This window comes from Lampetra fluviatilis, chromosome 37 (assembly GCF_964198595.1).
Source record: "Lampetra fluviatilis chromosome 37, kcLamFluv1.1, whole genome shotgun sequence".
Lineage (NCBI taxonomy): Eukaryota > Metazoa > Chordata > Hyperoartia > Petromyzontiformes > Petromyzontidae > Lampetra > Lampetra fluviatilis.
The window spans coordinates 5,689,472-5,904,833 of NC_136311.1; the positions used below are offsets into that span (position 1 = coordinate 5,689,472).

General features: G+C 48.6%; 3 protein-coding genes across 5 annotated transcripts in view; all 3 read right to left on the reverse strand.

Moving 5' to 3' along the window:
• WNT16 (Wnt family member 16) overlaps nt 1-2,384 on the reverse strand; it is an 8,551-nt gene extending 6,167 nt beyond the window's left edge. The window contains exon 1 of the mRNA XM_078873933.1: nt 1,928-2,384. Coding sequence (XP_078730059.1) covers nt 1,928-2,147 — 220 coding nt within the window. The 5' untranslated portion in view covers nt 2,148-2,384. The remainder of the gene's footprint in view (nt 1-1,927) is intronic.
• Nucleotides 2,385-6,299: 3,915 nt separating this feature from the next.
• Nucleotides 6,300-136,964, reverse strand: LOC144945283 (smoothelin-like). Of its 3 annotated transcripts, XM_078873679.1 has the most exons (12): nt 136,613-136,964; nt 100,497-100,721; nt 98,738-98,843; nt 93,047-95,505; nt 92,425-92,500; nt 90,486-90,755; nt 88,803-88,851; nt 88,547-88,684; nt 86,415-86,529; nt 84,904-85,055; nt 13,485-13,648; nt 6,300-12,191 (listed from the first exon to the last, which is right to left on the reverse strand). In XM_078873679.1, the coding sequence occupies exons 2-11, from the start codon at nt 100,716-100,718 to the stop codon at nt 13,489-13,491; spliced, it is 3,747 nt and encodes a 1,248-aa protein (XP_078729805.1). In that variant the 5' UTR covers nt 100,719-100,721; nt 136,613-136,964; the 3' UTR covers nt 6,300-12,191; nt 13,485-13,488. The 3 variants fall into 3 exon arrangements, with proteins under 3 accessions (XP_078729805.1, XP_078729807.1, XP_078729806.1); XM_078873680.1 differs by lacking the exons at nt 6,300-12,191; nt 13,485-13,648 and adding an exon at nt 78,643-79,692; XM_078873681.1 differs by lacking the exons at nt 84,904-85,055; nt 86,415-86,529; nt 88,547-88,684; ... (5 more) ...; nt 100,497-100,721; nt 136,613-136,964 and adding exons at nt 16,552-16,703; nt 19,926-20,091; nt 21,114-21,290; ... (4 more) ...; nt 35,777-35,917; nt 51,750-53,199 and having other exon boundaries at nt 6,300-13,648.
• Nucleotides 136,965-169,761: 32,797 nt separating this feature from the next.
• On the reverse strand, nt 169,762-188,795 carry LOC144945417 (collagenase 3-like). Its single transcript, XM_078873934.1, has 10 exons — nt 188,691-188,795; nt 185,297-185,517; nt 184,139-184,287; nt 182,910-183,038; nt 177,681-177,836; nt 176,784-176,910; nt 175,527-175,663; nt 174,864-175,023; nt 172,876-172,979; nt 169,762-170,976 (listed from the first exon to the last, which is right to left on the reverse strand). The coding sequence occupies exons 1-10, from the start codon at nt 188,781-188,783 to the stop codon at nt 170,876-170,878; spliced, it is 1,377 nt and encodes a 458-aa protein (XP_078730060.1). The 5' UTR covers nt 188,784-188,795; the 3' UTR covers nt 169,762-170,875.
• Nucleotides 188,796-215,362: the final 26,567 nt, after the last annotated feature.

A 215,362-nucleotide genomic window follows, 5' to 3' on the forward strand; every position in this document is an offset into this window, starting at 1 on the left:
TCCACCTCTTTCCTAAAGTCCCCCACCTCGTTTGCGTGGCTTTGTTGAGTGGAATTGAGCTTAACTCGGCGCTTCAGAGCCACGGTCATTTATATCTGTGAAATATTGTACGTGGTACGAATTGTATAATTATTATCATTATTGAAGGCGGGCTAGGGTCAAAACATTTTGAAATAAAAAGGCTGCCGAGATTAAGTTTGGGTGCCTTTGGAAAACTAAACTTAACAATGAAAATATGATGCACATGGGTCACAAAAAGTTTTAAACGGCACACTGATATAAATTGTACGTATGTATGTTGAACCTCTTTCACACTGTACGTTGCCAACCGTGATAATCGGAGGTGCTAATTTAAAATAACCACAGGAATATTGCGCTATAAAAGCATAACTTAATCATCTACGGTTATCAAATTGGTCACTGTAGGCATCGAGTGATTAGTTCATGGACAGAAGTTATATTAATTGTGGCTTCGCAAGACTATATATATGGTGGATGTTCACCGCATGGGCAGGCTTTTATCCAGCAGTAGATCGACCATGACCTTTGATAATAATAATAATACTAACGATAATAAATCAAATCAAACTATCTTAAATTACGATAGTTCACATTTCGTGACAGTAAATCAGACTTGAAAAAAAGGTTTCTTGGTGAACGCTTTAAAGGTGAACCGTTCGTGAACGTTAGCGGCTCGTTTTGAGCGAGGATTATATAGACGTGCAGGAGAGAGGCCACGATGGCGATGGTCCAGGTTTCACTTTTAAAATAAAGAGCACAGCAGAAATGAAAAACGGGATTTTAGACTGTTTAAGCCTGTGACTCGTGTGGATTTTTTTTTTAGAAGGCAAGTCACCAAAACCAATCATAGGCATGACGGTCAACATTACAAGCTGGTCAGTTTAACTCGCGACCAATATTATTCATAATCAACGTTTTTGGGTTTAGATCGCGTTATTTATAAATGTGTCGTTACCCTCCACCACCCGGCACGGCCAATCAGTAAAAAAGTGTCACGTTGACAAAAAACAAATAGTTCACTGCTTTAGCCCACCGGTGTGTTGAAGCATGAAACCACAATATTTACAATTTGAGTACGACGTTTCGCTGGTAATTGCATCCAGCATCATCCGGCAATTCGCCAGAATGGTGAGGCTCTCCCGTTCTTATATAAAGCTGGTCACCATTGAACAACGATACATATGATTTCTATATAGGAAACATATCAAACGTATCGGTGTATATGAGGCACAGAATAAGCAGTAGATTAAATAATATTCTATACAGCTCGTTCCATGCTGTAATATACTCTTTTTTGTTAGTGTGTGTTTTTGTGTGTGTGTGTGATACTGCGTTGGCAGTGGTGTGGGGAAGCGGTAAGTGAAACTGTTAGGGCCCTGCGCTACGAAACCGGCGACTCAAGTTTGATTCCAGCTCACGGCCAACACCAGTGACGATTATCTGTACCGGTCCTGGGCTTCCCTTAGGTCGGCTCAGTCACACATGGGTACCTGATGCGGTGTGTAAACATCGCCACTGGGGGGACAAAGGCGGCCGGGCGTGGTGCTGGCCACCCACCCCCTCGTGTGCCGTGCCGGCCTTCATAGGTGCTCACAAACAGCAACTTGCCCCAACAGTCTGTTAAGGCTACACGTGGAATCTTTGCTTTTTGGCAATGTTACACAAGTATGAATAACACAAACTCTAACAAAAAATGTAAATATCATTGTTGTACAAGTAAATAAATAAATAGATAGATAAATAGGTATATTAAAGACGCAATTACCCTAATTCCTGGCAGAGCAATGGAGGAAATAAGAGGACTCCTAGCTTCGAAGATGCGTACGTTTAAACGCGTACGCGACTACGAAAAGTTCGCTCGATAATCAAGCCCCCAGCCCCCCTTCCCCTCCGGACGCGCACTCACCGCGAGTTAGTTCTTGTCCAAACACCGAGTAGTCGCTAGTCGTGGAGCAGTTCCACCGTTCGTGCTTAAACTGACTCTGGCACTCCTGGATGGCCGTACGCGCTCCCCGCTGAATGCTGCCCAGGATGTCAGGCTTCTGCTTGCAAACTTCTATTTGCCGGCTCGGCAGTCCGGGAATTTGCGAGCAGCCCAGCTTCTCTGGAAGTCTGGCCGGTAGCATTCCCAGCCACCTTTAGAAATGAACCAAAAAAAAAGGCAATTACGTCCTTAATCGAAATTAAATATTTCGTAACGCCCGTTAGTGCGATTTACCAATTGTTACGTTTTTGAAGGCGTGTTGTTCATTTTCCACTTTCCCCCGCCAACGAACTGAAACACTTAACGTCCAGCACCCACAGCCGCCTTCGGAAATAAAAAGCAATTACAGCCTCAATCGAAGTTACTGCATAACGCGAGAGAGATTTATGAAGCCATCCCCTTTTCAATGTTTACGATATTTATTAGATTTTTTTTCTCCATTCATCCCTCCCGCCCCCCCCCCCCCAGAATGTTTGTACTTACATTCTGTCTTCCAGCCACTTTTAGATCATAAAAAAGCAATTACAGTCTCAATCGAACGTAAATCCATAAGGCACGTGAGATTCATCGAGCTGTGAATTTGTTAAATTTTTTGTTACCCGTCATTGTATCCGTTTTTTTTGTTATTCAATCCCCCCCTATTGCCCCGAAGAAGACGCGAACGCCCGTCGTACTCACATCCAGCTACCACTTGAACAGCGAACGAAAAGCATCGCGATCGCGATGATCGGAACATATCTCCGGTCGATCCCGCAACGTCTCGCCATCTTCGTAAAGATCCTCCGACTCGCCCCTCCGTTCGTCGTTTCAACTTCTCGCTCGAAGAAAAAGAAAAAAGAAAACCGAACGGTTTGCCCGTATTTTGAAAGTCGGTCGCAAACACAAATTATTATTTGTAACTAATTTTCCTTTCCCCCACGCCGCCGCCCCCACGAAAAGATATAAATCGTGGGGCAACGCGCTCGCTCGCACGAGTTCTGGAAAGTACGTTCAGCGTCGCCCTTCCAATCGGCAACTCCTGCGGCGAGCGGTGCTAGTTTGGACAGTTTTGATTCTCACACACATATATATATAACCTCTTCATTAACTCTGCTGCCGTCCCATCAGGATCTGGGGGAGCCAAATGCCCCGTTCCGCTTGGCTACGTTGTATTTCAAAAAGAAAAAGTGGCGTTTTTTGGAGAGGAAAAAAACAGAGACAAATTAGCGGGCATCAAACGCTTTTCATGATCCTGACAAGCTGTTGATGGATGGCGGTGGCTCCCTCTCAAACGTGCGTGCGTGACTGGTATATGGAAATGGGGCAGCGCCTCGATCCACCTTGTGTACTCGCGAGATCGTGTTTATTGTATGGTGCGGATGTCTGTACACAACAGGGGTCAAAACAATGTCTAGTTTCGCACAGGATCTTGTGTTTCCTGCTGTTAGAAAAGATGTTTTGGGTTTTTTTGTGGTTGTTGTTGTTTTCAAAAAATAAAATGCTGATGTCGTTCACATCACGGGCTATTTTAAATTTGTTTGATAGATATTTAGCCGTTGCGTTAAAAAAAGAAGGTTGTTACAGACTTCAGTATGGTGAAATTTATAAATTGTGTGATTCGGATTCTTTGCGCACTTTGATGGGTAATTTATATAAAATCTAAGAGCTTGTTGAACATCTTATTTTGGAGATGAATCTGGTGGCTCAGTGGTGAGCGCAGTGCACAATGAACCCAATGGCCGTAGCTAACTCCCTAGCCATGGCTAACATGAGAACCGAGTGATATCTGAACCGGTCTTGGAGGGGCACCAACTTCAACAACCCTAATTGACCAGAGTGGTGAAGTATAGTCAAACAATCCCTATGACCAACATGGTATTCATCCTAGATTTGAAGCTTTCGTGACTGCAAGGATTCATACTCTTATGTTTTTTTCGGTAAAGTCACTTAGGTAAAAAATAAAATTGAAATTAATAAAAGTAAAATAAAAATCACGACGTTTCGAAGGCAACACAAGCTTCCGTCTTCAGGTGGAACCGTCACAGCACGGTTGCTGTATCTTGATATCTTGATACAGCAATCGTGCTGTGACGGTTACACCTGAAGACGGAAGCTTGTGTTGCCTCCGAAACGTCGTGATTTTTATTTTACTTTTATTAATTTTAATTTTATTTCTTACCTACGTGACTTTACCGAAAAAACCTAAGGGTATGGTATTCATCCAGCAGTGGATTGAGAAAATGGATATTGATAATTATTTTTTAATTCAGGACAGTCAGCTCTAAGTACAGCACAGCCATTAATTATCCATAATATTTCATGCATTTCTTGCATTTCACTTGCAGAATTAAGTTGATGATGATGGAGTTTACATGATTAATATTGCATATCATTGCTCGAGAACACGTTAAAAGTCTTGAAAAATGCAATGACATGCACTTTCAAATAGATATAAAAAATTTATATTGGAAAAACAATATTCCAGAATGTATTTGTATTGATATATTTGTATTCAAATATCCCACGAATGTAATATGAATTTCACCTGTATCTATCGATTTATTTTGAAACTAAGATGCAAGTTTTTTTTTTATGTAAAATCGCCCCCAACCCCTCCTGTATTCAGTAGCCAACCGTACCGTACGTATCCAGCCACGCTAACCTCCGATTAGCGTGGTTGGCTACGTACGGTGCGAAAGAAGTTCAACATACAAACATTTTAATGGGCTATACCAAAGTGGATGGGCAGGTTGCGTGTAGTGGGGTAAAGGGTGCATAAGCCCATCTCTTCAAAGATGATCTGGCTAGCTCAGAAAAGTCGGCCAAACACCCTCTTACAGCACCTCTCACTGGCGGTTGGCTTTGGAAAGCAATTGCAGGGATGCACCTTGACTGCTGTTACCTAATTTATCATGCCCGTTATTTTTAACCAATCCTCTATGGGCGTCTCGTTCCATTAGATGGCACGCGATTTTTACAACTGCCACTTTTATGCACACACCGCTGTTCATTCGCATCGCTCTCAATGCCCCGTCACTTGATCTGCTGTCGCCCTGCGGGTTTTTTTTTTGGTCTCTGTCCCCACATCTCCTTTCAATCTTTCCCTCCCTCTCTCTCATCTCAGTTGTGTCTCCTATTGGGAGAGGCACTTGAGATTGGGCCGAGACAGACACTGAAATTCAGTGGAGCAGACCAGGCGTGTGTGGGTGGTGGCTTGTGTACCGGTTTCTCCCGCCCCCCCGCTCCGTTTATAACCCTGGCGGCTTCTCAGCCACGCGAGACATTCTGCATGGACACGCAACCTCTCATAAGCAAACAGTTACAGAATAACTGAACAGGAATTTTCTTGTTTCGGGACACCAAAAGACATTTAACAAACCAGATTACTTTCGGCCACATACCTTCTAATCCATACAGAGGCCACATGTAAGAGGCATGTTTAAGAAAGTGATTTTTTTTAATTTTATTTTTGGAAACTTATGCTGCAGTGTGTGTGGCTTCCACACAAAAACCGCGTGTTATTTTCTACGAATCCAGCCGTACAAATTACGTGATATCCGTGCTTGGTATGATAAGTACGAGGCAGTGCAGAAAGTAGGTTTCTGACCAGCTCCCACTCCGAAGGTTGGACCGTGTTGTGCGTTCTTCTGGTACGCCAGCTTCCACCCACACACTCGCAAAATATTGTTAGAAAAAGGTAATTGGACTTAAATTCCAAAGCAGAGCTCTCCTGAAAAGATGTGAAAGAATCGTTCTAAGTTTTCTTTACTCGACGTGTTTTCTAGGAAAGAGGTGCCCTTTGCGTTATGAGAATTCAATATGTAAGTGTGTGGCTTTACATTCCTTCTGAAGGGACCCACGGTATATTCAGACGTTCGAACCGCGTTTAAATCACGTTTTGTATCTGTTGAGTATTTGCTCTTTGACGAGCTGATAATTTTTCAATTTAAGCCGGGTTACCAAATCTTATCAGCGTCGTGACCTCATCAACATGAAGGTGCCGAGCATATCGTCAAAGATTTCAATCTGTGTAGGGTCGAGTGCAATTAGTGCTGTTGTTGGGAAACTGTCTGCCAATATCACGTGTTGTTGGTGGTCAAGGGATGGCAGTACAGCAGTGGAATCTTGAATCCAATCCTGTGGATTTTTGTTTGTTTAGTATTTCTCTCCAAATAAGTGGGTTTTTTTTCCAGACACTCTGCTTTCCTCTTCCACGCAACCAAACTCTCATGAATGGAATTGGCCAAACAGGCCAAAGTGGCAGGACCACCCTGAAAAAAAGGATTGCGACTCAGAGAATAAATCAATTAAAAACTGCGTGTTTAAACAATATATTTTATTTGCTCTTATTCAAGTGACCATAATACAGTAATGCAAATAATACAAAGTGGCATTGTACTATACCTGTGTCGTAAACATATTGAAAATGGAACACACAAAACGCTCTACTGATGTCGCTTTTGCAAACAAGTCGCGCACAAAAGGTCAGTGCTTAAACTCTGCGTGTGTACAATGATGCCGGAAATCATTCACAATGACACATTTGCAGCCCTTCGTCAAGCCACTGATGGCTGAGGGCTCCCCCTCCCCTCCACGCCAGCGTCAGTCTTGGGGGTCATTTGACCATACTTCACCACGCTGGTTTGGAGATGGTTGACGAAGGTGGGGGGGGGGGGTGGCCCAGGACCGGGTCAGATTATGATTCACCCCCACCCCCCCCTTTCAGGATTCTACGAATTGCCACAATTCAGGGTCACGATTCAACTCACGAATCAATTCTCCTGTCCCCATGCGGTGCATATCATTATAATTACTACTGCGCTTGTTTACCGGGGTGAGCATAGAATCCGTAAGAAGTTGTACGGTTTCTGTGCACCGATCACATGAATCAATAAATTGGAAATAACCGATTGTAACACACATGATTTGATCATTGCATGGACGTTGATTTCAGAGGTTGCCGGGAAGCTCTGTGGTCAGAAACACCAAGCCAGTTCTGCGGAGATCAATGGGGTTTTTAATCTGGGTTTCAGCCATCATGACTCAAGCGAGTTCTCAAGTTTAGTGAGCTGATTGTCTCAGTGTGACGATGCACACATTTGACAATTCGCTTCATTTAGCAGCGGTTTGAACGTGTAATTTTTTTGTGTTTGGCTGACATGAGAAGTCACTTGGAAGGGATCTAAGAACGAGTTCTGTGATAGTAATAGGTTTTTACCCTTTCAACTGGTACAAAAACTGACACCTTTATACAAGGTATCATGTTTGCAATAACCAGATGACGCCAAAAGTACGCCTTTTGGCGTCATCTGGTCCAACACCAATGGAGACTAGGCTCTAAGAAAAGCTGTCTCGGGTGTGGACCAATCAACTTCAAGGACAGTGCATATCATTATCATCATCAGAGTTGTTTCTTTTTGTTTGCATTTTGACTGCTTGTGTTGTGGTTATTGCAAACATGATGCTTTGTATAAAGGTGTCAGTTTTTGTACCAGTTGAAAGGGTAAAAACCTATTACTATATTTTGCCACTGGTAAAGGAGGTCTCATAGTGTGAGTTCCGTGATATCACGTTCCACAGGTCGTGCTCTAACACGGGCCACGCACTGCTATGCAAGGGCTCTTCGTGGACATTTCTTCTTCCCCTCCCTCCCTGATACCAACAGCTCAAATTCAATAAAACTTGGAGGGAAATCAACAATTAAGAACACATTTTCATCATCTTCTTGGTTCTTTCGGTAAAGTCACGTAGAAGGGAAATAATAAAATAATAATTAAAAAAAATACATTGTATTTTACTGTTTTAAAATAATAAAAATAAAACAATAAAATACATTGTATTTTATTGTGTTTTATTTTTATTATTTTATTATTTCCCTTCTACGTGACTTTAACTAAAGAACCAAGTCACGAAAGCTTTAAATCGAAACATTTTCATCAGTATATCAATCGTGTTTTTTTTACGAGAATCATCATGCGATTTATTAACCATCGATGTTGTTTTCGTGTTCTTCAATGGCAAAGCTAGACTCTGAAAGAGTGGCACTGGGTAATTCTTTGTGTCATCCCAACCAAATGAAAGTGAGCCGTAGGATGGATGACGCTTAACAGAATTTAAGCACTGACAAACGGTTGTGCCGAGACTGCTTCCGATACGAATCCATTCCATAGGCAGTGAAGAAAGATACGAACTGCTGCATTTAAATATAGTGCAATAACAAAACCTATTACATTTCACACCAGATTCATTCTTTATATGATATCAGCCTACCCCGAACTAAGTAAAAGTCAACATTATTGACCCATAGTCTGGGAGGAACAACTTTTTTTTTTAACAATAAATGTAGCACATTTAATGCCAGCGATCATAAAAAATGTGTTTCATATGAAAATTTTAGATTCGTTTTTCGTCAAATAAAATACTCTTTTACGTGATTATCCGTTAACATTTCCTATGCACGCAGTTATGTTTAATAGAGTGTCTGCCGTTAATTCCGCTGTAATTTTTAAGTAAATAATTACACATTGCATGCATTTTCACACCTAAAAAAAAGGATTATAGCTTTTTGTTTGTGCCAGCAATAAGTCAGTGAAATTATTCCCAGCCCATGACACAACCTTTAGTGTGGAGCTGCTTCTATAATTCTACGATTAAATTTACCCACATTCTGTGCCTGCATAGAATATAACACGTAAAAATATGTTTTTGACGATCCCATGTATGCATTAAAAATTAACTAACCGCTTACCGGCGACCGTATATTTATTATCGCGAGAAAAACGTGAAGAAACACGAAATCATACTTAGAAACATTTACAGCCCTTATCAATCCACTGCTGGATGAAGGCTTCCCCATGTAGTATTAGTCATGGAGGAGGGGGAGGGGGGTGGGGGTGCATGACCATACTTCGCCAAGCTGGTAAGTGCGGGCTAGTGAATGAAAGTGGGAGATTGTCACGTGACCGCGGTTACAAATATCACCCGCCACTGATGTTAGCCGTGGCTGGGAAATCGAACTCGTAAGGTCGTCGGGCTCACAGTGCAGCGTGCTAACCACTGCACTGCTGCTCCCCCATACGTGGCATAGGCTAAGACAAGAATGTCACAATATGCAACGCTCAGTGCTTAATTTCAGCCGGTCTGGAACGCTGTTCGGGGAATTATTTTGGCTCCGTATCACCTTATTTCGTCCTCATAGGATTATAGGCTTAATAATATGGGATTGTAATGCATTGTAATGTGTACGTTGTACTCTAGTGGTCGTGTCTTACGCCGATAATTTCTTAAACGCCAAGCCAGCCCTAAGCAGCGTTCCAGAATATGTTTGCGATGCTTCGTGCAAGAGAAGGAGAAAAGAAGCACATCACTATGAAGTTCGCCAGAGAATTATAGAACAACACGAAGGCAATATTATACTGTGCAAAAAATATATATACAAATTTCTAACAAAAAAATAAATCTGAAAACACAACACTGTAGTATAAATTCATTATTGTTCATTAAAATAGAAAGTGAAAGCGTGAGACGTAAAATTATTTTCACTGTCGAGTATTTAAAAACGCAAACAATGCACCATCACTGGGTCTCCACATTCCACGTCGTTTGGAAGAGCACTATGCAATTATCTATTCCTTTAAACAATTGTGTGGGTAAATTGATAGGATGAATAATACAAAACTCTTCACATCCTTCCAACAAACCTATCCTACTCATGAACACAACAATAGACCGTGTGTATATATATATAGTCAGATACATGCATTTAGAACACAGTGACATCAGTTTTAAGTTCAAATAAGATCAGCGTGGTGGATTCCAACCAACAACAGATGGTAGTGATCAAAAACAAAGTGTAAATCAGAGCTTACGCCATGCCACTACACCCAGGAAACATGCAACGTTGGCAAAGTGGTTGGAATCACAGGACCAACGCTGGCCCAATGTTCCGTGTTTCCTTGGGAAGTGGCCGTTAAACCGTTAAGTTACAATTCGGCTTTCGATAACAGAAAGCCACTCAAGTGAATACATGCTTAATTCAAATGAGCAGAGTTATTTCACCAGATGTTTTGTTTTTACTTCATGTGAACCCAGGTAAGTATAATTAATTGTGACGGGAAATAGGCAGCGCCAGTGTTTGTTCTTGTGAAGAGGCAAGGCAAGTGTATCCAAGACACTCACTGTATTCTCCGGAATATGACGCAACTTCTCCACCTTGTATTTTAACCGTTGGCGGTGCGTCTTATAATGCGGAGAATATTTTATTTTTAAAAAGCACACGTTTCCAAAAATAATACACAGAAACATACCGATCTTGATTTGAAGCTTTCGTGACTGCAGGTATCCATACTCTTTGGTTCTTTTGGTAAAGTCACGTAGTTTCTTTTTTTCTGTGACTTTACCGAAATAACCAAAGAATATATAAACTTACCTGTTAATCCATACGGTTTACCCATATTCCATACGGCGTACAACCATTTCAATACGGGCAAAAAAAAATGTCTATCTGTTTGTTTCCGCCTTGTGATGGGACTTTGTAGGATGAACGTTGAGATTTATAATGGCACGGTGTGACCAACAAGGTCTGGAATTGGTCTATAATAAGGATAGGGCACTAATAAAGGGGTCGACAGGTATGCAGAAACGTGCAGAGTACACACTGACTGAGTGTTGTTGTTGTTGTTGTTTTTATTGTTGCACGTGTGTCCGCGATTCGTTTTGAAACCAGTAGCGCTTGTCTCAAACCCTGGGGTTGACCCACCCCCACCCCACCCCCCTGGTCTGTGACGTCACGCGACGTCTACCCCGCAAAGCACCGTGGGTATTTCCAAGATGGCCGCGAGCAGCGTGTTGCCACGAGGCGGCGTTCGTGCGGTGCCACCGCAAGGCGGGAGGGAAATGTTTCGCGCAGCCCAGGCATAAAAGGTTTAGCCCCGTACGGTTTAATGACACTCGTCTCGTCACGCAGCAGTGTGTGTGTTGAGTGGCGCAAGATGTTTAAACATGGAGGAGAAATTGTGGTTTGTTGAACGTGCTCGCTTGTAAGATGGTCGATGACAATGGCTGCGTGTATCTTGTCTCTTCCTAAAGAATTCCACGCTTCGAGTAGTTTGAGAGCATCGCGGAATTTGGGTGGGAGCCAGATGTGTACGCGTGGCAGGGAAATGTTTCCACAACGTGCTGAATAGGTTTTCATTCACTTCAGAGTCGAGCTATGAAGCTCTTTACCACAGATGTTCAGTAAAGTCACAGGTGTCCACTTCGTGAGACGTTGCAAATGTAACATTGGGCCATCCTCGTACACCCTCGCCCCGAGGCAGCAATGCACAAACAAGAATGACACCTTTTTTATTTGATCCAAAGCAGTGGCCCATGAATGGCGAAGCATATGACTCCCTGTAAAGTACAGAATCGACTTTTTTCAAGATTCTTGTCACGTTTAAGGCCTTGAATGAGTTGGCTCCTCAATACTCTCAGCATAAGTTTTAAAATTCCACTGCGAAAACTTAGATCTGCTGATTCTAATCTTCTCATTCCAAAGACCAGACTTTGTTCTGTGGGAGACTTGATATTTTTTTCAGCCAGGCTCTGCAATTGTGGAATTTTCTCCCTCCCTCAGCCCATTAGTGAATGCGGGTCTGTTACACCTTGTTTTTTTAAATTGCGTCTTGATACCCGCCTGTTTTTAAACAACACGCTTTTGCCATAACATAAAGCTGGATGTAAATTCGCTTTGAGGCCTTTGTGCGAATTTTGCTGTAATAAAAAAACCCGAGTTAATATTTCACATTAATAAGAGTAATGATCTGAAACATCGGCGTGTTATTCCGCCAGTGTTATTGACGAATGCGTGGAACCTGCGTCCAATTTAGGGTGCTGCAGTTGTGTGTATACTCTGGGTGTAACGATGCATAAATTCATTAATATTGATGCTGGAGCTCATAAATACATTGATTCCTATGAGCAGGAATATGTTGTAGTTGTGTGTGGTAATGGGCGTGTGCATGACCACCGTAGCAACTGGAAACGCTACCACTTATTGAAGAAGAAGAAAAAAATAACGAATCGTCTTCCAATTACATCGAGGTCATGGATCGCGACAATTCATTGACTTAACTGCGCCGGAGGAGCGGGTGGGGACGGAGGTGTAACCCTTTTCTCCAGACTTTAAGACGATCCGGAAAGTGAGACGCACCCCAAGTTTCGGGATCTTTCGTAAACGAAACAAAACATCCCCGGAAAATACGTCTCGGGATAGCAAAAAACGTGTTCGAATTGTTATAAAACGACAAAGCAGAAAAAGTGCATCGGTTAATACGGTACATGGTGAGAGGTAATACTGGACACACACCGGATTAAAAGACGCACCCCCAACTTTTGCTCTGCAACGCTTACAAACTGCTGCACATGAATCTGGAGAATACGGTAGTTAATACCTCCATCGCATATCCCCATGGTGGTGCCATTGTCTAATTTGGTCTGCAGAAATCCGTGAAAAATACTATTTTCACCTGGGGTTTAATTAAATTTGGCAGGGCTGATTGTAAAGAATATCAGGCAACCCGGTATTGTTTTCTCAGACTTAATCGCCACCACGCATTATTTTGTTTTTGTAAAACGAGGAAGCTATTTAGCGTCACATTTTTTGCAACAGAAATATCGACGCAAATGGAAAAGAAATACACAACAACGTCGCCGCCATATTATCCGGATTGTAAGACGCTGGAGCGAATTAGACGCGCCCGCGTTAATAAAGTGATACAAATCCGCTCCCGCACACCGGATTGTGAGACGCGTGAAATTCATGGGAGCCCTGTAGCGTGACCTTCTTTAAAATGGGGGGCGGGTGAGGGTGCTGGCCGAGGGGGGGGGGGCTATTCAAAGACTCAGGTGAGCTCGGAGGGTTGGGGTCATTACATTTTTAACTTTAAACAAAATGCTCTAGCTCTCGTCCCGCCAATGGTGTTAAATATTGCAACAAACATTTTTTTTACTTGACTCTTAAAACAATTCTAGAAGAGGGCACTGGGCCCTTTAGCAAGGGTGGGAGGAGGTAGGGGTCTCAGCCCTCTACAGCCCCCCAACCCTTGAATTGAATACTTCCATATGAAGGGCAATTAAGATGTCACATCCGTCAAGGTGTTATGATGACTATAAAGGGTACGAGGCTTGACCAAAACCAATATCCGTAACTTTGTGTCTTCAAAGCCAAGGTCGTCAAATGGCATATTTCTATAACAACTGAGGGCAAATTCAAAGTGTTACAGATCAACAGCTTTTCCTGGCTAAATGCAGTCGTTTGTTTTTGAATTCCGCCGTGTGCTCTCCTTCCAAAGACGTCTTGAAGTTGCAGTGGTTTTATTTTTTGTTCTTCCAAAGATTCGATCTCTCCGCGAAAAAATATATAAATTGTTGTTGATCACTGTCGCTTTATAAGATATACTCAAAACGCCAAGCGGGCCAGGAACCAATAATATAATAATCTGATCACATAAAACCGTACCTAGTCACTGCTGCTGCTGCTGCGCCTTCTCCATCATCCTCTCGAGCCGCCTCAGTTTGTTGTACAGAGACTGTACGTACGTGAAGACGCACTTGGAGTCCGGCTTCTTCCCCATCATTATCATGTCGTCGACGTCGAGGAGGGGGTCGCAGTGGGCCAATTGCCTGAAAGTGACACGCTCGCGTGAGATGCCATCGGGCGGTACACGAAGACTACCTTTGATGTCGGCCCAGGGACTCTGTTGACGCCAGTGAAAACAGTTTTAATATGCAGCTTTGCTACACACGTGTGGGTTTTTTTTTTACTTTGCAAAGATATATATATTTTTAAAATCAATCTTTGTTTTCATGCATTTGAAAGTCTACTACCATTTTTTCACTCGACTACTATTTTCTCAAGCCATATTTTTTTTTCCAGACAATAATCTTAGTGATTGCACTGCATAGGTAAGAGGTAAAGGTGTAGCCCTGCAATTTCCTGCCCACGCCAATTCCGGCAGAATAGCCTCCAAATAGAGGGGGCTCAAAGACAGCCCCTCTACAGAGAATACTTGGCCTACTCTTCCACACTGGCCAGATGTCTTTGAAAGAGGTGGGATTTGCCCACACTCGACTCCTCCTGGGTTACCGCAACGGAGCCTTTCGGCGGATATCTCGCTGCCGATGGCAATGCGTTATCGGAGCCCTCCCGTGCACTCCAAATTCACGCGACTGCTCGCGAGGAGGTGCGTGACCCTGCAGCACACCAAACTCTCCGTGTTTAATTTGCGCACATCCCAAGCGGCGGCGGAATTGGACGCGGTGCGCTACCACCACGCCCGGTAGACCCGCAGAGCTCTTCGTGTGCCTACAGGGAATAGTGTACGAATCTCACTCGGGGGGGGGGGGCGTGGGCGGGAACGGCATTGCGATAAGTGTCATTCTGTTTTTGTACCACTGCGTAGATTTGCTCGGTTGTGCCATGTACGCCACGGACGTGTTGTTGTTGTTGATTTGTCGGGTCGTACCACGTGGTGTTCTGCACGATGTCCGACGTTTCGCGCCGCGTGCTGGGAGTTTCTTCAAGGAACTGAATTTAGCAGCGCAACATTCTCCCTGTATTTTTTTTTTTTATAGCATTGCCACCAACACCAGCAGCAGGTAACGCCGTGTAATCGAGGGAGAAGGCGAGCGGTAAAATGTGTTGACTAATAGAAGCTTCCAGCACGTGGAGCGGAACGTCGGACATCGTGGCGAAAACCACGGCAGTACGTACAGCCCAGAAAACACACACACACACTGGAGAGTTATCCTCTTCGCTGTGCTTCTCACTCGGAATAAATGCTCTGGTACATTCGATTCCCATCAGGATTTTTATGGTTTCAAATGTTGATACGTTTTCACGGAAATATATATTTTTCAAGGAATGAGACTGCTTTCATGTGTTTGCATAGAGGATGGCAAACTTTCACGGAGGTTCAACAGCGAAGGTTCTATCATATTTAGAAATCACTGCACACTGCGGCGATGAGAATTTGCATTTTTTAAATAGATCGGTGACAATTGCCAATTTTAACGAGTGTCTCCTTTAGAAACACATTATTAGTTTTTGAAATGTCAGTTTTAATTGAATGAATTTTAATTATAAAAAAAATGTATAACGTGAGGCGTCGCCGCCAATGTCAGGCACGGTGCGATGTGCCAGGCCTCGTTCTGTATTTACAAGGTGCGGTTCGATTTAAGATTATAATTAAATGTTGGAATGGGGTTTTAATTTTTAATTTCTTGTTACTGTGTCTTACCGCACCACCAAGTCACTCTTCAACGCAAACTCTGGTCATCCTCGCAGCGGCGGCTTGTGGCTGGCAATCGAACACAGAAGGCGGTCACCGCATCGCGCGGCGCTTTCAGGTGCGCTTCTGCGGCCGTCTGGAACGCTCTTCCTTCCGATATTAGGAAGCCACTGGAGCTATGCGCCTTTAAATCATCTACATTGAAAACGCATTCCTTTAGAACTTCTTTTTGTTTACTTAGTTTCTTGTCCTTCCCCCACACCTCCAATTAGCATAGTTGGCTATGTCCGATGTGAAATAAGTTCAAGTTACATACAAAAGTAGCATTGATAAGTCCTCCCCCCAGCTCACGGTTCCCAGCAATGGCGAAGAGCGTAATGACAACGCGTGCGGAGGAAACTCGGAATGATCCACACAGTTCACGATGGCAGTCGCAAACGTTCCTGCCGTCTTCTGGTTTAGCGATTCGCTAATTCGTTTCGCAGATTGTCCTTCGAGCCAAATATCGAACGCAGGGCGCATTGAATGTGCAGGTGAAGGTGCTGCACCGCATTCTTGAAAATCGCCAATCATCAGTGGTGGAACTTTGAACGTGAAATGAATACTTTGTTAAAACAAAGACTGAATCAATGGCTTGACGCTAATTGGCTGCGTACACGAACTATATTAATTGAGCTACGTCTTTTGAGGTGACCGCGTGCTCTGATCGTCTACGCTGCCTTTACATCAGAGCCTCGAGTTCATGCCCCTGACAGTGGGCAGCGGGCCAAAGCAAAGGCGCAGCCCTGCAATTGCCTACACCACTGCTGGCGGAAGGGCCTCCCCACTAGAGGGAGCTCAAGAGAGCTTCTCTAGAGGGCATCTGACCTCCTCCTCCGCGCCGGCCATGCGTCTGGGAATAACCGGGAGTGCCCACACGCTTCATCCCGCCACACGCGACCTGCCCACTGGCTGCCCACACTCGAGCAGAGTGTAACAATCTAATTCAGCTTTTCATGGGTTTAGTTGTCCTTCACCCGCACCTCCGTTGAGCGTGGTTGACTCAGTACGGTGCAAAAGAAATTAAACATATAGATACGTACATGGTTTGTTGTCCTTCCCCTGCACCTCCGATTAGCACGGTTGGCGTTGTACGGTGTGAAAGAAGTTCTACATATATATAACATACATGGTTTGCTGTCCTTCCCCTCCCACCCCCGCTGCCGCACCTCCAATTACGTGATTGCGTGGCCTGAAAAAAATAAACGTGGCACTCTCCGGGAGGGCGGTCGGGACTGCGGGTCAAAGGTCACTCACTCGGCGCAGGTGAAGGCGAGCTGGAAGTTGTGCCGCGGGTTCTGCGGACTCAGCTTGGAGAAGTCGAACGCCTCCGGGAAGAAACTGTGCACGAGGGCGCAGAACGCCATGCCGTCACACCAGCTGGACGAGAAGTTCTTGATAGTCACGTTCTGTCGACGGTAAGGAAGTGGGTCATGCGTACTTGTTATTTTTTTTGGGGGGCGAGTTGAACATTTCTCGTAGTCACAGTTAGCAATTAGATTTGAAACTGCGTCCAGCATCCTCGGGTCGTGAAACTAGGATGTCAGAATAACCGTGTCAGCTGACTTGGCTTCTTCAACAGGTATGCATTAACCGTAAGTTAGATATTAACCATTCACAACTTCAAGAATAAAAATTTTATTCAGAATTATCTGGACCAATTAATAGCATCAGTCCTTATAGCCACTCGTTTCACATTTGATCCTGTAGAAAGATAGCATTATTTTCATGAAGCAGTAAGTTCACTTGCGGTTTTTTCCGCGGTTGTGCTGTTCAGCTCTGTACAGGCAATCCCTAGGTTATGGAAGGTTTAGGTTTCTGAGAATGATCCGTAACCCGAATTTTCCATATGTCAGAAACTGAGGCGTAAGGCAACCCGCGTTATGCCTCACTCCGCGGTATTCATCCACAACCTCACCACACTGCACTATTTGCGCTTACGTAATTAACGCATACTGAATTTTTGTTTAACATGATTCATGGGACCATTTCCGTAAAATTGGATTTCCGTAAGTCGGGTATTCCATAACCTGGGGACTGCCTGTATATAGAATTGAACATAAATGAAAAAGCCAAATTATTGTGATGTTTTCTCTACATTCATTGGTGTTCGGGCCAAACACATCCCCTCTCTACAATTGAGAACCCTGTTTAATCAAACAATCCATTGGGAAATCTCATATATCAATGGCTGCAAGATATTTTCACCGAACTTAATAATAAAATCCCTCGAGTGGCTGACACAGTGTGTGTGGAGATTCCTTCTTCCAGCAGTGGATTGACAAAGGGCTTTGAATTACTACATTTTTCTTTTTTTATTTCACGTGCTTGGGGAAATGCAGAACGTCGTTCTAATGAACCCCAGCAGTTCAAAACTAAAACTACGCTCGCAACTCCATCCGTGGATGCAAACCGATCGTGACACGGCAACGTGTTTTTCTTTACATTTGTAATTAAATGAACCGGTAAACATTGCATTATTTTCGAGGCATGTCCGCGCGATGAGCACTACAAAAATAGAAATGATTACATATTCAATGTTGTTTCATAAAACTAAGTTACGTCCATCACTGCTTTGTTGTTTATTTACACAGATGGGATATGGGGTTTTTAACGTAAATATGTGTTTGCTTGTAAAGTCTTGTGCTTGCTTTATAAAGAAAAACCACGCTCGTATAAATTAGGAGGCAAGGTGGCTTGTTGCTAATGGCTGAAAGAGAAGTATTCTGGGTGGTCTGGCAGTAACATTGTCCCATGTTGATGCCCTTGCTTTGCTATGCTGGGAAAAGATGGCTTAGAAAGGAGACCATTCTTGGAAGGCACTTTTGGCCAACTCGCTTGGCCGGATGGATTCAAATGTTTAAAAAAGTCCACAGTTTCGGAAGCTTAAGCAGCCTTGAGCCTGGTTAGTACTTGGATGGGGTGACCGACTGAAAATACCAGCCTGAGCCGTGATTTGGACCCCAGGAGGTGGGAGTTACAGCAATGGACAACTCTTGAATTAATCTGTGGAGTTTGTTGTTGTATTCGGCATAAGTTGACATCGTCAAAGTTGTGGGAGAAGAGTGGTGGGGTGGGGGGTGGCTGTCACTCATGCACACGGCTCAGGCTGTCAACGTCTCACGGAATACTTTCAGGGTAGATGGTGCGGCCTTGAGAGGCGGCGTACGAATAGTCACCGGTGCCCTCGCGAGACGCGCATCGGACGCGGCGTGCTGTGCCCGGTGTGGAAATATTCGCCGAGTCGCCGACCCGGGCAGACGGATAGACCGCGCTGAAAACGGAGCCCCCGTCACCGTGGACGATTCCTACTCGAGACTGATTTATACCGAATGCCAAACGAATCTCGGATCCGCGACCACCATGCATCACTGGCGTTATAAGCTGCGGGGGTTGCGTTAAATGCGCTGCGGAAGGACGGTGCGGCGATATTAAATTGTTATCCTGCACTTTTATGCACCCGGGGTCTATTTGCCCCGCCCTGACCGGCATGGTGAAGTATGGTCAAATAACCATCATGACCTATTCAGCATGCAAATGCCACCGTGCAAAGGGCTGTGAATGCTGTAGGTGCCGCATACTGTATGGACGGGAGCGGTGGTGCATTGGTTAGCATACCGCGCACGATGAACCCAGCAATCTGACTTCAAACTCCGGTGATGGCTAATGTCAGTAGCGAGTGATATCCAAAGCGATCTTGTGCCCCTCCTTCAACAAGCCTTGGTGAAGTATGCCCCAAAACAACCCCCATGGCCCACATGGCTTCAGTTGAGGGGGGGGAGCGTTGGGGGGGGGGGTGAGGGAGTGGCATGGGGGGGTGAGTTTTCATCCAGCATATGCGTTTGGAGCGGTGGTTCTTAACCTGGAGTGCACGCACCCCCATGGAGTGCGAGACGTGGCTAGACTTTTTTTAGAAGGTAAATAATCGAAAGATAAACTAAGCACGGGCACGTACGTACAACTACTTTGTTTAATCAAACCTGTGTATATATTAACGTAATGTGTTTTGTTACGATTGGGAACCAAAGGGGTGCAAGGCTGCAGTTAAGGTTAAGAACCACTGGTATAGAGTATTCGGCTGCTGCTGTACATTTCCTACATGATAAGCCACTTCGTTCAGCTATCAGTTGTGACCGTGTCGCTTCTGAAAAGCGCTTTCGAGCTCAGTGGGATTTGGTTTAAAAAAATTGTTTAGTTAATTGATAAAGGACTGTGATTTCGTTCTGCAACAACAACTTTGCTGCTGGCCCTTCAGCCACGGCGACCTTTCGTCAGCAGCTCAAGCAGCACTCCACTTTTTCCGAAAATCTCTCAAAAAAGCATTAGAACATTTCCCGCAACGACTGATTTCAAGAAGAAGAAAGGGGGGAAAAAAAGGGCGCAGACGGTGGGGGGCCGTCAAATTCAATTCAGAGGGAGGAAAGGAGCTGGAAGGTGGGGTTAGCCGATATATCCTTTCAGCCCCGGGGGAGGTGGGAAGGTGATGGGTGGAGGAGGGTGGGGGGGGCTTCTCCTAAATCGTCCGCCACAGATCACTGCGGCCGGCTTAACCTCTGGCACTGGGCAAACACACGTCCGCGGTTAGCGCGCAGCGGTTTGGCGTCCGCCGAATGTCGCGGCCGTGTCCTCGCCTCGTATCTGTCGGTCTTTGACCTGACCCAGTCGAGGATGGTCTGTTTGATGGTGGTGGCGTCGGGCAGGGAGGCGCTCGCCGATCGTTGCAGTGGCGCCTTGCCACCGGCCGGGACCCCGCCGCCGCTGTTGACTGCGGCATTCTTCTCCTTTAAGGCCGATTGCCTGGGGACCGAAGAAAAAACACACACGCGCACAGACACGCGCGCGCACACGCACAGACACGCGCAGACACGCGCACACACAGGCACGAGCGCGCGCGCATGCAGAGACAGGCAGGGAGGGGACGGGGGTGGTGGTAGGGACGGGGTGGTGGGGGGTGAGAAAGAAAAGGTCAAACGAATGGAATAATGCCTTGAAGCGGGCCTTCTCTGGCTTCACGCGCGAAAGCCAAGTCGTGCTTTACGGCTGTATACACAGGCGCCGTTCAGGAGACGCGGCATTCATTTGGAGGGGGTTTTTTTTGCGCCCATTTAAGGAGCAGAACCAGCTCTGGATTCCGACGCTGTGCCCCCCGCCCCCCCCCCCTGTGTATGCCAGGTTCGGGTACACGTGTAACGTTCCTCGGTTTTTTTTTTCATGCCCCATAATTATTATTTTTCTCTCTCTCTCTCTCCGTTAACTCAACCAATTAAGGCTATGGTTTCAGGGACGTGGAATCAGGTTAGCTTACGTATATTGGCAGGCTCTCGTTTTGAAAATTAAATACATGCCGGACCTCTTTACAAAGCGTCTGGCCAGCGTGAAAGAGTAGGCATAACATCCTCGAGAAGGGGCTCTCTGAAGTGAAGGCCATTTCGCAAGCAGGGGAGTGAGAAAGCCAACTCAGTGCTCTATTCGATTGTATTTCGCATTTATAAAGCGCCATTTCCAGGGCACTTTAAGATGCAATCCGACGGCGTTCAGTGAGGGAGGTGATGGAATGGACGGAGGGACAGGGGCGCAGGGGATGGAGCTGATGTTGCAGAGGTAGGTAAGGCAGAATACGGTGAGTGAGGGTGTCACCATCACATGCCCCACCTTGCCAGTGCAGCTCCTAAGCTGTGCAACGCTCTGCCTCTCCTAATGAGACGGAATCGTTCGGGCTTCATACCACTCTTTAGTTGATGGGGGGGGGGGAGGGTCCTTACAGGGGAGGTCTTTTAGCCGGCAAATATTCAGAACGATGCTCTCTCTCTCTCTCTCACCAGCTGGCGTCTTGCTCCAGTTTCTGGAAGAGCCCTTTTCGAGACTGGGTGGTGGGCGTGCGGGGCAGCGACTGGGACCTCGTGAGCTCCAAGCGGCCCCCCATCTGCCTCTCCTGGCTCCCGGGGGGGGTCTTGAAGGAGGTAGGCGGCGTCGTGTGGGAGCCGCCGCCCTCCCCGCTGGTGCCAAGGCAGAGGGGATGGAACGCGACGGCCGAATGAGCAACTCCCGCAAAAACGCACGCGCACGTGCGAAACAGAAACTGAGATCCCCCGTATAGCCCGAACAGACTGTTGGGACGAGTGATGTTAGCGAGTAGCACCTATGAAGGCCAGAACGGCACACGAGGGGCTGGGTGGCCAACATCACACCCGGCCGCCTTCGTCTCCCGAGTGGCGATGTTTACACACCGCGCCGGGTGCTCATTTGAGGCCGAGTCGACCTAAGGGAGGCCCAGGACCGGTTCAGATAATCGTCACTGGTGTCAGTGCCGAATTAAGCTAGTGCGGGGCCTGTAGCATATGTTTCAAGGGGCCCTACATTAAAAAAAATTAAAACACAAATGTTTAACTTACAGAGTAAAGTAATTGTATTCTATCATTTGCTATACAGCCAGATAATACGACAAATCGTTAACCTTAAACACCCAGTCGTTCATAGAAGTTAAAGGCAGTATAGTACTATAGTAATAGAGCAAGTGCAAAATCACTTAACCGGAATTGATAGCTTGAAAGCATTTAGCGCGGGGCCCTTGAAAGTGCGGGGCCCGTAGCTACTACACATGTAGCTACTTTTGCCACGCGGATTATCCAGCACTGGCTGGTGTTGGTGGCCGTGAGCGGCAATCGAACTCGGGTCGCCGGGTTTCGTAGCGCAGTGCGCTAACCGTTACACTACCGCTCCGCGCACGCACGCACGCGCGCGCGCAAAAGGACGGACAAGGAACGAAAAAGGCGTGAAACTGCTTTTGATGGCATTCTCTCCGTTTCTCGGCTCAAGGTGCAAAGTCTTACGCAGGCGGCATTTATTTTTGGGGTAAGGCCGCTTGCACGTTTCTGCTTGCCTTCTAAAAATGTTTGCATTTTTTTCGGTAAAAATTAAGCAAACATTGCTTGCATGCTTCCTATTGGCCTCCGTGAAGTTTGTATGCTGCGTGTTAATTGCACCGCTTTTTTTTCCTTACGAATTAATATAAGAGGAAACGTCTTTGCGAAGACAATTTAATGTCACTTGAATATACGGTATACATATTGGTTTAGTACCTCCCCGTGGGAGTAAGCCACACGCGCTTTAACATCAGAAGAGTTCACGTGCATAAGTAATCGACAACTGCCTTTACCCCACACCCGTGTATCGAAACCATGCATTGCTCATATCATAACTGTGCTTAATATATACAGGGTGCTTCAAAAAAAAGTTAACACCTATATGCGACTATCCTTTTTAATGGAAAAAGAGCGGATAATACATTGTAACATGGCAACAAATGTAACGTTAATTGCTTCAAAAAGTCAACGAGTCTTCACTTGTTCGCCATCATTGTCAACGCACACCTTGAATCTTCTCCAGAACCCGGAGGCACATTGCTTGTGGCATTGTTGCAAATTCTCAGAAGTGTGAACATCGTTTTAAAGCACCCTGTATCTACTGTATTTCAGGTGTGAACACATTCATCGGTAACGCCGCACCGAAGCGGTCAAAGAATATTCTCACGGGCGTTCGTTTCGTTGCTATGACCCATTCTCGTCGTGGTCCACAATTGCCAAATTTGAAAACGTGCCCCGAAGGTTACTCGATTGGGCCTCCACGTGGCAACATCGCCTCCTACCGCACCTCCGGTTAGCACGCTTGGCTACGTGCTTGTGCAAAAGCAGTTCAACGTCCATACGAAGATTCATAGCAGTGGGCCTTCTTCATAGCGTAGCGTCACTCTCTCTGCTGTGAACGGTGGCAATTGCCCCGAAACGTCGCCTGTTGTCTAGCTACCGTTTCCTGTTATAGGGCGGGGTGCTACAGGCGAACGCGTTGACTCTTCACGTGTTTGTTTCATGACACACACATAAAGTGCTCGCCACAAATGAATCGCAATACCTCGCTGATTTCGTCAAGAGGCATAAACCATCATCACGCGAACTCCGGTAGTCATCCTTGCAGCAGCGGTGGCTTTCGAAACAAAGACGGTCACCGCAATCGCGCGGTGTCACTTGTGCTTCTGCGGCCGTCTGGAACGCTCTTCCGTCCAATATTAGGAGGCCACTGGAGCTATGCACTTTTAAATCCCGATTGAAGAACTCATTTCTCGAGAGCTGCACTTTGTGTTGCGTTTGCTGTCGTTCCGCCGCACCTCCAATGAGCACGGTTGGCTACGTGCGGTGCGAAAGAAGTTCAACACATACGTACGTACAAGAACGCCGGTTCATCGCGGCAGTTGGCGTTGCGCGCCGTGCGCTCGCGGCATCGGCTGCAGCAAGAGTTAAAAGCGGGCTTCCCGCAGAGGCTTTTAATGTCACGGTAGCCTCTGGCGACCCCTCCAGTCGATACCGGCTCCTCACTTTTCGTGCAAGATTTACACAACCGGCAGTTAGCCACGTCCAGCCCCGCCTTATTGAGTCCGTTCTGTAATTGGCGCTGTCCACCCCCACCCTCACCGCCCCCCGCCTTAATTAGCGCCCTGAAGAGAAGACACTTTGTCTCGGCGGTCTCAGGCACGTGGTAATGAGTTTGAAGTTTGGAGGGCAATTAGCCGCAGGGGCTCACCTCGAGTGGATAAGGAGGCCCACAAGAGCTACGGATAAAAAAGCTCCTCGGATCGTGGAAGCTATGGAGGATTTTTTAAGCCCGGTTAATACTTGGATGGAGGGACTGCCTGGGAATGCCATAGGCCTCGTCACAATGTGTGCCCCATCGCGATGAAATTCTGGGTCGCGATCGATGCAATCGACGATTTCCTTTTCGCCATTTGTAGTGCACTGCAGCACCTCCAGTGGCTGCAGGGATCGTGTGAACTAATCACGTACAGCATGTGTGAATTACCCTTTGGTTCTTTCGGTAAAGTCACGTAGGTAGAAACAATAATCGATCACGACGTTACGATCGCCACACAAGCAATCGTCTCTCCCACCTGAAGACGATTGCTTGTGTGTGGCGATCGAAGCGTCGTGATCAATTATTTTTTCTACCTACGTTAATTTACCGAAGGAACCAAAGAGTATGGATTCCTGCAGTCACGAAAGCTTCAAATCAGGATTCACATGTGAATTGTAAATTAATGGGTTCTCAACATGTACGATTTGATGCACGTATCGATAATGTGAGAAGCACTGGTACAGTCCCCATTAATCTTTGCATCTTTACACCCCGGGGTGTCACGGCGTCTTTGCCTGCAAGGTTGTCATGAGATGGCAGTACAGCAACACATTCTTAAATCCATCTGTGCTGTGCTTCAAGTGTTACCCCCTGCTACGTGTAATGGGTATTCCCCAAGTCCTCCGCTCTTTCTCCATCTGAGGCCAAACTCTGGTTTATGGCGTTGGTTCAAAATCCAAATGTGGCAGGGCCGACCTTCCCGAAAAAGTCACTTGAGACTCGGCGAGTCCTTTCGCGGGGAAGGAAGTCTTTCTGCAATTGAATTCATCTCCGCACCGCATGCCCCCTGCAGGTGAATAGAAAGGCGGTAGACGCGGCGTAAACATTCGTACGCCGAGACGGGAAACTACGCGGCGCTAATGCCGTATGAAAGCCGGGCGAAAAGTCCAGATAGAACTTTCCAAGACGAATAGTTTCATGAACGTGAGATAATCCCCTATATTGCTGCCTTAACGTGTTCCACAATTCAGCATGGTGCTTGCCACCTGCCCCCCCCCGCGCCACCCCCTCCCCTCTCCCCCCCTGTGCCTACCCCGCCCACTCCCCATCCAGCAATGTTAAAGAATAATTGAAGGAAAAGACAACCGATCTGCAGGAGAATTTATTGATTGACTCCCCAACACTCAGTGACCCCTCCCCCCCGTCCTTGCTTTGTTAATGCAAAGAGAGAGGGACAAGACATTGCCGCCACGGCTGAGTGATGAGCAGCGTGGGGACCAACCGTGCCGTCAAATCGAGTGGATGCATATTCTTAGGTTTTTTCGGTAAAGTCACGTAGATAAAAAATTAAAATTCATAAAAATAAAATAAAAATAAGATAAAAATCACGACGTTTCGGAAGCAACACAAGCTTCCGTCTTCAGGTGGAACCGTCACAGCACGATTGCTGTATCAAAATTGCTGTATCAAGATACAGCAATCGTGCTGTGACGGTTCCACCTGAAGAGGGAAGCTTGTGTTGCCTCCGAAACGTCGTGATTTTTATTTTATTTTTATTTTACTATTATTAATTTAAATTTACATTTTTTACCTACGTGACTTTACCGAATATGAATCCTTGCAGTCACAAAAGCTTCAAATCTAGAGTGGATGCATGTTGAACTATGTATGTTGGACTTCTTTTGCGCCGTACGTAGCCCAGCCGTGCCGATCGTCTGCCGTGGATGTGTTACGGAAGAGTCCGTCGGTTCGGCCGTGCCATGTGCGCAGATGAATATTATATTTCAGGGAGGAAAACAAATCTGGCTGTCGTCTGATGAAGCTGGTTGTAATTACTGGCGAAACGTCGTACTCAGATTGTAAATGTCGTGGCTTGGCTCTCCAACACACCGGTGTGCTGTACCGTATACTACACTATACACTATACTACACACTACACTATACACTACACTACACACTACACTATACACTACATTATACACTATACTATACACTACACTATACACTACACTATACACTACACTGCTATACACTACACTACTATACACTACACTATACACTACACTGCTATACACTACACTACTATACACTACACTACACACTAGTGCTGTACTAGTGACGAATTGGGCACGTTCTGTTTACGTGACAACCCTTACTAGTTGGCTGTGTTGGGTGGTGGAGAATTTATCGACACATTTATACATTTTCGCGACCTAACCCGAAAAACCTCTATTACGGATGATATTGGTCGCGAAAGCTTACTACGTGTTAAACAGGAACACAAAAAATATGATTTTATAGCTGCATTAGAACCCTGTAGCTTTAACTTAACGACACATTCCCTCCCCCGGCCACGAATCTCCCGTTCGACAGTGGTGAGATGTTGACTACCTCGCCTGGTATGCAGGAGGACGTAGGTTCGATTCCGACCGTGACGCCTGAATATTTGGAGTTTCGATGCTCTCTCTCCCCGTGGTCGTGTGGATTTTTCTCCGGGTCCTCCGGTTTTTCCCTCCACATTTATAAACACGCTTTTAGAGTATTCAGCCGCGATACATTTCCGCATGCTAAGCCACTTCGTTGAGCTATCATTTGTGGCCAGGCCGCTTCTGAAAAAGAGCTACATAGCTCAGTGGGCCTTCCCTGGTTAAAATAAAACAAATAGTTGTATAGGTTACTAGCAGAAGTACCCGGCGTTGCCCGGGTGAAAAATATATTTCTTAATAACCTTACATATATACACAGATGGGCTGCTACCCCTGCCCCCCCCCCCCCAGCCACGATCTCCTCGGCCGCTGTGCAGTAATATGTACGGCCTATAGTGTGGTGGGGTGTCGAGGCCTAGTACCGTGCAGAGCCTCCGGCCTCGCCTAAATTGCCCACCCGGCTGAGGCTGGGTACTGGGGCCGTTACCCCCCCCCCCCCCGCGCTACAATAATACTGTCTAATCGCTATAATTTTATTATCTACCGACCCTATAATAGTAATTGCACACATTGGGGTGGGGGGGGAGTGAAGAGGACGTGAAACTTTGATGAATTTACCTCAGAGTCGCGTGTTAATGCGTGCGCATATTTTTAACGGGAATTAAAAATGGCGTCCACCCCGCAGCGAATGCGTCGCTACCCGTTGCCAGGGGCAACCGCCGTGGAAAACCAAACGGACCAATCGTGTCTCGCAAATCCCTCACATTTCGTCCAATGAAACTGCGTGTGGTCCGGCGACACACAGACAGACAGACACACACACAGACAGACAGACAGATTTGCGATTTTATATATATAGATAGTTAACGGGCTGTTGCTTCGCAACGGAGAGCACTGGGGGGGGGGGGCTGCTACGCTCACCTCGTCGCTGGAATGTTCAAGATGCTCGCGGTGCTGAAGGTCACCGATTTGTTGGAGGTCCTCGCAATTGTGTCTGGGGTAAGGAGAACAAAAGCACGCGTGCGCTCAAAAAGCAATGCGTCTCTAAAAAAGAATGAGCTCACTTTGGTGACGGTTCGTTTGCGTGCGTTTGCGTGCGTTAAATGCTGTACAAGCCACGGTTCGTCTATTTTCACTTACTTTCATTGATTCCCGAATAGTTGGACTCCACCGTCGAGAGTATAGACTTTTTCATTGTGTTGCCTGAACAGCAGCAACAACACGGCACAATCGTGAGCATTCAGCAACAACGTGCAGAGTCGCCGTCTCCTCCGTCACGGCCATTAGCCCGCGCCGCATGTGCGGCCATTGCAGGATGCGCAAACGGGTTGCCGTTGATCGTATTCTTCTTGGTGGGGAAAAAGTGACGCTGGAAACGGCTTCCTCGTATTCGATTTGCGGTGGTGGCCGTGCAAGGTCGCGAGAAAACCAAGCGACGGTTTGGCGGGCCCCCAAGTAGCTCAAGGGGTCTCCCTCGCCCTGCGCCCAGTTACGCTTTCCTTCCTTTTCCCTTCTTGCTCCCCGTCACTGGAACAAACTCTCACTGCACGGGAAACAATCACCTTCTCTATAATCTGCAGCTTCCATTCCTCCCTTAAAACAACCCCAATCTCTTCTCCCCTAGCGCGTCCTACTGCAACTCCCTGGCCCTGCCCCCCAGCTACGACCAGGCCTGCCCCAACCGCTAACATTACCCCTATCACTACTCCTATAACTACCCCAACACCTATCACCACCCCTATGACTACCCCAACCCCTATCACTACCCCAACCCCTATCACCACCCCTATCACGACCCATATCACGACCCCTATCACTACCCCAACCGCTATCACTACCCCTATCACTACCCCAACCCCTATCACTACCCCAACCCCTATCACAACCCCTATCACGACCCCTATCACGACCCCTATCACTACCCCAACCCCTATCACAACCCCTATCACGACCCCTATCACTACCCCTATCACTACCCCAACCCCTATAACTACCCCAACACCTATCACCACCCCTATGACTACCCCAACCCCTATCACTACCCCAACCCCTATCACCACCCCTATCACGACCCCTATCACGACCCCTATCACTACCCCAACCGCTATCACTACCCCTATCACTACCCCAACCCCTATCACTACCCCAACCCCTATCACAACCCCTATCACTACCCCAACCCGTATCACTACCCCTATCACTACCCCAACCCCTATCACTACCCCAACCTCTCCTTCACCACTCCCGTGTGTTCTCATGTCACCATAACTACACCACTTATTTTAATAGCCCCTACTCTTTATCTCAACCACGTTCATCTTGTGTACAATTTTATAATTGTTGTAAAGCGCCTCAGAAATAAAGCGCTCTAAACATCTATATAAGTTATAAGGTTTAAGCAAATAGAGCACCAAATAAAACTCGCATCTTCACGAAACATTTAATAAAATGCGCTCATCGTTCACTATTCAAAATATTACCATGGTAATTGGTTTATAGCCTTAATTATTTCACACCCCGGGTGATATCATTATTTAGGTAGCATCGTCATCATGTGATGTTCATAGCCACGTGACGGTACCAAAATGGTTTCAGCTTTGGCGCTAGAAATGTTTCAACGCGCACAAATGTGCAGCGTGCGGCGTACGTGCGTCGAAAAAAATCTCGCCCTGTGCGAAAACCACCATTGCTCGAAGCAATGCATTGTGGTTATGTTGTCTAAGGTCAACGTCCATTGCATTGAACAAGTGTGAGGTAGCATTGAGACACGGGCGGCTCTATCGACATGTCGCATCCGCTACCAAGTCTGCCTCCGCTAAACTTATCCTGGCATCGGCTTTTGGCCAGCCGTCGAACAAAGAAGGTCATTGCATCGCGCGCGCGCTTTCAGGTGCGCTTCTGTGGCTGCCTGGAACGCTCTTCCTTCCGATATTAGGAAGCCACTGGAGCTATGCACTTTTAAATCTAGATTGAAGAACTCATTTCTCGAGAGCTGCACAAATAATGTCTTTAGAACTGCGTTTTGTGTTTAGTTTGCTGTCCTTCCTCCAGCACCTCCAATTAGCACGGTTGCATGCGTACAGTGCGGCAGAACGTACATATGCAGAGACACTGCATCCCCACAATGGGGCCACCCATCAGCATTTGCCCGATGGCAACAATAATTATCATCAGTAAATGGCGAAAACAGCCAAAGCCATCGAAACAAAAACTTGTGCCCGCCGTCAATCGAAAAGTTTTCATCAACTCACAGGCACGGATGCTTCCAATATTGTCCGTCGGGCAACTGAAAACGCCGTGATTTTGTCTCTTTTTTGTTTTCAACGTCACCTGTGGAAATGGTTTTCTGAACGACCTTGACCGATCTTGTGGAATCGCCGAAGATCACTTTTTCCGTTTTGCTGAAGCCCTTGTCCCCAGCGGCCGCGAGCTGCTCCACAATGATGCCCTTCTGCTGGCCGCGGCTGCTGTCTGTGGATTTGCTCTCATGGACGCTCTCCCTCTGTTCTGTTCGTTTCAGTACGGCCGACACAATGGCACGGTGTTATTTCTTCATAACGACGGGTAATATATGGCACTTTTTAATATATATATCGCAATTACCGAGCACGGGACCAGAGGTCAAAAAACTGCAAAATGGCCATCACCAAATAGCACTTTTGAAGTTCCAATTGATAACAGATCGTACGTTTCTTGAATTGACAAAGGTTAATCGGCTATTGTATGAAGTCATACCTCCAATGCTCTGTCAGTCATGGGGATCGTTTGACTCTATTTCACCACGCAAGGTCAGCGCGGGTTGGTGAAGTGTGGAGTGGGTTTGGGGGCGGCTGGCCAAAGACCGGTTCACAAATTACTCGCCGGGGTTGATAGCGCAGTGCGCTGACCACTGCACCACCACCCCCCTCCTCTCCCACTATCGTGATAATGGGAGCTCACTACAGTACAACATCATGGTAAGTAATGATGATGGTGGGTTTATTGACCTCTGATGCCGTGTCCACGCATCATGTTTAGTTGACGCTCCTTGCATTGAACACTGCTTTGTTCGAGGAATATACACGTGTATGTAATAGGCCAACGTTCCAAGCAACGGTCCTTGTACACAATAAATTCGCTCGCGTTGGCGATTCAAGCAAAATTGTCACTCCGGGACCCTGTTATCGTCTTGGCGGTGCGCTCTTGCCAATAACATCTGATAACCCAGCAGCATTTGTTAAACAAAGCCTGACTGTTGACGAGACACAGAAGGTTCAAACCGGTCCAGAATTCGCATGTTTGAAACAAAAAATGCTGCTGGGTGATGTTGGCCTGGTAATCGAGTCGGAACGACGGAGCAAACTTTTGTTTTCATTTGAAGGGACGCAGAACGCAGCTGCGTATGCCATGACTCAACAATTCACCGCAGCAGCAACAACAACAACAGCAGCAACGCGGTTGTGTACTGTTTATATAAATAAAGGAAGCTCATCAACAGTGAGGCCGCGGTGTTTGCCTCCTGTGGATCCCGACGCCAAAGCCAAGGCGAGGCGGCAGGGGCCAACACCCGCAAAACTGATTACAAACATATTGCAGGCTTACACAGAGGCAGCGTGTATATTCCCTTTTGCAAGGCAGTGTCAGTGAGAGACGTGGTGTAAAACAACTTCCTAACACGATCCACTAAGCGTTGAACCCACACTCGTGTCGTTTAGTCAAACCCATTGGGCGTCCAGTTGCACCCTGGTTAGTAACGATCGTTGTGTCACGGCATCTGCGTTAGGGATGTTACACGACACAAACGCGTGTTAATAAGCTAACAATTTGTTCACAGTCGTGTAAAAAAACAATACTTGTTATTCTGTAGTAAGTGAGATTTAATCATTTTTTGCTGTCGTTGTTTCTTGTAGTAGCTGTTGTCGTCGTCGTTGTTGTTACGTTCGACACAACTCTATGTTAGCGCACGACTAATCCCGGTGATATTAATTGACGGAAACATCTGCAGTGACCGTCTGTTAATGCTTCAGGCACGCCAACTTCACACACTCGTGGTACCTTCGGCGACACTTTCCTCATACAGAGTGTCATCCGTCGAGACACTTCCCTGCACACCTGCATTTTAAAATGTAAATCATTACCCATCTGCAGCGGCATCTCGTTACCTTCATTCAAATTCAAGAATTGCATTTCTTTTTTTGTCGTGCGGTTAAAGGTCACGGATTCAGGGACGTGTATTTTAAAGGGCGTCCTCCTAAACGCCTCGGCAAACTTGACAGCACCCCAAACTCGCATCTCATCCTCGATCATTCCGAGGCCCCACTGCTGCAATTCCAGCCAAGGGCACCAACCCCCCCCCCCACCCAGTGACATCTGTCCCTATTCAGCACAAGGTGTCAGCAGCAGTATCGGCGCGACAATGGACATTGAATCTGCCGTTAGGGGAGGGGGGGGGGCGAAGGGCTGCGAGCGATGGGGGAAGGTCGTTGTTGTCGCTATGTAGCGGGGAGGGGGGTTTCCCCCAATTAAGCGATTTGTGAGTAATTGATTAAATGTGCCAACTTGGGACGGTGACGCCGGCACACAATGGGCTGCTGTTTGTGTTGTTGTTGTTGTTTGTTCCAATAACGTCACGGGGATCCGTCGCGTCCACGGTGAAGCGGGGACGGGGCGCGCGTGGGTTCGCTGGGTGAATAAGTCGACGCCACAGCTGGTGCCGCGTCTAAACCACCTCGCCCGGTATGCAGGAGGTCCTGGGTTTGAGCCCGGCCCACGACGCCTGCTGTGTATTTGGGAGTTTGCGTGTCTCTCTCTCTCTGTCTCTCTCTCCCGTGGTCGCGTGGGTTTGTCTCCGGGTTCTGCGGAGTTTCCGTGCACATTTAGAATCAACGTCGCGCGTTTCGAGTGTTTGGTTACTGCTATTAATTTGAACTTGATAAGCCACTTCGTTAAGCTATCGTTTGTAGCTAGGTCGCTTCTGCAAAAGAGCTATGCAGCTCAGTGATCAAATTTTAAAAATAATAGTTTTTAGTGATACAGTAGAAACTCGTCTTATCCGCTGTGATGTGTGGGATAAACATGACGGATCCTATTATCCGCGCGCGGTTATCTGCAAATTTACTCGATGTCATCGTCAGCCGTGATCAATCCACCGCTGGATGAAGCCCTCCCCCCCCCCCCAAGCCGTCGGCATCTCTCACGGTCCCGCGGTACGTAATAATCCAGACAGCGCCTGCTGCACAAGAGCCGATTCCATCGCTCCATCTCCCCGGTGGAGGTGGCCCCTCTCTCGGGTGCGTTCCATTCCTTGGCAGCCACTCCGTAATTTCCCTTGACCGTCGGCCGCCATCCCTTCTCGCGACGCGTTACTCCACCCATCCCGCGGGGGGGGGGGGGAAATAATTACGGATGACCGTGGATGATAGGAAAAGGTCCGCGGATAATCAGGACTTTTCTCGTACCCTGTGTAGCTGCCGCGGATAAGAATAATAATAATAATGAGAGCTGCGTGTTATAGGGGTCGTGGACAAGGGGAGATCTCCTAGAATTTTCCCGTACGTAGAAATGCAAATCCTCTTAAATATCCACCGCAACATTTTTTTTTAACTACCTTACCTCTGGCCTTTTTTCGAAGGTTTCTAATCGCCGTGCGAATTCCTCTCCTCTCCTCAAAGTCTGTGGCCTGTGCAAGCTTTGGCAGAACACGGGGTGTGGGGTAAGGGGGGGGGAAGTAAGTGGTTAAAAGGCTGCTCGCAAACCACCACGTCGGTGTCACGCGGTGGACGAGCTCTGCTGCCGTACCACCGCAGATTTTTTTTTTCAAATCTTAAGAACATATCAATCTGCGCGAAAGAAGTATTTTTTTTTAAATGTTCCCTCCGTTCCGATGTACAGTGGATAAGTTGGGTATTGGGTTTTTTTTTACTCTCGCTTTGAAGTTGTGTTTTTTTTTAGTGTGTGTGTGGATGCTATTATGGCCATCGCATGGCAATCAAAGTTTGCGGTCGTTTCGGAGGCATTTTATCAGACGAGCGAAGTATGCCGAATACGTGCATTACACAGAGGCTCTCTTTTTTTAAATAATGGGCCGCCAGTTGAAATGAAGAGTGATTGGTCGTATCGTTTAGCCACGAAAGGTAAAAGTGCAGACCTGCAATTATTTGCCCGTGCCACCACCGACGGAAGGGAGCTCTGTGTAGAGGCCACACTCGAGGGTCATTTGGCCTGCTCTTCCAAGCTGGCCTAGATGTCTTGGAAGCGGTGGTGAGAACCCACACTTGAACCCACCTCACGCGACCTACCAATCGACTTACTGTCGGTGCCTGTTTACAATGCTGGCTGGGTAGAAGCAGAGGCAGATGACATAAACTTTCTACATTGTTTCATCTGCCGCGCCAGCAGATCGAATCGAACCGGCGACGTTTGAATTTCATGTCCAAGCATTTATTTACGTGCCATGCGTTCTATTATTTGAAACAGAAATGTACAAAGGGATATTTGTTTTCAGCGTACGGATTGACAACACTGGACAAATGAGTCGTTCGCATGTCATCGGTCATCACCAACGACCAATCCTCTGCTGGATGAAGGCCTCAACCAAGCAGTCGTCGTCTCTCGCGATCCCGCGGAGAAACGGGGAGAGTGCTCGTACACTTTTGTACAAATGCAGTGAGTCAAGGCAGACGCCGGACGTTTACATTTTAAACCGAAAGGGTTCCGAGTCTTGCGCTTAGCCCGAGGCCTTGCGTGACCGAGCAATGACACGGACTGCATTTCAATAAATATTTACAGAATGGCAGTGTTGTTCTTTCCAAACTTTTATTTTGATTTGGGAGCCTTGTTTTTATACGATTATTTTTAAGCTTCTGTCAACCTTATGGCGTATCGTTCTTTCTCTCTCTCTCTGTTACGTTTCATAACAGAGAGCGAGAGAGAGAGACGGATTTATCGAATGCGTTGTTTGGTATGAACATTGCGACATTGAAAAATATGTGCTCCTGACGAAGGTTTTCAGCGGCCGTGCCGTAGTGGTCCGATGTGCTTTCGGGTTGCGCCCACGAATACGTTTCATGTCCGACGTTTCGCCCCACGTGACTGTGGCAGCTTTCGGCTATTTGGAGTGTCTCAAACGTGGGACTTCACGCAAAACAATAACGGCGATAACAACCCTAAAACACATCGGAGAGCTATACCAGAAAATGTTTGACGTTTTTATCTATGTATATAAGCAAAAACAGAGATTTCCACGTGTAGTCTTCACAGACTTTTGGGGAAAGCGCTGTTAGCGAGCACCTATGAAGGCCGGCACGGCACACGAGGGGGTGGGTGGCCAGCACCACGCCCGACCGCCTTTGTCTCCCGAGTGGTCATCTTTACGCACAAACACGAGGTACTCATTTAAGACCGACCTCGGAGAGGCCCATGACCGGTTCAGATAATAAATGGTGCTGGTCGTGAGCAGGAATCCAACTTGGGTCGCCAGGTTCGTAGCGCAGCGCACTTACCACTACGTACATATACACAAAGACACAAAGACAAAGATCCCCCGTATAGCCTGTAACAGACTGTTGGGGCAAGTGCAGTTAGCGAGCACCTATGAAGGCCAGAACGGCACACGAGGGGGAGGGGATGGGTGGCCAGCACCACGCCCGGCCGCCTTTGTCTCCCCAGTGGCGATGTTTACACGCCGCACCAGGTACTCATTTGAGGCTGAGTCGACCTAGGGGAGGCCCAGGACCGTTTCAGATAATCGCCACTGATTTTGGCCATGAGCGGGAATTGAAACCGGGTCGCCAGGTTCGTAGCGCAATGCGCTAACCGCTCCACCACCGCTCCCCACATATGTGCATATCAACAAAGACAAAAACAAACAAACAAAAACGAATAAGCAAACAGCCAAGAAGCTGTCCAGTACAGCAGTATGTTGGAAACGTGTTCTCACGGCGTAGCTAAGACAATAAGCTCAGTGGTATTTACCTGCTAAGATTAAAACAATTGTTTAGTTGATTCTTGACTTAAAGCTTTCGTGACTGCAGGAATTCATACGCTTTGGGTATTTCGGTAAAGTCACGTAGATAGAACAAATATATTAAAAATCACGACGTTTCGATCGCAACACAAGCAATCGTCCTCCAGCAGTCCGCCTGCTGTACTTTTTTCGCCTGACGACGATTGCTTGTGTTGCGATCGAAACGTCGTGATAATTTTTCTTCTTTTTTTCCTATCTTCGTGACTTTGCCGAAAGACCCAAAGAGTATGTTTAGTTGTATTTGTATTTGTTTACGTGATTTGTTTACCTTTCCTATACTTTGCACTGCTATCGTGTTTTTTTTGTATTGTTTATTGTTGTAACCTTCTGACCCGCCCCTACTGAACATGTGTGAAAAAGAGCTTCATAGCTCATCGGATTCCTCCAGTCAAAAATAAACAGTCTGACTATTCTGTGCAATTTTCCTTACCATCCTCTCAAGGACCTCTTCATCCACGTCGTTTGTATCGAACGGCTCGGCTTTTGGCGCGCCCGCCACCGCCGCCTCTCTGCGGGCGGTGTCCACGCTGTCTTCTTGGGGCTGATTACTGCTCTTGGTAGGCTCCGTCTCCTGACACATGAAGGAGGAGGAGGAAATTGAGCACGTGCGTGTACATTCACTTTACTTACCCGGTACATCCTCACAACGCGGTTATGCTATAGCGTGACTATGCCATTCGGGGAAACCGTTCACGCAACGTGGAAACGCGCCCCTCCGTTATAATGCGGATTGCGCCGTCCGTTATAATGGAGATCGCTCCCTCCGTTATAACGTGGATTGCGCCGTCCGTTATAATGGAGATCGCTCCCTCTGTTGTAATGCGGATTGCACCGTCCGTTATAATGGAGATCGCTCCCTCCGTTATAACGTGGATTGCGCCGTCTGTTATAATGGAGATCGCTCCCTCCGTTATAACGTGGATTGCGCCGTCCGTTATAATGGAGATCGCTCCCTCCGTTATAACGCGGATTGCGCCGTCCGTTATAATGGAGATCGCTCCCTCCGTTATAACGCGGATTGCGCCGTCCGTTATAATGGAGATCGCTCCCTCCGTTATAACGTGGATTGCGCCGTCCGTTATAATGAAGATCGCTCCCTCCGTTATAACGCGGATTGCGCCGTCTGTTATAATGGAGATCGCTGCCTCCGTTATAACGTGGATTGCGCCGTCCGTTACAATGGAGATCGCTCCCTCCGTTATAACACGAATTGCGCCGTCTGTTATAATGGAGATCGCTCCCTCCGTTATAACGCGGATTGCGCCGTCCGTTATAATGGAGATTGCTGCCTCCGTTATAACGTGGATTGCGCCGTCCATTGTAATGGAGATCGCTGCCTCCGTTATAACGCGGATTGCGCCGTCCGTTATAATGGAGATCGCTCCCTCCGTTATAACGCGAAACGTCGCTCTCTGTTTTAACGCGGAAAGCGCCCCTCCGTTATAACGTGGAATGTCCCCCTCCATTATAACGAGGAACACACCCTCCGTTATAACGCGCTTTGTGAGAAGTCGAAAACGAACTACTTTCTTGATCTGCGCGGCTGAGCGGTGCAGTGACACAGTACGCGGAATGATACTGCAACGCAGCCGCTTACCCTCAGTTCTTTGTCCCGCCATCTCACTGCGTGGTGTGCACAGTGGTCCGTCGCACCTCGCCAAACTTTGTCGTTTGCTACATTATTTGTGGGGAAATTGTTTTCGCCTAACGCGTTTTTTTCACTTCACGTAGCACTTTTCAGGAACACATCTATTGCGTTAAACGATGACTCACTGGAGTACATTCACTCGGCTCGTAGCAAATTAACACCAAACCTCGAAATGCGAAGAATTGTTACGATTTGGGGGGTCGCAATTAGATCACATATTTAAAAATTATGATATATATTTTTTATCATTTTGGTTTCTCGTCTGTCTAATTTGTACGGGTTACTTCACGCCGTTACCACAAATGTAACGTGAGCGTATCATTTATATAAATGATACATCGTCAGTTTTCAATGTGCGCTATTCAATGCGTGTGCAGTATCGTGAGCGTGGCAATCAATTTGAATCCACGTTTGCTAACATCCCCGTAATACAAGCAGTATCCATCACTTTGCATGCCCCGAAACTATCGGACGCATATTTCGAGCCGTGTTGCAGCTCAAATACGTAATCCACTCCTGCAGGTGCAAGCAAATTGATCGCAATTAAATTTCACACCCAAAGGTTGCTCCTTCATTTCGCATCTAATGTAATTGCACACCAATGTTGTTGCTTTAGTCCTGGGTATGATGTTAAATCTTCATTATGGCAATGGTTCCCTGGGAGAGAGCGAGAGAGGTGGGGACTGTGTGCGTCTCTCTCGCCACTTTCACTCCCAATAGTTGCGGTAGGGGCTGACGGAGAGAGACGCCGCTTGCTAGAGCCGCCTATGCACGGGCTCCCTCGCCACATCGCTACCATCACCGTCACCTCCACTATCGCCAAAACTATCACCACCACCACCGTCATCACCACACCGTGCACCTCCGATCATCACGGTCGGCTGCGTGTGGTGCGAAAGAAGTTCAACGCACGTGGGTATGCACGTCACCTAAATAGCAGTTGCTGGGGAAAAAAGCAAATGGGGAGGCCACCTCAACCGCCCTGCCCAAGTCACCGTCTAAGGAGCCCCTCGCGCGGAGGGTGCCGCTGAGCGGTGGAGAGAGGGGAGTAGGGTAGCGATGGACGGAGGAAACTTGAGCCACGAAGTTGCCCTCGGGAATAAGAAGTCGACAAAGATCGAGAGCCAGAACCCTTATATAGAGCTGAGACCCCATAGATTTACGCCATGTAGACCAGTGGTTCTTCACCGTTACTGCAGTCTGCACAACTTTGGTTGTCAATCGTTAAACATTTTGTGTTAATAAATACATGGGGGCCGTCCATAAATGACGTCACGCGATTTTGGACGATTTTTGACCCCCCCGCCCTCCCCCATCGTCACACGGCGTCACAAAAAGTCAGACCCCCCTCAAATATGACGTCACAAAGCTTTGCCCCCCCCCCCAAAAAAATATAAAACATGCTTCAAATCGCTTTAAACTAGTGTCATTGCAGTGCGTATTTAATGTGGCGCTGCACTCTGATGTTGTAGGAGAAAACATTTATTAAAAGGTCTGTTTAATGAAGTAGAACGTGTTGTCTATTTTATTTAAAGTTGCGCATTTTGATGTGACGTCACATTTCTCACCCTCCCCCCCCCTTGTCACACATCGTCACACATTTCTGACCCCCCCCCCTTAGGTGCGTGACGTCATTTATGGACGGCCCCATAGGGTTCGATGAAACAAAATAGTAGGAACTCACGTGCCCTTGCTTAATCAGTGTTTTCGATTATTTACCTTCTAAAAAAATCCGTCAACGTCCCGCACCCCCCAGAAAGGGCATCTCACACTCCCAGGGGGTGCGTATAGCCCAGGTTAAGAACCACTGATATAGATAGACCCATAGACGTATGCAGGCTAGATACCCTTGGCCTTCCGTAACAGATCCATAGACATGCACAAGATTACACAGGGGCCGTCATCGTGCGTGTGGCATTACATTCGCCTACGGCAGGGGTGTCCAAACTTTTAGCAAAGAGGGCCACATTTGATAAAGCGAAGATGCCCGGGGGCCAATAGTTCCTTTTGACATTGTTTTAACCACAAAAGTTACGTGGAAATACACACCGTTGTAAAACAATTTTCATTGTCACAATTACCTTTATTTTTCAAATGACAATGTAACCAAATATAAGCCACTCAGGCAGACGGAAACAACTCTAAAAACGCAATTCTGCCTTTCATTCGGTCAGATAACATTGAACAAACTGTATAGAATACCTTATATTTCCATGAGTTTTATGATGTATTTATTCTGACAGAGCTAGCGAGCCATAAAAATAACACGTTATAAGACCGAAGCTGCGGGCCGTATGAAATCTGCCCGCGGGCCGTGATTGGCCCACGGGCCGGACTATGGACATGCCTGGCCTACGGCTATGACGTCGCATAAACAACACCGCCGAGGACGCCAGGACAAGGTGGAAGCCTCCTAAACCCTCTTGCCCTAGGCCTGGCTCAAGAACCCTCGTGCGGGCTGCAGTGTTGAGGTGTGAAGAGAAGGGTGGGTGGGGGGGGGGGGTGCGCGCGGGTCAGAATGGATGGAGGGAGCTTGATCCCTCGACCTGTCCTTGGCCCAGGGAACTTGAGAGGACTGTTACTTGAGCCCTAGGCAGGTCTTGTGGGAAATTAGGATGCTTAATTTGGTAGGTACCGCATCTTGACGGTGCGAGTTGAACCGCGCTTATGTAAGTGCACGATGGGGGGCAGCGAGGCGCGCGCGGAAACCTCGGCGATGCCGAAGTGATGTTTTCGTCATCGGTCGGCAACGCGGTTAGTCCATCCACTGCTGGATAAAGTGCCGCTTTCATCCAGATCGCTCTTTCGCATACGCCGATTACCATGTCCGCGGCAGTCGTACGTGAGCGTCGTCAAAGATTGTCAATAATAATAATAATACGATCTTGATTTCAAGCTTTCATTGACTGCAGGGATTCATATTGTTGGTTCTTTCGGTAAAGTCACGTAGAAGAGAAATAATAAAATAATATTGATTTAAAACAATATTATATAAAAAAAATGTATATTAATATTCTTTTATTATTTCCCTTCTACGTGATTTTACCGACAGAACTAATAATACGATCGTTTAGTTTATTCTGCGTCATTGTTCATGCAAACTGCATCTCACAATCACTGAAGAACCACAGATACGAGCTTGGAAGGCAACAGCCAGGCGGTGAGATGGTGCCTACAGTTGCCCAAGCTCTGCGGTCCTCTAAACATTCAGATATTTTCGGCCAATTAATTAGCGTTTGCACGCGGGAGGCAGCCGGAGCACCCAGAGAAAACCCACGCGTGCGAGGGTGCAACGCTCTATCCCCTTACAGAAGGGGACGGCTGATGTTGGCCTGCGCTTTGCTGCGCGGCATCTGTGCGGTGATCCACCGACCCTCGCCGCTGCCTCCACGCTGCTGGATTACAGGCGGCCACGTGCAGCAGTGTATAGCCACCACGGCCAAGTGACATTTTTTCAGATGCACTTCTGCGGCCGTCTGGAACGCCCCTTTCCTTCCGATATCACGAAGCTACCGGAGCTGTGTACTTTTCAAACCAAGTTTAAAAGGAATTTCTTTCGAACAGCTTGTTTGTGTTTTGTGTATTGTCCTTTTCCCCCGCACCTCCGAATAGAACGGTTGGCTACGTACGGCGCGAAAGACGTTCTTATCTCGTCTTAATACAGCGCTTTTATCCAAGGCGCTTTACAAGGCACAATTAGGGTAACTGAAAGTGACACGGTGACTAGGGATGGGGTGTGGGGAGGGCAGTACGTGGGAACCGGAATGACGGGGGTGCCTAGGGATGGAGGGATGGTTAGGGCCAGGAAGAATGGGTGGGGGTCTTGAGGGAGGAGTGGAAACGAGACATGGAGGGTGCCTGCTTGATGCTCAACACACGTGCATATACGTACAACCATTTCACAACGCCGCTCTGAAGCTTTTGTTGACTCTTTACGCCCGTCAGGAGAAGTGAAATTGCCCGTCACGTCTTGAAGACAAATGGATGTGCAATGCTCCTTCACGCGTCGAAGGGACGTAACCCCCCCCCGCCCCCCCCCCCCAGCGAAGAATTCCTAGACATCAAATTGCTTTATGTGACGTGGGGGGGGGGTGTTTTACGAATATTATTTTAACAACCAAAAAAATGTACCTCCGTCCTCTCTGACGGAAACCCGTTTTCATTGCACAAGTTGTAGTAATATCTTCACGTGTAAAACACGGCTGCTACCTTTGACCCCCCCCCCACCACACACACATCGAGAAACGAAAGCGTGTGTGCCCCCCCCCCCCAGGGCACCAGCGATGGCTCGCGACTTTTTCGCCCTCTGCCAATTTTGGCACCGCTGACAAACAACGACAACAACAACGACAACAACAACGACAACAACAATGACAACGATGGCAAAACATTAAAGCGCGGAATCGTTACGCCGACAAAAATGTACGGCGATGGACCTTTGAACACGTGTCTTCGTTTAAATCTCAGCTACGCAATGCGCTGGGGGAAAAGGAGACGTTTCTGAAGCTATGTACAGTGCGTTCCTTTTGCATAAGTCAGTGCTGCTGAGGTTGCTTTATGAACTTGCTTTTAATTAGGATTTTCTTAACGTGTTATTTATATTACGCCGTGATTTTATTTTGCCTGCGATTTCACTTTTATTGTTCGTGCCTGTAAATCCACTATGTATTGCATTTTTTTTTTGAACGAATGGTGTTATAGAAATTAAGTTTGATTGAGTTTGATATCCACGCTGACTTTCGTCTCTCTGAATTAAAATGCTCTTGTTGTAACTACAATGTGTGAACCGTTACGTAAGAGTAATAATAATCGATCTACGTCACTTCGTAAATCCGCGGCTGGGTGGCGACGGGCGGGCGGGTTTAAGGCCTCTCCACTCGCCGTGTCGGGCGTGGGAGTTTGGATGGCCATACTTCACCGCGCTGGTCGGCGATGGGGTGGGAAAGTGACCCAGGGACTGGTTCAGCACAGGGCAGTAGCCACCACTGACCACACGAACCACCACGCCGCCATTCCAACCGCGAAGGCTTGATGCAGTAGTCGTAGTGGTAAGGTGAAGGTGCATCCATGCAAGTGCCACTGCTGGTTGTTAAGGGTCTTCCATTGGATCTAGCTGGAGAGAGCCACCGTGTAAGATGTTGTTACCCTACTCCTCGACCCAAGGCCGTAGCCATGGAGTCAACATTGGGGGGGACCAAATCTTCCAGGGGGTCTGGGGTCCCCCCCCCCCCAAAAAAAAAATCTAAATTTAAAAACGAATTTCCTGCCTCAAATATTAAAAAAAATGCACTAACACATGGGATGGACCTTTTACTTATTTTTTTACAATAATATCTAATAGTGTATTGTATTACATTGCTCTGTTTTTTTTTTGACCTTTTCTTGTTTCATTGTACGTAATGGCAGAGATTAGGGATTAATAAAGTACAACCATAACCACAATAATATGAACAGAAATCTATGCATTGTAATATGAAGACAAGTCCAGATATTGTGGTCAAGGTTTAGCAAATTGTTGTTTTTATTCACATGACATAGCAATTATGATTATTATTTTTTCATATTTTTATTGCAATATATTGGGGGGGGCATTTTAAGTTTAGTTGAATATTGGGCGGGATGTGTCCCCCCCAATAAATATTGTAATTACGGCCTTGCCTCGACCACACACGACCGCCGATAGACTAACTGTGGCGTTCTAGATCTGAAGTTTTCGTGACTGCAATGATCCATACCCTTTGGTTCTTTCCGTAAAGTCACGTAGGTATAAAATACATTTTAATTTATTTTCTATTTTATTTTTTATTTTATTTTATACCTACGTGACTTTACCGAAAGAACTAACTGTGGCGTTACCCGTTCGCACTGCTGCGCGGATCGGAGCTGCCGTGGTCATTCGAGCAACTTGCAGCGTCCCGTTATTGTTAATGATAATAATAACAATAATACTTAAAACACGGAGTTCCATTGGCTGAGAACAAAAACGTGCCAGCGAGTATTTCATTTTTCAGCTGCTCTTAACCCCGAAGCGTATAGCCAGCTGGGGAGTTGTACGGCTTAATTTAAATCAACGTTTGCTATTACTCTACCGTTTACATACGGCGGAGGGAAAAAAAATATTTAAGAAGTTTTTTAATTGTTTTTAAAGGTCGGATGCCGAACCGATAACGGTGACAAACAACGGTACGAGATGTTCTGGACATTCGGTTCCCACTCTCGATGTCTCTTTATTTACGGCTGAAGTAAGGCGATCACTTCCAATCTCGGTCTCGCACTGATTGCAATGCTGGAGCGGCGCCAATTATGCCGTAGCGTAAGTGCTTCCAGCGCTCCCCCTTTAGCCATGTTATAACGAAAACATTTTTTATTCTGAGAAAATGTAAACATCGCTGTGATCCCTTCCGTGTCCCAACCCCCGAAGCACCTACAAGCGACGACGAAATCTTGCCGACCGGCACGCTGACGCCTGTCCAGTTGCGAACGTACGCAAGCAACGGGCAAGTAAAACGTGCATTGGATGTTCTTAAACGTTTGGATTACTTGGCATATTGATATGAGCAGATCTGCACCCGATCGAGCCTGGAACGCCATCCCCTGTGCTGTAGCCTCCCTGCCCCATTCCCTGTTTAAATCCAGGTTCAAGACGTTACCACTTCACCTCCCCTGCTTTTTGCCGGATTACCGACTTCATCATTCTCGCTGCAGTGTATTTAAAAAAAAATGCCCGGTGTTTCCATACAGTGGCCTGAGAGATGCGGTCACGTTTGTGACGCTCGCATAAATCTCGCGGTCGCCGTGTGTAGCGGGAGGCCCGTTACCGCGTCGCTCGGCATGCGCCTGGTCACGTCAACGTCTCGCAAGCTAAAAGCGGGACCCTTTTTGTGGCCGGAGTGGCGCCTGTAAGCGTTGCGCATCAGTACGTTGAACTTCTTTCGCGCCGTACGTTGCCAACCGTGTTCATCGGAGGCGGTGGTGGGGGGGGGGAAAGGGCAACAAACAAAATGGGTTACCGGGGTTGTAGTGGGCTCCTGGGGAGCCTCACAGTGGGGCGGCCATAAATGACGTCACGCGATTTTGGATGATATTTGACCCCCCCCCCCCCATCGTCACACGGCGTCACAAAAGTCAGACCCCCCACTCAAATATGACGTCACAAAGCTCTGCCCCCCCCCCCCCCCACAAAAAATAAAACGTGCTTCAAATCGCTTTAAACTATTGTCATTGTAGTGCGTATTTAATGTGGCGCTGCGCTCTGATGTTGTAAGAGAAAACATTGATTAAAAAGTCTATTTAATTAAGTAGAACGTGTTGCCTATATTTATTTAACATCTTGATGTGACGTCACATTTCTCAACCCCCCGCCCCCTCGTCACACATCGTCACAAATGTCTACACCCCCCCCCCCTTAGGTGCGTGACGTCATTTATGGACGGCCCCCAAGGGGGCAGTGCGGCAAAACACACCCGCCCGTGGCACTGCAATTCCATGCTCCCCGTGTTCACCGAGTCTCACTCAGCGTGGCGTGCAGGGGGCCCTCATCCAGCAGTGGATTGGCACACGAGCCGCTGCGTCTTAGAGACACGAAACGTCGCCGCTTCCACACGTTGCCGCGCGCGTGCATTCGCGCCGCAGGTGAAGAAAAGAAAGCGTTTCACGGGGGGGGGGAGGGGGGGGGCTCGTGTAGGGAATGTCCGTTTGGCACAGGGCTTAATGCTAATAGACTTGAATTGAGAGGTGACCTCATGTCTTGGCCATGCGGGCCGTATGTAAAATTGTAAACAGAGTTCTGGTGGGGGGGGGAAGGGGGTAGGAGTTGGTGCACTTGGCTGGATGGTAAGGAGTGGGGCGAGTGGGTGGATGTGTGTGGAGGGGGGTGTTGCATGCGTGTGCTGCAGGATGAGGGGAGGCAGGCAGGGAGGGGAAGGAGGAGCCTACGCTCGTGAAGTGAATCCAGCTGTCTCGCCTCGCGTGCCCGTACTAAGCCAGCGAGAGGGGCAGTCGTGGGGGAGAGAGGCAGTCGCGATCGGACCGAGGTGTCGGCGCAGCCTTACAGAAGCAACCCGCAACTGCCTTGCGAGCGGCTGTGCAATGAGGATGCGTCAAAGGGCGGTCGTGCTCGCTCCCTGCGTTGTTGCCACGAGTTGGCAGCCCGCGACATCCCACTGCGGAGCAACAGCCTCTCACGTTTTCTTCCTGTCCCTATCCTTGTCGAGTGGCCTCCGACCCCTTTGATTTCGTCTCCCCGTCGACATTCGTCTGCTGCGGTGTTTCTCTGCATCGTTTGCCTTCTCTCGGTATCCACTCCCCAGGTCATTTGTCCAGATCGCTAACCCATTTGAACTGATATCCACGGAGGCTAGGATATTGAAACTTCGTCGCCTGGTGTACTGGAGTTCATGGGTTCGATCCTGACCCTGATGCCTGCTGCTGTATATTTGGAGTTTGCATGTTCTCCCCGTGGTCGCGTGGATTTTTCGTCCAGTTTTTTTCTCCACGTTTAAAATCAACATGCGTTTATAGTATTTGGTTGCTTTGAATGTCCACACGATAAGCCGCTTCGTTGAGCTATCATTCGTGGCCTCGTTGCTTCTGAAAAAGAGCTATAGAGCTCAGTGGGCCTTACCTGGTAAAAATTTGTAATATTTTAGTTTGAGTTAGTTTTGAATTTAGAGCTGTCTTGGTTGTCTGCTTTGTGCTCCGAGCGAGCACCAGTAAGAACCTGGGCTAGACTCTGGGTTTCAGCCGCTCATGTTTGAACCAGGTTTTTCAGGTGTAGAGAGTTGATGGTCACCAAAAAAATTGCCTGCATTAAAATCCACGGTATTTCGTTTCGTTTCGCATTTAATGTGGCCATATTCCTGCTCTGGGAACTAAAACTATCAGTGTGCCCGTCATTTTTAACAAGCATTCTCAACGTAGAGAGTGTGGGAAAGTGTAACCCCGACTGTGTAAAGGCCAAAAACGCCACCGCGTTTATTTGGTTTGTGTACACGGAAGTTGATATAGTTCGTGTTTAGTTTATTGTCCTTCCCTCCGCACCTCCCATTAGCACGGTTGGCTACGCACGGGTGCGAAAGAAGTTCAACATACATGTGCATGACACATTGATCCCGTTTAAACCAGTTGCCCGGCAAGTCTACACGGGAGATACGTGGTGCCGTGTGAACCCAGCAGCAGCAGCATCAACAACAACAACAAAAACATCAACAGCGCAGAGAACGAGTACAGTCAGGATCCTCGGGGGAATATCGCAACGGCTGACAGACGAGCTATTTAACGGTCGTAAACAAACACGCGAACATGTTGGGCGATGGTGCGATCGGAATACATCGGTGGGTGGGAAAGTAAAAAAAAAGAAAGAGACCAGAGAAATGACGGCATGATTCCGTCTCCTTTCATGGTCACCAACCGTCGCGGAGCTCTGCGTGAACTCTCCCTTTGCGGTTTTTTTTTACTAAATTTTTTTTAGTTTTTTTTTTCACTAAAAAAAATCGGCACGACCGTGTTGGGAACGCGAGCCGATTACTTTGCTCGCACACAGACGATGTAAACAGAGGGGCAAATCTCCCCCCCCCCCGCCAGCAATTACGATCGTCAAATTGAGTTGCGCAGGGGAAGGAGGACAGGGGGGAGGGAAGATTAAGGTGGACCAACAAACTCATTGCCAGTTGCTGTCCTCCGCAGTGCCCCGATACGACGTGCGCTTGGGCACGCCGCCCGCGTCACGTGGGTCAAGTAGCGGCTTGAGGCCTTTTGCCATCGTAAACCACCTGCTACGCATTTCACAAGTAGTACTAATCGCATATCTGCATTTCCAATAAATATGCTAAATTCCTCTTGATATACAAATTATTTTGTCAAGGCGCTCTCCTTCCCCCTCCAACCCAGCTTAAATAGACGCTCCAAGCCTGGGGTGTGTCATTCAGACTCTGTCTTCTCGACAGACCTGTTCTTCGCCTGAGGACGGCTGCTTGCGTTGTGGCCGAAACGTCGTGAGAAATATTTTATAATGTTTTATTTTTATTATTTTATTATTTCCATTCTACGTGATGACTTTACCGAAAGAACCAAGAAGATGGATCCCTGCAGTCACGAAAGAAGCTTTACATCGAAATTTAAGAGCTCCGAAGCTCATCGGATTTCTCCAGGATAAAATAAAGATCCCCCCCCCCCAATTATAACAAACGGTAACGTAATTCACACAACGAGGAGGAACGAGACGCGATAAAGGTACTAGCGGTGACTCGTACGGCCAGGAAAGCGATGGACTGAATTGACGTTGTGTAATAGCCAAGGCAGTCTTAAAAACCACGAAAATAGTTTTACAATGATCTTGTGGCTGCTGCAGCAACGCACCGACTTCTCTTCAAAGTTACAATTCACGGCCAACTTTTGTCAATCCACTGCTGGATGAAGGCCTTCGCCCACACGCTGTGTTGGTCATTGAGGTTTGTCGGATTGTTCTTTAGCACGGTAGTCAGGGCGGGTTGGTCGAAGGTGAGAATCTAACTGGGGACCGGTTCAGGTACCACACGCGGCAGTCATGTGAGCCATGGGCCGCGATTCGGGTCAGGTCACCACCGAGTTCAGAGCGTAGTACACTAACCAACGTCCCACCGCTCTATCTCTAAAATTCAAGATGTTTAACAAGATGTATAACTGCAATCAATACGTATCCAGCGTGTAAATAGGCTGATTCGCGTTGTTTATTTATTTTACCCAACTATATTTTGAAACAGTATTTTACGTCACGGAAAAATATTTGCGCATGTTGAACTTTTTTCGCACCGTACGTAGTTAACCGTGCTAATCGGAGGTGCGGAAATATCTATAAAGCTAAAACAAAAATGTGATGCCTGTGATGTAAACCACATAATCCCGATGTTGGCCAATGGCCAGAAATCGAACTTGGGTTACGGAGCAAAATGGGTACAAATTTCAATAAATGACACTTTAATCATTCCACATACGACTAATTTATATGAGACTACAGTACATAATTGTCAGGTTCATAGCACAACGTGCTAAGCACTCTTCCACCACTCCCCCCTCGGTATCAGCCGTAGACTTTATTCTCTCCAGTCGAGAACCTGCAAATACTTTAAGAGTATCTGTGGCAGCGGTGACTTGTGTTCAAACAACTGGCAGTGGTACGGTGCAATAGAGAATCAGTGTCCACAGCAGCGAAGGCGTTCTGTTACAAAAACACAATCTTTTTTAGGGCATCTTAAAAAAAGATATCAAAAACAACCGAAAGCATATCGCGACGAGGTGCTGAAAAATGCCCACAATATGCTATCATCATGAGACGGGGATGCAGATGCAATCAGACGAGGCCAAAACATGAATGAATTGCACTCAGAATTTCAAAAGACCCACGTTCGAGAGAACGGATAGTAACTACAAGAAGGGAGAGTCCAGGTTGTTCCGGGTTGAAAGAGGAGCGTTACCAGATTTAGAAGTTAACTCGAGGTGACTTGATAGAGAAATCTAGCGGGTTGCCTTAGATTCGTTATCATCATCGTCGTCGTCGTCGTCATCGGCTATGATCCATACACTGCTGGGTGGAGGCCACCCCAAGCCGTCTCCATCTCCCGCAGCCTTGCGATGTAACGAGCCATCTACCACGTGCACGTGGGCCAATTGCATTCCTTGATCTCCTTGGTGGACGTCCTGTCACCTTGTTGAAGCGAGAAAAGCGCAGACTCAAAAATACCAAGATTTTTTGGTCCGGGATTTTGTAGATGTCTCCTTCTTGGTCGAATCTAAACACCATCATGGTCGCCGGACACCCAAGGCACCCACCGTGGCTGCGCCGCTGCTGCACACGACTGCCTAACATTTTTGACTAGTTTTCTTTTTTTAAGGGATACTCAATTGGCAGTGGTGCACAATCACACAAAAATATAACAAAAACCCCCCCCAACACATCCACCAATAACACCAACCCAAGAAATAAAAACGACTGGTCACGTTTTGGGGAAATGCTCCTCCACAGCTGAGAGACAGAAGGGGGCCAGAGAGACTGGGGGGTTTATAGTTGGAGACTGCAGCTCCACGGGGCCCTGATAGAAACAAAATTGTGAGATGGATCGTGGAGTCGGATGCTCGGTTGGCGGTTCTCGTTTTCGAAGGGGCGATCGCTTCATGCGCTTCAGCTCTCACACTCCGTGAACGGCGCTCTGTGCAAAGTCTTCAGTCCACACCTTCGCGTAAACCGTTCCTCGCCACCGCCACCCCCATTGCCAATGGGGACATTGTGAGTGCGGATAGGCGCACAGACAAGCCGGCATGAACGCCTGTTTCACATTGGCCTTCTTAGAGAAGTTGCGCACGAGCAAAGAGTCACCTGGGTGAGTAAATTATCTTAAGCTCGGGGTGTCGTCACGATCTGGTTGGGCGATGCGGTGGTTAGAGTGCGTGGCTCGCCATCACAATCTTGTGAGTTCAATCCTGCTTAAGTGCCAACTCGGACCTTTACATATCCGGGGGTCAATCGATTCAGTTATACATTGCAGAGAGGGATTGTGATTTGGATGTCATCGTCCCTGTCACGAGAATGTGGAGTTTCAGTCGCTTGGCTAAGTGCCGTAAACACTAAACGATCAATGCCCCCCTGATTTGTTTTGAGTAGGAAACCACGTGTAATTGTTGACATCATTCCATTACAAATGAAGACAACAACCCAAGTTCAGTTCCTGGCCACGGTTAACACCAGCGATGAGCGAAACCTGAACCGGCCCTGGGCCAATCTTCTCTGTGCGTATGATAATCTCTGGGTCTCTATGTAAGTGTATGCAAGTCTCTGTTGGTCTTTGGGTCTTAATGTAAGTCTGTGTGTATATGTAAATCTTAGTTAGTCTATGGGTCTCTATGCAAGTCTATGTGAGTGTGGGTCTCTATGTAAGTTCATGTCTCTCTGTGTAAGTCGGTTTAAGTCTATGGGTCTCTATGCAAGTCTATGTGAATGTGGGTATCTATGTAAGTTAATGTCTCTCTGTGTAAGTCAGTGTAAGTCTATGGGTCTCTATGCAAGTCTATGTGAGTGTGAGTCTCTATGTAAGTTCATGTCTCTCTGTGTAAGTCGGTTTAAGTCTATGGGTCTCTATGCAAGTCTATGTGAGTGTGAGTCTCTATGTAAGTTCATGTCTCTCTGTGTAAGTCGTGTAAGTCTATGGGTCTCTATGCAAGTCTATGTGAGTGTGGGACTCTATGTAACGCATGTCTCTCTGTGTAAGTCAGTGTAAGTCTATGGGTCTCTATGCAAGTCTATGTGAATGTGGGTCTCTATGTAAGTTCATGTCTCTCTGTGTAAGTCGGTTTAAGTCTATGGGTCTCTATGCAAGTCTATGTGAATGTGGGTCTCTATGTAAGTTAATGTCTCTCTGTGTAAGTCGGTGTCAGTCTATGGGTCTCTATGCAAGTCTATGTGAGTGTGGGACTCTATGTAACGCATGTCTCTCTGTGTAAGTCAGTGTAAGTCTATGGGTCTCTATGCAAGTCTATGTGAGTGTGAATCTCTATGTAAGTTCATGTCTCTCTGTGTAAGTCGGTTTAAGTCTATGGGTCTCTATGCAAGTCTATGTGAATGTGGGTCTCTATGTAAGTTAATGTCTCTCTGTGTAAGTCGGTGTAAGTCTATGGGTCTCTATGCAAGTCTATGTGAGTGTGAGTCTCTATGTAAGTTCATGTCTCTCTGTGTAAGTCGGTTTAAGTCTATGGGTCTCTATGCAAGTCTATGTGAATGTGGGTCTCTATGTAAGTTAATGTCTCTCTGTGTAAGTCGGTGTAAGTCTATGGGTCTCTATGCAAGTCTATGTGAGTGTGGGACTCTATGTAACGCATGTCTCTCTGTGTAAGTCAGTGTAAGTCTATGGGTCTCTATGCAAGTCTATGTGAGTGTGAATCTCTATGTAAGTTCATGTCTCTCTGTGTAAGTCGGTTTAAGTCTATGGGTCTCTATGCAAGTCTAAGTGAGTGTGGGTCTCTATGTAAGTGTATGTCTCTCTGTGTAAGTCTATGGGTCTCTATGCAAGTCTATGTGAGTGTGGGTCTCTATGCAAGTCACCTATTTCTGGAATTGTCCCCACTCAGGTGAGCTCTGCGTTCCTGGTCCCCTTTCTGTCCAGGGTCATTATCACCACACCAAAGTCTGACTCACCACTTCCAACCACCTCTTATTTCTTAATCTCGCCCTATCTCTCTCTGCCCCCATATCAAAACATATCCTGTCGCTACAAGCGAACGTGACAGCACACGCACACACACCCAACGTCGCCGTGGCAACCTGAGGCTGCATAAATGCAGGGCCCTTCGGGGCTGCAGCCCAGACCGTCGAATTTTGCAGGGCCTCCAGAAATGTTGCGTACAACTTTACGGCGGTTGAAACGCAACTGCTGGGGCACTGTGATAGACCGTGTAGGTAATTTGATCGTTGCAACCGTAGCATCGCCGTGTGTATTGCTACCACTTGAGTGCCAGACTTCAATGAGTTTCACTCGTCTCGACTCTGATTTAGCGTCACAGTTGCGTAACACCGCATTGCAAAAAAAACACAGAACTGAAATAACCATGGGAAGCATTAAGCATCGTGCAATGGGTGACGGTCGTGGTGGTGGTGGTGGTTGTGGGAACGCAACAGCGTGAAGGAAGTGAATATCCAAGAGATAAGCCCCCTCCCCCAACAAACTTCTAACAGTCTCGGAGCCCCCATCAACCTTAACGTGACCCCTGCACAGCCCCGGGCGCTACTCACGAGCTTGATCTTCAGCGTGGTGTTGAACGCCGACTTCTGCGAACCGGCGCCGTCGAGGGCTACGGCCGCCGACGTCGGGCGCTCGTAGGCGGTGGCCGTGACCCCGGAGGGAGCCGCCGGGGCAACCGTGGCGAGCGGTGCGACGGAGCGATCCTCGACCCCGAGCAGCTTGGTGAGCACCTCGACGCGTCCGGCGAGCCGAGTCTGCTCGGCCCTCAGCCTCATGTTCTCGTCCCGGAGGTCGTTGATCATCTTGATGAGCGGACCCATCTGACGGGCCATCTCCTCCACCTTCTTGTCCACCGCCTTCTTGAAGCCGTGCAGGTCGATGCTGATCTCCTGCACGGCGCTGTGCAGCGGCCCCTCGCTGTAGGCCCCCAGCACGTGGGTCTGGATGCGAGGGTTGTTGTTCCCAAGCGCGGCGATGTCCGCAGCCGGCATCTTGAAGCTCACTTCCATGGTGGGAATATTCCGCTTTCTCAAATCTTCTCTCTCTATCTCTCTGTCTGTGTCTGCCTCTGCCCGAGCTCGGCGCGCGAGCGTCTGAGGTCCTCGCTGCGTCACGGTCGCGCTCAAGTAATGGAGCCTCTCGCCCCCCCGGGGCCGAGCGAATTTCCAGAAGTGGCCCTCCCCCCCCCCCCCCTGTTTATTTACGAAGCTGTCATGATGATTTAAGAAGTTACGCGCGCACGTTCTGAACGGTATCCATGTCGCACGCGCGTCTCTCCACCAACATCTCTGGCCAGTGGCTCGCTCGAACCTCCTCCACGTCCTCCTTCCTCCTCCTCCGATGACGCCTGGTCTTGCGTTACGTCAATGAATTGACTTCTTCTACTTCGCCGTCGTTGTCAAACGCTCTGGAGCCCGTGTCCCCCAACCCCCCACTCTCTCTCCTCTGGCTCGTGCCGTGCCAACACGCAGCCCCCTTCGGCCGCAGCCACGCGCGGCCGGCGTCCTGCACCACCACGACCACCAGCTTTGCCGGCAAGGAATTTGCTGCTGCTGCTGCTGCTCTTGCTGCTGCATGAGAAACAGCTCCGGCTAATGGGAAGCATTGATTTTGAGTGCCAAGCGCGTGGGTCGCTGGTGGAGACTGGAGGTTGGAGGGAGAAAGTTGGGGGGAGAGGAGGGAGGGGTGGGGGGAGGTTTGCTGTTTTGGGATTTCATTTGGAGGTATGGGATTGGAGACGAGGGGGTGGTTGGTGCTGGTGGGGGGGGGGGCGAGTGTTGGTGGGGGGGGGAGGCGGGACCGGTGTAGGATGGGGGGGGGTAAGGTGAGGGGGGGGCTATCGAAACTAACTTGGAAGTCACTGGGGATGGCAGTGCAGATTACGCAGTTTGGGAAAGAAACCAGATACAGCTGGAGCCAATCCAAATCAATGCATCTCCCATTGGGCTGTGGGCAGGACAGCTGGGGAAAACATAAAACTAATAGGCGAGGCTGTACGGGGCGGGCGGGCGGGTAGGCGCACCGCTGCAAGGCAGCGATGCTTGTTGACTTGCCCGGTCGCCGTTGATGCTTCGAAGGGCAGAGGCCGCTGAGCGACTTGGTCGTAATCAACAACGGCGAAGCGTCCGCAAGACGACGTTGATTGCTTTAATAGGCACGATTGTGCAGGAGGAGGGGGATGAGGTGGTGGGGGTTGCGTGGGGGTGTGTTAGGATATTTTTTTGAATTCCTCTTCTTCTAAGCAGCCCGACCAAATACATTTCCTGTTCTCGAACACTGTACGAATGTATTCAACGTTCCCGTAATCGTTGTATCTTGTATCGTGTGTGTGTGTGTTTGTATACTGCGGATTTTAAACAAAATACATAATTGTAGCCCTCGTGCGTTTTCTGACAAGGTGGACACACACACACACACCGTTACAAGATGTGATGTTACATCGCAAGAGGGTATGCAGATACATTAATTGAATTACAAATGAAGCCAATTGTTCAACGAAAATCCACGGTGTGGGGATGGGGGTGGAGGGGCGCTGAATATTTCATGGCGGTGCTGGGGAGGCTGGTGGTTTCGCATTTGGGAAATGGCCGGATCGTGGAATATTTTAGCGATGTCGTGTGATGGCTGAGCCATTCAACCCACCGCGTTCGGACACGAGCTTCACGTGTGCAACACATGTATGCAACACATGTGTGCAACACATGTGCCAATTGTCCGGGGGATCGAAGTCACGTGTACACCGCAAAAACGCGTCTTGAACTCCGAAGGGGGGGGGGGTGGTGATTTTTCTTTGTGTTCTGGCCTCAAAACTCTTAACGCTGCGCCCACGTTACACGAACGGCAAACTTTTCACCAAGTTCCACATTTTTATTAAAATCAAATGGGGGTAGGAACGTTTGTAAACAAAAGTACAATTAGGTCTATGTTAGCCGTGCGTTTTAATCATTGCGGTTTGCCGGTCGTCTCATTCGAGCTGTGATGGAATCTGAACTTGCCCGAGTCGTTCTGCCCTTACCGTGTGTCTGTCAGTCTGTCTGTGTGTGTGTGTATGTCTGTGTGTCTGTGTGTGTGTGTGTCTGTGTGTGTGTGTGTCTGTGTGTGGGTGGGTGGGAAGCAGTAGAGTAGCGGTTAGCGCGCTGCGCTACGAACCCGTCGAGCCGAGTTCGATTCCCGCTCACGACCAACACCGGTGACGATTCTCTGAACCGGTCATGGGCCTCCTCGAGGTCGACTGAGCCTCAAATGAATGCCTGGAGCGGTGTGCAAACATCACCACTGGGGAGACAAAGGTGATCGAGCCTGGTGGTGACCACACACACCCTCGTGTATCGTGCCGGCCTTCATAGACGCTCGCCAACGGCACTTGTCCCAAAAGTCTGTTAAGGCTACGGGGGGGAGGAGGGGACAACTTTATCTTTGTGGGCGCGTGATGTTTTTGTAATGTTTCGTCAGCATCCATAGGTGCTCACTGACTGTCCCAACAGACAGCATAGGCTATGGGCAGGGGGAAGGAAGACCCTTGGTCTGTTTGTGTTTTCTGCGCGTGGAGCAGTCCAATGGAAGTTTGAGATTGCAGCATATGGACGACTTAATTCGCAATGAGGTCTGTTCATGGATTTTTTTTGTATCCTTTTCTTATCACAGCCGGAACACCACGTCCAGTATACCCCCTCGCTCGCTTATTTTCGCGGTGGTTACGAGTTCACATGTCGCCTGTTTCCAATCTGTGTAGAGTGAAAGCCAGAAAATATTACGGTTCAAAACAAATTAAGCCTCCCCCCCCACCCCCCGGGCATGTGTCTCCTAAGCGTAGAGTTTTTTTGTAACTTAATGTCCGAGCCGTGGATTTTAGTGCCATTATATTGGTGTGAACCGCACATGTGGAGCCATTAAACGTGATAATGTTTATACGCAAGTGCTGGTGGGAACAGTGGTGTTTGAGCTTTCGGAGCTGACCTCACCACCACTCATTTTGACCGTGCCGGTCATTTGCAAGGGGCTCATTAACTGCAATTACCTTTAGCTGTCCGACCCGGGGCATTAAGAAAAATACCAAAAAAAAGTTCCGAGCAGCTTTGTGAATTTTTTTTTGTTTAATCTAAACTGCCGTGCCAACGATTTTGGCAAGTTTAGAGCCAGCGATGAAAATGTGATTCACGTGGTCCAAAGAGAAGCGGTAAAAAAATATATACACGTACAAAATAATGCAACTTTAGCTGTCTAACATGACGCTGTAATGTTATGAAGTCACTGTGCGTTCCTTTAACGACAGAAAAAAAAGACCAAACCGCACGAATCGAATGAATGATTCGTGCTCGCTATCGGTTGGCGAGCGCCCGTTGATTCCTTTGGCATTGTTCGAAAGAAATTGTCTTTTTTGGGAAGCCATGAAAAAAAAGCCCTTCCAGATTATTTCTTTTTATCTCTCGCGCAACTTTTGTATTAATAACAAAGCTAACTGATATCCCATAGCCCATTTTTTGGAGGCTGTTTGTCAGTTAATGGAAATGCGCTTGAAATGCAGTGGTTTATGTATTCTTGAATAATAATAAAAAATAAGATCACAATGATCAAATACAGAATACCGTCTCGCCCTTCGTCAATCCGCTGCTGGGCGAAGGTCGTCGTACAGCGTGTCAGACTTGTGTGTTGTTTGACCATACTTCACCGCTCAGGTCCGTGCGTGTTGTCACTCGCCGCTGATGTTGGCCGTGGCTGGCAATCGCACCGAGCACGACGGAGCATGCCAACCACCGTCCACCACTCCACCACCAATTTTATAGAAAATATATAATCACGCAATGAAAACCAATTGCATTTTTATAGTAATTAAAAATACGCAATCAACGTCCCAACTGCACCATGCTATTGCAGACACTTCTGACTTTTAAACAACTTTTATTGCCGCCAGCAGCAACAGCACTGGAGGCGATTCCGATACGAATAACAAAGTCACCAGCAACACAAATAAACAAACGCCATAAATCCACGCGCTGTGGCGCTAAATGCACCGCGCACAACACGAAAGAAAAGTCACGTGGTGGTGGTGGTGTTCATCGTGCACGCCACGGTGACGAGCGAGCGCTTCAGAAGGTGAACACCACGAGGTTGCCGTTCACACTGGTACAGAGGGCTTTTCCGGCTCCCCAGCGTTCGAAGAAGACGTGCACATCAGCGACATGTGTGTGGTACATGGCGTGCTCCAGCCGAAGCCGCGCCTTAAGCGGGCCCCTGAACACTGGAAGCAGCACAGAGCAGCCGTCAATGTCACCTTCCAGCATATTTTTCCTCGTTCTGTACACCGCCATCTTCGCCTGAGCACAGGCAAAGTTGACGAGGTCATGGCGCTTGTTAGCCAGGTAAGGCACCCCCTATATACGAAGCAGAGAAACACCTCATTCAAGACCCCAAACATTATCGCACCTCCTGGCCTTGACACTCCTCCTCCTCGAAGACACTGGTGGTGGAAACATCATCCGCATCAGAACATCACCGGCCCGATGCGTACATCCCCTTAGCAAACATTAAAAAATTAAGACACACGCCACAGGGCAACCCAAACTATGGCCCGTATAACAGCCCAATATAGATGCATGGCGACTCATAGAGATACACACGGACGCAAAGGGTACACTGAGACCCATACAGTTCCAGAGAGACTCATAGAGACCGATAGACACATAGAGCTACATAGGCCTATAGAGAGTTGCGGTACATTAAAGACAAGCCACAGTGCGATTGTGGGGCCACGCAACAATTCCCACAATGCATTGTGGTCTGCGTTCCTTCACCCGAAGAGGAACACGACACGAAATCTCTCTTCCCATGAAGCCCTCTCTTCGTGGCCAGCAGACCTCGACACTGGGCAGTTAGCTGCTCAACCACGCTGCAATCACACGCACGAACGGGATAGAATTGGCAAAGGCCGGTTGTGTCCCAGCTTGAAAGAAAACTCGCGCATTGTAAACCTCTCGTCAACGGCAATTGGCTGAGACCTCCCCCCCACCACCATGACTATATTTAGTGAAAAAAGCGGGAGAATAAATCTAGGGCACACGGAGCGAAAACACAAAACGTGTGTTTACGGCTGACGCACTGCCGCAGAATTTCGGCGTATCCAGTTTAAAACAAAGTCATCGGAAAGTTTGTCCGACACGTCAAGTCACTGCAGTAATAACAAACACGAAGCCCGCTATACCGCCGCCAGCACCACCCCCAGCACCAAAAGACAAAGGTCTCCCGTACAGCCTCTACAGACTGATGGGGCAAGTGCTGCTGTCAGCGAGTATCGCCTATGACGAAGGCCAGCCCGCTACACGATGGAGCGGTGTGGTCAGTACCACGCCCAGCCGCCTTTGTCTGCCCAGTGGCGATGCTTTACACATTGCACCGGGTACTCATTTGAGGCTGAGTCGACCTAGGCAAGGACCAGGACCGGTTCAGATGATTCGTCACTGCTGTTGGTTGCCCTGAGCGGGAATCTAACTCTGGCCGGCGGTTTTCATAGAGGCAGCGCCACCCCTACAAAGACAAAGATCCCCCGTACAGCCTGAACAGACCGTTGGGGGCAAGTGCTGTTAGCGAGCACCTATGAAGGCCGGCGCGGCACACGAGGAGGGGGGAGGTTGGTGGGCAACACCACGCACGGCCGCCTTTGTCTCCCCAGTGGCGGTTGTTTGCACACCGCACCAGGTACTCATTTTGGACTCCACCAAACCACCGACATTGTGAGTTTTCACTGCCGTGTGTCCCTGAAGGCCCGTCAACTGCACGGGGGCACCATTCCATGTCAGCCGAAATGTCCAAATTTGGCCATGGGTCCGCGCCGGCGCGCGCGCGCGCGCTCGCACGGCAAAAGTTCTCATCACCGCTTAGAGCTTTCGCGTTTTCGCCCCAGACACGCAAGTTCCCAAGGTAACCGACCACCTGACTTGGTCGCAATAGAATCAGATAGTCGAGCACCAGCACGGTTTTAATCGTGAAATCGCCCGGCCGGCGCGCCTCTGCTGCGTGGGGATATGTAACGTTACTCCTCTGTGCATGGGAGCAATTGTGTGGGTGTGAGTATGCGTGTGTGTGTGTGTATGTTGTGTGTGTGTCAGTGGTAAGTGGAGCGGTAGTGTAGCGATTAGCGCGCTGCGCTATGAACCCGGCGATCCTGGTTCGATTCCCGCTCACGGCCAACACCAAGTGACGATTATCTGAACCGGTGCTGGGCCTCCCCTAGGTCGACTTAGCCTGAAATGAATACCTGGTGCGGTGTATAAACATCGCCACTGGGGAGACAAAGGCGGTCACGCGTGGGACTAACCACCCATCCCCACGTCTATCTTTATACGTGCTTGCCAACAGCACTTTCTCTTTTGTGCATTAGTGGTGTGTGTGTGTACACTTGGGGGTGTGCATGCGCGTATGTGCATGTCTGTGTGTATGTGCTTGCCAGCGGTGTCAAGATCGACCCCCCTAGCAACAACGAAGGGTAGAGGAGCGACGCTCACAACAACAAACGGAGCGCCATGAGGCTAAAGTGCAGCGAGGTGGGTCTGTCCCGTGACCTCTTTACAGCAGAGAGAGCCTTCGACACTTCACGTGGCCTCGCATGTGCGTGAGTGTGTGCGTGTGTACATGAGTTGAGTGGGGAGCGGTAGTGTAGCGGTTAGCGCGCTGCGTTACAAACCTGGCGACCCGGGTTCGATTCCCGCTCACGGCCAACATCAGTGACGATTCTCTGAACCGGTCCTGAGCCTCCCCTAGGTCGACTCAGCCTCAAGTGAGTATCTCGTGCGATGTGTAAACATCGCCACTAAGGAGACAAAGGCGGCCGGGCGTGGTGTTTGGCCACCCAACCCCTCGTGTGCCGTGCCGGCCTTTATAGGTGCTCGCTAACAGCACTTGCCCCTACAGTCTGTTAAGGCTATACGGGGGATCTTTGCCTGTGCCTTTTGTGTGTACATGCGGGGGTTGCTGTGGCCACGATCAGTGAAAGGTGACATCAGAACTCTTGCCGGCCTCTCTTCGGTCAACTCGGGCAAAATATGTACTCCGTGTGTCGTGTAAACATCAGCTGGCCACACCACACCCTTGCGTGTCGTGCCTACCTTAATAGGTGCTCACTAACAGCACGTTCCCTAACACTCCGTTGAAGGCTATACAAGGAATATTTGTCTCCGTGAATAAGTACTGTATACGTGTGATTTTGTTTTTCTTTAACCAAGCATTTTCACAATTAACGGTGTCTGGTGACGGCATATTCATTACACCCGTAAAACAAATAGCTCAGCTTTGGTTTGCAAATTGCAGTTAGTTGAACGTTTACATATAGGTGTAACGGTGGTAACGGTACAGCCCTGCAATGTCTCACTGCTGGAGGAACGGCGTCAACTCGACGGAGCCCAAGAGAACCCCCTCCAGAGGGTGTCATTGGCCTACTCTTCCACGCTGGCCGAACATATTGCAACAAGCGGAGAGTGCCCACACTTTGCCCCACCACACGCGACTTGCCCATCGACCGACACGGCACGGGGCACTAACGTCTCTGGCTGCACGGTGGCTAGGAGATGTTAACTACCTCGCCAGGTATACAGGAGGTCTTGGGTTCGATCCCCACCTTGACTCCTGCTGCTGTATATTTGGAGTCTGTGTGTGTGTCTCTCTCATCATCATCACGGTGGCTAGGAGATGTTAACTACCTCGCCAGGTATACAGGAGGTCTTGGGTTCGATCCCCACCTTGACTCCTGCTGCTGTATATTTGGAGTCTGTGTGTGTGTCTCTCTCTCATCATCACGGTGGCTAGGAGATGTTAACTATCTCGCCTGGTATACAGGAGTTCGTGGGTTCGATCCCGACCTTGACGCCTGCTGCTGTATATTTGGAGTCTGTGTGTGTCTCTCTCTCTCATCATCATCACGGTGGCTAGGAGATGTTAACTACCTCGCCTGGTATACAGAAGGTTGTGGGTTCGATCCCGACCCTGACGCCTGCTGCTGTATATTTGGAGTCTGTGTGTGTGTCTCTCTCTCATCATCATCACGGTGGCTAGGAGATGTTAACTACCTCGCTTGATATACAGGAGGTCGTGGGTTCGATCCCGATCCTGACGCCTGCTTCTGTATATTTGAAGTCTGCGTGTCACTCTCCCCGTGGTCGCGTGGATTTTTGTCCGGGTCCTCCGGCTTTTCCCTCCCCATTTAGAATAATTTCCACACGATAAGCCACTTCGTTGAGCTATCATTTGTGACCAGATGTCTTATGAAAAAAGCTAGATAGCTCAGTGAGCCTTACCTGGTAAAATAAACTAGCTCGTACACATAGTAGTCGTTGTAGCACTGCAGGGTGGAGAGAGGTGGGGGTGGGCAATGTAAATCTAGATTGAAAACTCATTCACTTCGAACTGCGTTTATCTGTTTAGTTTGTTGTCCATCCCCTGGCACCTCCAATTAGCGTGGTTGGTAACGTACGGTGAGAAATAAGTTCAACATATGAACCTTACGGGGTACCATTGTACCCCGGCTCTCGCATATTGTCCGTGCTACAGTCATTTTTAGTCTGTTGATGGTTGGCGACGCGGCAATCGTCTCATCTCGACGAGCTGTACACGATGCACCACCACGGTGCCACGTGCGAGCGTTCATGGTTCCGGCGCAATCGTCCTCGCTGCGTTTCGACATCGCGGAGTGGCACCGATTGCGGATTGATTGGTACCCCAGTCGCGGAGTTAAGTACACCCCTGAAAAAAATTGTGTCCCAGAAATAACATATTTCATTGCCTCGGCCATTTAGTATTATTTGGTACCCCGGAGTACCGCCATAAGAATCATTTATACATTTAAGAAACTTGCTCCCTCTGTTTCAACTGTGGGCGATGGAATCGCTCCAGCAACCTTCGGGATTGCAAGTCAAGCGCCCTAAACCATTCCTCCCCGGCGTCGCGTGTACGACATCTTACAACACTCTCTGCGCGGTTTTTTACATTGAAGTGCGCACAACTGTAAATGCCCCGTTTCATAGAGACATTAGCAAGAGCGAGGATGACGCCCGGCAATTTGAATGATGGCTAGATTTGAAGCTTTCGTGACTGCAAGGATTCATACGTAGGTAAAAAATTAAATAAAAATTAATGAAAAGAAAATAATAAAATATTTAATGAATAAAAAATCAAGTGAAATGTTTTATTATTATTTTATTTTTATTAATTTTAATTTCATTTTTTACCTACGTGACTTTACCGAAAAAACTAAGAGTATGAATTTGAATGAGGCTGTAAAGTAAAATAAAAACCTCGCCGGCCAGCTCGCGTGCAATGCGAGTTTCCACGGCCGCAGGTTTGCTGGACGGTGCGGAGGCGTGGACCATCGTAGGCATTCTCTCTTGTTCTTTCGGTAAAAATAGAAAAAATAATAAAATAAAATAAAACACGACGTTTCGGTCGCAACACAAGCGTCCGTCTTCAGGTGAGAAAAAAATATGATCCTACAACCAAACTCCCCCCCCCTACCGTGCCTATATAAAGCAACACGTGAAGACGGACGCTTGTGTTGCGACCGAAACGTCGTGTTTTATTTGATTTTATTATTTTTATACCTACGTGACATTACCGATAGAACCAGAGAGTATAGATTCCTGCAGTCACGAAAGCTTCAAATCAAGATTGTAGACATTGCTGCTGGCTGATTTGGATCGGCCGCAGTCCTCCTTATTCCACGCGCGATGACAAAGACGCCTTCTTGGCAACCGATGTGGTTCGACTTCGTCACAAAACGTGTCGCCGTTGCGTCCGCGCGAGAGCGGTCCTCCTGGGGCCTGAGTGGCCGAGTGCGAGGGAGGAGAACGGCTGCGGCGGCAGATCCGTGGCGACACCGTCGACCCAGCCTCGACCTCGATTCGCAAACTCCTGCGGACAATCCCGAGGTTCAGATGGCGGTCGACGGTCGAAGTGAGGACTGCGACCCAGCCCCCGTAATCCGTGTATCAACAAAATCACTCGAGACGCACGTGTCCGGCAGCCAAGAGGAGGTTGTGGGAACGCCGTCGCGAGAGAGGTCGCACGTTCGGCGCGACGGCTCCTTCGCTGACCATGCGCGCGATGAGCGAACGAGCAGCCACGGGGGAACCCGCCTGCCCACCTGCCCGCCTGCCCTCCTGCCCGCCTGCCCGCCTGCCCGCCTGCCCACCTGCCCGCCTGCCCACCTGCCCGCCTGCCCACCTGCCCACCTGCCCTCCTGCCCACCTGCCCGCCTGCCCTCCTGCCCACCTGCCCACCTGCCCTCCTGCCCACCTGCCCACCTGCACTCCTGCCCACCTGCCCACCTGCCCTCCTGCCCACCTGCCCGCCTGCCCGCCTGCCCACCTGCCCACCTGCACTCCTGCCCTCCTGCCCTCCTGCCCTCCTGCCCACCTGCCCTCCTGCCCACCTGCCCGCCTGCCCACCTGTCCACCTGCCCACCTGCCCGCCTGCCCGCCTGCCCACCTGCCCTCCTGCCCTCCTGCCCTCCTGCCCACCTGCCCACCTGCCCGCCTGCCCACCTGCCCACCTACCCACCTGCACTCCTGCCCTCCTGCCCTCCTGCCCACCTGCCCATCTGCCGGCTGCGAAAGCGCACTCGGGGATGTGACGCGGGGAGTTATCTTCGCACGCACATCCACATGACGAGCGTGGCTTTATCAGGAACACGGTGAAGACACTTTCGTTTCGAGCGATTTAGTTTAAAGAGGGGGGGGGAAGCTGGTATGGGGGAGCGCGGGCATATACGGGGGGGTCATACACATTTTAATCAGGGTGGTGGGGGGAGGCACGACACTTCAACTGTTGAACAGACTTCACGCAAACGTTAACAAACGGCACGGTATGATTGTGTCTATCGCGCATTCTGCGCCAGATCAGAATCAGAATATGCATTTATACTGCAAGGAGGAATCCGATGAGCTATCAAGCTCTTTTTTACCGGCAGGGGGCGAGTAAAGACGTCACGACGACAAACGCGATCACCAGCCCCTCCCCTCCCGCTGAAGAAAGGTCTCTGCCGACTCTTCAGTCGACTAAAACTATCGCAGTTTTACTAATAGGGGTTTCCCCCTTTTTTCTGCCAACAAAACTGACACCTTTTGCAAGGAATCATGCTTACATTAACCACAATACTTGCAGTCAAATGCAAACAAAAAACAATACTCTGATGGGGGAAAAACCCTATTAGTATATTTTGGTACTGGCAAAGGAGGTCCCATGATATCGCAGTTTTGTCATCATAATCTTGGTCCGTGGCACCAACGCCCTTGGCCATAATGACAGATCTTTTTTTTAAAGGGACAGGGGAGGGGTGGGCGGGGGGGGACTAACCCCTCCCCCGCCCCCCCCCCCCTGCCCCCCAGTAGACGCTGCGTAGCCACCGGTCGTAAGGGCCCTGCATCACATGACTGCGACCAAATTCGGAATGTTGGCACCGGCTCCTGGAACTCGTCCTTGGCAGCCTCCCGGCACTGTTGTTGGGGGAGGGAGGAAGGCGGTGGTGGGGGGGGGTGCGGGGGATCGATTGGCCGTGTGTTGTGTCACGTGCGTCGGAATAGTCGACATTCCGGGTTTCTCCAGGGCTTTTTTTGTAGCGCGGTTTGGCTACGTACGGTGCGAAAGAAGGTCAACATGCATACGTACGTGCAAACGCACTGCAAGTCTCCCTCGCTTCGTGCGGCGGTGGTAGTAGATGCGTTCCAAAAAAAGGGCGCACAAAGCGAAACCGCACAAGGGGGTACAGCTGCCTGCCAAGTAGTGCACACAGTACACACACACACAGTGCACACAGCACACACACACAATACACACACAGTACACACAGCACTCACAGCACACACACACAGTACACACACAGTGTTGTCCCACGTCCGACCGCATAGCCGCGTGTGGAGCGAAATTAAACAGCGTATAGCGAATTGTGGGTAGAAATAGGTTAGCCGCGTGCGCAGCGCCAAATCGCACGAACCAAACCCGCGTAGAGTGAGGAACATTTCGAGAGGTGGGGGGGAGGGCGCGGGGGGCAGCTTTGCGGTCAGATGTTCGTGCCGCGTTTTTTTGTGTATGTGCGTTGAAACTTCTAGCCAACGGTGCTGATCGAATGGTGCGGGGGAATGATGGAATCGTCTGGGTCACCCCTTGTTGAGCCCAGATTGCTTGTCACATCGCCAGGCGGCGAGAGAGAGAGATAGAGGGCGAAGGCTCGTACAGAGCAGTAGATCGATCATACTTGTTGACAGTGACTGCGGTGACGATGAACCATCGTGATGGTGCGGTGTCAACCGACGCGCTTGCGAAGATCGGTCTCATCGAGATGCGGTGGCAGATTGAGATGAACCCTCTTCGGCCTTGGCTCTCTTCCAGGTGTCCTCGCTACGCTCGCTTGCAGAGCCATTCATCCAGCAGCGGATAGATAACGGTTGATGATGATTATGATGAAAATGCTTGCGGCGATCAACGTCGGGCAGATGTCGTTGTAGATGTAGCTTAATGTGGTCCTGCCTCTTGCAGTTGCTGACTCCGCTCGCCGTCCACGTGTTTCGAGTTAGGCTCGCAACCACAAGAATTGCACAAACACACGAGTATTGACTCTATGGAAATGACATATTCCAGACTTCCACTGTTGCATCACGTTTAACTGAATTGGTGCATATTGCTACGTTCGCGGACGACGGCATTCAAGCACTACAAGCCACAAAAATGCGCCTCGAGTTTTTGCTTCCCTATTGAAAATGTAGCCATAATTCGCGACAAAGATTTGTAGCCAATTTTCCATATCGGGTAAGCTTATTAGGAATGTGATTTTTGTGTTGTTGGTTCGCATACAGTAGACCTGCGTGGACGGGTCACCGCATCGCGCGCTTTCAGATGCGCTTCTGCGGCCGTCTGGAACGCCTCTTCCGATATTAGGAAGCCGCTGGAGCAATGCACTTTTAAATCACCTCCATTGAAAGCTCTGTCCTTCCCCCGCACCTCCGATTAGCACGGTTGGCTACGTACGGTGCGAAAGAAGTTCAACATCCTGCCAAGCCCTGGTGGCGGTGGTCACCCATCCAAGTACTGGCCAGGCTCAACGGCTGCTTAGCTTCTGAGATGCAACGGAATTCGGGTGCTTTTATCCTGTTGATATTTCTCTTCGGCAATTTCTCCGCAATTTGATGACCAAAAGCAGGATTTTATTTTGTGACTTTGCTAATTGACACAAGTTTGCGTGGCAGTTGACTACTTAAATTACTGACACTGTGCTGATTATTGCTGGATTCGGTGCATTTTTGACCTGCTTATAAATCCGCTCAATCGGCACCTTTGGTGTAAACTCTCGCGGCTCTACAGCCAGCCATGTCAAGGACGCATTTTATTATTATTTTATTTTTTACCTACGTGACTTTACCGAAAAAACCTAAGAGTAAGGACGCATTTGTTTAATATTCAAGAACTCTGTTGATTGCTATTAGTTATTACACATATTAAATGTTTTGCAGCCTGAAAAAAAAACCTGCTTGACTGTAAACACAAACTCTTGTTTGATCCCCCGTAGTAATAATTAAAAAACACACAGAAATCCATATTAAAGTTTGGAAAACCATTGGAACCGGCAACTTTTTACCTGCGGCACGCCACAGGAAGGGGAGTAGAGTCACGGATATAATTTATGGATGAGGATAAAGGGATGGGAGAGGGAATAGAGAACACACTATTATGGGAAATAAGAGGAAAAGGATGGAAAATGAATGGCAAAACGAGAGCAAATGGCCAGGGAGGATGATGATTGGGAGACGGATGTGGCTACATGAGGGACTCGATGCAATTTTCACAGGAGGCGGGGGGAGGGCAGGGATTTAGAGTGGGAGGTCTGTAGCACAAAAGTCACGTGATTTACCAGAGGCATTTGCTGATTTAGTCAAAGACAGACAGATATGAATAGGTACGATGAGAGGGGAGGGATTCAGATTGGGGGGGGGGGGTGTCTGCACATGAGTCACGTGATTTACCGGTGGCTCGAGCTGATGTAGATGTAAGTAGATATGAGTTTTGTGTGCAAGAAACGTGTGATGCGTTTTCCTTAAAAAAATGCAAATATGATAATTGTTTTTTTACCCTTTTATCTGGCAACAAAACTGACACCTTTCTTTTTACAAGGAGTCATGTTTGCATTGACCACAATACCTGCGGTCGGAATGCAAACAAAAAACACAACTCTGATCATGTATGCACTGTCCTTTTGGCGTCATCTGGTCCAATACCATGTGAGACTAGGCTCTAAGAAAAGCTGTCTCGGGTGAGGACCAATCAATTTCAAGGACAGAGCATACATTATCAGAGTTGTGTTTTTTGTTTGCATTCCGACCGCAGGTATTGTGGTCAATGCAAACATGACTCCTTGTAAAAAAAAAGTGCCAGTTTTGTTGCCAGATAAAAGGGTAAAAAAACAATTGTCATATTTTGCTACTGGCAAAGGAGATTCCAATGGTGAAAAATGCTAAGTGCAGAATTTACTGAGCTATGCTCGTTAAACCGACAGAGGCTTTGCTGGAGTTAAGTGTCTGTATTTGCACGAGTGCTTGAGTTTTATCCACACACACTCTCTCTTGGTGAAATCGCTCCACGTTTGCACTCTGCTGTCACCGACGTTACTCTGCCACCCTTTGGCACAGCAAACCATCGGCGGTCCGTGCCGCCGCCAATTAAAATAGCAAGTTCATAAATGGCAACGTAATTGGGATTGTAACATTGCGGCAAAATATATATATATACGGGCAATTTAAAACGACAAGCGACTGCCTGGGCCGTGGATCGTTGTTGTTGTGTATGTCAGGATCATTTTTTTTATGTAATTTATTGAACGTGCTTAAATATAGACAACTTTCCACTCTTAACTGTCACCTCCAACCGTACATCATTTACTCCTCCAGCCCACCCCACCCACTCAACAACAACAACAAAACGTGAAGGAAAGTTTTTTGTTTTTAAATGTCCGTTTTATTTCAAGTAAATTTTTTTGTAAGTTTACGCAAAGTCTAAAAGTCTTCCTCGCAAATGTTTCCATGGCGAACTCTGAGCCACCGCAGGGCACCGTGGCGACGAGATGTTATCTCCCTAGCCCGGTATGCAAGAGGTCGTGGGTTCGATCTCGACCCTGATGCCTGCTGCTGTATATTTGGACTTTGCGTGTTCTCCCCGTGGTCCATTTTCTTCCCTCCACATTTAGAATCAACGCGCGTTTAGAGCATTTGGCCGCTGCAAATTTCCTCACGATAAGCCACTTCGGTGAGCTATCATTTTGTGGCCAAGTCGATTCTGAAAAAGAGCTGCATAGCTCAGTAGGGCCTTACATGGCCAAATAAAAACATATATAGTTTGGTTAGGTGGGCATGGACACTGCCTTGGTGTCAAAGGTCAGTGCGCTGAACGCCCTCTAGTCAGTTCGGTCTCCCGCCGCGACGGTTGCAACGGCGATGATAGTTTCTTAACCCCCCCGGCCTCTGTCCACCGTTGCTCGCAACAACGGGCACGGCGATGGTTATATGAGAGTGGCAGCAGTTAAGCAACAAAACAATCCAGGAAAAAACTGAAATATCCAAGAAAAACGAAGTGTAGTGACTGGGAATGACCCTGTGTGGTGCCGGGCTTGCGAGGCCACGGCGGGATGTCTGCTGTTGTGGGTACACCCGGGGTATAGTACCAGCCCTAGTGGGGGCTCGGGTGAGCGCGCTGGTTAAGGGGTCGTCCATAAATGACGTCACGCACCTAGGGGGGGGGTTACACATTTGTGACGATGTGTGACGATGGGGGGGGGGGGGGGTTTGAGAAATGTGACGTCACATCAAAATGCGCAACTTTAAATAAATATAGACAACACGTTCTGCTTAATTAAATAGACTTTTTAAGAAATATTTTCTGCTACAACATCAGAGTGCAGCGCCACATTAAATACGCACTACAATGACAATAGTTTAAAGCGATTTGAAGCATGTTTCATTTTGGGGTGGTCCAGACCGGGATATCGGAACTGTGTCTAGTTCCGCCGTAGCGTGGTTAGTTGGGTGGTCACCACCCAAGAGTATGTTGTGTTAATAGCCTGGAGTATGTTGCGCTGAGAGTGTAATAAAACGTGTTGCTCCCAAGACAACGCCTCCGACTCAGTTGGACTCGCTACCAATGCACAAACACGATGGCAGTGTTAAAGTGCAGGAAAGGGGCAAACGAAAACACAATATTCTGATTTGAAGCTTTCGTGACTGCAGGAATCCATACTCGGAGGTAGAAAATAAAATAAATCACGACGTTTCGGGCGCTTGAGTTGCGCCCGAAACGTCGTGATTTATTTCAGACCTACGTGACTTTACCGAAAGATCCAAAGAGTATGAAAACAACACACACACACACGCACAAATTCAACTGAACCATCTCCATCCTACCAGGCAAAGCCACCGCTGGGTTCAGCAGAGGCGGCCCGGCCGCGTTTCACTTTTGGGAGTTCGGGACCGTTCCCGCTCCGAGCCGCCGCGGATCGAGTGGGGATTTCACTCGCGACGCCCTTGTCAGCTGACGGTGCTAAAAGCTTGCCGCGCAGGGCACAAACACAGTGTCTCGTGTTTCTTTAAGCTGACAAACCGAAGAGAAAGCTGATCTCCCCCCCCCCGCCCTAATGAGAAGACAGATCATACAGCTGTTGTGCTGTGTCACTCAGCTCCCTCCCTGACGACCAAACAAACACATACTGGCAAGGGAAATGACTGTTTAAAGTGATAGTCCTTGTATACCGTGTCCAAGCCGTGCGTTTGTCAGATACGATCCTATCTGCATCTTTTTGTTAATCCGTGGAAAAAAAATGTTTTGCTTTTCTGCGGTCGGTCGTATGAGATAGAGGTCATATCTGCTCAATGTCCCACGTGTCTTTGAGCCTGTTGGGTATTTATTCGCCATCCTAAGTGCCACACACGACGAACTCTGAGAGGTTGAAACAATGTCACTCTTTTTTTTTTAGAGGGGTGGGGGGGAGAATTTGAGGAGCTGGCATCGTAAGCAGCGATTTGAGACTGTGGGCCCGTTGTGGGCCAAAGGTCACGGAGTTAAGTCATACTACAAAATCCCCGGCAAGCCTGTGTGAGTCCCAATGAATAGCAATGTTAATAATCTTATTGGTTCTTTCGGTAAAGTCACGTAGAAGGGAAATGATAAAATAATAAAAATGCAACGTTATAAAATACAATTCTCACAATTCTTTATTATGTTTAATTTTTATTATTTTATTATTTCTCTTCTACGTGACTTTACCGAAATAACCAAGAAGATGAATCCCTGCAGTCACGAAAGCTTTAAATCGAAATTTAATGTTAATAATGTTCATGAGTGCGATGCTATCCATTGATTAAACGGAATGCGGTGAGTGGCGATATCAATGATCACCTCCCAGACATCGTCACTGCCCATGGTGTAGATGCCTCCCCAAGCTGTCAACATTTCTCACGGTTCTACCACGTAACGATCCACCATAGCACCTGCACAACCAGCTAATGCTATTGCTCCATCTCCTCGACGGACGTCGTTTCTCTCGAATGTGTTCCATTCCTCGGCTGCATCTCCGTCACTATTTCCCACCAACCGTCGTGCCATCAACCCTATCTAGCGACGCGCGTCCTGCCCAAGCCCATTAATTTTTTTTTTTATGCCTCTAACTTCTCAATGTATGATTTTCAAGAGCGTCTGTTACAGCACTATCGAATGTGCCCGTGCAACCCAAACTTTGCACCGTTGTGGTCGACCGACGTAGGCCTGCGCTCGTGCAAAGGAGGAGGAACGGAGCGGCACCACGCAGACTCTCTCTCTCTCCCGATTCCTTCACGCCGTGGTCAGCAGGCCTCGACATCGGTGGTATTTCGCTCCTGAACATGTTGCTTACCATCCAGTGGCGTAGTCACGACATGAACAGCTCAGGGGGCGCGGCAATCGGTACGGTGAGGCCCCCCAATATTGTGTTTGTCTCGCACGGTCGCACCTAGGCGATTGCATATCGCCTGCTCCTCTTGCCGAACCGCATGATTCGTTACGCTCACGGTCTCGAACATTTAACGCTGTAGGGGTGCTCTCGTTGTTGTTCTTTGACACTGTTGTTGAAAACAAATCTCACGGTGGTTTGCGGGGGGGGTGGGGCAAGGCACCCCCCTGCCTCCACGCTTGTGACGCTACTGCTGCCAGCGTGCAATGTGACCACTCAGAATTTGACCAAAGCCCCAAACGCTTCGTTGAATCCTCCACGAAGAACGCCGCACCGCGCGCGGGGAACTCGCTCACTGGGGCCTCTTTCCCGCCGGCACGCTTCACCCGGCACGCTTCTTCGCCGCGTTGCCAAGCCCCGTGTTTACGTCTCCCTGGTGACTTCGGGCTTCCTCTATGGGGGTTGCCAGCGCCACGCCCGGCCGCCTTTGTCTCACCGAGTGCATGACGTTTTAACACAACCGCACCAATGTACTCATTTAAGGTTCGAGTCGACGCAAGCGATGCCCGGGACCGTTTCGGATGATTCGTCGCTGTTGTTGGTGGCTGTGAGCGGGAATCAAACTCTGCTCACCGAGCTCATAGCAGCAACGTCACCCTTACAAAGACAAAGATCCCCTGTGTAGGTGCAAAAGAAGTTCAACTTACAAACATGCATCGCCTTAACAGACTCTAGGGGCAAGTTCTGTTAGTGAGCACCTATGATGGCCGGCACTTCACACGAGGGGGTGGGTGGCCAACACCACGCTCGGCCGCCTTTGTCTCCCCACCCAGGGGGAGGCCCAAAACCGGCTCAGATAATCGTCACTGGGTGTTGGGCGCGAGCGGGAATCGAACTCGAGCCCGCGGCGACATACGGACGAGACCAGGGTAACGAAAGGCCTTCCTACGGTTTTGCCCCTTCCCCCAACATTTATCGGTGCTATTTCTCCTTTTTTACTTGGGGGGGGATGGGGACGGCGGGTGGGGGGGTAACCAACAAAAAGTCTCCCCGGACTGATCTGGCCTTGTTTAGAGGTAGTTGTGTGTTTTTTATTGCTTGGCAAAGGTGGACCTCCTTGCATACGCGCTCAGGAATTCGCTATTTGTTGGATACGTCTCATGGTGATTGTATCGCGCACGGGTTTGTGAGCCGCTTGCCGCGAGCACGTAGCCGCCGGGGGGAGGGGGGGCGGGGTTGTTATGCTGTTGACACACGTCGTGTACATTTATTGTAGTGATTGTTCATGGCTGTGCGGATATCGAATATAGAAAATGTGTATTTAAATATATTGTCGAAAATAATGAAAGTGACATGGGGTGTGTTTTTTTGTTTGCTTACCCCCCCAGTTGGTATGTGGACACCCATTAAGCGTCGAACAAACCCACTGAGTTCATTTTTTTTGCCCACGTTCACAATTATGCGTGTAACTATGCAACTAATGATATTTTTCGAGCCAGCAGTAGTACACTCATCATGTAAAAACAAGTGTAAACAAACAAAAAAAGCATCTGCGGTGGGGTTTTTCGTGGTGCTCTTTTGACTGGATAATATACACGTGGCATTTAATTGTGACGTCAGCCGGTCGCTCGCGGCCGTTCCATTTGTAGGGATGTTACGGGAGGAAAACGGACGGTGTCCACATCCACGTCCGCAAACGGTTACCACCCTGGGGGGCTGTGGGGGGATGCTGTGATCCCACACAGCCCCGCCCCTCGGTGGCAAGTTGGTATAAAAGGCGGAGAGCCAGAGAGCTCGAGGCAGACGTTGGGAACGGGTCAAGGTGAAGAGCCAGTGAAGATCGAAGGCCAGCCAGCTAGTCCCTGGAACTCCTCTGGTCGCTGTCCTTCTAAGGGCCGGCCAGAGCAAGCCAGCGGTGTGACTAGCCAGAGCCGCCAAGGTCGACGTCCTTCTGAGGGCCGACTTCGTGTGGCTGGTAGTCGGGATCTGTGCCTAGCCAGGGCCAGATCAGGTAGTCTCCCTGAGAGGACGGGTGGCAGCTAGCCTGGGAGTGCTTACTGTTAATAAACGGGTGAAGAGGCCGCTACCTCTTCAGTTATACGCTGTATCTACGTAAGTTGCCTCAAGCTCAACCGTCCCTGTCGTCATTACACATTCATGACAATGCAAAGAGAGAACAACAAATGTATTCTCAAAACACGATGACCCTGACGAGTGGCAATTCGTGGGCTCGCAAACCCACCCCTTTTGTTGAGGCGAGAGAAGAGAAATGCCAATAAGATAAAGAGATGGCAGAGATTTCGATTTAAAGCTTTCGTGACTGCAGGGATTCATCTTCTTGGTTCTTTCGGTAAAGTCACGTAGAAGGGAAGTAATAAAATAATAAAAATAAAACATAATAAAATAATTCTCACGACGTTTCGGCCACAACGCAAGCAGCCGTCCTCAGGTGAAAACCAGGTCCGTCGAGCCGACAGACTCTGTCGTGAGAATTATTTTATTATGTTTTATTTTTATTATTTTATTACTTCCCTTCTACGTAACTTTACCGAAAGAACCAAGAAGATGGCAGAGAGGTGAATTGGTTTCCTTCGTATTAATTCGATTGTCGTATTTATGACGATTTGAGCTGATGTTAGATGGTTACCCACGTGGATAATCTCGCCTCTCTCATCTCCTTCCTTGTCCCTCCCTTCTCCTCTTCGTTCCCAATCTCCTATGTCTCTCTCTCTCTGTTCCTCCATCGCTACAAATCCACGCGCTATGGCGCTAAAAGCACCGCGAAAGAAAAGTCACGTGGTTGTGGTGGTCATCGCGCATGCCACGGTGACGAGCGAGCGCTTCAGAAGGTGAATTCATTTGTTTGCTGGTGACTTTGTGTATTTCATATCGATATCGCCTCCAGTGTTTTTCTGCTGGCGACAATAAAAGGTGTTTAAAATTCAAAGTCTGTTCTTCCATCTCCCTGTACCCAATCCCGTGTTCGGCCCTTCTACCTCCTTGCACCCCTCCACTGGAATAAACTTCTCCTGTACATTAAGCAGCACTGCCCATAGACTAACACAGACCATAGACTCAGCACTGCCCATAGACTCAACACTGCCGATAGACTCAACAGTGCCCATAGACTCAACACTACCCATAGACGAACACTACTCATAGACTCAGCACTGCCCATAGACTCAACACTGCCCATAGACTCAGCACTGCCCATAGACTCAACACTGCCCATAGACTCAGCACTGCCCATAGACGAACACTGCACCTCTCCATTAAGCAGGCCCCCTCCTCAACCTCCTTCCATTCCTCTTTTAAAGCCTCACCTCTCCTCCATCGCCCATTCTCTTCCCCTTCCATCCCCCACCGCCACCCCTCCACTCTTTTCTGTCCCTCCCCAACCCTTTTGTGATCCTTAAGTAACCCCTCTATCGCTGCCACTCATTCCTCAATCCTTCAACGCTCCTGCCATCTAAATAATGATATTCGCTCACCGTGTTGTCAACGATGTCAAATGCCTTTAGTGAAGGCGCTCTACAAACGTACAAGTAGATGAGATTGCCGTGAAGGGGCACCCTTGAGCTTCTTGGGGCCCGAACCTTTTTCCCTTTGTTTTGTCCATGCCTGGTGCCACCACTGCGCACGAGAATTTGCTAAACTTCTTCTTGGTTCTTTCGGCAAAGTCACGTAGAAGGGAAGTAATAAAATAATACAAATAAAACATAATAATTTTAATAAAAATAAAACAATAATTTATTATGTTTTATTTTTATTATTTTATTACTTCCCTTCTACGTGACTTTGCCGAAAGAACCAAGAAGATGAATCCCTGCAGCTTTAAATCGAAATTGGCTAAACTGTTCAATTAAACTGTTTTCTTTTACCAGGTAAGGCCCCACTGAGCTATGTAGCTCTTCTTCAGAAGCGACCGGGCTATCACAAACGACAGCCCGATCCAGTGGCGTATCGTCGTGTGCGAATGCATAGCAGCCAAATGCTCCAAACAGCGCGTTGTTTCTCAATGTGCAGCGGACAAAACCAGGAGGGACGCGGAGACAAATCCACGCGACCACGGGGAGAAAAGCGAGAAAGACACGCAAACTCCAAATACACAGCAGGCGTCAGGCTGGGCATCGAACCCCGCGCCCTCCCTGTTACAAGCGTCGCGGCTGCGTTCCGTTCAAGGTGGCCGATCGTCTTTCCATTGGCAGAATTTCCTTAGATGGCGAGAGAGCAAAAACGAGTGTGCTCGCTCCGCGTTACCCAAACACAGGCCAAGTTTTACGCTCCGTGTCCTCTCTTCACCAAACAGTTATTCGTCAGCGTCACTCTGTTATGGAAAACGAGCGTGTGCTCGTTGTTCTATATGGGGCTGTTGTTCGCTCGGCAGCATCTTTCGGGGTGGGGGGCTTGACTCAACATTTTTTACGCGTTTCACCAAAAGCACTTTATAGTAAATTGTGTTTGGCCTTTTGTTCAAAGCGGACGGATCGATGTTACCGCGGTGCAATCAGAGGTCGCAATCGGGTGCCTGATACCCGTACCCAACCCGATACCCGTTACCCTACCCGATACCCGGCTACCCGTACCCGGCCGGGTACGGGTACGGGTAAGGAATAAAAACCCGTTTGCGACCTCTGGGTGCAATACTCTACCGGTTCGATTCCATCTCCCCGCGCGGACGTACGGAACTTTTCCTTATACTGGATGAATCCGTGGAGCTATAAAGCTCTTTTTTTCACAGATGTCCAGTAAGGGGCACGTGGTCAGACCGTTACAAGAACAAACGATACAAAGACACCATAAGAGTGCAAATAATCAATTTAGTCAGTGAGCCAGATCTGAATATTGGCACCGCCTAAGGTATACCCATCGATCCATTTGGCGAACGTGGCGTGAATGACGTGATATTTCCCACTCATTTCACCCCGCTAGCACGTGCTTCACCGCTGTCGTGCCACTCAATGGAATCGGGAACCCCCGCTAAATCGGCGCCACCTCGCCGTGACGCCGGCGAGCGAGAGATCTGGTCTGGGGCCTCGCCGACCTAATGGGGAAAGTTTCTTGAATCGTCTCCGCACCGTAGCGGTGACGTGAACTCTCGTCGCTTCCTTTGTCCTCGCCACGCGTCATCGCTGTCGCCGTCGTCGTCGTTGTTGTTTGCGGCGCGTAAATGATGAAGCGCGCTAACGTTCGTAAACGTTTACGAACAGCGCTGTGCATCGTTTCCCCATCGTGCAGTGACTTCAGTTATTTACTGCAGATGGTTGGCCTTGCATGTGTAAACAGACCAGGCGGGAGTGTTTGTGTGTGTTTGTCTGTGCGTCTTCATGCCATGGGGAGCGGTAGTGCAACGGTTAGCGCACTCCGCTACGAACCCGGCGACCCGAGTTCGATTGCCGCTCACGGCTAACACCCAGCGACGATTATCTGAACCGGTTCTGGGCCTCCCCTAGGCCGATTCAGCCTTAAATGAGTACCTGGTGCAGTGTGTAAACATTAGCACTAGGAAGACAAAGGCGGCCAGGCGTGGTGCTGGTCACCCATCCCCTTTGTGTGACGTGCCGGCCTGCATAGGTGCTCGCTAACAGCACTTGCCCCAAACAGTCTGTTAGGCTATACGGGGGATCTTTGTCTTCATCCCTAGACTGTAATCACTTTCCAGGTTCAAAAATGTTGGAGACACTCCACAAACTTGTTTCAAAATGTAATTTGGTCCGGAGCAATATTTGGAGGATATGCTTCACGCAGCGTTATAAATATTCAACACATCATGGGGGAGCCAGTCGTCACTGTCAAGGCTGAACGATCTTGGAAGGAACTTCCCCCCCTCCCCCCCGCGGTCAACTTTCCTGCGTGGAACGCGCTCCACGAGTTTACAAACTTCCAATGAACGTCACGCCGCGTGCCCCGTGACTTGTGCACACGCGGCGACCTTCTCCTGACGTATGCGTTGGGGGTGGCCGGGGTCACGCTGGAGGTCACAGCGGCCGAGCTCTCCGGCACTTTGAACTGGTCGTAAATACAGATTGTAGAGCTGTCTTGGTGGCCAGCTGGCTCGGAGCGCAGTTGCATCGGACCAGCATCGCCAAGATATCCCGTGGTTCGAATCTGGCCGGTTAAACCGGATTAACGTTACACGTCGTGTAAGGTTTTTTTTGCAGCCAATGTCATGAATCGTATAATTGATATTTGCGTAAGGCCACTATGTAATGCGTTCAGGCTATTCCGATTATTTTGCCGCTATAAATGTCCAAATGATAAGCCACTTTGTTCAGCTATCATTTGTGGCCAGGTCGCTTTTAAACAATAAGTTAATACCTCCGTGGTCTTTGTCTGGTAAAATGGGGATGGTTTAGTGTTATATTTGTATGTGTTTGGGTGATTGTTTGCCCTTCATAATAGAGCTTGTTTGGGTTAGATCGCGTAAATATATAAATGTGTAGTTAAAACCCGCCACCACCCGACACAGCCAACTAGTAAGGGTTGTCACGTAAACAGAACGTGCCAATTCGTCACTAGTACAGCACTAGTGTGTAGTGTAGTGTATAGTGTAGTGTATAGCAGTGTAGTGTACAGTGGAGTGTATAGTGTAGTGTATAGTGGAGTGTATAGTGTAGTATACTAGTACAGCACACCGGTGTGTTGGAGAGCCAAGCCACAACATTTACAATCTGAGTACGACGCTTCGCCAGTGGCGGGTTTTAACGACACATTTTTATATTTACGCGATCGAACCCAAAAACCTATATTATGGATATTGGTCGCGAAAGCCTACTGCGTGTTAAACGTGTTTACCCTTCTTGTTCTTTACACTCCTATCGTGTTTATGTTTCGTGTTTGTTGCTGTAACGTCCTTACCCGCCCCGACTGGACATCCGTGATAAAGAGCTTCATAGCTGATCGGCTTCCTCCAGTATAAATAGAAAGTCTGCTTCGGAGCTGACGGCCAAACTGTGTCGTCAAAACCCTCCGCCACCTAACGGGCCAAGCAAACTGAATTATCACGCGGGCGTACGGGCGTTTTATACAGGTAGGAACAATGTTCCACACTGCCCACCAGGGATTTTTTGTCTGTCTGTCTGTCTGACTGTCTGTCTGTCTGTCGTGCATAAATAAATATATAACATAAACAGCTCTTTGATTGGTGGAGACCTACTGCCGGGTACGGAGAGGGGAGGTGCCTAAGGGAGGAGGGTCAGGGGAGGGGCCTAAGGGAGGGGGGGGCGATAGTTAAGGGGGCTGTCTGCCTGGCTACCTAAAGTCAAGTTATCTTTTATACATACAGGTAGGAACAACAGGTTCCACACTGCCCACCAGGGATTATTTGTCTGTCTGTCGTGCACGAATGCGCTGTCCAACCAAGTTCCTACCTGCCCACTCCGAGGGAACGTGTTTTGTGTCAGCTCACCGGCATGCTAAAGAAGAATTTTCGTGACCAGATTCAGCGATTTTTCGTTTGAAACTGCCTAAAAGGAATTTCATGCTCACTGATAGGTGGCCAATGCACACACACACACAAACACATCAAATTACAATCTTGATTTGAAGCTTTCGTGACTGCAGGAATCCATACTCTTTTTGGTTCTTTCGGTAAAGTCACGTAGGTAGAAAAAATAAAAGATCACGACGTTTCGATCGCCACACAAGCGATCGTCTTCAGGTGGGAAGACTTCAGGTGGGAGAGACGATTGCTTGTGTGGCGATCGAAACGTCGTGATCTGTTATTTTTTCTACCTATGTGACTTTACCGAAAAAACTGAGTACATCAAATTACATTTGATTATTCAACAAACATTGATTTGGCTCAATTCCAGCTCTTGAGAATGTTTCTGCCACGTAACGAGCGACGTTCTATCAGTGTGTGGTAGCGTGTGCCCCTTGTGGTGTAAGTGATACAAAGGTGACTTGAAGGATTTTTGTTGGGGAGAAGCTCTGTAATTTATCTCTCTTTCACAGCTGTTCTCTAACACATGAGACGCACTGCAGTGCGCGATTTCCGAAAGGATTCTTGAATTCGTAAACCACACAAATCTCTCCTTCTAAATCAGCTCTCGATTCCTGCAACTCACGTGACTTCCGTGTGACCACTCCATAGATACAACAAGCGTCAGAGTCCACGACCTCCTTAATACCAGGCGAGGTAGTTAACATGTCACTGCTGCCCTGTTGAACTGCTGACTCTACCCCCCATCCAGTGGTGTGTCACGGGTAAAAAAAAAGTAGTACGTATTCTAAGAAAACAATTACAAAACAATCATAATATTGAAACGATAACATAATAGCCCGCTATTATATTCACTCTGCAAAAGTTTGGAGTGCTAATTTGGCATACAGTGTTTTGGTCGGATTTATGATTCAAACGTTCATAACAGTTTCGAAAAACACAAGCCACAGAGAGAAATAAAATGAGGATGAATGGGTAATCTTCTTTTACGTGTATACATATTTGTGATATGGCAAATGAGACATCGCGAAAAAACCAAAAACACACCGACTGTATAATAATTGCAACCGCGACATTTATTACAAAAAAAGTTTAGTGAAGAAATATTACCATATAAAGTTTTTGCAAATCACAAACAGAAAACATTGCTTTGTAATTTTTATCATTATTTTATACATATATTATGTATTCACGTTCATTTCATATAGCCTATATAATACACAAACATACACCACTTATATACGTTTAGGAAATGGGATAATTTGACAGTCGTTAACGAGTGGGCCAGCTCCACTGTGTTTTCGGGTTGTAGCGCTTGCTGTTTGCTTGGCACGATGTCCGACGTTTTGCTCCACATGCCGGGAGAACTGAATAGTCCATATACCAGGTTTCTCCTGATTTTTATTTTTTGGTGGGGGGGTGTGTGGGTGAATTATTTCCGTTTTAGCCACCTCCCAATTGAAAAGTCTGTAGAATAGCAGGACACTTACGCTTAGATACGGTGGGGTGGGGGGGTGTTGATAGTGCCACACCTGGCCCATGCGCGATGAGTCGTATTGCCCGTAAAACAAAAAATCAACACACCAACGTCACCGCCCTCCTGTCGTGTTTTCGGGGGCTCGCACCGCGTGTTGCACGGCATGATGTCCGACGTTTCGCCGAACTGAAGGAGCTCCTTCCAGCACGTGGAGCGGAGCGTCGGGACGTCACACCGAGCAGCAGCAACAACCACAACGACAACAACAACAACAACCAAAACAACAAGACGCTCTGCTGTGACCCGAATAACACACCGGAGAGAGCTACACGGCCACAACCGCAAAAGTCACCACAACCCCGCACCCGCATCACCGTTACCGGAGCAACGCAACATCGTTCGTCGGCAAGCCGCGCTTTGCCGTAAAGATTCCCAATTACGTCGCCGCTTGACGGCGCGGGTCGTCGAAGCCCCTAATTCCCCTGATTGACGGACCTCGTTAGTAGCTCCAGCCTGCGGAGGCGGTTGAAGAGGGATTGCACGTACGTGAAGACGCACTTGGAGTCGGGCCGATTGCCCATAATGATCATGTCTTCCACGTCCAGTAGAGGGTCACAGTGGGCCAAACGCCTGCAAGGACAATCAGGAGGAGGAGAAGGGAGGGAGGGGGGGAGTGTGACGCGTGAGCGATGACCGGTACCGTTAATTTAGTCGGGGATTTCAGACGGCACTAACCCGCGGTGGCTAGGAGATGTTAACTCCCTCGCCTGGTATACAGGAGGTCGTGGGTTTGATCCCGACCCTGATGCCTGTTGTATATTTGGAGTTTGCATGTCTTTCTCTCTCTCTCTCTGCCTGTGGTCGCGTGGATGTTTCTCCGGGTCCTCCTGTTTTTCCCTCCATGTTTAGAATCAACATCCCGCGTTTAGGGCGTTTGGCTGCTATACATTTCCACGTGATAAGCCACTTCGTTGCGCTATCATTTGTGGCCAGGTCGCTTCTGAAAAAGAGCTACATAGCTCAGTGGACCTTACCTGGTAAAATACATTCGTTTAGTTTAGTTTTAGATTGCTTGGGAAGTCTCTGTGTGGAGGTTTCATGTGGCCTTTTGGGTCTGTGTTTAGCAAATATGTGTTTAAAATATATATCGATATAACTACCGTAATAACGATGCCATTTGAGGCAAAATTTGTCGAAAGTTGTTGTTATTATTTGACCCTTCCCGCTGAAATCAATAAACCCTAAATCATCCTTAGCCAAGGCGTAAGTTTCTGGATTATAGAGCGCCTTGAGTGAAGGCGCCTCTATAAATATAAATGAGATTAGAATTAGATTAGAATTAGATTAGAATTAGATCCCATTTACTTTGTCCCTGCGTCTGCTTGGCGAAAGCAGTCAAACATTTAGGGCACCCTTCGTTATTACACGCTGGGGCGAGTGGGCCAATCGGCGAACTCGAGTAATCATTTATACAGCACTGGCTATGCGTACAGTACACACATACTGGGACCTGGTTAACACGTAGGCTTTCGCGACCAATATTATTCATAATAAACGTTTTTGGGTTAGATCGCGTTATTTATAAATGTGTCGTAACCCTCCACCACCCGACACGGCCAATCAGCAAAAAAGTGTCACGTTGACAAAGGACAAATAGTTCACTACTTTAGCCCACCGGTGTGTTGAAGAGTGAAACCACAACATAATTGGACCTACCTTGCCAGTATCAAAATATAAGAATGGGTGTTACCCTTTCTGGAAATTAAACAGTTGTGTTGAGATGTTAAACTACCAAACAGAAACATTTTTCAAGGAAGCATGTCTGCATAGACCACGTATCCTTGTGGTGAACGTGCTCTGGTAGTATATGATGATGCATTGTCTTTGAAACTGATTGGTCCACACCAGAGACAGCTTTCTTTTTAGCCTCGTCTCAAACGGTGTTAGACCAGAGGACGCCAAAAGGCAAACAGCACAAAGACAACGCCACCATCAGGATATCGAGAGTACACACACACACACATGTGTATAGGCAGTTGCCATGTTTGGCGCTGAAGTCTCTCACAACACGACTAAATGATCTCAGTCTACGTCTTGCTGTTGTCATGGCCATGCTTCTGTCTGTGGTAGGGGTAGTCGTCTCGTCTCCGTCGTTTTTTTAGGTTACTTTGGTCGAACCCCAGGAACGTGATTTAGTCATGTGGCAGAGGTCGCAACCGGGTACCCGATACCCGTACCCTACCCGATACCCGGCTACCCGTACCCGGCCGGGTACGGGTACCCGTCTACGACCCTGGTGCGGCCGGGTACTGGTACCGGTAGGCCGTGAGTCACTGGTGAGTAACCGTTTGTCACTCATTTCGGGTAGGGTATGGGTACGGGTAGCATACGGGTACCCGTACCCGGCCGGTACGGGTACCCGTTTGTGACCCTGGTGCGGCCGGGTATGGGTACGGGTAAGGAATCAAAACCCATTTGCAACCTCTGCCATGTGGGAGCGAGCGAGCGAGAGTCATCAAAATCGGGCCCCTAAGAACACAACAACGTGTGTTTCTGCTGCTTCGGTATTCCCTGTCCGTGGCCTTTGAAAACCCGACAAAGCGAAGGGGAATGTGACCGCTGGTTAAAAACAAAATTACAGCGGTGCAAATATCGGACGCCCGACGCTGAAGGGTGGGCCGTGCTGCCGGGGGTGCCGCTGATGTGTGTGCCGTAACGGACCGGCCACCCACGGTTGAGTGTGTTAGCCCCCCTCACACGAGCCGTGGGTTTCTCTGGGGGGGTGACTCGACTTCTTCCCCACGCGTAGCTAAGCCATCTCGGTTCATGGTATTGCCCAAACGTCAAAAAATGCAGGAAACCTCCCGGAAATAAAGTGTCGCGACTGGCTCAGGCGTTGTTTGATAATTGGCCTGAGTATAATTGTTGTTATCATTGCTACTACAGTTCTGTATCTATGGGAAGCTGCCACAGCCGTGTCGTGGTTAGTACCCTGGACTTTCAATCGAGAGGCTGACGGTTCGATCTCTCAGCGTGGCAGTTGAAACGATGGCTGTTTCTTAATCCCTCCCCCCCCCCCCCCGCTACTGTCGATCCAGCAGACCAGCAATGTCATAAGGAGTGGGAGACAAAGGCGGCCGGGCGTGGTGCTGGCCACCCACCCCCTCGTGTGCCGTGCCCGCCTTCATAGGTGCTAACTAACAGCACTTGCCCCAACAGCCTGCTAATGCTATACGGGGGATCTTTGTATTTGTTTGGTAAGGAGTGGGTAGTGTGGAAGAGTAGGCCAAAATGTCCCTCCCCCCACCACCCAGAGGGGCATCTCTAGGGCTCCCAAGCTCGCTCTCGTGGAGGCCCTTCCGGCAGCAGTGGCGTCAGCAAGAAATTGCAGGGCTGCGCCTTCATCTTTTACTGTGGTCGTGGGGGAAGTTTGTTGAAAAACAACAGCACGTTGTAGTTTGAGATCATAATGGATGGTTGTGCGATGCTCATTCGTCTAAGGCTCTAGGTTGTGCTTGACCCCCCCCCCCCCCGCGATCAATACAGAATTAAGAATGCTGAACATTTATAGATTATTGAATGCAGAGGTTGTGACACCAAACAAATGACTTAATTGGACAGGGCTCCACAACAGGGGTAATCAGAGGTCTAAAGCCAAGGCCGGTACATTAAATTATCCTTAATTATAACGGGTTTTTTTAAAGATTCACTTTGTAAAATAATAATTTAGTAAATCAATGTAATGTCTTTTTTTTAATGCCATCCGACTGAAGTTTAAAGTGTTTATGCATAGCTGTCTGTCTGTAATGGGGCAAGGGATGCATGATAACTCTGGTAAAAAAAAAGAATGAAGTATGACCTCAAATTAGTACAATGTTGTGTTGCTATAGTCCAGTAAATCTTTTTTGGGCACATCTGCTACCCAACGCTCCATACCATCATTAAACATAAAAACAAAAACTTCGATACAGTTGACAATATATATATCATTCAAATCAAGTTGTGGCCGTAAGTTAATTGTTGTTTTTGGAAGTTGCCCTATTGAAAAGAAGCCAACTTGATTAATGGGAAACACAAACCGGCACTAGTTAGACACCCCCTCGGTGTGCTGGCTCTACCGGCTGAGGTGCACCCTCCTTGGCAAGGCCGATATCCGAGGCCCATGGTCTCATCGTGACCTACACTCGGTTTGTGTCACGTCGATGATGATTTCGATGGTGATGTGGTGAATGTCATATTTCTACAGACGAACGCATGTAACCCATACGCGTGTGTGTGTGCATGCTTTTTCTTCCTTGTTCAATTACGTTGCAAGAATTAATATAAATCTTGACATAAAGCTTCCGTGACTGCAGGAATTCATCTTCTTTGGGTCTGTCGGTAAAGCCACGTAGATAGAACAAATAATAAAAAAGAATTAAAATAATAACAAATAGTGTGATATTGTTATTATTTTTATTATTATAAAATAATAACAAATAGTGTGATATTTGTTATTATTTTTATTATTTGTTTTATCTACGTGGCTTTACCGAAAGACCCGAAGAATAAAAAAATAATATAGTTTGGCAATTATAGTTCTTTTTTAATTAAGCATTTCTTTCCCCCTGTTTAATCTTTCACGGTTAATTTACACGTTTTTTTCTTCCAATTTACTCCGAATGTCAGTGCGTTGCCACCTGTTGCTGTAATTTTTACAATACCCCCAGGTAGAGTTTGTAAAAAATATATTTTAATTTTCACTTTGGCCGCTGGTGCCCAGAAATCCTCCTAACCACAATAAAATGCAACTTTCAACAGTTTGGAACAGCTGACAAACTACCATTCAAGAATATTAATTCCTGATTTGAAGCTTTCGTGACTGCAAGGATTCATACTCTTAGTTTTTTCGGTAAAGTCACGTAGATAAAAAAAATGAAATTAAAATTAATGAAAATAAAATAATAAAAAACCACCACGTTTCGGAGGCAACACAAGTCTCCGTCATCAGGTGGGACCGTCACAGCCAGATTTGCTGTATCAAGTGAGGCAGGGATTCCAAGATTCAAGTTCTTAAATACAAGTTAAGGGGGAGGAGAGGGGGGGAGCTTATCAGAATGTGGTAGCCAATGAATGGAACGTATCGAGAGGGGGGGGGCTAAAAGAATAGTAACAAAAAGAACGCTGTCTGAATACTTTACAGACGTCTGTGACTTACTGAATGAACGGGTGAGTCGTGTGAATTGTCGTAAGTTGGCCTAAACGATTCACTCCCCCTTGCTATTCGATGAATTGTCACAATGTGGAGTTGGAATTGCATTCAACAATGTTGTTCATGCGATGCATTGTATCACCCCGCAATGGCTGCAGGGGTTCAATTAACTCTTCTCGAATATAATTTCTTCTCACGTAAACGATTAGGTGTATGTGTAATGACCGAAAATATCCCCAAGACAACGTGCAGCCTAACGGTTATTCAAAGATAGACGAAGGTCTCCGATTGGCTGAAAGAGGCCTCCGCAGGGATTGGTCGGCAGGCAGGCTTTTGAAGTGATTGGAGGAAAAGGTTTCGAATGAGAATAGGCGGGAAACAGAGTGGAGCCCAGAGGTGACGGTTGGGATCCGTTCGAGGGGAAGGACAGGGATTGGCTAAGGGAAATACAGTGAGGGAACATTCGAGAAAGGGGGACTGGAAAGTTAGAAAAGGGCAGAGCACAATGGGAGGGGACGTTCGAGGGAAAGTACAGCTTCAAGAACCCCACGACCTCCTGTATACCGGGCGAGGTAGTTAACCGTCTCGCCACCGCGGCGCAGTTACATCCTTGTTCGCGAGTCAATTGCTAGGAGGAGCGCGGCACTCACTCGGCGCAGGTGAAGGCGAGCTGGAAGTTGTGCCGCGGGTTCTGCGGACTCAGCTTGGAGAAGTCGAACGCCTCCGGGAAGTAGCTGTGCACGAGGGCGCAGAACGCCATGCCGTCACACCAGCTGGACGAGAAGTTCCTGACGCTCACGTTCTGTGGACGACGGCGACAGTTTGCAGTGGCACCATTGGAACCTCATTTGCCAGTAAAAGATATGATAATTGTTTTTTTACCCTTCTATCTGGCACCAAAACTGACACCTTTTTTTACAAGGAGTCATGTTTGCATAGACCACAATACCTGCAGCCATAATGCAAACAAAAAACATAACTCTGATAATATATGCACTGTCCTTGAAGTTGATTGGTCCACTCTGATGGGGCATTGTCTTTGAGTTGTGCGCCTTTTGGCGTCATCTGGTCCAACCCATGTGAGACTAGGCTCTAAGGAAAGCTGTCTCAGGTGTGGACCAATCAACTTCAAGGACAGTGCATATATTATCAGAGTTATGTTTTTTGTTTGCATTATGGCTGCAGGTATTGTGGTCTATGCAAACATGACTCCTTGTAAAAAAGGTGTCAGTTTTGTTGCCAGATAGAAGGGTAAAAAAACAATTATCAGTTTGCAGTGGCTTTTCGACGCGATAACAACCGAGGCTGAACGCGGGGCAACCAGTGGCGTAATAACTGCATCGTAAGCTCAGGGGGTGCGGCAATTGGTCAGGTGGGGCCCCAATATTTGATTTGTCTCACACGGTCGCACTTAGGCTATAACATGTCACGGCCTCCTCTTAATCACATCGTGACACTCAGGGTCGCGAACATTTAATGCCGTTAGGATTTTCCGTCTTCGCAAAATTCAGCCACTACAGCTCCGTATTACCTCTTTGCAATGTTACGTGACTGCTCTTATTAAGTTAAAATTCAACGTGGAACTAAATGAAAGCATTTTGGTGAAATCTACATTTAAACCACGGTTTCAATAAGTTTTAGTTCGTTTACACTGTTGTTACAAACATATCTCGTGGTGGTTATATTCTTGGATCTTTCAGTAAAGTCACGTAGAAGGGAAATAATAAAATAATAAAAACAAAACATTATGAAATTCTCACAACGTTTCGGCCAAAACACAAGCAGCCGTCCTCAGGTGAAGAACAGAGCTGTCGGAAAGACAGCGTCCTATTGTTCTTCACCTGACGGCTGCTTGTGTTGTGGCCGAAACGTCGTGAGAATTGTATTATGTTTTGTTTTTATTATTTCCCTTCTACGTGACTTTACCGAAAGATCCAAGAATATGAATCCCTGCAGTCACGAAAGATTTAAATCGAAATTTAAATCTCGTGGTGGTTGTCAAGGAGATCCCAACTCATAGCTTTGGCCATGAGGGGGGTTTGCAAAGGCACCCCCCGGTCCCCACACTCGTGACGCTACTGGCCGGGTAACGCATCGAGGCTGGCGCAGAGAGAGAGAGAGAGACGGACACCAGCGTGGAACAGAGCTATGGGCTACCCACCGCATAGTTCTCCGTGCGCGTCTTGCACCACTCGAGCGTCAGCTGCATCACGTTGCCGGGAGACATCACGCTGGCCGAGCGCTGGAGCGGTGTTCCCTGGCCGCCGGGCCCGAGTCTGCGGCGAAGTGCGTCGACGTCACAACGACGTCACAACGACGTCACAACGTCGTCACAACGTCGTCACAGCGACGATGACGGTGGCACGAGTTACCGAGCGAGGTACGGTGCCGTTTAAGTAACAAAGACACGCAACAGGTGTGTTCACAATCTGCTCCTTCCCTTGCCACCGCTCGACTGTAGAATTCCACCTCCCAACGTTTCTTTTTCCCCCGGGCTCTTAACCCTTTCCTGTTCCGATGACGTACACGTATACATACACACGTATACGTGTACGTCATCAGTTTTTCTTCCGAGTGCGGAAGGAAAACTCAAATAAAATAACTTTATCAAATAAAATAACTTTATCAGTACCAAGGCTCCCACAAGGCCATGCGGGAGGGTGTGTGGCACAGTTTGATGCCAGCTATCGTAGAGTATGGTCGTGTCTCTACAATTCTCTGCGGTGAGCACATTATTTTTTAAAAACAACAGCGCTATGCCCTTCTAAATAAAGTAAACACTGAGCTGCTTGTGCATTCCGAGATTCGGCGGTGAATGGGACCCACCCTGCAACTTGCAGTCATCTCGAAACGGGAAAGGCTTAACATAACAAATAACCTCGCTCAATTCAAGAAACGTGTCAACTCTTTATCTATTGCATGTTTTTATCGTGCTCTATGTTACTGGCCGTGTGACGTTTTTGGCCTGTGCTCAGCGAATATAAACAAAAACACGACAAATCCACGATCCCCCATAATGTCTTGCGTCTGTGTCACGTGACCACAATGCACGTGCAATGCTCTCTAAATAATAACACAGCCACACCTTCGGCTCATCGGAGCTGGTGGTCTAAACAAGGCTGAAAGCAATGCATGTGGCAATGTGGTGGTCACATGACACGCACGCGAGACATACGGATGCGAGTAGTTGCACCTCTGCGTGAATTAGGGGCCGTCCGTAAATGACGTCACGCAATTTTGGACGATTTTTGACCCCCCCCCCCCCTCGTCACACATCGTCACAAAAATCTGACCACCCCCCCCCCCCCTAGGTGCGTGATGTCATTTATGGACGGCCCCTTATTTCTATTTGTGTCCAGAGTTGCACGCATGCTTCAGCTGTGACGGGTTTTCTCAACGTGTGCAGAAAGTGTTTAATTTGAATTATCCAGGGCCGTTTCCAAAAAAAGGCAAATCACTCTTATTTCGTAAGCCCTGTTGAATAGCTGAGGTGGTGGCAACTAATGAGCCCGCTTGCAATGACGGCATGGGACACTTGAGTGGTGGTGGTGGTGGTGGAGAGGTCAGTACCAAATTTGGCCTCTAACGTCCCACCAGGCCCGGTACTGACTCCCAGTGCCAGGTAATTTTTGCGAAGTCCAATCAATCCTTGTGAATTTCACACCAAGTATAGGCACTAAAATATACACGGATATAAATGAAATCCAAACCTTTGGAAGCATCCCAGGGCTTAGATTCTCATTGAATATATATATTTGTTTCTGGGGGGGGTCGCTGGTAGACTGCAGTATGTGGCACGTGACTCGTAGGCACAGCCATAGCCATAGCAAGAGATAATACTGGACGTGGTGTGCCGGGCACATACATATTTTCGGAGTTGCTGATAAATTCGAGTAGATGCAACGTGACTTAGCCAACAGCCATAGCCAAGACAGAGATAATACTGGACAATGGTGGTCGCTGACATGGATGGATCTGATTGACATTAAACCCTGGTTACATGCCCCTATCCACAGGGCTTCGTTTTATTCTTGCATTATCGCACAGGGGCCACGGAACGTGTGAAAAGATGCAATTGAAAGGAAGGAAAACTCCTGTGAACAGAGGCATTGACCTGAACAAAACCAATTTTTACCAAGGCACAAAACAAAATTTCAATTTTCAGAGCCTGAATTTAGTCAAATGACATGCAGCATGTTAATTTGTTTAAGTTTCGTTTTAAACAGGCCCAATGCTGCCGATGAGACCCAAACAAGTGGGAACCCTTAGCAAGGGCAGCCATCGCAACCGCACCTGCCATCCTTCCTTCCAGGAGGGCCCTGCGCCCGGCAGCCGAGAGGACTCGCGTTCGTGCCGCCGCAGGACGATTGCTCCGGCTTCGTCGTTTGGTCGCCACGCTGATGACGCCATGAGTCCCAACCGCGCGAAGCACTTTGGGAAAAACAAAAGTCCGCGAGAATATTGACTCAGCGTGAAAACAAACGTGAGCGGCGCGGCGACTCACGAACAAATGTACGCGGTGCGTTCCTCAGCATCGCCGGGTTCTTACCCGTCAACAGTCGCAGACTGCTTCGTGTGGCTTCCACTTGGCGACTCGCCTGGAAAAATGAACAAAGGTCACGGCAGCGTTAAACATGTTTTCCTGTCGCCTTCCAGCTTTACAGCCCCGAGCGGGTCAGCGCTGGAGCCGAGCGGCTCGCAATTCGAAACGTTGCGGGTTCACATCCGGGTCGGGAAGAGTCGGCTCACACACTCGGCATCGATAAAACGAGCGCCTCCTTTGTGCAAAAGTCAATGGCGGTTGTCCCATAGGGTTATACTTGCACCCATCATAGCAATGAGGAATGTCCTGCTCTGGCTCAGGGCTTTTAATTGCAGATGAGCGCAGCCTCAGTGCTCATTTGAGCTGAAAATCGCTTTGCCTTGTTTGCTATTGGATGGTGTTTATAGGCTATTTGAAATGACTATTTTAATTGGTTTTTGTGAGTTATCATGAATTTATAATGATTCTGCTCGATCAGTGTCATGGCATGAGATGAAGTATCCATGTGGAAGACTCGCAGAGCAGTGCGTCATCTTGTGCTAGAGAAAGGCGCGATGAAGGAGACATCACAGAACTACATCTCAAAAACCTTCCGATGTCCCTTTTCTATTGACACGCTAGGTAGCCCACTTTCCCGCGCACACTGTCGCAGACAGAAATGTTTTGTCACGTGACACTCAAATCTAATTCATGTCTTTCTACTTAAATGTAGCCACATTGAGCGATGAACCAATTTACCACGACGCTTTGTAAAGTCATTGATGAGCAAGCCAACAACATCAACTGGCTACGCTTGAGAAGCCGGTTTAATCACAGGCGCCTGAGATCCGCCCAAACTGAACATCGGTGAAAAAGAGCTTCATAGTGCATTGGTTTCTGCCAATTTGAAAAATGATGCTGAATTCCATAAAATCAGCTCTAAACTTTTTATTTTACCAGGTAAGGCCCACTGAGCTATGTAGCTCTTTTTCAGAAGCGACCTGCCCACAAACGATAGCTCACACGAAGTGGCTTATCATGTGGAAATCTATAGCAGCCAAATTATAGGAAAACACCGGAGAACCCGGAGAAAATTCACGCGACCACGGGAAGAGAGAGACATGCAAAATCTAAATATGCAGGCGTCATGGTTGGGATCGAACCCACGACCTCCTGCATACCAGCTGAGGTAGTTAACATCTCGCCACAATTCAAACCGAGCATCTCAGCGGTTCTGGCACCTGGCCACCTTTTGTTTGAAGACCCTCTTAAGAGCTCTACTCAAACCGATGAGACTGAAGTTAATCAGTTCGGTTATTGACATCTTGTCAGTCTCGGCGTGAAAACCACGTTACAAACACACGGCGCCAGCGAAGGCACGCCTCTGTGGTGCGCCGTGTAGGCCAAGTCCCGAGGGGTGCGCATTTAGCAATATCTTTGTTGCCCTTTTATATCTCCAAACGAAAGGAGCATAGTTTATGTTTGCCGAGCGACAGCCACGGTTTCAGCGATGCCGGGTCCTTCCCGTAGAGGTGATTGTCCAGTGGGTTTGTGCTCATTCAAAATGTATTCTGCACGGTACCCACGCCACAGCCTGCGCCCGCCTGGAAGACCCCGAGGGTTGAGAACCACCTGTTTAGATTTCCTTGATGGAGGTGACCATGTCGTTCCCCAATATGCCGTGCGCGGTCACCCCAACACTGCTGCTACCTCTTAGGCTTCTTGTCCGGGCCTGCCCAAGGCTTCGGGGCGTTTCGTGCACGGCGCTAAGGCAGGGACGGCGATGGAGGGGGCCGATGTCGGCCATCGGACTCCCCAGGTGAGTGCCGACACCGCCGCGCCAGGCCAGTGCGCTGGCCGACCGCGCCAGTCCAGAGAGAGGGGTGCCCAAGGAGCTTGCCAAGTGGGCGAGCGAGAGCTTGTCTCCTCGGTCGCGTCGCTCTTCCGTTGCTCGCTTGTCGGTCGCTGGGGACCGCGTGGCTGATGGGACAACACGACGACGTCTTAACATTTCTTGGCACCCGGTTGTTTGATTTCGTGAGGGAAACCAGTGACGAGTTTTCTTGTATTTGAATCAACGATTGTGAGTGGATGAAATTATTTAACACGATGACTGCCCACAAACGACGACAACGTGACCGACAATGACGATACGCTATGAATAAGTGTGACTAAAGATGCAAACTAAGATAATTTACTTAATTTATGAGAGACAGCAGTGCACTGAGGAAGATGTAAAAAAAAAAATGTTGTTGTTCAGCTATATTTGGGCGACGTGAAAAATAAAGGGCGCGCAGAATTTCACGCCCCTCACGCCAACATTTAATAACGAATACCGGACTGAATGTTTGACTGCCGTCGTCGGCTGAGATAACGACCGAATGGATCCAAGGCCTGAGTCTCGTTTACATTTTCAAATTCTAGATTTGAAGCTTTCGTGACTGCAATGATTCATATTGTCAGGTTTTTTCGGTAAAGTCACGTAGGTAAAAACATTAAAATTAATGAAAGTAAAATAAAATAAAAAACAAAACAAAAATAATAAAAATAATAATAAAAATAAAAATAATAATAAAAATAAAATTCACTATTTTTTTTTATTTTTGTTTTGTTTTATTTTACTTTCATTAATTTAAATGTTTTTACCTACGTGACTTTACCGAAAAAAACCTGAGAATATACATTTTCAAAGGTTTTCCTTAATTAGACGAAGGCGATGACTAAAAAAAAGTCCATTAACAGCGGTCCATGCGGCAATAATAAGCCTGAAATTAAGCGTGGTTTGTCGCCTCAAAATGGCGCGAGTTGCGTGGCATTTTCATGAAATGTCATCAGCGTCAAAAGTGAAGATTTTATTTTATTATTATTATTCACATCGCTGAGCACAGGCCCCATGTACGGTAGCAAAACGGCAAGAAGCCAGCGGCAATCAGCACTATCAACGCAGTCGCTGATCGGAGTTAACGCGTCCCTTGAATTGAGCAAGGTTGTAAGAAATATTGACTGTGTAATAGATAAAGAGTTGGTAGGCTTCACTGATTGAACCGGGGATAAAAATAATAGTCTGCAGCGGAAATGTAATAATGGGGAGCTTTGTTATTTCTCCTCCCAATTTAAACGCTTTAATTTCGGAATTGGATTTGTCAGCGCAAGGTCCTGAATAATTGTACGGAACAATGAATAAAACATTAATCAACAGTCACGAAAGCCTTTTTGCAGACCTTGTTTTCAGATTCACTTTTAAATTATTCACAGCCCTGCTTGGGAACATTTTTTTTATGTTACCAGGTAAGGACCACTGAACTACGTAGCTCTTTTTCAGAAATGACCTTGCCACAAATGATAGCTCAACGAAGTGGCTTATGTCGAAATTTACATCAGCAAAATACTCCCAACGCACGGTGATTGTAAATGTGGAGGGGAAAAAACGGACGACCCGGAGAAAAAATCCACGCAACCACGGGGAGAGAGAAGGAGAGAGATGTGCAGCACCCAAATCTACAGGCGTAAGGGTCGGGATGGAACCCACAACCTCTTTCATACCAGGCAAGGTAAATAACCTCTCACCACCATAGCTTTACCAACAAAATAAGCACGCACACTCTTCCGTGACCCTCCTCAGCGTGGCCCTGGCGTTCGGTAAACTCACCTCGCGATTCCCGGCCCACGTCCCGCATGGCGGCACGGATCCTCCTGCGCTCGTTCACGTCGCCGGTTCGATGGAGCTGCGTCGGGGCGGTGGCGGGGGCGGTAGAGCACGGAGAGAATAAACGTCGCGAGTGGCGAAGCAGCGTGACTCGTACTGTATCATTAGCGGCGAACAAATCGATGTACGTTGGATCAGGGGTCGGTAGCCTGCGTCTCCGCAACTTTCTTTGGCTAAATCCGAGCTCTGAGAATTGCAATATTGGGTGAGGCGGCAATGCGACGGACACTACTCTCATAATGCAGAGCGGGTGGGAAAGTGCAACCCTCTACTGTGTAGATCCAGAGGTCAACCTGAAGGGACCTCAGAGGTAGCTCTGTGATATCCACTTCCACGGACCATTGTCTAACACGAAGGGTCGCGCTGCTCTGCAAGAGACCAAAATCGACCCTTCGTGACAAGATGCCGATAGCACATTCGGAGATAAAATTGTGGACAATTTACAAAAATAGACCTTTTTTAATTTTTTAAAGAGCCACAGTATGTTAAATCTCTGTTCCAGTGAACGGCAAACACACACGCACGGATCACGTGAGAACATTCCTCTGCCGGCTTTGCTACCCACCAGGTCCCAGAGCGCCTCCTTGTCTCTGCGCTTGTCTCCGCCATCTCCCTGGGGCTCTGCGTCATTCCCCCACACGTCCAGTCGAGCCGATCGTTCAGCCTCGACGGTTATGCTCCTGCTGCTGTGGCTGCTGCTGCTGCTTTCATGATGTGACTCCACCACGGTCCAATGTCCACCAGTCAACGCGTCCTTCTCCGTCCTTTTCTCTCGCTCCTCAGAGCTGTGTCCACCCTTGAACCAATCCTCCTGTGCAACGCGAAATTGGAGCTTTTCCTCCGACTCCTCAGCCTCGTGTTCAACTCTCCCCCATTGCTTCTCTGTGAAGGGAATTTTTATCCTTTCCTTCGTCTCCTCGGCATTACGTCCACCTTTCAACCGTTCCTTCTCCGCAAAGGCAACCCTGAGCCGTTCTGCCAGCTCCCCCGCCCCGCGTCCACCACTCAACCGGTCCTTCTCCGCAGGCAGACTTTCGAGACCTTCCTCGACTGTCTCACGAGACGGCCGCCCGCCAGCCGGAGGGGTCGCGCTCGCGAGCACCTCGTCGCGACCCCTCGTCGCCGTAGATGGCGCCGTCAGCTCGGATTGCCGTCGACCCGGGGATGCTTCCTCGTCGTCCCTCTCCTCGCCCCGGTACTGCGGGCCGCACAAGGGTGGCTCGCCAACGTCCACGGAGCTTGCCTGAGCGAGCTCCGTTCTGTCCGCGCGTTGCCGTTTCGCTTCTGGGGCGGTGGGATCTGGCAACGGGGAGAGGAGATGCTCCGCCGGCGGTGACCTTTCGTGACCTTTTGTAAGAGGGAATTCATTAGGCGTAGCCGTGTCTGTCAGCGTGCATTTGCCCCCTTGGCTTTCTCCGACGGTGATTGTACGCTCGCCAGAAGGCGTACGCGTGCGCGCCTCCTCACCCTCCGAGGGCTCGGCATCATTCGCCGGCTCCGCCGGCTTTGAATGTTGGAAATCGTCGCGGTGCGTCGGCGACGGCGGACCCGCGTCGTGGCCGTCGCTCGGCGCCCGTCGCTCTTCGCCGTTCGCCGCGACTTCGTGACAGCGACTTTCGCTGCTGGCCAAAGGCCACGTGCTGGCACCGTGGGCCAGCCCAGCGTCATTGGGAATGCGCGCAGATGGCGAATCGGGAGGAAGCATTCCACCGATTGCATATTTTCCGTCCGGGGAAAGCGCAGCAGGCCGCGTCTCGGAGGAGTTTTGCACCGCGGTGAGAGCGGGTCTGCCGGCGCTCTCGGTTGACCGCTCCTCTGCCGTTGGCTGCCCCTCAAGACTCCTGCAGAGACGCTCAAATTGGGCAACGAAATCTCGGCAGTCTCGTTCCTGGGGGGTCTGGAAATTGTGCGCGCAGGTGCTGACGGTTTGCGCTCCGAACATCGTGGTAACGGCGCTAGTGGCATGACAGGAACTTAGTGTTATCCTGGCAGCGGATCTGGAATGATTAAGGCTTGGAACGTGGTCCGTTTTGTTGTCCCTTGATAGAACCGTCCCCGAAAAAGGCATTGGAGGATGATATTGGTGCCCGATGTGAGATATTTCTGATGAAAAATAGATGCTGCTGCTGCTACCGCTGCTGTTGTTGTTGTTGCGGTTGTCGTTAAACGTGTCCGATTTCGCGAAAACAGTGGCTTCTCTTGCAGCTTCCGCACAACAGGCGGCGCTTTTTGCCACGTCGCGCTCTGGCACACCGGCGGCGTCGCTCTCGTCGCCAGTCCCGACTGTTGCCCTCGCGCACGCGGCAACACCGTCACCCGGTGTACCCGCGGTGTCGCCCGCGTGGCCCGGCAGCGAGCCGGCGGCTGCCTCTGCGCCATCGGCCGACCGCCCGTCACCCTCCCACACGCGCGCCGGGGCGGTCTCCGCGTGGCCCACGCGATCTCCCTGCCCGACCGCGACTCCTCCTGCCCGCACGCGACCGCCGCCGTCTCTTGCGGCGGCGTTGCACCGCGCCGCAGCTGCCACCGTCGTGCGTCCATCCTCTTCCCGTCGCCCGGCGGCGTCGTCGTCGTCGTCGCCACCACTACCGCCGTCATCCTTCTTGCCCGCGACGCCGCCGTGCCGCTCACCGTCTCTCCGGCCTCCGCTCCAGCTGCGCGACGCGGCGCTGGCGGGGAGCGGCTCCACGTCGTGACGCTCTGCCTGAGGCGTCCCGGTGACGACGGCGGCGACGGCAGCGGCTCCGGCGACGCTCGCGCCGGCGCCGCTGCCGCTGCGCAGGAAGAGCGTCACGGACTCGGAGCTGCAGCGCGCGCCGGGCTGGACCCGCGGCGCGCCGTGCGCGGAACGCAGAGTGATCTTCTTCTGCACCGTGTAGCTGGTGCCGGGAGATGGAGGCGATGGAGCTTGGAGGTCGGAGCTCGCGGCCGCCGGTGCCGCTGGTGCCGCCGCTGTCGACGGTGCTGCCACTGATGCTGATGCCACTGCCGCCACCGGCTTTGCCTGTGTCTCGTTGTGTCCATCTGTTGCAGAGAGAGGGGTCATAGGTGACGGAGTTTGGAGAGGAACACATTTATAAAAATTGTACGTCATCCATTGGAAAGGCCAAAAGGCTGAAAGACTAAAAATATTTTTTTAATTATTACGTGGAGGCACACATATGCTATTACCCATATTGCTCCACGGTAACGCATAATGGACATCTGTGAAAAAAAGCTTTGTAGCTCATCGGATTCCTCCAGTCTAAATAACGATTCCAACAACGGGTCCATGCACAGTCAGCAAAGTAGTGCGGAAGGATGTCCCGCCCGCCGGAGTTACGTGCGAGGCGCAGCTAACACAGTGGCGACGGCCGACGCAATCGCTCAGTGGCGAGCTCGCAAGTATTCGAACCTTCCAGTGGGAGGTGGTGACAGACGACTTCTGATGAGTCCCCCCGAGGGCCCGGCTTGGGCGATATAAATATTTTTTCTCGGAAAAACAGCCTCTCCCCCAGTAAGTAAAACCTCACGGCGACAGGCAACGCAACGCGGAGTCTCACGTGGCGTGATGGGGGAGGAAAGTCTGCGAGCAATCTGCGGAGCCCTGAAAGGGCCCCCCCTGCTAAGCTTGCCGCGCATTGCTTAGCCGCCCTCGTTCGCCAATCAAAGCCGCGCGAGATCGACGGTTCGAGGGGGTGGATAAGCGCGGCCCTGCAATCGCTGGTCCGCGCGACTGCCGGCAAGGGCGGGTGGGGGGCCTCCTCGGATGTTTGGCCTACTCTTCCCCCTCCCCCCCACCCCCGGTGGGCAGATATTTCGGAAGAGGTGGGAGAGTGCCCACAATTTAACCCCACCAAACATCAGATGTGACCTGGGTGGACAGAACTGAGGTTGAAGGGGAAGGTGGGGGGAGTTATAGAAACTTGCGCCAGCGTTTCACCGGCCGCGCCAGGCAAACGACCAGAACCGCCATCTAGATCGCAAGTCCAGTGTACTGACGACGACACACACGGCAGCATCCCGCATTCAAAGTACCATAAAATACATGAAGAGGTTTGTTGGGTTAGATCACGTAAATATATATAAATGCGTCATTAAACCCGCCACCACCCGAAACAGCCAACTAGTAATCTGACTGTCGCCTGATGAAGCTGGTTGTCATTACTGGCAAAGCGTCGTACTCAGATTGTAAATGTCGTGGCTTGGCTTTCCAACACACCGGTGTGCTGTACTAGTACACTACACTATACACTACACTATACACTACACACTAGTGCTGTACTAGTGACGAATTAGCATGTTCTGTTTACGTGACAACCCTTACTAGTTGGCTGTCGGGTGGTGGCGGGTTTTACGACACATTTATAGATGTACGCGATCTAACCCATCAAAACCTCCATTTTGGATGATATTGGTCGCGAAAGCCTACGTGTTAATACTATAAATATACATTGTTTGCATTCCAGTTTGATTTTCATGACAGGAGTGTCAATGCAGTATACCCATGGGGATTGTCTCTTTAGCTGTGATCGGTTCATTGACGTTTGTTTACTCGCAAAGTGCCATGAATGCATCCGAACTCGTCGGATCTCGGAAGCTGAGCAGGCTTGAGGCTGGTTATTACTTGGATGGGCAAACACCAGGGCTTTCCAGGTGTTGTGAGGCTTTGACTGTCGAGGTAAACAGCAGATGGCAGTGTTGAGCATCATCCCCTTGGGTATTCGTATATGTATTGCATGTTGAACTTATTTCGCCCCGTATGTCGCCGACCGTGCTAATCGGAGGTGCGGGACAAACTAATCAGACAAAAAATAAACACCCGTTAGTAGAATTGGCCAAACATCCCAATGTAGCAGGGCCCTCCTGAACAAATAAAAAAAGTCTCAATGAAACTTTCCTCTGCAAATTAATTGGCATTACTATTACTGTACGAGTATTGTCAATGCCCTGGGTAAATATAGCTTATAGCAAGCCACAAGTTATTGTGGTGAAACATCAGTGTTTCACAGAGCGATGGGGAAAAAGCATAGATGCGGGAAAGGTTGTTATTAAATCGCGAGACATCGCCAACTGGTAATTGGCAGAGAGGTAAAAAGATATATATACGCGCATCCAACATTATTTTGTGTTCGTTACGCGTGTCGGTGGCAATTTGAGTCGCGCTGAAGGGAAAAAAAAGCCGGTGAAACTCGCCAATGATTTAATTTGCCAATTACATTTAAACATTTTCTCGCGCTGTCAGCACACGCGGGCGGGGAGGGGGTGGAGATGCAGCCCGGCTCACCGCGGCATTGCTTGCTTTGCTGTACTGCCGGCCGACTCGCCTCCACTACAGGGGGAGCTCTGGTGGGTACTTTGGCCTACTCTTCCAACGCATGCCAGATGGGTCTGGCGGGATGTACGTGTGTACGTTGAACTTCTTTCGGCACCGCACGCAGCCAACCATGCTAATCAGAGGTGCGGGGGAAGGACAAGAAACTGAAGACAAACAGTAGTTCTAAGGGAATGAAATATAGGATGGGAGTACCCACACTTTACCCCACCACTAACGACCCCCACCACTCACGACTTGCGGAAGGGGGGTGGGGTGGGGGTGGCATTGAATAAACTAGCCATTTACACTATGAGATCTCTTTTACCAGTGGCAAAATATAATAGTAGGTTTTTACCCTTTTAACTGGTGTCAGTTTTGTACCAGTTAAAAGGGTAAAAACCTACTATTAAACTAGCCATTTGTTTCAACTGCCATTTAATTCAATTGCAAGATCAGTGTGTATGTTGTATGTTGAACTTCTTTCGCACCGTATGTCGCCAACCATGCTAATTGGAGGTGTGGGGGAAGGACAAAAAATGAAACACAAAAACCAGTTCTGAATAAATGAGTTTAAAATCTAGATTTAAAGTGCATAGCTCCAGCGGCTTCCTAAGATCGGACAGAAGAGCATTCCAGACGGCCACAGAAGCGCATCTTAAAGCACGGGCAATGCGGTTAACCATCTTTGTTCGATGGCCAGCAGCCAAAAGCCGCTGCTGCGAGGAGGAGCGGAGTTCTCGTGATGGTTTAGGCTCCTTGGCGAGATCAGCGAGGTGTTGTGGTTCATTTGTGGCAATCACTTGGCGTGTGTAATGAGTGCGACCTTCTCACGACGTATTCGTTCGTAAAAACCGGAAAGCCACTGCAGCTGGGCGTGCAACTCTATGGACACGGCGGGATCGCGCGATGCACGGAACGTCACGTGCCGGAGCTGCTGACCATTCCACGCGGCGGCAATACCTGCGTCGTTCCCCGGCACATTCTCAACGCGTTCTTGTTCGTCGAGCCTTGGGGAGGACGCCTCGCCATCACACGTTCCCGACTGCTGCTGCTGCTGCTGCCGCTGCTGAAAAACGGCAAGCAACGCAGAGTTGGGGGGGGTAAAAATAGAAAATAATATCAATCTTGATTTGAAGCTTTCGTGACTGCAGGAATCCATACTCTTGTTCTTTCGGGAAAGTAACGTAGGTAGAAGAAAAGATAATAAAAGAACACGACGTTTCGGTCGCAACATGAGCGTCCGTCATCAGGTGAGAAAGAATAATCTGCTGTTGTGGCTTTATATAGGCACGGGACGGGGGGGGGGAGGTTTGTAGAGTCGTGGCTGCAGGAGTTCACGGGGGGGGGGGAGAGGGGGCAGGGTTTGTGGGGTGCAGGGACGGGTGGGGGCTGGAGAAATCAGCATGTCCATGAGCTTTAATTAGTCAACGAAAACAGCACGGGTGGGTGGGTGAGTGAAAATCACAGCAGTCAAAACTTGACGTGGTTTATCACGTCCTTGCGATGATTGCTCAATCTGAATCCATCTTCTCGATTAAAGTTTTGTCTGTGTTGCTATATCTGTAACATCTGTAAATCTGCCTCTGCCTCGTGAGTAGCGGCACAGCGCCACGCGCCGTGCTTCTATGTGACTTTACCGAAAGAACCAAGAAGCATGGGGCCCCCCCAAGTAGCTCGAGAGGAAGGAAAAGATTCCTGACAAACAGTCAACAACACGCGCAAGTTATCAGGTCAAAATCGAACACTAATAAATATTTTACGTATATATTGTAATCTCTCTCGTCCCTATCTTGTCTGCATCCTCTCTTCTATCATCTTACGCATCTATATTTTTGTCTGCATCTCCTTTATCCCACCACGTCCGCGGCTCTCGCCGATATCTCTTCTCTCATCTCACTAAACATCTCTCTATCTCGCGTCTACATCTCTTCTTTAAACTCACGAGTACTTTTTTTCAAACCGAAATGTGGGCCCCCCCCCCCAAAAACGAATTTCAAATTTGTTGTTGTTCCACAGTTGCCGAGCACCGGTTCAACAGGGGCCCCAAAAGCACGGTTGACTACGTATGGCGCGAAAGAAGCTATTCGTACAGACGTAAATGGCCAAGCGGCCAGTAACAACCAGCACTGTTGCGGTTGCTTCCGCGACCGTCTGGAACGTTCTTCATTCCGATATTAGGAAGCCACTGGAGCTATGCGCTTTTAAATCGTCTAGATTTTAAACTCATTTCTCTTTAAATGCTTTTTTTCTTTCGTTTGTTGTCCTACCCCGCACCTCCGATTAGCATGGTCGGCTACGTACGGTGCGAAATAAGTTCAACATCCACATTGGACTTGCACTCCAGAGGTCGCCAATTCGATTCCATCTCCCGGCGCGGAGGTAAAAAACAAATGGAACTTTTTTTTCAATCCTTCCTCACCACCCACACCTGATCTGTCCACGGAGCAGTTTAGATGGCTACATCACGGTCAAGTTAATTGGCAGGATCGTGAGTGGTGGGGTAAAGTGTGGGTGCTTCCACCTCTATTTAATTGTTTTCAAGAACCGATTTTCGTGTTTAGTTTTCTCTCCTTCCTCCGCACCTCCAAATAGCGCGGTTGGCCAAGCACGGCTCCCAAAGAGGTTCTACGCACGTTCAAAAACCTGCCAAAGCGGCCAGTAACAATCAGCACCGTCGCGTTTGCAAATCGTTCCTGGTACCGGCGCTGGATAGGCACACCTGGGTGTCGGCGCCATTGTTGTCGCAGGTGGCGCCCAATGTCCCCTTGTTGTTGTTGTTGTCGTCGTCGTCGTTGTTGTTGGCGTCGCTGCGGTCGCCTGCCTGCCAGGAGGACCCTGCCTGCTTGGGAGAGGGCATCAGGCTGATGCCGCTGATGGCCCTTCGCTCGAGGTACTGCGACGACGGGCTGACGATGACCAGCGAGCTCACCACCGATGCCATTCCCTGTGCGCGAGAGAACGACGGACGGGGACGTTTTTTTACGGGGTGGGGTTTTTTTTCTCCCTTTGCCGATGCGCGGCGTTGTCTACGAATCGGTGCGGAAGGGATTCATAATAGAGCTCGTTTAAAAAAAAAACAATGTGACTTGTACAGAAAGGTTATTTGGACAAGCGGTTAAAAGGTCATTATGATGATAACGACGTAACAATTCACATTTTGCGAGGCGCATTTCATCCGTAGATCACAATGCGTGCGTATGGAAAGCAGGAAATAATAAACAGAACCAGGGTAAACGCCTACCCCCCCCCCCGCCATTGAAATAGGTAGTTGAGCCCCCCCCCCCCCCCCCGTTATCCCCGTGCGGCACAAGAAGACGACCGAGCACGTGGGGTCTGCAAGCGGGCATTCGTCTGCCTGTTGAGGGTGGGGCGATGATTTCCGGTACAGTTATGCGGAATCCCTAATGAATAATTTGCTGTAATGTGTTACGATGAGAATGCTTCCGTGAAAAGCAACGCATACATCAGAACAGACGATTGCCTGTAAGTGGCTGCTACAGAGACGGAATTCCACCGTGGGAAATGATAAGTTGCTCAACTTGTTTAAATAATAACATTAAAAACAGGGGAAGTTTTGATGAGAATAATCTCGAAGTTATTTCTCCCACTTCCTAATGGAAACGCACGCAATGGACTTCCTTCACCGGCCAAACTCCCTTCGCCATCGACACGAGCGCCGCGTGACGTTCACGTTTCCTCGTGCGGTGACTACGAGACGCAATGAAGTGTCGTGGCATCGCTCGACTTTGCTGTTTTAAGTGACAAAAAATTAACCCGTAAAAACAAAGTTTTTCACTATAAGTCCTTTATAGGCGTGGCGGCTAGAGTCCTCTCGTCCTCTGGCTTGAGATGGCTGCCACCTATGGGTCAGATGATTGCCTGCCACCATTGAGCAATTGGTAATTAAATGTAATAAAAACAAATTCCTTAAAAGTGTAAAATTTTGGGGAAAAAATTTCACTTAAATTAATTGTCACGCACAACGAGTCTGTGTGGAAAATGTCGGCTCGATTGGATCACGGGAAGTGGGTTCAAAAACGATCGAAAGATTTGCACAGTCGTAATCGCGCAAGCAAGCAAGTTAACTTAATATAAATGATTTAAAAACGCAACAACGAGAATGTCAAAGTGTCTCCCTGTTCACACGACCGCTTGGGTGGCACCCACCGTGGCTGGGTGGCCTTAACGCCGCTCGTCTACTAACATTGCGCATGCCACCTTTGCATTATTTACACCGTGCCTCCACGTGCACAGTGGCATCCCGAGGCGCCGAAACCACGTGGGTGTTTGAGAATGTCAGAAGATCGCTCGTAAAGGAAGTGATGGCAGGCTATGGTATGGCTCGAGGGCCCCCCAACAGAGATGACCGTGCCAAACCCGCCCGGTGCTCATCTGAGCAGGGAGATGATTTGACTTCCCACAAAGTGGTATTTATTTTACCAGCCCACCTAGGAGTTGATCGATGGGTTGAGCCGAACCCCCAACCAGGATCTGAACTTACGACCTTTCTGGATGTGAGGCTCCCACTCTCAACAACATGTGCCAGCTGTGCGCGTTGTTTTGTTTGTTTCGGTTCGTTGAGGTGACCAAAATAAAAACGCTCTTCTTTTGAACGGCTGAAAAACGATGGTTGCAACCGTGTGTTTGTTTTCGCGGTCGGTTGGGCCGAACGTCGCTGGGTGCCGCGTCCAACGTCTTACTCCGCGTGCTGGGAGCTTCCTCAGAGACCATTCTGCTCTTGAGGAAGCTCCCCAGCACCTGGAGTGAAAACCACACCGTCAATGAGAGAGATGTTCCACGTGCGCGTGTGTGTGTAGCGTTGAATTCTCTCGCGCCGTACGTAGCCAACCGTGCTAATCGGAGGTGCGATTAGCATGTTTAGACTGTTGGTGCGGTGGGTCAGCGCAACAGTGCTATGAACTCTGCAAGATAAGTTTTATTCATGGCCACCAGGCTAGCATCAGTGGCGAGCGATGTCTGAACTGGGTCTGAGCCTCCCAATCTACTTCACCAACCTGCGCTGATCAGCGTGGTGGAAGCACGGTCAAACGATCCACGTGACCAACAGCGTTGGGAAGCCTTCAATCCAGCACCCGATTGATAAAGCTATTAAAAACGATGACATTTTGTATTATTTTCACTGTTACTATTATTTGTATAGTTTAAGCAGGTTGTGTTGCAGTCGCGTAATGGGTAAAGGACACTTGACCTGCAATCCAGAGGTTTGCCGGTTCAACCTCGCGCCTCTGACCACCCGGTCGTACAAACGGGTGCTCCAAAGTAGTCGACCAGTCGGCAAGCGTTCGTCGTCGTGTGGTGGGGTAAAGTGTGGGTACTCCCAGCTCTATGCAAGACGTCCAGCCGACGTGGAAGAGTAGGCCAAAAAAACACGATACCGCCCGCTCCTTCAAATGCCCTTCTTGGCAGGAGTGGTAACGAGAAAAAAAATGGTCCTTCCTGCAGTCAAAATCAAACCCCGGGAGTAGTGGTTGTCAATGGGAACACGCCACATAACACGTGGCGTTAGGCAACGTCTCAGCGAAGGGTAAAGACAGCTGTTGGGAGGGCGAAGCTTCGCGGGTTTGCGGCTCTTCTCACTCCGCGGGGATTACACGGGAGTAATCTAACACGGCTTTATTGGAACACGAACATCACCATTAACTCTTGCAGTCTGACACATTACCGTATCGTTTTTGAAGGGAAGAACAAACAAATAAAGCATCCCCCCCACACACACCTTCAGAGGAATTCGCCACCAACGCGTCCTTTGTGACGCAAACAAGGCGGCCGTAAATGGTGTAAAATAGCCATCAGAGGGTCTTCACGGTGACATGTGATATATTGGCGCTGGATAGACGTTGGTGCACGTTTCTTCCCGGCGGTCGCGAAGTGGCAACGCTCCAAAGGAAACCGGGCAATTTATGTGCAGCAGCAGCAGCAGCAGCAAAAAAGAATGAGGAGTCAAGAGTCATCATACTCGAGGTGTTTTGTGCTCGGAGATTGTGCGCTATACCCCACCTGCTGTATTTGTAGGACATTGCACATTTTTTGGGGACAAATTAAAGCAGATCTGTGGTGGTGGTGGTGGTGGTTGGCCCCATTGGGGAGCCTAACTAGAAGTTGTTTGTGCGCCACGGTGGCTGGGAGATGTTAACTACCTCGCCTGGTACACAGGAGGTCGTGGGTTCGATCCCAACCATGACGCCTGCATATTTAGATTTTGCATGTCTCTCTCTTCCCGTGGTCACGTGAATTTCCTCCGGGTTTTCCCTCGGCATTTAGAATCAACGTCACGAGCTTAGACGATTTGGCTGCAATATATTTCCACGTGATAAGCCACTTTCGTTGGGCTATCATTTGTGGCCAGGTCGCTTCTGAAAAAAGAGCTGTATAGCTCAGTGGGCCTTAACTGGTAAAATAAAATTAAATAGTTTAAGGTTTGGTGTTCATGGCAAGCATACTGAATATTCAACCCAGAAGTGGCTGGATCGGTTCTACATCCCGCCGCGGCAGTTGAAACAAAAGTTCAAGTTTATTAAATCACCCATCACCCACCTGCCTCCAATCAGCCGTATGAATGGGTTACACCAGTTAGTCGATCTGCAATTCGCGTGTGGCGAGGTCAAGTGTGGGCACTCCCACATCTTCCACCGTGGAAGAGGAGGCCAAAATCCCCTCTAAGGGAGCTCTTATTACAAAACTTATTTGTTTTACCAGGTAAGTCCCACTGAGCGCTAGAGTTCTTTTTCAGAAGCAACCTGGCCACAAATGACAGCTGAACGAAGCGGCTTATCACCAAATGGAAAATGTATAGCAGCCAAATGCTCTAAATGCGTAATGTCTAAGTGATTTATTTTGTTCTATTTCTACCTACGTGACTTACCGAAAGAACCAAAGAGTATTGATTCGAGATTTTGAGGGAAAAACCGGAGGACCCGGAGAAAAATCCACGCGACCACAGAGAGAACACGCAAACTCCAAATATACATGCATCAGTCGGAATCGAACCCACCACCTCCTGCACACCAGGCGAGGTAGTTAACATCTCGCCACCGCGGCACCCTGTGGAGTGGACGTTGAGGTGATGGGCCAGGCCAGGAATGAATGGACAGAGACTCGAAGGAGGAGGGCAGAGTCCACGCGATTCGGCCGACGATGCCAGGAAGAGACAAATAAGAGAGAGAGTTAGGGAGAGCAAATCAAATATACCCTCAAATAGCACTCTCTAGTAGTGGACCTTCTGCCAGCAATAGCCTGCGTAAATGTTTGGAATGCTGCACCTTTACCTTTTGGCCTTGACTTTGATTTTTAAAAAAGTGATGTTGATGCATGTATAGGTTAAAGTAAAGAATAATCCGATCGACTAAAGCATATTTATACTGCAGACATGGAACAGGCCTCTGCTTGTATTTACTTTTACCTATTAGCAACGGGCACGAGTCCCCGGCACCTCCGATTAGCGCGGTTGGCTACGTACGGCGCGAAAGAAGTTCAACGCACACGGTGCATACACACTTGAGTCGCGAACAGACGGTGTACAGGGCAGCACGGGCTGGCACGGTCAAAGGGGACAGGCTGAGTGGTGTGAGGAGTAGCTGCGAGGTTGCCCAGCGTGAGTTCCACGACTCTCGTTATAAACCCGGCCAGTGGTAGTGGTGGTGGTGGTGGCGGCCGCCAATTGGAGGCCCTCGGCAAAAATAGTGTTATCGTGTTGGGGGGTTCGGGGCGCGGGGCTGGAATTTATAAATGTATAAAAATCCAAGCGAGATGACAGAAGGGACATGTGGACGAGAGAAGCAGATGGAGTGAGATTGGGGAAATGTAGAGACTTTACAGAGATGTAGTGAGATGAGAGGATAGAGATGCAAACAAGATAGAGATCAACCGGCTTTTTAATTTTTCGATGTAAAGCTTTCGTGACTGCAGGGATTCATCTCCTTGGTTCTTTCGGTAGAGTCACGTAGAGTGGAAACAATGAAAATAATAAAATAAAACATAATAAAATAATTCTCACGACGTTTCAGCCACAACGCAAGCAGCCGTCCTCAGGTGAAGAACAGGTCTGTCGGGGAGACAGCGTCAGACGTCAGACTCTGTCTCCCCGACAGACCTGGTATTCACCTGAGGACGGCTGCTTGCGTTGTGGCCGAAACGTCGTGAGAATTATTTTATTATGTTTTATTTTATTATTTTAATTTTTTCCACTCTACGCGGCTTTTTAATGTTGATTAACTTTATTAGCGTCTGAATCCGAGCTTGTGTTTTGCCCACGCCTCATTTTGCCATGTACTGTATGAATGAACGTTGAACTTTTTCGCACCGTACGTAGCCGAGGCTTGCTGATCGGAGGTGCGGGGGAGGGACAACAAACCAAATGCCAAAAGCAGTTCTAAAGAAAACGAGGTTTCAATCGAAAAATGAGATTTCAATTTTGAATGAATCAAGGGCCCCTTTAGCTGCTTGAGAGGCCCTGAGCTTTCTCGCGGGTTGCTTACGCCTAGCGCCACCACTCAACCAAGTTCAAGTTCAAGTTCATTTATTAGGCATAGCCCTGTGAGCCATTCGGCTCTTGAATCGGGTGCAACCGCAACAAACAAAAAACAAAAACATGAACAAAAAACATCTTAAAGTGAATATGTGACTAAGTGCAAACAGAAAATCCACGAAAAGACAGCAAAATATTGCAGAAAAAGCACCGTACACCAACGCTGTGTGCAAAAATCCCAGTGGGATGCAAGTCAAACAACAACAACAACAACCACAAGACAACTTAGATTAAGGCCATCAGTCTAACTCTGTACTACAACAAACAAACATGGCTACACCAATACACTTTTCGAAATCACCAAAATAAAGCCATGAAAGCAATGAAACAGCGATCATAGGAACTGTGACGGAATTTTCACAATAAACGCACAAGTGGATATCCGCTCCGTACGATCACTGCCGCCGCTCTTGTCCTTCCCGACACCTCCGATTAGCACCGTTGGCTACGTGCGGTGTAAAATAAGTTCGACATGCATACATCTACAGAGGGGGGGGGGGCTTACGGGGAGAGAATGGGACAGAGCCTTACACATGACGTCGACCAGAAAGAGAGAGAAGGACTGGCAACGTTGTGGAATATTATATTCGAACGATCCGGCTTGGCCTTTGAGCCAAAGCTACTTTTGAACTCCAAAAGCAAATCCAAGCGTGATAACAAAAACTATATATATATACACACTGTATATGTGAATATAAGGGATGATAAATATATGTGTACACACTGTATATATAACCCTCCAGAGCTCTCTCTACAAACAGTAGAGAAATCTTCATTTCTAAACACATCGGTGGCGGGGGAGGAGAGGCAAACATTCTCATCTCTTTGATAAGCCCCAATTTGTTTGGCCTTGTGACCGCCGCGGTCAGGAAACGGATGTAAATTAAGCGCTCTTCACGCAGAGGAAAAGACGATTACCACATTGTAGCTATCATTTGCTCTGACTGGGGTTGAGCATTTTGGTGCTGACCACTTTAAAATAAGAAAAGGGAAAACATTTTCTTGGTTCTTTCGGTAAAGTCACGTAGAATGGAAATAATAAAATAATAAAAATAAAACATAATAAAATAATTCTCACGACGTTTTATTTTTATTCTTTTATAATTTCCATTCTACGTGACTTTACCGAAAGAACCAAGAAGATGAATCCCTGCAGTCACGAACGCTTTAAATCGAAAATTAGGGAAGACATTTATCAAGAACACTTGAAAAATGTGTTGTTGTTTTTTGCTCTGGTCTTGTTGTGTCGCTGGATCGTGAGAAGTGTCGATGGCTTTGGTGGGGAGGCCTTCATCCAGCAAGGAAGAAACCCACGACGAGTCTGATTTCTCTGACAGGTTCCCGTTGCCGCGACGCGATGCTTGGTAGCAGCACTCACCGGGGGACGTGCGATCGAGAGGACGCCGTTTCGATTTTGTCCCCCCCCCTCCACCTGCCGTGGCAGTTGAAACTTTAAACAATGGGGACAAGTTTCTAGAGTCCACCACCCCTCACCCGCCTCTGTCCACCCGCATGTTTACAGGGCGCCGCGGTGGCGAGATGGTAACTACCTCCGCCTGGTATTAAGGAGCTTGTGGGTTCGATCCCGGCTCTGACGCCTGCTGTATATTTTGAGTCTGTGGTGTCTCTCTCTCTCTCCACGTGGTCGCGTGGATTGTTCTCCGGGTTTTGCTTCCACGTTTAGGAACATGCGTTTAAAGTATTTGGCCTCTATACAGTTTCACACGACGAGCCACTCCGTTGGATTATCATTTGTGGCCAGATTGCTTTTGAAAAATAACTATGAAGCTCAGTTGGGCTTTATCTGGTCAAATAAAACACATTCCTGTGGAGGGAGTTGGTCGGAACGTTGAGTTGCTCGGTCAATGGCAAGGGTCAACGGCGGCGTGGTGTATTCCGCAAATATGATGAACCAGGTGGTTCCTACCAGTAAAATAGATCGTTTAGGTTGTACAGTAAATGCGTAAACAACACAATTGGTCCATGGACAGGTTACGTGTGGCGGGATAATGTGTGACCCCCCCCCACTCCACTTCTTACAAGATGTCCGTCGAGCGTGGAAGAGTAGGCCAATGTACCCTCCAGAGGGCGATCCCCAGAGCCACTGCTACCATTGCAACAGCAGCAGTGGCTCGAGCAAGTAATTGCAGGGCGGCGCCTTTATCCATAGCCGAGGACTGTGGAGGGAGTTTGAATGCAGTGCAGGCTTTAGTACTCATTAATACTGGTTAAGTGCAGGCGTGGCAAATTAGGCAATTTGCTTGACACTGGCTATCTTTCCATAGCGCGCAGTTTATCACTGCGATCCAAGGGGAGCTTGGAAAAGATACATTACGGTCAATTTGTTGCGTGTGTTTGTATCAGCACGTGTAAATATGTAGACGGCTCATTAATAATGCAGACGCAACGGTACAAGCCTCTGCTGTGGGAATGCAATAAATGGACACCGTGAAATAAATATAGAACATTTGTCTGCTGAGAGCAAAAGAGGAAATTAAATGCTTGGAGGGCATTTGACCCACAATGCAAAGGAAAAAAAACATCTCCACTAAGTCGAGATGTTGTATTTGTTTACCGCATGTACGCCGCATACATCACCTAACACTGTAACTCGTAGCAAACAACAACAAAAACATTCCGAGCATGCAGTTCCCGAGTCTGGATGTTGTGTAATGTAACCGCGACCAACCGAGGTCAGAACGCATCGCCGCATTTGCCAGAACGCACTAAATCCTGCGGGCACGGCAGAGGGTAGTGGTGGTGGGATTGGTGGGGCTAGTGGGGTTGGTGGGGCTGATGGGATTGGTGGGGCTAGTGGGGTTGGTGGGGGTGGTGGGGCTGGTGGGGGTGGTGGGGCTGGTGGGGCTGGTGGGATTGGTGGGGCTAGTGGGGTTGGTGGGGCTGGTGGGGCTGGTGGGGCTGGTGGGGCTGGTGGGGCTAGTGGGGTTGGTGGGGGTGGTGGGGCTGGTGGGGGTGGTGGGGCTGGTGGGGCTGGTGGCGTTGGTGGTGGTGGGGCTAGTGGGGTTGGTGGGGTTGGTGGTGGTGGGGTTGGTGGTGGTGGGGCTAGTGGGGTTGGTGGGGGTGGTGGGGCTGGTGGGGCTGGTGGGGTTGGTGGGGTTGGTGGTGGTGGGGTTGGTGGGGGTGGTGGGATTGGTGGGGCTAATGGGGTTGGTGGGGGTGGTGGGGCTGGTGTGGGTGGTGGGGCTGGTGGGGCTGGTGGGGTTGGTGGTGGTGGGGCTGGTGGGGTTGGTGGGGCTGTTTTTGTTGCTGTTGCTAAAACAAACACACTCACACGGGCAAAAGGATAAAAGCGCAGCCCTGAAATTGCTCGCTCACGACACTTCTGACGGAAAGGATTCCCACCACGAAGGACCCGTCCCACCTCCCTGGCTGAAGGGGATACTTTGCCGAATTTCCCACTGTGGCCAGGCGTCGTTGAAGAGATGGGAGTAATCACCCACACTTTACCCCACCGAGCAACTAAATGCGATGTAACCCATTCATGCTGCCGGGGTAGACGGAGGCAGAGGGTCAAGGATGGGGGCGGGGGGGTTGGTGGTGGATAGGGGGCTTAAGAAACTCGCCCCATTGCTTGAACTGCCATCTAAGAAAATCGGATCGATCCGGCGAGCCGCCGTTGCAAGTCCAAAGTGCTGCCCGTTACGCCTCGACTCGCTCCACGCCCATTCCTGTTCTGTAGAAGCCACAAGTCAACGTTGCTCGATAGAAGGTCGCATCCCCTCCTCCACCCTCCTCCTTCTCACTCCTGCTTCGCTACCCCACGTGATCAAGAACCTCCTCCACCACTTCCTCCTCCTCCTCTCCCGTACAATATGTGCCATCAACTCCCTGTTCAATAGGGTTGCAACTTGCGGGGACAAAAATCACGTGGGAGGGGAGGAATTTGAGTGGTAATGCTCGCGTTCACATTGTCCCCGTAGAATAACGAGACATCTCACAGTACAGGGAGTTTTTGTTTGTTTGCACCTAGGGGACCCCCGGATGGCAGCTGTCCCTGTGCGGCATACGGTGACTCAGTTCCGGCCTGCAAGTGAGCATTAGTCTGACAGCATGGGAGGGGGGATCGATGATTGTCATCCCAATTGAGTAATTTGTAAGTATTTGTTTTAAAATGTGACAAGTTAGGGGCCTGAATACAACACGACTTGAGTTGTGTGTTACGCAGCAACTGAAAAAACGTGGAACTTTTATTTTATTTCCCTGGAACAATTTTACAGATTTTCCAGGACGGACACGACCTCTGTGGCCGTCTGGAACGCTCTTCCGATATTAGGGTGTCACTGGCGCTGTGCACCTTTAACACATCTACATTGAAAACTTTTTTTTTACAACTGCTTTTTGTGTTTAGTTTGTTGTCCTTCCCCCGCACCTCCGATTAACACGGTTGGCGACGTACGGTGCGAAAGAAGGTATACATGCATATGTATACACATACAGAAAGAAGACGAACCTGATCAAACTTGGACAGGTGGCAATCCTACTTGTTCAAGTCCAGGCTCAAGGCCATTCTCCTATTCTTCTCGCCGTGTGTGGGGTGGCTCCTTCTCCTCGGATTACGAGCGAATTCTGGCCTCTAGCGGCATGTGAGTTATGCGGGAGTCCTGAGCAATCGTTCGTCTGCTGTTAGCATCCTGTCGGGCAAGAATTGAGTGTGTATGCCGACCACGTGATGGATGCTTACGACGAGTGTAATTGCCGACAAACGCGTGTTTTTAACCTCACCGTTTGTAATGCAGTGCAACTTTGTCGCGTCATTTTATTTAATTCAACTCTTCACGGGGGGGGGGGGTATATATGTGTATTACTGCGTTGAGTTGCAAGCATTGCCGTCGCGTTCTGCCGTGACGTTTTGTTTTTACTGCATGACCCTGCTCAGGTTCCCGAAGAAGCTTCCGGAGCGAAACGTCGGACGTCGTGTGAACAAAAATCGACCGCGTGGCACGACCCTAAAGACGCTTCGGAGAGCCGTGCACAGCGCAACCTAAAACAAAAATCGACTCAATAATATAAATGTATTTTATGTTTTACACTGATTGAATTATGTGAATCGCGGTGGTGTTCGAGAAGGGCTAGAGATATATTTTCCTGCAGATTTGCTTTTTTCTTATCCCTCAGAAATAATTTGCTGCTCTCAAAGGGCATGGTTATTGGACAGGCTGAGGCGAAAGTGATAATAAACTCCGTTAAGTCTCCTGTTAAACGCTTAAATAATATATATATTTTTTTTTACTTTTTTTAAACACGCTTTTATTAAATGTACGACTCCAGGAAGTGGCCCTGAAGCTTACCATAACGTAAGGGACCGTGGCCAATTACAGCCAACGTCCGTTGACCGTGGAAAATTAGACCCAAGCCGAAACATAACATATAAAAAAGAATGTTTAAAAATGTATATTTTTATGACAGAATATAGTATTGTCATCAGTATGACATAAGTATACCAAGTTTGCAGTCGATACCACATTGGAAAGTGTGTTAAAATTGAGTTACAAGATTTGAGGATACAACAACAACGACAACAACAACAGAGTGAGTTAAATAAAAGCGTGTAAAAATAAACAATTAAAATATGCGATCCACGTCATCAGTGAACCAAGTGATTTACGTCAAAGTTGCGCGCAACATTAAAGTTGCAATATTGCTTTCCAGGGGAGAAAATCATAACAGCATTTGCACAATCGCGTTTGACAGTGCCATAAATTGTTCATCAGGTGTTTTCGACACGATGTATTTCGGTGCAGGTTCATCATAAGTTATAGCAGCATGCGGTGGCGGTGATGATGGTGGTGGTAGCGTTGGGCAAAAAAATCTAATACTGATGTGAATCAACGCTATTATACATACGTATGAAAACCCAGAATAAGGTGTTGCTCTTTCTGGCAACAAACGATTGTTAGGATGTTCAAACGCCAAACAGATACCGTTTTGCAAGGAATCAAGTCTGCATTGACCACACACACAGTGCTTGTGGTGAACGTGCAAACAAAACACTCTGTGATTATAATGTATGGATGGCATTGTCTTTGAAACGCATTGGCCTACACCATATCCTTGTGCTCCATGGCCTGTCAGACCAGAGAATAGCGGCAAAAGGTGAAACAGCACAAAATCAATGAACGTATCAGATCATTCATAGCTCGTGTTGAGCAGCAATATCATGGGATACCTTTTTATTTTACCAGTACCAAAGTAAAAAAAAAATTGTAAAATGTAAAAAAAGTATTTACCCTTTCTGTATGTGTCATGAACTTCTTTCGCACCGCACGCAGTCAACCGCGTGCGAATCCGAGTTGCATAAAAGTCTCTTGCGCGGTGCCTTTCAGCCGGTGTATATAGAATGTCAAGTTTTGGTTGTCTCACCCCCACCTCCGCCCCCCTTTTGGTGACGCGAGGGCGACTCGCCTGGCGCCCTCGTGGAATGTGTACATCGGCCGTGCCGTGGGGCGGGGGGGGCGGCGTTTTCACGGAAGGCCTCCTCTCCGTGACAGACGAGAGATTACGCTGCGCGTGCGTGCGTGCGATGTGATGTCATGCCGTCATACAGGCACCGAAAAGCTTTTACTTTAGTTATTTATTTTTGTTCGTGTGTGTGTGGGTTTTTTTTTTAAAAGCCGGCTCACCAACACCCCCCCCCCCCAGTAAGTAGCGTTCGTTGCGCGCTTCTCAAGGCAGAAGTCGTTGTCAGTCTCGTCGCCTATCTGCCTCGTGAACAACACTTTGTGACCACAGCTGACAAAAATGCACCCCCCCGCCCCCTCCTCCTCCCACCCCCGGTCAGTGACCACGTTCTTGACCTCTGGCCGCTAATGCCTCGTGTTCAACACACGTGGCACAAAGAGACATCTCTCGCCCGTTCCTCTCTTTCTCTCTCGATCTCCCTCTCGCCTCTCTCTCTCGATGTTACGTGTTGCGCCAAATGCGTTTAATGAAACCGTCTGTCACCATTGATAACAGCCCTCCCCCCCTCCCTCCCCAACCTCCCTGTCAAGGTTGATCCGTAACTGCTGAAAGTGTGAGTGTACATTGTGCTGGGCCTGTGTGCACGTGCGTGTGTGTCTGTGTGTGTCCCTTGTGTGTGTGTGTGTCCATTGTGTGTCTGTGTGTCTGTGTGCACGTGCGTGTGTGTCTGTGTGCACGTGCGTGTGTGTCTGTGTGTGTCCCTTGTGTGTGTGTGTGTCTGTATGTGTCCCTTGTGTGTCCCTTGTGTGTGTGTCTGTGCGTTTGTGTGTCTGTGTGCACGTGCTTGTGTGTCTGTGTGTGTCCCTTGTGTGTGTGTGTCTGTGTGTGTCTCTTGTGTGTGTGTCTGTGCGTTTGTGTGTCTGTGTGCACGTGCTTGTGTGTGTGTGTGTGTCCCTTGTGTGTATCTGTGTGTGTCCCTTGTGTGTCTGTGTGTGTGTGTGTGTCCCTTGTGTGTGTGTGTGTCTGTGTGTGTGTCTGTGCGTTTGTGAGTGTTGCCGGAGCGGTAGTACAACGTTTAGCACGCTGCGCTAGGAACCCGGCGACCCGAGTTCGATTCCCCATCACGGCCAACACCAGTGACGATTATCTGAGCCGGTGCTGGACCTCCTTCCCCTAGGTCGGCTCAGCCTCAAATGAGTACCTGGGGCGATGTGTAAACATCGTCACTGGGGAGACAAAGACGACCGGGCGTGGTGCTGGCCACTCAACACCTCGGGTGCCGTTCCGACCGTCATAGGTGCTCGCTAACAGCACTTGCCCCAACAGTCTGGTAAGGCTATACGGGGGGATTTTGTCTTCGTTTTTGTCTGTGCGTTTGTGAGCGTTGGGGAGCCGTAGTGCATCGGTTACGAACCCGGCGACCCGAGTTCGATTCCCGCTCACTGCCAATACCAGTGACAATTATCTGAATCGGCCCTGGCCGACAGGTCGATTCAGTCTTAAATTAGTTGTTGCAGCCATCCCCGGCCTTAATAGGTGCTCGCTAACAACATTTCCCCCGAAAGTCTTGATGGCTATAAGCGGATCTTTGTCTTGTGTGTGTTTGTGAAGAGCAGTGGGTTACGTTATTTTTTAAACATACCTTGTACAATGCATAGCTTATCTTGAGCCTAGAATGGTGTGGCTTTACATTATTTGTTTTAGGTGTTAGTTTATTATACATTCCAGCGTATACAATGTTATTGGTTGTCTTGGAAACTGTTTTGTGATTGTAAGTTTACGTAAGCTGCTACCTATGACTCACAGAGAGACCCATAGGCTCACACAGAGACCCATATACTCTCAGAGAGACCCATAGACTTGACAAACACCGGATGCTCACATTTAACTTGTCGTGATGCTAACTTCACGTGTGCAACTGCTGCCTTTCTGCTCAGCTGTGCTTCTTAATTATATTGGCGCTTTGGGACTTGCTCTACGCTTCTGTATGTAGGTTGAACTTCTTTTGCACCGTTCGCATCTTATATTGCTAATTCTGCAATATCAGGAATACATGGTGATAGCTGTGGTGAGCGCACTGCAGTATGAACATATTCACCTTAGTTTGTGTCTCGGCTATGGTTAAGGGGCCGTCCATAAATGACGTCACGCGATTTTGGACAATTTTTGACCCCCCCCCCCCCCTCGTCACACGGCGTCACAAAAAGTCAGACCCCCCCTCAAATATGACGTCACAAAGCTCTTCACCCCCCGCCCCCAAAATAAAACATGCTTCAAATCGCTTTCAACTATTGTCATTGTAGTGCGTATTTAATGTGGCGCTGCACTCTGATGTTGTAGGAGAAAACATTTATTAAAAGTATATTTAATTAAGTAGAACGCGTTGTCCATATTTATTTAAAGTTGCGCATTTTGATGTGACGTCACATTTTTCCAACCCCCCCCCCCCCTCGTCACGCATCGTCACAAATGTCTGACCCCCCCCCCCAGGTGCGTGACATCATTTATGGACAGCCCCTAACATCAGCGGCGAGTGATGTCTGAACTGGCCCTGGGCCTCTGCAAGGGCGACTCAGCCTTAAATAAATACCCAGTGTAGTGTTTATGCATCACAACTCGCTCTGGTGATGCCGTGATGGGCCGATCCAGTCCAGATATCACCAACAGTTTGCCGTGGCCCCGGAATTAAATTCTGGCCGTGGAGCTTCTCGGCGTGGTTGCGCTAACCACTGCACCACTGCACCACTGCTCTAACCACTGCACCACTGCTCCAACCACTGCACCACTGCACCACTGCTCTAACCACTGCACCACTGCACCACTGCTCCAACCACTGCACCACTGCACCACTGCCCAAACCACTGCACCACTGCTCTAACCACTGCATCACTGCACCACTGCTCTAACCACTGCACCACTGCACCACTGCTCTAACCACTGCATCACTGCACCACTGCTCTAACCTCTGCACCACTGCTCCCCTGCTCTAACCTCTGCACCACTGCACCACTGCACCACTGCACCAACCACTGCACCACTGCTCTAACCACTGGACCACTGCACCACTGCTCTAACCACTGCACCACTGCTCCCCTGCTCTAACCTCTGCACCACTGCACCACTGCGCTAACCACTGCACCACTGCTCTAACCACTGCACCACTGCACCACTGCTCTAACCACTGCACCACTGCACCACTGCTCTAACCACTGCACCACTGCTCTAACCACTGCATCCCTGAACCACTGCACCACTGCTCTAACCACTGCACCACTGCTCTAACCACTGCACCACTGCACCACTGCTCTAACCACTGCACCACTGCACCACTGCTCTAACCACTGCACCACTGCTCTAACCACTGCATCCCTGAACCACTGCTCCAACCACTGCACAGACATTTTTGACGATGTGTGACGAGGGGGGGGGGGTGTTTGAGAAATGTGACGTCACGTCAAAATGCGCAAATTTAAATAAATGTAGAATTGTTATAACAACACTAATTGTTATAACAACACTCCTACAACATCAGAGTTCAGCGCCACATTAAATACGCACTACAATAACAATAGTCTAAAGCGATTTGAAGCATGTTTTATTTTCAAAATGGAAATATGGTTTTGGGGGGATGGGAGGGGCAGAGCTTTGTGACGTCAAATTTGAGGGGGGGGTCTGACTTTTTGTGACGCCGTGTGACGAGGGGGGGGGTCAAAAATCGTCAAAAATCGCGTGACGTCATTTATGGACGGCCCCTTAGCGCACCGCACTATGACCGCCGGAACAGCCTGCGTTTGATTCCTGGACCCCGTGTCCCATTGGTGGCGAGTGACATTCCGGGCGTCCACGTCTCATCACCAACCCGCATTGCCCGGCGTGGCGAAGTGTGGTCAAACAACTCCCTTCACCCACTGAGCAGATCGACAAAGCTCTGTACACACATATCACGGACAATCAAATCCCGCCCTCTCTCTCTCTCTCTCAGCAGGACCGCACCGATGCGCCATGCTGACATGCAGAAGACGGGTGTTAAGTGTGGAAAACAAGAACCCACTTAAACGTCTCTTTGCGAGTGTGAATACACCCCCACAGGGCTTCATCTGTGGGCTCCGGCGTCTAGCGGGGTGCAAAATATACCTGGCGATGAGCATTCGCCAGTCCTTCTGTTGTTACCCTTGGCAAAAAAACAACTGGCGGCGGAGGGGTGGGTGGGTGTATGGGGGAGGTGTTGCCTTGCCCGCTCACGCACCCCCCGATGTGAGAGGCTGTCCGTGCGTCGCCTTTGGTGGAAAGTGAGGGCCCATCGCTGCGAGCGACATCGGGACACGTACACTCGCTCGTCGGCGACCCGCCGAGTTGTTTTGACAGCGCGATATTTTGTTACACCTTTCGGGGACTTTTGAAAATCCCCTTGACAAAGGCTACCGCGTATATGTTTCCGCTGTTGTAAGAGTAAAACTCTCTTGACGTATTTTTTTAGGGGTTCTGAAGTTCGGCTGAAACGTCGGGCATCGTGCTGAGCAAATGCGCCTCTGCGGCCGTCTGGAACGCTCTTCCTTCAGATATTAGGAAGCCACCTGGAGCTGTGCACTCTTGAATCCAGATTGAAACCTTATTTTTGTCGAACTACTTTTTGTGTTTAGTTTGTTGTCATTCCCCCGCACCTCCGATGAGCACAGTTGGCTACGTAGGGTGCGAAGGAAGTTCAACTTACATAGAGTGCATGCGCACGCATCGGAGAGATCGACCTTACGAAAGATACCCATTCATCCACACGACGGAGATGTGGCTGCGTTCAGATCCTACGTAAATCTGCGTCGATGTATCTATCTATTACTATGGTCAACAACAAAAAACGTTTTTTTCTGGCCTGGACTTTTGCAACTGTTTTAGACTAATTTCAGGGTGCTGATTCCAAATCTGATCTCAGATTTGCTCTATCACATCATTTTATGCTATCGGCATACCCCATTTTCATTGATTTTACCCGAAATTAACTCTGTCACTTATGATTGCAAGTTGTTGCGAGTCAGTGACTGCTTTAGTGTTAAAATATGGTGCTGTATTTTTAGGATAGTGTGTTTATAATATCATTTTATGTAGATATCCACATTTATTGAAAATGCAATATTTGATATCTCAAAAACCTGATGTGATAGACAAAAACTGATTCCAGATTTGGAATCAGCTTTTGTCTATCACATCACCCCAAAATTACCTTAAGACCGTTGGAATACCTTATGCCAGAAAAAGTGTGCTGACCAGTGTTATAAAAGCGCGGCGTTCCGTTTGTCTGTATGCTAAGTTATGAGAGCCTTTCCGAAGGCCTGAATCAAAAGTTATAGAAAGTGGACACCCCCCCCCCCTCCCCAGATTTGGAGGTAAAAAGTTGATCCAACGAGTTTACTACGATTGTCGACCCTCCCCCCTCCACCAAAAAAATATAACTCCCTCCCCCTCTAAATTTCGATTTAAATCTTTCATGATTGCAGGGATTCATATTCTTGGTTCTTTCGGTAAACTCACGTAGAAGGGAAATAACAAAATAATAAAAATAAAACATAATAAAATTCTCAATATGTTTTATTATTATTTTATTATTTCCCTCCCCCTCCCCCAACTTGTCTTTACTTTATTATGTTGCAGGTATATATGCCTCCACACCCTACATACGATAGAGTCTATAGTATTATCTGCACATATTGGGAGGGGGGGGACATCAGTGGGGGCGAGGCACGAAGCGCCGAGAAGCCCTCAACAGGAGTCACGGAGTAAAGGCAGTCGCACGCCACCGAAATTCGTGTGAACATGAATTTTGGAAGCCGCCGTGGCGGATTGAGAAGCAGTATGCTGAGCCGTCAGCGCTCTGGTGGTGTACTCGCTTTGTGTCCTGGCTTGTAATCCTGGCGTTCAGCTGCGCGTTGTGTGAACAGAGTTCTCAAGCGTAGCCACTTGATGGATGCAGCCCGGCCACCAATTGGCTATTGGAGAGGGGAACGATTTTTTTACATAACGTTTACATTTTTTTTTTAAATAAGTCTGACTCTGAGAATGAACAATGAAAGTCGTTCATAGAGACGAGGCATTCCGTCGTAAGCGATGGAGAAAAGTGAACACCATGGACTTGAATAGGGGCAGTGTCTGAGCAGTGTGGAATACAGATAAGAAATACATTTATCTGAATAAGATCTCTAAATGATTAGTAAAGGACGTCAAAAACGAAACTTTTTATTTTACCAGCTAAGGCCCCCTGAGCTATGTAGCTCTTTTTCAGAAGCGACCTGGCCACAAATAATAGCTCAACGAAGTGGCTTATCACGTGGAAATGCATGGCATCCAAATACTCTAAACGCATGTTTCTAAATGTCGAGGTAATACCCGAAGGACATGGAGAAAAATCCACGCGAACACGGGGAGAGAACACGCAAACTCCAAATATACAGCAGCAGGCGTCAGGGTCGGGGTCGGGATCGAACCCACGACCTCCTGTATACCAGGCGAGGTAGTTAACATCTAGCCACCGTGATGATGATGATGAGAGAGAGAGATACACGCAAACTCCAAATATACAGCAGCAGGCATCAGGGTCGGGATCGAACCAACGACCTTCCTGTATAACAGGCGAGGTAGTTAACATCTCCTAGCCACCGCGGCGTCCCTGTAGGAACAAATACAAGTACAAAATAATAATAATAATGTGCAAGCTTTTGTTGTCAACCCATTGCTGGTTGAAGGCCCACTGGTGCCTTCCAGTTAAGGCGGCTGTTTGACCATACTTCACCACCCTGGTCAGTGCGGGTTAGCAAAAGAACTGGCTGGGTGCGGGCAGGAACCCGTTAATGTTCGTTACTTCCATGGCTGGGGATCAAACTCAGGTCGCGAGGTTCATCGCGCAGTGCACTACCCACTGCGCCAGCAAATCCAACACTCCGGGAGCAGGGTTGTAGGTGAATGTTTTTGAGTGACAAATTGTCCGAAAGTGTTACTAAGTACACGATGAATCATCACCGCACTCGAAGGTGTAAAGACCCATATACATGTCACAGTGTGAAACAATTTACACTGCCAAAATTACACAAACTGTCGAGTTAACCATTTAATTAACAACAATACAAGCATCGCGCAAGCAGCAACGTCAGAGCTGACGACGACGGGGTAATCCTACGGAGCATTTTTCTTAATTAAAAGTTTAGGAGCGAACGTGAAATATTCCGTACATGTGTTTACCCCCCTCGACTCCCCCCCCCCTTCTCCCACCGCTCCCAGCAGCGCGTGTGGTGGTTTCAGCCACTTGTCACGGCGTGAGAGATTGGCAGGGATTAACATTCCGGGAACGCAATAAGCGACGGCGATTACAGGCGCGCGACGGCGTGGGCCCTCATGCGGGTGGTTTTCAGCAGCGTTTTGCACACCTGGTCCATTGCGTTACCTGCACAGGCTTCACCCTACAGCATGACACCTGGTTCATAGCGTTACCTGCACAGGCTTTGCCATACAGCATGGGGCCTGGGGCATAGCGTTACCTGCACAGGCTTCACCCTACAGCATGACACCTGGTCCATTGCGTTACCTGCACAGGCTTTGCCATACAGCATGGGGCCTGGGGCATAGCGTTACCTGCACAGGCTTCACCCTACAGCTTGACACCTGGTCCATTGCGTTACCTGCACAGGCTTCACCCTACAGCATGACACCTGGTGCACAGCGTTACCTGCACAGGCTTTGCCATACAGCTTGACACCTGGTCCATTGCGTTACCTGCAAAGGCTTCACCCTACAGCATGACACCTGGTTCATAGCGTTACCTGCACAGGCTCCACCATACAGCATGGCACATGGTTCATAGCGTTACCTGCACAGGCTCCACCATACAGCATGGCACATGGTTCATAGCGTTACCTGCACAGGCTCCACCATACAGCATGGCACATGGTTCATAGCGTTACCTACACAGACTCCACCAATACAGCAGCATGGCACCTTGTCCATACAAATAAAGTGGTGCTGCTGCTGCGTCAATAGTGGTCCAACAGCAACAACAAACTCAACACATGAATGAATACCACTTGACCTCAAAGGAATTAATATACAATAAGCAACTGTTCGGGCAATATCCATTCTTCATAGAACGCATTAAAAAGGAAAGGAATCATCGCCAAAAACATCGCCTATTACATGACTCTGGAGTCTTATTTGAAACTGCTTTTAGAGTGCTATTTGCTGTCCTTACCCCGCACCTCCGATTAGCACGGTTGGCGACGTACGGTGCGAAAGAAGTTCAACGTACATACGTGTATGCTTCCTTTGGGTGAGAGGGACGGTGGGTTTTTTTTTTTGGCGAACGTGTAGAATTTTGAGTGAACTATGAAGCGATTTAAATTTCTCCCTTTAGAATGGGATGGAGATGTAACTGCCGTCCGGGGAGCACTTTCTTCAAGCGGGCAGTTGGTGGCACAAAGATCCATGAGTTGGAATGTCGGACGCTTTCTTGTGCCTTTTAATTCTGTGCAGAACCCCACGATCTATGGCTAAACGTGGAAAAAAGTGGGGTTATTTTTGCTTTAACATTCATCTCGTTTTGTCGTTTCCAATTCCTTGGTTAATAAAAAAAAATGACGAAGAGCAAGCGGCTCGCAAAAGGTTGCAAGTTTAAAAACCTGGTTCGTGGTTGAATCGACTAATCATCACTCGGGGGGGGGGGGGCTGGTCGATAAAATAGTGAGGGTGGGGATTTGGAGGGACGATCGAGAACGTCGCATTCCGCCTTAGCCACAGTGCGAGTCCGATCTCACTTGCAAACTCATTCTCTCACCGCCCAAAAAACCCCTCCTCGGTCGCTTGCCAGCTGCACAACACCGTTTTACAGTGCAAGTAACGATAACAAACGCAGTGCTTTTTGGATGCTATTGGATATACTGCGACTGCCAAACTGATGAAGTCATAGAGGGGGATTATCTGAAGCATCGCGGTGCCGGCACTGAGAGCCTGAATGTGGGCAACTGATTTGCGAGCAGATTGCGAGCGGCTGCGTGGCCAAAAGCAAAAAAAAAATCCCAACTCGGGGGGGTGGAGGGGGGACAAAGCGAGGTGGAGTGAGCTTAGGTGGTGGTGGTGGTGGCGTGTAAGTGCGGGCGGTGGTGTAGCGGTTAGCGCAACTGCGCTTCGAACCTGGCTACCCGGGTTCGATCCCCGCTCACGGCCAACACCGGTGACGATTATCTGAACCGGTCATGGGCCTCCCCTAGATCGACTCAGCCTCAAATGAGTACCTGGTGCGACGTGTAAACATCGCCACTGGGGAGACAAAGGCGGCCGGGCGTGGTGTTGGCCACACAACCCCCTCGTGTGCCGTGCCGGCCTTTATAGGTGCTCGCTAACAGCACTTGCCTCTACAACCTGTTAAGGCTACACGGGGGGTCTTTGTGTGTACGTGTGGAGGTTTTGTTCATCTCAATCAGCTGCTTGTTTACGACCGCAGATCGCTATCTGCAGCCGCTTGTCACTCGGTTAAAGATAACCGCTGGCTCCCTACGCCTGGCGTACAGCCCCCCCCTTCCTCTTGCTCTGTCAACATTTCTCGCTCCATCGGCGGCCAGGTATAGGAGGACCCATTGATGTGTTTTCGTCGTCAGGGGCATCTTGCCAAGACACGCGAACCTAGCTCGTCCGTAACCCCGTGCCGCCGTGCAAGTCCCGCGTAATATTGATTTTTGTTGCTGTTGTTGTTGTTGTTGTCTTGTTTTTTCGCGAAAGTATGACGCCCAAATGCTGCGGCTGGCCCAGGTGCGAGTGTTAGTGCTGACACCAAACCTGGTCCACCCGAGTTCGATTCCCGCTCAGGACCAACACCTCCGATTACACTGGTCAACACACTTTTTCTGGCATAAGGTATTCCAACGGTATTAATGTAATTTTGGGGTGCTGATTCCAAATCTGGCATCAGTTTCTGCCTATCACATCAGGTTTTTGAGATATAAAATATTGCATTTTCAATAAAAATTGCAGAAGAAAAATATTAAATAAATGTGGATATCTACATAAAATTATATTATAAACACACTATCCTAAAAATACAGCACCATATTTTAACACTAAAGCAGTCACTGACTCGCAACAACTTGCAATCATAAGTGACAGAGTTAATTTCGGGAAAAATCGATGAAAATGGGGTATGCCGATAGCATATAAATGAGATGTGATAGAGAAAATATGGGATCAGATTTGGAATCAGCACCCTGAAATTAGTCTAAAACAGCTGGAAAAGTCCAGGCCAGAAATGTTCTAATTTTTTTTTTTGACCAGTGTTAGCATTGTTGGCTACGTACGGTGCGACGGCGGTTCAACATACGTGCATACAGTGAAGATGATCTGAACCGGTCCCGGGATTCTCCTAGGTGGACTCAGCCTCAGATGAGTACCTGGTGTGGTCTGTAAACATCGCCGCGAGGGAGACAATGGGCGGTCGGGCGTGGTGCTGGCCACCCACCCTCGTGCGCACCGTGCCGGCGTTCTAGGATGCTACTCGCTAACAGCACTTGCCCCAACAGTCAGGGGGGATCTTTGTCTTTGCCGCGTTATTTCCTTCGGCAACGATTGTCGACCGACCCTTTTTGCGCCACATTCTGGGAGCTTCTTCGTCGTTCTAAGGCATTGGGCATTTTTTTCGCCGAACAGCGCACGATGCAAATGAAACGCACGGGGGGGGGGGGTGAGAGAGGAAAGAGCGGTACAGTAATCGTGTCGATACATACCAACGTGGAGGGAGTAAACGCGTAACTTGAACTGCGAATGCAAGTCAGTGGGGGCTTGCTGGCCAGGAAGACCTCGCCAGAAGGGACGATGACCGATTGTCAAGAAGAGGGAATGGAGAAGCAACCCATGAACGCAACGCGTCCGAGAGGATGCTCGACCCGTGGAGATGGAGCGATGATAATTCCATTGCTGTTTAGGTGCTGGGTGGAATTCTTTTTTTTCCCCTCCCTTTGTTTGCATTGCACAAAACGTGAGAGATGGCGATAAGTCGGGGAGGGCCTTCATCCAGCAGTGGATTGATCATGACTGATGATGAAGCTGATGGAACAGTGAGATAAATCAATACGAATGGTCACAGCAAGTCGCAGACATAGCGTATTTCTCAAATTTACAATGGATTCTTCATCATCATCATCAGCAGCAGCAGCAGCGGCTATTGTTTATCCACTACTGGATGACGGCTTCTCCATGCAGTTGCCATTCCTCACGGTCCAGTGCAGCTACCATCCATCACGCGCGCGCACAAGAACTGATTTCATCGCTCCATCTCCCTGGTGCTCGCACTCCTCGGACTCATCATTTAGGTGTTCGTGTTCTTCTTTAGCTCAAATCCAGAGTGATGTCCTGCTCACCCGAGCATTGAGCCGATCTCATCTTACTATTTACTTCCCTGAGCCAGGGGTGGAAATTCCGCATTCCTCTAGTGGGGGGGAGGGGGGGAAGTCTTTCCATAGGACAACCACTGTTGACTTCACCACAACATGGTACATATTTTATCGACCCAAGAAGGATTATGGTTCTGAAACAATCCCCAACCAGGAATTCAACTTGCAACCTTTCCGACTGCGAGCCGCTTGCTCTTTCGCTGATGATATTTAAAAAAAATGTTATGTTCTATTTCCACGTCGCTATAAATCGTGGGTTCTGCAACTAATTAAAATAATTGAAAAGCATTACTTAAATACATTTTTGCAAACGGCACCATTTCCAACGTCGCTTAACATGTGCAACTTATCAAAGAGAAACTATCACGGCGTCCCATACATAGCTACATATTGGCTGCTGATGTTTTGTTGTTGTTGTTGTTGCTGTTAATGGAATAAATACTTCCCGTGTGCTGCACAGATGGCCCACGTTCAGATTCATAACGATGAGACACCAAATGTGGAATCCGGCCCAGCAGTTGTGATTGTCTGACATCAGTACCGCGGGAATCCTGCACTCCCAGAAGGCAGTGGGGCTGAAGAGTTGTGGATTTAAAAAAAAATTGTACGTGGAGAGACGGGCAGAAAAAGGCATTATCTGTTTTTCTACATTGTTATAGAGATAATTTTTTTAAGTGCTATCATGGACAAACTTTGCCACGTCTCTCCCTATAACATTTACTGGTGTGTGTGTGTGTGGTTTTTTTTGTCAGCTGAATCAATAGCCTGTCACTTAATATATTAAAAAAATATATCCAATTATCTTTCAGAAGACTGAGTGGGTAGAACGGCGGTGCAGTGGTCAGCTCACAATGCTGCGAATCCCGTGAGCTGAGTCTGATCCCCCGTCACGGCAAACATCAGTTGCACGTTGTATCTGAGCTGGTTCAAGTTCACCAATTCGCATTGACTAGTATGGTGCAGTATTGTCAAGTAACTCACGTGACCACTACAATATAGGGTGGCCTTCATCGAGAAGTGGGTTGATAAGTGTATAACTTTGTACTGTTAAGAAGTGATAGCGCATCCAATACTAGGACTCCTGCCAACTTCAAGAAACATGCACTGACCAGTGCTGCGAAGTACGGTCGAATAGCCCACTCACTGACCAAACGCAGCATGGGGAGGCCTTCATCCAGCAGTGGAATGACCAGCGGGCTATACGTTGTGATTGTGCTACGATAAATTACTTCAAGAACGCAGAACGATCTGGAATCTCTCCCCCGCTCACCTTCCTTTTCGCTCCCCTGTCGCCCGACTGCGTCACTATAAAGTCATTTCGGCGCAAGAATGCGCGCCAGATGTGCCTCCATCCCCGGGATGATTTAACCGCTGAGGTCGCAGCTGATCTGCCCGGGCCAATTTCCTGCTAGCGCGTTGCTGTTGGGGCTCTGACAAAAGGCACGCGCGCGGCCCCTGAGAGCCGCGGGTCCCTCCATACGGGCCGCAGGAACCTGTGATTGCATTGTCGGCAAGGCAAGGCAGACGCTTGGGAAGTGGACTTCGCGCGATACCATTCTTCGCGATGAGATATTAATTTGGCGATTATCGCGATATCGGTCTCCCATGCGTTTGTAATTTTTAAAATGTGACGATCGTGTTCATGCTGTGGTTTATTTTGTGTTGTTCTTTCACGATACGATATCACATTTTTGACATTGTCGAATCGTCGAGCGCCGTAGCGGTGGTAGCAACAATGGAACAGTGATAATGAGGCGATTGTCCACCAACGAGCGAGCGAATCGGCGAGTGGAAGTTCACTGGAACAGTTGCCGTGGTGGTAGTAGCGATAGAAGGTTGACGAGGAGGCGGCTGACTGCGTGCCGAGCGACGGACGAGTGGTCAAGATCGCGGCGACGGCGGCTAGCGGTAGCGAGCAACAGGGCTCGCTTGCAGGCGGGCAAGAGGCCTCACGGCATCTTGAGGTTATCCCGAAGCCGGGTATTTGCGGAATCTCGCCAAACGTTTCACTCGGAATCTCTGCAGAGCTCGGGGTCCGCTTCTATTTTATTTTTTTAAAGGCATTTGGCAATGTCTTAGCAGGGGGGGGGGGCAGCACTTAAAGCGCAGCGGCGACCTTCTGGAGGCTAATGCCGACTGCCGTGGTGCCCCCCCACCCCCCACCCCGGCCGGCACTGTGAAGTCTCAGCCGCTGCAAGCTACCGAACCCCCCGAGGATGGGCACCTTTCATGTATTTATTTGCAAAGGAGGAAGAAAGGAAAAACAACATCTTGACGGCGAAACGAGGTCGCTGCCACCGCTGCTTGTTAATGGTCGGCAGCGCACGTGACCTGCGACCCAGAGGTCGCCCGTTCGATTCGATCTCCCCGGCTGCAACTTCGTCGCGGCCAACGCCAGTGACGATTACATCTGAACCCGTCCTGGGCCTCCTCTAGGTCGACTCAGCCTCAAACGAGTACCTGGTGCGATGTGTAAAACATCGCCACGAGGGAGACAAAGGCGGCCGGGCGTGGTGTTGGCCACCCACCCCCTCGTGTGCCGTGCCGTGCCGGCCTTAATAGGTGCTGCTTGCTAGCAGCACTTGCCCCAAAAGCCTGTTGATGCTATACGGGGGATCTTTTTGTCTTTGTGTACATATCCTCATGCAAAATCGCCTCGGCTTGGGTTTTCTGGAAATTCGATTAGGACGGTTATTCCGACTCAAGCTCAAACAGCCCATTCATTTCAATAAAAAAAATAATGTGCAATAATAATAATAATAACCACATTTTCTCAATGATAAGACGCTTCGGAAAATAAGACGCACCTTAAACGTTGTGCCCGGGTGCCAATAAAGTTATACAAATCTAGATTTGAAGCTTTCGTGACTGCAAAGATTCATACTCTTAGGTTGTTTTCGGTAAAGTCACGTATGTAAAAATAAAAATAAAAGAATTATAATAAATGAAAATAAATCAATGAAATCACAGTGATTTAATTGATTTATTTTCATTTATTATTATTTTATTTTTTATTTTTATTTTTCCCTACGTGACTTTACCGAACAAACCTAAGAGTATTATACAAATCTATTCACACACATACATTCATACATGCTTACCGTAGTATTATTATTACAAGAAGCAGCCCCAACTATTGAATTAAAATACGGGAACGGCAGGGGGCAGGGGGGGGGCAGTTTGGGGGGTGGGGGGACGCGGGTGGCATCATCATTCAGATTATGTGGTAGCTGTCAGATTATGATTAAAGAAACTCTGCGTCTTGGCAAATCGTCATTTCTCGAGACTTCCTGACGTTTGTAAACTCGAGCAAGACGACTTGGATGTTTGGCAAGTTGTTGGTTTCGGTTATTTACTTAATTCGTGCAATGAAGTGGGGGGGGGGCAGGCAGGAGGAAGGGAGGGGCTCTTGTGGCCCATTGGCGTTGCTGCGCTATTGCTGTTTTGACTTGCACGGACTTTTTTTGTTCGCTTGCTGCTCATTGCCAGAAAAATCCTAAAATAAATTTAGACAAAAAAAATCCTCCAGGATTCTGTCAGCACTTTGCTCAACATCCGCGATTTTTTTTAATATTTATATAAACGGTTCTAACAAAAGCAAAGGTCACAAGTTTTTCCATACTTTTTGCTTTTTTTTCAAGCGAACGAAGCCGGATGTTTCACTGCAATAGTTATAACAAAATATACTTTCGCAATCTGTACGTAAATAAGTAATATTAAAAAAAAACTTTTTTTTAACACGCTTTAATGAAATGTACTAGTAATGGCAGAACTCCACGACTCCAGGAAGTGGCCCCGAGGCTTGCCATAACGTAAGGAACCGTGGTCAATTACAGCCAACGTCAGTTGAGCGTGAACAATTAGACCCAAGCCGAAACATAACATATAAAAAATAATGTTTAAAAATAGATATTTTTATGATAGAATATAGTATTGTCATCAGTATGACATAAGTATACCAAGTTTTCAGTCGATACCACATTGGGAAGTGGGTTACAATTGAGTTACAAGATGTGAGGATACAACAACGACAACAACAACAACAGACAGAGTGAGTTCATAAAAAGCGTGTAATCATAATAAAATAAATCCAGCGACATTGAAATGGCGGTGCGGTGGTTCGCACACAGCGCGATCGATCTAGCAAACCTGAGTTTGATTCCCTGCCAGGGCTGTTAACTTCAGTGACGAGTGGTGTGTGAAGTTACCCCGGGTATCATCGCTGCAACTTTACCAACACGCACTAACCAGTGTGGTGAAGTATGGTCAACCAACCACCCCCCCCCCCCCATGACCTACACGGCGTTTGGAGCCTTTCATCCAGCAGTAGATTGCCAAAGGACTGTAAATGTTCACGTGTTTCTAACTTCAGTGTAACGTTGTGCGATTAAAAGTATGAAGCAGCTTATCGCTGCAAAAAAAGAGATGTCGCATCTATAATTTGAACGTTAGTTGTATATTATTTTACGTTTAGTTATATTATATTAACGTTAGTTATATTATATTATCGTTAGTTGTATATTATCGCTGAATGAATTTTTCTTTTAATGAATCCCTTTCCATTTCTATCACAGCAACGTTTATTTTCGGGAATCCTGTTGAACTCTCCCGAGTTTTCCCAAAACGTTCATTCTTGCATGGAATTTTAATCATCCATGTAATACGTACTCTTCGGTTCTTTCGGTAAAGTGACGTAGGTGAAAATAAAAATAATAAGAAAAAATAAAATGAAAATAACTAAATTAAATCACGACGTATAGGAGGCAACACAAGCAAATAAATTGTTTCTTGCTGTGGCTGTCCTACCTGATGACGGAGGCTTGTGTTGCTTCCGAAACGTCGTGATTAAATTTAGTTATTTTAATTTTTATTTTATTTATTTTTTATTTCACCTACGTGACTTTACCGAAATAACCAAAGAGTATGGATTCTTGCAGTCACGAAAACTTCAAATCTAGAACATCTGTAATACTTTGTGTGGGTGTGTACACATATATAGCCACGTTCTATCAACTTTAATGTTACACATCACTTTTAGAAACATTACTTAGTCTACTGATGATTGGGATCATGTACATTTGTAAGTATTGAGCATGAGACTTAAATAAATGTTGTACTTCAGGCTGACCCTGCCCTATGACTCTGCCGATGAAGGGAATATTATTGGTATCCATATAATTGTTAAGGGAGATATTTTTTTTAACTTGATTTGGAGCTTTCGTGACTGCAGGAAACACATTCCTGCGGAGGGAGCTGGTAGGAGCGTGGTGTATTCCGCAAATATGTCCGACTGTGAGGGCGTGCACAAGCCGGCGTGAGTAGGTTAAACGTTGAGTTTTATAAGGGCACCACGGGGTGACCAGCCCCTCCCCACCCAGCCCCACCCCTCCCACCCCCCACCCAGCCCCACCCTCCCCACCCAGCCCCTCCCCACCCTCCCCACCCAGCCCCTCCCCACTCTTCCCTCCCTACCCAGCCCCACCCTCCCCACCCAGCCCCTCCCCACCCTCCCCTCCCCACCCAGCCCCTCCCTGCACGACGGACGGACACAATAATCCCCTGTGGGCTGGTGTAACTAGGAGGTTCCTACCAGTATTACTCTTTGGTTCTTTCGGTATCTTTTTTAACCAGTACTTGAGCACAAGATAAAAACGATTTCTAATCCTTCTATAACATAATTATATTTTACATCATTAACTTTGTATTACATTTTGCATATTTATAGAAATGCCTGCACAGGTTTTCCACGGTTGTGCTGCACGGTCCTCCGATGCGTTTATCGGGTCGTACGGCGTGTTCTGCGGCACGACGTCTGACGTTTCGCTCCAAGTGCCAAGGGCTTCTACCGAATGGTCTCACAGCTTCAGGAGAAGCTCCCAGCACGTGGAGCGAAACGTCGGACGACGACCACGAAGCGCATCGGAGAACTCTCAAGTACGTACGTAAGTATGTTGAACTTCTTTCGCGACCATACATAGATACATTTTCAAACAAATATGCCAAATAATAATTGTAACCACTTTTTTTTAAACATTCCTTTAGGTTTTTTTTCTTGTGTTATTGCGGAGATAAGAATAATAGCTACTCTGCCATCATGCATGCTATCAACGAACCCTGCATAAATGGACTCGTGAAAATAATCTGTCCGGAGTGAGATTTCAGACGTCGAACGCAACTCTTTATACATTTATCCCGTCACGGCTGTGATGTACACCAGGTTCAGAGCCTGACCACGTAAAAATGTCATTGCCACGGACAGATTGTCAACAGGTCTGTTGCATTCCACCCTGAAGACACCCCCTTGCTGCGATGGTTAAACTACGCTCTGATGCTTACCAGAACCAACTTTTTTGTAAATTGTTATGCTTTCGCTTGCGAGCCGACAATAATCCACTACGATTTTTGGATTTATATAATGTGGAAACGCGACCGCATCCTAAGACGTGCGGAGAGATTTGCGCTGGTCGGCTCAGAGGCGGAGAGGACAACGAAAGTTGTCGAGCCGGCACTTGGGCAGGGAGTCGACAGCACCGATGGCTGGGCGACGGGGACTTCCAGACGAAGCCGGGGAGAGTGAGCGACCTTCCACTGGGCAAAGGTTGAGCAGAGGCTGCGCAAGAAAGCATCGGTTGCATGGGGCAGAGAGCGTGTGGCGGGGGGTAGAGAGAGGGGAGAGGCAGGAGAGTGCGTGGAGGGGAGCAGAGTGAGACGAGAGGGGAGAGGTAGGATAGTGCGTGGAAGGGAGTAGAGTGAGATGAGAGGGGTAGGAGAGCGCGTGGAGGGGAGTAGAGTGAGATGAAATGGGAGAGGTAGGAAAGTACGTGGAGGGGAGTAGAGTGAGACGAGAGGGGAGAGTTAGGAGAGTGCGTGGAGGTAAGTAGAGTGAGATGAGACGGGAGAGGTAGGAGAGTGTGTGGAGGGAGTAGAGTGAGATGATAGGGGAGAGGTAGGAGAGTGCGTGGAGGGGAGTAGAGTGAGATGAGAGGGGAGAGGTAGGATAGTGCGTGGAAGGGAGTAGAGTGAGATGAGAGGGGTAGGAGAGCGCGTGGAGGGGAGTAGAGTGAGATGAAATGGGAGAGGTAGGAAAGTACGTGGAGGGGAGTAGAGTGAGACGAGAGGGGAGAGTTAGGAGAGTGCGTGGAGGTAAGTAGAGTGAGATGAGACGGGAGAGGTAGGAGAGTGTGTGGAGGGAGTAGAGTGAGATGAGAGGGGAGAGGTAGGAGAGTGCGTGGAGGGGAGTAGAGTGAGATGAGAGGGGAGAGGTAGGAGTGCGTGGAGGGGAGTAGAGTGAGATGAGAGGGGAGAGGTAGGGGAGTGCGTGGAGGGGAGTAGAGTGAGATGAGAGGAGAGAGGTAGGGGAGTGCGTGGAGGGGAGCAGAGTGAGATGAGAGGGGAGAGGCAGGAGAGCGCGTGGAGGGGAGTAGAGTGAGATGATAGGGGAGAGGCAGGAGAGCGCGTGGAGGGGAGTAGAGTGAGACGAGAGGTAGGAGAGTGCGTGGAGGGGAGTAGAGTAAGATGAGAGTAGATAGTTAGAAGAGTACGTGGAGCAGAGTAGAGTGAGATGAGAGAGGAGGGGTAGGGGAGTGCGTGGAGCGGAGTAGAGTGAGATGAGAGGGGAGAGGTAGGAGAGTGCGTGGAGGGGAGTAGAGTGAGATGAGAGGGGAGAGGCAGGAGAGTGCGTGGAGGGGAGTAGAGTGAGATGAGAGGGGAGAGGTAGGATAGTGCGTGGAAGGGAGTAGAGTGAGATGAGAGGGGTAGGAGAGCGCGTGGAGGGGAGTAGAGTGAGATGAGAGGGGAGAGGTAGGAGAGTGCGTGGAGGGGAGTAGAGTGAGATGAGAGGGGAGAGGTAGGATAGTGCGTGGAAGGGAGTAGAGTGAGATGAGAGGGGTAGGAGAGCGCGTGGAGGGGAGTAGAGTGAGATGAAATGGGAGAGGTAGGAAAGTACGTGGAGGGGAGTAGAGTGAGACGAGAGGGGAGAGTTAGGAGAGTGCGTGGAGGTAAGTAGAGTGAGATGAGACGGGAGAGGTAGGAGAGTGTGTGGAGGGAGTAGAGTGAGATGAGAGGGGAGAGGTAGGAGAGTGCGTGGAGGGGAATAGAGTGAGACGAGAGGTAGGAGAGTGCGTGGAGGGGAGTAGAGTAAGATGAGAGTGGATAGTTAGAAGAGTACGTGGAGCAGAGTAGAGTGAGATGAGAGAGGAGGGGTAGGGGAGTGCGTGGAGCGGAGTAGAGTGAGATGAGAGGGGAGAGGTAGGAGAGTGCGTGGAGGGGAGTAGAGTGAGTTGAGAGGGGAGAGGTAGGAGAGTGCGTGGAGGGGAGTAGAGTGAGATGGGAGAGGCAGGAGAGTGCGTGGAGGAGAGTAGAGTGAGATGAGAGGGGAAAGCTAGGAGAGTGCGTGGAGGGGAGTAGAGTGAGATGAGAGGGGAGAGGTAGGAGTGTGCGTGGAGGGGAGTAGAGTGAGATGAGAGGGGAGATGCAGGGGAGTGCGTGGAAGGGAGTAGAGTGAGATGAGAGGGGAGAGGCAGGAGAGAGCGTGGAAGGGGGTAGAGTGAGTTGAGAGGGGAGAGGCAGGAGAGTGCGTGGAAGGGGGTAGAGTGAGTTGAGAGGGGAGAGGTAGGAGAGTGCGTGGAGGGGAGTAGAGTGGGGTGAGAGGGGAGAGGTAGGAGAGTGCGTGGAGGGGAGTAGAGTGGGGTGAGAGCGGGGAGGTAGGAGAGTGTGTGGAGGGGAGTAGAGTGGGGTGAGAGGGGAGAGGTAGGAGAGTGCGTGGAGGGGAGTAGAGTGGGGTGAGAGCGGGGAGGTAGGAGAGTGCGTGGAGGGGAGTAGAGTGGGGTGAGAGCGGGGAGGTAGGAGAGTTGCGTGGAGGGGAGTAGAGCGAGATGAGAGGGGAGGGGAGAGGTAGACAGGCAGGAGTGAGTCCATGGCGGATCTTACAGACCGTGAGTGTGAGCTTGAAATCGATCCGGGATGTATAACACAAGTGCGAGTTTAAAAGCAGCCAGCGATGTGTACGATGACTGCCTTCGTTCCGTATCGTGTGTTCTCAATAACTTAGATTTACTGTGGCTGTGCATTTATAGCTGGTGTTCGACATCATCGTCAGCCGTACGAAGAAGAAGTCTATGAATGTTTGAAAAGTTACTTGACGAAGCCAACTTGAGTAGCGGCATTTTTTTTTATATTTGAGATATATTTTATATTTGTGCTGCCGTTGTCATGTCTCCTGTAATGTGGTCGTTCTCCTCCGAGTTTTTGTTTTCCATAGTTTCCTTGCTATATTTGGGGGGGGGGAGGGTTGTATCTTTGGTGACCCAGATCATTGTTGCAAGTGAGACTCATCCTGCGGTAAATTTTGGGTTGTAAAAGAAAAGGTCAAAGTGATGTCCTGCAAAAATGAGCATTGAGGCGCTACCCGTCTGTTAACAACACTGAGCCAGTGGTGGAAATTCCACATTCCTATGACGGGGGTCGCGAGTCCATTCATAGAAGCAACCACTGTAGACTTCTTCACAAAGCAATGTTATTTTATCGACCACGGATGGGGGGGGTGATGATTGGCTGAATCAACCCCCAACCAGGATTTGAACTCGCAACCGTCCTACCGTTTTCGTCTGGTTAACTCAAGTCGACTAAACTCAAAGTTGCGTGGTCCGCAGATGAGCCCTCTTCGTGAATTGAGCGTCACGGAGCGTCACGGCTGCTCGGTCGACGCACTTTTTAAATCCTTTATATTAAGTTCACTTGCTTGCTTGCTTGCGCGCTTACGACCGTGCAAATCTTTCGGTCGTTTTTTAACCCACTTCCCGTGATCCAATCGAGCTGACATTTTGCACACAGACTCGTTGTGCGTGACAATTTATTTTCGTGAAATTTTTTTTCCAAAATGTTCCACTTTTTAGGAAAAAAAAATATTCATATTTAATTTAAAATACCAATGTGATAAAAATGAAACTCTTACTCAAGAAAAACAAAAATGAATAATAAAATAAAACCGATGCCACGCATATAAAGGATTCATAGTGAAAAACTTTGTTTTTACGGGTTAACTTTTTGAGATTTTGTAATCGGATTCCCGTTTCGTTTACGACGCCGCCGTCGTTCTTGGGAGACTGCCATTGCCGGCGCATCGGACGGAGGACGTCAACCAGTAAAGTGGCGAGCGGCGGTGCCAGGCAGCATCCAGCAATTGCTGGATAATTGGACCTGGCAAAACGAAACGAAAACTTTCGTTGGCCCGGAGACGAAACCGTGCCCCGAGTTCGGCCTGCCCGTATCAATATCCAGCCTCCCCATCCCCCCCCCCGTTTGCCCGGTCACTCGCCTCCGTTACAAACTCCCCGCCATGCTGTCCCATAACGACTACGCATCGTTCGCTAAACGATTGAACAATGAGAATGAACTATGAAAGTCGTTCATAGAGACGAGGCATTCCGTCGTAAGCGATGGGGAAAAGTGAACACCATGGACTTGAATAGGAACAGTGTATTAGCAGTGTGGAATACATATAAGAAATGCATTTATCTGTATAAGATCTCTAAGTGATTAGGAAGAGACGTCAACAACTTAACTTTTTTTTATTTTACCAGCTAAGGCCCCCTGAGCTACGTAGCTCTTTTTCAGAAGCGACCTGGCCACAAATAATAGTTCAACGAAGGCGGCTCATCACGATCACGTGGGAATTGAGAACAACCAATATGCCTTGGGTCTTTCGGTCGTCACGTAGATAGGTTAAAATTTATACAAAATAAAATAAACAAAAAACTACGACGTTTAGATTACAACACAAGCGGTCGTCATCAGGAGGTGACGATCGCTTGTATTGTGATCGAAACGTCGTAGTTTTTTGTTTATTAAGTTTTTATTAATTTGAACCTATCTACGTGACTTTACCGAACAATCCGAAGAGTATGGATTGCTGCAGTCACGAAAGCTTTAAGTCAATAACCGCGAATACTCTGAACGCATATTGATTCTTAATGTGGAGAGGAAAAACCAGAGGACCCGGAACATATATTTCACGCGAGCACGGGGAGAGAGACATGCAAACTCCAAATATACAGCAGGCGTTAGGGTCGGAATCAAACTCAACGACCTCCTGTATACCAGGCGAGGTAGTTAACATCTCGCCACCGCGCCCATGTCCCGCCCTCTACTCCACGTGCCGTGCTCGGAGCTTCTTCGAGATTCAGTTTGCTGGAGCGAAACGTCAGACACGAAGCCGAACCAACACGCCGCTAGAGCACCGACAAAAAACAAACAAACGTCGCAAGGGCTTTCGGGCACGATCGCGAAAAGCCTCAAACTCTCAGCCTGGACGGCAGTCAAACCCGCAGACATCGTCTCTGCAATGTGCGTTACTAATGCACGGCGTGCCACATCTTTAACATTAATCATGGGGTTGAAAAATAAAATACAAATTCTGCTTTTGCATTTGCGCGTTTTTTGTCGTCGTCGTCGTTGTTAAACTTTGACAGCAACATCATGGTACACGTTCCTGGGGAGACGTCTGAGCTAAGAGTTGGAGAACGGGGGGGGGGGCGTGGGGGAGGGGCTGTGGGGGGGGGAGCTGCAGAGCGTGGTGGGAGAAGGTTGAGGTTTCAGGAAATGAGTCAAGATTCCCGTCCGTGCGCTCCAAGACATCTGTCGCTGTCCACAATAGAAACTGGGAAAGGGCCCTGCACCCCCCCCCCCCCGAATGGTGGGACTCGAGCCAAAAGGGGAGCGCGCTCCTTCCCATTCGCCTTTCCCTCCGGGAAGAAAAAAAAAGGTCACGGTGTACACATCGACGCAAAGGTCGCCGAAATGTCAATACAAGATAATTAAATTAATATTTTACAACAGCAAAAAAACTCGAAACAATAACAATCAGAAACGGCAACGTTGCCTTGGTGAAAAAGACGTTTCCCGTTGCGAACAACAATAACAGCATGTGCGGAAACGATGTAAGCGCGGAATAACCTCCCAGAAAATGTACTTTTCAATGCGCTACAATCAACGATTGTGTAAGTGGAAAGTTAGGAAATCCGAGGCTTTTTTACAGTTATTAGCCCACTTTTGTTTTGAACGTGTTATACAGAACACGCCGACAAAACCACACGTGTGTGTGTGTGTGGGGGGGGGTGAGAGAGAGGGAGGGAGGAGTTCATCGTGGGGGGGGGGGGCCTTCATCCAGCAGTGGATTGACAAATAGCAGAGTGTGGATGTGCGTGCACGTGGAGGGCGCCCTGTGGTACACACGGGGCAATCAATCTCCGCTCCCACGACCCCGCGATTGTGACAAATTCAGGGTCACAATTTGATTCGCTTTTTGGCACGTGGCACGTAACACATGGCGGAAACCCACACAAACAAAATTCACACCACAGCACCCGTGGCCCTTTGCTCTTCTACAGAAAGAAGATAAGAACAACGGCATCATCACGACAATAAAAACAACAACAACAACAGAAATTCCAAGAGTACCGTTGATATTGGGGGGTTTTTTTCTCCCCCTTCTGGAAGTCCACGCGATGGGAAGAACTCCGTGGGCCACTCAGCTCAGTCGCGGAAGGTGACAGCACACGGGAACGGGATGTCCACGGGCCGGCCTCAGGTGCTCCGGCCCAGCCACCTGTGGACGGGATGCCGAGGGCTCAAATGTCCCCCCTTGGAACCTCCGAGCCGCGACGCTGCCTCTGCTGCCGCCACCACCACCACCACCGCCGCCGCTGCTGCTGCTGCTGCAGAGGCAATCGTCAAGAAGCATGCTCCGGAAAATGCAAAGGGCGAGCCAGAGGAGAAGGGCGGGCAGCCCCGTTCGCTTTTTGAGCACGGGCTGGGTAAAGAGCAAACTCTCTAGCTCGACGAGTTGGGGAGGAGGAGGAGGGGCCGAGCCGGGGGGACGTGGCCAATGCGTGGCCCCGTCGCCTCTCTCTCTTCTCGGTCGTGTCCAATTGGGCAATCGAAATCCACTTGTGCAGCACCGGTTCAGATGTTGTTTATTGGTTATTTTTTGAGTATGTGGTTTTGGATGGTTGCGGGCGGGGGGGTGTGTGGGGGGTGGGGAGCGGTGGCGCTGTGGTTAGCGCCCGTTCGATTCCTGATCACGGCGAATGTTTTGCGAAGCGATAGCCGAAGCAGGTTCTTGGGCTTCCCTCCTTCGCCGATACGCACTGACCGGCGTGGTGAAGTATGGTCGAACAACCCCCAACAAAACCGACACGGCGTGGGGAGGTTTTCATCCAGGAGTGGATGGACAAAGGGGTGTAAATATATCTATATTTATAAAGTAAAGGGCAATCTCATGAGCACCACGGATTAGCACGGTTGCCTACGTACGGCGCGAAAGAAGTTCAACATACGCGCATGCGTAAAGGTGACTCAGTGCTTCGGGAAGATGCAGGGTAGCGTGGGTCTCTGCTTCTCAGTGTCAACTTTACGCGACATTTATTTTTAATGCCATTGTGGCCAGACTGCTCAACGTCTCACATTCTGCGGCCACGCGGCAAACGGCTTCCTACTCAAGGAGTGGAGCGATGAGATCGGCGCACGTGCAGGAGGAGACAGATGGATCGTTGTTACATCACGTGACCCGCAGTGGATAGAGCAAGGCGTATGATGATGACGATGACGACATATGTTAGATGAAATATCCTTTGTGAACTGGCGGTGTACACTAATTGATACATTAATCATGTAATTGACTCATTAATTAATGCATCCTTCATGCGTTTGACTGTGGTGCGATGTTCATTGCATTCCGTGTAAGTTATAGATTATAAAATGCTTATATATCCGTGTCATTACGTCAGGTGAGTATGTGTCACTTGATGCCCTGAACACTCGTGACAAACGAGATTTTCAATCTGAAGGGATTAGTTATCTCGGTGAAATGTTAAAATAGAAATGTTTATATATTTATTACTCACGAATGTCAGTGGCGTATGTGGTGACGCTGCTGCATTGCCAGCGGTGAACAAGTACACACGTGTACGTATATGTGTTGTTGAACTTCTTTCGCACCGTACGTAGCCAACCGTGCTAATGGGAGGTGCGGGGAATGGACATCAAACTAAACACACAAAACAGTTCCGAAGAAAAAGTTTTTTCAATCTATTTTTCGATTTTTCAAACTAGATGATTTAAAGTGCATAGCTCCAGTGGCTTCCTAATATCGGAAGGAAGAGCGTTCCAGACGGCCGCAGAAACGCACCTGAAAGCGCCGCGTGATGCGGTGATCGCCTTGTGTGTTCGATTGCCAGCCACAAGCCGCTGTTGCTGCGACGATGATGACTGGTGTTTGCGTGTTAACACCGTGTAACAGTTTTTTTGTTCCTGTTCATAATCTATTCTCCCTTGACGAGGAACATAACAACAACAACAAACAATACTCAACACATTCGTTGATTGTTAGCCCGTCTCTCTGCTGGCCATGTGCACGTGGAACCATGCAAGTCAGTCCGAACGTTCAGGACTCTGGTCGGATAGAGGCAGGACGCAACAACAATAGCCACCTCGAGCGTGAAACTAAACGTTTTTTTTTATTTTACCAGGTAAGGCCCACTGAGCCATGTAGCTATTTATAATCATAATAAACGTTTTTGGGTTTAGATCGCGTTATTTATAAATGTGTCGTAACCCTCCACCACCCGACACGGCCAATCAGTAAAAAAGTGTTACGTTGACAAAAGACAAATAGTTCACTGCTTTAGCCCACCGGTGTGTTGAAGCGTGAAACCACAACATTTACAATTAAACCCAAAAACGTTGATTATGAATAATATTGGTCGCGAAAGCCTACGTGTTAAATGTAGCTATTTGTTTAGAAACGATCTGGCTATCACAAATGATAGCCCAACGAAGTGGCTTATCACGTGGAAATGTATGACACCAGGTACCCGGAGAAAAATCCACGCGACCACGGGGAGATGCAGACACGCAGACTCCAAACATACAGCAGACGTCAGTGTCGCGATCGGACCCACGACCTCCTGTATACCAGGCGAGATAGTTAACATCTCGCCACCTCTAACATATTCCATGCTACGGGGGTAGGGGGAATCTCTCCTCCAGGCTCGAATGACCTAAATGAGCCTTAACAGGGGCCCGCCGCTGTGAAAATATCGAGTTCGAAGTTGTGCTTTCTTAAACAAGCAATGACATCATGCTCCCCTCCTAGAACACGGCCCGACTTAGCGCAGATATAGCCCGCCAAGCACAACAGAGTTCCACCCAGCTCCCAACCCCCCACTCCCCACCCCCCCCAACGAAACTCCGCGTACAACACAACGGGGGGTGGGGGGGGGCGTCTCTTGCAACGCTCGCAAAGTACCCAGGTGACGGTTGAAGTTTACGGCTCTGGGTTAGCAACAAAAAAAATACGAACAAAAAATGTTGGCATCGTCGTCCGTTGGGAGGTAACCGCATGGATGGCTCGGAGGGTCAGAGCGCTGAGCCGACGCCGCTGAGATCCTTGGGTTCGAATCGCGCGCAGGCGTGCTGATTGATGGTTTCAGCCTGGTTGCCAATGACCGCACACAAAATGCAAAGATCCCCCGTGTAGCCTTCACAGACCATTGGGGCAAGTGGTGTTAACTAGTAGCACCTATGAAGGCCGGAACGGCACACGAGGGGGGTGGCTGGCCAACACCACGCCCGGCCGCCTTTGTCTCCCTCGTGGCGATGTTAACACACCCTGCATCAGGTACTCATTTGAGGCTGAGTCGACCTAGGGGAGGCCCATGACTGGTTCATGATAATCGTCACTGGTGTTCACCGTGAGCAGGATTCGAACTCGGGTGGCCGGGCTTGATGCCCAGCGTGCTAACTGCTGCATTACCACTGCACTGCCGCTCCCCACAAAAAAATAACATCACGTTAAATGTGGTTCTGTTGCGTAGTTTGGCTAACTTCCATCTCCGAGATGGAAGGTTCTGCTCTTGCACTGCGTGGATCTAGAGATGACTTCAATGATTTTCAGAGGTGGCTCTGTGGCATCCACTTCCGCGTGTCGCTCGCTCACACGAAGTTCTCCGCGCTTGCTCCGCGAGAGTTTCCGAGCAGATACTTCCGTCACCTGACAAATGCGGTGCCGATAGCGCAATCGCGAGGAAACATTTTTAAACGACACGAAACATTTTTAAACGACACGAAACATTTTAAAAAGACACGAGACATTTTCAAACGACACGAAACAGTTTAAAACGAAATGAAACATTTTTAAACGACACCAAACATTTAAAAACGACACAAGACATTTTAAAACGACACGAAACATTTAAGAACGACACGAAACATTTTAAAGCGACACTAGACATTTTAAAACGGCACGAGACATTTTAAAACGACATGAAACATTTTAAAGCGACACTAGACATTTTAAAACGGCACGAGACATTTTTAAACGACATGAGACATTTTAAAACGACACGAGACATTTGAAAATGACACAAGACATTTTAGAACGACACGAAACACGTTGAACAGCGCGGGCATGACACCAATTTGAACCGCGTTCGTCTACTCCCGAGGGTCGGCAACCAAAAGTAACGAGAAGATGCATTTTTGTTCGCCCAATGCAGGTGACAAATACGAGACCGGTGAGTCCTGAATAAATAACCGTCACGAAGCACGCTCCTTAAAGAGGCGACATGCGCGTCAGGTGAGCCGACCCCTCCTCCATTCCTACCCCACACTCGAGGTGGCAGTCGCAATTGTGCGTCGTGTCAAGGTGTTTAATGAAACTATGATATTTATCTTCTTGGTTCTTTCGGTAAAGTCACGTAGAAGGGATGTAATAAAATAATAAAATAATAAAAATAATAATAAATAATTCTCACGACGTTTCGGTCACAGCGTATATTTAACCTTCCAACCCAGCTTAAATATACGCTCCATGCATGGTGGTGTTTCATTCAGACGCTGTCTCCCCGACAGACCTGGTCTTCACCTGAGGACGGCTGCTTGCGTTGTGGCCGAAACGTCGTGAGAATTATTTTATTATGTTCTATTTTTATTATTTTATTACTTCCCTTCTACGTGACTTTACCGAAAGAACCATGAAGATGAATCCCTGCAGTCACGAAAGCTTTAGATCGAAATGTATGCTATTTATTTTACCAAGAAAGGCCCACCGAGCTATCTATAGAGCTCTTTTTCAGAAGCGACCTGGCCACTAATGATAGCTCAACGAAGTGGCTTATCACGTGGACATTTATATAGCAGTAGCCAAATACTCTAAAACGCGTGTCTGTAAAAGTGGAGGGGGGAAAAAAATCGGAAGACCCGGACAACAACAAAAAATCCACGCGACCACGGGAAGAGAGAGACACGCAAACTCCACATACACACGCGCCAGGGTTGGGATCGAACCCACAATTTCCCGTATACCAGGCGAGGTAGTCAGCAGCTCGCCACCGTTGTCTGAAACGGCGACATGGTCTTAGTACCATGGCGTACCTCGAGGTTCACTTAGCATCTCGTCACCACAACGCGCCGGAGCTTAATGCCTTACATTCGCGCGGGCCGCTCTCCAGCGGAATTTAGCAGAAACATATGTTGTTTTTGTATTTCGTTTATATAATAATTTTTGACGTCATCTTTTTACTTATATAAATATATGTAAAGACAAAGATCCCACGTATAGACATTGCAGACATTTTGGGGCAAGTGCTGTTAGCGAACACCTATGAAGACCGGGGGTGGGGTGGCCAGCTCCACGCCGGGCGGGTTTCGTCACCCCAGTGACGACGTTTACCCCACCGCACCAGGTACTCACTTTGGGCTGAGTCGACCTAGTGGATGCACAGGACCGGTTGAGACAATCGTCACTGGTGTTAGCCATGAGCGGGAATCCAACTCGGGTCGCCGGGTTCGTGTATATATATGACTGGAGTGGAAGATGGGAGCATTTACGCGGCTCACTCTGTGAAGTGAGAATTCACGACCAATTCCAGCAACGCGGCGACCGAACATCGATCATCGATCACCGATCTCCCGGTATAGAGAACTACAAATATGCGAGTCTCGCTGTTCTTCACGCTTCTCGGCTAAAGTTTGTGTTTATTGTCTTGCTTCTATTCAGCCGTATCCCCCACGAGGGAGTTTCATCCATCATCTCACTCCTGCGCGCCAACTGATAATCATCGTCGTCGTCATCATCATCATCGCTCCGTTTTCAGTTCGATTCCCGGCCAGGGCCGCTGGTCAGTGACGAGCGAAATCTGAGCCGGGTGTTAGCGGCCTCACATCACCAACCCCGCCATGGCCAAGCGCGGTCAAGACGATTAATGATGATGATGGAGACATTTCCCGTTGCCAACACCGCATGGGTGGTGGAGGTGGGGGCGGGGGCATGGAGTTTCTCCCCGACCCCCCTCCCCTCTGTAAGTAAAAAAATTGGGGGGTGAGTCTTATAATACGGCAGGTAGTGTGTAGATGTGTGTGTGTGTGGAGATGTGTGTGTATGGTGTGTATATGTGTGTGTGTGTAGAAGTGTGTGTGGTGTGTAGATGTGTGTGTGGTGTGTAGAAGTGTGTGTGGTGTGGAGATGCGTGTGTGGTGTGTAGAAGTGTGTGTGGTGTGGAGATGCGTGTGTGGTGTGTAGAAGTGTGCGTGGTGTGGAGATGCGTGTGTGGTGTGTAGATGTGTGTGTGTGTGGTGTGTATAGATGTGTGTGTGGTGTGTAGATGTGTGTGTGTGTAGATGTGTGTGTTTGTGGTGTGGAGATGTGTGTGTGTGTGGTGTGGAGATGTGTGTGTGTGTGTGTGTAGATGTGTGTGTGTGTGTGGTGTGTAGGTGTGTGTGGTGTGTATATGTGTGTGTGTGGTGTGTAGATGTGTGTGTGGTGTGGAGATATGTGTGTGTAGATGTGTGTGTGTGGTGTAGGTGTGTGTGGTGTGTAGGTGTGGGTGTGTAGATGTGTGTGTGTAGCTGTGTGTGTGTGTAGATGTGTGTGTGTGGTGTGTGTAGATGTGTGTGTGTGTGGTGTGTATATGTGTGTGTGTGGTGTAGATGAGTGTTGTGTAGATGTGTGTGTGTAGATGTGTGTGTGTGTTTTGCTCGATTGCCGGGGAAGTTTTTTTCTGCGTTTTCATTTGCGGCAGCAGCCGCGTGTGAAGCCGGTGACGGCACGGCTCTCGTGTCCTTATCACCGGTCAGTCTCGTGACCTTGATGCTGACCTCCATCACAAAGACCTGCTAATCCACTCAAGGGGTTTGGCCGGAAAGCCACGTGCTTCCTTGATTAGGCGCTAACGAGGAGGAAGACGAATAAGAAACATGTATCGTGACAAAGATTGCTCGACGTTTATTTTTGGGGAGTTGTTTGCCGTGACTGCCCGCGTGGCTCACTTGCGAGTTGAATGATTTAATAAAAGACAATAGCATCTCTTTCACGTCGTGTTGTTACGATAGGGCGGTTATCTGTGGCCGAGGAGCAGAGAGGATGTGAAGGGCAGTGCGTCTTGACGATTAGGTCCAATTGTCCGTGGAGGATTGCGTCTAAGTACTATACTGTAAGTATCAAATGATACATTAATAGTCTGAATAAATTGCAGCCGTTCGTCAATCCATTGCTGAATGACGGTTTCTCGAAGCCTTTCACTCTTGGGAGGGTTGCTTAACCATACTTCGACACGACGGTCAGTGCGGGTTAGTTAAGTTAACGAGAGTCCTGTATAACTGGATGAGCTATAAATCCCGAACAGTCCAAAGTTATGCTGAATTTAGAAACACATTATCAGTCGGCTGCTGGGGTGAAGGCAGGGATCAGCTGGGATGTCACCCGACACTCATATTTGCCGTGGCCGAGAATTAAGCTCAGGGTGACGTGTTAATAAGCGCGACACGCTTACCGGTACACCACCGCTCCATTCACTATCAGTGCTTCTTATCATGATGTAAATTTAAAAAAAAAACACAAACGTGGCCTTTCTTCGGAGGTATTATATATTATACGTGTTTATATTTCCATAACAACTATTACAAATGTGTAATTAAAATACAAAGGCACTTGCATTGTGCAGTGGAGTTGAATTAAATAAAAGGCCATTATAAATAATTCGAATTATAAATAATCATTATTTGTCCGCGATTTCACGGTCAGGATATTAAAGAGTCGTTTCAATAATCGAAAATTTTTTGTCCAATATTCACCGTCTCATTTGCATTGTTCCGTATCGTTTAGTCACATTTGGTCCACTGCATGAGCCGAAATGTAACATGAACTTCATGTGTTTAAATAATATGCATAAACTGAATCACATTTGGTCCTACACACGTGTTTCAGTATATATCGTGGGCTTTAATGAGCATTATTACTTGGTAATTGGTGCATTGTTGCATCCCTAGAATTCACAAAGTTGATCTTTTTTCTTTTTTTTCTTTAAGTATGTTTTGATTACATTTTGTCGTAAAAAAGCACATCCGTCAAAAATAATGTGGCCGTGAACAAACAAAGATATATAATAGAATAAACATAACATGATCTACCCATTTTATGCACTAGGAAGAAGGGTCATTTCCCAAAACGTCGCCTACTATATATTTTTCCTTTTTCAAGGCCACAGTGTTATTGACGAATGTGTTGAGTTTTATTTTTATTTCCTGGTTGTGCATCACTGACAACGCAGTCCCAACAAAATAAACCCCCATGACCGACACGGCATGGCTACATCGTTGGTCGATTGTTATTTTATCGTAAATTGATAGAAACGCTGCTTGTTTCACCGCACGCGCTCAAACATGTCGAACGAGACGACATTGAAGAATTCTTTTGCTTGAGGATGAGAGGATGGGGAAGGGGGGAGAACACAAAATTCTATAATTCTGCTTGTCATCAACACAAGGCATCAGCCACGAAGCTGAGTGGGATTCCTGTGCGATGAGCTCTCAGATTTTTTTTTTATATAATACAGAGGCGTGAGACAGAAAACGCTTTCATACAGAGCCGTGCCTTGAAAACAAACTAGCTCTCTGTGCCTTTGGTTCCTTCTCTCATTCCTACACCCGTTCCTCTTTTTTGTACATCTGTCAGTTCCTCTCTTAATCGTCAAGCCAGGAGGAAGAACTTTGCGCATTTCTTAGGAATGCGTTGAGTGTAAAAAAAAAGCCTCTGTCCGTGTGTGCGTGTCTGTGTGTGCTTGAGTTCAAGGGGGCGGTGGTGTAGCGGTTAGCGCGCCGCGCTACTGAACCCGGCGACCAGAGTTCGATTCCCGCTCGCGGCCAACACCGGTGGCGATTGCCTGAACCGGTATTGGGCTTTTCCTAGGTCGACTCAGCCTCAAATGAGTACCTGGTGGCGGTGTGTAAACATCGCCACTGGGGAGACAAAAGTGGCCGGGCGTGTTGCTGGCCACCCACCCCCTCGTGTGCCGTGCTGGCCTTCATAGGTGCTCGCTAGCAGCACTTGCCCCGACAGTCTGTTCAGGCTATACGGGGGATCTTTGTCTTTGTTCAACAAAGAAGTCCAGATACTCGTACACACACTTTGTACAAAAACAAAGCCCCTCTCCCATATAGCCTCTAACAGATATTTGGAAGGAAGTGCTGTTAAAGAGCACATATGAAGGCCGACACGGTACACGAGGGGGTGGGTGGCCATCGCCACGCCCGACCGCCTTGATCTCCCCGGCGGCTATGTTTAAACACCGCACCAGGTACTCATTTGAGGCTGAGTCGCCCTAGGGGAGGCTCATGACCGGTTCAGATAATCGTCACTGGTGTTGGCCGTGAGCGGGAATCAAGCTCGGGCTTCCGGGATCAACATACAGCGCGCTAACCACTACACAGACAAAGATCCCCCTTATAGCCTTAACATGATTTTTGGGCAAGTGCGGTTAGCTCGGACCTAACCACGACAAAGACACACACACACATCATCTAAGCTCCCCGTGTTATACCCAGGAGCCCCGTTAAGGCAGTTAAGGTATTAATGCCTGGGGCTATGATGGGTGCTGTGCAAGTCAGGATTAATGCTTTTGAAGAGGCAAGACATTTGACAAAATGTCCTGCGCTCACTCACGCATGCCTAGCCACGTAAAAAAAATTATAGCCCTAAAAATAAGTTAGAAAAAGTGAAGGAACAAAAACACAAGTCCCCCGCTGTGAAGACGAATGGGCACTTTGAAATGAATAAGCATTTTTTTTTTTGCTAGTTTATGTCTGAAATATATGGGGAATATGAATTCCTGGCATGGGCCCTTTCTGGGAAAACGTAGAAATGAGGTTCAAGCAGGCGACCCCATGTTACGCACATCGTTTACCTTTTAGTTTAATCTCATCCTCAATCCACTGCTCGATGAAAGTTTCCCCGTGCCATGTCGGTCATGGGGTTTGTTTGGCCATACTTCACCATTCTGATCATTGTGTGTTGGTAGGTATAAAGGGTGGGTGGGGGGCGGGTTGGTCAGAGAACCAATTCGCATAGCACTTGCCACCTGTGCCGGATTAAGCTAGTGCGGGGCCTGTAGCATATTGTATAAAGGGGCCCTACATTTTTTAAAAACACGTAAATATTAAAACACACATTTTTAACTTGCATAGTAAAGTAATTCTATTTTTACATTTGCTATACAGCCAGATAATACGACAAATCGCTAACCTTAAACACCCAGTCATTCATAAAAGTTGAAGGCAGTATAGTACTATAGTAATAGAGCAAGTGCAGAATAACTGAACTGGAGCATATGCTACTTTTGCGACTAGGATAATCCGGCACTGCTTGCCACTGATGTTGGCTGTGACTGGGAACCAGACCCAGGCCACTGGGTGGGAAATGCGATGTGCTAACCACTCCGAGTCCAAGGTGGTGAGATGTTAACGACCTCGCCTGGTATACAGGAGGTCGTGGGTTCGAACCGGTCCCTGACGCCTGTTGTATAATTTGCATGTTCACTCTCCCCGTGGTTGCGTGGAGTTTTCTCCGGGTCCTCCGGGTTTTTCCCATCACGTTTAGAATCAACGTCACGCGTTTAGAGCATTTGGCTGCTATACATTTCCACACGAGAAGCCACTTCGTTGAGCTGTCATGTGTGGCCAAGTCGCTTCTGAAAAATGGTTATAGAGCTCAGTGGGCCTTACGTGGTAAAAAAAAAAGTTTAATAGTTTTATTTTTTTTATTTTTTGGTTTCCTTTTTCTTAGTTGTAATGCTGTTCTTATTCCCAAAAAATGTTCTGCCAATTTCATATTCCGGTTGATATTCACCTCTGTCACTTGAAATGCCAACCAAAGGCATGCATCGTTATCGAGCAACGGCTTTAAAATACACACCCAACGTGGCCCGAAAGGTCAGAGAGTGGTTTATTTGTGCATAAAAAAATATATATAAGTATTGCTTACAGCTATAATTCAAAATGTGAGGCTAAGTAACGGGGCCTGGGCAGACAAGGGATGATGGCCGGTCGGCCACTAAAAATAACAAGAAGAGACTTTTTTTTTCGAATTGCGAATTCGGTACAAGACTCAATATTTCGAGAGCCGCAATGCATGTGCATACATACACACACACATCCACGGCGAGACGATGTCACTCGTGTAGTGTATAGTGTCGTGCATAGTGTATTGTATAGTAGTGTATAATGTAGTGTATAGTGTAGTGTACAGTAGTGTATAGTTTAGTGTATAATAGTGTATAGAAGTATATAGTAGTGTTTTGTGTAGCATATAGTAGTGTACAGTGTAGTATAGAGTATAGAGTCTCTGTATAATAGTGTATAGTAATGTATAGTGTAGTGTAGTAGTGTAGTGGTGTATAGTAGTGTAGTGTATAGTAGTGTAAAGTGTAGTAGTGTATAATGTAGTGTATAGTAGTGTATAGTGTAGTGTATAGGAGTGTATTGTGTAGTGTATAGTAGTGTATAGTGTAGTGTATGGTAGTGTAGTGTATGGTAGTGTAAAGTGTAGTAGTGTATAGTGTAGTGTATAGTAGTGTATAGTGTAGTGTATAGTGTAGTGTAAAGTGTAGTGTATAGTGTAATGTATAGTAGTGTAAAGTGTAGTAGTGTATAGTGTAGTGTATAGTGTTGCTGCCGCCGGGACCCTCACGAGGACAAGCGCATTGAGACATGAACGAACGAAAAAACACATGACGTCACAAAGGAACTTATTACGTCACAAAGGAACACATTACGTCACAAAGGAACACGTCACGTCACGAAGGAGTCCGTAAAGAGCCGGATGCGGATCCGGAGCCGCCGGTTGCCCGACCGCTGATCATGGCTGACGATGATGACGATGACGGTGATGATAATGACGACGACGACGAAGATGATTTACTGACCACTAATATCGTCACGTCGAAGGAAGCTCTGTGTTGAGCTACTCGCCGCACATGGTTCACGGGAGGGTCGTCCCGTGTTTATTGCAGGGAAAACGTCGTCGCCCCCTTTCGTAAATCCGCGTGATGGATTCCGCGGCCAGGAACCCCGGCGCACAGTCGGCCGAGTGTTGCGGAACGCGACCGCGGCGAGATTTAATGCCTTCGAGCGAGGCACGTGGGGCACTTTACAATTCTGCGGGCGGCAACACATCAAGATGGGAGCCGGGGTGGTGTGGCGGGGTGAAGGGGGTTAGTGGGCGGGGGGGGGGGACCCCTTCACACAGGCGAGCCTTGAACTCCCGGACGACAACACTCGACCCGGCGACCACCCAGCCACTCGTGACAAATGAACGCGGGCTGGAGGAGTCTCGAGAAACAGACACCTGATGCTTCTTTTTCTTCCATTTCAACCTCTCCCCCCTCCCCCAGCCCGCCCCACCACCTCCCGCGGCCCTCTGAAGTCCCCCCGCAGTGGACACCTGCTACACACTCTGCCCTGCACCTCCCGGAGAGCCACAAGAGCTGCACTTGTCATTCACGGGCAAGCCGCTGTCAGAGAGAATATATAGTTATATGCGTGGTGGCACAAAAGTTAGGACACATTGGGTTATTTAATGTATTGTAACACTGCCATTAGAAAATATTAGTTAAGTTAATATGGCATCTATTGTCATTATTAATGTCCGTGTGTTTTCCTCCTTTTAAAATGTTCAGAAATTTGTTCTCAAGGCGAACGACTTCGTGTTTTATGTACGCTCAGGAAGGCAGCTGCAACATTTATTTTTAAAGTGCTCAATTCATCTGAAAAGATCATTCATGCATCATGCATTCATGTTAATGGAAAGTCAATTTGAGCGTTTGTTAAAATGAATTTAACCACCATTGTGTGTGATTTGTAAAAAAATAATATAATAACCCAATGTGTCCTGACTCCCTGTCAGGAATGTTTTCTCCTTCAGGACAAAATATGCGTGCACTCTCTAAGAACCATTATTCGCAATTATTTATACGCCTTTCTGAATATTTGTACCCTCGAAGAATAGTTTGTTAGTATTTGCACGCAAGTCTATATATATAACAGGGATTAAAAAAAAAAGCCATTAATTTTTACATGGCTCTCCAAACCTATTTGCGAAACAAACCGCGAGTTCGTTTGTAAGCGTAGTTTCACTTTGTCATTACCATCTGTTAAGCCCTAACTTTGTTCTCGCCAATGTGGCTCTTAACCCGATCCACTAACCCCCTAAATGTAACCCAGGGGGTCCAAATTAGTAGAGGTATGGAACGCATTAATTTCCCTTGGTGGAAACAATATTAATATTCCATTGGCATCGAATGGCATAGAGTGTGGTGCTGGCAAGAGGGGGGCAATTAGTCCATCTGCCTCGTTGGGTTGTGAGGAGCAGATCGATTCTAGAATCTCAAAAAGGTGTTTGGAAACTAAAACTATTTTTTATTTTACCAGGTAAGGCCCACTTGGCTATGTGGTTCTTTTTCAGATGCGACATAGCCACAAATGATATCCCAATGAAGTGGCTTATCGCGTGTACATTCAGAGCAGACAAACACTACAGACGCCTATATTTCGACGCCTGTTGATTCTCTGTTGACTCTAAATGTAGAGGGGGAAAAACCAGAGGACCAAGAGAAACATCCATGCGACCACAGGGAGAACATACAAACTCCACATATACAGCAGACGTCAGGGTCGGTATCGAACCCACGGCCTCATTGTATACCAGGCGAGGTCGTTAACATCTCACCACCGTGAAGCCCTTTTATTGAAGAGTCCCAGTGAATTGGCTCCGACCATCGTGTGCTGTGTGTGTGGGCAGCGTGCTTACCACACTGCCACCGCTCTCTAACTATCAGCGGCAGCATCTTTCCCACTGTCCGACCCCCCCCCCCACACCCCCCGCGCCCCCCACATGCCCCCCACCGCTGTCGTGGAGTTAGCTCCCAACTTGTGATATGGTTGTGCTGCCTGTGATAGGGACCAGTGACTCAAGTCAAAACGCACAGATCTTAGGAAGCCACTGGAGCTATGTACTTTTAAATCATCTGGATTTAAAACTAATTTTTCAAGAACAGTTTTGTGTGTGTGTTAGTTTGTTGTCCATCCCTGCACCCCCCATTAGCACGGTTGGCCTATACGTAGGGTGCGAAAGAAGTTCAACATACATAGCATCAATAGCCTTGGACTATCCACAGCTATATTCAGTCCTCCTCATGCCGTGTTGGTAATGGGGCTTTATTGACCATACTTCACCCAGATGGCCAGTGTGGATTGGTAAATGGTGGTGGGAGAGCAGAGGGCAGAACCGATCCCATTAGAATTCAACATTCTGTAAATGCGCATGTACAGTATGAACGCACAATCCTTTGTCAATCGACTGCAAGATGAAGGCCTCCTCACGCAATGCCAGTCACTGGAGCTGTTTGACCATACTTCACCAGGCTGGTCAGTAAGGGGTTGATGAAGGGTAGTGTCCAGGATCTGCTCAGATATGACCAGGAATGGAACTCAGGTGTTTTTTAGATCCATCGCACAGCAGCGCAGCGCGTTAGCCATCGGTGTCACCGCTGTACCCCACGTATATCAATACATTATATATATTTTAAAAATAAGAATAGGTTTTATCCATTCTGGCAATAAAACAGGTGTTAAGATTTCCAAACACCAAATAGATTCCTTTTGCAAGGAATCAAGTCGGCATTAACCACACGTACATTTAGCAAGCATATACGCATTGTGTTTGAAACTGATTGACTTACACCAGAGACAACCTTCTTCATGGCCTAGTCTCACGAGTGTTAGACCAGAGAGCGCCAAAAGGCGAACAGTAAAAAGCCAATTCATGTATCAGAGCATTATTACTGGTAGGAACCTCCTGGTTACACCAGCCCCCAGGGGATTATTGTGTCCGTCGTGCAGGGAAGGGCTGGGTGGGGAGGGAGGGGCTGGGTGGGGAGGGGCTGGGTGGGGAGGGTGAGGCTGGGTGGGGAGGGGAGGGTGGGGAGGGGCTGAGTGGGGAGGGTGGGAAGGGGCTGGGTGGGGAGGGGCTGGGTGGGGATGGTAGCGCTGGGTGGGGGGTGGGAGGGGTGGGGCTGGGTGGGGAGGGGCTGGTCATCCCGTGGTGCCCTTATAAAACTCAACGTTTAACCGACTCACGCCGGCTTGTGCCCGCCCTCACAGTCGGGCATATTTGCGGAATACACCACGCCGCCGTTGACCATGGCCATTGACCGAGCAACCCAACGTTCCTACCAGCTCCCTCCGCAGGAATGTGTTAGCGAGGGGTGATCAGTTATATCACGGGACCCTTTTTTGCCAGTATCAAAGTACGAAAAATAAGAATAGGTTTTACCCTTTCTAGAAACAAAACAGGTGTTAACATGTCTCTCTCTCAAATTTAGTTCTACCTGATGACGGTTGCTTGTGTTGCAATCGAAACGTCGTATTCTATTACTTTATTTTATTTCTACGTGACTTTACCGAAAGAACACCAAACAGATACATTATGGAAGGAATCAAGTTGACATTGACCTGCCTTTTGGCGTTGTTTTCTGTTTCTGACACTTGTGAGACAAGGCCCTAAAGAAGGCTGTCTCTGGTATGGGACAATCAGTTTCAAATACAATGCAATTTATTATTATCATCAGCGCACGTTCGTTTGCACGTTGTACCGTAAGCACGTGTGGCTATTTCAAACTTGATTCGCCGTCTGAACATCTTAACACCTTTCGATTTAAAGCTTCCGTGACTGCAGGGATTCATATTCTTGGTTCTTTCGGTAAAGTCACGTAGAAGGGAAATAATAAAATAATACAAATAAAACAATCAAATTCTCTATTTATTATTTCCCTTCCACGCGACTTTGCCGAAAGACCCAATAATATCTTTACACCTGTTTTATTGCCAGAAAGAGTCAAACCTATCCTTATTTTTGCATACTTTGATACTGGCAAGAAAAGGTTACGTGATCCGTTACATATCAATGCCATCATATCGGATATCGTTGATCGTGGGCAAATGACACCGACATCAGCGGTGAATTTGCACTTGGAGCGTGCGAACTCCGACACGCGCGGCCAAGTGCTGCGGTGCTCGCTTTTTCATATTTCCGATTTTTTTGGTTTCGTACACCACCACAACTCCGAACCCTGCTCTCGGCTAACGCGTGCATCAACACCAACAACAACAACCCCCAAAAATAATCCACAACCCACAACGCTCGTTGGCAAATATCTTCACCAGAGAGCCGCACGCGTGAGACATCGACGAGGTTAAGACGCTGGTCGAAGATTCTGAAAGCTATAAATGACGTCACTATTTGCTTTGCGGTGGAAGGGGCCCTGTGTGTGTGCGTGTGTATGTGCGTGTGCGCGTCTGTGTGTATGTGTGTCTGTGTGTGTGTGCGTGTGCGCGTCTCTGTGTGCGTGTGCGCGTCTGTGTGTGTGTGTACGTGTCTGTGTGCGTGTGCGCGTCTCTGTGTGTGTGTGTGCGCGTCTGTGTGTATATGTGCGTGTGCGCGTCTGTGTGTGTGTGTGCGCGCGCGCGCGTGTGTGTGTGTGTGTATATGCACGTCTCTGTGTGCGTGCGTGTGTGTTTTTAATAATCGCGGCAACTGCCGACACTCCGCCAGCTAAATCGCTGCGTTTATCCACTCCGAGCCCCGCAAACGCCCCGCTCCGCGAGCCAACGGGGACCAACCGTGGAAGCAGCAGCAGCAACAGCGCCTTTGTTTGTGTTCATAACCAGCTCCAGAGTTGCCGTCTTTCTCCGTGACCCGGCTTGCCTGAGGACAGCTACATTTCCTCGCGTTAAAGAGCGGGGTTGCAACCTCCACTCAGCTTTCCAAATAATAATAATAATAAACCAGCGACGTACGTGCTGTATATGATGGATTGCAAGGATAATGTATTACATTATGTCCGGACGAAAGGGCGAACTGCATTTGACTACTTTGTCTGGAGTGTTGCAATAATATTAGTGTTTTTTTCCATAATGGAGGGTTTTGTTGGGTTACTTCGCGTGAATGTAAATGTGTCGTTAAACCCGCCACCACCCGGCACAACCAATTAGTAAGGTTTGTCACGTGAACAAAACATGCCAATTAGTTACGAATTCAGCACGCGGGTCGAATTGTAAATGTAAATGTTGTGGTCTTCTTGGTTCTTTCGGTAAAGTCACGTAGAATAGAAATAATAAAATAATAAAAATAAAACATAATAAAATAATTCTCACAACGTTTCGGCCACAACGCAAGCAGCCGTCCTCAGGTGAAGAACAGGTCCGTCGATAAGACAGAGTCTGTTCTTCACCTGAGGACGGCTGCTTGCGTTGTGGCCGAAACGTCGTGCGAATTATTTAATTATGTTTTATTATTATTATTTTATTATTTCCATTCTACGTGACTTTACCGAAAGAACCAAGAAGATGAATCCCTGCAGTCACGAAAGCTTCAAATCGAAATGTAAATGTTGTGGCTTTACTATCCAACACACCGGTGTGCTGAACTGGAAACTAATTGGCACCTTTTGTTTACGCGACAAACCCCTTGCTAATTGGATGTGTAAGGTGGTGGCGGATTTAACGACACGTTTATTTATATTTACGCGATCTAACCCGCAAAAAAATTCTATTTTGGATAATATTGGTTACGAAAGCCTACGACGTGTTAAATATTGGGTTTTTTTTAATAATATGTTTTCCCCTTTTTTCTGGCAACAAAACAGGTGTTGAGATGTTAAAACACCAAACTGAAACATTGTACAAGGAATCATGTCTGCATTAACCACAACACTTGTGGTCAAAATGCAAACAAAAAAAAACATACTCAATTTTTTTTTATTACGAAATTGGCAAAGAACAAAACCGAAACGGAACGTTCAATGTCCCCGGGAAGGCTTGAAGATTTCAGAGGACGGTTACCGCAGCAATGACAACAACAACGACGACGAGGAGGAGAAGGACTGTCCTGGGAAAACCCGGACAGGTGGTAACCCGACCTCCCTGCGCCATGCTAGGAGACGTTTATCTCACAGCGAACAAAAAACAACTCTCGCTCAACAAAAACGAGTGACTGGTGTGGGCCAACCGTCCCGACGCTGACACTTTTTTTAAACCTGCAAACCAATTGGGATTAGACGCAGCACAATGTGTGCCCCCCCCCTACCACCCTAGCTTGGCAAAGTACCCTCTTCTGAAAGATAGCCTTGAGACCCAGCGAGGCTTCTCCTGAGTGAAAACAAGTGTCACAATAACGGTAACCGTCTCTGCTCTTCTACCCCTGACTGACCGAGATAGTTGTAACGTGTCTACTCGATGTTCTGCATATATCGTCGCGGTGATCTGGTGGCATCTCGTGACGCGCGTGTTTTCCAAAACCTCCTTGCGCAGAGCATTTCGACGTTCGCAATAAATCCACATCGCCCGCCTCGTATTACGTGCACGGCTTGCATGCCCGGTGTCACAGAACGCTTGACCTTCGGTCCCAAGGCGGTGTCTGAACCGATGCACTGTAACGGACCATTGGCAACTTTAAGAAAAATAACGTCCGGTCATGCTCCGAGAGTCGAGCGTGCTTGTATTTACGCGCGCGCGTGTGCGAGCAGTGCAAACGTAATTACATCCAGCAAAAAGCTGGTTTTGTTTTGGGGTGGTTGGTTTGTTTCTCTCTCCCTCTCTCTCTCTCTCTCGGACAGCGGTGCGTGTACGCGTAATTGTGGAACGGCGCTCATAAATGCTCCGGAGTGTTTATGGGATGATGTACCCCGAGCCAATATGTTTCGAGTTAAAATGTAAGCACGTCGCATCGTAGGGTATTGCAATTTCGAAACGGCGTTCGTAATGTGTGCGAACAGCTCTTTGCGCGTGTGCGCGTGCGCGCGCGTGCGTGCGATGAAGCGCGCGCAAGGCATATTTTTGGGTACGCGCGGGACAATTTAAGAATTTCACGATCACGCGCGCGGCCTCTCGCCGTCGCTGCGACTGCAGCTCCGAGTGAATAATGCGGCCGTCGAACTGGAGAACGTCGTCAAACTCGGCGCAAAGCGCAAACCACCGCGACGCGTCCCGAGGGGGAGGTGGGGGGACGCTTTTCCTCTCGTTAAAAAAAATATATGCGGCACTTAAACATTTTCCCAACGAACTTAACCGAATTTCCGCGTAAGTAGCGTCGAAAATATACCTTAAACGTCACGGTAAGTCTAGCAGCGTGATAAATTGGTTCTGCTTCGGTAACGATATGCAGGTAATGGGATATATTACACAGAAAACTTGTGTGAAACATTAAACATCTTTATTTTTTCCAATTCGTTTCTATTTTTTTTTTGGTGTGTGCGTGGAGTGCATGGTATGGTTGAGATAATGGTGATATTATTAACTTAAGAAGGCAAAGGCACAGCCCTGCAATTACTTGCTCATGCCACGCCTGCCGTGAACAGCCTCCACGACATTGGCCTGCTCTTCTTCGCCGGTCAGACGTCTTGGAAGATGATTAATGGCACGGTCCTGTTCATTGATTTGTTGCTCACGGAGACCGGGGGATCGATGATCGATGGTCGATGGCAATCGTCTCGATTTCTCACTCAACAGAGTGGGGCCGCGCGAAGGGCGACATCCTCCACTCGCGTGCATTCAAGAGTGGAACTCGTCATGTTTATGCATCGACCGTCAGTTAACATCCCTCTGGTCACTTCCCACAACCCCTTCCCATTTCAAATTTTCGATCATCGAATCTCTGCCAAAGCCGAACTCAAATTTCACGCCCAACGTTTCTCATCTCATCTCGGCACCAGAATCTCTCCTGATCTGCGCTCACCATTTACTGGGGGGTTCGAGAAATCATCTGGAGTCGTTATTTTAGAATCATTTTTCCAGTCAACCTCGCAGCAGCAGCAGCGGCTTTTGGCTGAGCCATCGAACACAGACGGCGGTCACCGCAGCGCTTTCAAATGCGCGTCTGCGGCCGTTTGGAACGCATCTTCCTTCCCGATGTTAGGAAGCCACTGGAGCTATGCACTTTGAAATCATCTAGATTGTCAACTCATTTTTTTAAAGAACTGCTTTTAGTTTGTTGTCCTTCCCCAGAACCTCCGATTAGCGCGGTTGGCTACGTACGGTGCGAAATAAGTTCAACATACAGTACGTACATACATCATACTCTCGTTATCCATGCATCTCTTCCAACTGATCTCATCTCCCACTCAACCCCACCATCTCCGTCACCAAGGCCATCGCTCTCACCATAACTTCATCTGTCATATTTAGTGAGCAGCAACCACATGAAACATCTCTTTCCCCCCCTCCCTTAGCCACTTCATGCAAGGTCCAAAATCTCCTTGCACACCGCCAAAAAATATCCGCCTCCTTCCCGTCTCCGCTGCCGCATTCCTCCTGCCTCTCGACAGAGCCGTTTGTCAATCCACTGCTGGATGACGAAGGGCCTTCCCTCCGCCCGCGCGGTTGTGTGACCATACTTCACCACCCTCGTCAGTGCGGATTAGTGAAGGGCGAGGACCCGGGGCGTCGGTTCTTGGTATCACCTCGCCAGTGAGGTCAGTCAAGGCCGGGACTCGAACTCAGGTACGCCGAGTTCATAGCCCAACTTGGGTACTGCAACCACCGCATCCCCCGCGTGAAACGGTATCTGAGAACATATTCCTGCGAAGGGAGCTGGTAGGAACGTTGGGTTGCTCGGTCAATGGCCAGGGTCAACGGCGGCGTGGTGTATTCCGCAAATATGCCCGACTGTGAGGGCAGGCACAAGCCGGCGTGAGTAGGTTAAACGTTGAGTTTTATAAGGGCACCACGGGGTGACCAGCCCCTCCCCACCCAGCCCCACCCCTCCCACCCCCCACCCAGCCCCACCCTCCCCACCCAACCCCTCCCCACCCTCCCGACCCAGACCCTCCCCACCCTCCCCACCCAGCCCCTCCCCACCGTCCCCTCTCCACCCAGCCCCACCTCGCCCATTTCTGGATGCACGACGGACGGACGGACACAATAATCCCCTGTGGGCTGGTGGAACCAGGTGGTTCCTACCAGTAATATATGTACGTATACATTGCGAACTGCGCGCTTGATGGCTTCACACAGTGTGTTACCTTCCCCATCCCTCAGCTATGAGGTCACCTTAACCTGGTATACATCCTGTAAATTGACTTCACTCAACAGTGCATATTTCGCAGATTTATGTTGCAAATAAACTGCGTATTGAAGAAAAATGTTCTCAGACTTTACTAGGCGTATCCTGTTATTAAGTGTTCATGCTTGGCATTGCCGCTTCTGTTCGCAATTACACGGCACTTAAAATTGCAGCAAAAATACCAATGTCAACACATTGGAAACTCCGTAATATTGACCAAGAGGTAAGACGACTTGTGTGGCGCGGAGGAGCGGTGGTACAGCCGTTAGCGCAATGCGCTGTGAAAACAGCGACCTCAGTTGGTGATAAGTATTTGTTATTTAGTTGAGCGTTTGATGCACATCATTACTTGTACTGCATTACTGTATTTCGCAGCGTCTTTATTCGATTGCCAGCCATCGAAAAAAGAGGTCACTGCCTCGCGCGCTTTCAGGTGCGCTTTTGCGGCCGTCTGGAACGCTCTTCCTTCCGATATAAGGAAGCCAATTTTAAATCTCGATGGAAAACTCATTGTTTTGGAACAGCGTTTTGTGTTTAGTCTGTTGTCCTTCCCCCGCACATCCAATTAGCACGGTTGGCTACGTACGGTACGAAAGAAGTTCAACATACGTACGTGTTTTAAATTGTCTGATTCAATGGGGGGGGGGGGGGTGGTTAGCGGTGCAGTGGTTAGCACACTAATGCATACGAATGCAGCGACGACCTAAGTTCACTTACCGGTCACAGCATACATCAGTGGCGAGTGATATCTGGAGCCGGTCCTCAACCACTTCATTCTCCAACCACAATTACCGGCACGGTGAAGTATGGTGAAGTATGGTAAAACAACCCACAGGACTGACACCGCAGTGAGGAGAAGGCATCAGTGGATTTGACAGAGGGCTGTACATTTGTTTTAGTATTGTTAAATAAAATACCGTAAAGGATACGATATTAAGTGCCACAAACGTAACATGTGATTCTATGTCTTCCATTCATAGCTCACATTCTCGTATTAATATATTAATGTTATGTATTTCATGACGTAATTAACTGGTGCTAATTATTCATGAATCGTTACCCTTTTCCAACTGCTTGGCATCTTGATTTTAAAATATGTGGATGCATCCAATACATATGGATGGCCGTAACTGATGTACATTCTACAAGGGCGAGAAAGCTGCAATTTGAACACAAGTATAAGTAAGGGTTATGCTTAACCAAAAGCTATTCATGAAAGTCCTCAAAATTAACCACGTTGATTGGTGTAACTTGCAGGGCAGGGGTCAGCCTGAAGTTCTACAAGTATCGTATTTCCATTTAGTGCTCAGCATTAAAAAAATACGATCCTCATCACAATAAAGGTTTTTGGGTTAGATCGCGTAAGTATAAAATGCGTCGTAACAATCCACCACCCGACACGGCCAGTAAGGTTTGTCACGTAAACAACGCGCCAGTTAGTTACTACTTCAGCCCACCGGTGTGTTGGAGAGTAAACCCACAACGTTTACAATTTGAAGACGACGTTTCGCTCGTGCGGCCGGACGGACCCTAAAATGAGATGCATTGGCCGAATTCCATATTCCATCTCTCCAAAGGAAATCATCTGCGCTGAGCCATTAATATCACAACTCCCCACCCCCACCTTCCTCGTGCCCCTCCCTCCCCCCCACTTTCCACTCCCTCCACCCCCTACTGTGCCGGCTGGCCGGCTGGCAGGGTGTTACCATCCAAATAAGAGAGAGTAGGGAGAGAGTCCCGCGGGAGAGCAGACCACCTGCACGGCCGATGTAAGGGAAATGATTCGCCTTCAATCACCCGGCCCGAGCCGAGTAACGCCTCTGCTGGGGGTTATGGCCGGGGCCGTGTGTGGCTGTCGGTGCAGGAGTGGTTTTGGGGGTGGGGGTGGGGGTCTGTGAAATGTTCCACTCAACTGATGGAGGGGGGGCGGGGGCGGGGAAGTTTGTTCCGTCTAAATGAAAAATGTACGAGCGCGTAAGTTCACGGCGAGTGCTGAACCTTTCATTCTGCAAGGCAGCGGTCGTCTTCTTGGAACCCAAAGTGCTGCGCGGGTTTCGCGACCCGGACGGTCACTTCAGAATCAGAACGATGCGAATACTTATTCAATACGGGGAGTCATCCGATAAGCTATAAAGCGCTCTCGGTTTTTTTTTTTTACAGGTGTCCACTTCTCTGTTGCAAGTGGCAGGATCGGAATAAATGTGGACGGTGTCTGTGCCGTTTCGTCTCATCGGGGTGGTGGTTCGCGCAATGCATTGCGCTATGGACTCAGTTAACTTCGGTTCGATTCCTGGCCACGGCTAATATTCAGTAGCCAAAAGAGGTGCAGCCATTGTTGGTGCTGGGCGTGTCCAGATACCCACACAATAGGTTTAGATATGGATAAAAGACACACACTAAATGTTTAGACTTGGCTCAGATATTCTAAAACGAATGTTTAGACTTGGCTAAAAGATACCCAGAACATGTTTAGATATGGCTAAGAAGGCACCCACGTATTTCGACATTGCCAAGAAACACCCACAACATTTATGACAAAAAAAAGTCGTGTTTTTCAGTCAGCGTTGTTCTCCATTCAAGAAGATACCATAAATTCTGATTGTGCTGAGGACAGAACATTCATATACTCAGTAGCGCAACGAACCCTTGGCCTAGTCCGGAGTCAGTAGCCAGCATTCGCGTGGCTTTAAAACAATCGGAGTGCAGTGGAACTCCTCCCTACGTGTGACAAAGTTGGGGGGCGAACATTCGCAGATCGTGATAATTGGTTTTTTACCCTTCTATCTGGCAACAAAACTGACACCTTTTTTACAAGGAGTCATGTTTACATAGACCACAATACCTGCGGTCATAATGCAAAAAAAACATAACTCTGATCATGTGCACTGTCCTTGAAGTTGATTGGTCCACACCCGAGACAGCTTTCCTTAGAGCCTAGTCTCACATGGTGTTGGACCAGATGACGCCAAAAGGCTCTAAGGAAAGCTGTCTCGAATGTGGACCAATCAACTTTAAGGACAGTGCACATTATCAGAGTTATGTTTTTTGTTTGCATTATGACCGCATGTATTGTGGTCGATGCAAACATGACTCCTTGTAAAAAAAAAAGGTGTCAGTTTTGTTGCCAGATGGAAGGGTAAAAAACCAATTATCTTATTTTTTACTGGCAAATGAGGTTCCAATGGTGTATTCGCAGATCCTGCCTGTAATCTGGCTCAGGTTCCTTTCCATCGCCGTCCTCCGCCTATGCTCGTGCCCTGAGTGCCCAGGAGAGAACGCTCCACTGCGAGCCGTAAGCACCGCGTAAATTGAGCGTGCGAGCGTGACCATGCGCACTGAAATCCATTCGCGGCGTGTTATTTTTAATCCTTTTTATTAAATTCACTTGCTTGCTTGCGTGCTTGCTTGCACACTTACGACCGCGCAAATATGTCGGTCGTTTTTTAAGCCACTTCCCGTGATCCAATCGAGCTGATATTTTGCACACAGACTCGTTGTGCGTGACAATTTATTTTCGTGAAAATTTTTTTCCAAAATTTTCCACTTTTTAGGAAAAAATAATTTCACTAACACAATCATATATTTTTCCTAAACACAGAAAATTATTCAAGAAAACAACAAAAATGTACAATATAAACAATCATACAAAAACTGAAAACCTAATAATCCTTATATACGACTTTCCTTATATTTAATTTTAAATACCATTGTGATAAAAATGAAACTCTTACTCAAGAAAAACAGAAATGAATAATAAAATAAAACCGATGCCACGCATATAAAGGATTTATAGTGAAAAACTTTGTTTTTACGGGTTAATTGTTTTTTATCATTACACGCTTTCATTTAACTCACTCTGTCTTTCCGACAGACCTGTTCTTCACCTGAGGACGGCTGCTTGCGTTGTGGCCGAAACGTCGTGAGAATTGTATTTTATTATGTTTTAGTTTTATTATTTTATTATTTCCCTTGTACGTGACTTTACCGAAAGAACCAAGAAGATCACTTCTGTCTGTTGTTGTTGTTGTCGTTGTTGTTGTATCCTCAAATCTTGTAACTCAATTTTAACCCACTTCCCAATGTGGTATCGACTGCAAACTTGGTATACTTATGTCATACCGATGACAATACTATATTCTATCATAAGAAATAAAATATATATATTTGTAAACATTATTTTTTACATGTTATGTTTCGCTTTGGGTCTAATTGCCCACGGTCAACTGACGTTGGCTGTAATTGGCCAGGGTCCCTTACGTTACGGCAAGCTTCGGGGCCACTTCCTGGAGTCGTGGAGTTCTTCCATTACTCGTACGGTGCATTTCATAAAAGCGTGTTTTTTTTAGTTATTTTAAACATTACTTATTTGTACGTTTTTTCGTCAAACAATTGTGGGTTCACTGTGGTTCTCGTTGGTAATTACGGGGATGTTTTTTTTTACATTGAGGGGCATTTGCATGGTAACCCCATAAACATGCCTCTGCGTGAATCACCCTGTACGTGTTGAACTGATTTCGCACCGTACGTAGCGAACCGTGCTAATCGGAGCTGCGGAATGTTCCCGATATCGGCGGCTCTTTCGGACACTAAGCAAGGTTGGTTATCACTTTGAGTGGGTGACCATCAACCAACAGCACCACAACCACCACGGCTTGCCAGGTGTTGCAGGCGTGGGACACTGCGCGGCGTGTTTGAGTGCCACCGCTTCTGATACAGCGCGATGCTTGGTTTCTCCAGACACTCTCCACCGGTTTCCTCCCACACAAAGCAACACTCTCGTCACGGGAATCCATGGCATGGCCATACTTATTCTTAGGTTTTTTTCGGTAAAGTCACATAGGTAAAAAATTAAAATTAATAAAAGTAAAATAAAAAATAAAATAAAAATCACGACGTTTCCGAGGCAACACAAGCTTCCGTCTTCAGGTGAAACCGTCACAGCACGATAGCTTGTTATCTCGGCATCTCTTTAGAAAGGCCAGCGTCTCGAGAAGCTGTGACTTCTTGTCTCGTTGTCTGTTAAAAACTCTAACAGATAGGCGGAATTCCTCCCCGTAGAGGGTTTTAATTCTAGATTTGAAGCTTTCGTGACTGCAAGGATTCATATTCTTAGGTTTTTTCGGTAAAGTCACGTAGGTAAAAAATAAAAATGTAGCAGGGCTCTCCTGGACGGGAGTCTTGAGACCCGCTGAGGCTCTCCTATTGGATGCATCGTCCCCATTGCCACAATGGACACGGAGCCCGTAATCTGTCAGGGTCTATAAGCACACAACGTCGAAAAGTCGCATCCCACACCTGCCCATTTCACCACGAACACGCCTGTATACTGCGCGGCTGAGCTTCATTCGCCGTTAAACTATCGCTCGCAAAGCAGCCGGTTTAATGTTTCATCATCATCATCATTAGCATCATCGGCCATGCTCAATGCGCTGCTGGATGAAGGCCCCCCCCCCCCGAATCCTGCGTTGTTGCGATCAGGCCTAGCACCTTTGCCATCGAAGAGCCGATTGGTTTAATCTTCACTCTCGCACGTTCTCCCCCGCGCGCGCACGTAACTCGCGCGAATGGATTTCGGCCAAATATTTATGCTTCTGATGCCGCGATCGCTCTGGCAAAGTTAATTGGACAATCAAACACTCGGATAGATGTATGCCTTTTTAAATAAAACACCGTCAGACACCCCCCCTCCTCCCCCTCCCCCCGTGGCTTACCTTTGATCGATAAGTCAATCACTTGGCCGGCGCGCGTGTTTGGCGTTGTTTTTAGAGTTTGTATTTAAAGTCTGCCACGTCTTGTTCTCACGACTGCACACAACAAATGCTCCGATGCTCCCTCGAGTTCGTTTTTTTTAGCTTCCCCCTACCAATGCAACTTTTGTTTCTGCTAATCAATCCCTCGTTGATTACCCCTTTAGTTCTGACACTTTCTACTTAGGCGGATCCCACGCAGTCCCCGTGCCACTGTGGCGAGATGTTAATTACCTCGCCTGGGACACGGGAGGTCGTGGGTTCGATCCTGAACCAAAGCTCTGACGCCTGCTGCATATTTGTGGTGTACGTGTCTCTCTCGTTCTCTCTCACTCTCCCCGTGGTCGCGTGGATTTCTCTCCGGGTCCTCCGGTATTTCCCTCCACGTTCAGAATCAACGTCACTTGGATAATTTGGCCGATTGTAAATGTCCACGTGATGATAAGCCAACTCCGTTGAGCTGCCATTTGTGACAGCCAGGTCAATTCTGAATTGTTTTTTTATTTAGATGGCTCAGTGTGCCTTACTTGGTAAAATACAAAAATGTGTTTCAAAAATAGTTTTAATACCTCTCCTCCAGTGGGCATTGATTCTTAAGAGCATTCATTAGAACATTTAGCCCCCCCCCCTTTCCCCCTGTTTTCTTCTGATCCTACAGGAGTATCCTAATCGCTTAGGAAGACTCCAGGGTTGTATAGTTTAACTGTTTATTAAAACGTGCGATTTAGACAGGTTTCCAATGCACTGGAATCAGCAATGTGTGTGCTCGTGTCAACCCCCTTTCAAATCCTCTGTGCTGTGCGCCTGATATAGTTTTGTTAATAAAATAAAATAAATACTTTTGGACGAAGGAAAAACGACAAAGAGTTTTCGTTTCTTCAAGTTGTGCCCCGCCAGCGGAGTGAGTGGAGTGACCCACCACCACCAGCTCGTGTTGCCCCACGGGGTTGTGGGGAGCCACCGGTCACTCTCGGCTCCCTATCGCGTCACCGTCCCGGAGTGTAGCCGTCGTAAAAATAAAGTAATATTAAAAAAACTTTTTTTTTAAACACGCTTTAATGAAATGTACTAGTAATGGAAGAACTCCACGATTCCAGGAAGTGGCCCCGAAGCTTGCCATAACGTCAGGGGACCGTGGTCAATTACAGCCAACGTCAGTTGACCGTGGACAATTAGACCCAAGCCGAAACATAACATATAACATTTTTAAGAATGTTTAAAAAATATATTTTTTATGATAGAATATAGTATTGTCATCAGTATGACATAAGTATACCAAGTTTGCAGTCGATATCACATTGGGAAGTGGGTTAAAATTGAGTTACGAGATTTGAGGATACAACAACAACAGACAGTGAGTTAAATGAAAGCGTGTAAAAATACACAAACACAGAGCAGTGTGGCCACAGGAGTAGAGAGACGGAGGGATGTTGTTGTGGGTGGTGGTGGTGGTTGTCGTGGTGCTGTCACATTGCCACGTCTCGCGCGCGCCGATAGCTCCAGCGAAGGCAGGGAGCAGAATGAGAATATTGATCTGTTTTTTGTTACTGGAGGAATCCGATGAGCTGTAAAGCTCTTTGTCACACGCGAGGGCGCGAGTCAGAACGTTCTAACAACAACAACAACAACAATGGACAATACAATGAGACGATAGGAGTGCAAAGTAGAAGAAAGCTAAACAAATTATTTTGAAAATATCTACAAATTTAACTAAACATTGTTTCTCTTGAAGGGTAAAGCCCACTGGGCTATTAGCTTCTTCTTCTTCAGACGCGACCTGACTCTCACACATGATCGCTCAAACAAAGCGGCTTCTTGTCACGCGGAAATATAGAGCAGCCAGTTGGTGAGAGGAGGGGGGCATGGTGGGGTGGGGGTGATGGTGGGGGTGGGGGTGATGGTGGGGTGGGGGTGATGGTGGGGTGGGGGTGATGGTGTAGGTGGGGATGGGGTGGGGGTGATGGTGGGGTGGGGGCGATGGGGGGGGCATGGTGGGGTGGGGGTGATGGTGGGGTGGGGGCGATGGTGGGGTGGGGGTGATGGTGGGGTGGGGGCGATGGTGGGGTGGGGGTGATGGTGGGGTGGGGGTGATGGTGGGGTGGGGGCGATGGTGGGGTGGGGGTGATGGTGGGGTGTGGGCGATGGTGGGGTGGGGGCGATGGTGGGGTGGGGGCGATGATGGGGTGGGAGCGATGGTGGGGTGGGGGCGATGGTGGGGGCATGGTGGGGTGGGGGTGATGGTGGGGTGGGGGCGATGGGGGGGGGCATGGTGGGGTGGGAGTAATGGTGGGGTGGGGGCGATGGTGGGGTGGGGGTGGGGTGGCGGTTTCAGAAATGTGACGTCACATCAAAATGCGCAACTTTAAATAAATATAGACAACACGTTCTACTCAATTAAATATACTTTTTGATAAATGTTTTCTCCTACAACACAGAGTGCAGCGCCACATTAAATACGCACTACAATGACAATAGTTTAAAGCGATTTGAAGCATGTTTTATTTTTTTTGGGGGGGGATGGGGCAGAGCTTTGTGACATCATATTTGAGGGGGGGGTCTGACTTTTTGTGACGCCGTGTGACGAGGGGAGGGGGAGTCAAAAATCGTCCAAAATCGCTTGACGTCATTTATTGACAGCCCCTAATGTAGCAGAACGGTACACGTGTCTGACTCATGTGAGCGAAATCTTGATTGGTAGCCCGCTCGTTCCACATGGTGATCGCACAATGCCACTTTTGTCACCCACGCAAACGTGAAACAACTGCAGGTAACCATCCTTCGGGTGGTGCCGACAAGTGATATATTTGGCCTCGTCTCATGGATTAAATGCCGTGGACCTGACTTTACAGTCAGTGTTGATGTACACGCCTTTAGAAATCCACTGCTGGATGAATGCCTCCCCCCCCCCCCCACTCTGCCCGCCCCACGTCTTGTGAGCTTATTGTTCACGAGGCTTATTGGCCAGTGTCAAAAAATTCAACATCGATCATTCTGGAGTCAGGGTGTGATTGCAACTTTAGGTTTTTGAACCCTTTTCATGACTGTGACGTACCCCCTTGCTGATGTCTCACGGGAGATAATTCCCATGCAGTTGGGGGTGGGGGGGGCTGGAGGTGCCAGGAGATGTCACGCTGTCTTCGAGACACGCTGGTGCGCGCCCGCTCGGTCAAAGCATGACAAGAATTTGTGCAAAATAGTTTGTAATTTGGCCAACATGTTAACACGTCGTAGGCTTTCGCGACCAATATGAGTCACAGTAAAGATTTTACGGGGTTTAAATCACTTAAATATAAATGTGTTGTTAACCCACCACCACCACCTGCCACGGCCAATTAGTAAGGTTTGTCCGTAAACAAATGGTGCCAATTAGTGGATTCTGCAGCTCACCGGTATGTTAGAGAGCACACCCACAACATTTACAATTTGATTGCGACGTTTCGCTGGTGATTACAACCAGCTTCATCAGGCGATTTGCCAGAAGTAAGAATTCTGGCCATTAAGAATTCTTGGAAAATCGGCACACAGTGCCCAATGAATCCAGCGACCCGGGCACCATTCTCGGCCACGGCTAACGCAAGTGGCAAGTGATACATCAATCGGCCCTGGGCCTCCTTCCTTCACCGTACCCATCACTGCCCCATCGTGGTGAAGTATGGGCCGCAATAGTTTTAATGGAGTGCGCTTGCCAGTAACGTTTGGTAATCCAGTGGTATGTGTCTAACAGGCCTGACTCTGCTGATGAATACCGGTCCACAGCTTACTACTTGATCGTATTGGTCTGACTGATGGACTTTTGCGTATTAGTCTGGAAAGCCAGTAGGCTGACGGACTAAAGAAAACACTTTTTTTTTATTTGTCTGTGGAGATAGAATGGAGTTCGGATTTTCTACCGTATGCCTTAACCCATTGTTTCCCGAGATAAACTTCGAGTAAAATGTCTTTCAGTAACAACGTACAGATTTAAGATGAGCCGTTGTGGATAAGTGGGGTGGTATTATCACCCAGAGGCTTCGCTGTGACTAACACACTTGTGAAATTTTCACAGCAACATAGCAGATATCGTGGCGTTTCATTAATAATTCATTTACACCCTCCTCAAAGTTTTTGGTCTCGTCAGATGCTTAAGCGCAGCGGGTGGTCAATATTTTTTTTTCTCCCTCAGAATAACTCAATGTTTACCGCTACACCTTCCGGTGTTGATGTGTCTGCATCGCTGCAAATCATTTGCAATCTGATGGACAGGAGTATTATTCCAGCGGGATTAATACAGTCCAGTGAAGCTTTTCGTTTTTAAATGGGTAGACGGAGAGATTGTGGCAAAGGTGCAGCGCTGCATTGACTGTTAGGTGTGGGTGCCACGGTAGCGAGATGGTAGTTATCTCGTCTTGGTAAACAGGAGGTTCGTGAGTTCGATCCCAACCCTTAATGCCTGTATATTTGGAGTTTGCGTGTCTCTCCCCGTGGTCGCGTGGATTTTTCTCCAGGTCCTCTGGTCCCCCCCCCCCCCCCACACTTTAGAAACATGCGTTTCGAGTATTTGGTTGATGTAAATTTCTACGTGGTAAGCTACTTTGTTGGGCTGTCATTTGTGATAGCCAGGTCACTTCTGAAAATAAATACATAGCTCAGTGGGCCGTACATGGTAAAATAAAAAATGTATCGTAAATAATAAATCGTTACTTGTTTTCAACAGTGTAACACTCATGCCTGCCAGATAAAGATATACAGTGTAATCCATGAAAAGATACGCTACTGATTTCGTATCATACTACTTTATCTTCAAAGGCAAAGGTGCAACTCTGCAATTGCATGCTCACGTGAATGCTGGTGGAAGGACCTCCACTCGTAGAAACTCCAGAGAGCTAGAGGGTACAGTCTTGGCCTCCTCTTTCTAAACTGCTACTAAACTTATTTTACTGAGCTGTATAGCTCGTTTTCAGAAACGACTTGGCTATCACAAATGATCGCTCAACGACGCGATTCATATTATTGTTGTCAATCAATCAACTCTTTATTTCTATAGCAGTATTTCGTGCAACCATCGGCGGTGTGGAGATAGTGGGGATGTTCGCAACCATCGGCGACGTCTGGCCAGAACCTCCAACACGACTACGGTATCTTCTTGGTTTTTTCGGTAAAGTCACGTAGAAGGGAAATAATAAAATAATAAAAATTTAACATAATAAAATACAATTCTCACGACATTTCGGCCACAACGCAAGCAGCCGTCCTCAGGTGAAGAACATGTCTGTCGGAAAGACAGCGACTACGGTATCCAACACGGATCGCACGAATGCGCTGTCCAACCAAGTTCCGACCTGCCCACTCCGAAGGAACGTGCTGGAGCGTACGACCACAGCGCCGTCTGCTGGCCGGTAGACAGCGTGCAGGGAATTACAACAATAAATGCGTCCTTTGGTGGTGAACACCTTTTAGCGTTCTAATAGGGGTTTTTTCCCCTTCTTTTGCGTTATTGTTGCTTCTCCTTTCATGTACGGTTTTAATATTTGTTTTGCGTTGAACGGGACCCCATAGTTTAGACGTAGCGCTCTTACCAATAACATCTTGCAATCAAGCAGCGTTTGTTTAACAATCCTGGCGATGGTGATGGGACACAAAATGTCTAAATCAGGTCCACAGAGTTTGCTTGCTTGCTTCAACAAATGCCGCTTGATAACATTGGTCGAGAAAGGCAAAAAGGCTGATGGACTAAAAATATATTATAAATTTATTTTAATATACAGATGCCAGAACGGGATTCTGCACATGCAGTAAAACACTATCGTCATACATCACATTTGGGGCGTGAATTCACATGAAATGCGCTCGCTCCCCCTTTTAAAAAATGTTTTTTTTAAATACTATTTCAAACACTACGAGTTATTGTCGAAAATATAAAAACTTTCACCCAGAGGGAGAGCGGTGGCACAGTGGTAAGTATGTATGTGTGTATCTTGAACATTTTTCGCACCATATTTATCCGACCGTGAGCTTGGCAACCCGAGTTCGATTCCTGGCTCGGGCTAACATCAGTGGTGAGTGATATCCGAAACCAATCCTGAGAACCTCCTCCTTCACCACCTTGCACTGACCGGCGTGGTGAAGTATGGTCAGACAACCACAATGCCCCAACGTGGCGTGGGGAGGTCTTCTTCCAGCACGAGATTGACAAAGGCCTGTCATTTATTTTATTTCGTCATCTTACGGAATTGTATAATAAATGTCATGCAATTAAACAGTCAGACAATGTAGCAAAGCCATGCTTTTTATTTAAGATAATCAAAGTATAAACAAAGCATCCATAGAAAACCATGTTAAAAAGAACTGTATTACGAATCGGCTTAATTAAATTATAGTTAATGACAATAAATCGGTGGCAGTGGGTTGTTTGGGGTGGTTTTTTTTGTTTTTTATTCTTTTTTTCTGGTAAAAAATTATATATTCTGCACGGTTTACAAAATATATATGCACCTTAAAAATATATATCTAAATTAAGCTGCATGCGTCAAGCAGTGAGCACATGGGGCCTGATCCATGTATTGGCAGCAGAGTGGTGATTGCTTCCAAAAATTGGCCAAAAGCACAAAATATGTTCTGTTGAAAACAGCCAGATTTTGCAAATGTTCAACATTGACATTTTTTTTGGGGGGGGGGGGGGGGCGGTGAAATCATCTTTCCACCAAAACCCATAAATCAAGTGCACAATGTTGCACACAATCACATTTGTTGAAGGCAGGGCTGGATTACGATTGTATCTGGGGGGGCTGAGGGTCTGTTGTTAGAGTTTTTTGTGGGTTGGCGGTGGTGCTTTGATTTTGGGGGGTCCCTCAACTCGCGATGTGACCAGGCAGTCTGCTCCGGCTGAATATATCTCAGTAAAACAGCCCCGTTGTTCCCTACACATAATCACACGCTACTTATCCATCTCATATGTTGTATCCTACATGATGTAGACCGTGTTCTCCAGATTATAAGATAGCCCGCACAAAGTAAAACGCGCCACGAAACATGGGGGGGTGGTCAAAATTGAGGAGGGAAATGAAGGCGTGTTTACAATTGGGATGATACAGTCGTGTGGAGAGCCGTCTTTGCAAAATATCATGGTTATTACGCTGCTTTAAAATGGGGTAGAGAAGTCTCCCGGAAGACTTGTTCTCAACGGCTGGCGGTGCCTCCCGTCCTCTGGGCGGTAATTTATCCCTCCAGAGAACAGCCTTCCGGAAGATTCCTTCCGGACGACTGTCCATCAAACAAACACGTCTTCTTCCCAAGACCAATGCATTTTCTGGATCGTAAGACGCGCTCCCAACGGTTTGCTTAAAATTACTGTGGGACGTAAGTTTGTATCTTATAATCCAAAGAATACGATATATATATTGGCGAGGTAGGGTGCGGTGGGGGAGGGGGTTCAAATCTGAGGTCTTGGGCTGCAGCCATTCAAGCCCCCTGGGTTACTCCAGGCCCTGGTTGCTGGGTGTTTGGTGGTGGTGGTGGTGATGATGGTGGCGGTGCTGTCGAGTTGACCGTCGTCTAACAGCCCAGCCAGACGTTGGACCAGTTGACCGCTATCGTCCGCTTTCGCTCGTAGTCGAACTTTATCTGGCGTCTCCCGTCGATGAAGTAAACGTATCCTGCGGACGAAACACACGGCGGCGTCGTCAGCACAACACCGGCGACAACACCTGTAGGTTCAGGACGCATCAAGACGGAACCACCGGGCCCTGTCGTGTACTCTCACCGGTGACCACGTGGTATCAAGTAACGCGTGGGTTTTTTTGTGGCCAGGTCGCTAAATGAAAAAGAGCTATACAGCTCAGTGGGACTTACCCGGTAACAAATAGAAATCTGTATATACTCTACAAAACATTACATTGGTGACATACTGAGATAGTAACAGGCACGCGCTTATTGCCCGCGCTCCATCCAGTTACTGAGGCGGTTGCGCAATCAGAGGGGAGGCTGAGCTCGTCGCTGCCTCACCTCTCGTCTCTTCCTGTATTTGCAGCGGAGCTCCGCAAATTTGACAATTTTGACTATAAAAATGATTGGAATCGTACAGAAATGATATTTGTAATACAGATCAGTGGAAAAATCTTAATATTTTTTATTTGATTGTTCTTTTTTGTTTTACTTTTCGTAACAGCTATTTTCATTGGAGTATGACGGGTGAGGCTCTGCGTCCCCTGCCTCCCCTGACCACACGTCCGTGCTATATAATCACCGCCCCCGTGGGACTTTTGCTGATGGTAAGTTTCACTTGGCGCATCTAGGCTCTCGCCTTACCTCTCGGCTCAGCAGTACCGAGTTCGGGACTGAGGTTCCACTGAGTTTATGTACCCCCCCCCCCTTGCCCCTTGTTGCGGCCTGTGCCTTCTATCGGGGTTCTTTCTTACGTTGCAAAAATGTGCGAGTTCACGGCGCTACGGGCACGAGGACAACACAATGCACAGAGTACATGTGAGTGCCACGGAGCACTCAGCGAGGGCTTCATGTTGTCGAGACAGCCGCGTGCACAGGGAGTGCTTACTGCTTGAATTGTTTTTGGTTTAACCAAGTTCAAGCCCCCACCGAGCTACGAGATCCTTCTTCAGAAGTGACCTGGGGGGCCACTCGTGATAGCTTATCGAATCGGCGCTGTCATCGTGTTATTTAGACATTTACAGTGGCGACCAAATCATCTCAAAACGCGTGTTGACCGTGAATGTGGATGAGGAGGCGGGGGAGGAGGGGAACTGGAGGTACCCGGAGAACAATGCACGTGACCGCCATGGGGAGACAGAGAGAGAGAGAGAGACATCACGCAGACTCCAAATATACAGCAGGCATCGTTAGGGTCCGGGATCGAACCCACATACCCGCCTGTATACCAGACGAGGGAGGTAGAACATCTCGCCACCATCTCACATTATAACACTGGTCAACAACAACAACAATTTCTGGCCTGGACTTTTGCAGCTGTTTTAGACTAATTTCAAGGTGCTGATTTCAAATCTGATCTCAGATTTGCTCTATCACATCATTTTTATGCTATCGGTATACCCCATTTTCATTGATTTTACCCGAAATTAACTCTGTCACTTATGATTGCAAGTTGTTGCGAGTCAGTGACTGCGTTAGTGTTAAAATATGGTGCTGTATTTCTAGGACAGTGTGTTTATAATATCATTTTATGGAGATATCCACATTTATTTAATATTTTCTTCTGCAGTTTTTATTGAAAATGCAATCTTGGATATCTCAAAAACCTGATGTTATAGACAAAAACTGATGCTAGTTTTGGAATCAGCACCCCAAAATTACATTAAAACCGTTGGAATACCTTATGCCAGAAAAAGTATGTTGACCAGTGTTATCAATGCAACATCCACGACAGACGCAGATTTAGAAGAAGAAGAAAAAAAAGGAATCAATTGCTAAAACCGTCCCCACCAGGTTGCACGTGAACGTGAAATGTATTTCTTTTAGCTCTGGCTTTTGCAGCAGTCGTAGTGGCCAGAGGGGAGGGGAGGGGGATGGTAACCCCCACTTACTGGTGTGGGTGAACGCAGCACTGGGACGTCTAGGAATCCCCGGCCAGTCTGAACGCACATTCCGCGGGTATCCCAAGTCCATCCTCCTCGTGCTTTCATCGTAGCTGTAAAAAAATATATCGATATGTATACACGTACGCGTGCGCGCGCGCGAAATAAAAGCGAGTTTCATGGTGACGTTTCGTAAATTTCCCAGAAGTCTGCGGCCCGGTCCCTGCTTGCCATCGTGGGCTTCATTCCTCTCCAGGAGGAGCACTGCAGGTCTTTTGGTATCTGCTCGCGGACCCGATGGACTCGTTGATGTGCACGTGTAGATTTGTAATTGCCGCCAATGTTCGCTGCATTCACTTGGTTCATGCCCTTTTCTTTAGAAGCAGGACAACGTTACTTTGAGGCACAGCGACTGTGCGTGTCTACGTCGGTGAGGATCCACGTACATTTGTGTGCGTCTGTGTGTGTGTGTGTGCAGTATATGGAGAGTGGTGGCGCAGTGGTTAGCGACGGTGAAATGAACTGGTCCTGGGCCTCTGCTAGGTCGACTCAGCCTAAAATGAATACCTGGTGCGATGTGTAAACATCGCCACTCGGGAGACGAAGGTGGCCTGGGCGTGGTGGTGGTGGATGTTTCCAGCATACGGGGGATCTGTGTCTTTGTGCATATGTGTGCATGTGCATGTGTCGCGTAAGAACGCATGTGTGCGTGTGTGTATGTGTGTGTTCAACACTTGCCCCAACAGTTTGTTAAGGCTATCCGGGGGATATTTGTCTTTGCATGTATGTAAGTGACATGGCCCAGCAGTAGTGCACTCTTCATTCATTGCAAAGGTTCGCGGTTCGAACCCAACAGCCACCCTGGTTAATACTACGCGCCATCTACTTCACTTGTGCACGTTAAAGGTCCCATGGTGTGATTCCCAACGAGTAGGCCATCGTCTGCCTGTCGTCATGAGCCATATTTGCCAAATAAATAGAAAATACCTACGAACTATTACTCAATTGGGACTACACAAAGCAATCATCACCCCCTACACCCCCCCCCCCCCCACTTGTCGACATTTTCCCCTTTGGGGGCCAGGTGTTGAGTCACCGCGTAGCCGCAGGTGACAGCTGCCGATGGGGGTGCCCTTTGAAATGTTTTGAGATGTGATGCAAGTCGCTTATCGCGTGCAAAATGCTCTATCGAGACGCCCCAGTCAACTAGGCACTCTATCAAAAACTAATTATTATGATGCTGCTATGTTTAACGAGGCAGCAAACGGTGCTAATTGGAAGCGCTTACAAAAATGGTGATAATTACATTGCCATCTGGTGTACCCAACCTGTATCCCATAATTAAAACTATATATCAATCATCATCATAATAGTAATGATGCCATTTCTTTATTCAGAAAGAAAAAAAAACTCACAAAGCCTCAAGACTTTTCAGGACAGTCCTGCAAACGTTGGGTTGTTGGGGCCAATTCCATGAGTTCGTGGGTGTTTGTCGTCATAATCATAATCAGAATGTTTGTTTCGACTGGACGAATCCGATGAGCTATGAAGCTCTCTTTTCCCAGATGTCTTTTTGTGGGAAGAAGCCGGAGTACCCAGAGACACCCCACCACGCATACGAGTAGGTGATGCCGAAGACCCCAATACAGACCAAAACCAAGAACCAATTTGCTGCACGGGCAGTCCCCGACTTGCGAACGGATTGCGTTCATGGGACGGTTCGTAAGCCGGAACACTTTTTTATTCATCCGGTCAGTGAAATGTGTTACCGTTCAACAAAAAAGGGAAGCATTGTTAAACTCATGACTGAGAAGAAATGTAAGTCGGGGACTGCCCTTTATTGCCATCTGCCAGCCACCTCACAGCCCAAGCCAACAGCACACCGGCAACCTCCCGGCAGTCTCCCCATCGAAGCACTGACCCCCGCTTGACCTCCTGAGACATTGAGGAGATCGGGCACGGCCCTTCGCGATTCGTCTGTAAGGGCGGAAACCCACCTCCAGTATCTGCCTTTCACGAAGAAGAAGGTCTTCCTCTCATCCTTGATGTGCAGGGCCGCATCGATCAGATTGACGTCCGACGGGAAGCCGAGCTGGGTCAGCTTTTTGGGATACCCCGGCATCATGTCGAATCCATTGATCGCCCAGTATTGATTTCCTGCGTCCGGGTCGTAAAGCGTAAACACACCGTGAATTATCGCCCGCAAGCAACGACGGGCAACGCGGACGCAGCCAACGCAATCGCTGTCGGAATGGGGCCCTCCGTTCGTGAGACGGACGCTCTGGAAGGGAGCTCCTTCAGAGAGGATGCTGACCCACTTTTTCACACCGCAAGGTGTACCCACACTGCACCGCCACCGCACGCGACCTGCCAATGGACTCACTGCAGTGTAGCCCATCTATGCTGCAGGCTCGACAAAGGTGGGGGGGGGGGGGGTTTAAGAAACCTTTGCATAGTTTTAACTGCCACGCCGGGAGATCAAATCGACGCGGCGACCTGCAGGATTTCAGAATCCATTCCGACGCTAATCGTTGCGTCGCGCTACGGTGGCGGCGGCGGCGGCGTTCTCTCAAATCTAAAAATCACAACAACGAAAAGGAACTTTGAATGCTCACGGATGATCTCTTGCTGCCGGCGAATTGCGGTGACCGGCGTTTTACCTTTGAAAACCAAGATGACATCGCGCTCGTAGTCTTCGTAGGCCGCGTCGACCCTGTCCGGCAGGAAGGGCCAGTAGGTGCTGATCATTTCCGCTTCCAAGTTCCGCGTGTTTTGGTTGTTGATGCGCCACAGGTATCTGTGAGTGTATTTCAACAAACGCAAAATAGAGGGAAATGTTGTTGGCGATGCGTTTTGAAACTCCACGTAAAAACAAAGTTACTCCGCACAAGTCGTTGCGATGCAAAGGTCGGGCCGGTTCGATTCGAGCTCCCGGCGCGGTTGTTCAAACGACGGTGCAAAGTTTCTTAAATCCCCCAAGGGGCCGTCCATAAATGACGTCACGCGATTTTAGACGATTTTTGACCCCTCTCCCTCGTCACACGGTGTCACAAAAAGTCAGACCCCCCCCCCTCAAATATGACGTCACAAAGCTTTGCCCCCCCACCCCCCAAAAAATAAAACATGCTTCAAATCGCTTTAAACTATTGTCATTGTAGTGCGTTTTTTATGTGGCGCTGCACTCTGATGTTGTAGGAGACAACATTTATTAAAAAGTCTATTTAATTAAGTAGAACGTGTTGTCTATATTTATTTAAAGTTGCGCATTTTGATGTGACGTCACATTTCTCAAACACCCCCCCCCCCCCTCGTCACACATCGTCACAAATGTCTGACCCCGCCCCTCCCCTATGTGCGTGACGTCATATATGGACGGCCCCCAACTCCGCCTCCTGTCTGTCCACCCGACGAATATGAACGCATCGATCACAGCCAATCGGCAGGTTGGGCGTGGTGGCGGTAAAAAGTGTGGGTACTCCCATCTCTTCTACCAGGACGTCTGGCCGGCGTCGAAGAGTAGGCCAAATACCACTCTTTGGAGGGGCTTTCTAGACCTCCCTCCAGTGGAGGCCCTTCCACCATCGGATTCCTCCAGGCTGAATAAAATACAGATTCTGAACGATTCTGATTGGCTCCTCGGCAAATTGATGATCGGGTTGCATGTGCGTTGTTGAACCTGCTTCGCACCGTACGTAGCCAACCGTTCTAATCGGAGGTGCGGCGGGCGGGGGCGGGTGGTAAGGACAACAAACTAGACACACGCAACAAAGAAGAAGGAGCGTCTTCCTCTCATCCTCGATGTGCTGCGATGCGTCGATCATCCTGACGGCACCGGCGCGTGGCGCCACGTGGCATGCCGGTGACGTCAGGATGATCGGCTCGCCGGCATTCTCATTGATGGTCGCCGCGTCTCTTGCCTGCCGCTGAACATGATGAGCTCGGTGCGGAACTCCGTGACGCCGTCGAACGTGGTCTCCGAGTTGCAGCGCTTCGGGGCCTTTTCTGGGGGCTTGCAGTCCATGGCGTTCCCATTGGGGTTCGGGCCTGCGTGGAAATGACGATTACAGTGACAGCAGCCGCCGCCTCAAATCGAGGATGGCCTCTGGGAAAACCAGGACCTTAGATATGATATGAAGCTGAGACGATTATCGCGATATTATTTCCCCGTTTTAACGTCGAAATTGTATTTCATTTTGCCGTATCAACTGCGGGTCTCTCTCAACAAAGGCCTGCTGTGAGCCTGCGAAACGTTGCACGAGAACGCTCACCGCAGCGGTCACACAAACCGAAATGGTTTTGGACAGCGACGATATTTCGCTCGATGCAGCGTACCGCGGTAATCGCGTCGCCGCCATCGCAACGTGAATAGCCCACAACACGTTTCCGAAATGATCAACTCGGTCATTTACAGCGTCATCCATAAATGAATGCGGCTATCTGCCCTATTTAAACCCAACTCCCTTAATGCGCCAACGCCTCCTGCGAAGCACCTGGCCACGTGGTTGCATTGAGACGCTATATAAATGCAAATTGTATCGTGATGCGCGGGTCCTCCAGAGCAGAGCACTGGAAAAGTCCCAGAGCAGCGGTTCCCAACCTTTTCGCCTTTGAACCTCCAAACATTTCTCGGACCACCACACGCTACTAGCAGTTACTTGAAATCGTACATTTCCTCGGTGAGGGTATTGTTACTGTTTGTATTATTTGCCTTCTGTTCCAGGGACCACCAGGTTTGTAAAACCGCCGGCGTGTAGGATATTTCACGGCCGTAAATTTTTCCACGTTTAAGACTTTGGTGTGGACGTTTTCCGTACCGTAGAGGGCCTGGATTCCGTCGATGTCGTCCTTGGGGAGACAGAACTTGTCCACGTAGGCGTAGGTGGGGAACATGAGCGCGCCAGGGTCCTCCGAGTGCTCCAGCCCCAGCGCGTGGCCAAACTCGTGAGCGGCGACGATGAAGAGGTTGTAGCCTGCGACGGGGGCAGCGGACGGTCAATGTGGCTTTTCGAGTGTGCAGGCGGTGCAACTGCACAATGGGCAGGCACCGGACTACAAATGATTGGACGAGGGGACTACAATCAGCGCCCATGCCAACCACACTACGGCGCTTAAAGGATCAAATCTATTTGCTCGAGGTTTACAGCGGACGTGGAGGTGCTGCCGTGGGGTAAATGGTCGGCACTCTGGGCTTGCAATCCAGACGTCGCCAGTTTGATCTCCTGCTACAACAGTTTAAACAACGTGGCAGGTTTCTCAAACAGCCCACACCGCCTCTGTCCACACAGCGCTGTAGATAGATCGATACAGCGCCGTAGATAGATCGATAGATACACCACAGTTAGTCGATTAGCAGGGCGCGTGTCATCAGTTAAAGCGTGGTTACTCCCACCTCGACCAAAGTGTCAGAATCAAGATCAGAATGTGTATTTATCCCAGAGAAATCCGATGAGCTATGAAGCTCTTTTTCACAGTTGTCCAGTAGGGGAGGGTCCGTCTATCCAGCTTGGAAGAGTTGGCCAAATGCTCTCTAGAGATGCTCTCTTGTGGGCCATCTTCCGCCAGCAAGTGGCAGCAGCAAGTAAACACAGCGCTGCACATACTCTTAGTTCTTTCGGTAAAGTCACGTAGGTAAAAAATGAAATTAATAAAAATAAAAACAATAAAAATCACGACGTTTCGGAGGCAACACAAGTCTCCGTCATCAGGTGGGACCGTCACAGCCAGATTTGCTGCATCAAGTGAGGCAAGGATTCAGGATGTAATCCCTTAAATGCAAGTTGAGGGGGGAGGAGAGGGGGGGGCTCATCAGAATGTGGTAGCACCTTTAGCTGTGCACGTTTTATGAATATTTCGCGGACTCCGTTATATGCCGTGAAGCAATGCTGGCTGATTTCATTGGACTCCGAGGCAGGTGATTCTCAGAGGTAATGGAGGAATGCGCCAGGAATATACTTGTGCAGTTTATTAATATACCCAAGCAAGATGATGAGATTGGGGTCACCGCCATGAATTATTTGTGTTGCAGCTTCATAGCGGCAACGGTACAATTGAATTCAGTACACCGAGGGATTAATTTCCCCGTGAATTTTTTCTAGGTCACCGGTAAACTGGAGTAGGTGGCACGTGACCAGTAAAAGAGGCACGTCCGTAGCGAGAGCCATACTGGATGTGGTGTGTCGGGTGCAGAGATATCTTCCGAGTCGTCAAATCCTGGATAGACCCAGGCTCAAAATCAGCCCCGAGTGGAATTAATTAATTAACAATGTTGCGTATACAGCACTATTGACATCCATTAAAATCTCATTTGCTTTTACTTGTACGATTAGAGTCGTTGTTTTGGCAATTAGAATTTGCATACGTTGGAGAAAAGTTAATTTTTTTATATTTGAACGCACACTCGCTTGTGCTTTTCTCTCTGTTAATGCCACTGTGATCGGTTTTTTTTTCAATTGCCTGGGAAAATAATTCAATCGATATTTTTGTGTTTTTTTTTTACGGGTCTTGCTCTTTGTGTACACACTTGAAACCGTGATTGCGTTCCTACTCTGAGAATATTTCTTTAAATTGGAGACTCCTCTGGTCTCCAATGGGATCCCACCTGGCTATAAATAAACACAGTTTCACGACCATTAAGGGCGGTGCAATAAACATCCCCGAAATCGTCAAAAGTCGAGAGGCTGATGCGTGCGAGTGTGAGAAAAAAAAACGAGTGGTATCGAAAAAGTGGCAATGCTTTTAGGCCAGGGCCACAAATGAACCACGATACTTTGCTGACTTAGTCAAGGAGCATAAACCATCACGCGAACCTCGTCGCAGCAGCAGCAGCGGCTTTTAGCTGCCCATCGAACAAAGACGGTCACTGCATCGCGCTCTTTCAGATGCGCTTCTGAAACGCACTCCCGATTTTAGCAAGCCACTGGAGCTATGCGCTTTTAAATCGAGATTGAAAACGTATTTCTTTAGAACTGCTTTTCGTCTTTGGTTGATTGTCCTTCCGTTAGCGCGGTTGGCTACGTACGGTGCGAAAGAAGGTACGCAGATAAACACAACCTGTGCCGATACGAGTTCAGTTGAGCCGTGCGCTCTGCACTACAAAGCATCGCGCGCGCGCGCGCTCGCTCGCTCGGCTTTGGCTTTCAAACAGAAGGAGAACACGGACGTTTCGGGCGGACGTTGAATTGCGCGGCTCTTTGGGGGCTGCGCGCACATCAATTGGGTGGCCGCGTTGATGCTGCGGCCGTGCAATGGGCTCGTGGGCTCGTTAGCTCGTACTCGTAGGTTTTTTCGGTAAAGTCACGTAGGTAAAAATAAATAATAAAATTACAATAATGGAAATAATAATATAAATATCTTTTTTATTATATTTTCTAAATAAACAAAATAAAAATAATAGAAATATTTATTTCTATAATTATTAATATTTTTATTTTTATTCTTTTTATTTTTACCTACGTGACTTTACCGAAAAAACCTAAGAGTATGAATCCTTGCAGTCACGAAAGCTTCAAATCTAGAATCGTTAGCTCGTCACATCCAAAACGCCGCCTTCAAAGGGAATGCGTCCAACGGCGAGGGCTGCCCCCTCTCGAGCGAGGGTGGCGCGTTTGCGTTTCGGGATCGTGATGCCTACCCACGATGAATGCCTCGTCCTTCGACGCTGTAAGAGATCTACAATCTTGATTTGAAGCTTTCGTGACTGCAGGAATCCATACTCTTTGGTTCTTTCGGTAAAGTCACGTGGGTAGAAAATAAAATAAATTGCGACGTTTCGGGCGCAACACAAGCGTCCGACACGTCGTGGTTTATTTTATTTGATACCTACGTGACTTTACCAAAAGAACCAAAGAGTGTTCACCAGAAGGGAAGGGAGAAGGGGGAAGTGGTGGTGCTGGTCAAATGGGGGGGGGGGCGGGGGGCCTTAACCAAAATAATCAAAAGTTTCGGTGCGTTGCGTGAATTTTAAAACATCGTGCGAGAGACAAGCCACGTCACTTCAATGTCACCGCAGCAGCGTGAAACGATTACGTCAATAGAAGCGACGACCGCCGATGCTCAAGAATGGTCATGAAAATAAATCAATTAAATCACGACGTTTCGGAGGCAACACAAGTCTCCGTCTTCAGGTGGGACCATCACAGCTAAATTTATAATATCCGAAACGTCGTGATTTAATAGATTTATTTGCATTTCTTATTATTTTATTAATTAATATTTTTCTTATTTTTATTATGTTTTTACCTACGTGACTTTACCGAAAAAACCTACGAGTATGAATCCTTGCAGTCACGAAAGCTTCAAATCTAGAATAAATGGTAATAGAGTAGCAGCCAAGTAGTGGAACGCGTCCCAGATAATATCCATGGGGAGGAGGGCGGTGGGGGAGATGGAGCGATGAAATCAGTTAGCGCTCCGCTTGCTCGGTAGGTTACTATTAACATCGCGGCATCGTGAGAGGCGGCCTGGGGTTCGCCTTGATTGTCAATGCAGCAGTGGATTGACAATGACTGATAATAATGATGACATTTGAGTGTTCGAGGACCCCGGGCTGGCAGGCCCAGGACACGCTGCGGCTGGCCTGGGAACGCCTGGGAGTTCCCCGGGAAGAGCTAGAATCTGTATAGTAGTATATAGTGTAGTGTATATTGGTATATAGTAGTGTATAGTAGTCTATAGTGTAGTGTATCGTGCAGTATATAGTAGTGTATAGTGTAGTGTATAGTAGTGTATAGTGTAGTATATAGTGTAGTGTATATTGGTATATAGTAGTGTATAGTAGTCTATAGTGTAGTGTATCGTGCAGTATATAGTAGTGTATAGTGTAGTGTATAGTGTAATATATAGTGTATTGTATAGTAGTGTATAATGTAGTGTATAATGTAGTGTATAGTGTAGTATATAGTGTATTGTATAGTAGTGTATAATGTAGTGTATAATGTAGTATATAGTGTAGTGTACAGTAGTTTATCGTGTAGTGTATAGTAGTGTATAGTGTAGTGTGTGTAGTAATGTACACTGTAGTGTATAGTGCCATAGTGTAGTGTGTAGTGTAGTGTATAGTAGTGTATAGTGTAGTATATAGTGTAGTGTATAGTAGTGTATAGTAGTGTATAGTGTAGTGTATAGTAGTGTATAGTGTAGTGTAAAGTAGTGTATAGTATTATGTTTTATTTTTATTATTTTATTACTTCCCTTCTACGTGACTTTACCGAAAGAACCAAGAAGATGAATCCCTGCAGTCACGAAAGCTTTAAATCGAAATTTAGTGTATAGTAGTGTATAGTGTAGTGTATAGTAGTGTCTAGTGTATAGTAGTGTATAGTAGTATATAGTATAGTGTATAGTGTAGTGTATAGTGCCATAGTGTAGTGTATAGTGTAGTGTATAGTAGTGTATAGTGTAGTGTATAGTAGTGTATAGTAGTGTATAGTGTAGTGTATAGTAGTGTATAGTGTAGTGTGTGTAGTAATGTATACTGTAGTATATAGTGCCATAGTGTAGTGTATAGTGTAGTGTATAGTAATGTACAGCTAGAGTCTGTCGCCAGGGAAAGGGAGGTCTGGACCGCCCTACTCAACACGCTGCAGCCACGACCCCCAACCAGGTCAAGCGGATTGAGAAACGACACGAAAGACGCGAAGATTTCAGTGAGTGTTTCAAGAATGGTAATTGTACACGTGACATTGTTTGACGAGTATCTCAATTCAAGATGATATGTGGCGACACCCTTGTGTGCGTTTCGTCTGTTGTCCTTCCGCGCATTCCCCGATGAGCACGGTTGGCTACGTACGGTGCGAAAGAAGTTCCACAACGCACATGCGTACGCATTGCACAACCCGATCAACAATTCGCAGGAGAGCCAATCAGAATCTGTATGTATTCCTCCCCATGAAACCCGCATGCTCCCTGAGCTGCACTTCGTGGCTGAGCAAAACAAAACCAAAAACCCAAACACACATTTCGCGGTGCCTGTGCTCGCTTTGCTGACAATCGCTCGCGATGCCAGTTGGCGAGACAGAGACACAGAGAGAGAGAGAGAGAATTACCTTTGGAGCTCGACGTCCAGAACTCGTCCTCGTCGAAATGCGCGTCGCCTCCGATGCCGGCGGTGGGAGGCGCGTACGCGTGGGCCAAGATCCCATCGGGGCCATCGAATGGCGACAGGTCACCGTGGGCTGCGGGGATGACGGAGGAAGGGAAACGCGTTTTGCTTAGTCGCAGCTCTCTCCTCTCTCTTCTCTCCAGTGACGTACTGGGACTAAAAAAAAACATCGGCCACCCCCTCAACCCCCGCGGGCGGCATTTGTCAACACACGGGGGACAGAGGGGGGGGGGCAACTTGCCGTGCGAAGTCATTGGCCCATTGAGGCTGGGGACCAAAAAAGAGGAATGGGCCCGTGAGGAAACATCTTTGGGGCTTTTTCACCATTGGAACCTCATTTGCCAGTAAAAAATATGATAATTGTTTTTTTACCCTTCTATCTGGCAACAAAACTGACACCTTTTTTACAAGGAGTCATGTTTGCATAGACCACAATAGCTCTCATACTCTGATGGTGCATTGTCTTTGAGTTGTGCGCCTTTTGGCGTCATCTGGTCCAACCCATGTGAGACTAGGCTCTAAGGAAAGCTGTCTCGGGTGTGGACCAATCAACTTCAAGGACAGTGCACATTATCAGAGTTTTGTTTTTTGTTTGCATTATGACTGCAGGTATTGTGGTCTATGCAAACATGACTCCTTGTAAAAAAAGGTGTCAGTTTTGTTGCCAGATAGAAGGGTAAAAAAACTATTATCATCTTTGGGGCTGCTGAATACGGGGACTTGATGCCAACCGAGAGCGTAAATAAACAATAAAACGTACACATTAGAGGGAATAACATATTTTGATTTTTTTTTACATTTACTTTGATCATATTTGCAATTTCCCCACGCAGACCGGCCCACCGGCCCTCAGAATGGGCCGGCCCATGGAGCACTTTCCCGGACTGCTGCCCTGTGGCCAGACCGCGCATGGCTCTCTCCCTGCGGGCGGCTCAAACGCAGCAAGTTGAACACAGCAGAGGGGGGGGGGGGGGGAGGGCACAGCTGGTGCATCTTGCCGGTCATCTCAGCCAGTCCACCCATGCCACCTGGGTCTGTCCCGTGACCTCTTGCCAGCTGCGAGGCCCGGACCCTGGTAAGTGGCAGGGGCCCTGGTGAGTGGCAGGGGCCAGCCACTAGGGCCAGAACCGACATGAGCGGGGGGGGGGGGGGTAGGGGGGAGCGACGGCTTACTCCGAGAACCGAACTTGATCATGATGTCGGCTTCTCCGTGGTAGAGCCTGGTGAAGACGAGCGGCGTCACATCGCTCCACACTTTCAAGGCCCCGATGATCGCCCTGTCCACCTCGTGCTCCGGCATGTCCGGCGTGTAGTTGTTTATCCTGCCAGGGGAAAGACAAACGTGCAGGCGATCGCATGAAGGGTGGGCGGGCGGGGGGGGTGCAGGGAGTTTCTGCGACGTAAAATTCTGTCTGTTGCATTTTTTTTTCCTTTTCTTTGATAGTTCGATTGAAGCCGCAACTTTGAAAGTCTGATTAGCGGGTGGATGCGTTTGAAAGAGTCGGCAACGTCAATCGTGGGAGATGGAGCGATGGAATCACTCCATCGGGTTGTGTGCACGAGCTAGATGGATACGATGGATCGTTCCATCTCAAGAACACGAGAGATGGTGGCTATTTCTGATGATGTGCACCATCATCAGCATCATGTGATCATGCATGTCGGACTTGTTTCATACGGCGCGAAAGAAGTTCTACATACGTACAATGAACGTGAAAGGCGAAAATACAATTCGAGATACACTTTGTTCAAAACATCCAGGATCGCTATAAATTGTGCATTGCTGCTTTGAGCCAGAAGTTACGTCTGTCTCATCAAAAGCCTAATATTAACGACAGCTTGATGTACTTTCTCTTTAATTAATAATCTAAAAGCACATACCCAACTGCATAAATACATGTCAATTCACTTTTAAGTCTTTGTGGGGTTTTTTGTGATTTATATTTCGTATGAGCATTATATACCGTATCACCCACGCTTATAATCAGAAGGCGAGGGGAAAGATGCGATTTAAAGTCCTGGTTGCGAGTTGACGCAGCCCATCATCCCTCCCGGGTCGATAAAATACATTCCACTTTGCAGTGGAGACAACGGTGGTTGTCCCGCCATAGAACTGTGAATTTTCCACCATTGGCTCAATGCTCATTTTAATCTGTGACCAGCTGCAATTTGATTTTGCGGCCAATAACAGTGAGTTATGTGATAACCACTTGACATCGGTGAGTTATCAACCCATTTAACTCTCATTGCAAAGTTTTTGACCCACAAAAGCGGTACCCCGTTTCTGCTCTGGAAGCCAGTCTCGACTCTTGTTTTGGTGAATTGCCCGACCTGTAGGTGACGTCGTTCTTGGGCCACTTGTAGCGCTGGGGGAAGAGGTTGTACTCAGCGACGTCGGGGACTCCGCATCGCGGCTTCTTCATCACCTCGATCGTCTCCATGTCCAGTTTTCCCGTCACTTGGAGACCCAGGAACTCCTGCATGACCTTCAGCGTGTCCGCCATGTTGGTCCGAGAGTTCAACTTGAAGTGGTAGAAATGATTGAGGTACGTCTGCGGGGCAGGAGAGAAACACACGTTGGCAACGGAGAGGTGCCGTTAAAACTTAAACAACAACAAAATACAGTTCTAGATTTGAAGCTTTCGTGACTGCAAGGATTCAGATTCTTAGGTTTTTTCGGTAAAGTCACGTAGGTAAAAAATAAAAAATTAATAAAAGTAAAATAAAAAATAAAATAAAAATCACGACGTTTCGTTGCCTCCGAAACGTCTTGATTTTTATTTTATTTTTATTTTACTTTTATTAATTAAAATTTTTTACCTACGTGACTTTACCGAAAAAAACCTAAAAAAAACAAAATACAGGGTGCTTCAAAAATGTTTTAACACTTACATGGAACTATATTTTTAATGCAAAGAGAGCCGATGATACAATGTAACGTGAAAACTAATTTTGATTTAAAGCTTTCGTGACTGCAGGGATTCATATGCTTGGTTCTTTCGGTAAAGTCACGTAGAAGGGAAATAGTAAAATAATAAAAATATGAAACAAAAATTATCACGACGTTTCGACTGCAACACAAGCAATCATCATCAAGTGTGAAATCCACGGCAAGAAAATTTGAAAAAAGTGGCGGTTTTTCCTAATGTCGAATTTTCTTGCTGTGGATTTCACACCTGATGATGATTGCTTGTGTTGCAGTCGAAACGTCGTAATAAATTTTATTGGTTTACATTTTTATTATTTTATTATTTCCCTTCTACGTGACTTTACCGAAAGAACCAAGAATATGAAAACAAATGTTTGTTAATAGCTTAAACAAGTCAAAGAGTCTCCACTTGTTCGCCATCGTTGTCAACACGTGGCCTGGAATCTTCTCCAGGTGGTCTCCAGAGCCCGGAGGCACATTTATCGTGATATTGTTGCAAATTCTCAGAAGTGTTAAAAAATAATTTGCAGATTACATTAATGAAAATGCCTCGTCACCATCGTTCATCCATTACGGGCGTGATACGCACAGGGGCTGGTTGCATCGCAGGAACCGTGAGACGCAGTGGCGATTTTGGGGAGGCCTTTATCCAGCAGTGGATTGACCCGCGGCCGCTGCTGATTTAAGGTGATGCCACCAAGGCGATTGTCGACTGGCAATTTGTCTCCGGCTACGTGTCACTGCGATCAACCGTAGCAAGTCAGTCGAGCGGCAACGGAGATTGATGGAGTAGTTGTCTAGCAAATGACAACAGTTTGTTCTCAAGTATGTACATTAGTTCAACAATTATTTTGGTCTGCAGAGCGCGCGACCTCGGACAATCACGTGACCGGGTGTTTGCGAAGTTGATTGAAAGCTCCAATCCCGATTGCCCACTAGGGGGACGGGGGAGTCAAGATGCGTCCAGATTGGAGTGACTTCGTATCTATCACGGGACCCGATGATATGGTTGCTCACCCAGAGCTGTCAATGCTCTGATGCGTGCATTGTGTCTGTGCGTTGTTCTCTGGTCGGACACTGGTGAGACGGTTGCTTAAAGGAGGCTGGCTGTGGTGTGGGCCAATCCGTTTTAAACACAATGCATCGTATAGTGTCATATCATGTTTGTTTGCATGTTCACCGCAAGTACTGTGTGTGGTCAATGCAGACTTGATTCCTTGTAAAACGGTATCTGTTTGGTGTTTAAATATCTTAACACCCGTTTTATTTCCAAAAAGGAAAAAAGCTATGAGAACAAAATTCATATTCGTATAGAATTAATAATGTTGTGATAACAGTTCCAGTTTCAAGGTTATTTTGTTCGACCAGGGCAACAACTCGATCTGACCCAGGGAGGGATATGAGTTTCGTTCGCTAGCAGCGTGACGTGGGTTATCAACGTGATGGAAAAAAAACAAGTTGAATAATTATGCAGAGCAGCAATAAAGAAAAAAGCAATCGGCCCAAAAACAAAAACGCAAACACTGCACCACGTGATAAATCTTTAAACCATTGGCTGTGAACATTGATGGAAAATATTGTATTCTTGTATTCTTATGTTTCCCCACCCCCCCCCCCCCCCTAGATTGAACCGGACGGCTTGTCCGGTTGTCCAGTTCAATCTCCATTGGCAAACACATTGATTTTCAAAATATTTCTCATTTTCTGAAAATAATTTCCAGAGGGCACCAAAAAAATGATTACATGTTCGCCTATGCAAATCAAAGTTTGAATCTGTTTTTGCCCATCGGCCGGGCTACGGACTTTCCATACCAATTTTAACCAGCAGCATCTATTTAAGCAGGCAAACTCTGGACCGGATTTCGAAGTTCTGGGTCTCGTCGACAGGGTGACTAAATACGTATTTAAATTAATTTGGAGACAGAATCAGAATCTTTTTTTCACCCGGAGAAATCCGATTTAGCTCCGAAATTTATTTTTCACAGACACCCAGAAATCCGCGGAGACGTCACCACCATGGAGATGGAGCGACGGAATCCACTCGTGCGCAGGTGGATCCCTAAATCGCGGAACCGTGCGAGATGTGGTGACCACATGGGGAGACCTTTCAAGCAACGGTGGTTTGACCCTGGCTGATGACACAGTCGTACCCCGGGTGTACGTCGGGGATGCGTTCCTGAAAGGTGCGACGACGAATATCGAAAGGACGTCAATCTCAAAGAGCGATTCACAGGGTGGTAGGTGGTGGAGGCGAAGGTTGAGAGGCGACGTATAACGAGGAAGGACCAGACGATGCTGCTGTTGCGGGGTTCGAGACGACGCAACTCGGGTCGCCGTGATAATAAAGTGACGGCGCATGAGCGAAACAACGTAAACATGGGGAGACGTATATCGGGGTGTTATGTAATAATTATGATGATCAACATTTAGGAATGCCACACAACAGCGCCGCATCATTCGTAACATTGTAATAATGATGATGATGTAAGCATTATTGTAATCATGATGATAATCATAATTTATGAACCTCTCTTCTTGGTTCTTTCGGTAAAGTCACGTAAAAGGGAAATAATAAAATAATAAAAATTTTACATTTTATAAAACATAATATTATGTTTATAACCGAAAGAACCAAGAAGATGAATCCCTGCAGTCACGAAAGCTTTAAATCGAAATCATTTACGAACGTCACACAACAGCGCATAATTCGTAACATGTTAAAGACAAATTTAGGGGGGGTGGGGGTTTAATTCAAATGCATCCGCGTGTGCGTTACAACCGCCGCTGACTACTCACCTCTGCCAATTCCTCGTCGTTATCTGCGGGCGCCGATCTGCACACGGCCACGGCTGCTACGAGCAGAGCCAACAACGCCATCGAGTTCGCCATGTGTCCTCCGGAGTTTTCGCCGTCTCGTCGGTTGTGACTTCTGGGGGTTCCGTAATCTGGCCGCCCTTTTATAAACCGAGATGTGTCGGTTTCAAGAAAAAAACAAGCGAGCTGCAGAGGTGGGGGGGGGGGTGACGCAGATTTTTGTTTTTTACTCAAATGCGTCAGGGATGGAACCTCTGGAAATGTTGACACACGATGTCACCTTTGTCACTTTGACACCACGGATTTGTTGAGTCACGTGTACTGTTTGGTGCAGCCTTCGTCATGAATTAACATTTATTTACTGGGCATTTTGCGAATATCTAAATAAGTAGGTAGACTTTGTAAAGAATTTCAAATTAAGTTTGAATAAAGAAAACATTTCAACTACAGTCCATGTGAATTGTTAATAATTTCAAATTAAGTTTGAATAAAGAAAACATTTCAACTACAGTCCATGTGAATGTAGCGCTCTTTCTTTGCAGTGCATACCGTTGCAGATTGTAATTAATGAATAAAACGTTGTTTAAGATACAAAAAACATCTTAAATATCATAATTTACGACAATTTGTCAATCCACTGCTGTATGGAAGCTATGGCCAGGCTGTGTTGGCCACGGGGGTTTAATGACCATAATTCCTCATGCTGACCAGGCTGATGAAAAATAATGTTTGATATCACTCGCCACTGATCTTAGCCGTCGCTGGTGAAATCAAACTTGGGCTGCAGGTTTCGTAACGCAGTGCAAACACATTCCTGCGGAGGGAGCTGGTAGGAACCTTGGGTTGCTCGGTCAGTGGCCAGGGTCAACGGCGGCGTGGTGTATTCCGCAAATATGGCCGACTGTGAGGGCGGGCACAAGCCGGCTTGAGTAGGTTAAACGTTGAGTTTTATAAGGGCACCACGGGATGACCAGCCCCTCCCCACCCAGCCCCACCCCTCCCACCCCCCACCCAGTATAAGCGCTGCTTTAACGTTCAACTCCATACACCCGATCCATGCATCGTGCCTCTGAGTGGTATTTATATGTACGGGGTATTGTGAAGACACAAACCCCATCATCGTCCACGTTGCATTTGAAATGTTTATTATATAAAAAAAAAAGATCGAATGCGATTCTTGCGTTCATTTCCAAGGACATGTATTTTTTTACATGGCAATCCACGCGCCAAGTATAATTCCAATCAAACACTTTTCCATTCGTGGTGGGGGGAAAACACCATCACAGCCAGAGAATGAATGCAAGCCAGACACCAGCGGCAATCACTGCACGGAAAAAGGCGTGCCACTCACAAACAGTAGGAAGGCAAAACTCCCACCGCGCCTTGCGTGCATGGCACGTGACCACCAAGTTGCATGTATGATGCTCTTTGCCTTGTCCAAGCTATCAGCTGGACAAGAGTACAGCAACGATTGCACTCATATCGTGCCCATGACATAATTAAACATCTCCGAGAGGGTTTTTTTCTCTTTTAGCCTAGGGGACCTTCTAGTGACAGCTGTCCCTGTGTGGCGCACGGTGAACACTACACCGGCCTTAAAGTGGGGATTAGTCTGCCACTAACTCAATCAATACGACATTTATGGCGCACCGCACTCGGCACAAAGCTGAGACGGACGCGTGGACAGATAGCACTGAGGATATTCAACGAAATTCAACTAAACGGCCCGGGCTTAAAATCGCCGATTGTCACGGCTGAACGGATTTCGTTTGGCTGACTTCTAGACCACCAAGATCTGCGGATGAGACATCTCCGTTCTGCTGCCTTGGCCCGCTGGATGTCACACAGAGAGACAAGTAGGAGGGCGATGTTGCTCTTGGTTTTTTCCCAATTTAGTAAATAATGGGGCTGCAGCTTTCCCTTCGGCTCAAGTTCATCTATTGTGGAAGTTACTTCTTTGGAGCAAGACAGCTTGGGGCGGATAAACACACGTGGGCAACGTCCTCATGCGCACCACATCCGTCGTCGACTCATCGGCAGCGCCAGTGGCAAGACACGTAGGAATGGCTTCGGTAAAAAAAAATTCCACCCGGCTATAACTGACTCATTGCAAACGTATCAGTTGCAAATATCGCACGCAACTGACCGCAAATGACAAGGGATCACACACAGGCTTTGGCTGCCACGGACCCCAATCATAAAAAAAAATTCAGTTGACCTCATTTAAAACACAAACATGATTTTCCTGCCGCAGATTACGACGCTCTTGCTAATGCCTGCGGTGAGTTCCGTCTTCCCGATTTTGTGGCGTCGGGGGGGGCGGGGAGGTTACGCAGGAAGATCGACGTTGTGAAAAATCCCACCGACAGGAAATGCTGTCAAACTTGCACTGGCGATTAAGCGCATCCTTTGCGTTGCTCGGATACTGGGTGCAATTTTTGGGGGTCAATTTACGTGGAAAAATGAATCAATTTTTTTATATACCGTGGAAAAGGTGCGTCTCTCGGCGTGGCTGCAGTCATAAAAAAAAGTATACATCAACATGCTGTCTACGATGGTATCGCCCTCTTATTAGATAATTGCATTGCGTCATGTGAGCTCAGTCGATACAACTTCAAATCCGACAGGTTCTGTGTGCAATTGGAAAACCAATCGCAGCCGCAGGAATGCGTACAGCGGGGGCTGGAAACAAGTGTCTGGATGGCCGTGTACCTTCAACCTACTGAGTTGAAGAAGAACGATATCAAATAACTAGGAGTAGACATGTGGTGGCCCGCAAAAATATTTGGAGGTTTGCAAAGGGATCCGCCAGAGGTCGCAACCGGGTACCCGATACCCGTACCCTACCCGATACCCGGCTACCCGTACCCGGCTGGGTACGGGTAGCCGTTTGCGACCCTGATGCGGCCGGGTACAGGTAGGCCGTGAGTCACTGGTGAGTAACCGTTTGTCACTCATTTCGGGTAGGGTACGGGTAGGGAACGGCTACCCGTACCCGGCCGGGTATGGGTACGGGTACCCATTCGCGACGCTGGTGCGGCCGGGTACGGGTACGGGTAAGGAATCAAAACCCGTTTGAGACCTCTAGGGCTCCGCACACTCCAAAAGGTTGGGAACGGCTCGCTGGTCCAGTGGTCCGGACATCTCAGAGCGACCTCTGAGATGGCTTTCGAGTGACCTCCAGTCCACACACGCAGTCGAGGGGCAGAATGTTTTTGCCCTCTCTGCCCAGCATGGAAGAGCGATATTTGAATTTTCAAAGCTGTTAGCCAAAAATAAAGTGTGAGAAAATGTTTGAATGCGATTGGGTTTATTTGTGTGTGCAGTGCAGTTGTTAGAGGCTGGGTTAAAACCATGAAACGCACTGCACTCGAGACCACGGCTTTTACACAGGCGGCTGCCTAAATTCAAACAAAGCAGCTCGGACGTGCCAGCTGCTTTTAGTGCTCTGAGCGCTGAGCCACCTCTCCCGATCCGACATTCAATGCACCTCTCATTGCTGCGGCACCCAGTAGCCACGCGGTGAATCGCAAGACGGCACCGCCGATTCGCAGTGGGCGAGGTGGGGGGGGGAGCAACATCACCGTGACCCACCAAGCCTCCGCGGAGCCTATCGGCTGGCTAATAGAGCCTCGATATCCACACGTAGCTTCACAAAAAAACACACACACACCTCGCTCATTCTTGATTTGAAGCTTTCGTGACTGCAGGAATCCATACTCTTTGGTTCTTTCTAACGACGTGACTTTACCGAGAGAACCAAAGAGTACCTCTCTCATTGTAAACGTACAAGTTCGACTAGCCAGCAACGTGATAACAGTGCACGGCGTATCGGCTCACAGCGCGTTAACGCTCGAATCTAAGGCGACAGAAGACCGAGAAAGCTGAACGCATGGAAGGGATTTCTCTTTTACGATCAAGACTTGTGGAAGGTTTTTTTTTTCCCAGGAAAGAGGTACTTGTAAGCTATCAGAGGTGAGCAGAAATTTTGCAAGGGTAGTTACATCAGCAAATTACCCCCCACCCACCCTCTCTCCCTCTTCCCCAACCTTTGCGTCATGAGCTGTGGTTGAGACGCTATCGGGCTCGTGTCAATCACTCAGAGTGGATGGATTCCTTGAATAGGGCAGCGGCTCCTGTTGGTCGCCCGGCCGCCTTTGTCTCCCCAGTGGTGAGTTATACGCACCCCTGAGTCAACCGACAGTGGGAGGTTCAGAAGCAGGACATTGTAGTTGGCACTGATGTTGGCCATGGAAGGGAATCGAGCTCGGGTTACCGAGTTGCATATACACATGCGTATGATAAGTATAATTTACGCCCTTTATTAATCCATATTGTACGTTTTTAAAGAGGTTAATGCTGCAAAAGTCTGTATAAAATTACAACTTTTTTGCTATATTTCTTGTTAAGGGGCCGTCCATAAATGACGTCACGCACCTAGGGGGGTCAGACATTTGTGACGATGTGTGACGAGGGGGGGATGAGAAATGTGACGTCACATCAAAATGCGCAACTTAAAAAAAATATGGACAACACGTTCTACTTAATTAAATCGACTTTGTAATAAATGTTTTCTCCTACAACATCAGAGTGCAGCGCCACATAAAATACGCACTACAATGACAATAGTTTAAAGCAATTTGACGCATGTTTTATATTTGGGGGGGGGGGGGGGGGCAGAGCTTTGTGACGTCATATTTGAGGGGAAGGTCTGACTTTTTGTGACGCCGTGTGACGATGGGGGGGGGGTTAAAAATCGGCCAAAATCGCGTGACGTCATTTATGGACGGCCCCTAATTAGAAACTACAACATGGGCAAACTCTACAATATATGCAAGTATGTATTCTCTGAGATGTGTTTTCGGGTTGTACCACGTGTCGTATGTCATGATGCCCGACGTTTCGCTCCACGTGCCTCGCCAAGCCAACAACAAAACGTAAACAATACGGTACAACCCGACAGCACGGGTCGGAGATCTGCTCGGAGATCGCGGACGGAGATCAACTTGGAGATGGGAGACGGAGGTCGGAGACCAACTCGGAGGTTGGAAATCTACTTGGAGATCAGAGATCAACTCGGAGATCTACTCGGAGATCGGAGATCTACTCCGGGATCCCGTTTGGAGATCAACTCGGAGATCGGAGATCTACTTGGAGATGGGAGACGGAGGTCGGAGACCAACTCGGAGGTTGGAAATCTACTTGGAGATCAGAGATCAACTCGGAGATCTACTCGCAGATCGGAGATCTACTCAGAGATCGGAGACTAATCGGAGATCAGAGATCTACTCCGAGATCTGAGATGAACTCGGAGATTGGAGATCATTTCGGAGTTCAACTCGGAGTTCGAAGATCAACTCGGAGATCGGAGATCTACTCCGGGATCCCGTTCGGAGATCTGCTCGGAGATCACGGTCGGAGATCTACTCCGAGACCACGATCAGAGATCAACTCGGAGATCACGGTCGGATATCTACTCCGAGACCACGATCAGAGATCAACTCGGAGATCACTGTCGGAGATCTGCTCGGCCCGAGCGCTAAATCCTACGCGGTCGTGAACGCTCCGTGTAATTCTTCGCGTGTGAAGAGGAGTCGGAGACTGGTTAAGCACTTCTTTATTCTTCAACGCACAGCAACACTCGTTCCAAAACCAACCCCGAACACGCGTCTCACAGCCCCATTTAACCCCCTCCATCTCCGCCCTCGTTCACAATATTTATATTTTTATTATAAATTTTTACCTACGTGACCTTACCGAAAAAACCTAGGTATATGTTACCATTTCGATTTAAAGCTTTCGTGACTGCAGGGATTCATCTTCTTGGTTCTTTCGGTAAAGTCACGTAGAAGGGAAATAATAAAATAATAAAAATTAAACATAATAAAGACAGCGCTGTCTTTCCGACAGACCTGTTCTTCACCTGAGGACGGCTGCTTGCGTTGTGGCCGAAACGTCGTGAGAATTATTTTATTATGTTTTATTTTTATTATTTTATTATTTCCTTTCTACGTGACTTTACCGAAAGAACCAAGAAAATATGTTCCCAATACACATGTTCGTCCCGCACGCCTGGTCCGGGTGACGTCAGTGCCCTATAACCCTTGACCCCCATCTCGTGTATTCCCGTGTTATACTGAGTTGCGGAGATTTCACGTCTGCGTGGTGCGTGTGCGTGAGGGGTGGCTCGCAGATCCCTCCTTACACGTGTAACAATGTCAACATTGCAACTTTAAACCTGGTGCAAAGGAAACGTGTGGCGTAACTAAGGCCGGATACGTGGGTCGTGCGTCGTGCCTTTTTGCGTTAATCTTTGGTGCCACCTTAGCTTCCAAATTGTGACATGTCCATCGCGTTTAAGGGGGGACATTTGAGGACATTTTGTGTTTCTGTTGTAGTTATTCCGAGCAAAAACTCCCTGCGGATAGTTTTATATATGTATGAGTCATCATGTCTAAATAAAGTGTATGGGATACAGTTGGATGTGTGTTCGCTTGTTTATAATTAGAACCGTATAAAATGTGTTGTTTATATAAAGACTTGGCAGCATTCGGAAACTACATGTCACTGCGCTTTTGTCATTCTTATGAAACGTTTCATCGTGAATTCGAGCCGTGCAGAATTTGTATTGCGTGCTGCAATTGTTTTGTGCGTGTGTAAATCTCTCCGCCCCCCCCCCCCACCCCCATGTCATCGTGATCGTGCCCTCGGCATTAAGCCACTCGACGAAGTATTCCTTTAGATCATCCGCAGAGCAGTGCAACCAATCCCACCTCCCCTACCCCGTGTTAGAGAGCGGGCCCCACGGACGCGGATATCACAGAGCTATTGCTGAGATCCCTTCAAGGTGACCTTTCGGTGCGCACACGGCAAAGGGCAGCGCTTCTCGCGTGCTGGAATTTATCCCAAATTAAGTGCGGCACCAAATTTAATGTGGTGGCGGTCGTTTTTGTGTGTGTATGTGTGCGTGCAGTTAGGGGTTTGGCCAGGAGACGTCATCTCGGTCAGTCGACCCGTGGCACCTGCTGGGTCTGCCCCGTGACCTCCTGCCAGCGGGCGTTCGACACTTCACGTGGCCTCAAGGTGCACTTGGCCTGGCACAAGCGTCGTGGTGACGTCACCGCCACTTAGTGGCGAATGGCGGTTGTTGTTGTTGTGCAGTTAGGTCGACTCAGCCTCAAATGAGTACCTGGTGCGATGTATAAACATCGCCACTGGGGAGACAAACGCGGCCGGGCGTGGTGTTGCAGTGCCGGCCTTTATAGATGCTCGCTAACAGCACTTGCCCCCTACAGTCTGTTAAGGCTACACGGGGGATATTTGTCTTTGCGCAGTCATTGGTGACCGAGCTGAGACCCATCAAATCACTGCACTTGTGAGCCCACGAGCAGCAGCCTGGAGTCGAACCCGAGCGAAATAATATTTTTAGGTTTTTTCGGTAAAGTCACGTAGGTAAAAAATTAAAATTAATAAAAGTCTCAAGCCGCACCTTACCATAATAAAGGCTCAGTCCTTTGTCATGTAGACTAGCCGTAGTCTAAAGCCGCACCTTACCATAATAATAAAAAGGGGGCCTGCCCCCCCCCCCCTCAACCAGTATATATACGGGGTAGTATCTCTTGGAATCTCTCATTTACTTGATACAGCAATCGTGCTGTGACGGTTCCACCTGAAGACGGAAGCTTGTGTTGCCTCCGAAACGTCGTGATTTTTATTTTATTTTTATTTTACTTTTATTAATTTACATTTTTTACCAACGTGACTTTACCGAAAAAACTTAAGAATATGAATACTTGCAGTCACGAAAGCTTAAAATCTAGAATCCGAGCGAATCCTCAGCAGGGCCGGCTCGGCACTCCGACCTCTGCGCATACCCGGCCACCTGATGTTGGAGTTTGGGGGGGGGGGGGGGTTCATCTGGACCTCATCTGTGGAATGTCGCAATTGCGTGAAATGATACTCACAAAAGCGGATTAGATTCTGCGACGACACTCGAGGCCGTGGCACGGGCATCTTGTGCACGTTTTCACCCCCCCCCCCCAACCACGTTTTGAATATCTCCTTTGGAGGGTGCCCTTTGGAACGACGCGAGTCCCTTTCGTCTCATGTCCAACGCAATCTCACTTTGGCACGGTTCCGAACGCTGGTGACGACGTGCACTGGATAGCGCGTCACAAATGTCCCCGGTAAATGTGCCCGCACACCGCGTGCATGTTGCGAGGGTTTGTCTTTCGAGTGGAGGTGCTGTCGTTTAATGAATGCGTTGAGGAGTTGGCTCAGTGCATGGGGGTCGGCAATCCAACATTATACAAGAAGAGCCACTTATTTATTCGAATTCGGGCTAAACACACACACACAAATCTCGATCATTCAAGCGCCGCAATGCACCTGTGCGGTGAATACGAGACCGTTGTTGATCCTTGATAAACAACGCGTCACGAAGCACGTGGTCCTTAAAGAGGCCGCGTGTGGATCAGGAGCCGCAGGTTGCCGGCTCCCTGGCTGAGCGATTTGACGAGCTGGGTGTCGATTGGGAAGCCACGGCTGACATGAGTTGGCGAGTGAAGTCTGAACTGTTCCTGGCCGCTTCGCCTCCTGCCCCCACCCTGTCTTCACCAAACCAGCATTGACCACCGTGGTGAAAGAGGGTCAACTAACCCCAATGACTGGCGCAGCGTGGGAGACCTGCATGCAACGCTGGATTCACAAAGGGCTGTAAATTATGATATTTAAAAATAGAAATGTTTTAATGCATATTTGTATGTCGATGAGTTGTGCAATTCTAGATTTGAAGCTTTCGTGACTGCAAGGATTCATACTCTTAGGTTTTTTCCGTAAAGTCACGTAGGTAAAAAAAATATTATTATTATTTTATTTTATTACTCTTTTTTCCCTCCGTGACTTCACCAAAAAAACCTAAGAGGATGAGTTGTGTACTTTTTTTTTAACATGCTTCATATTTCTCACTAATTCGTTTTTTGACGAACATCACAATCTGCGATGTACAATTCATATTTTGTCAAACCGTCGTGATGCAATTCAGAACGTCGCGTTAACGACGCGCAACGATTTGGGAAGAATGTGTCACGAGTCCCTTTGACTGTTGCCTCGTTCGTTAAGTCCCCGTGCCCTGCCACGGAGGGATATGCTGCCCTCTGGTCACGATTGCTACACCGGACTTGGCGATCCATGCGTCTCCAGTTCGATCTCCCAGCGCGGAAGTTGATAGAAAGGGACCAGATTCGTATACGAACCCACCCCCCTCTATTCACCCAACAGTTCCACCGCACCATTGGAACCTCCTTTGCCAGTAAAAAAATATGATAATTGTTTTTTTACCCTTCTATCTGGCAACAAAACTGACACCTTTTTTTACAAGGAGTCATGTTTGCATAGACCACAATACCTGCAGTCATAATGCAAACAAAAAACATAACTCTGATAATGTGCACTGTCCTTGAAGTAGATTTTTTACTGGCAAATGAGGTTCCAATGGTGTAAATGCTTACCCCGAGCTCTCATACTCTGATGGTGCATTGTCTTTGAGTTGTGCGCCTTTTGGCGTCATCGGGTCAAACCCATGTGAGACTAGGCTCTAAGGAAAGCTGTCTCGGGTGTGGACCAATCAACTTCAAGGACAGTGCACAATATCAGAGTTATGTTTTTGTTTGCATTATGACTGCAGGTATTGTGGTCTATGTAAACATGACTCCTTGTAAAAAAAAGGTGTCAGTTTTGTTGCCAGATAAAAGGGTAAACAACCAATTATCAGTTCCACCGCAGTCAATCATCAGCAGTTCCCGCAGTGGCGGTGGTGAACTATGTTGCGCACTCCCACCTCTCGCGAGACATCTGGCCAGTTTATGGAAGAGTAGGCCAAATTACCTTCGGGAGAGCGGCCCTCTAGAGCTCCGTCTAGCGAAGGCCCATCCACCAGCAGCGCCGCGAGGGCACGCACTTGCAGGACCGCGCCTGTAGCTAATACAACTCAGTTGGGACACGCCAGTTTTTGAACGAATGAGCTCATCTGTGTACCTGTGTCTCGGCTAATTATTTGTCGTACTCCACCGCTGCAGAGTCTCGCGTTGCGCAAGGCGTGATGCCCTGCAGTTCGCCTCGGAGACAAACCGAGACGCGTTTGTTTCGCTCTGCCACGCGCCTTGTGGAGTCCCACGCAACGCGGCTACATTTGTCCAGCGGGCCGTGGTGTCGTGCGAAATCCCACGTACAGGTTTCCCTCGCTTTGTGCGGGTTTGGTTTGTGCGAGTTCGCGTAGATGTGTCATGCCGCCGCCACGAAGCCGTTCAGCAGGCGCCCCATCTAAGACCTCGCCACCACCAAGCGACGGAGCCGACCCCGCGTCCCCCTCACCTCACCTCGCACGAACACACCCGCACGCATTCCCCCCCCCCCCCCCATAGAGCTCGTGGGGAGGTCACCTGGCCGACCGGTTTTTATCCGAGAAGCCCTTATCGGGATTAAACTTTCACGGTTTCCGGCGATCAGGGAATTGGACGACCTCCCCCGTGCTACGTGGCGCCGCGGCGCTGCGACCAGCCTTAATATGGTGGGGTCGCGGCATGGGGCATTCGGCCACCGCGGTGGAGGCGCATTTTCCCCCCACACACACCCCCACGGGTCGACGAGACAGGCGGAGGAGGGAGGGGACAGCATGAATAGCGGGACCGCATGGACTCTTGCGCATAGTCATGGAGGGTTGGGAACATTATGCTTGAGCGCACAGGCCCCATTGTTAGGAAGGGTAAGGGAGTAATTAGGATGTACGCCGCCAACGCCGCTCACTGATTAGCATATCAAAAGCGCCGGAACCGCCGTGCGCGGGCTCGAGGTGCACGAGCCCATTGTTCAGCGCAGCCTCCCTTTGATGTAGGGAGGATAAATAGTGGGGCAAAAAGGGAAAATCGCTCTCTTGCTCCGAGAAGCCAACGTCCAGGACTGCCCCAGCTCTGCCCTCCGGACGTCCGTGCGACGTGTCGAGGCAAGCAGCGAGGAAAACCCACGGAACGTCGAGTGCCTCAAACCGTGAGTAAGGAGGTAAAAGTGTTTCGTGAACGATAAATAGGGAATAGGTTCCGGGTTAGTAGAGTAGGCAGCCTCGTCGATTCATACTGACTCAACAACCAGTCCCACGTAGCAGACAATAAATCATTAATAGCTGATCGTGGCCTCGTGTGATCTCGTGTTATAAGTGTGAACGCGTGTGGTACTGTGTATGCGTAAGCTCGCGGCGTGCGTAATCAGCGTACCCCAGGTGCGCGATCATAACGTGAGCGGCGAGCGCGGCGCAGAGCGGCGCAAGAGTGGGTATCGCGTGTGGAGCTGTATGCGTGTGTGCGCGCCCGTTCACGACGTGTATAATACAGGTGCGCGATCCTAGCGTGAGTGGTCAGGGTTGAGTGAGTGCCGCGCAGAGCTGTGTGTGGGTGTGCGCGTACGTAATTAAACATGCCTACTACGCGGACCCGCGGGGGAGGGGAATCCTGGAGCGACGGCTCTCACCCCATGGGTGAAGAACGCAGCAGCGGTTCGCCTAGCAGCGAGGGGGCGAGTAATGAGGTTAACCCGGCCGTTAGGGGTACCGAGGGAGGGATCGCGGGGGCTAGCGACCCTCACATATTGGTGTCAGAAGCGGGACGATCCCCCGCACCCCCAAGCGAAAGAGGCCCCCCAACCCAGATTAAAATCAAATGCACATTTACGGGCAAAGGAATTCCATCATGGAAATCGTTTGCCCGCAGCATCAGAGGGGCTAAAAAAGTTAATGGGTGGTCAGATGAGGAGGCGTTGCAGCAGTTAGAGTTACATTTAGATGGGCGGGCAGCTGACTTTGTGGAAGCTTTGCCCGCAAGCGCACAAAATCAGTGGGAAAAATTAATGTGCGAACTCGAACGTCGCTTCGGCGCCTATGACGAGGAGGATGCGCAGGCGGCCTTAGAGGCACGCCGTCGTCAACCCGGCGAGGATCTGCGAGATTACGCCGAGGATGTACGCATGTTGACCCGGCTCGCGTACCCAGAGTACGAGGCCAAAATAATTGAGGGCCTCGCCGCCGGTAAAATCCAGCGATATTTGGCACGCACCCCGTGGTGGCAGCCAAATGTAGACGGTGCACGCCTCTCCTTTAACACCCTCGTCGAGCGCGCGCGAAAATGCGAGAAACTCTCAGGTGAGCGCGCGCAGCCTCGAGGGAGGGGACGAGAGTGCGCCGTGGCGAGCCTACTCTCCGACGAGGAGGAAGAGATCGCCATCGCAGTAAGGGGACGGGCAAGGGAGCCCCAGAGACCTAGCGAGACCACCCCAGGGTGGGTAGCCGGGTTACAGGCTGGCATAGGAGATATACGCGAGGAAGCGAATAAAAATATGACCAAGCTGCAGTCCTCCGTTGAGGCCATCCAGTCCGAGATGGGGGAGCTGCGCGCCACGGTGGGAGGGCTAACGGGAAGGGTAACCCAACTAGAGGTGGAGTCCAGGCAGCGACAAACTGGGAGAGGGAGCGGGCAGGGGGCCCACTACGGAGCCGCCCCCCCTCCCCGGGCATGTTATATGTGCGATCGCCGAGGGCATCTAGTGAGGGACTGTCCTGAAATCACCCGAGCTAGGCAGACGCGGGGGTTAAACTCCAACGCCCCCTAGAGAGCGGACCAACTAGGGGTGCAATCGACGCGGTCCCGATACAAATAGACGATGATGAGAATAATGGCGAGCGAGTGATCTCCACACAGGTTCCAGCAACAACGCCCACGGAAACGGTGACTCCTGGCGACTGGCTACGGGAGCTGGTGGCAGGGATCACGGGGGCCACGTCGCTGGTGGAAGGGGAGGTAAACGGAGTGTGTACCCGAATCCTGCTGGACACGGGGGCGGTGGCCTCGCTCGTGAGCGCAGCGCACTGCAGCGCGATCGGGGTCGACGTGCGTCACCTGCAGGCACCGGACCGCGCGCTGCACACGGCGAGCGGAGCCGGAATGGGGCTGCTGGGGAGAGCCACCCTAGAGGTCCGCATAGGCAGTCAGGTGTGCACCCAGGAGTTCTACGTGTCGAGTGCGTTGTGTCACGAGTGTATCGCAGGTACCGACCTCTTAGAACGGCTAGGACTCAACGTGCAACCCCGCCAGCGATGCGCCACCATGGAGAGCAACGGCGAGCGGATACCGTTCTTGGGACGAGAACCGACGCGCCCCCGCTTCGCACCTGTGGCCGCTATCCTGGCGACGGCAGTCACCATCGGCCCGCTCACCGAGATGCTGGTGCCGGTGGCAACATCCCCCACCGACCCCACGCTCCGACCATCAGGAGAGGTAATGCTAACTCCTCACCCGGAGTTGGCAAAACGGTATGGGGTCGTGGGATCCGCCACGTTGGTAAACGCAGATGGGGACCGATTGTTTATGCGGATGTTTAACCCCCACAGTACCCCAGCGATACTGCGGCGGCGCACCCCGATAGCCACCGTACACCCCCTGCACGCACGCCACTCTAACGACTCGGTGTTCGCACTCTGGGCTGAGGACCCCGGTCGTTCTGAGGGTGACCAGGACCTGGCCTGGCGAGTCGGCCCGACTCCCCGAGCCGAGGTCATTCCCCTGCTCGACGCGTTACATGTACCATGGGCGGATTTACCTAAGGGAGAGGCCGATCGGCTGCGCGAGTTACTGCGGGAGTATGCCGACGTATTCAGTGAGCACGACTCGGACGTGGGTCGGACCGATCTTGTTAAGCACCAAATTGACACCGGTGCAGCCCGACCCATCAAACTCCCTTCGTACCGAGTGGGCGCACCCGAACGCGCCCAAATCAAAGAGGCAGTTGGGGACATGCTTCGCGATAACATAATTCAGCCCTCGGCGAGCCCCTGGTCAGCCCCAGTGGTACTAGTTACGAAAAAGGATGGGTCAACCCGGTTCTGCGTCGATTACCGTAAACTAAATGCAGTCACGCTCGGCGATGCCTTCCCCATACCCCGCATCGATGACACCTTCGACAGCCTCGCCGGAGCGCGATATTTTTCCACCCTCGATCTCGCGTCCGGGTACTGGCAGGTGGAGATGGCGGAGGAGGATCGGCCGAAAACCGCATTCACCACCCCGATGGGACTATTCGAGTTTCGAGTACTCCCGTTCGGACTCACCAATGCGCCTGCGACGTTCCAGCGGCTGATGGAGTTGGTGATGCGGGGCTTGCAATGGGAACAGTGCCTGATTTACTTGGACGATGTGATAGTGTTCAGTAGATCTTTGTCTGAGCATTGGTCCAGGCTACGAGAGGTGTTCCAGCGATTGCGAGCGGCTCATCTCAAGCTCAAGCCACGTAAGTGTTACATCGCACAACGCGAGGTGGGGTACCTCGGGCATCGCGTCAGCGAGGCAGGCGTGCACACTGATCCGGAGAAGGTACGCGCCGTAGTGGAGTGGCCACGGCCAAGGAATCTGACGGAGATCAGATCATTTTTGGGGCTCGCCACCTATTATCGTCGATTTGTAAAGGGATTCAGCGAGATTGCACGCCCCCTCACCCAACTCACCTCCCCTAAGCACCCCTACCAGTGGACGGGGGCCTGCCAGACGGCCTTCACCACTCTCAAAGACCACCTCACCCACGCCCCCACCCTCGCTTTCCCCGATTTTACCACCGATTTTATTTTGGACACCGACGCCTGCAGCAGCGGGCTGGGCGCGGTGTTGTCACAGGTACAGGATGGGACGGAACGAGTCATCGCGTACGCCAGCCGGACCTTGAGTGGGGCCGAGCTGAACTATTGCGTGACCCGCCAAGAGTTGTACGCCGTGATTTTCGCATGTAAGCAGTTCCGGCCGTATTTGTACGGCAGGAAATGTCGCGTACGCACTGACCATTATGCTCTGCAGTTCCTTCTCACATTCAAGGAGCCGCGGGGGCAGATGGCCCGGTGGTTGGCGCAGTTGCAGGAGTACAACCTGCAAATCGAGTATCGGGCTGGCCGGACGCATGCAAACGCGGACGCCTTGTCGAGGCGACCCACGGTGGACGCTGAGACAAGGGCGGAGGAGGCCTGCCCGTGCTTCACGGGGGGACGCTGCCGGCAGGCAACGGACCCCCGAGCGGCCGCGGCCACTGACCCCCCCCCAGCGAGAGAGAGTGCAGTGTGCGCCACAGAGGCCCTCACAGGTGGCACCGAGGATCCCGTCGACCGCACGGCAAGCGCGGGACCCGCGGCTCGGGACCCGATCGGACGGATCCAGGAGGACGTCGGCTGCGCCTTCCCGGGCCTGAACGACGAGCAGCTGAGACAGACCCAGCAGCGAGATCCCGATCTGGCGGCAGTGGAGGCGGCACTGCGGGAGGAAAAGAGCGCCCTGCCAGGACCCTGGAGCGGTTTGTATGCCCGGTTGTGTGTGCAGAACGGAGTGGTACGGGAGTTAACCGAGGCCGGCCAGCCGGGGTGCATCTGTGTTCCTGCCCAGGTGCGACCCCAGCTGCTTCGGCTGGTGCATGACCACCCACTCGGGGGCCACGATGGGGAACGACGCACTCGAGAGACCCTGCGTCGCCAGTATCTCTGGCCCAAATTGGCACAAGACGTGGCGGCCTGGGTACAGGGCTGCCGCGCCTGTCAGCAGTGCGGGCCGAAACCGGCACGATACCAGGTACCCCTAAGGCCGTTCCGCGTCAGCCGCACGAATCAGCTGGTCGGGATTGACCTACAGGGGCCATTCCCGCGATCCCATCGAGGCAACCGATATATCCTAGTCGCAGTAGAGTATTTCACCCGCTACCCCGTGGCAGTGGCCATCCCTGATAAAACGGCCTTGGTGGTGGCCCGGGCATTCGTGGAACACTACGTACTTAAGCACGGGATCCCAGAACGAGTCCTCACCGACCAGGGTAGCGAGTTCGAGGCCGAGTTGTTCCAGGCACTGTGCCGAGAGTTCGGAATCCAGAAGGACCGAACCACAGCGTACCACCCCCAAGCGAACGGTATGGTGGAGCGCATGAATCAGACCCTAGCGGGGAAACTCAAACGTATGGCGGCCGCAAATCAACGGGATTGGGACGAACACCTCCCCTACGCCCTTTTCGCCTACGCCACCACCGTACACACGTCGACGGGACAAACCCCGTTTTTAATGATGTTCGGCCGTGAGTCTCGTTTACCCGCAGATCTGCTATTCGGCGTCCCTTCCCCCCAGCCGGAGGAAGGAAGCCGCCCCGTGGAACACCTGTTGGAGACCCTGCGAGAAGCCCGAGGTCGAGCATACCCGCAAGGGGAAGCCGCGCATCGGCGGCAGGAACAGGGCACCCGACCCCGCATGGAACCCCCCTTATTCCTGACAGGCGCTAAGGTGTGGCTACACACCCCTCGCGTCGGGGCCGGGCAGGTGGGGAAACTGACGACCTACTGGCGGGGACCCTGGACCGTGGTGCGACAGATCTCCCCCTGGACGGTACTAATTTATGGCGGGGAGAGGGATCGAGAGACGGTGGTCAACGTCCGCCGCTTAAAACCGTGGAAAGCGGCCCCGGCGAGAGAGAACCCCGTCACTCGAAGGCCCCGTAATCCCGGAGTACCCGCACCCCTCGTGTTGGGGGGCCTCGCACCCTACATGGGCCCCGCCGGGCCCCCGAGACGCCCCGACCCCGCCAGGGGACGGCGCGGACGACGGCCCCTAAACCCCTCCGCTTCTGAGTTTGTACCCCAGCCCGCAGGTACCGAGGTACAGGGAGAGCCGCTGGAGTGGAGGAGGAGGCCGCCGCAGGAGCTGCAGAGGACGGAGCCACCCACCCCGAGACCAGCCACGAGGGCCGGACGGACCCCCCGGATCCCGCAGCGTTTCCTCGTGGGCGCGGCTCAAGCAAGGTGCTCCAGTCAACCCGGGACGGGGACCAGCACCTCGGGGGGCTATGTCATGCCGCCGCCACGAAGCCGTTCAGCAGGCGCCCCATCTAAGACCTCGCCACCACCAAGCGACGGAGCCGACCCCGCGTCCCCCTCACCTCACCTCGCACGAACACACCCGCACGCATCCCCCCCCCCCCCATAGAGCTCGTGGGGAGGTCACCTGGCCGACCGGTTTTTATCCGAGAAGCCCTTATCGGGATTAAACTTTCACGGTTTCCGGCGATCAGGGAATTGGACGACCTCCCCCGTGCTACGTGGCGCCGCGGCGCTGCGACCAGCCTTAATATGGTGGGGTCGCGGCATGGGGCATTCGGCCACCGCGGTGGAGGCGCATTTTCCCCCCACACACACCCCCACGGGTCGACGAGACAGGCGGAGGAGGGAGGGGACAGCATGAATAGCGGGACCGCATGGACTCTTGCGCATAGTCATGGAGGGTTGGGAACATTATGCTTGAGCGCACAGGCCCCATTGTTAGGAAGGGTAAGGGAGTAATTAGGATGTACGCCGCCAACGCCGCTCACTGATTAGCATATCAAAAGCGCCGGAACCGCCGTGCGCGGGCTCGAGGTGCACGAGCCCATTGTTCAGCGCAGCCTCCCTTTGATGTAGGGAGGATAAATAGTGGGGCAAAAAGGGAAAATCGCTCTCTTGCTCCGAGAAGCCAACGTCCAGGACTGCCCCAGCTCTGCCCTCCGGACGTCCGTGCGACGTGTCGAGGCAAGCAGCGAGGAAAACCCACGGAACGTCGAGTGCCTCAAACCGTGAGTAAGGAGGTAAAAGTGTTTCGTGAACGATAAATAGGGAATAGGTTCCGGGTTAGTAGAGTAGGCAGCCTCGTCGATTCATACTGACTCAACAACCAGTCCCACGTAGCAGACAATAAATCATTAATAGCTGATCGTGGCCTCGTGTGATCTCGTGTTATAAGTGTGAACGCGTGTGGTACTGTGTATGCGTAAGCTCGCGGCGTGCGTAATCAGCGTACCCCAGGTGCGCGATCATAACGTGAGCGGCGAGCGCGGCGCAGAGCGGCGCAAGAGTGGGTATCGCGTGTGGAGCTGTATGCGTGTGTGCGCGCCCGTTCACGACGTGTATAATACAGGTGCGCGATCCTAGCGTGAGTGGTCAGGGTTGAGTGAGTGCCGCGCAGAGCTGTGTGTGGGTGTGCGCGTACGTAATTAAACATGCCTACTACGCGGACCCGCGGGGGAGGGGAATCCTGGAGCGACGGCTCTCACCCCATGGGTGAAGAACGCAGCAGCGGTTCGCCTAGCAGCGAGGGGGCGAGTAATGAGGTTAACCCGGCCGTTAGGGGTACCGAGGGAGGGATCGCGGGGGCTAGCGACCCTCACAGATGCGGGGAACCTATTACGACCCAAAATTCGCTCTCTGCGGGTTGAAGTCACTCTGCATGCGGTTATGCGGTAGGAGGTGGAACAACATTTTGTGTGTGTGTGTGTACTGTATGTTTACTGTGTGTGCTGTGTGTACTGTGTGTGTGCTGTGTGTACTGTGTGTGTGCTGTGTGTACTGTGTGTGTGCTGTGTGTACTGTGTGTGTGCTGTGTGTACTGTGTGTGTGCTGTGTGTACTGTGTGTACTGTGTGTGTGCTGTGTGTACCAGTGACGTGCGGTGAGGTCAATGGCTGGGAGGCACTGGCTAGTGTCAGAGCGAGATTCACACACTGAGGGGGGCGTGTCCTCACGGAGAGGGGCGTGTTAGACACGTCCCTCTCAGTGAGGCAGATGTGATAGCTGCCTCCCCTGGTGCTTTTTCATTGCAGTTTCATGACGAGACCAGCGAGCCTAAATATCTTTATACACGTACATGAAATAAGTTCCCTGGAGTATGGAAGGCGAGGACATGAAATGAAGGGGTCTACAAACATTACATTGGTGACATACTGAGATAGTAACAGGCATGCGCTTATTGCCCGCGCTCCATCCAGTTACGGAGGGGTTGCGCAATCAGAGGGGAGGCTGAGCTCGTCGCTGCCTCACCTCTCGTCTCTTCCCGTATTTGCAGCGGAGCTCCGCAAATTTGGCGATTTTGACTATAGAAATGATTGTAATCGTACAGAAATAACATTTATAACACAGATCAGTGGAAAAATCTTAATATTTATTTAATTATTCTTTTTTTCTTTTAGTAACAGCTATTTGCATTGGAGTATGGCAAGTGAGGCTCTGCCTCCCCTGCCTCCCCTGACCGCACGTCCCTGGTGTGTACTGTGTGTGCTGTGTGTGCTGTGTGTGTGCTGTGTGTGCTGTGTGTGTGCTGTGTGTGTGCTGTGTGTGTGCTGTGTGTGCTGTGTGTGTACTGTGTGTGCTGTGTATGTGCTGTGTGTGTGCTGTGTGTGTGCTGTGTGTACTGTGTGCTGTGTGTGTGCTGTGTGTACTGTGTGTGCGCTGTGTGTATGTTTTCTGTGTACTGTGTGTGCTGTGTTTTCTGTGTACTGTGTGCTGTGTGTGCCGTGTGTGTGTTTCTGTGTACTGTGTGTGTGCTGTGTGTACTGTGTGTGTGATGTGTGTGATGTGTGTGTGTGCTGTGTGTGAAGTGTGTTTTCTGTGTACTGTATGTGCTGTGTACCGTGTGTGTATTGCCTGTGTACTCTGTGTGCCGTGTGTACTGTTTGTGTGGTGTGTGATGTGTGTGTGTGCTGTGTGTTTTCTGTGTACTGTTTGTGCTGTGTGTACTGTGTGTGTACTGGGTGTGTGTACTGGGTGTGTACTGTGTGTGTACTGTGCGTGTCCTGTGTGTGTCCTGTGTGTGCTGTGTGGGAACGCATCTACTACCGCCGCATAGATCGAGGGAAACCTGTCGAGAATCTCTTTGGAGAGACACGGTCCCTTGGGGTGATTAGGACCGAAGCGCGTCTGCCCGATTTCCTGTGTGTGGGTGTTGAAGACGCAGCTGACATGAATTTGCAGCGCCAATTTATTATTCATGCTGGCATGCTGTTCACGCGAATGTGAGATGCAACCTAATCTGGTTGTGTTAAAAAAAAACGCATTCGTGATTGACCGTAATTAGTCTAATAAAGCGCGATTCGTTTTGGTCCGTGTATGGTTGTTACGAATCGTCGCTGCGTTGTACGAACGACTACTTTTAATTGCAATCTTTAATTAGGTTGTTTCCTGTTGTTTTGAAGTCGCTTTGAATTATAACACCCGCAAAAGTTAACGTTACATTTTACTAGTTTATCTTTATGTTTTCTTTTTTTTATTCACGATGAATTCTGAATAAATCCTTTTGCAGAGATGTCATAACTTGAAAATTGTCAACAAGAATGTGTCCAAATATCGCCGATCGTTTACTTGGGTGAAAGCCTCTTTTGAGTCCTAAGACAAATTGTTTGTTACCCCGAGGCTAACGCGATAATTGTCCAGTTCCATCGTTACGAGGGTTTGGCTTCGCGTGGGGCTAAACCCAATCAATCAAACGTTGTTATTATTATTTAATGTATTGCACCCTTCACAATAAACTCGTCACAGAGCACTTCACATTACATCATTAGAATTTGAGATACACCAAGTCGTAAAAAAACGTCTACAATGTTCAAATTATATTAAACCGGTGAATCCTAGACATTACCCAACCAGTGCACTATTGGCAGATGCAATTACTTTCCTTGAATTGTTTAGTGAGGACTAAGAGGTCATCGTAATAGTTTTGGGATTCAAAAGTCCCTATTCACATTATTTTTTCAAAAAAATATATAGAGAAGACGCGTAAGTAAAAAAATCACCTGTTTACGCGTAGGATACAAGAACGTTTGAGACGAATGCGTGTCTTTGTATCCGCTCTATCTGTGGCTTTTTGGGGAAAGCACGTGCCACCCACACAGCAATGGGTGTGTGGGGGGGAGAGACAGGCTAGACTCCAAGGTGCGACGCGTATCTACCCCACGATGGCTTTTGGGGAAAGCACGGAGAGGTTGTGTACTCGTGAGTGACTCATGAAATCAGGCGGCTCAGTTGACGAAGGTTCTGCCACCCACACAGCAATAATTGTGGGGGGTGGTGCAGGCTCACCGGCAAGGTGCAACGCGAAGAGAGTGCACCAGACCGGATGGACCCTTGGGGGGCCACGAGGATGGCGCGACTGCGGCATGATGCTCACGTGACGTTCAGACGAGGCTGCATCTCAGAAGGCCATGGGCATTGGAGATTATTTTTAAAAAATTACACTTTTTTTTTCTACGGTTTGGACCCCCGAGGGCAGGAAATGAAGAAGTTGGACCTGAACACAGCCAAGGGTCTCTGCAGTGCACGAGGTCAGAGGAAGGACGTTCCAGACTGCAGAGGCAGCAGCAGCAGAGAAGCTGCGACCTCCCATCGAGCAAAGATTGACAGAGGGGTTTTTTTTGACAGAAGACCCTCGATGGCTGAAGCCACCGAGAGCACAAATAGGGCAGTGGGGTTGGGATGAGAAGCGAGTGGTAGGAAGAGAAGAGGTAGGCAGAAGAGGTAGGCAGTGGAGAGGCAGAAGGAAGCGAGGCAAAGTGGAGATAGATATAGAGGGTACTTAAAATAACACTTATAAGGGACTATCGTTTTTAATGGAAAAATAATAACGCAGATTACACTTTGACATGATAACAAATGTATGTCAATAGCTTCAAAAAAGTCAAACAGTCTTCACTTGTTCGCCATCATTGTCAACACATGCCTTTAATCTTCTCCAGAGCCCGGAGGCACATTTCTTGTTGCATTGTTGCAAATTCTCCCAAGTGTTAACATTTTTTTGAAACACCCCGTATATAAGGCAGGAGAGCGATAAGGTCGGAACACAGGTAGACAAGAGAGTTGGGCAGGGAAGAGGTAGATAGGAGATAGGTAAGGCAGGAGAGAGGTAGAGATAGATCATACATGAGAGAGGCAAGACTGGAGATGATGACAGCAGAGAGAGAGAAAGAGAGTAGATTGACAGAGTTGATGCGTGCACTGCAGATGTAGGTAGGAGATAGGTAAGGCAGGTGAGAGGTAACGATGGAGAAGGTAAACTGGAGGAGGTAGGTTCGAGATGCTGTGCGTCAGAGACCTGCGGCACGATACGATTGTGTCTGACAGCACGCACGCAACAACGCCGGCAACACCGGGGCCCCGGGTGCCTCACCACCCACGTGGGTGCCCACCTGCCCGCACACTCCCACTTCCCAAACTTTCCCCAACGCGCCACGCTGCCGAACAACCTCTGGACGTGAACCGCGCGAAAGCCATTTGACGCAACAGTTGACCGACGTCTCTGCGACGACATACAAACTCGTGATAGGAGGAGAGAAACGCAATAATGTTGTGCCGATTTGTAATGGGACGAGTCAGGGAGGATTCACAGATCGAGCAAAGCGGCTCGCTCTCGAAGGGAATTATGGTTGGAGGTTGACTCAACTCATCATCCCTCCGAAGATGGTCAAATAAGTATCACATTATAGGGGGAATTCACCACTGGTTTTGCGCACGTTTAACTTATTTCGCACCGTACGTAGCCTTGCTAATCGGAATGTGCGGTTTGCTACCATCAAGGGGCTCGCCCCCGCCGTAGTAATGTGGAATTTCCACCCACTGGCTCTGGACTGCGAAGAGGAGATGAGCACCGTTGCCTTAATGCTCACTGGGGCAATGGGGGGGGGGGCCTACTTTGGCTTTCTTGTTGTTGCAACGTTCCACGATGCATAATGCATGCGTTGTCGCCGTCCTTGTGAAGATGACTGGATGGTGGGGTTTTTATGCAGAGTGGATAGTCGACTGAAAGGAATATTTGAAATTGGAAAACCACTTTTAGATGTTTTTCAATCGTCTGGCAGAGGAGCGTAAAAGTTACGGATTCGTTTATGGATAATGGGCTTTGACTGCTGAGTGTTGCATAAATTAGGGCACGACAACGGTTGCAACTGAAGGGTGTTATTTCATTTTGTTCTGGAGTGGCTTTGCATGTCCGGTAAAATGTTACGGTTTTATTTTCGCTTTGCTAAATTAAGGTTTAGCGAGATGGAACGTTATGTTGTCTGCGATCTCGAACCATCGTGAACGGGTTATTTAATGCCCTTTGTTGCTTAGAATGTTTGTAAAAACACAACTGCATTTACCGAATACTTGTTCTCAATTTGTACGAGCAACAGTTCGTGCGTCACGAGTGATATTTATTTGTACATGCAGAGTTTAAGGTTTGCGAGAAGTAGAACAAATGTCAGTAATTGGGGTCGTTTGACCATACTTCACCGCACCGGTCGTCTCGGTTAAGTAAAGGTTTCGCAGAACCAGTTGAGACATCACTTGCAAGCTGATAGCTTGGCGTCCTCTGGTCTAACACCGTTTTGAGACGAGGCTCAAAAGAAAGCTGTCTCTGGTGTGGACCAATCAGTTTCAAAAACAAGGCATATATTATCAGAGTAAGTTTTTTTGTTTGCATTCTGACCACAAGTATTGTGGTTAATGCAGACATGATTCCTTGTAAAAGGTTTCAGTTTGGTGTTTTAACTTCTTAACACAACTGTTTTGTTGCCAGAAAAAAGGGGAAAGCCCTAGCTCTCCGGCGTGTTTTCGGGTCGTGTCACGTGTTGTCCAACGTTTCGTTCCGGGCGTTGGGAGCTACTTAAGGAAATGAATAACTGCATAATCCTCCACCTAACTCTCACATACCTCGGCTACTGCTTGAACTAAAGAACTGAATTAACTCCCAACACGTGGAAAGATACGTGTATTTCATGCCAAACAACACGCGATAAAACCCCCAAAACACATGGGGGGGGGGGGGGGGGGGAGGATACTTGAAAAAAACTTCCAATAGTCGCCACTGACATTAGACGTGGCCGGGTAACTGAAGTCACGTCGCTGGCTTCATAACACAATGCGCTAACCACTGTGCCACCGCTCCGTCCCAATGGCTTTAAAGCAATTAAAATTAATATTCCAGAGATCGTGTCGATGCTCGTTGTTGCAAGTGTGTTGCATGGGGGAGCGGGGGGGAGGATGGCAAACGGAGAACGTCCAATCGTGCGAGACAGAATCAGGACAAGGCCGCATTAGCGAGCGGCAGGAACTTAATTAAATGAATTCTAGATTTGAAGCTTTCGTGACTGCAAGGATTCATATTCTTAGGTTTTTTCGGTAAAGTCACGTAGGTAAAAAAAAAATCGTGCTGTGACGGTTCCACCTGAAGACGGAAGCTTGTGTTGCCTCCGAAACGTCGTGATTTTTATTTTATTTTTATTTTACTTTTAAGAATTTTTTTTTACCTACGTGACTTTACCGAAAAAACCTAAGAATATTAATTAAATGAAGTTGCAGCTGAGCTCAGCCGCTATTGCTGGGGCTCTTTAGGAAGCGCGCAGGTGCGCGGAGTTCATCGACGAATGAGTAACAAGGTTACTGCGTTGTGAATCCGGCCACCCGAGTTCCATTCCCGATCATGTAAAACATGTTGCCCGACCCACCAAAGACAAAGGTCCCCCGTATAGCCTTTACAGCAGAGGTTGCAAACGGGTTTTGATTCCTTACCCGTACCCGGCCGCACCAGGGTCGCAAACGGGTACCCGTACCCGGCCGGGTACGGGTAGCCGGGTATCGGGTAGGGTACGAGTATCGGGTACCCGGTTGCGACCTCTGCTTTACAGACTGTTGTGGCAAGTGCCGTTAGTGAGCGCTTATTAAGGCCGGAACGGCACGCGAGGGGATTGGCGGTCAGCACGACGCCCGTGTTGGCGATTTGTTTACACAATCGCTGCACCAGGAATTCATTTGAGGTTGGGTCGACCTAGGAGAGGCCCAGGACCGGTTCAAATCATCGTCACTTGGTGTTGGTGGCCGTGAGCGGGAATCGAGTGCGCAACGCAAGCGCGCTAACCGCTGGTCTACCGCTTCCCCCTCCCCCAAAGATAAAGATCCCCATATAGCCTTAGCAGACTGTAGGGGCAAGTGCACACACATCAAGGAGTGGTGGTGCAGTGGTTAGCGCAGTGCGCTATGAACCCAGCAATTATCTTCCCGGTGACTCCCTGAACCAAACCGCAGTGACCAGCATCTTGAGGTATGAGTTCAGTGACCCCGGTGACCTGCACGGCGTGGGGAGGTTTTCCTCCAGCGCTGGGACTGACCAAAGGGGCTGCAAATTGTTGTCTGTTGAAGTGGGAACCGTAAATTTGTTCGCACTACGGAATTCAGATCGAGAGAGAGAGAGAAGTTTGCTGTCCTGGGACCCATTCTTTACAAATCGCAGAGGATGTTAACGGCTGCCCGCATTGAGCTGAGCTGACTAGCACCGAAAGCATTGATCGATTCGTTAATTCATTCACGACATTTATTTATGGCCAAGTGTGAGCCCTCTGAGACCTCCGAACGGTTTGTCTGATGTTCGATGTCCACTAATTTTCCAAATCACCTGTAGAAGCGACGAGCAAGAAAGCGAGGAGCGCATCGAGCTGAAACTGACCAGCACCACGGCTGCCGTGAATCTATCCCGTCGATTCACGACCTTCGTTTATAACCAAGACGAGAGTCCGCCGAGCCTTCCGAAGCATTTGTTTGACACTCAAATGTCTTACTAATGAAGCGCTTTGTGAGGCCTTCCTTCTCAGAGGTGCTTTAAGTGCAATGTTGCTGTTGTTGTTATTGAGCACCGCCCATTTAGAAATGCAATGGCTGTTTGTAAACTTTCCTCGGAAGAAAGAGAGCAGAAAAGATCGTGTTAATTATGGAGTGGTCGGAGATTGCACATTCCGTTCGCATGAAGAGTTCTGCAATTTCTCTAAACTATTGATTGTCAACGTTCAGGTTTCTAAGGTATCACAGTATAAAGTGTTGATCTTCTACCATAATCCAGCCCGTCTCTTTGCACCCTCTCCCTCTCTACTCTGATCTGAAGAAGGACCATCTCCCAAAACGTCAGCTTATTTTCCATGTTATTTGCAGTTATATGTAAGGCCCTTGTTCAATCAACTAATGGATGAAGGCCTCCCCACGCTGCCCAGCGCTACCGGGGAGTTGTTTGACCCCAAATTCCACCACTCTGGTCAGTGCCACCAATTCACAGGTCACTCACCACTGGATGTTCGCCACGACGACCGACAGTGCACGCGATAGCCTCACGTCCCGCGGTGGATTGACAAAGATCAAGTTCTAGTTCATTGATTAGGTGTAGCCCTGTGAGCCATTCGGCTCTTGAATCGGGTGCAACCGCAAAAAAACAAAAACATGAACAAGAATCAATCTTATAGTGACTAAGTGCAAACAGAAAATCCAAGAAAAGACAGCAAAATATTGCAGAAAAGGCACCGTACTGTGTGCAAAAATCCCAGTGGGATGCAAGTCAAACAACAACAACCACAAGACAACTTAGATTAAGGCCATCAGTCGAACTCTGTACTGCAACAAACATGGCCAAACCAAAAAACTTTTCGAAAATCACCAAAATAAAGCCATAAAAGCAATTAAACAGTGGTCATAGGAACTGTGACCGAGTGTTCACAATAAACGACATAAACAACATGTACTACCAAACTCTGCAGCCATAGCTGGCTGCATGAGTCACTCCACAACAGTAGGAGCATCAGTCGGAGTATCAACATTTTTCAATGCACAAAGGACCAGTCTTGCATCGTCTGTCCAAAGGGAGTGATCACGACGAACGCGTGTCTGTCGCGTGTGCTTGCGCACCGCTGGCAACTCGGGTTGCCACCTGTTCTGGTTTTTTTTTCTCCCAAAATCGCCCTCTCCGAGGTGACAGTCGTTGGGCAATCTGCGCAAAAGTCTTCCCG

Bases quoted from the DNA above. Each gene is read 5' to 3' on its own strand.
- LOC144945283 (XM_078873679.1), bottom strand. From the start codon at position 100,718: ATGGCATCGGTGGTGAGCTCGCTGGTCATCGTCAGCCCGTCGTCGCAG. The intron at 88,852-90,485 runs GTAGCAGCAGTG...TCATTTTTCCAG, and splicing joins CCGGACAAGAAGCCTAAGAG to GCGAGTCGCCAAGTGGAAGC. The intron at 85,056-86,414 runs GTGGGTAGCCCA...CGTCGTCCACAG, and splicing joins CGCGCACGGAGAACTATGCG to AACGTGAGCGTCAGGAACTT.
- LOC144945417 (XM_078873934.1), bottom strand. From the start codon at position 188,783: ATGGCGAACTCGATGGCGTTGTTGGCTCTGCTCGTAGCAGCCGTGGCC. The intron at 185,518-188,690 runs GTGAGTAGTCAG...CCTGCCCCGCAG, and splicing joins ACGACGAGGAATTGGCAGAG to ACGTACCTCAATCATTTCTA. The intron at 183,039-184,138 runs GTAAGCCGTCGC...TCATCCCCGCAG, and splicing joins GATCAAGTTCGGTTCTCGGA to CCCACGGTGACCTGTCGCCA.